Consider the following 271,259-nt stretch of genomic DNA (forward strand, 5'->3'; position numbering starts at 1 on the left):
TGATGAACCCTTACACACTTTAAATGATTTCAGTGTCACCTGAAGGTCCACTGGGATGTATATACCTGCAAGCAAACAAGTTTAGTGGTATTGGGATGGACATGGCTTATCTTGACATCGTGGGATAATTGCATTTCCGTACCTTGATGACTGACTTCTTGAGGGCTGGTCTTACAAGAAGTTCTCTGCCATGAAGACAGCCACATCTTTGTTTTGCAGGCTAGGACTGCAGCTCTATATCAAGGCTACGTCTACACTGGCCCCTTTTCCGGAAGGGGCATGTAAATTTCACCAGTCGTCGTAGGGAAATCCGCGGGGGATTTAAATATCCACCGCGGCATTTAAATAAAAATGTCCGCCGCTTTTTTCCGGCTTTTAAAAAAGCCGGAAAAGAGCGTCTACACTGGCCCCGATCCTCCAGAAAAAGTGCCCTTTTCCGGAGGGTCTTATTCCTACTTTGAAGTTCCTACTTTGAAGTAGGAATAAGACCCTCCGGAAAAGGGCACTTTTTCCGGAGGATCGGGGCCAGTGTAGACGCTCTTTTCCGGCTTTTTTAAAAGCTGGAAAAAAGCGGCGGACATTTTTATTTAAATGCCGCGGGGGATATTTAAATCCCCCGCGGATTTCCCTACGACGACTGGTGAAATTTACATGCCCCTTCCGGAAAAGGGGCCAGTGTAGACGTAGCCCAAGAGACCCACTCTGAGGCTGGTGCAGAGGAGAGAGTCAGTATACCCTGCTCTTAATGCAGAATCAGTCAGAGCTTTCCTTCCCATGGAAAATGTTCATGACATTGAGAAACCTTTAGCCTTTGAGTTAACAAAACCTCAGAGCCCACTCTAGGTCAATTTCTGAATGTATTATTTCTTGGTATGAATCTCCAATTTACAATCTCCCCCTAGGGTACTGGCCCACTCCCCAAGGTATCTTTCTACCTGTACAGCATGACTCAAAAATGTCCCATTTGTTGAGATCTGCAGGGCTGCAACTTGGTCTTTAACACACACATTCTCCAAGCACTACATGGGCATTCATTTCTTTTGATCAGATGCTGTTGTTCAAAATGCAGCCTTGTCTGCAAAGTTCCCTCCTTTTGTTGAGTGTTGTCTGCAATGGAACATGCATAGGGACGCTACTTGAGGAAAGAGAGGTTACATACCTTGTGCAATATCAATCTCGTGGAGTATTTCAAAATGTGTTCCCCTAGGGGTGCTCCACTTTCATCTTCCTTCCCCTCTGCTTTGGTGTTTCCTCTGTCCGACTCTACAGTGGAGAAGGGGACAGTTTGCCCACAAAAGCCCTATCTATGCTTAGTGCAGTTCATGAGGCTGTACAGGGCACATGCCTGGGTCAAACAAGCACTGCTACCAAAAATCTCCAATCAAAAGCGTAAGCCTACCAGCAGTGGTGCACCTATGGGGGACACATCTCAAAACTCCAGTTACTGCACAAAGTAACCTCTCTTCCTCCCTCCCACCTCATGTTTTCAGTGTGTTCTAGTTCAAATCCCTCTGCTGTATTGTGATACCTTTCCCTTATTAAAGTAACAATACTGTAGGGGTTTTTTTTAAAATAAATGTACAGCACTTGTCTTCAACAACAGCATCTTCAAGCATTCAGGGTGATGTATGACTCATCTTCTTTATACAAAATTCTATCAATTATTTGAATCTCCCATTTTATTTATTTTTTTGTTGGTTTGGTTTTTCCCTGGGAAAGTGTTTGTCTTGTTTGTTTATAATGTAGGAACTTCATAAACTTGTTTAGAGCAGCAGTCCTCTACCTATGAGTCAGGACTCCAGAGTGGGTCATGACCCCATTGGAATGGAGTCACCAGGTCTGGTGGTAGTGCCAGAGCCTGAACCTCACCACCTGCAGACAAAGCCCAAATGGCTTCTGCCCTAGGAGGAAGAGCTCAGGTTACAGACTCCCTGCCTGGGTCTCAAACCTTTGAGTTTTGATTTTTGGTCCCCCTCCCCTCATCTGGGGCACTGGGGTGCAGGTGCACTCAGGCTTGGTTCCCCCTTTTGTGGTTGTGTAATAATTGTTGTCAGAAGGAGTTTGTGGTTCAGTGAAGCTAGAGATTCCTAGCTTAGAGAAGGAAGTTGTGTTCCTTTTAGCTGAGCCACACTATACGTACTTTAATTTGTTTATAAATAAGGCCACTGTATGCTCTAAAATAAAACCATTAACCTATTGGTTACTTTTTAAAGGGTAGTTCGTATGTATTTGTAGCCTGTTAGGTTACTTCTCAGCATGTTGCCTGTCTGTTGGTAGCAGAGAGGTACTTCCTGGCTGCACATTGGTGGATAAAAGTTATTTGGTGTAAGTTGGTTTAAAATACATGTCATGGAAAAACTCACAGAGACTATAAATAAGGGTAGCCCAGCAATTTCCTGCTTGTGAGAGATGAGCAAAAATAATACCTCAGACCACCAAATGATCAGAGAAGTATATATTTTCTTCATGATGACAATCTTGCACATTATTAAAATTTCTACTTTGCTCTTGTTTCCTGTAACCCCACATATTTTTCTTTTGTGTTTTTATAGCTCCCCTGTAAATGTCATATTCCCTGTATCTGGAAAGTAATTTATTTAAAACACTGTGTAAAGTAGACATTTTGCAGAAGTAACCTGCAGGCTAAAATAGGGGAACAAACAGCTAGGGAAAATTGTTCACAGGTTAGCTTTGATAAAGGGAAAGCTGTCTGAAGGGTGTAAAAAGTTAATACTCACATTCAAGTGCCCAGGCTTTTATATAGTGCCTGGTGTCCACATGGGGAATGCCAATTGGGATGCGTCATCAGAGGGCTTTGTTGGTCTCTAGTATCAAAGGCTCTAAAGACGTACATGTCCCATTAAAAACCTGCTGCCTTGCCATATTATAGGCAGCCAGTGAAAAGGAGAGGGGGCAGGCACAATATGGTCCCAGCTGCTCTGCCCTGTAAATAGGTATTTTGCTGTATTCTGCAGTGCTGGGGGGTGCTGTGTGTAAGAGACCCACGAAACTGCTGCTGTCTGCAGTGTCTCCCAGCAGTCAGTAGGTGTCAGGCAGCAGCCAACCTCCACAGTGGGGGACTCCTGCCCAGGAAGCTGAAGGGAGTAGACATCAGCTTCTGCAGAAAGGCACCACTCAGCACCCGCAGTTCCTGACTTCACCTAAAAGGGCTGCAGAGCAAGAGCCCCTTCTCATGTGTTGGAAAGCTTGGGGCTGGGAAAGAAGGGGGAGGAAATTGTAAACGTCTGAGACCAGGCTCTGCACAATGCCATGGGACATAAGGAGGTCTGATTGATCTGGGCAATGCTGTTAGCAACTGGAGGAGATGCCGTCCTTGTGGGAAACAGCACCCTCCCCCTCAAAAACATTTTTTTAAAATATCAAATGCCATAAAGTACAAAGCTGTCCTACTCCCCTCCTTCAGCTACGTGTCCCTTGGCAGCAGGGCTGGGATAGCAATATTTCGCAAGGATCACTTACAGAAGTGTTCACATTTAATCTGTGAATCTGGATGTCACGTGTCTGCAGAGGTAAGGGGTGAGTTAGGAGGGGAAGCATTTCTTAAAGTACTCCCTCAAACACTTTCATATAGCCACTAGGGGAGGTAGTGCAACCGTGATGGGTTGGATCACAGAGATCCCTTTGAGACTGCCACCCTACGTGTTGATCAAACCATTGAGCCCACCTACCTGCCCACTGGGCGCCTCCCCACCCTGCCCTGCTGAGAGACAGAACTCTGGTCTTCCCCAGCCAGGGCACAGAGTTGGGATCACTGCCCACAGCAAAGAACAGCTCAGTCCTGGGAGGGCTCAGTTACAGGGACTTGACACAGCCCCAAGTAGGACAAAACCCCCAAATAAATCCATTGGACTCTTTATACAAATTGTATACAGAAAAAGCTCAAATTCACTGTCTTTATCAATGAAAGAGAGAGATGCACTCTAGTTGCTCCCCCTCTCCCCAGTAATTATTATTTACACTGGGTTTGATCATAGTTATTTTATTAAGTATAAAAAGTAGGATTTAAATGATTGCAAGTTATGACACACAGATCAAAAGTAAGTTAGTAAGATGAAATAAACAAAACATGCCAGCTTAGCCTAATATTCTACAAGAAATTGTTACAAATTTCTCACCCTAGTCCTTATTTCAGGCCAGAGCTGATCTTTTCTCTACCCTAGGTCTAACAGTATCTCTCATTGTAGAGTTCTTTTCTTTCTAGGTCCTTTCATGTTTTTTCTTAAGGTGGGAAGCAGTCGGTGAAGACAGCTGAAGACAATCATTGTTTGCTTCCCATACCTTAAAGAGCATTTCCCAGGGCAGGAATCCTCTGTCCCATTCTCTTCCTCCCCCAAAGAATACCAACTTCAAGGCGGATTCCAACACCAGGTGGCATGGTCATCTGTCTTTATAGGACAAACAACAGGTTAGGCTTACAGGAGAAATAAAACCATTCACAGAACATTGCCTTGAGCACCGGGCCATTATGCTCTTTACGTACCACTAATGTTCACTAAGGGTGCATCTGCACTGCACCTGTAGGTCAAAATAAGATACGCCATTTGCAAATTGTGTATCTTATTTCAAACTAATTTCAAAATAAAAGCACTATTCCAAAACGTCCTTTAATCCTCGTGGAATTAGGGTTACAGGGATGCTGGAATAGTGTGCCCATTATTTAGAAATCTATTTAGAAATAAGTCATGTTTAAAGAGAGAATAGCTTTTTCAGATACTTTTGGTATCCCAAAATAGCGCCAGTGTCTAGATGTAGCCTTGAAGACTTAGATTAATAAGCAGGTTTACACTTCATATTTCTAACGTCTCATATAAGAAAAATACATCCACACAAACAGAATATACACATTTAGGGGACTTACAAGCTCTTGAAGGATAAGTTACTTGCCCCGTTTTGCAAAAAGCATGATTGAATTATGCATGTTCATATTCCAAAACTTACTTCCATAAAAATAGGGGGGCATAGTGTCACAATAATTTGTCAAACTTTTTCAAAGGGATGTGTGTGTGTTTTCAGTGCCACCTGCTGTCAAAGAACTTTTCTTTGGGAATGCTCTTCTATTTCTGGTGCTTATGTGGACCCATCACTGTAGCAGCAGGAGTGCCTGATGTATGTTTCCTCATTACACCCTGAGGGATAGGGAAGAGCTATTATCCCCATTTCACAGAAAGGAAGTGAGGCATAGAGAAGCAAAGTGACTTGCCCATGCTCATACAGTAAGTATGTGGTAGATGAACCCAGGTCATTCAAGTTGTAGATTAGCACTCTAACTACTAGCACATCCTTCCTGTCTCTGCCCTGCCTCTCTCACCCCGGAGCTAACATAGCCTGCCTTTGTCAGCTTTCTGGTCAGATGGATAAGTGTGCAAGCAGGACTTGATGGAGGTGGAATTTCTGTCTGGTGGGAGGCTATGTCTATACTACACTTCTTTTTCAGAAAAAGGTATGCAAATTGCACTTTGCAATTTGCGTACCTTTTTCCGATTGTTTTTTCAGAAGAGGCTTTTCCGAAATTTGGCCCGTCTCCTCTGGGCCAAATTTCAGATTTTATTTTTTCGGAAGAGCCCTTCTTTTTTGTGAAATGAGGTTTACGGGGCTTCTGAAAGAGTGTGTCTGCTCTTCCGCAAAAAAATTCAGAAGAGCAGACGTATTTCCTGGACGTGGTGGAGTTTTTTTGGGATACCTCTGGTATCCCGGAAAAATTCAATAGTGTAGATCTAGCCAGAAAGTGTGATGGGACTTAAATTGTTCTGGTCCCATGAGTAGTGACTAAGGTCCCAATTCAGCAAGGTGTTTTCCTATTTTTGAGCATGTAAGCAGCCCCACTGACTTTGTTGGCGACAAGTCATGGTTTAAATTAGGCATGTGTTTAAGTACCGGTACCTTCCTGAACTGAGATCTCTGTGGCTATATCTTCCCTGCAAAGTTTATGCAGGTGATTGGCACCTGGGTTAGCCTAGCCTAGGTGTGAACAGTCACACTATAAAGCCCTCCTGAGCTAGTTACTGTCTTCTCCCATGTGTGCTGCTGCTTGCCACAACTACTGGGAGCACATCCCATGGTTCTGTGCGCCACAGTGCAGTAAGCTGCTGTGCTCTATGATTCTTTCCCAGTGAATTGTGGGAGAATTTCTCTGATCTTCTGTAGATATCAGAATTTTCCCAGTGAATTGTAGGGGAATTGTGGGAAGGCATTCAATCTGCGTTTCTCAAACTGTGGGTCCCGATCCCCTGGAGGGTCGTGAGCAACTTAGAGGGGGGTCGCGGTATCACAAAGTTTGAGAACCCCTGCATTAGAGGATAGACCATGCTCGAGTGAGTCAATCTGCGCCCTCAGTGTGAAGCGGCACCCAAACTCTAACCTGCCCCCCCAGTCTGGTCAGCAAGATCAGCTTCAGAGCACGAAAGCTACTGACAGAAATGCTGGGCCCCTAGGCAAGGTGAGGGGGGCTGGCTCTGGGCTGATGGAGTGGGGCCAGGAGAACAAGCCTCCCCTAGCCAGCTCTTCTATGCTACCTATCCCGCGTTGCCTAGGACTCGGGTGGTTATTTAAAGGGCCTGAGACAGTTGCCCCTTTTGAACTCTGTGCTGGCCAGGCATGGCGTTGCCACATTATTGCTACATGGATTTAAAAGCAGCAGGGAGCACCGGGTGGCCCTGGGCTCCCCTGCCATGGCAATACTACCAGGATTTAAATTGTCATGATTTAAGTGTCTGGGAGCCCCGGGATCTTTTTGTCCAGACCCCAAGGCAATTACCCCCTTTGTCTCACAAGCCAGGGTTCTGGGGAATACCATCAAATTCAGGTAAGAAGGCTCTTTGTGGAGATGGGATTGATGTCCAAGACAATGCCTGACATTTGGAAGCCTGTTAGGCTACATCTAGACAGTGGCCCAATTTGGGATACTGGAAGTATCTGAAATAGCTATTCTGTCTCTTTAAACATGCCTGTTATTTCAAAATAGATATCTAAATAATGGGCGCACTATTCCGGCTTCCCTGTAACCCTTGTTTATTTTGAAATTAGACTGAAATATGATACACAATTTGCATCACTCAAATTGTGTATCTTATTTTGACTTACAGGTGCAGTATAGACACATCCTTAGTGAACATTAGTGATACGTAAAGAACGTAATGGCCCGGTGCCATTAAGTTCTTTACGTACTTAATAGCGGGCGTGCTATTCTGGCATCCCTGTAACCCTTGTTCCATTAGGGTTAAGGGATTTGTTGGAATAGTGCCTTATTTTGAATTTTAAATTTCAAAATAAGCTTTTTTGATTTAGACTTGGAATAAGCTATGCCATGTGCGTAATGCAAATTGCATAGCGTATTCCAACAGAAGAGTGCTATAGACGATAAGCCTAACCGATAAGCAAACTGATAAGCCTAAACTGGTGCTGGGAGGGAGCCAGCTTAAAATCTGGCTCCCCAACACTGTGTCTGCAGTGCTGCCTGTCTGTCCCTCCTGCTGCTGCCTCAGATCCAGAGGCAGCAAGGGGTGGGAGAAATGCAAATAGTCGACTTGACTAAATGATAAGGCTAGGCCCAGGCTTGCCATGGGCAGGGGCTGCTCCGCATCCTGCAGAGCAGCCCCAGACCATGAAAGTCCCAGCTTCTTGCTCCTCTGTTTGAGGTCATCGCAGACAAGAGCTGCTTTGCCACAGTAGCCCTGGTCTGTGGGTGGGGTGGGGGTGGGGGTGGGGGTGTCTCAATTCCCCACTGGCACCCCCCATGGACAGTGGCTACTGGACCTGGTGTGAGCTAGGACTGAGGAAGCCTGGCTCAGTCCCTGTTTGCGCTGGGTCTGGGAGCTACTCCTGCTGTGGCTCTGCAGCTTAAATGTAGTAAGGGCTGGGATGTGGATCTTTCATTTTGTGATCACAGCATCTTGAATGCCACATAAGGCTGTCTGCACATAGGTTTTGTGCCAATCTGAATGACTAATTCAGGATGTGCCTTTTATAATAACATTATGCTGTTAGTATATTTAAACTGCAGAGTTTAGTATATTTAGTATATTTAAGAGTATAAAATTATGCTCTTAGTATATTTAAGCTGCAGCAGGGGTAGCTCCCTTACCCGGCACGAACCATGACTGAGGCTTCCTCCCTTGTAGACTAATCATGTAGTCAATAGAATTTCTATTGACTACACGAGTAGCTAATTACTTGCTTCTAACATCCTTAGCCTATAGTAGACATGATAAATGGACCACTGCTGGACTGAGCACTACCTGTCTTTCCAGCCCATAGTGAAGACATGCCCTCAGTCCTAAAAATATGTCGTCATGTTTCATCCAGCACCTTCACGACTGGGTCCTTCCTGCAGGTCAATCTGCCTACAGTACTGTCTGATCAGCTTCATGAAATGCTTCTCTGCTATGCCTGATCCTGCACTGCATCTTATCCATCCGTCATTTCCCTACATCTGTACCTGGTAGAATAGGGGGAAGACCAGTTATGGGTGACATGGTCTGGCTGTGGGAAGTGCACAGGCAAAGCTCCAGTACCACAATATGATAGTCTGCTCAAAGTTAACTAGCCCACAAAACAGGGGGAGGGGGGGCAGCAGAAAGTTGAGGACTGGTTCATTGGGCCAAAAACTGAGCAGGTGATTCAGAATTCAACAGGGGAGATGAAGCAACGATGCCAAGGAAAGTAGCTGAATTTGCCAGAAGTGTGGAATGTCGGAACTAGGAGGAGCTCAGGTCTCCTTTCTCCTCCTGCCACTCTGTCATCTTTATCCTTCCCTGTGTCCTTCACTTCCAGTTTTCCGGCCTTCAGCTGGCTGAGTCATACTCCGATTTCTTCTGCCACATTGTCTGCTTGAATCAGCTTGTGACTCTTGCCAGTGTTGAGAGAGGGTTTTTTTTGGTCTTAGTTGTCTCCTAGAATCCATCTTCTCTTCCATTTGTTACCTCCCTTCTCTGGATTCTGTTCCCATTGTGTCTCATTTTTAGTAAAGAACAGTACAAAGTGGCAGCTACTTTACAGACAGAGGAGACTGGCTCAAAATAGATACAGATCTTTTACAAAAAATATCAGCAGTCGGAAACAAGCAGATATTAGGGCTTCATTACTTTCTCACAGAAAAATGCATGTAAAATAGGCATGTAGATTAGCTCTGCACCTCTCACTCTTGATACATGTGTAGCTTCTGTTTGAAATGTGGTCATTCATATGTTCTGTTAGATGCCTCCTATCCTACTGAGTTTCCACCATGTCCTCACTAGACAGTTATTGTTGTTACTCAAATTGTGGTGGACTCTCAGGCAGTGTGGTTCACTGATCTAGAGCTGGAAACACAACAGTTTTATTCTCTGCTCTGCCACTGACCTACTATATGTCTTTTGTCAAGTTATATCACCTGTCTATGCATGTTTCCCCTCCCACTCTTTTCTCCATCATACCAACTTGCATTGCATGCTCTTGGGGAAGGGACTGTCTGTATGTTTGGTGCCCTGTTGCGCTAGGTGCTGCACATTCTCCATTGCAGGCTGCAAATGTTAATTAATTCCTTAGACAGCATGAGGGGTGGGGGAAAATCCCAGTCCCTAAAAACCTTTCACAGAAGAGGTAAGATTTATGATGACTGTTGTTTTCACAGGTTGAGGAAGGTATAGGGCTTTCCGATACAGTATTTACAGGAGTACTTCATATCGTCTCAGGATTGATCCTGGTCTCTCCTCTCTGCCACACCTGGCAATAAGTTGGAGGCAGGCCTGTGGTTGATGTCTGCCCTGTCTCCTCTTACAGGAAGTGTTCGTTTCTGGAATCAAGGCAGAACTTCCCCTTCCTGCTAAGAAACATGGTGTACAACAAAGCCCCATCATCAGGACCCATCACTAAGCTAGGTAGTTGTTCTGGCTGTATGCATTTGGTTCAGAAATGGCACATGCTGTGGAAGAGATTCTAAATTATGTAGGTGGGAGCCAGGGCTAGTGGTAAGATGTCTGGAGGCCAGCAGATCTGAGTGCTGTTCCTGCTGCCATAGACTCCTTACCTGGGAACTTGGGCAAGTCTACTGTGCTCTTTGCTGCAACTGTCTCTGTTTGAAATGAGGGAACATACATACACCATAGGTGGCGAGTTCTCTTGTAATGAATGTTTGGAAAGTGCCTCTAGATCCTCCCTTGAAAGGTATTGTAGGAGTGAAAAAGATTAAAATTTGGGTAAGGATGCATTTTTCTGTGATATATACAGGCGTAAGCCCACCACCGCCCCCATTCAGCTAATAAATACTAATTTCAAAGAAAAATGTTTGCGTACATCAAGATTTATCTGCTGACCATTTTTCAGCGATAGAATATCTCTGAGAACAGCAAAACAGAACCCACGCAGCACTTCCTGGCTGCAGGGGAGGGGAGGAGGTTTCAAAATGACCGCCTTTGGGAAAGGAAGGTAATCTCATGCATCTTTCAGCTTGTTCAGACAGGCGGGGGCGGAGGTTACTGCTGTGTTCTTCACATTCACGTTCCAGTGCAAGAGGCAGCAATGATGCCAAATGCACAGGGAGGGGCTAAGGAAAGGTTGTTCAGTGCATTTACTTTTTTTTTTTTTTAAAGGTGCTGGCAACCAGCATTAATAGTCATCATAAGCATGCTTGGGCGGCATTAGTGATGGGTGCTTAAGGCCGTGGATGCTGCCTCCGTGATGTTTAAGATTCACGTGCCACTGCTTGCCGTAGTTGCTAGATGTAGCAAGTCCTTCCCGGCATATACCACTAGGGAAGGACACTGACTGCTCGTGTCTGTTTATAGACTGAGCTGATCCTCTGTTAGGATATTCCAGAGACCAACAGTGTGCTGAAGATCACAGTCATCTGTTTTGGTGGGTGATATTTTACATTTGATTACAATCATTATGATTAATGATTCTATAGAACATTTGTCAGATTGTCACCATGCAAAGCCTTCATTTGCTGAGAATTACAAGTCTCTGTTAAACCCAAACCACCCTACTGAAGTCAGGGGGTGGATAATTAGAACAGAAGGTGGGCTGTGATGCACTGGGGCAGATTCATCCCTGGTTAATTTCTCTGCCGTCAAAAGAACTGCCATTAGCCAAATTTATCCCTATGGGTCTCACTGCTGGACAGCTTAGTTACTGTCTACAGAGCAATATGGGGTGGCTGCTTCACAAATGTGGAAGTGCTTACTAGGCGTGTCACCAAAAAGCAGGCACCTCTGCAGTAGTAACATGTTTGCAACAGAGACACAAAGTATCTTGTAAGAAAAGGAAAGTAACCTGAAAAGTTTCATGATTACTTGTGGGATAGCATTCAGCAATATACAAAAAAACCCTCAACCAAATGTTGAAGAAGCAACATTTAAAAACAAAGTGTGACCTATGGAGATGACTTCCAGGTAAGAAATTGTACTGTCTGAGTTACAACGTTTTGAATTGATCTTTTTTTGGGTAATGTTTTCCAGTAAAGTGTAATCTGATCCTGCAGCAACAATGAACAACCACATAGACCCGGCTGTGGAGGCTCTCAATCCTCTTCAGCGGCGAGATGCCAGTCCGGGTTTTCCAGCAGGCTCTTCATGCAGCGGAATGTCCCTCAGATGCTGCTCACCCTGCTTGGGAATTTCCACTGTGCAGAAAAAGTCCAAGCAGCTACTCTCGCCCTTCTCCACCCCAGCTTCCTCTCGCATGTCACAACATTCCCCCATTTCCCGCCTCGTGTTAACCATTGCAAAAAGATAACTGGGGGTCTGGTCTGATTCACTGCAACAAAAAGAACCTCGTAGGTTACACCAGATCTGTATGTAAATAGGGTCAGGTCTCTTCTCTTTTGGCTGCACAGTCAATGTGAGTAGGCCTGGCGTGTGTGTGGGGAAAGAAATTTCCTTGCTGCTGCTGCTGCTTCTCAGTTCCTCAGTATTACGTCTTTGGGGGAACTGTTCTCTCGTTTTCTCTCACTCTCTGTCTCTCTCACAGACTTGGTAATTATTGAGGATCGCTTACCAGTGGGGAACAAACTAATTACATATTTTCTATATATCTAAATCGTGCTACAGACATGAAGGTACAATATTATTTTATTATTTACTTTTATAATTTAAAAATCTTAATAGAGGACATATAATTGTATTTTTCTCCCTTTTGACTGCCTTGAAAATTGCTTGTGTACCACGGGCCAGTAATTTGTGTAGCGGTATACCACCAGGCATAATAAAATGTTTGATTTTTGGATATTGTTAATAGATGGCAATTGGGAATGAAGGACCTTAAATGAAAAGTGGGATTTTCAAGAGGACCTAAGTAATTTTGGAGCACAAATCCCATCGATTTTTCACTGGGACTTGTGTTCATAAAATACACAGGCACTTTTGAAAATCCTACCTGAAATCCCCTTTGGTAGCTCTCATGGCTTGTGCAAAATTGGATCATGGAGGAAACAGAGAGGCTTATGGCATTAGGGTGAGTGTGTTTTAGGAAGCAGGTGTTTCCAATTACTTTGGCTACACTACAGTTTGTTTGTTTGTGATTTATCAATGAACTGCAGGAAGACAGAGTGGAAGAGATACAGCAGTAACCTAAAATGAGTGGAAAGTCATAATATATAATACAGAATATAGAAAAAATACTTATTTATTTCTCTTCTTTGTTCCCATTCATGATACATATATATTGATCATCTGGATGATTGAAACAAAGTTTATTGGACAGTAAGAGGCTTCTTCGGTTTATCACTTCTTATAAATGAGTGACTCTTACTTAGCATCCTATTTAATTGTAATCTCATGCTCCTCAGAAGGCAAGGGAATGTGTCACAAGGTTGAGCAAAGTGACTCTTGAAAAGGGCAAAATGTGATCTGGATGTTGGAGACAGTTGACATCTCTTTGGACATAGTTCTGCTACGTGGCATAGTTGTTTGGATATTGGATACATTGGGGATAGGCATGGATAGAATACATTCTACCTGTATGTCAGAGCTTGCTTGTGGTTGTGTGGTAGAGTATTTCATAAAGTTAAATAACAAGGGACAGAAGTCACTTCAGAACACTTAGAATTAGGGCATATTTCTGCTTAAATTGAAACTCATGCAGCCAGCCAGACACCCTTTTCCTTTTTGGTTTCTGGTTTACCGGTTTTCTTTGAAGAAAACGTTGCATTTTGTTTCATGCTTACAGGAAGTGCACAAAAGGAGGAGTGTTACTTTTGATTCTGTGTTGTTGTCAGCCTTTCCCTGAACTCCAGAGACTAACCTTGACACATCGCTGCTGTGTGAGCATGTGTACATGGTAGAAGTCAGAAGAATTGTGTATATCCTGAGCCCTCCTTTTAAGGGGACTTGTAATGAAAAGAGCAATCACAGTGAGCAGAATATATGAATCTGACTTTGTCCATGGTCTGGGTCCTGCAAAGCAAAATTCTGCAGTCATATGTGCATGATATTTTATGTTCCCAGCTGAGTTTTCTTGCCTATAGAAAGAACAGAATGCTGAAACTGAAAGCTCTTTCCCTCCTCTAATTCCCCTCCACCCCAATGATTTGAGAACAACCTGGGTCATGTGGCTTATTTCCAAGAGTCCTGAAATTGAAAGTTGAATTACATAAGGTTGATATATTGCTGTAATTTGTTGGTGGTATGCATGACTCCTTTTAAATACGTAACACTTTTTCTTTTAACATCAGAAAACAATAGAAGCAGAAGAATGCAGAGCTATTGTTAATATCTTTTGAGGGAGCCTGCCTATGAAGTTGACTTACATAGCTGTGTATGAATGGATCAAATTGTGCCCTCAGATAGACTGGTGCTGTTCAATGAATGAGCGTTAAACACATTTAACTGAGGGTAAAATCAGTCCCAAAACCAACAGTTCACTTCAGGATTATGCTATGTCTAATTAACCACTCTGTTAAACACTTTACTTGCTGTGGCAGAACTTTGCTCACTAGCATTGGAGTACTTTTTTATGATAGAATTTCCTGTTTCTTGAATTTCATGCTGATTAATAGATGAAAACTGGAGAACTGAGTCTCAGGACTTCTCTGAATTCAGTAGGCTTTGGATCAGGCCCATAGAAGAAAGACTGCTTCCTTAACTTACCTTTCATCCATTACCCCAAAGCAATGCAAAGGGTTTTGAGACTGGAAACTTAGGCTGTGTCTACACTGCAAAGAAAAGTCGGAAAAAGATACACAAATTGCGAACCGCAATTTGGGTATCTTTTTCTGCTTTTCTTCTGAAAGAGGGTTTTCTGACATTTGGCCCATCTACACTGGGCCAAATGTTGGGGGGAAAAAACCCTCTTTTCAGAACATCCCTTCTTCCTTGTAAATGAGGCTTACAGGGATACCAAAAAATGTGTCTGCTTTTCCAAATTTTTTTTCGAAAAGCAGACACATTCCTTGGACACGGCAGAGCTTTTCTGGGATACCTCCAATAGTCTAGATGTACCCTTAGCGTACTATCCATATTCCAGTTTGGGTAGCTCCCCAAAATTCTCCCCGTGACAATCAGCTAATGTTTTTCCCCTTCTTTCAGTTCTAACCAGCTGAACAGTGGTACTGTGCTTTGTCAGACAGCTGTTTCAGCCCACTCCATAAGGTGACTTAATGTTATTGGTGAGTGAAGTTTGTGCATTCCCAAGACACTATGTAGCTGTAACAAATTAACAATGCTCTACTACTGTGTTCTGGAATACTGAGGCAGTGTTTATAAACCCTAGCCATAATATTAATTCCAAGTGGAACACTATAGTAAAAATCAGAGAGCAAAACATTTCTAGTCAGTCACATGTGGTATGTCTCCCACACTTGTGAGCAAGGTATCCATTCCTGATGATGTGACATTGCTCTTTGTCATGGGGAAATCTGTGTTCTGCTTATTAATTATCTATATGTCATGGTGTCACTGCTGTGCGTGATGCTTTGTAGACCAGTCCCTGCCCTGAGGCACTTACAATAAAAATGAGAGTGGGAACCTAATGAAAAATGAGTACCCACCCAGCACTGTATATGTGGAGGATGGTAGCTAACAGCAAATAAGGGGTATGGAGAAATTGCATATGGGAAAGCATTACTTATACAAAATTTAGATTGGTTACATGGCAGTTTCATAATGCACGGAGACCTTGATGTTTTTCCTTCTCCCTATTGATCTTTGCTCTGGTTTGCCCAGTCTGAGAGAGGCCAGCCTTATTTAATTTTTGCACTTGGTAGGGGCCTGATTGCATGAGTCACTGAACACTTTAACTCCCACTGAAGAAAAAAGGGGAGTTAAGCGCATTCTGTACCTCACAGGCCTAGAATATTTGCGCACTTACAAACACACGCTCTTCTGAATTCAGTGTAGTTCTATCTAAGCTGACTCCCTTGGAAGCCACAATCCACAAAAAAGGGATCTGAACAACTATAATGAAGTCAGAAGTAACAAGGTTCCTTATGCTGGATATTAGAGGCAAAAGGTGTTACACCTCATTTCCAATCCACAGAGCTGTTGAGTCTTCTACTTCAAACTTAAAGCAAATGTATCTACAGCTTCTGAGTAGTCTCTGAAGAGAATATCCTCCTTAAGATTTAGCCTCCAAATCTTGTGATGCTCTTTGAAAGTCAAGTATAGTGTTATGTTTGATTACATTTTGGCGTGCTCTTTACAAATCTTTCCAGCACACAAGGGTGTGGTAGCAGTATTTGTATAAACCGACTCAAGAGCTTAGGGCACCAGGCTAAATATACATATTATAGTGTAGTGAGCATTGACATCATGAGCCTTAGTACAGCAAATATTTGCCTTGATAATGGAATACATTTGTCAATTGTAACATTTTTATTTTTACTTTAATCAACTTACTCAATGTTCTGGTGATCCCATCCCAGAAATATGTTGATAAAGGAAACTTATCACTAATAGGTCAGAGTCTACTGGTATATATGCATCTAAAGTTTATCAACTCTTGGGCGTTAAGCACAAAACATGATGGCCAGGAAGGATAGGGCAAAGGTCCCCTGATTCTGTTTTTACGCCTCTTGGATTCTGGGGTCTGGAGCAGTTCCTAGTGTGAGTTGGAGCAGGCAATTACCCAGAGCTACATGACACAGGGGGCCCTGTAAAGCAAAGTTGCTCAGGTTTCAGCTTCAGTGCTGGGGGGCAGAATGTGGTGCTCTGGGCTTCAGCCTCACATGGTGGGGCTTTGGCTTTCTGCCAAGAAAGTCTAATGCTGGCCCTGAATGGCAGCCCTCCTGAAACCTGCTTGCAGCCCCCAAGGGACCTTGGATCCCTGGCTGAGAACCCCTGAGTTAGAGCAGCCCCAGACATTACTCTAAGTTACAGGAGTCTTGCGCAGCCACTTATGTGCTGCTCCTCATCCCAGATTTGCCAAAGTAAAGAACACTCCCTCTAGCCACTCCCCCATCAATCCATAACATAACCCTTACCATAACTTTCTATACTTCTCCACACGGGGGGCAGCATAGATCCATATACATCAGAGCCATGTCATTCCCCTTGTTGTGGATATTCTGCTAATGGTGGTTGTGGCCTCTTTACATTCCCTTTTTGGGAGCAGGCACAGATTCCAGCTTCATACTGTTGTTGTGTTTTAAAATTAATCTGTATTACAAAGAGTAAATTAACGCTGGTTCAAACTGGCTGGCAAAATGGTGTCTCCTAAACTGGGTACATACTGTCACTCTTAAAGTGTACTGTGGTGCTGAGACAAGTTACTAAGCTAACTGGTCAGTTGTTATATGTCTAAGTAGTTTCAGTGATCAGGAACATATAGTCAAGATAAAACCAGCTTGATAGTTATGCCTACCAATATTTGATTAGGGTAAGACAGCAGTTTAAACAGAGAGAGGAGGGAGGATACATATTTTAAAGGGGGTAATAACTTCTTAATTTTGTATAGTCACCGCATACTATAGAAGTAAGCATAGGTATTTATTGTGAATTTGCTTATGCAAGAAATGTTTCAGTAAAATGTTTCCGACTTTGGCCACTAGTTGGCATGAATGGTACACAGCATAACTGCGTGACTCAGTTTAAAAAAACAACAACATTGGCTCTTGGTGTCCTAGGTCAGTGGTACCTTAAATGGCATAGAGGAGGATTTCATGTGTGAAAAAAGAAACCCTGTAGGGCTTTGACCAGCACCTCATATTGACAGCCTATAACTGATGAGTAGGTGAGCCTAGGTGAGGTTCTACAATAGGAAGTTGTTATGCAAACCAACAGTTTGTGGCACAACTCTATGATTGTATATAAGCTAGGTGTAATATTCTGACGCTAATTTACACCTGACTTGTGAAGCTGTGGTCACTGTTGCATTAATGCACAGTTAAGAGCCCCACTAGGGGAGGCTGGCAGTGGCATGTGGTGAATTATTGCATCTAGTGGATGATCCAACATGCTCCTGCCAGTGTCTCTCCTACCAGTGCTTGCTCTGTGTTAGTCTTCCAGGGGAGCGGATATTCCAGCCTCTTTGTGCCACAATCACGTCCCCTATCTGAGAAGGATTTTCCAATACTGGACATATTTTATGGAGGTCAGAGACCATGGGGTGAATGTGGGCCTCAATGCTTGATGTTCAAGACCTTCAGCATTACAGTTTGAATACTTAAATGTGGTGCCATAACAATCACTCTATGTATGTGGAAATTACTGGGAAATGACAGTCCTGTTTGAGGTTGCTGTGCCAGCCAGCGAGCAGATCTGCTGCAATAAATGGGTGCATGTGTTGTAGAAAGGGGGTTTGTAACAGAGCTCAGTGGAGTTACAAAGCCCTTAATCTATTTTAACAGAGGATAGGTTTTTATCAGAGGCCCTAATAAAGGAGATGGCCCTGTAGAAATAATTACTAATATACAACATATGGTGCCTTGAATGGATTTGGAATTCTAGGCCAGCAACAAAAATGTAGACCTCAACTACCTTTAAGGGTGAGAAAAAATAGAAAAGAAAAATCAGAAAACCTCTTATTTAAATAAAAACAAAAACCATATTAAGCTGAAGCTACATTTTATGCAGCATTCTTCATGGGGCATACTGCTAATTCTTCACTTAAATTCACCCAAAGATCATCACTCCAAAGCAACGGTTCTTAACCTGTTTACTACTGTGGACTGCATATGCCATAAATATGCATCCACACACCATAAATACTATCTGTATGACCCTGAGAGTGTAACATGGGCCGCAGCTGTGGGCTGATTGGACTGAGGTTTGAGAACCACTGCTTCAAGGTAATATTCAGAGCACTGCTCTTCTCTTCCTGTATCTTTTTAATAGTGCTTAGCAAAATGGGATCCTGCTCTTGACTGGGACCATGGGGAGCTTCCACTATACAAATTATATAACAAATTTATTTGTTGCAAAGGTTTTTTTAGTTAACAAAATTAACTGACATTTTAATGGAAATGTTATTGATAATTGCAACATGCTCTAAGAATTTGGATTATACACCATTCAGTTGTAAACAACTATGTATCTAGTAAAAGAAGGGAAACCCATTTGCAACAACAGTTGAAACACACAGCCACACCCCATCACTGAAGAAATAGGTAATGCTGCAGTAATACATATAATATTACTGGGCTTTTGGTGGTAGGGTAGCTATGGATATGTAAAGTTTGAGAAGTTTTCAGAAAATTAATTTAGGGAGCCATTCCTCAGCTATCAAGTGCACGAAGAGCATTTTCGGGTGAAAGAATCTCAGATAATCACATACTGTTGTAGTAAAGCCATATCTAAGATATGGAAACTATAGAGGCATAGCTGCAGAAATGTACCTATGCTGCCATACCCCTATAGTGCAGATCGGGGTGGGTGATCATTTTTGATGGGGGGGGGGGGGCTCTCCAAGAATTTGGAAAGTGGTCAAGGGTTGCACTCTTCCATATTAATGGAGAAGGTGCGGGGCCTGGGATGGAGGTTGGGAGCTTGAAGTAAGGGATTGGGATGTAGGAGGGGGTATGGGGGTTTGGGTGAAAGAGGTGGTTGTAACCCGGGGCAGGAGTTTGGGTTGTGACCTAAGGCAGGAAGGGGTTGTGACCTGGGGCAGGGGACTAGGGTGCAGGGTCTGGAGATGGAAGAGGGGCAGAAGGGGAGGGCAAAGGGTTTTGGTTATGTGAGGTAGGGGAGCAGGAGTGTGTGTGTGGGGGAGCAGGGGATTGGGGGGTAGAAGGTTCTGGGGTGCCAGAGGCAGGCCTTGGCCAGAGACTTACCTGGGTGAGTCCCAGCCAGCAGCCCAGCACTTTCTCAAGCAGGCTCCCTGCCTGCCTGGCCATGGCAGGAGCCATGCGGGTCTGTGAGCGGATGGGTGCTGCCCAGGGACGGAATAAGACCCTGGTCTAAGGAATATCTTCCTTGAACATAATTTTGGTAATCAACATTATCAAGGCTGTTCCCCACTCTGGCACTTCGAGTGCAGAAGTTGGGGATCTGCAAAAGACTTTTAAATAACCTGCCACTAAAGGCTACTGTTTAAAAAATTCTCAAGGTCACAGATACCCTGACCTTGTGTGGTACATTGCATCCATCCAAATGCACAAACCCCTTTGAAAACCCAGAAAGATGCACTTAGGACTTCCTTCCTGAGGGGTAACCCAAGCTTTTTAACCTTCCTTCTGGGGAGAGCTAGTAAACAAACTGTAATTTCTCAAAAGATGACCTTTCAATTGGAGGCACGTGCCCACAAAGCCTCATGCCTTGTAGGACACAGGAATTAGATTATAGTCTTAAAAAGCTGATTTTGTCAACAAATCAAAGAAAACATACTTGGTTGCCTGGTGTTACAGAGCAACTGAAGAAAAGGTTGATTAACAACACAGAGAATTGCTTCTCTGGGATTCAGTTTAAAAGTTAGTATATGGGAAGTACATGAGCTCAGTAGAGGAGTCTAACAAATTCCAAAATAAAGAAAATAACCTGATCGTGTCTGACTAAACATTCCCTATTCTACTTACGTATCTGTTCCAATGTTTAGTTCTTCGCTGAGCACGGATATCACTGGAAATTCCATGCCTTGTTCCTGGCTCATTCCTCAGATCACACAAAAAACGGCAGCAGGAGAGTCCTGCTTCAATTAAAAACCCACATTCTCTTTTCATTGGCTCTCCTGGTTCCCTGCCAACATTTGCTGGAGACTCTTCAGGACCCATTGTCTCTGGGTTTAACCCTTAAAGGCAATATAGTTAACTGACACTGGGATGTCCAGAAAAGGGTAGTACCCCTCCCATTCATCACCATCTCCACTCCCCAAATCACAGATGGAACCGGGTAGCCTTGTCCACACTAGCTGTGCTTTCTTCCTGGAGGTCTAGGAGAAAACATAGTTAATAAGATACATGCACGTACGAAATTCACTATTGAATATATGAAGAACTAAACAAGATCCCCCACATTCATAGAATAGAATGATTCAGATTACAGGGACAGTTTTAACTGGCTGAATCTGGAATCTCTTGGGAGAGCGCATCGGCCACCTTGTTAGAAGCTCCTGAAATGTGTGGTATTTCAAAATTGAAGTCTTGGAGACTCAAGCTCCATTGAGGGTGTTTCTTGTTAACCTCTTTGACTGTGTGAAGCCACCTTAGTGCAGAATAGTCGGGCTGCAGATGAAAGTGCTGTCGTCAAATATATGGGTGTAGCTTCTCCAGAGCGCATATGATGGCATAGCATTCTTTTTCTGAAACACACTTTCCCTCTCAGGATATGTCTACACTATAGAGTTCTGTCAGAAAAGCAGCTGTTTTTCTGAAAAAAACTCCAGTTACGTCCACACTGCAATTGCGTTCTTCCACAAGAAAATTGAAAAACACAGGGTTTTTTCCAGCATTGTTAAGCCTCGTTCTATGAGGAAGAAGCCTTTTTGCAAAACGGCTCTTTGGCATAAAGGCGTGTGTGAACGAGGAAGAGGGAGTTCTTTCAGAAGAAGAGGAAATAGGAAATAGCACAGGTGCCCTGGTGGCCATTCCATCCATAGCAATCACAGCTTAGGGTACGTCTAGACTACCGCGTTTTGTCGACGGAAGTTTTGTCGACAGATACTGTCGACAAAACTTCCGTCGACAAAGAGCGTCCAGACACATTGAGTTCTGTCGACAAAGCGAGCTGCTTTGTCGACAGAACTCCGTAGTCTGGACGCAATGTTACAGGCAATAACACCTTCTGTCGACAGAGTTCTGTCGACAGAAGGTGTTATGCCTCGTAAAATGAGGTTTACCAGCGTCGACAAAACTGCTGAGTTCTGTCGACGTTATGTCGACAGAACTCAGCGGTAGTGTAGACGCTGGTATAGTTTTGTCGACAAAAGTCCACTTTTGTCGACAAAACTAGGTAGTCTAGACACACCCTTACATGCGAGAGAGCGTCCATTCAGTCTGGACGCTTTCTTTTGAAAAAGCAGATTGTTTTTTCAATTCACTTCTGCAGTGTGGACGCTCTCTTTTAGAATAAGTTTTTTGTGGAAGATCTCTTCCAAAAAAAGCTTTTTCCGAAAGAAGCGTGTAGTCTAGATGTAGCCTCAAAGAGCTTTTTAATGAGAAACCTGACAGGGTGGAACTGTTAATCTAGCCCTGCTTACATCAAAACTGCTCCCACGCCATGCTCTGACACATACATGGTGATGAAGAAAGGTTTATCATAGTTTGGGGCCCTTAGTACAGGGTCAGACGTAAGGGCAGCCTTAAGTTTTGAGAGGCAGCTGTGTGAGAGGGTAGGCAGTTTCCGAAGAGCTGGTGTAAATGGGGAGCTTGCTTAACAGCCAGCTCCCTGCGAGCCCCATCTCCCACTTACCACTTTCCCCCCTCCGTGCTATTGCCTCTGATGCAGAGGCAGCAGTGCATGAGGTGGGAAGTGGCACTTGCTACTATTACATCCCTATTCCCCAGTCCATTTAACTGCATATGGTTGCTTCTTCCTTGTCAGGTCTGTCAGTGGAAAGGTGATCAGACTGTAGTGTGAAACAAATTGCCTGTAATATCCTGTCAAGATTAGGAAATGATTGGACCTGTTTTTTAGACTTAAGGACAGGCCAATTTTGGATAGCCTCTATTTTAGCCTGGAGAGGGTTGATGGTTCCTTCACCTACCTGGTATTGAAGGTAGGTCACCCTGTTTAGGTCTATTTGACACTTTCTAGCCTTAAGTGTCATTCCTGCCTCCATTATGCACTGAAAAACAGCTCGGAGGTACTCTAGGTGTTCTGCCCATGAATCAGAGAATACGGCCACATCGTCCAGCTAGGCTACTGAAAATTCACCAAATCCAGCTAGCAGATTATCTACAAGTCATTGGAAGATTGCGGGTGCACTGTGCAGCCCAAAAGGGAGAATATTTAATTCATATAGCCCCACATGTGTAATGGAGATTGACTTTTCCTTGGCTGACTCATCCAGAGGTGCTTGCCGGTACCCCTTGCGTAAGTCTAAGGTGGACTTGAACAGGGTGCATTTGTTTCTCCAATAGCTCATCTGTGCATGATATTTGCTAGGTTTCTGGACAAGTTACAGCCTTTAGCTTACTGTAGTCCACCAAAAGCGATTTCTCCATCCGATTTGGGACCTAGGACTATTGGAGAGGCTCATGCACTGTGAGAGAGACAGATTACACCCATCCCTAGCATGTCCTTCATTTCCTTCTCTATAGCAATTTTGGCTGAAGGAGCCAGCTGGTAGGGTTGGGCTCTGTTTAGGTGAGTGTCACATGTGTTAAGGGAGTGGTATGCCCATTCCATCCATCCTAGGATGGCTGAAAAACATCAGTGTGAAGCTGGTGCGCAGCTTCTTGATCAGCTATCACTGCTCATGACCAACGCTCGTGGGGAGGATTATCTCTTTGATGCCATCCTTGCCTTTCCCTTTATAGTAAGCTCCTTCCGGTCTCTCTGCACGATCTTTCTCCTGGGCTGTGAACTGAATAAAAGAGCTCAAAGAATTAACATGATGTACCTTAGGCTTAAGATTAGAATCTGGGAATGCTATGAGGTAACTGTTCCTATGTACTCTCGGATCATGAACGGTGCATCTCACAATGCTTCCATCTTATTGGCCTGGAGCACCTTCAAGACAATGACCTGATCACTTACCTTGAAGGAACGCTCTCCGGCATGTTTATCATTCCAGGCTTTCAGTTCTTGATGAGCATCTTGCAGGTTTTCTTGAGCAAGGGCTAAAGAGTCTCTGCTGGTGTCTTGTAGTTTGTCTACAAAATCCAAAATGTTAGTCCCTGGAGAAGGTGTAATCCTCTCCCATTGCTGCTTCACTAATTGCAGTGGCCCCTTAACTTCTTGGCCATAAACAAGTTCAAAAGGGGAGACTCCCAAACCAGGGTGTGGTACAGTGTTGTAGGCAAACAGTAACTGCCGCCACACTAGGCTCCAATCACTGGAGTGGTTATTCACAAACTTGCATATTATGGCTTCCAAAGTTCCACTGAATTTCTCCACCAGGCCATTCATCTGGTAGTGGTAAGGGGTGGCAACCATTTGTCTGACCTCATGAGCTTCCCAAAGAAGTTTCATAGTTCCTGTCAGGAAATTAGTTCTTGAATCTTTAAGGATGTCTGAGGGCCAACCTACCTTGGCAAAAATATTGTTAGTGCCTAGAACAAGCTTTCGGCCTTTCTGCTTCCTCGAGCTACTGCTTCAGATAATTGAGGTGGCAAAAATCAATGCAAGTCAGTATATATTGTTTTCCTCTGGGTGTCCTTTTAGGGAAAGGACCCAGAATATCCACAGCTATATGTTGGAATAGAACATCTATTATAGGGAGTGGCTGGAGAGGTGCTTTGACCTGGTCTTAGGGCTTTCTCACCTGTTTGCACACCTCCTATGACCGGACAAAGATAGACATGTCTTTGCCAATCCTGTCCCAGTGAAATGACTTTCCCAATCAATCTTTGGGCCTCAGGATGGCCACTAGGGTCATCAAGGGCTAAGCTCAAGAACTTTACCCTGTATGTAGTTAGAACTACCATCTATCTCTGAGGAGGTCAGTACTCCTTTTGCCCACCAAAAAGAGGATCTTTGTACAAAAGTCCTCTTTCTACCATAAACTTGGACTTGTTACAACTGCTTCTGTCCCCACAAGGTTACTTCCCCTGGCCTCTCAGGACCATTCTTTTGTTCATCATCCCCACTCTGCATGTCTGCCATGGAGATGGACATCTGGGCATGATCTGGGGCTATTTTCACCTTGGTGTGCTGCTTTGGGAAAGTTGGTAGTTCCAGGACTACTGTGCTCCATTGCAAATGCATAAACTGGGCGGGTATTCTAGCCTACCTATCCAGTTGCCCTGAAAGCTACACCCCCCACCTCCAAAATAAACTGTTTGGTTTGAACTCTCTGGCTTTGCAGGTTGAACCTTCTGTGTGCCTGCAAACAGGAAAAAAGGTGTTCTTTTAAAATCCCAAGCTTTCTGCTCCTCATTCAAAATTATTCCCCCTCTGCCACCATGTCAAGGCTATTCCCCACTCTGGCACTCTGAGTGCAGAAGGTGGGGCCCCCGCAAAATACTTTTAAATAACCTGCCACTAAAGGCTTCTGTTTAAAAACTCCCCAAGGTCACCTTGGGTGGTACTCTGCCTCCATCCAAATACAAAAATCCCTTTGAGAGGCACTTGGGAATTTCTTCCTGTGGGATATTCCTAAACTCTTTAACCCTCCCTCTGGAGAGAGCTTGTAAACAAACTGAAATTGCTCAATAGTAGATCTTTCAGTCTGAGGCACCTGCACACAGAACCTCCTGACTTGTAGCACACAGGGATCAGATCATAGTCTTAAAAATGTGATTTTAGTAACAAAACAAAGAAGACATACTTGGTAAAATATGCTTGGTTGCTCGGTGTTACAGAGCAACTGAAAAAAGGTGGATTAAAACCACAGATAATTAATTGCGTTCCTGGGATTCAGTCTAAAAGTTACAATGTACAGGAGCAGAGGGAACATGAGCTCAGTGCAAAGGAGTCCAACAAACACAAAAATACAGAAAATAACTTGATTGCATCTGACTAAATATTCCCTATTTTACTTACATATCTGTTCTAAGGTTTAGTCCTTCCCTGAGCAAGGATATCACTGGAAATTCCGTGCCTTGTTCTTGGCTCATTCCTCTCTCCCAGCTCACCTCAGATCACACCAAAAACTGCAGTAGGAGGGTCCTGCTTCAATTAAAAAAAAAGTCACACACTTTTTTCACTGGTTTTCCTGGTTTCCTGCCAACACTTGCTGGGGACTCTCTATGATCCACTGTCTCTGGGTTTAACCCTTAAAGACAATGTAGTTAACTGAATGGCTGGGATGTCTAGAAAAGGGTAGCACTCATCACAAACATAAACCAACCTGTGCAGCCTAGTGCAAAATAACTTTCACAAGTGCCTTTTCCTATTACAGTGTCATTCAGATAACATGAATAAAATGACTTAAAATCTATGTGGTGAGTAGCCGGTCACATTTCAACCTCATGCTAAAGGTCTGACAGGAAAAACCTAAATGAGTGGTGACTTAACAACAGGGTTGGCCTTTAACAATCTGCAAAGGGGGGAATGGGTTAGCATTGTCTCACTCATGGACAGTTGTGCACATGATGAGAGGGAATGACACAGGATAGGGTATATTTTGACATGCCTGCTGGCAGGGGTGCATCTGAGGATGCAGAATACTCCCTCTCTCCCCCCACATCAGTGATCAGCCCTCTATTTGTTAAGGGGTTGGGGATGAGCCTAATGCCTTACAACATATGTAAGTAAACAACAGAAATGTTAAAAAGCATTTTTTTTTGTAAATGTGTAACAGCTGAAATTTTCAGCCATTACAAGTTTACACTGGGGGTGGCTCTGTGAGAGCTGGTATGTGTGGGGAGCCAGCCTAAAAGCCAGTTCCCTGTGTGTACTGGCTCCTGCCTGCCCCACTGTGCTACTGCTTCTGATACACCAGCAGCAGTGTGGGGAGAGGTGACTCCCCAGGAGCTGGTGCTTGTGGGGAGTCTGCTTAAAATTTTGCTCCCTGTAAGTACCAGCTCCCGCCTGTTCTCCCCATCCCTATGCTACTGCATTTGATACAGTGGCAGCAGGGCAGGGGGAGGGGTCTTGTGTGTAACCATTAAGTAACTGTTTAACTGCGTACACTCTCACATCCCTTGTAAACGAGGGGATGAATTCCTGACTGATTGAAGCCCAGGGGAGTTTGACCATGGCCATTAATGGATCCAGCATTTCTACCCAAAGATGCTTGCCAAAGTAACAACAACCCTAATTCCCACCCTTTTCCCATTGCCCCTCTCTCCTGCTGTTGCTAGAAAAGGGTGGGATTTAAGGCTGTTGCTCCTTTGGCAAGCTGCTTGGGGTAGAAACCCTGGGCGAAATTCTGGCCCCATCGAAGTCCATAGCCAAATTCCAATCAGCAGTGTTCCCTCTAATTTTTTCCCATCCGTGCATGTGGAATACATTTCGTTATGCATTGACGCATGGGCAGATCTGCACTTCTAGTAGAGACACATCCTGTGGGTGCCCTGTCAGCTGAGCAGCACCTTTCCTGGGTGGCTGCCCACGCACTGAGCCTACAGGGAATACTAGCAAGGGAGGCCAACTCTCACCCCTTCTTTACTTCTGTATGTACAACGTAGGGCATTCAGCGCCTGCCCCTGAGCCCAGGCTGGTGCGTGGGGTCGGGTGGAGCATGGTGGGGGAGCCTCGTAGCCCAGGGTGCCTCCGCCCAGCGGGAGACGCGCCAGACGGGACAAAGCCTTGTTGTTGGCTTGGTGGGGGTGGGTTGTGCAGCCTCGGGCTAATGATTCACCGCGCGCTCCGAAACCAGCGAGGCCGCGCTCTCCCAGCCACCGCCTGGCGCCCGCGGGGTGTTGCCCAAGCCCGGGACTTTACGGGAAGGCCAGCCCCCAGCCCGGCAGCATCACCCCGCCCGGGCCAATGGCCTGCGCGCCTGCCGCTTCCCCCGGACCCGCTCCCCGCCGGGGCGGAGCTGCTATAAGAGCCGCCGCCTGCCCCGCCGCCTCCCCACACTCGCCCCCCTCCTGCTGGCGGTTTGCTGCCTTCCCCGCCGTCTCTCCGCTCCCGTCGCCAGGAGCATGATCGTGGACAGCAGCAGCAGCAGCAGCAGCTGGGAGGCGCCGGCCGACGGCGACTCCAGCTCCATGAGCAGCCCCCTCAACCTGGCTTTTTTCTATGGCGCCTCCCCCTACTCCAGCAGCGAAAGCAGCTGCTCGCCCGCTCCCTCCGCCCCGGGCTCGCCCGGCTCCGACTCGGAGCTGTCCGTCAGCAGCTGCGGGGGCGACGGCTGGAGGAGGGACTCCCTGGACAGCCCGCGCCATGCCCCGCAAGGTACGCGCGTCCCCCCCTCCCCCGGGCGCTGCCTGCTGCAGCCCTCCCCGGCCGCGGCTCTCCCCCTACCGGCTCTGGGAGGCGCGGAGCCTGCCCGCTTGGATAGTTAGCGCCGGCCGTAACGCGGGGCCCTGGCAGGGGCCCTACGGGGAGGCACGTCCACATTAGCCGAGGCAGCGGAGCGGCGCTGGGCTGCCCTGTGTGCTCGCTGCTCTCCGCATTGCACGGGACGTGGGTGGCTGCAGCGCGCCCTTCCCAGGGAGAAGATGCCGGAGTAATTGTTCTAGAGGGGAAGGGAGCTGAGCGCTCTTCAACCCCACTGGAAACCCTAGACAGGACTATGTAGCACTTTAAAGACCAACAAGATGGTTTATTAGATGATGAGCTTTCGTGGGCCAGACCCACTTCCTCAGATCAAATAGTGGAAGGAAATTGGCAAGACTACATATACTAAAGGATACAATCAAAAAAGTGAACACGTATAAAATTGACAAATCAGATTTTAGAACCAAGGGAGGGCGAGGGGGGAAGGAGGTTAGTGTCTAAGAGATAATGATATTAAGGGTGATAATTGGGGAAGCTGTCTTTGTAATGGGTATTGGTGGAAGGATGTATGATGGAAACGGCTTCCATCCAGGCCGGGGTTGCAGCGCTCCTAGTTCCAGCATCTATGGATTTTGCTCAATGGTCAAATGCTCTGCTCACCCTTGCTTACCTCCCAGGCCTATTCTGCAGCTGGATTTGTCGTCTGATGAAAGTAGCTTATGCTCACTTAAAACCTAGACTCTAGATCTCAAAAGATTCAAATAGTTATGATTTGTGTGAGACCATGTGTAAATAGTGTCTTGTGATGGTGGTGGTCCCTTTTTTTCCTTCTGCTAGTCCTTATTTTTGAAAAAATTTTGAAGTGAGGAGGGGAGAGAGGTGCTGGCACCGTCACTGCATAAAGCAAGCTGGTTACCACAAGGGATAGTTTGAAAAAGAATGCCTGGGAATTAATAACTGTTTTGAGAATTAAATATAGGCTAGGAAGAAAGTTTATTTAGAAAGACTGTCATATTTTGAAATTCACTTTCCAATGGGGGGGAAAGAACTATATTTTGCATTGGATGATTCATTTTCTAGTCTAGTGCATCTTTTATAGGGAAAAAAATCCTGTGAGCTCAGCAGAGCATCCTCAGAAGCCTTTGCTTAATAGGGGATGAGGTCTTAGGGCTGCATTCTAATACCCTTTATCCATGGCAAGCAGCACCTTACTTAACAAATAATCCCATTGATTTCAGAGCGGAGTAAGGGTATCAAAAGCTAGCCCTAGGAGATTTGTGTATGTATCATCTGTATGTATTAGGATGTCAGCACAATCTGCCAACAGCCTTTTATGTACAGTGGCTTATTTAAATATAAGTCCTTTGAATATCTTTGCTCCACCATTGTAAGGTAGTACTCTATAATTATCTGCTATTTCTCTCTTTTCCCTCCCCCCTTCCCACCATGCAATAAACAATAGACTTTCCCCTCTGATTTGATTTGTATGTGGTTCAATTTAGTTTCCATGTAATTTCTGTTGAAAACATTTTAATCATATATGCATGACCATAAATATCTTGTCTTGTTGGTAATACCTTTTTTAAAAAGTAAAAATGTTATTTGTAGTTAGGGTTGACCTGTAAGCCTGTTTCCACTTCATATCTCCACTCAAAGGCTGTGTTTCTGGCTAGTCCTCTGGGGAAGGAAAGCTGGGGCTGCTGGACTGTGCTGGGATGAAGTGCTTTGAAGCCCACAGACTCATACTGGACCTCAGTAGTCCTGAGCCCTTTATTTCCTCTTCTGCTAGCCAGAGAAATTTGATCGCCCTTTAGACTTCAGTATATAGATTTTTATGTTAGACTGACTACGTAGTTTCCTTATCAGGTCACATAACTTCCTTTTGCAAGTCTGGATGCCTTAGGTCATCATTTCCTTTCCCACTTCTGTTTTTGTAGCTTCAAAACTGATTTAATTTTAAAGAGGATATGAGACTGAAGAGGTTAGGCAGGGACTGTCACAGTTGTATTGTACTTCTAACAAAGCAAGTCTTTTTTCCTTTTTAAAGCAGTAGTTTCAGCCAGTATGGAGATAACAAACACAAGTAATTCTCAAAATTGTTAGAGACAGTCCTACAGCATTTTGACATTGAATATATTTTTAATATGTAATGGATTGGGGCAAGGAGCTGTCTTTTTGTTCCTTGATTACGATGTGTTTTACTGGTTAACAAGCTGGAAATAATATAAGTGGGGTGTGTGGAAGACTCCAGATAAATAAAATTCAAACTGTTTATATTCTTCAGAATACATTGTCAGCCACTAAAGCATTTCAGAAATCAAAAGACGCTCTACATTTTCAGTTGAAAACAGTTTCGGCTTATTTTCCATTTGCTTCCTTGCATCAGATTGTGCTAGTGCATTAATTTTGTTTGCTTTGTGTCTCAACAGCCGAACACCACATGGGGGGAGGAAAGCAGCACAGAGGACCTTTCCAAGGGGTACGTGTGAAAAATTCAGTGAAGGAGCTCCTATTGCACATTAGAAGCAGCAAACAGATGTCCTCAGGCCATGTTGCTGATGAATTCAAGGTAATTCAGTATTTTTGATGGGATGGGTCAAAGTTTGCTCTCGTGTAAGTGAATTTAGCTCTGACTGAGGAAGTACACTTGATAACACCAAATCAAATTTGTCTCCTTGCTGATGTCTATATGAGTGAAGGTATTTTTCTGTCCCAAAATAGGACAAGGGAAGAAATTGTGGTTGGAAGGGAATTGGGAACAAGCTGGAAGATGGTTTCGCTGTCTTGATAACTGAGACACATTTTGAAACTTCTTTCCTTAGAAATTCACCTAAATACCCACATTTGAAACTATGAAAACTCATTGTGCAGTCTGATACAGAATTCAGAAAGGGTTGAGGGAAAGCAGCAGTCTGAGAAACCAACTATTATTTAATTGCTTGTAAGAACAGACAACCTGCTCAATGCTATACAGGACTCAAAAGTGATGGTTTTGTGTTCCATGATGTATCTGCAATCTAACAGACAGAAACTGAGGATAGGGGACATGCAGGGAAGCCCTGATAGAAGACTACCATATGAAGTGCCTTGATTTTTGTTTGATATGCCATAAGAAGTGAGTTTTGAGGAGCGATTCTCTTATGGAAAAGTCCTAAAGAATTTAATAGGGATGAAGCTGATAGAATTTTCTCTATGGAAACCTAAGAGCTCGTATGGGAATTTAATAGATTTTTTTTTTTTTTTTTTTTGAACCATCCCATCAGATTTTATGGCCTGGATATAATTCTCTGTGTTCTATAAGAAGGTTTGAAAAGTCTATGGAAAGGTTATAATTTTCTCTAGATATTTGGTAGAATCCTTTTAAGAGTTGGCTTAAAAATAAAAGATTTTATTCCTTCATTCACCTAATCTAATGGAGATTAGAAAATGAAAATATAGTTGGGACATCGCCTTTTAGAGCTGTTTTGAGAGATGGGGTATAGTTAGTGTTTTCAGCTCTCTCTCTCTCTCTCTCTCTCTTTTATTTGTTTTTTTAAAAAAGAGCAGCTTTTAAATTGGCTTTGGTTTTTTTAATGTATTTATTTCCTATATAGGCACAACCAAGGCTGAACTACGAACAGTTTACAGGTACTAGTTCTTCTTTCATATGATTCTGTGAAATACTTGTATAAATATTTTAAAATATCTGTGAGGTAGATTACAAGAGTAACCTAAGCACTGACTGTAAAATGCATTTTTTTTTAACAGAGTTGAAGAACATACTTGCTCATAGTGGTAAAAGAAAGGCTCATGAGCCTTTCTCTGATGGACCCAGCTACAAAAGACCAGCTACTTTCCACTCTCACTTCTTGGTAAGTACTTTTATACTGTATTTAAGAATTTAATTGTGTTTTCACTTGGCTTGTGTAACAAATAGTCAGCTAAATAAATATTTTACATGTTTTAATTTTTCTCCAGACACCACCACAAACACCAACCTCTATGGATAACATGGAGGATGCTCATAAAAATGAACCAAAACATGATAACTCTTCTGACATGCTTCAAAACATTATGAATATTAAGAATGAGTCGAATCCTGTTTCTCTGCACACAGTGCAGGTCAGCTGGCTGAACACCATACCTAACCATAGCTCACCAAGGGAACAATATCAGGATATCCAAGGAGCACAGGCTTTCTCTCCGTCTGAGAAGTACCAAGCTTTCCCAGCCAATAGCCCCCAACAAATGTTGGATTCACCCCAGAATTATCAATTTTCTTCCTCACAGACACAGGATTTATCACAGAACTGTAATCAGGATTCATTACTGGAATACAGGCCATTTTCTGGAAATGACCAGTCCCCTACCTACCAACAGAATAATCTTGAAATCCACGAACTGCAGTATTGCCCAACCCAAAGTTTCGCATCTCTCTTGAATGATTCTGAAGGCTCAGAGAATATACTCAACTGTCTCCAGCCTCTGTCCACTGCCCATCAGCAATCTGATATCAACACCCACACTCAGAACTTTAGCCTAGCACCAAATAACAGCTGTAGTTCGCTTGGACACAGTTCATCTCTGGCTACTCTGAATGTTTCTCTACAACACCAGGGAATTGTCAGAAGCACGGCACAGCTGGGCAAGTCGTTCTTTCAGTGGCAAGTGGAACAGGAAGAAAACAAGCTGGCCAACATCTCTCAAGAGCAGATACTCACAAAAGACTGCGATGGTGACACGTGAGTACTGTTTATTTTACCACTGTAAATTAGAAATGTGTGGGTTGTTTATATTGACTGGTGCATGCTAAGAATGTGATGGCTTCTCCTAGCAAAATATAGGTGGTACAGTAATATTGCTGGTACCCAGTATTCCACGTGACTTTGAGTTTGTAATAGATCAGCCCTTATGAGAATTAAAACAAGCACAAATTGCATGCAGAATGGGGAATGCTTGCATCTTATATATCTTGCACTTGTATTTCTCTAATGCTATGTCCCCCATTTGTATAATTTTAATTCCCTGTATTTGTGCCCCTCCATGCAGATTCCTTCACATTGCTGTTGCCCAGGGCCGACGGGCTCTTTCCTATGTTCTTGCCAGAAAGATGGTTGCTCTGCAGATGTTGGATATTAAAGAACACAATGGCCAGGTGAGTTTCTCTGTCCAGCCTCTCATGAGTGCATCCAAATACTGAACATGTCCAAACTCTGAGCCAAGTGTGGTGTACTACTTGTTTAACCTTGAGGTCGAGCCTGTGTACCACCTTGGACAGTCACTAATCAGTGGACAACTCGGAGACAGTCGTGTTCTTGTAGCTGTTTGTCCTAGCTTTCCAGTGTCCACTAGTATTGCTTCATTAATTTTCTGTTGAGGATATTTTTAGTCCCCATTTCCTGGTAGGTAACACCTGACTAGTATGTTAACTTTATTTCTCAATATTTGCAGAGTGCCTTTCAGGTGGCTGTGGCGGCCAATCAGCATCTGATTGTCCAGGATCTGGTTAGCCTGGGAGCCCAAGTGAACACAACAGACTGCTGGGGTAGAACGCCATTGCATGTTTGTGCTGAGAAGGGTCATTCCCAAGTCCTCCAGGTAAGGGTCAGAAAGACTGAAGTTTTTCCCCTTTGCCGTCCTCCTAAAGCCTACTGGCTTTACAGTCTTGTATAAGCCTTCCCAGAAGATTCTGAAAACAGCCTGCCAAAGTATTATCAACACACTCCCAGAAATATTTCCCTTACATGAATGGCTGCTCCATGATTATCTAGAGTATGTTAGACCATTACTATAGAATCCTGCAGGTTCTTTATTTTAAAATAAAGGGAATGTTCTTCTTTTAATAAAACTTTTTTTTTCTTATTCCCAACACTCTTCCAACATTTATGTTTCTATAAATAATTTAGTTACCAGTATATCTTTGGGATTGAACTAATAAGTACTTCCTTCCCACTTTTTCAGGCAATCCAGAAAGGAGCTATTGGAAGTAGTCAGTATGTGGACTTGGAGGCGACCAACTATGATGGTGAGTAGCTACAAGTTTTTAATCCAGAATTGCTGGGTATGTTGTTGTGATTTGTAGCCACTGATACAAACGCTTTACTGGGCAAAAAGCAAATAAAGTTTGGAATGTCAATTTTTTTTCTTTCCCAACTGAAGATTGGTTTTGCTAAGAAAGGAGAACCTAGGCTGGTTTTCATCAAGAACTTGTTTTCTTACGTTATGCAGGACTTCCACATTTTGTAGGAAAAGAATGAACTTCTGGTGGATGAATGCTTAAAATGTACATCTGTCTAGTTTGAACATAATCACTCTGTCTGAGCACTGAGGAAAGAATAAAGAGCAAAGGCATTACCATTAACTCATCTGAACGCCTTTTAGATTGAAACGTGTCCTGTTAACAGTTTAGACTAGAGGATATTTTATAAGTCATTTGAAAATCAGTTCATCCATTACTCACTTGTTGAGAACATGTTAGTGTTTAACCTCTTCAGGGTCTGACCTCACTCAGAGCAGCACAGGGACAATGCCAACCCTGGTTTTAGTCAGGAAAGTGAAACTACAGCAGGGATCCATAAGTAGCCTGTCCAGTGGTACGTTACAGTTGGCTCATCTGATTTTATTTTTTAATCTTAAGGGTTGACAGCCTTGCACTGTGCAGTGCTGGCCCACAATGCCGTGGTGCATGAACTCCGGAACAGTCAGCCACCTCACTCACCTGAAGTTCAGGAGCTTCTGTTGAAAAACAAGAGCCTGGTAGACACCATCAAGACACTGATCCAAATGGGAACCTCTGTTGAAGCAAAAGTAAGTGCAAGAATTCCTTAACTATGGACTGACTGGTCTCTGAGGGTATGTCTCCACTATGGGATAAGGTTGAATTAAGATATGCAAATTCAACTTCAGCTATGCAATTAATGTAGCTGAAGTTGAAGTACCTTAACTTGACTTTTGGTGCTGTCCACACTGCAGAAAGTCAAAGGGAGAGAACGCTCCCTTTGACTTCCCTTACTCCTTGTGGAAGTGGGACTACTCTCAGTTGGAATTAGCGTGTCTTCACTAGACCCGCTCATTTGAACCATGGAAGATTGACAGCGGCAGCTTCAATCTTCTCTGCAGTGTAGGCATTCACTTGGAGAGTTCTCTCAGGGTAAAGAATTACTTGCCACATACTAAGTAGAGCTAATAATAATAATAACGAAAGGAATCAAAGCACAGAAGAACCTAATTTATGTGATTGGAATAAGAATATTACATTTATTCAGGTCAGAAAACACAAAGGATGCATGTTAGGAGAGGGGAGTGATAACTTACACTTTAGATGAACTAATTTTTTCTTGTGTTGGTAATTGTTTTTATGAAAAGGGAAAGCCCTAGCACGCAATCTCATATATCCATAATAACTAGGTACTAATTTTGCACCGACTATTAAAATTTGGATTTGAGTTAAATGCTGATCCTGTGTCCATTTCAAGTGTGTAGTGGGCCAATTTGAGAAGTTGGATCTCTCAGTAAAACTGTTAACACCAGTTCATGGTCTGACCCATTGTGTGTGCAAGTAGAATATTTACTTTAAAAATAATTAACTGTTTTCACTGGGATTAATTTTCAGTGTGTGCATGGAATTACAATACCGGGGGGGGGGGGGGGGGCGGGAAGATAGGCAGGTATTTTTTCCCTCCATTAATGTCTGTAATTTCCCATTTTTTAAAAATGTTCATCTATGTTATAGGCAATACTGATTTTTTTTTTTTTTTTCCCCTTTCTTTTTGGATAGGATCGTAAAAGTGGCCGCTCAGCTTTGCATTTGGCAGCAGAAGAAGCCAACCTGGAGCTTATTCGTTTATTTTTGGATCAACCCAATTGCCTCTCTTTCGTTAATGCAAAGGTATGGTATCTATCTTGTATTCAGCAGCAGAGTATGTTGTTGTATGTCAATGGTATTGTGTGTGCACCCTAGTCCATAAACTTCCCTGTCCTTATTGCTATTACTCTTGCCTTTTCTAGGCATACAATGGCAACACAGCACTACATGTGGCTGCCAGCCTGCAGTATCGGGTGACTCAGTTGGATGCAGTTCGTCTGTTGATGCGGAAGGGAGCTGATCCGAGTGCTAGAAACTTGGAGAACGAGCAACCAGTTCACCTGGTTCCTGATGGCCCTGTAGGAGAACAGGTAAAAAACTCCAAAAATCATTCCATCCTTTTCCTGAGAATTGAACAGATACAAATCAATGACGGGTCCTTAAAAGCCTTCATACTCTTAAGTTCCAGGATGGGAGACCCAGCTATCAACACATTTCTGAGTTGACATAAGGAGGAGACTGTCCCTGATCTGTTTCCTAAAAGTGCAGAATAGTTTTCCCATTCTGAATGGGGCATTTGACTAATCCAATAGCCGTCCCCCCCCCCCCCCCATTAGAGCACTTTAATTGCTACATATTAAATAGAAAGCTTGAAGCAATTAGAAGTTAATTGCTCAGGGAGTCACAAAGCTAGTTGTGTAGATAGATAGTAATAGTTTGATCTTTGTTTCAGGAATGGTCATTGAATCTTCAGAAAGGTGACCTGTAACTTTTGTGTGTGTGTCTAGCAGTTTAGCTTCTCTCTGAATCACATAGGATTTTTTTTGTGTCCAATTTGTACCACTCTTAGGTTCTTATATACAACCGTCAATGGTTTCAGTAGGACCAAGATTTGGCCCAATTGATTACCCTGAACATTACCTTAAGAGTAATCTTTAAAAAATACATTTAAAATACCATTTTCTTTAAAAATCTAAATTTTGAGGTTCAGAATCATGTATGTTTAACATGTCAGATGCACAGAATTTTAGAAGTTACTTGTAGCATGTATTTTACCCTTCTATTGTAGAACAAATTTTTCACATCTTTTTTTCCCTCCCAGTGTCAAACTTTTAATAGCACATAATGCCCAATCGTGCTTAAGTGAATATGGATTGGATCTTGATTTATTATTTGTATTATGGTAACGCCATGAAACCCCAGTCAGGATTAGTACCCCACAGTGCTAGATGCTCATACCTGCTTAAACTGCAAGTTCTTATTTAAGTAATTCTGACCTCATTTACAGTAATCATTTAACTTCGGAAACTTCACTGAAGTGAATGGGCTCAGACAGACTCTAGGTTGTAGACAAGAAAAAGGGATACTGGTTTAGGTTTGCTAGATCTTGTTTCTGATCTTAGTAGAATTCAGTATGGGAGGATGCATATTAATCTTGGTGTGTTTCTCTTTCAGATACGACGTATCCTGAAGGGCAAGGCGGTTCAGCAAAGAGCTTCACCATATTAAACTCCATGTGTCTTGGAGTTCAGTACACTCACTGTCAGTTAGGCAGTCCTAATGAATCTGTAAATAGACCATTTGCCCAGTATAGGCAAATGTGAGTTGTTTCTATGAAACAAAAGTATTTAGTTCACTATCATATAGTGGGTTATGTTAACAAAATTCAAATTCCTTTGAACAGATGGGAATGTTCTATACCAGGTGTCTGGATACCTGGGTTTAATAGCTATGATAAGCTGACTTATTTAAACAGTTTAACTAGTTCTGGGGCAAGGATGATTGTATTGAAGGTTTATTTTTGTATTTAGATAGGCATGAGATCAATGGCAACAATATTAAGTTTTGTTTTTTAATCAAAATATTAACTTACAGAAAAAATTAATTAACTGTAGAATCCAAAAGAATATTTATATTCCTCAGTATCTTTTTTCCAGTGTCTTAAGCAGTGCTGTATATAAATCAGTAGCATTATCCTGCTGCGCCATATTTTTAATAAATTAACTGAAAAGGGACAAGTGTTTCAAATGTTGAACTTTGTGTTGTAGATTGCACACTGAATTCTAATACTATGTTTGTACAAATCAGATGAATATAATTGTGTATGACTTTGGGGACAAAGGCTGCAGTGAAACTGAATTGTCACTGACGCTTATTTGTATATATCCATTGTAGTTATTAACAGAAAATGAAATTCAATAATTAAATTATAAGCTTGATCCTACTTCAATGAAATCAGTTGGGACCATTTCAGACCCTGTTGCATGCACCAGCACAAGGACTTTTTTCCCATCTTATCAGTGGATTAAGTGGGAGAAATCTACTCCTGTTTTCCTCAACATTCTTTTGTGAATATGGCTGTGATTCAGCCATGTACATAGGCTTAACACTCTCCCTGGTGAGTGAAGTACTTACATATTATCATACACCCCTCACTGATTTCAATTTATGTATTTTGCTGAATCAAGCCCTATATATTGACATAGAATAGAAAACGCTTTCCACACTTTCAACTGTTAGTCCCATGTTTTTTACCTTTTGTAAGCATAATGGGTAGTCAAGTTATATTTGAAGCTGACATTGTTTTATTTAAGAATAATGACTATTTTATTACTAATGTTGTATAGACATGGCCTGTTGAAGAGCATTTCATGTTTCCAAAGTGATCCAGTGTGCATAATAATCTAGTTTATTCTGATATTCTGTTTTGTAACTGTTCTTGCATCATATGAAATTCTCCTCTTCCAGAGCCATGTAACTAATCTAGGATAATCTGATCACATTGTTTGTCTGACACAGTATGTCTTGTAGACAAGTTAATTGGATAAATCTGATATCCTCAAATGTAGCTGAGATGCATATTCACTAAATTCTCATGTACAGTTTCAAATAAATCTGTTAATCCAAAAATCTTGGGTCTGGTGTATTTGTTACAAATAACTTTTTGTCTTGATTAAAATATTTTGATTTCTTCCTGGTACACTCTACTGTTAGTGATGGGATCTAGGAGGGCTATTCATTTAACAGATTGTTTTAACACAATACTTCAACTGTCACTCAAGTGACCAATCCTTCCTATCATGCAAGTAGCTCTTCTACATTTACACTCCATTAAGCTATGGCACCTTAGCCAGCCTCCTGCCTCCTCTGGACCTTTCTACCTGATGCTCCATCTTCTTTCTTCCCCATGGCTCCTGTTTGGATCAAAAGTTGGATTTGATTCCACTCATACCAGCTGCATTGTCCATACTGAGAAGTTCTAGCAGATTTGTCCCAGTTACATCAGATTGCTGTTTAGGGCAAAGTGCTTTTGCCTGCATCAGGAAGTGGGGCCTCTTGCAAGGCAGATGCTGCTCCACTTGATGGGATTGAGGATGTAGGAGGAGGCAAAGTATGAAGCAGTGGGAAAGCAAATCTGTCAGCTGTTGAGATTTCTAGTGGGGTCAAATTCACAGCTGATACCAGTCTGCTGAACTCAATGAAGTTGCACCTGGTTAAGCTGATGAACTTAGCCTAGAATTTCCTAGTCACAAGTGTTTTTGTAGGGGAAGTGTGTGCGCTTAGTCTGATCTATGTACATATTGGCATAATGGCTGTGTCTAGACTGGCAAGTTTTTCTGCAAAATCATCTTGCTTTTGCGGAAAAACTTGCCAGCTGTCTACACTGGCTGCTTGAATTTCCGCAAGAACACTGACAATCTCATGTAAGATCATCAGTGTTCTTGTGGAAATACTGTGCTGCTCCCGCTTGGACAAAAGCCCTCTTGCGCAAATCATTTGTGCAAGAGGGCTAGTGTAGACTGCACAGTACTGTTTTCCGCAAAAAAGCCCCGATGACTAAAATGGCGATCAGGGCTTTTTTGCGCAAAAGCGTGTCTAGATTGGCACGGATGCTTTTCCACAAAAAGTGCTTTTCTGGAAAATCATGCCAGTGTAGATGTAGCCAGTGTGTATTCAGATCTTCCAGTGGAATATATAGGTTTCACAGCTGATAATTTGATTTGGGAGAGAGAGAGAGGACTTTTATCTGTGAAGATACTGCTCCTCTTCAGTGCCACTTAATACAGATATTCTGTAGGTTAAGACCATATATCTGAATTGGGGGAAGCTCTTTGAGGACATATTAGCTGCCTCACCCAGCAAGGGAACAAAGCACTTTGAACTTAAGAGGATACTATGTAGGTATAGTAAGTGCTTGAGTAAAAGGCCAGTGCTGCAGATGGCCCATCAAAAACCTTGGTCAGAAAACCCTCAAGTTCAGTTTGATACAACTTTACACTGTACCTAAAACAATGTCATTTTCTCCTAAGGCTTAATATATAATTTAACTAAGTCCTAAATACTATTTTTTTTCTTGGTAAAGATTTTAATGCATCAGACATACTATGTGGTGGATGAATATTAAGAGTTTCTCCTTCTTATTGAAGTAAGGAACTTTAGGAATTGACTTAGATAGCAGGTGGGCAACTGTCATGGTATGTGCTCCCCACTGTGCCTCAGTGACCCACTGACTGGCTTCTTCTAGCCCATCTCCAGGCAAGCTACAGTCTATACAGGCTGCTCATCACTGGCACTGGGGTATATCTGCTACCCCGCTTACCTTGGCTGTGTTGCTACCACCCTCCAAGCCCAGGCCTTGCCTCAAGCCCCCAGCCAGGGAGGGCCTTAGCTATCACTCGCCTAACCACCCCAATACTGTTCTCCCTCCTGGGAGCCTCCTGCTTCCTCTGCTGCCAGCTCTTCACTGCTCTTCCCCCCCCAAAGCAAACTGTGCTTCTTTATATATCCCTCAGCTGGGCTCTCATTAGCCCTAACAGCCTCAGCTGGGTCTTTGCTTTCAGCCCCTGCTCCAGGCCTGAGTTTTGCCCTTAAAGGGCCAGTGCAGGGCAGGCACCCTGTCACAGCAATATTTGCCTGAAATCCTATACTCTGTGGCTACGTCTAGACTGGCATGATTTTCTGGAAATGCTTTTAATGGAAAAGTTTTCTGTTAAAAGCATTTTTGGAAAAGAGCGTCTAGATTGGCACGGATGCTTTTCCGCAAAAGCACTTTTTGCGGAAAAGCTTCCGTGGCCAATCTAGACGCGCTTTTGCGCAAAAAAGCCCCAATCACTATTTTCGTGATCGGGGCACTTTTGCACAAAACAAATCTCAGCTGTCTATACTGGCCCTTTTGCGCAAAAGTTTTGTGCAAAAGGGACTTTTGCCCGAACGGGAGCAGCATAGTATTTCCGCAAGAACACTGACAATCTTACATGAGATCGTCAGTGCTTTTGCGGAAATTCAAGTGGCCAGTGTAGACAGCTGGGAAGTTTTTCTGGAAAAGTGGCTGATTTTTCTGGAAAAACTGGCCAGTCTAGACACAGCCTGTTAGCAGATGTTGATGTTGCTAGTAAAGGGTTAAGGTAGGGTTTGACTCATTCACTGGTACAGGTGCCATATCTCACATGGATAATAATGAAGGTGAGAGAGAGGCTTTAGGATGGGGATTGAACACTGCTAAGAAAGGAATGCTAGCAAATTTGGAGAGAAGGATGGATCTAAACTGTATCCCCATATTGTTGGTTTCTTTTGGCTAACAAAGCAAAATGCCAGGAAAGGAGTGAATTTGGACTCGTGGGCTATCCGGTAAGCACAAGTTTGGGAAACTTGGTTGCTCATAATGTTCTAGAAGTAGGATGCTTTTAAGCATTGGAAGAGAAGCATTTCCCACCTAAACTGGTTATGTATCCGCTATACAGCAGTGGTAACTTCAAAATGGATGTTTTATTCCTTTGGCATAGACAACACACTAATCTGGTTGCCTATGTTTATGCTAACCAACAAAATCTTGGAGAAAGGAAGAGCTAGCTGATGATGGGCAGAGCAGTACTGAAAACAAGGTGTATGAGCGGAGACAATTCCTGCATTTAAATATCTAGTGAATTGACTTGGCCTGTCAGGTTATTCAAACAATCCCTTTTCACCTCAGACCAAGTATGCCTAAAGGTAGTATTAAAACCTTTCCCACTTGGTCAGACATTGGTGCCTTTATAAACTATTTCCAGTACCTCAAACACTCATTTTTTACTTTGACTTGAGTAAATATCCTGAAAGATATATATCCTCTATTTAGAGAGCGTGGTATGGTTTGTATCTGAGCCTAGTTTGAGCAGGTATGTTTACCCATGAGGTTAATCATGTGGCTTGTTTTAGGACTCTTTCTTCATCCTCAATTACTAAGAGGCACCAATGGCCAGAAGCAGTATAAGTGTGTGTGTGTGTGTGTGTGTGTGTGTGTGTATGTATGTGTATATATATATATATATATATAATTTAATTTGCATATTATCAAGTGGTAATGGTTTGTCATCTTGGGTGGAGAATTCATCATTACAAGGGAGCTGGAACAATTGCTGAGAGCCATTGAACCAAGTTGTCAGCCCTATATGATGGAAACCATTTCTTGCCAAAGGGTGTGGCAGCTCTCCTAGTTCCAGCACCTACACACAGTTATCCAGGCTTTCGTCACTTTTGTGATGTTAGTCATCTGCAGTACTGTAGTTTCTGCTGGTTCAAAACATGACTGTCCACTTACTGAGCAGTATTACCTGTAAATAATACTGCTTCTGATCTCCGTACTGGCTCCCATTTCCTTTCTGGGAACAATGGAAGTTGGTGACTGTAATATGCATTTAGTTTGGGCCGCTGCTACTTTCCAAAATGACACTCCACACTGGCAGTTAATTAGATGTGGTGGCCCTTTTAAAAATTGGATTAGCACTCTTGTCCTGTGTTCTGCTGCCAAGTCTCACATGAGGGCCTTCCTCTCTGGAATTCACCCTTTTCTTTGTCCTGAGACAGCCATGGTTTGCTGACTGATTCTGAGACTCATTAACTTACTCAGGCTTTTTTGCCCACAAAGCTTGTAATGCATAGTGTGAAGCTGGTGTTTTTGGAAGGGTTTGTGTTGTCTGTTGTTGGACAATCTGCTGTGTTATAACTGCCTTGAGACTTGGGAAAGGCTGAATATTAATTTAAAAATAGAGTGTTTTTCAGTATTTCACTTCTTAGGCTCTCAAATGAGTTACTTTTATTACTTCGATGCTAATTATGGAGTGGCAATGCAACATACCTCTCTTCATATAGTCTGCAGAACAGTCTTTAAGAGCCAGCTCTGGTGTTTGGGGAACAGAGACTTTAGGGCTAAATACTTCCTTTCCAGATAGATTTCCCCTCTTCCCCCTTCCCCCAATGCTGACAACTTGCAGCACTTCTGACTTTCACAGTATTATGGATTATCAAATGTTTATTAATATTGAACATTTGTAGTAGCTCTGAGATGCTGGTCAATTCAAGGTCCCATTGTGCAAGGACCTGAGCACACTTGGGTACATCTACACTGCAACACTATTTCGAAATAACTAGCGCTATTCCAAAATAACTTAGTCTGCATCTATACAGCAGGCAGTTATTTTGAAATAGTGTCAAAATACTGTCAAGCTGGAAGACTTCTTACTCTGACTTCTGTAACCCTCATTGTACAAAGAGTAAGGAAGTTGGCAGAAGCGTGCTCTCTTTCGAAATAAGTGTTGTGTGGATGCTTCCTATTTTGAAATAAGTTACACAATTGACGTAGCTCAATTTATGTAGCGTATTTTGAGTTAAGCCCTGCTATATAGATGTACCCCTTGAATAAACATGAAGTTGCTTTTATGAGATGTCTTTCACCAACCTGGATGCTGGCCTTTGATTTGTTTGCTTCCCTGTTTGTCATCCGCTTATTCCAGCCCTACAAGAGGAGAATAACCTTGTTTTGGATGGGGCGAGTAAATTGTCACTTGTTTCTTTTTTGCTATAATAAACTGATAAGGTGTGTCTGAGTAGCTTTGTTTTGTTTTAGTGTGTCAGGGCTGGTAAATTTTCATGGCTGTCTTGTAAGGCTGCTCCTTGAAGTTTGCCTTTCAAGAAGGTGGGTGTTGCATTACTCCATTCTTCACACTTGGCTTCCCTTTTAGTTTCTGGTGGTTTTCTTTGCTTCCCTTTGCTCATTGCATAGCCTGAGGACGGATGAGTAAGATGGTGCTGTTGAAACATTTGATTTAGGAGTATGTGGTTAATTGAAGTTGGCTTGTTGCTATTATAGCTTTGCTTCGGCTGCAATTCTAACCTATTCTTGAGTGTCTGAGTGAAGTGGTCTTTCACTAGAGTACAGTGGTGGGACGTTTTTAAGGAGAGGAACAGGAAAGCGTGTTTTGATGCAAATACTATGTGACTGTTTGCTCATCCTGCCATGCCTGGTTGTTAGAGGTTTGGTTTGTTTGGCTTCTTCTGAAACATACTTTTTTTTTCTTTTTCTATTCTATTTTCTGGAGTACCAACACCCTACTACAGTGGTCACCAACATGTCGATCGCGAGCTACTGGTTGATCGCGAGGCCTTGACCAGTCGCTCGCGAGGCGTCCTGTTTGCCCCGCCCCCATTTCCCTCCCACCCCGAGAAGCCCCACTACTTACCTCAAGGAGGGGTGAGTCAGCCCTGCGGGAGGCACGCAGGGGGCTTTCCGGCGCGCGTGCGCGTGGGGGAGATTGGCCCTGGGGCAGGCGTGCGCGCGGGGCTTCCCTGCGTGGGGGAGGGGTCAGCCTCCTGGGCAGACATGCGCGTGAGGTTTCCCTGTGCTGGGGGTTGGCCACCTGGGTAGGCACAAGCATGGGGCTTCCCTGCACTGGTTGACCCTGGGCAGGCATGGGCTGGTTTCCCTGGGTGGAGGGGAGAATCCTGGGAGGAGGGAGATGCAGGGGACTCTCTGCCTCCACTGGCACCCCAGCCCCCACTCCCCAGCCCCCACTCCCCAGCCACAGAACGCTGTCCCCACTCCTCTGGCCCCAGCCACAGAACTCTGTCCCTATTCCCATCTCCACTCCCCGAACCCTGTCCCCACTGGCTCTCTGTCCCCTGCTGCAGAACCCTGTCCCCACTGGCACTCTGTCCCCTGCTGCAGAACCCTGTTCCCTGCCCTCCCAGCACCCTGTTCCCTCTCCCCTGCCCCCGCCGCAGAACTCTGTCCCCACAAAATGTATAATTATAAATGCTTCATTTTACATTTAAATAGCATGAATAAAACAGACCATTTATTTCATAACTATAAACACCTGATTTTAATTTTATGTATCACATAATTTAAAAATAAACTGTTTATCAGAGTGTGTAAGGAAGGGCTGGGGATAGCAAGTGATGGACAGGAGGAGAATAGAGAGGGCGGGGCTTCAAGGAAGGGGCAGGGCGATAGATCTTCGCCTGTTCTGAGATTTAAAAAGTGATCTTGGGTGTAAAAAGGTTGGAGACCACTGCCCTACTAAGTAAAACAGGAGAAGGTGTAAAGTTGTGCACTCTAAATTTAAACTCAGATTCACAGTAGAAATAATAGTGAGGTGTACACTGTTTCAACTTGTACAGGATAGTAAGCAATCAGGGAGAGAAATTTAAAGCTTAAAGATAAAACTCCCTGCCCCCAAAGAGTTTCCAGCCTAAACTGAAGGAAACCTAACAAGTGACCCCAGTAACCTAAAGAGGGTGTATGGAGAACGTAGGTTACAACAGTGAAAGATTGTGAGAGATGCTAATCATTGCTTATTATTCCTCTGTACTGTTAAAATGTAGGCAAAGTGTCTAGAATGAAGATCTGGGTGGATATTACTAATAGCAGGGTGGCTGAAAGGCATGACTCTGAGGATAGATGGGGTTGGGGAGGAAACTCCAAATACAGATGATCGCATCCTACTTATACTAGCTCTCCATCAGTAGTTGTCAAAGCTTCTTACAAAGGAGGTCAGTATCACTATTTCTATTTTGTAGATTAGGAAACTAAGGCAAAGAGGTGAAGTGACTTGCCCGAGATCATCCAGTAGGTCAGTAGTGGAGCTGATAACAGAACTTATGTCTTTTGAGCCCCATACCAAGGTTCTATCCACTAGATCACACTGCCTCCTTCCTAGGTCTTGTCAGAAAACCACTTTTCAAAAAGAAAAGGCAAAAGAGTTCAATTTCTGTGGTTCCCCCACTCCCAATCCTGGGTTACTACAATAGCAGAAAAACAAACATGGAATGGGCTCAAATGTAGACAAATGAATTCAATTTATTATTCAGGTGATTATTTATGTGAAAACTCTTCGAAGTATTGCCCATCTCTAACAGGAACAATTCATAAACACAACAAAGCAGTAGAAGCCTGTTTTGTCCATTTCTGAGGAGTATTAGAGTAGTAAGCAAGCAACCTGAAGCTGTAAAAACAAACATTTCCAAGCCTCTGGTGCAGAGAAACTTACATTATATGACTTCATAATTTTGGGGATGTACTGTGTATGGATATCGCAGGCAGCTTAGTTTTTAATAAATATTTTGACTGTTTGTGGGCTGGGACACAACGTTTGCATGTGTCTTTGATTACTTTAATGCAGTGAAATTAATTTTATTGTCCAATGTGGAAATGTATGAAATTCCCACCTTGTAGCAAAATATAAGACAGAGGGAGAAACTCCGTGAAGGCCCAGGTTCAACATGTTAAAATTAAGCTTTATGCTTTATGAAACTCACACCCAGTTTAGTAAAGAAGACAAAGGGATTCCAAAATACCTTTTGCATGCAAAAGCTCTTTTTATAAAAATATGATTGGCAATTGAGTTTCTAGTTCTTCTTTAAACCACCAAATTAAGTTTCATTACCGAAGTGTTTCTATATTTATATTGTGAACTAGACAAGACTTTCTTCTTCTTTCTCAAGTTCTTCTCTGTGATTTCCATGTTTCTCAAGACCACCACCATGCCACTGTTGGCTTTATGCAATCCATTGCTTTTAACATCTGCCATCTGTGCTTGTAAATTCTGTCACATTGCTCTGAGACAGCTTGGGGAGTGCTCCGTACCTAGTAGTCGACACAGAGAGCACTTGCAGTGGGGAGTGTAAGGGGGAGCTTCTATGTGCTTCTTGACTTAATTAGCTACTTAAATGGGAACAGCGCTCTCTCGAAAATCTGGCCTTAGGCTAACATCTCTCTAAGCTTGGATGCAGGCTTCATAGGCGATGGGATCCATGGAATACAATAGTTCTCCTAGTTGCTGCAAGGCTGTCTTGAATCTTTTCATTTTCCATGATTTCCTTGGTTCATCAGCACTAGGTACAGCAGTAATGATCTCTCTGAGTATTGTACAAATAAGTTGCACTCATGCTCCAGTGACCATTAAAGCTAACTACAGGTTGAACCTCTCTAGTCTGGCACTCTGTGGTCTGGCATGATTTTAGTTAGCCAGATATCATCTTATGTGGCTAAGTTTCCCACCATCTTATAAAATTTGTTTGCAGCCACCAGTCCAGGCTGTAAGTGTTCTGTGCTGCCATTAGCTCTAATTTATCCCTAAATGTCTTTTAAGAGCCCAAAAAGCAAAGGAAGTGTTGCTAATGCTGCTAGACAATACTGACTTCCAAATGTTCTGATTTGGTACCACTCAGCTCCCAAGGGTGCTGGACTAGACAGGTTCAACCTATAAATATAAATTGGAATGCAATTTGGTAAAGAGCTATTCATATATTTTCCCCTTCCCATTTTAAACCTCTCCTTATAGTCTGCAGTTGAACCCTCTAGACCTGTCTGTCTGAAACTACTGGGAGTCTTCTTGCTCTCAGTTTCTATGCCTCTTCTGGACAGATCATGCCTCTCCAAATGCCTATTTTCAAATGGCCAGAGCTGTGGGTGAAAGGCAAGTGCCAATGCTGCTCTGAGATCATCCAGTATGTATTAAGATGTGAACCTTGACCCCTGGTCATAGCCCAGACATCCCATGCTGCATCTGAGTTTTTTACCAAGTTTCCCAGGTAGGGAAGGGAGTGGTCCAAAAACAACAGTAACACGTCAGCATTACTTCCAAGATGCCCAAAGGCATGTTCTAAGAGGCACAATCTTTAATAGGGGCAGTGGAAAATTTGAAGAAAAGAGCCCTGTTTGACTTTTGGCTCTTGGGAGCATAGTCGGAGCTGGCAATCCCCTCTCCTCAGATTTTTAAACTGAGCTCATTTGCCCTGAAATCAGAGGGAATAAATGTGATTTCTACTGCATCACTTGTCAGAGTGGAAACATTCTGTCTGTGTAAATTCTCAAATCATAGTCTCAGGAAGTCCTTTAAAGGCAGTGCATCTAAGGGTAGGCCTATACTGCAATGACCCCACCCACCACTTGCCTATATCAGCTAGTTTGGACTTGGTGGAGGGAGGGTGTTGGGCTGTGGGGCTGTAGAATAAAATTGTGGTGTCAATATTTGGGCTCAGGCTGGACCTGAGCTTCTGAGACTCTGGGGGGCGGGAGGGGGATGGGTTGCAGAACCAGGTTCCAGCCTGAGCCTGAAAATCTGCAGTATTTTCTGTATTTCTGTATTTTATAGCCCTGCAGACTGAGGCCTCTGAGCCTGAGTTTGCTGCTGACCCAGTCCAAGTGTGTGTGTCATGGTGGTATAGACCTATGAGTCACTCTGCTAGTATGTTGCTAACTTACTGGAAAAACAGTATTACAGAAGTAGCGTTACTTTGCTGGGTGTTTCCTAAGACTCCTACCTTCTCAAAAGGGGGAGAAGGGAAATTTAACCTCAGAAAGAATCACTAAGTTTCTTGATGGTTGACCAACCAACAAAAATTGCCACCTTTTGGCTTTTAAACAAACTTTTCACGAACTGCAAACAGCAGAGCTGCTACTGTTCCCCCTCTGGGCTCTAAGGTTGAGTGTTTGCCCCCTTCCACATCCTGCTGTCTTCTGCCTGTACTAGTGTTGTGTTCACAGCATACTCTGAGGCGTTAGATAAAATACTTTCTGGAAGGGTACAAGGCCTTGTTGCTTTTTTTTAAAACCCAGAACCTTACCACTCAAGAGCCAAATGCAGAGAGCCACAGCTGTAGACAGTGTAGACAGCGGCTAGTTTTTCTGGAAAAGCGGCTGATTTTCGGGAAAAAGTGGCCAGTCTAGACACAGCCAGGTAGTCTGTCTCTTTGCAGACAGCCTGCTGAGGACACAGATGTTGAATTTCTTGATGACTAGACTCTCAGTATGGAAGTGGCAGAGAGGAGCCAAATAGACAAGTTCAGGATGGTCGGGGAAGCAACAAAGGTGAGAAGCCACAAAGGTGGGAAGCCAGAGCAGGGAAAGGCGGAGGCACCAGTGGAACTAAAATGAGGTTGGCAACAGAACAGATAATAGAAGTGGCATTGGGCCTGGGAGATGGGGAGATGAGAGTGGAAATGGCCAAGAAGCAGCATCAGTGTAAGAGCATATTTGAGAGGGGAAGTGTTGAGTGCTGGGGGCAGGGCAGGAGAGAGAGTGTGTGTGGCTACACTGAGCAAAAAGGGGAGGTAAATGCAATAACACTGGAATTAACAAAGGTGGAGAGGAGGTTGCAGCCCTGTGGGAGTGCTAAGTAAGAGGCATGGTATCAAATGGCAGCCAGGAATTAAAGGTCTATAAGAGGCAGGGGTTAATCAGGAGCTAGATGGGTGAAAGTGGCTTACTTGGCACTAAAGAGAGAGGTCGAAACCAGAAAAGAGCCCAGGAGCAATAAATGAAACAATACGACAGCAATAAATACAGCAGGAGCGCCGGTGTGTGATAACAGGGAGAACAATGCTGCAGTGTGCACTGCATATGCAGGCTTAGCAAGAGGCCAAGCTGTAATCCTAGTTGACCAGGCCTCACCCCCACCCTTTTATCCAAGTCCTTCCTAAAGGTTCTGCTTTCTCAAGGCCCTTGCATGCAATACATACATTTAAAAAATCACCAGATTAAATGGACAATTCAGTGGCACAGAGGATAGTTTGTTCATTTTTCAAGTGGCTCCCCCTTGTCCTGATTTCCCTGTGCAGCGGCTGTTTAGACTGTAAACTCCTGAGGCAGGGACCGTCTGGGTGTGTGTCCTGTGAAGGGCTCGGTGTGTAGTTGCTAGTTGACAGCAGCAAGAGAGGCTGGGAGACGTAGGATACAGAGCTATGGGACCCTGGGCAAAGGGCAAAAATGGCTGGCAGGGGCTTCAGCTTCCTGAAGCGTTAGGGGCTGTCACAACCCCCTTTCTCCTCCCTCCCGTGGAAGCAATTGCCACATGGTGTACCTGTTGGGAGCAAGAGGAGGGCACAGCAGGCCCAGATGTGCTCCCTCTGAACCCTTGGTAGGAGTGACAGCTAGTGGCTTTCTGAAGAGCTGGGATAGCTGGTAGCCCTGTACAGTCCAGATGTTTGGAGTAGGGGAGGGAAGTCAAAGGCAACAGGTGCAGAAACTCTCCTCCAGAGTTCTGACTGGGGAGGAGCTGGGGTTTTCCACAGAGCTGGGGGCTTCTACCACATCATCCCGCACAGCAGGGGCTCTGCTGTGTGACACAGTGACTTGTGTGATGCACTGGAACCTGTTAAAGTTACAAGCTGTGACTTCACACTGGTCCTGCTGGCAGGCAAGGGGGCTCAGAAGGAACAGTCTGTTCTGCTCTCTACTCTGAGACCCGAGTTTCTCCCTGGCTGTGTCTAGACTGCATCCCTTTTCCATAAAAGGGATGTGAATTAGGCACATCGCAATCGCAAATGAAGTGGGGATTTAAATCCCCCTGCTTCATTTGCATAAAAATGGCTGCCGCTTTTTTCCGGCTCGGAGCTTTGCCGGAAAAAAGCGCCAGTCTAGATGCGGATCTTTCTGAAAATAAAGCCTTTTCTGAAAGATGGACTAAATAAAAGATGGACTCTTAAAATAAGGAATAAGGGATCTTTCGGAAAAGGCTTTATTTTCAGAAAGATCCGCGTCTAGACTGGCGCTTTTTTCTGGCAAACCTCCGAGCCGGAAAAAAGCGGCAGCCATTTTTATGCAAATGAAGTGGGGGGGATTTAAATCTCCGCTTCATTTGCAATTGCGATGTGTCTAATTTGCATCCCTTTTACGGAAAAGGGATGCAGTCTAGACACAACCCCTCTGTTTGTATCCTCTCCCACAATGGCTTGTCCTTTGCTCACTCTCTTCACCATGAAGACCATCCTTGGGCTTTTCCCATGTCCCCTCCTGCCCAGTCTAGTCCAGCCTAATTTCCCTTCCCACATCATCTTTAGAAATCTACTCCTCCTATTGCTTCTTTCCCTACTTGCTCTAACTGCTTTTGACCTCCACTCATTCCCTCATCATAAGTGATTTCAAACCAAGGCCTTTCCTCTCCTTCACAGGCATACTACCTATGTTCAGAATCATTTCAGACTATGGGCTATCTAAATTGCCTTCCCTGTGACTTGATTTCTCTCACTCTGTGTCCTCTTTCATGTAGCTTTTTTAGTACTTTCTGCTCATCATTTTTAAAGCTGCCCATTCCCGCCCTCATTTGCCTCGTTACCTGGTCTTACTAAAACTTCCAATCTATGAACATCTGATCCTCCAAAGATTTTTTTTAAATGGGGGAGGGGGAGAGAAGAGGGGAAACCACAGGAGGGGACAATTAGGAATTCTTCTCCTCTGGTCCCTTTCCTGTTTCTTTCATGCATGTTCTATTCCAATTTCCTTGTTTTTTTCCAATCCCCTGTGGCACTCCCTTTCTGAGGGTTTCCAACTTTTTGTCCTCAAAGCTTAACTTTCTGACCAGTTCTTCCAATCAAGGGTGACTGTTTTTACCAAGGGTCACCTACCGTGAGCCCCTCTTGGCAAATGAGAGAGCTTCTTCTCTGCTATGTTCAATGTAGCACATTTGAGTCTCTCTAATCCTTTGTCTCTCAAACTTCGTCTCCCTCTGCACTTCCATAGCTCTATACTCTAATGATTCTACTCTTACAGCTCTGTCAGTATTTCCCTTGATGGCATCACCTCCTTCCCGGTCTCTGTTGGCATCCCTCAGGGATATTCCTTCGTTACCTAGTTTTCCTGTACACCCACTCCTTGAGTACCTCCCTCGTGGCTTCTAGTTTCCCCCTCAATGCTGAACAAACTTCTCTCTCAACACCTGACTTTGAACAAACTTCTCTCTCAACACCTGACTTCTTCCTTTTTATGCATCTGTGCCTCTCTGTGTAACATTGCACCTTGGGTACTTCCAGTGCTTTTTTTGTTTAAAAAAAAAAAGAAAAAAAAAGAAGGTATCAGTACTCCAGGGGAAAAGTTGTTGAGCTCTGACTGGAGGTGCCGGTACTGCATCTGGAGGTGCCGGTACTGCATACCAGGCAGTACCATCACAAAAAAAGCACTGGTCATACTTCATGATCAGTTCAAGCTTAATATGTTGATGCAGCAGTTTTCTATCTCTTCTCTCCCTTGTGTTGACACCACTTTGACAGGATCCTCTGCTCCCCTCCCCACTCTGTCCAAGTCCTGACACTGATGTGTTTTTCCTTTCTAAGACATTCCCTTTCCTTGTCATCTCTGCTGATGAAACATTTGTCCAAATCTTGATCATTCCCAGCCTCGCTTACTGCTGCATCTTCTTTTCCACTCTCCCTGATTCTCTCCTTGCCCTCTCCTTCCTGCACCATTCTGCTCAGAATTCACCTTTTTTTCCCTCTCCTGCTCAGACCATATTACTCTCCTCTTCAAATCCCTTAACTGGCTGCCCATCATTAAAATTCAAGTACCTGGTTCTCAGAGGCTGGAGAAGGATGGCAGGAGACAAATCGCTTGATCATTGTCTTTGGTCCACCCTCTCTGGGGTACCTGGTGCTGGCCACTGTCAGCAGACAGGATCCTGGGCTAGATGGACCTTTGGTCTGACCCAGTACGGCCGTTCTTATGTTTTTATGTTCTTATTTTCAGTGCCATGCACAACTCTGCACCTCACTGGAGCTAGCTCACTTATTTTACTGCCCTTGTGCATTTTGTTCCACCCACACCTCTCTAACCACATCTTTTGGTATATCCTTCTCATTCTTGCCTTCTCACCCTCCTCTATCAGTGTCTAGTGTAGCCTCTCTGAACTGGACTGCATGCCTGTTCACCCACATCTCCTCAAAACTTGCTTTCCCCATGCAGCCCGTCATCACCTGGCCTTGCTGGAGTCTACCTACAGACAGGGGTGTTCTCTTTAATCTACAAAATCTTCATTGTTTGTGTCCTGTGTCATTTAGGGGCCACCTCTACACTTTTGTTTACAGCCAGCAGTTGAGGTACGCTTGTGGGACACTTAAGTTAACAATACCTGTGTGTACCTTTGGTGTTACAGCATTCTGGGGGGAGGGGAAAGTTGCCTCTGGAATCTGCTTCTCCCCTTGCTCCAACTGGAGCAAAGTTCTTTTGTCCTTCAGGGTGTCTACAAGGCCTATCTGTTTACCCAACCCTTTCATGAAGGGCTTGAGGGAGTTTCTGTTTGTGTTAGTTATTGCTGGTTTAGGTGACACAGTGCCTCACCTCTTATTATTTATTGAAAATATGCCTTGAGGCTGGTTAGTCATTGTCATAAATTAGGGAGGGGCTATGCCATATGCTCTTTCCACAGCTGAAACACGCTTCAGTGATTTATAACAAAATACTTTCACTTAAAAGAAAACCCCACACCACCACAAGAGCCACTTATAATTAATCTGTACTGTTAATGGCGAGAAATTCTATGCCAGGGAAAGGCCTGTATTTTCCCCTCCTTCTTCATCATGTCTTTCCCTAACCCTTTATCTGTCTGAGACTGATAGCTTTGAATGGTCTACAGTCTTCTTGACTCTTTTAATGGCATGCCTGCTGTAAAACTTGTTTCTCTCATGACACATCACAGCATCTCTTGCATGACACATTATTTTTATTGTAGATGTTCAGTGTTTAGGGAGTCCTATAAGTACTGGTATGGAAGTGTCTGCCTCTGTAAGAAGTGCAGTTAAAAATGAAGGCAGTAGGGGATGGTTGGGGCACTTGTGGGATTCATTATGCAGTTGCCCATCAGTCGGTAAGTTGGCTTACTTCTGCCCATGCTGAGAGAAGCATCAGAGGGTTTGCTCTGAAATGGTCTTGGTTCAGTTCCTATTATGGGTGGCTATAGCCCAAATGGCACCCTCATTGGCAGTGTTGACAGACAGTTCAAAGACTGACTAAGGGCAGAGGGATAGCTCAGTGGTTTGAGTATTGGCCAGCTAAACCCAAGGTTATGAGTTCAATCCTTGCAGAGGCTATTTGGGGCAAAAATTTGTCAGGGATGGTACTTGGTCCTGCTGTGAAGTTAGGGGACTGGACTCAATGACCTTTCAAAGTACCTTCCGGTTCTAGGAGATAGGCAATCTCCATTATTTAAAAAGAAAGTACAAAAGCCATCTCTCCTGGATATGATTCTTGAAGGTCAGGCCCTTATCAGAATCTCATGGGGAAATCTATATAGACCCTCTTCTCCTGATAAATAGTCCTGGACAATGATGTCCTGTCCAGTCAGAATATTCCTTTTTTGGCCCTTTCACCCCCAGAAAAGAAAAGGTATTACGACCCAAGTCCTCAGAGGTCCTAGCTCCCAGTGGAAGTTAGGAGCCTAAAGCCCCTTTGTCACTGCAATCCTTACAATTAGTTCCTGTCAGCAATAATGTGCTCTGGTCATGGATTGCTTCCTGGTAATGTGTTGACAATACACTTGGTGGCTGTAGCAGAGATTTCTTACATTCAATCCTTTTAATGTAGCTTGCACCCCTTCTGCACCTCAGTATGCACCAATCAGAAACTTGAGGGCTCTGAAGTATTTTTGGAGACATCTTTTCACATTCCTCTGTAAGAGGACACCGCATTTGATTAAAAAACCTGGCATTCGGTGCAACCCAGGGTGCCTGAGAATCACCAGTTAATCCTTTTGTGGGATGCGGAAGAGGAAGAGAGAGAATTTAGTGTGATTCAGAGACCCAGCAACATTAATCAGTGAGGTGGAGTGCTGGCTGCAGATGAAAAGATAGGTGAGCCAGGTAAGAAGTCTGTATTTGGCTTGAGCCCGATGCCTGTTTGCCTTGGCATGCACTGAGTGCAGGTGGGCCAAACACAAGAAGAGTAGAGGGAATCGTGTTCCCATGGGCGTAGAACCCTTGTGGCATATGTTCTGTCAGCAGAGTCATGTGACAGTCGATCTAATCCCCAACAGTTCTGCACAGTAAGGACGGGGAACCTTTTTTGGGTTGGGGGGCTGCTGACCCACAGAAAAATCAGTTGGGAATTGCACACAAGTGAGAAGCCACAAGTGTGTACCACCCCTGCTCTATTGTGCGGCTCAACTTGTTTTTTTCCCAAGTCCCTGGCTTTTCAAAATGCAGGCCTACCCCCTCCCCTGCCCAGTGACTAGCTCCATACAAAGCATTTAGTTTTTCAGAGGCAAAATGGTGCCAACCAGGGCTTGAAAAATCAGTCCAAGTGAAACGAATGGGGTGCTATGGGGAGTGAGGGTGGGAAATTGTCCTAAAAGCACTGGCCTCAGTTCACCCATTCCAGCACTTGGAGATGGAGGAACGACAGTGGGCTTTCTGCCACTTGCATGCTGGTGCTGTCCAGGGACTTGCCAATGTATGTTGAGAGGCTGCTCTAACACATTGCCCTGGCCTCCCTTTGGCAAACGTGAGAATAGCTAGAATGCAGGCGCCATCTGGCCTTGCCTCTGGAAAACCTTCTGTGCCAGGGAGTGTGAGGTGAGTTAGGCTTGGAGCCAGCATTCTGCCAACTCAGTGGCCTTTGGGGGAACCCTTCGTGCCAGGGTTGGGGAAGCTCTGCTCCTTGGTGATGCCCTTTTGTGCTGGCAGCATAATGGAGCTAGCGGCAAGTAATGGACAACCAGGCTGATCAAACTGGAGATAACGTGGGTGATTTATGCATGACTGATGTCATTGAGAGTTCTGCCCTTAGCCACAATGGTAAAGGATCGGGCCCTTAAATGCATCTCCTCTGCAAATGTTTGGGAACCTTAATCCCTATAATTACAACAAGACATGCAAAGGCATGCTGATTCAGCTCAGAGAGATGGTAGAGAACAAGTATTCCCTAAAGGTAGGATTGGGAGGACCCATGAAATGCCTGGGTCTGAGCTAGGAAACATCCCCAAAGCCCTACTGACTCAAGATCATACAATAGAAGTTATTCACTGGGGAAAGCGTGGAAGGGACTTTGACAGCCCCAAACACACTCCTGCTCTCTTGGAAGGAACATAAAATCTTTCTACCCCAAATCAGGGCAGGAAATAACGTGAAGGCAGCTTAATGGAACACAGGGAGTTCACTTGACCCGTGTTGAGAATGATCTTTCATTAGCGAGTAAGGCAGTGCTAGGCCTGGCCCAGTCATCCACTAGCAGCAGGTCGCATTGCCCCTGGTAGGGTCAGAGACTGAGGGTCCCATGGCCCAACTCCTTTTGTGACCATGAGGTGTTGCTGAGACAAGAACTCCTGGAGAGCATCTCTGTTACCCTCTGGCCATACGGTCTGGCTGCTCTAACGCTGTTGGCATTACTCCACTTGGCCCTGGGCCCATGGACTTTCCAGGCTCCAAATGCCTGTCCGGTGACACTGCCTAAGCAATTTTTTTTCTTCAGAGGTGAGGAATGGAAAAGCACTGTGGCAGTTTTTCAGCCCTGTTGTTTACATAAAGAAGTAGAGAAAGCTGGCATTGGTTCAAACATTCTGTGGACTACTAACATCAGCTCCTGCATTTCAGAGGTGAAGAGATCTGAGAAGGTGGGCTAAATTCTTCTCTGTGGGTATGTCTACACTACAGCACTAATTCGAACTAAGCTAATTCGAATTAGCGCATCCAGACTAAAAAACTAGTTCGAATTAGCGTTTTGCTAATTCGAACTAGCATGTCCACACAGAGTGGACCCTGAACCGGGCTTAAGGATGGCCGGAAGCAGTGCTGGCAGGGCATCAGATGAGGACTTAGAGCGTGGAGCTGCTGCCTCAGGCTAGCCGAGGACTGTGCTTAAAGGGACCCGACCCCCACCCCGGACAGACAGTTCTCAGGGGTGCCCTGCTTGCAAAGCAGTCCTGGCTTGGATTGCCCGGAGTACCCACACTGGGCACATCACAGCACTCGGCCATCAGACCGGCTGCACTTGCCGCAGGCTGCCATCTGGGGAGAGGGGGCATTTGGGGGGCAGGAGAGGTTCCACCCCCAGAAGCCCGCAGAGCCAGCCCAGTCCTCCCCATCGGGGGCTCGTACCCCATTCCTCCCTCACCTCCTTCCACTTACCCCTCCCTAGCCCCCCTTCCTGATGTACAAAATAAAGGACAATTGTGTTCAAAAATAGAATCTCTCTTTATTGAACAAAACTGGGGGAGACTGGGAAAAGGAGGTGGGAGAGGGGAAGAGAGAGGGTGGGAGAGGGGAGGGCAACTACAATGATGAGGAGTTTGGAACAGGTCCCATATGAAGAGAGGCTAAAGAGACTGGGACTTTTCAGCTTAGAAAAGAGGAGATGGAGGGGGGATATGATAGAGGTCTATAAAAGCATGAGTGGTGTGGAGAGGGTGCATACAGAAAAGTTCTTCATTAGTTCCCATAATAGAAGCACTAGAGGACACCAAAGGAAAGGAATGGGTAGCAGGCTTCAAACTAACAACAGAAAGTTGTTCTTCACAAAGCAAAGAGTCAACCTGTGGGGAGGTCTTAGCTAGTTTTTAAAGCGCTGTGCAAGTTCACGCTGTTAATAAAGCCAGTCTGTTGGAGCAATGTGTTCTCAAAGCTAATTTCTGCAAACCTATACAAGAACCAACTTTCCTTTTGCTCTCACTAGTGTAAATCAGCAGTAGTGCTCCTAAACTCTGGGATTCATGGGTGTAAAAACAGTGGGAGACCAGAGCTGGACACCTGGTCATACAATTTTTTTTAATGGAAAGCCTCAATATTTGGTGCTTTGTCTTATACCCCTTCACCCCTGTTCTGATTTTTCACTCCTGCTGTCTGCTTGCCCTGCATAGAGTCAAGGAAGTTGAAGGCAAAGTCTGAATTGTCAAGCAAAAGGGGCTTTTCCTTGTGCTTCACTGCCAAAAATATTTCAGGGAAATTCAACTTTTGCCTGTTAAGAACTGTGTGGGATACAAAAATTGCACAAGACTGAAGTGGAGAATTCTCCACCAGTTTAACTCCACTCTACTAATGCTCCATAGAATGGTCTTATATGGTACCTGGGTTGCTTACTCAGATTTTCTAACAGAAATTCTTGCTCTACTTATGCCAGATGCACCTGTTCCTCATTCCTCTCCCTTGGTCTCTTTTCCCTGTTCTGAAAAAAAAAAAGAAAAGAAACGCAAACCGAAGCAGCTATGCGCATTCAAGTTCCTTTTTGGGGGAAATCAGAACCAGTGCTTGCCCTGAGACACTGTTACTTATATTTGTACAATACTAGGTACAGGGGGCCCCAATCCTGTTGTGGCATTTAGGTGCAGCCACAACATAATATTTTAACCATCAATAAGCTGTGGGGGTTGCCTATGGTTTCTCAGTGTGCTGTTTGCTGTGGGAACCTTTGGTGACAGCTTCTTCTGCAGACCTGGCTAGAGTTGAATAGCAGGAGCAATAATAGTGTTGATAGTTCTATAAACAGCATGAAGGTCAGGCCAAATAAGTGATGACACAAAACTAACAAGTTCAGTAAAGTGACAGAGCGTGTAATCCAAAGTTCACTTTGCTTAGGATTTTATTACTCTTTCAAAGCAACCATTCCGGTAACTTGCTGCTGTTTCAATACTGGAAATATTGTTTTAAAATGGGTAATAAAATGTCCACAGCTGGACTTTGGATTACACTGTGTGTGTGTGTGTGTGTGTGTGAGAGAGACAGAGAGAGAGCGAGAGAGAGAGAGAGAGAATGAGAGAATATTAAATTAAAAGTTCAGTACAATATATATATATATATATGTATGTATGGCTACAGCAACTTTAAATTTCCACATTATTCCTTAGAGCTATTTAAGTGGTGTGCTTTGCATATGATTATACTGAAGTAACTTATTAAAAGTTTAAAGGGAACCACATAGCACAGTTGTGAGGCAGGTAAATGAAGCACAGAACAGTTACATGATTCGCTCAAGGTCAGAGACAGACAGAGAGGATGGGGGTGGGTAGACAGCACCAGGAAACATGAGACCTGGGGATATCACATAGAGCAATACTTTCTTCTCAGACAGAATGCAAGCTGTAATCAAACCTTAACTATAGTCCTCATTACCTCTGAGTGGTAGAACCTTCTTCATTTTTCCATGTCTTCATATTTTCTCTGCTCTACCTAAACTTCTCTCGTTCACTCACTCCTAACTAGCCCTTCTCTCATTTTGCCTGTTATGCTTGGAAAACCTTCTCAGTTCACTTTTGCCAAGTACTTTCCAAACTTTGAGAACAAGCCTATTCTGTGAAGTGTTCCAGCCACCCACACCATTCCCTGCTCTGGTTATTTTTCGGGTGTTGTCTGATAAACTCGGGGGGCGGGGCAGGGCAGGTATTTGTTGTGGAGCCTTGGCTGGCATTCAGGGGACAGTGGGCCAAACTTCCCAATCCAGCCTGCAACACAGTCCTTTGCTTTTGGGGGTGTACTATTACACTGATATATTTTACACTTTTCAGTGACGTGTTTATTACTTACATTCAGAATGCATGGTGAACTTCAGTGTTTGTAAGCACAAAATTGAATCTACTAAAATGGATGCAGCTACTGAAAATCTGGCCTTGAAATTAAGCTTTAATAGTGAGGAGAGTGACTTTCCCAACACTGTATATGGTACAAACAAGCACTGGACAGATACCCTCATCTTCACAAACATCCAAATGATCTGGTTTCAAGTACTCAAGGTTTTTTGTTAATAATTTCTAGTAAGATATTTGAAAATGGACTTGTTTTCCCAGGTGCCTATGCACAGTGTAATAGCCATAAAACTGTGATTTTATTTTGGCACTAGCCCATGGTACATAACAAGCTGTCACATTTAATTAGGCAATTCTAATCTATCACTTTTAATAACTGAATGTTTGTCTCCCAGCTGTTCAGGCAGGCTATTACTGATATTAAATGTTGCTGGCAATATTGTCTTTCATCTTCCTTTACCTTTCCCATTTTGTGCTAGAACACAGTAGCACTAGACGCAGTGGCCGACTGCCAGCTGATACAACTGCAAAAGAGTTCCGGCGCAACATCAGAACGTGCATCCCTAAGAACATCTGCCACAGGTGATCTTGCCAAGATCACCAGCACATATGCCTTCATGGTTTTCTCTTTCATCTTACAATAAGCCCTTGTCTTCCATCAGGAATTTGACAGCACCATCAGTAAACTAACAGCAGACGAGTGACTCTCTCTACCCAGATTTTTCTGTGCTAGTTTTGGCTCATTTCTCAACCACGGGGAGAAAGAAGGGAGGAATGAAAGACAATGGGCAAAAACAACTGGTGCGCTGCACCCAGGGGGAGGGGTGGGTGGGGCGCAACAGACTTTCTGGTACTCTGGGCAACATGGGTGGAGACAGGTCTGCACTCCTGGAAGAAGTACAGGCAGTCCCCGGGTTACGTACAAGATAGGGACTGTAGGTTTGTTCTTAAGTTGAATCTGTATGTAAGTCGGAACTGGCGTCCAGATTCAGCCGCTGCTGAAACTGATCAGTTTCAACAGCAGCTGAATCTGGAGGCCAGTTCTGACTTATATACAGATTCAACTTAAGAACCCCAGGCATCCCCAAGTCAGCTGCTGCTGAAACTGATCAGCAGCTGATTCCAGGAAGCCCGGGGCAGGGGCTTCCTGTAGTCAGCCACTGGTCAGTTTCAGCAGCGGCTGACTTGGGGACACCTGGGGCAGAGCAGCTGGGGTGCTGCTGGGTTCGTCCAGTGGCGCCCAGAGTGGGGCTACGGGACCAACCGGCAGCGCCCCAGCTGCTGTACCACAGGCGTCCGGAGCAAAGCCGCGGAGCACGGGGGCAGCGGGACAGCCCAGACACGCCGTGGCTATCCTGCTGCCCTCGGGCTCCGTGGCTTTGCTCTGCTTTGCTCCCCGTCCCCCTGGTCTGCAGACCAGGGGGACGGGGAGCAAAGCCACAGAACACGCGGGCAGCGGACAGCCCAGACGAATCTGGGCTGTCAGCTGGCCGCGTGCTCCGCGGCTTTGCTCTGCTCTGCTCTGCTCCCCGTCCCACTGGTCTGCAGACCAGTGGGACGGGGAGCAGAGCAGAGCAAAGCGGCGGAACACGCGGCCAGCTGACAGCCCAGACGCATCTGGGCTGTCCGCTGCCCGCGTGTTCCGCCGCTTTGCTTCCTTTCCCTGGTCTGCTGGAGACCAGGGAGAGGGAGGGCCCCGTTCGTAACTGCGGATCCGACATAAGTCGGATCCGTGTAACTCGGGGACTGCCTGTATGTTGGAGCAGCCAGCCCTCAGCGCCACCTTGAGTGCCTTGGGTCCCCTTAGGCAGTCCTCAGAGCCACCAAGAACACACCTCCCAGCAGGCCCTATCAGAGGGGGTCAGGAGGGCCATTTGGCCTGGGCCTCAGGGAGACAAAGAAGCCTCAAATTTTGACATTTTTTCTACCGAGTCATTTCCATGTATTATACACCTTGCAGTTATAACAGAGACAATGAAAGAAGCTCTCTATATCCGCAAAAAAACGACTTAAATCATTGTGGGACCTCAGGCCTTCGCCCATATGTCGGTCACATCTGAGTTTTCATCTTCGTGACTGGAGTAGCTTCTGTGATTAGTGACTCTATGTTATGAAATGCTTCTTTACAGTCTTTGCATAGTTCAGCGGTTTTGAAAGTTGTTATTAATTCTGTTACTGCAAAGTGATTTTGCTTGCTCTGAGGGTGAGTTTAGCCTTTAAATTGATGTTTATCTCTGCGTAGGAGATTTTTGTATTCTTGTTTTTTGTGTCTTCGTATCATATTAGGCTCAGCTTAAGCTACCGCTTCATCCAGTTTTAGGTTTACCTTTAAAGGCTTTTTTTTGTGATGACAAATTCTAATTCTAGTTGTTTAATAAACTTTTTATCTAATCTGGCAATCGCCCTGTGTTCATATTTATAATAATGCACCAGTTATTAGAGGAATTTAAGAACAGGAACATGTTAGAAGACGAAATTTCAAGATTTTGAAAAAAGGGCCATGATAAATAACACCCGCAAATGGTTATTATGTAATATTCATTGTGAAGTATATACAATTAACATTTTGTATAACCAATAGCCTTTAGTGAATTAATTTACTGTGTGTTACTGTGTTTTAAAAGAACCCCTTTATAAAAATGAAGTGAAGATTTGAAAGCGATCCAAGTAAGGGATGGCAAAAGCAACCGAGTAAAGCAGCAGTTAAGAGTTTAAAGCCAATAACATCATTTCTTGTAGAAAAGATGTCTCAGTCATTAGATAGTGACCATACTGGCAGTGACACTTCCAGTTCTGACGATGAAAACATTTTACCCACAAATGACATTTCAATGCCACTGACTCAAAATGAGGAGGTAATTTATCAAGACACAGAAATGCCAACAGTAGTGATAGATATAGAATCTACACTCAATTTAGAGACAGTGCAGGCAGCAAATGAGGCCCTCGGAGATACGGCACAACAAGAAAAGTATCTTATGACTCGCACAGGACACAGTGTAATAACAGTGGCATCAGAACCTGATATTGAACTTCTTGATAAGAACAGTGTTGCTCAAATATAGCCATTTCTCAAAGCTAGTTGTTTTCGGATTCCAAGTAATTCAGTAGACTTCTGATAATCTGTCACCCTTGGGACTCAGGGGGTGCTGAATTATTGGATATGCTGGAGTATCGGGAGGTACTCCGGTGGGGTGCTGTGATGGGTCTGCCAGGACCCGCACTGCGTGGGGGGAAGGGGTCAGCAGGGAATGGCGTGGCGAGGGGCAAACCCTTTGTCGTGTTGCGGGGAGGCGGTGAAATCCCCACGCAGCCAGCTTGCAAGCGGCGGCGGCGGAGAGGGGGCGAGAGGCAGGCAGCTGTTTAAGGCAGGCATGTCTCTCACCCCCTCGCCGCTGCTGCTGCTTACAAGCAGGCGGCTGGGTTTCTTGCTTGCAAGCTGGCTGCGCGGGGCTTCCACCACCTCCCCACAACATGGCGGAGGGTTCGCCCCTTGCCGTGCTGTTCCCCACCGACGCACACCTGCCTGCCTGCCTTAAACAGCTGCCTGCCTCTCACCCCCTGTCCTCTGCCACCGCTGCTTGCAAGCTGGTGGCTGGGCAGCTCCAATTGTCCGGCTGGCCGGAGCACTTCCGGGTTCCAGTTGGTGCCGGACTATCAGGAGTGCCGGACCACTGAATGCCAAACAACTGGACTTCTACTGTATACTGAAAGATGCTGAAGAAATGCTTCCAATTATGGGAGCAAAATGCCCAGTGTATCTCTGCCACAACATAAACACCTCTCCCACGATGTGGGTTAACCTCAAAGCAGCCAAGAGTGCATTGCATCAAACATTAAGGTCATGTGCTCAGTCATACTGGCTTGATAAGTGAAACAATAGAAACGTCCTTTGAGGATGGGTAGGATTGACAGGATTTGGTTTAAATCAGTTAACACTAAGGCTACGTCTACACTGGCCCCTTCTTCGGAAGGGGCATGCTAATTTTGAATTTGGGAATAGGGAAATCCGCAGGGGATTTAAATATCCCCCGTGGGATTTAAATAAACATGGCCGCCGCTTTTTTTCCGGCTTGGGGAAAAGCCGGAAAAAAGCATCTAGACTGGCGCGATCCTCCGGAATAAAGCCCTTCCTACTTCGACCATGTTTATTTAAATCCCGCGGGGGATATTTAAATCCCCCACGGATTTCCCTATTCCCAAGTTCAAAATTAGCATGCCCCTTCCGAAGAAGGGGCCAGTGTAGACGTAGCCTAAGTATTTGTCCTCACACACAAAACTTACCAATAGATTACAGTGGGCAAGCGCAGTCTCTTCTGCATCTGCTGCCTGCAAGGATCCATTATTGCAAGGATGTGCTCTGCAGCCTCACTCACTCCTGGCCAACAGAGCAGGGGCCATCCCCAGGCAGGAGCTGTTCAGCATTAGATGGCTTCCCCTGCAGCCCTGTTCTCATCTTCCTCCTTGTGCCTCTGAGTGGGGTAGTCTCTGTTCCAGGCCAGGACCACAGCCTCCTCTGTACCTGGTGCCCTCTTGGCAGGGCAGGGAGCCCCTGCAGGCCCACTGTCAGCATTGCCCTAACCCTCGCTTCCCCCCTGAAGTTCCTGTGAAAGTTTAAAATGTTGCTGCACCTAAGAATGGAGAGTGAAGAAGTCTGTGTGGTGGAGTCAAGAAAGACCGTCCAGCCCAAATCTCTAAATGGAGATATTGTCACTGACCGAAGCACACAGAATTTGAACACTATTCCAAATTCCAGTCATGCAAAACCCATGTCTCTGGAGAAGTGCTAAATATGACCCCCAGGCTCCCGATTACCAAAGAGCTTGATATAGGACCCTATGTAAACGAGCTTGAAAAGACAATCGCCTTTCTAGCTTCAGGAAATGCTACAGGACAAGGCTGAATTCTAGCAAAAGCACCAAATGCAGGAAACCACTTAGATTGCTAGAGCCATATGCTCCATCTGCATCTAATGGAAGCTCTGCTGTGGTTCAATTGGCACATCTGAGAAATTCTAGGTGTGCAAGTGCGGTTAGCAAAACTATCCTATCTCCAGAGACCATAGGATACTAGAACTGGAAGGGACATTGAGAGGGCATCAAGTCCAGTCCCCTGCCCTCACAGCAGGACCAACCACTGTCTAGGTCATCCCTGATAGATGTCTATCCAAACGGCTCTTAAATCTCTCCAGTGATGGAGATTCCACAACCTCCCTAGGCAATTTATTCTACTGTTTAAACACCCTGACACTTAGGAAGTTTTTCCTAATGTCCAAACTAAGCCTTCCTTGCTGCAGTTTAGGCCCATTGCTTCATGTCCTATCCTCAGAGGCCAAGGAGAACAATTAGTCTCCCTCCTCCTTGTAACACCCTTTTAGATACTTGAAAACTGCTATCATATCCCCTCTCAGTCTTCTCTTTTCTAGATTAAACAAGCCCAATTCTTTCAGTCTTCCCCCATAGCTCATGTTTTCTAGACCTTGAATCATTCTTGTTGCTCTTCTCTGGACCTTCTCCAATTTCTCCACATCTTTCTTGAAATGTGGTGCCTGGAACTGGACATAATACTCCAATTGAGGCCTAATGAGTAGAGCAGAAGAATGACTTCTCGTGTCTTGCTCACAACACTCCTACCAAGCATCCCAGGATCATGTCTGCTTTTTTTTGTCAGTGTCACACTGTTGACTCATATTTACTTTGTGGTTCAGTATGACTCCTAAATCCCTTTTTGCAGTATTCCTTCCTAGACAGTCGCTTCCTATTCTGTATGGCTGTGTCTACACTGGCACCCTTTTCCGTAAAAGGGATGCTAATGAGACACTTCGGAATTGCAAATGCCGCGGGGGATTTAAATATCCCCTGCGGCATTTGCATGAACATGGCTGCTGCTTTTTTCCGGCTCGGGGTTTTGCCGGAGAAAAGCGCCAGTCTAGACGGGATCTTGCAGAAAATAAACCCTTTTCCGGAAGATCCCTTATTCCTACTTGAAAGTTCAGATTTAAAATAAGGCACTATTCCGACAAATCCCTTAACCCTCAAGGGTTACAGGGATGCCGGATTAGTGCGCCTGCTGTTCTGGGAAATAGTGGGCACTTTTAAAGACTTGTGGTATCAAAAAAGAGCAGTGCAGTCTTGACGTACCCTTAGAAAGTTTATCCTACTCTCTCACCTAAATTTCTCTTGCTGAAGATTAAAGCAAGAGAGTTTTCTGAGATGGACAGTTGTTGTCATTATCATTTTCTGGTAACCTCTTGATTATGACCCTGAGCTTCAAAAGTGTAACAATGCAACACTTAACAATTACTGTTCAGCAGTAAAGCCCACCCAATGTCCAGGGTGCCACTAGTATTCTAGGGCTACATCTACACTGCAGGCTTCTTGCTCAAGAAGCTTTTTGCCAACGAGATCTTCCGCAAAAACTGCTTGCGCAGCAGCGTGTCCACACTACAAAAGCGCATTGCAAAAGCGATGCGCTTTTGTGCAAGAGAGCTTCCAAACTGCCTGGCTACTCTCTTGCAAGAAAGCTCTGATTGATTGCTATTCACAGAATAGCAACCAGAGCACCTGTGCTTTTTTTCGATTGGCTCTTTTTGTGCAAAACCCCCCTGTTGCCCGTTCATACACGCAAGAGCTCTTGCGCAAAAAGGAGTTATTCCTCATAGAAAGAGGAATACCGACACCGCAATAACCGCCCTGTTCTTTTGATTTACTGTAAACTTACTTGCGCAAAAATGTGCTTGACGTGTGGACGCTCTGTGGGTTTTTGCACAAAACCGGCTGTTTTTGCGCAAAGCTCCTGTAGTGTAGACATAGCCTAGGTGTGCCACGACTGGAAAGCAAGCACCATAGGAGCTTCAGCAGCCTGCACTTACAGGTGATAACCCTGGTGGGTCCTAACAGCCAAACAGACTCATGGCTAAGGGAAAGGCTATTGCAGGAAAGGTTGCAAATACCTTTGGTACAGAGGCTTAAATGATTACTATTCAAAGTGAACAATAACAATACTTCTTTGGTCCTTGGAGCAGTCCAGTTGAGAGTCAAGGATATTCAGGCCTAGCATCCGGGATGCCTTCTCCTATCCAGCTTCTATAAAAGTAAGGGCCCCTCTGCATTGCCTCCCCATCCACCTGCCTGTTGCTGCTTTCCCTGTAAGTCCCACCCATACCCAGCTGTGACACATGGCAGTCATTTTCCCTTTGGTTCCATTCACAGATTTGTATACTATTTCTGCCTCCTGTTTGCCTCCAGCTCCATACTTGGAATGCAGTTGCTGCTTCAGTCGCCCTGCAGGGCCTGGCTCTCCATGCAGTTGCTAGTCCCAATTCCCAAACCGAACCCAGCCCGTTTTCTGGTTCAGGAGAGAAATGGCCAGGAGATTGATGGGAATTGTAGTTCACTGCTCAGCAGATCCCTCACAACTGTACAATTAAATGTTCTAGGTGCTGAAAAAAATCGGATTCTGAAAGATGACTACTAGTAGAGCTGTGTCAACTAGTCTCTGAAAATAATTCTTCTATTAATTTTGCCCTTTTTTGTGTTGTCCAATTTTTGAAGAAACTTTTGATTTGTATACCTCTTGTTAACTGGTCAAAATTGTCTGAGTGATTTTGAATTTTATGAATGTTTTTTTTCTAAACCATATTTCAATTTATGGATTTCAAATGAACTACTTATGACTGATTCAAATATTGACTCTTTGTGGTTCACTGTTTACACTGTGTGACTGGTCCCTGGGCCTTATGCTATTGTTTCCCTCAGCCCAGATTGGTGACTATGAAACCACAGAGAACTTTCAAAATGAGTGTGCAAATATGCCTCATGTAAACACATTTCAATGAATAGCCATAATATTTCCTTTGTCCAATCGCTATTTTTCTTCATTTAGGATAGTAAACAAGAGGACTGTGAATACTTTGAAGGTGAATTAATGGAAACCCGCTCTGATAATCAGGAAGAAAGATTTTGTTTTGCAAGTTTGATTTAGATCATTCTAAGTCAATAATGTGTTTTTTATGAACACTCTGCACAACAATAACCAGTCAGATGGGAACTATTTATTTGATATTTGTAGTGCTAGTCTTTGATAATACTGACCTTTTAGGAGGAGAACAATAGACACTGTTTGATCTTGCATTCAATCAAATTTTAACTTCTGTATTCCACAGGACTGGTTGGAAAGCACCCAATTTTTTTCCAATGAGGGAAAATCCCATAGAGATGAAAAGTGCCAGGCTATCTGCAGAAACATTTCTCCAAGCACAAAATGGAATTTTTTTCACGTTTTTGTTTTGGTTTGAAACAAACATAAATGTTGAGAGAACTTTTGTTTGGTATTGATGTAAAATATTTTGTTTTAGAAACAAAATAAGGTATTTTTTATTTTTGGAGTTCCCATCCCATTTTTTACTCGCTTTCTTTTCCCACTAGACACTGGTTTAATTTAGAAAGTTGCATATAAACCTACATTTTTATGCTATTTTTTATTGTTCTTCAGATGGAAAAACTTAGTGTTTTTTCCAAGACAGTTCTAGTTGGGTAAAAGTCCATGAGAGAGAGATGTAGAAGAAAAAGAAAAGAAACACACCAAACATCCAAAAACTGAAAAGTTTTAGTTTCCAAAAACCAATATAAACGATGCTTTCTTCAAACATTTTAATTTAGTTTTAAACAGTCTCATTTTCTGATAAACATGTTTTTGAAATTTCCTAAACCAAAATTTTTCATGAGAGAACATCAACTTGGACAAAACCACCTTTTTTGAGAGAGAGACAAAGAAGTAAAACTACATGCAGGTGAGACTCCAAAGGCCTGGTCTACACTAGGACATTAGTCTGAAATTAGCCCCCCAAGGTCAAACTTGTAAGTGATGCATCCATACTACCATGCCCATGATTCTGGAATAAGGGGCTGCAGAATTCAAACTCTGTAGTCCTGCTTTCCGTGAGGAATAATGTTATTCCCAAACTTGTAAGTCCAAAATAATGTTGTTGTGATTGCTCTGGTGCCACTAATTCAAACTAATTGGCCTGTGGGAGGCCTCCTGCAGCTCCCCAGAGTGGTCCTTGGAGCTCTGAGTCTGAGGTAGCTCATCCACATAACGGAGCCTGCCTCAGGCTACACCCGATTCTTCCCCATAGTGAGGACACGGAACTTCGACTTTGTAAAATGGGGTGCCTAGAAGTCGAACTTAAAAATTTGAAATAATTTACTAGTGTAGACATGGCCAAAAAGATGGAGCACTGTGTTGAAGTTTATTTGACATGTTAGATGTTGTGGAGGAGGAGACTTCTACAACAAGATTGGGGGGAGATCAGGGCTCAGATGGGCAAGGAGGGGAAGAGAATAATATGAGGCTTGCTATTCAAATTCATGGAAAATTTTAAGGTGAAAGAGCAAGTTGAACCTGGATTCTGAAATGAGGCCCCACATAATATGCGTATGCAAAGTTAAGCATATTAGACCCAGAGAGGCCTGATCTACATTGGGGGGAGAAAGTTGACCTAAGATATGCAACTCCAGCTATGAGAATAATGTAGCTGGAGTCGATGTACCTTAAGTTGAATTTTTGCAGTATCTGCACTGTGGAAGGTTGAGGGGAGAAACTCCCCCTGTCAACTTCCCTTGCTCCTCATCACACCGTGGAGTACTGGGATCTATGGGAGGTGCCATCAACAGTCAATTTAGTGTGTTCTTATTGATCTCTGGAGCAGCAGTCTCCGGGTAAATGTAGACCCGGCCTAACTCTGAATGAGGCCCTGAACAGGATTATGTCCCACTGAAGTTAAGCATATGCCTAAATAATGTCCTGCATGGGTATTTTTCCTTAAATCAGGCCCTTGGTGTGGGGAGAGTGGAAGACATCTGAGGATGCTGTAGTTGTGCTTTTTGACAATGATGGCTGTCCTCAGTCTAGCAAGTACAGAGACCTTGTGGTCTACTTAGTAAATGCTACAATCAAACTTTTTCTTGCCAAAATACCAAATTGTAATAATGTCAACGTCCTTTGTGTGGGAAAGGTATAAATGAGAGATGCTATTAGAGATGCAAATTTCCAGAGAAGCCCTAGGGAAAGCACAGTTCATGATTCACTCGGGTTTCCCCATGACTGCAACACAAAAAATATGAATGAGCCAAATGCAGAAACTTCTTGTTCTTGCTGTGGTGTAAATGCGTTCTGACTGCAATCTGTATGTACAATGGCCTTGTCTGGCTCTGATGCTGAGCCTGTTTTACTCTGATTCACACATAATATGGATATAGAAAATAATGTCCTATCAAGAGTCAGAGGTGTGGATGATGCAGCCGCACCCACCCCTCCCAAAGAAAAACAGGAAGATACACCCCACATGAAAATGATGTAGAACTATTTTTTTTTTTAAAAGTGACCTGGGAAATAGTTTCCTTTTGTCTCTTTCTGCTGCCTAAACAGAGTCTGAAAAGTATCTTTTTAAAAAAGTTGTTTACTTAACCAGAGAGATATTGGCAGAAAAGTGAAACCCAAGGCTTCAAAAATAATGATGTTTAAAAGACAAAGCAAGCAACAAATATGAGGTTCTTTTTATTTTCCTTCTGGTATTGGAACTTGCAGGATTCACATGTTTGATGCCTTTATTTTTCATGAGAACTATATATATATTTTTTGACTTGGAAGCTGAGATTTTTCAAACCACTTGATTTCAGCAGCTGGATCTTTAACCAAGCAATATGAGAACTGTAATAAAATAGAGAGAATTATTAATGGGTTATGAGGGATATCAAGTATCAGAGGGGTAGCCATGTTAGTCTGAATCGGCAAAAGCGGCAAGGAGTTCTGTGGCACCTTATAGTCTAACCAAAGTGTTGGAGCATAAGCTTTCGTGGGCAAAGACCTACTTCGTCAGATGCATGTAGTGGAAATTTCCAGAGGCAAGTATAAATATGCAGGCCAGAATCAGGCTAGAGATGATGAGGTGGATCCAATCAGGGAGGACGAGGCCCATTTCTAGTAGCTGATCTGGAGGTGTGAATATCAGGAGAGGAGAAGCTGCTTTTGTAGTTAGCAAAACATTCACAGCCTTTGTTTAATCCAGAGTTGATTGTGTCAAATTTGAAGATGAACTGTAGCTCAGCAGTTTCTCTTTGAAGTCTGGTCCTGAAGTTTTTTTGCTGCAGGATGGCTACTTTTAGATCTGCAATTGTGTGTCCAGGGAGATTGAAGTGTTCCCCTACAGGTTTTTGTATGTTGCCATTCCTAATATCTAATTTGTGTCCATTGATTCTTTTACATAGGGACTGTCCAGTTTGGCCAATGTATATAGCAGTGGGGCATTGGCACATGATGGCATATATTACATTAGTAGATGAGCAGGAGAATGAACCAGTGACAGTATGGCTGATCTGGTTAGGTCCTGTGATGGTGTTGCTGGTGTTTATATGTGGGCAGAGTTGGCACCGAGGTTTGTTGCATGGATTGGTTCCTGAGTTCGAGTTATTATGGTGCGGTGTATAGTTGCTGGTGAGAATATGCTTCAGGTTGGCGGGTTGTCTGTGGGCAAGGACTGGCCTACCTCCCAAGGCCTGTGAAAGTGAGGGATCATTGTCCAGGATGGGTTGTAGATCACTAATGATGCGTTGGAGAGGTTTTAGCTGGGGACTGTAGGTGATGGCCAGTGGTGTTCTGTTGGTTTCTTTCTTGGGCTTGTCCCATAGCAGGAGGCTTCTGGGTACACATCTGGCTCTGTCGATCTGTCTCCTCACTTCCTCGTGTGTGTATCATAATTTACAGAATGCTTGTTGAAGGTCTTGTAGGTGTAGGTCTCTGTCTGAGGGAGTGGAGCATATGTGGTTGTACCTCAGTGCTTGGCTGTAAACAATAGATTGTATGGTGTATCTGGGATGGAAGGAGGAGGCATGTAGGTAAGCATAGCGGTCAGTAGGCTTTCGGTATAGGGTGGTATTTATGTGACCATCAGTTATTTGCACCGTGGTGTCCAGGAAATGGATCTCCCTTGTAGACTGGTCCATGCTGAGGTTGATGGTGGGGTGGAAGCTGTTGAAATGGTGGTGAAATTCTTCCAGAGTCTCCTTCCCATGGGTCCAGATGATGAAGATGTCATCGATGTAGCATAGGTAGAGAAGGGGAGTAAGTGGATGAGGGCTGAAGAAGCATTGTTCCAGGTCAGCTATAAAATTGTTGGCGTATTGTGGGGCCATGCGGGTGCCCATAGCAGTGCCACTGGTCTGGAGGTATATATTGTCACAAAATCTGAAACAGAAAGGGATATCAAGTTAATCTTGCCAGATTCTGCTCCAAGACTTCTTGGAGACCTGAGACAAATGCTGAGCTTTCCCAGAGCTTTGGTGACAGAGAGATTTTCCAGGGCTTTGAATAGTAAAGAGTAAGATCTTCCATGGCCTGAATCAACATCGCCTTTCCTCTCAGTTGATCGGGTTCCATTTGCATGATATTTTTGAAACTTATTAATTCTCCAGTCACATGGAGCTTTTTCAGAGAAAGCAGGGCAAACAACAGCCGAGTTTTTAATACAAAAAAGAAGTTAAGACAATAACTTCTGTTTCGGGAAGAGAAGAAAAATCTTTCAGCTCACCTTCATAGAGGAATAAAAAAGGGATACAAACCTGTAAAATCATTAGGCAGATGATTTTTAGTATGTAGTAATTTTTATAGGAATACACTGTGTCAAACTCTGGTCACCTTATTAATTATTATTTATAATTTATTTATATTACAATAGTGCCTACGACTGAACATCATGGATTAAGACTCACCCATGCTAGATACTATACATATGCAGAACAACAAGCAGTCCTTGCTCCAAAGAGCGAACAGTGGCTAAATCTGTTCCTTCAGAAGAAAGTATGTGCCTCACAACAGCCTAACTTATACATGCAGGGGCAGGAGATGGGAAAACTTCCTTCCAAGCCCACCAGGAAATAATTGTTTGATGTCTCTAGTTGGAGGATTTACCAAGGTGATGTCAGTAAATACTGGTAACAAAAATCACTGTTTACTATTAGCGCTGTGTGGATTGAAAAGGAGGGCCTAGAATGGGTGACACCATCTAGAGGTTTTGGCATGGTGTATGGGAAGTTGTTCAAATGGAAAAAGTATATTTTTAAATGAATTTGCTTTTGCGTGAATTGATAATTCCAGTGCCATTGAGTAATGTAAATGCAATGAATGGACCAAACAGAAAGGCGACTTAAAATGGATGGATCCTTATGTGATATAACATCTTGACTTTCAGCTTGGAAGATGATAGAGCATTAACGTATGTGAGAGGTGTTCTAATGAATAGGGCACTGGATTGGGACTTGGGAGATTGGAGTGTCATTTCTCTGCTCTACCTGTGATCGTAGAAAAGTCACCTCCTTTTGTTTCCACCCCAACGCCCTCCCCTCAGTCCACTTTTGTCTGCCCCTCTCCTTAGACTGTGAGATTTTTTTCAGGGCTGGAAATGGTTCTTACTACTGTGCCTAGCACAATCAGGGGCCGAGCTTGCATGTGGCCTGTAAGTGCTGCTGCAATATAAAATAACAGAGGTGAACTTCTTGTTCTCTGCTTCGGAAAAGGCAGTTTAATTGGGTTAGTCAGTCTGCAGAGGTACTTGCGCACGCCATAATGTTTACTGCTGTCAAAGTTTCCATTTCTGGGCAGTGTCTGCTTCTCGCTTGCTTGACAGGTAGTGCACTTATTTGTAGGCTGTATTCAGCAAAAATGACTCAAGATTTTCAGATGCGTCTGTGGAAATAACTTTAAAAAAAAAGGGAAATTGCCTTCAACTTCTAAATACTATTAGTACAAACATTTTTCCCCCACCTCCTAGAAGCACAGGGTTAGACATAATTTTGTTACTGCTATACTTGATGTAACTAATTTTGAGAGTGTGTTTGAAGGTAATCTACATTTCCAACTGTAGTTGTATTTTTTTCCAATTCTGATCTGCTACAGAGAATGTGATAATTGATCCAGTCACTGAAGAAATGGTAAAATATCTGTTCTCTTTTTATTTGATTCTACCTCTCATTACTCTGCCACATCCTCTTTACCAGTGTCTCCCCACCCACCCCCTCACGTGCCTTCTTTCCAGTCATTTCCTATGACTGCAGCCTTCTATGAACTGTAGATGGTGTTCTCTTTCAGAGACTTCCTTAATGGAAGGGCCTACTCTGAAAAGAGACCATGGAGGAATATAAGGTACTGTAGGGTCCCTTATTTTTTGGTTTCTGTTTGTTTGGGTCAAAAGAGCACTCTTTAGAAGTAGGAAAGTGTTCTCAAACTGCCAGCCCTGCAAACTCTGCCAGAGCTCTGAGGGTCAAGCTGGCTTCCTTACGCTCAGGCATCATGTAATAAAGGATGTTTGAGACAAAATGATATCCTCAGGGGCACCTGTGAAGTCAGAGGATCTTGAAGAGATTTGCAGAGGCATCTGGCCAGTGGCAGATTACTATATGGGTGGTCAGGGCCTGCGCCCAGGGGCCCTGGCCAATTTAAAGGCCTCCGCAGGGGCACTAGCATTTTGGGCCTAGTCCCTGCTCCTCCTTTCTTTCCCACTTCTTGGTCCCCCCCTCCTCTGCCCTGTTCCTCCTCTTCTCCCTGAGGCCCTTCCCCTGGCCAGGACAGAAAATGGAATGGGAGTGAATTCCCTCCACCTTCCACTGTGCAGAGGTAGGTAAGCTGCTCTCCCAATCTGGATTAGGAAGCCTAATCCGAACTATCTAGTCCGTGCCGCGTGTAGCCGCGCGGCATGGGGTTCGCACTAGCCGGCTTTTAAAAATGGCGGCGCCGGCTTTATGCTAATGAAGCCCGGGAAATTCAAATCCCGGGTTTCATTAGCAAGTTCGGTATGCATACATTACCCCCCTAGTTCGAACTAGGGGGGTAGTGTAGACATACCCTTACTGTCGTGACGATAAGAAAGGCACCGTTTCACCCAACCAATGTGCTCCCTGTGATTATTCTGAGTATCACTGCTGGGCTTCAGAGATTGGGACAAGTGTTTCCTGCTTTTTATGCCTCTAAGCCTTGTAGAGCCAGCACAGATCGCAGAAAGTGAGCTAGTATATTAGCAACATCCTCTCACACTCCTTACGTTTTGGCCATTAGTCTTCTTGCATGTGAGGTCTCTCTTTGGTCCCCACAATCTCCTGTTTAGTACGTTGTAGGAAGCTGGGATGTCTTAAATGACAGCAACATGGGATCTGGAATAGTCATGGGGAGCAACTCCTCACTGATGTTTTTGTTACTTTAGGTGTTCATGTGTGTGTAAAAGCCTTCAGCATTACTTCCTCTCCTCTCCTCTCTTCCAAAGGGCTGCTGCCAGGTAAGGTTCTCCAAACAATGTGTCAGAAATAACAAGCCTATCAAAAATGACTAAACATTTTATCACGTTGCAAAGTTGGCTTTGCCAGTAAATGTGCTTCATGGTTTCGTTCGCTGCCTTGAAATAGCATGGGAAGGAAACAAAGATCTGAGTAGCTGGACTGATTCATGGATGCGAAAGGCTGCCCTGAAGGCTAATCTATGTTTTGAACCTGTTGAGCATGATAACAATCCGTATTCCTCGATCCACTATTAAAATCAAAGATGTTGGACAATCAGGAGAAGGTTGGCTGAGAGGAAGTGCAAAAGTTATAGCACTGGCAAAACCCTGTCCCCATTTGAAACCAATGCCTTACCTGACATGGGCTTCAGCCAGAGTGGGAGCAAAATTAGGCTGATGACTTTTGATCATCCAGCCATAATGTCTGCCTTGGTTTTGTAGCTTTCTACCCACTCACTAAACCCCTGCACAAGATTCAGGAGTCTACTTGAACAGTATTTGTTGCACATCTACTTGCAAAATTAATATCCTGTGGCTCTAGGGCAGTGTCTTAATACTGAGTGGGATTCCTGCTAGGAAAGACCTGGCTATGGAGTATGGCTGAATGTCCATATAGACATTTCTAACTGTCAGTATGGAATGCAGTGCAAGCACTGAAATATCTGCATTACACCACCAGGTCATGCCACAACTCCAAGATCATGAAATGGCCACCTTTTATGAACCTTCTATGTGACCCTTGTCAGCTCTTGACTGATAGCAGCTGTTCACAAACAGCCCTTAGTGACCTGTGAAGCAAGGGGAAGCAAAACGATCCCTTCATTACTTGGGTAGAAGAATGGCCGTAAGGTTTGTTAAATGATTCCTGTCTGGTAGTTTTTTCAAGGGCTTGATTCCCATGTTTTTGCTAAAGGATGGGGTAGGACTTGTGACATTCTAAGAGGCTGCACTCAGAGATTCATTTTTCCCAGCTTTCAGTAGAGAGGAAGTGGGCTAGTCAAACAGTTCAAAGCTCTTGTAGAAACCTTCTTAAACTGAGCAAATCACTGGGCAAAAATCTTTTTTTTTTAAAGTCTCTCTGCATGTTGATCACCAAACCCCCTTTCCATTCACCGGAGGGTTGAGAGAACTTCAGTTCAAGATACCACCTTATCAGCTCTCTGTATTTCCTTTCCTTCACCCCTCTCTCCATTGCCACCGTATCTCTGGTCTTCCCTTAAATAATTTGGAATTGCAACATGGATTTCTGTATGCATCGTAACAAAGCAAGGAAAAGGACATGATAGTTTCCCCCCTGCCCCCACACTTTTTCTTTATAGTTCACCTTTTAACAACAGCTGCTAGACACCAATAATCTGTGGCAAATGCCAGCAGACATGACTTTCACTCAGCGGTGTTCCAATATAAGAGTAAAATGTCAAGTTCTGCCTTCCCTAAATTCTCGCCTACATTCAAAAACGTTTCTATTTTCGTTGGGAGGATGTATACTAATAGAACTGAGCGAGTTCGATAGGTACAAGCCCAAGCATAGACACCATTACATTTATATAATGGTGACATTCAAGGCTAGTATTCCTCATTCAATGTGGGTACAGATATATTGACATAAAGTCCCTTTATACTGAAATAAGAGTGACCACACGAGGGGGCCTTGTACCACTGTAACTATATGAGTTTAGTTAGAGCACGAAAACTTCTAGAGTAGATCAGGAACTTAATTTGAGACATGGAAGTGGACAAAAACCTTGCTTTCTATTGTTAAAATGGTGGAAGAACCTCTCAGAGATGACAGATTTGGTCCAGATAAAGTATTAAGAAAATACAGCCTTTTACAGGAGTCTAAGCACTTTTTTCCATTCTGTGACTCTTCTGGTGATGGATGGAGTAGTGGCAAATAGCATTTGGGAGGGAAGGGGAATTTGTTAGGAAAGATGGATCACCACTGGATGTTTGAGACTTGGTGAAAAAGTAGCTAGAAGGGAGGCAGATGGAAAGCTGGTAGGCATGGAGAGGGAAGGATTACATCTGATGCTGTATTTTATCTAAATACTTACACATCTTTGAAGTTCTGCTCCCCCCCAAAGAGTATTCCAAACATAAAAGTTTTTTTTGCCAATTTAAAAAGTGTACCAGTCTGCCCATCTCCAAGTAAAAAAAAACAGAAACCAAATTTCCCTGTTAAAAGAGGTCACAGGTCCAGACAGAATTTTTTTGCAATATTTGGTGACTTGCATAGTTTAGCACTATCTGTGATCTGCAATCCTAAGTTTTGGAAATTCAAGATTAGAGGGTCATGAAGAAAGCAAGTGATGACAATCTGGGAAAGACCAGGAACACTAGCTTCTGAAGCTTCTGCTTATCAGTTTCTGGAGAGCTTGGTTAAATGCTGAAAGGGGTCATGACAAAGGCAAGAACTAAAGTGTCTCCACTCAAAATTTAGTCTCTGTTGTCTAGTGTTATGTGACGTGATGTAAACAAGAATGGAAGTGAATCAAGCCTATAAGCTGAGTGAACGTTAAGCACAACTTTCAACTGTAAACTAGTAGATAAAAATCAGCTTCTGACAGTGATAATTATTTAGGTTCGTGCTAGAGATGGGAAAGAATCAGAACCATGGAGTCAAATAACCCTATTTTCAGAAAGCTTATATTTGGCTCTAGATCTGGAGTCCATTTTCTCTTTCCCCTTTCACCAGACTTGGGAATGCAGGTTTTTCATAGAATACATAAATCACACATGGAACTCATTGCCTCAAGATATTGCTAAGACTAAGAATTTATCAGGATCTTTAAAAAGGAGTAGACCTTTATATAGCTGTTGAGGATATCCCCGCTTACATGAGAGAGAAAATTAATATTTTAGAAGGAATGTAAATCTCCATGCTTCATTAAATAAGGACACCACAAGCTGCCTAGAGTTAGGAAGAAACTTTTCACATAAAACTTTCCATTACATGGTTTCTTCTACCTTCCTCAGAAGTATGTGTTGTGGACCACCATTTAGAACCTGTAAAGGAACCATAGGTCTGATCTAGTGTGGCAATTTTTCTCCCTTTCATAAATAATGAGTATAAATTTGAGCCTTTAGCACTTGAAATACAATGATAAATAACACATTTTATTGACACATAGTAGGAGGGTGGTTTGTGATGTGCTAGAGGGGACTAACAAAGCATCCAGCTCAACAACTACGTTGTCTAGACAATCACACAGTTTTGGTTAACTTGGCCTTAATGGGGACCATGACAGTGTACCTCCATACTTTTTATGGAAATATAATTTTGAATATGAATATGCCTCACTCAAGCTTTATGCAAAATGTGGCAGGTAACTACCACTGGAGAGCTTAGAATCCCCCGAATGTGTATATTCTATTTGTTCATATGTATCATTCCTGTATTTGAAATTATAGGAAGTATAAACCTTTTAATTGATCTAGATATGCTAATGATGGCCCTTAGTAGTAATGAAGGAAATTAACAGCGCAGTACTCATAACAATGACTGTGAATAGTCTTGTTTTTTCTTTATGCTTGAACTATGGTTGGTCCAGACAAGACACGTGGTCAGGTTATCTGATGCTAGAACCCATTTTGGATGTGGTACTTTTCCATGGCAATTAGAGAGGGTTTAAACTGAAAACAAGAGTTGTGCCTTGGGCAAAATCCATTTATAGCCAGGAAACCAAACAATGGGGCAATTGCCAGACACCATGACACTCCCCCCTTCCCGTTTACCATCCAGATGACGGCTAGAATCATCTGAACTGGGGGAAGGATTGTGCCCAAACTAGGAGGCTGCCTATCTTATATAAGAACTTAATTAAAACTACTCTAGGGGTAAGAAATTGCATGTAACAAGTTTCTTAGAGTATTGAGCTTAGCTGGGATGTTTTGGTGTATTTAGCTTTGTAACTTACTTTGATCTGTCTGCCATTACTTGCAACCAACTTAAATCCCACTTTTTATATTTCATACAATTACTTTTGTTTATTATTAAACCTAGTGTAGATACTTGTTACCTTGGGGAGACAAGAGTTGTGCATCTCTCATTGATAAAGGGAGCAAACAATTTATGAACTTGCTTTGTATAAAACTTTTATGCAGAATAAGACTGATTTATCTGGGGTTTTAGTCTCGTTGGGGCTGTGCACCTGGGTGCTGTGTCAAGTGCCTATGACTGAGCCTTCCCAGAGATGAACTGCTCTCAGTGCCTCTGTTACACAGCTATAGGCTGTGACTCCAGTTCTGTGCCTTTGTTGGGGGAGACCAAAGGTTATATCTACACAGGATAGGATGATAGGGCACCCCAGAGGGCAGATAGGAGGCCTCAGTGGTATAATCAGCCCACCAGGTAATGGTTGCAAGGAGGTCTCTAAGGGTATGTCTACACTACCACCCTAGTTCGAACTAGGGTGGTAATGTAGGCAACCGGAGCTGCAAATGAAGCCCGGGATTTGAATTTCCCGGGCTTCATTTGCATAAAGCCGGGCGCTGCCATTTTTAAATGTCCGCTAGTGCGGACTCCGTGCCACGCAGCTACACGCGGCATGGACTAGGTAGTTCGGACTAGGAAGCCTAGTCCGAACTACCTAGTCCGTGCCACGTGTAGCAGCGCGGCACGGAGTCCGCACTAGCGGACATTTAAAAATGGCAGCGCCCGGCTTTATGCAAATGAAGCCCGGGAAATTCAAATCCCGGGCTTCAGTTGCAACTCCGGTTGCCTACATTACCACCCTCGTTCAAACTAGGGTGGTAGTGTAGACATACCCTAAGACCAGACTCATCACAGGGCCCATGAATGTGGCAGCAGAGTGAAGTGAGAAATGGTGCATTAGAGAAGTCGAAAGCATGACGTAAAGTCTTTTTCTCTCTCCTCCCCTATCCTTTTTTCACTTCCACCTTCTCTAGAACAGATGTTAAATTGTCAAAAATGTTCCTAACCAACTTTTACATGTCTACTACTCTGCTAACAGTATCTTGTGACAAATTTGCCCTCATTTGCTTTTTACAGAGGGTGAACTGGACACACGGTACTTTCTGATGTGTCTTGCTTCCTCCTCCCCCAGGATGAAACTTTTTTTGGGGTCTAACCTGTTGCTCATTCTTTGCTTTTAATTCTTTTTGGGAACTTTTCTTCTCGTGTCACTTCCCTTTACCACAGTTCCCCGACTCTCCCCTTCAGCAGCTCCACCATGCACTTCACTCTCAATTAGGAAAAGGACCACCACCAAAAATTGCATTGCCCAGCATTATCTTAACCTTATACTGAGACCAGAGAAAAGAAAAAAGCAAAAGCCTTGTGAAAGAGCACAGGGGGATATCCCTGGTCTGTTCTGGTAACTCGAGCAAAAAAATGTCTATTTGTCTTTGGGGACTCAGGAGGCCTGGGAAACTTTGAGCTGCAATACACAGACAGGACTATGCCATGCCGTCATGTGTAGGGAAAAATAAGATAAGAATAATCAATAATGCTGAACACCTCTTCTGTGAACGTGTGTGGGGATAGGAAGAGGTCAAAATGCCTTTTCCTGTTTTGAAATGTTAGGCAATGCCTGTTTAATATTTTCCTACGGGGCATTATTGTTTACACCTGCAAGATTTGGATTGGATTATCCAATACTATGTCTCCCATTTCTAAGTACAGTGCTATGCCTCTCTTCCTGACTAGCCCAATTTAAATGCAACAGCTTCAATCTTTCCAATTTATCTACAGTCCCGTTACTGTTCTGAGAGCTGTAGTCATCTGCTTACTTTACATGCCTTGGCATTTCTTTCCCATCTATGGATTATAATGGGAGTTTTGGTTTCTCTGTACCTCATGAGATTTTGCCCGGAAATTGGTAGCAGGCAGAATTCAAATAATTGCAGCAAATCAGCTATTAGGCCAGAAGTCTCAAATTCTAGGCCCATGGGCCATCCCCTGCTGGAGCGATAGTACAATCCAGCCTGAGTCTCCTGGTGGGTTAGGGGGAGGGGCCTGTTAAACACTGTCCCCTCCTTCCAACACCCTGCTGTCTCCCACCCATGGCACCCATCCCTGAAGCTGTAGTTGGTGAGGGAAAAGGGTGGACCACTGCTGCTGTGCTATGCCAGGCTCCTCCCTCCCCTGGTGATCCCCAAAACCATGTCCTCTGGAGATGGGGTGCCATGGGGGGAGATGTTGGGAAGGGGCAGGGCTCGGAGGTTGGTAACAGACAGTTCACCCAACCTGTCGGGAGACCCATGCCAGAATGTGCAATTGTGTTGTCTGGTGGTGGCTGTGGGCCAGGAATTTGAGACCTCTGTGGGTATGTCTACACTAGCTCGTTAGTTCGAGTTAAGTAGGCAAATGAGGGCAACCGGAGTTGCAAATGAAGCCCGGGATTTAAATATCCCGGGCTTCATTTGCAAGTTCCCGGGCACCGCCATTTTTAAATCCCCCTTAGTCCGAACTAACTGCTGATAAAGTACTGGAATAAATTGGGTAAGGAGTGTGGGGAATCTCCATCATTGGCGATATTAAAGAGCCATCTAGATGAACATCTGTCAGGGATGATCTAAATCAAGAGTAGCCAACCCATTTAACAAAAGGAACCGAAACAGCGGTGGAAAAAGTGCAAAGAGCCACACCAGAATTGTTGAGCAAAGAAAAAAAAAAAAGGCTGCCCCTTGAAGAAAGGCTTTTTGGCCATATCAGCCATCTTGGGTGCCATTTTGAATCACTGCCCCGGTGAGCACAGGAGGGGCGGGGGCCGTTTGGGGGAATGCAGGAGCTGTTTCGCAAGCCGCACTTTTGGGGGAGAAGAGCTGCATGTGGCTCGCAAGGTGTGGGTTGGCCACCCCTGATCTAAATGGTGTTTGGTCCTGTGATGAGTGCAGGGGACTGGACTGGATGATCTCTCTCTATGCCTTCCAGTTCTATGGTTCCATAAATTCTATATTATGGATGAATTTGTCTCATGGAAAAGTGTGGATTATACTGAGGGATTTGGAAATAAAATCTTCACATTAGTAATACAGTACGTCTGCTTTTCCTGGTTTGATCTTTACACAGGCATATTCCCTAAAAGTCATGACATTTTTCAGTGTTTTTCAATGTGTTGAGTTTTTTGCTGGTTTATGAAGCCTTTTTTTTTAAATGGTGGGAGGCAGATGGAAGGTCTAAGAAAATAATTATGAATCTGGTCCAAAGTCCACTCAAGTTGGGGGAATTTTCCCCTTGATTTCAATGGATTCTTGAATCAAGCCCTCTACAAATCTTTCTTTTATCTCTATGCTCCATCAGCCTGATTCTCATCTTATTCCTGATTCATACTACTGTAACACCATTGAACTCACTGATGGGGGCCAGAAATAAGCCCTATTTTTATTAAAATTTGGGATTGGAACATGAGCATTGCCAGATGGAATGAAACTTATGGTTTATGTTGCCAGTAGCCTGCTAGGAGAGTGCTCAGTGTAAGAAGCCTCCAAAAAAGATGCAAGGAACGACCTAATACGTAGTTGGTTACGATTGGCCTAAACTTTGAAGTATGAAGATTAATATCTCTTCCAATATTTATTTGAATGAACTATAAGTAGGGCCTTTTTTAGTTTTTATTTTTAACCATTTCCCAGGAGTTTACTGGTGCTTATTACTACAACAATAAAACAGGTGAAAATAATATTTTTTTCTTGCTAAATATCAGGGTTTATTCTGTTGAACAGAAGGGCCAGAGGAAAAAAGTATTCAATAGATTAAAGCTTTGGTGAATGGAATTTAATGTGGTTTGATACACATTTTTGTGTTGTTACCATTTCAGTGTGTCAGATCTTCAAACTATTATCTGCTAACAGCTTGAAATATGTATGTAGTGGGTGTGAGATTCATTGGTACATTCAGAAGTGCATGCACTTCAAAGCTTGCATACATGCCTGTTTATTGTGTATATCTTCTAAACTAATACTTATACTCTTATTTCAACAGAAAGCTTTGCATATATACACAGACTAATGCATTATTGTAATACATATATCTTATGCAATGAATTGTACTCTCCTAATAAAACATGCTATTTTTATATATTTGGATGATACAAAGTTAGGGTGAAAATCAGGGGAAAAGTTCTTTTTGTAAAGCCTGGCTTTGTTTTGGTTTAAAAAATGAGTAGTCCTATGGCACCTTAGAGATTAATAAAAAGGTATATGGTATCATGAGCTTCCTCAGATGAGCTGACAGCTAGACTGCTTTGTGGTTTGGAAGAAGCTGGAGACCTCATGAGAAGAAAGTGTGGCAAGGATGTCAAACTTTAGAAAGATTCCTGTAATAGGGATGTGAAGGACTAGTTGACTATCCGATGAGCAAATGCTTATCAGATAGTCGACAGATAGTCGATGACTAGTTGCTTCCCCCCACCGCTATCAGAAAGAGGCAGCAAGGGGGAGAGGGAAGAGCAAGGGGTGCTTCAAAGCAGCAGCACTGCTTGGAACCTGGGGCCAGACCCTGGGCTCCACGTGGCGCTGCTGCTTTGAAACACTACATGCAGCCCGGGTTTCAAAGTGGCAGCTCTTCATGGAAACTGGGATCAGCGGGGGAGTCCCCAGCTGACCTGGGCTCCATGTGGCACTTTTGCCTTTGAAGTGTAGCAACAGCCTTAGGGCTTCAAAGGTAGAGGTGCCCTATCGACTAATCAAATAGTTGATGCAAAATGCACCAACTATTCGATTAGTCAGTCAGTTGATATTTAACATCTCTATCCTTTAACCCTTGCTAATGTGTGCAATCACATTTTGAGCAGCCTAAACTGAGTAACTCCTCTCCAGTGGGATGTTATCTGGAGCTGTCTCCATCTCTTGAGTAGGAGACAGTGGTGAGATCTTTTGGTTTCAGTGATGAGGATCCCATGATCCCATATAGAATGACCATGGTTAAAGAGGAGTTTTGTGTAGCTCAAAAGGCTCTCTTGCATCCAAAGAAGTTGGCCCCATAAAAGGTATTTCCTCCTTCACCTTGTCTCTGTCATGACTGAATTTTGATTCACTTGCTTGGAAGAATTGAGGAAATACTAATCCAATCCCCCCTTCTCCCCCGTGAAGAAACTGTCTGAATCAGTCCATCTGCACAAGGCCCATGGATGAGGAGGCCAGGGGGCAGGTGCCCAGAGGTCCAGTGTGGCTGTTGGCTCCCCAGTCTGCACTATATAAGAATGTGTACCACTCTGAATTCTGGGTGATCAATTCTCCTTTACTTCTGGAGCCACATCAATCATGTGATTTTTCTCTTTAAACTTCCTGATTCAGGAAGTTAAAATTTTTTTAGGGGCTATAAAATCATGACAGGTATGGAGAAAGTGAAAGTAAGGAAAAGTTGTTTACTTGTATTCCTAGTTCTTATGTTATGGGAACCAAATGAAATTAATAGGTAGTGAGTTTAAAAAAAAAGTATTTCTTAATGTAGTACATAGTCAACCTGTGGAACTCCTTGCCAGAGGATGTTGTGAAGACCAGGACTTTAACAGGGTTAAAAAAAGAACTAGATAAATTCATGGAGGGTATGTCCATCAATACTTATTAGCCAGGATGGGTAGAAATAGTATCCCTAGCCTTTGTTTATGAGAGGCCAGAAGTGGGTGATAGGAGAGGGATCACTTGTTCTGTTCACTCCCTGTTGGACATCTAGCATTGGCCACTGTCGGAAGACAAGATACTGGATAGGTGGATCTTGAGTTTGAGCCAGTATGTTCTCTTTAGTCTATAGATGAGATGGCAGCAGAACAGTTAGATTTGCTTTCAGCCAGTTTAATCTATAAGGTTCTGAAAACAAACTGCACTGCACCCACTGACCCTTACGGTGCAACAGTGAGGTTGTGTTCTCTCTCTGTGGGTGTGTCTAGACTACATGGCTCCGTCAACGGAGCCATCTAAACTAGTTTACCCAGCATAGCCAAAGAAGCAGGGATTTAAATAATTCCTTCTTCATTAAAATAAACATGGCTGCTGTGCTGTGCTGACGATCAGCTGATCCAGACGTGGATCGGTAGGCTGGGGAAGCCTTTGCCGACCGATCCCGTAAACCTCGTTTCATGAGGCATAAGAGATTGGTCGGCAAAGGCTTCCCCAGCCGACCGATCTGCGTCTAGACTACCGTGCTCTGCCGGATCAGCTGATCGTCGGCACAGCGTGGTGGCCATGTTTAATTTAATGAAGCGGGGATTATTTAAATCTTTGCTTCTTTGCCTATGCCAGGTAAACTAGTTTCCGTGGCTCCGTCGATGAAGCCATGTAGTCTAGACATACCCTGTATGTGCGTGTGTGTGTGTGTGTGTGTGGCTGTAAATTTCCCAAATGTGTGTGTTAAAAAAAATCCAATTCAATCTAATCTATGCACTTATGAACTATGTGACTAACCCTCCATGTTCTGTCGTCCAATCAAGTGACAATCCTTTTATGGATCCCATAAACTATATTTATTTTATAAACTTTTTCTTTATCAGTCCTGCTTCTGGCATCTCTTGCGAGCTCTCTGAAGAGGTCACTGAGAGGGCTGAGTGTTGCCATCAGGCACGTGACAGACACTTTCATGATAGGATCAGTCTCAAACACGCTGGCCTGTGGGCTGAACGGATGTGTTTATTAATTGTTTAATGATGACGTAAATAGTGGAGTGCAATTTCATTCCTGCGTGTCAGCTCTGGAGGAAGAATGACTTGCTTTTATTTTTTCTTTATATATCCTTGAAGCAGAAGGGACTGAGCATTCCCAGAGCTCTGATGATGCCCATGCTGGAAATGGGGGTGGTTATTGAGCTGCTGTATTATACACATTCTCCCCTATTCTTCCTGTTGAAGTGGATTTGCTCTTCCCTTGCATTATGATTCTGTTTAAGGGGGCCCACAGAATTGTTGGGCACCGGCACAAGGAGCAGCCCCTGGGGGCAGGACTAGGGGCTGTGGGCCAGGGCAGCCAGTCCTCAGCGCTGCCTGGAGTGTGTTGCATCGCACCCAACCCCCAGCCATCCCTCAGAGTTGCCCAGAGCACACTGTGTGGCACTCTAATAGCAATTTTAAAGCATCTGGGGCTCTGGCAGTAGCAGCGGTGGTGGCGGGGAGCCCTGCACTCTTTGGGATCACCAGGTCCCAGGGAAACTGTTACCTTTGACTGCCCATTGGCAAGCCTGGCTACGTCTAGACTGCAAGTCTCTTTCAAAAGAGGTTTTATCAAAAGTATCTTTCGAAAAAGCCTCTTTCGAAAAAGAGTGTCTACACAACAAGAAGATTTTTCAAAAAAGCAGCTCGCTTTGTGTTTGTGACAACGCCTCCAGCCCTTGAAATGAGGTGGGGTGTAGGCGGGGTGTGACAACAAAATAAATGACTGCTGTAGAAGAAGGAACGTGCAGCATAATGACTGTAGTCGTTTTGAGGTGCTCGCTACAATGGCTTGGCCACGTGGCTAGAATGACCTCCTACTGACTACCTGAAGCTGTTCTTTGTGGAGGAGCGCATGGAGAGAGAGGCAGTGGCATAACATGGTATGTTAAACCATCCAGGCAATGTCCCAAGAGCCTCCAAACAGATAGCAATGGAATCTGCTCATAACCTTGGTCCTACCCTGTCTTGATGTTGAGTAGAAGAGGAAGAGATGATGAATGTTCTGAGTCCTAATGTGATCCCTGCTGTAGGCATGTATCAGAGCCTCCTTGCTGGCATTAACATTGCCCTTTCTGCTAAGTGCTTACAGGCACGGAGATATTTAATTCCCATTTCTCTCTGGCTGCTGCAGTGAATCTGGCTCCAATTCAGAAAAACTAAGTATGTGAGTGTCCTATTGACATTAATGAGGCTATTTTATGCAATTCGTTAGGCACATACTTAAGTGCTTTGCTGAATTGGAGCTTCCATCTCTACGGCTGCCATAGCCTCTGTTGTTGCAGTTGGAACACGAATGACTTCTGCCATTCCTAGCCCGACAAACTTAACCTCTGTTCTACCAGAAAACTAGAATAGGCCGATCTGCAGCAAGTTGTTGTTGAAACATAGAAAGAATGCAGACCAGCTTGATCTGAATGTCAGCCGTCCTGTCAGTCACCCCAGCCTGCGTGTGTTTGGGAATGCCGCATTTTTTGCTCTGTTTTGCAATACTCCTTGTATCCCCGTTGCTGGACCAACCAGCCTGTAAGATCATAACCTGGTGTCAAAAGAACAAACACCAAGATAATTTAAGGGTAGCCAGATCGATTCAAAATACAGTCTTTCTCCATTTCTGCTTTCTAGAAGAATGAGCAGTGAAAACAAATATTGAAATACACCTGAACCTCTTTAATCCGGCAATCTTGGGAAACAAGGTATGCCGGGTTTAAGGAAGAGTGCTCTGGGGTCTGGACATGAGTGGTAGAGGTGGGGCCCCTATTCTGGGGGCACACATGGCTCCATGCCGCTCCTAGGAACTGCCCCCCACCATTATGGGAGTGATGGGGAAAAGCTTCAGGGGGAAGTGGCTCTGTGCACTGCCATTGGCCTAGCTGGGGAGAAGGGGGAGCAGCAGCATGCAAAGCCACGGGTATTCCTGGATTAGGAGTACGGAGGTTTAAATGTAATTGACCAACCATACTATGGAACTCAACCCTTCCATTTGCCAACCCTCCAGAATAGCACAAAATATTTCAGACTTGATCTTGCTGAGCACTCTGGCTCTCAGTGGCAGGACATGTCAGCACATGGTTAAAGTTAAGCACATGAATAATCCCATCTGATGTCAGGGAGACTGCTCACAGGTTTAAATGCTTTGCTGGTTTGTGTCTAGAGATACCATTTGACAGGGCTCCATTAGGGCTGCTCTGCATGAATGTGTTACACAGCAAAAAAATGCAAGTAGCTCTTCCCAGTGCTTGTGCTCCTGAAGTGTGGTATCCAGAGGATGGGGTGCAGTGCCGCTCCTAAACCATGGTGTAAACAGCACTCATTCTCTGTGGGTTCTCATCTATTGTTCTTTTACTCTGTCATAATTGCCTATTCTTCCCCGATTGGGCGCTTAGGCCATGTCTACACTAAGAGATTATTTTGAATTTACTACGTTTTGACTTTTGGGCACCTGATTTTACAAATTTGAAGTGTTCTCGCTAGGGGGAAGAATCGAATGTAGTCCAAGGTAGCGCATCCACATGAAGGGAACCTACCTCGGACTCAGAGCCCCAGGGAGCACTGGAGGCTAGTTAGTTCAAATTAGCAGCACTGGAGTGCCTACTCTACACTAACGTTATTTCGGACTTACAAGTTCGGGAGTAGCAGTATTCCTTGTTGAAAGCAGGACTACAGCATTTGAATTCCACGGCCCCTTATTCTGGAATAACAGGCTTGGTAGTGTGGATGCATCATTTAGAAAACTGACCTTGGGGGACTAATTTCAGATGAAGGTCCTAGTATAGAAAGGCCTAAAATACTTTTCTTCCCTCCACTCTGTACTTCACTGCCTCTCATTGCTTTAGCTTGCCCAGTCATCCAGGTTCCTGTCACTCTACTCTGGTCTCAGAGGTAGTCATGTTAGTCTGTAACTTTTAAAAAACTGAGTAGTCCTGTAGCACATCCAAAACCCACTTCCCCAGATGAGCAGAGAGTTGGCCAATAATGTTGTGTCTTCTGTGTATTTTGCAGCGTAGAATGCCTGGTTGTGGGACTCGTTCGCCAATCTCCCGCATGTCTTAAACGTAAAAGGTATCTCAGAGTAATGTCCCAAGCCTTGTTTCACATGAGACGCTTTGTCATAGCTACATGCATTCCTAACAGGATGGGTTTTATCTTGGAAGAGCAAAACATTTAGTAAATGGACAGGGCAATAGTTGTACACTTAGCTAACACTGCGGTGCCTCTTCTCAGTTGTGTGATGCAATATAGCAGGGGTGGGGAACCCCAGGCCCAGGGACTGGGTGTGGCTTCCCAGCTTGACTGGATCGGACTCCTCAGGCTCAGGGCCCCCCCCCAAGCATTAGGGTGCTGGTACTGGCACTTCAGCCCCGCCATAGGGCTGGAGCACACACAAACTACTTGTCTGGGCCCCCCTAGGCTCTGGTGTGTGACGGGAAAGTCTTTCGCTTTCTCGGTCAGGGGCCACATCACTGAGGGTTTCCTCCTCCCCATTTGTATGCAGCCCTCAACTGATTTTTCTGTGGGTCAGTGGCCCCCTACCCCAAAAAAGGTCTCCCACCCCTGTGATAGACAGAGGTTTGGATGATCTTAGCTTGTAAACTCTTGGGGGTAAGGACCATCTCTTTGGTTCTGTTTGTACAGCACATAGCACAGCATGGCCTGGGTCCATGGCTGGGGTTACTAGCTGCTGCAGCAATATAAATAATTGTTTTTCCATCTCTAACTTTTAACTCTTCTTAGAGACATCAGACCACCGAGTGCTTCTGCAGCTTCTTGTCCTTTCTTTTATGACAGGGTCACATTCCCTATGGTATCTGCTGACCATTAACAGCCTCTTAACTCATTTGCCTGTCAACCCAGGAGCTTGTCTTTGCAGTTGTTGACACTGTAATCATTTACTTTGGAATGGAGGGGTTGTAGGATTGGTTTTTGAGACTGTGTTGTGTGGGCACACAAGATTTGAGGTGCACACGTTTCTTCACTTGAATGGCCTGATCAAAAGCCCATTCCCGGCAATAGGAATGTTGCCTTTGAGGGGGGCTTTGGAGTAGGCACAAAGGGTATGTCTACACTACCCCACTAGTTCGAACTAGCGGGGGTAATGTAGTCATCTGCACTTGCAAATGAAGCCCGGGATTTGAATTTCCAGGGCTTCATTTGCATGAAGCCGGCCGGCGCCATTTTTAAATGCCGGCTAGTTTGGACTCTGTGCCGCGCGGCTACACATGGCACGGACTAGCTAGTTTGGATTAGGCTTCTAATCCGAACTAGCTAGTCCGTGCCACGTGTAGCCGCGCGGCACGGAGTCCGAACTAGCCGGCATTTAAAAATGGCGCCGGCCGGCCTCATGCAAATGAAGCCCGGGAAATTCAAATCCCGGGCTTCATTTGCAAGTGCGGATGACTACATTACCCCCGCTAGTTCGAACTAGCGGGGTAGTGTAGACATACCCAAAGAGAATTTCCGCTGTCTGGCGCCTAGTCTGCCCATGCTCACAAATGCACATCTAAGCCGAACCAGTGGATGAGAGGAAAGGGTCTGCAACTGAAACAGAGAAGCCAGTGAAATGGGGACAGTGCCGGATTAAAGAATTCTGGGACTTAGTACATTATGGCAGTTGGGAGGAGCCCACCTTCCCTGCCCCTGAGGTGTGGGAAATCTCAGATGGGGCTGTTTGGAGTGTGAGCCCCACCCAGTGCTTCCCCTTATCCTCCCAGAAGCTCCTATCTGCTCTGGAGCTGACCTGACTCCCTGCTCTGGCTCTTTGGTTCTGTTACATTCTTCGCCTTGAGTTGGCTTTTGGTGTGTGTGGTGGTGGTGGTGGTGGGGGAGGGGGAAAAGGGGGGGAACTCCACACCTCCGACAACCAGCCACAATACTGTAGTTGGAGACTCATTAAAGTTCAGTTTAATCTGGGCCTGAACAGGGGATTGTGAAAGAGAAATTGGAGATGATGCTAGTGTTCCTAGTTATCTCTATCCGGTTTAGTTGCCTAGATAAGCAATGTGGTGTTATTCAAAGAACAACTGTGTCAGAAAGAGTGGAAGAAAATGTGCCAGTATACCTGTGCTACAGTTATTAATAGTAAACAGTTTTATTATAGCACCCCAAAACTCCAGTTGGAATTGGGGACCCTATTGTGCTAAGGGCTATACAAACACAAGTCTCTGTCCTTGGGGCTTACCGTCTAGATTAGACCTGAATGCACAGTAGGATAAACATTTCAGAATTCATAACAGTTCTGAGCAGGCTGGTAGTGGTTGTTAACACTACTTTTTTAGTAAAGTAAAACATTGCTTTTTTGTGTTTGTTTCCCTCCCCCCCAATAGTCTTTTGAACAATGTGGTATTCACTATGCAAATACCTGTGTGTGTGTGCGCATGCGTGCGTGCGTGCGTGCACAGAAACATGGACATTCCAACATCAGGATGGGTACCTGCTGTTTCTGACTCATTGGCCTCCTGTTTATTAAGTTTCAGTCAAACATAAGAATGGTCATAATGTCAGACCAAGGTCCATCTAGACCAGTATCCTGTCTTCTGACAGTGGCCAACGCCAAGTGCCCCAGAGGGAGTGAACAGAACAGATAATCATTAAGTGATCCATCCCTGCCCATTCCCAGCTTCTGACAAACAGGCAAGGGACACCATTTCTGACCATCCAGGCGGATAGCCATTGATGGACCTATGCTCCATGAACTTATCTATCTCTTTTTTGAACCTTGTTATATTTCTGGCCTTCACAGCATCCTCTTGCAAGCAGTACCACAGGTTGAATGTGCGTTGTGTGAAGATCAGAAACTCTGCTGTACTAGTGGTTACCTCAGAGAGCAAGCAGCAGAAAACATAGTTAAAGTGAACAGTTCATGACCAATCAAGTTTTTCTTTAACAAGTTCTTTCACCATGGGTATGTCTAGACTACATGACTCTGTCGACGGAGCCATGTAAACTAGTTTACCTGGCACAGGCAAAGAAGTGGGGATTTAAATAATCCCCACTTCATTAAAATAAACATGGCCGCTGCACTGCACCGATGATCAGCAGATCCGGCACAGCACGGCAGTCTAGACGTTGATCTGTTGGCTGGGGAAGCCTTTGCTGACCGATCCCTTATGTCTCGTGAAACGAGGTTTACAGGATTTCTGATTCTCTCTCTCTCTCCTTTTAATTGTGCTGGAAATTTGACAGCAGCACTCCTGCTATCTTATTGTGTCTGGTCTGGTTGACACCAGATGTGGAGTGTTTGAAAATAAAAGAGAAGAAAAAATTATCCTCTCTTTTTATAATGAGCCTTGACGTGATGGCTAAGTTATAAGCAAATGATTACAGGGTCTTATTACAGGAAGCACTGGGCAACCTTAACTATATTGGTGATGTGGGTTACAATGCCTATAATGAAGCATAGGCAATATTTATGTACTGTTAGTTTTGTTTGCCTTGGGATTTTATTGCCTATTTTGCACTTGAACATACAAGTTAAGAAAAGCAGACGCACAAAACTGTTTGAAATCTACGCAAGCTCTTCCTTTCAGTGTGGCATCCGGCACCAGCCTCGCGAAAACAAACACATTCTTTGCTTCCTTATTTGTGAATCAGGTTTTATCACTTTAAATGATCTGTGTCTCACTGCTGATGGTATATTGGTCCAACTGATGCAAACCAGGTTTTGGACACTTTCTTGTTGTGCCACTAATGAAAGAGCACTGCCATCTTGTAGCCAGGCCTGGGTGAACTGGCCATCCAGTTAATTTACCCCCTTCTTCCTCCTCGTGAGTTACCCCAGAGCAGATGGGTGGTGCCTCATAGCATCTTATGGTGGCTTCAGGGAACCCTAAGCCCCCCACATCCCATCCTCTTAGGTTGGTTAATACGTTAAAGCCCTTCAGTGAGAGAAGTAGATGTCTGTGTATTTATGGAAAACTCACATTTGTCGTCTTGACTAGTTCTGCATCTCCCTGTTCTCATCCTCGGCTGGAGGGAAGCTTTTTGTTACCCGATAGCCTGTGGGTAACAAAAAGCTGAATATCTGGAAACACTCTACAGAAGTGTTTCTCAACCAGTGGTACGAGTACCCTTAGGGGTACTCGAGAGAAGTCTGGGAGGTACTTCAACACAACTGAAATTTGGAGAAAATGGAATTGTTGTTGTTTTACAGCACTGTATTATTCTTGTACTTTATACATCCAAAAATTTCATCGCTTGCCTGGCTACGATTAAGTTGTTTAAACAAATGTATTGCAATGGTAGAAAAAAATTGTGTGTGTCTGAAAAATGTAGGTACTGGGGGTACTTCTAATTTTTTTAAAGGGGGTACTTGTACCCCCTTTTCAAAAAACATTATTTTATAAAAAAAGGTTGAGAAACATTGCTCTACGGTGAGGGGTGTCAGGTGAAAGTTGGCAGGGAGAAGATGGGCTGCAACTTCTAAACACTTTGCACTAAGATGGCTTTGCAGAGGGACTGTGTGTGTGTGTGCATGGGGGGAAACAGGGACCACTCTACTGTGGCATGTGTGACTGAGTAAAAGGAGTCTCAGAGGTGTAGCTCTAGTTAGAATCTCTCATCTGGGCTGTGTCCAGACTCCATGCCTCCGTCGACGGAGGCATGTAGATTAGCCAGATCGGAAGAGGGAAATGAAGCCGCGATTAAAATAATCGCGGCTTCATTTAAATTTAAATGGCTGCCCCGATCTGCCGATCAGCTGTTTGTCGGCAGATCGGGAGAGTCTGGACGCGATGCCCCGACAAAGAAGCCTTTCTTCATCGACACAGGTAAACCTGGTTTCACGAGGCTTACCTGTGTCGATGAAGAAAGGCTTCTTTGTCGGGGCATCGCGTCCAGACTCTCCCGATCTGCCGACAAACAGCTGATCGGCAGATCGGGGCAGCCATTTAAATTTAAATGAAGCCGCGATTATTTTAATCGCGGCTTCATTTCCCTCTTCCGATCTGGCTAATCTACATGCCTCCGTCGACGGAGGCATGGAGTCTGGACACAGCCCTGGTATAGATGCTGTCTCTCCTTGCTAGTCTGGTGGCAGCCCTTGTTCCCTATAAGGTGTGTGCTTTACGGCCACTCAGGAGAGCTTCAAATGCTGCCTAGCTGATCAGCAGAGCGCCCATGGCAGGTGGTGCACATTCACACAGAGTTTATTCTGAATGTAGAAAAAAATCTGTACCTGGATGGAAAAGATTAAAGGGAACATTGGTGGCAGCAGGCCCAAAGGCTGGTGAACCTCAGGATGTCATACGGCAAGACCTGCCCTATGGTCTTTTGCTTCAATGTAGAGACATTTCATAGCACTTTCCTATATACTGGAGCACATGGTGCTTGATAGGAAGCTGGCAATGGACATGGTCATTTCTAGATAGGTTTCTCTTCTGTCACTGGACATCTTGCTTGTGACATTAAGTCAAGGACCATAATTGAGGAGGGAGGAAAACAAACAAAAGAGATAGCTTTTAGGTGGGCTCACTCGTGTACGCTGTGGAAAGAATAAAAATAAGGCTGAAAAACATGATAATTTATTAAATATTGACATAAATGCAAGTGTTCAGTAAATGTTTGGTGTGTAGATAACATAGTTATGGAGCCAGCCGAAGTAACTAAAGTAGATAGAAAACTGAAATAAAACAAACGTGTGAGAGATTTGGGAGATATTCTGCATGTAACATCCCTCTGAGAGAATGACAGCAAACGTATATTTTGCACCATCACCGGCTGTTTCATGGGAGCAAAAAAAAAAAAAAAAATTTTTGTCCATGGGGTTATTCATGTACGTGGCATAGCATATTGTTGTAGAATTGAAAATGTTAGTAATGAGACAATACTGGTTAGGCATGCCTAAAGCATGCACTAGCTTTCTCATGCAGCAAACAGCTTTATCTCCTGGGAGTCAACAGACTCCAGCCAACTTGGCATGAGAACAATACAGGATCAAACTTGATGAGGAATCTGGAATGTAGAAATGCTAAACCGTGGAGTTATATTTTCAGTTTTTGTACTGATCTCATTTCAGATTTGAGTATGCGTGTTGTTCATGAAGACATTTATGGCTAAAATTCTATTGTTTTTAATTCTCCCTGTCATATTGAAGAAATTAAATGCAAAGTTGACTTATTAAGACTTCTAGAAGTGACTAGAAATTTGGGTTCCCAAACTTTAAAGACATTTCAGAAAGGACTGAGCACCTTATTTTTGAAATTCAGGCTCCTTTTAGACTATCTAGACTGGGCACCCCAAAATGGAGGCATCCAAAACCTCTCTTGAATTATCTTGATATTGAACAACTGGAATGTTGTATTGGTATTTCTGCATTAGGTAGAGTTCTGGTTTATATTTGCCCGATACAGTTATAGTGATGCCAACTTTAGCATAGATGTCTAAAGGTTATGTAGACCTTTATAGTTCTTCCCATTTGGGAAATGGAATGACTGTACCAGTATAACCCCTTTTATGCTGCTTTAATTGCATCGCCTCTAGAATTTTGATCCTCAGGAACTATACTCTTATAGTTAAAGCAATATAATTTTTGTTGGGTATCCAAGTTCCTGTTAAATTCAGGGATCATAGTAAAGCCCTCTTATTCCTTACTGCACTCTTGCAAATTGTGAACCTTACTATTAAAGGGAATGTACCACATTGCAGAGGTAACTAGTTCAACTTTTAGGGAGGTGGCATTTATTATTATTAATTCTTCATGAGCTTTATTCTGGAAGAGAATTACTTCAGTGGGCTTTCAAAATGTCTTTTGATTGAAAACAACATAGGAAACTAAGTAAGTGCAAAACCTCCATGTCCAACCGCCCCAAATGTATCACATTTTCCTTGCACGTGGTTCATAAAGAAAGTATTTGAGGATCATCTATGTGCTTGGCACTGTGTGTGATACCTGAGTTTGAGCCTGTTGAGTCATCCCTGAACCACAGTGTAATGAGTCATTGGAAGTAATTGCTTGCCGGTGTTGTGATAGGCCCCACACCATTCAATCAGGGGTCAGCCAGTCTACAGGGAGGACCCACCCAAGTGATCCCAAGGTGTATATAGAAGCTCCTAAGGGAAGTAACCTCTTTATTCTACTCAGTATGACTACCTGACAGGGAACACTCCCATTTCCAGTAGTTTCAACTGATTGCCTTTGCTCCTGCGCTAGCTGTGCCTATTTCCATGCTAGCCAGCCTTCATCTGCTCCTGCCTCTTCTGGCCAGCTGGTAACTCTAAGGGTACATCTACATTACTGAAGACAGCTACGTGAATAATGTAGCTGGAGTCAATGTACCTTTAGGTCGAGTTACCATGGGCCAGCACCATGGAGGGTAGATGGGACAAACTCTCCTATCAACTTCCCTTACTCTTCTTGTCCAGGGTAGAGTAACTGGGTTGGCCAGAGAGCAATCTGTGATGGATTTGGCAGGTCTTCACTAGACCCACTAAATTGACTGCCGATGGATTGATCTCAGAGCATCGATCTCTGTGGTAGTGTAGATGTAGTCTGATACTGTGCAGTCATAGAAGGGAACTTGTACCTTGTCATATGAGAATTAGTTTAAATTGGGCAGGAGACAGCATTTCAGTGATTAGACAGCAACCTCAGTTCATATTGAGAAGTCCGTCTTTACAACTATGAAGGCTAGTGTTTTTTGAAATTCAATATTTAGCTTACATTCTGCCAAACTACAATCTGTTAGGAGAGCCAGGCATATTGAGCAGACAAGATCTCCTCCTTTAAGTCTGATTTATTTAAAATTACCTGAAAAGCTTTTCAGATGCCTGTCTGATGGCTATTTTCTCAGACGCCATTTTCCCCAGTGTCGTTTCTTCTTCTTCGCTTAGTAGCTGAACTTTTATTGTGCTTGCAGACTAAGGGAAATAAAAATAGTGGGGGAGAGAAAGCTATAATTGTGTTTCTGTTGGTTATGACCAGATGAACTGTCCTCATCTGTCCTAAACCCAGACATCATTAATGACTGATTTCTTATGGGTGTGGCAATAGATGTAGTTTTTGTGGAGAGAATGAAGGAGCATGTAACGAACTGATGGAACACAAATGATTGGACACAAATGATGTTGTTATGACACAAGCAAAGTGGTTTTGGCAGGTGATAACTGTGTTAAACATCATTTCCCCTATGTGCTTGTCCACAAGAGAGATTTCCTTGTACCCTCACCTTGTTTATTTCCACCACAAAGTTGTCCAGAATTTTTAGCTATCATCTTGTTCTTTCTTATAGATCTTATTCATTTGTTTTAAAGGATTCAGTCTATCATGTTTGCTATGTAACTTATTAGCAGCTTTATCATGCATCACAATCATGTCAGAACAACATTCTAGTATCTCAGCCAGAGTCTCAACATGGGTACATCAGCAGAACTCCATTGACTTGAACGGAGTTGTCTTTGTTTTATACCATTGGAGGATCCGGACCCTTTCCGAAACACTTCAAACACATTGCCTGAATTACCGTATTGATTTAGAGCAGGGGTGGTGAGGGAATGACGCAGACTCATTGGTATTCTGTTGGTTACAATTTATGTGTGACTGAAGGATTGGCTCTTGGGAATGGCAAGTGTCAGTCTTGTGCATAATCCAGATGGCATGACTGCTCACTGTGGGGAGTTTCCAGCTCTTTATGGAAGCCAGGGGTAGTGTGCTTTTTGCCTTCATGTACACAACACACAGACTAAAATGCAACGCATGCCAAGTTGTATAACTTGGACAAGTAGTGATAAATCTTTTACCTGTAGGTAGCTTACCCTAATCCAGTCCAGGTCCATACTGGATAATACTTGATGGCTATTCACCACAGCTTGTGAAATGGTTCATTGGGTTCAGTCTAGTTTACAATGGACAAGGCTCTATCTCACACAATTATAATTGTCACTTCCTACACTAAGGGTATGCCTACACTGCACACTTATTTAGAAATAAGATATTCCAGAAGAAATACTCCAAAATACTTATTTCAAAATAGCACATCTACACTACAGTAAGCCTCAAAATTAGTCTAAGGCAGGCTTCCCTAATGTGAATATGCTACCTTGATTTAGAGCCCCAGAAGGCACTAAGGAGAAATCAGTTTGAATGGCCCCGGGGGGGGGGGGGGGGGGGCTATTTTGAAACAGCAGCAGTGGAGCATCCGCACTACGGCTATTTTGAAATAGCTATTTCGGAATAGGCATTATTCCTCGTGGAATGAGGTTTACAGACATTGGAATAAGTCAGCCGTTATTTTGAATTTATTTCAAAATAATGGAATTGCTGTGTAGACGCTCGCATTGTTATTTTGAAATAACTGGGCTATGTGGATGCACCCTAAGAGACAAAGAGACTGAATGACCATGGAGTATTATCTACCCTCCCGATACCTGCAGGTGGTTCCAATAGTAATGATACATGTTGTGTCTGCTTTGTGGCTAGAGTCTTTAGGGCTGTCAAGTTGGAAATAAAAAATCCAGGAATTGGAATGTGAATGTGCTACAGATCCTGTCAGATACTTGATAGTACATCACATGCTCTGGAGCAAAGATTGAGCATTTCAGACACCAGTCACTATAGGGTATGATTCTCAAAGAACAGCTATAACCTCAACTACTGTTTTGTGATGTGGATACCTGTCTCTTCAGGAGGGAGTGAAATTCAGCAAACTCATATGGGCTTCTGCAGAGTTGTAAAGATGGTGACAACTTTGTCATTAGCAATCTGATTCTGAATCAGTAGAGCTGGAGGTGAAATGCTTCAGGCTCCATTACCCTAGAACTGGCCAAGATTTTTGAGACAAAATGGCTTTTTGATCAAAGTGAAAAATTCCATTTAATATCTGGATTTCTGACAAAACCTCCAGAAACTGCAAAGTTCAGTAACTTTCAGTTTCCATGTTATGTTTGTATTAAAAAAAAAAAAAAAAGGAAATTTTCCAAATTTTAAAACTTGTTATAGGGAAAATAATTGCCATTTTTTTACCTAGCTTTACATATCTAAGCCTGAGATTTCCAATCGTAACTCATATCAGTTTGGTTCACAAAGTGATGAGCATCACTTGTAAACATTAATTGTGAACCACTCTTCAGCAAGGACCACCCAAATGCTCTTCAATGGATTTTATGAAATCTATTGGAGAGTGAAGAGACTACAAGATGGTACAAACTGTGCCAAGCTTGTAGAGCAGTAATGCTAATGGTGGGGGTACAACGTGGTCCAAGCTCTGTTGCAGACCTGTGAACCATTCCCTCAGCCCTTTGTGCTTTTACACCCCCTCCCATCATGTATTAATCTAAACTATAAGCTCTTTGGTGCAAGGTCATATAGTCTCTTATTTTAGCACAATGGGGCTGCGACCTTGTTGGGGGGGGGGGGCTTCTTAGATGTAGCTTACATCTGTAATATAGACCCTTTACATAATAAAAGTGGTATAAGAAACCTTGGCATAAAATGAGAACTGGGCCTTAATTGGACTACAATTCCCCACTTGTGGAAAATATTTCAAGAGTGTCTCTTAGTTCTAGCAGTAATACATAACACGCAGTGTGGATTTTTGTTATGCATTGCATGCCCACAGATTGTTTCATAATGACCTGCTTGTCTGACTCAACGAACTTCAGAGTTCATTTAAAAAAATTGTGGGCATTTAAAACAATGTTCCTATGGCATCAGCGGAAAAAATATATAAAACATTTTGTAGTATTACAAAAAACCTCTCAAAATCACTCCCAGATATGTCAAAACCTTGCATGACTTAAAGTGCCTGCTTCATAGTTCAAAGGTTTCGTTGTGTTAGAACTGAACTTCCCAATCTGAATCTCATATGAGTCAAGTTCCTGGTGCTGCAAAGTTAATATCAAATTAGCCTTAATGGTGTGTTCACCTTGTTATATCTGCTAACTCTTTTTAAGTTACGCTATTTTACAGCTATAGCACATATTTTAAGTGGCTGAACTGGGTATTTAACTTACTTGAATTTAGAAACTCATGAAATAAATTGAAACAAGATCAGTAATATACATCCATAAGCACTAAAATAAAGCCAGGGTTCCTTGGACAGGAGGTACATAACAAGAGACCATCATAAAGGTCAGCTGAGAAGTGTTAAGCAAGAAGGATTACCCCTAAATTAGTTGGAATAAAAAGACTGACAAAGATTGGTGTGTGTGCTCTGCCTGACCTAGGCCCTGGGTCTCTTCTAGTGATAAGCCATCACGGGAGCAAAAAAAAAACCAAGTTGACGTTGCACATTGTGATAGACATGGCTAGATGTTAGGCATATATTGGCCTTGTGATAAGGGTAGGTTTGAAAGTACAACAAAACACTTTGAAATGCTCGATAAAGATCAAAGAGATATAATTCATGTGAAAGTCAGTTTGCCTCATTAAAGGAGGAGAGAGATCCTTTCACCTTGAGATCCTTAATATAAACCTGGCCTGCATCATCTTAGATGAATTGCTCTGCTTTTCCTTAAGAGAAAAGAGAATTAAGTCTAACTTTAGATATATGCCAATGTAAATCAGAAGAGATTTGAGCCACTTTTTTGTTGGGTTTCTTTCCTTGTTCTTTGAGTTTCATTTTGTGTATGTACAACACCTACCACACTTTGGGGAACTACAGCCCTGGATTAAAAATCATTTCAACTTTTGTGGGTGAAACAGCTACACCTTCCATTAACTGTGATCGTGACTGAGCAACGAATTACCAGAATAAATGGGCTGCAGTTGCAAAACTAGGTAAGATTTATTATGAGAGTAACACTTGCCCCAGATATATAGGCCAGAAGATCGGGTCCTATGTAACATGAACGTATTTTTCCTAGCAAAATGTACCAGGAAAGCAATATAGAAAAATGGGCCCTGCTCCCGCTTTTACTGTGAGAGGCTGAACAAACATCAGCTTGTAGCTCACAGTCCATTATTTATTCTAGCATCTCCTTGTTCTTGAGCCATACGAAATATTCCAATGACCAGACAACATTCTTTAGCTGTTCACATGGGAATAGAAGTTGTTTAGGAGAAACTGGAAAGCAGCCACTCTGCATCTGAAGATGGGACTAGTGTTAGTTCCTCTTTTTTTTAACATATTTTTTGGCTGCTCTTTGAACCTGGATTCAAGTAGACTGAGAAACTCCATGATCCTAAAGAGCCCAGGAGCTGCTGAAACATAACAAAGCTAGCATTTTTCCATGGTAACTGATTTCTTATATTGGCTTCCTATCTTGTCAGACACACTTAGTGGGGAAACATCTGGGATTTCCCTCTGCAAGTAACAGCTGTGCCCCCTCCTATTCGTTGTCAAACAATCTTCAGGTGGGAGGCTCCAGGGCCCCTTTACACAGTAGTGGAAGATAACTGATGCTGAAGTCTGTGACTATCTATTTTAAATGTCACATGCTTTGGGGTTTTCCCCTCTAATGGCCTTGGAGCAGGCACAAAATCGATGATGCTTTTGAAGCATTCTGTACTGCTGCTTGGAATGTCTCAAAGTCCTTGCAGAAAAATATTCTGCCAGTGAGACTAACATGAACATTTTTCAGGTTCAGCTCTGTTCATTGAGTAGGCTAAGGTGCAGGCTGACTTTTCTGGTGAAAACAGTTTTCCTACACATAACACAAATTAAGTTGGTCCAGTAATAGGCCTAAGCACAGGCATTGGAGGTGTAGAAGGTGCATTAGATCCTTCAGTTTTGGGTCAAGTCAGCAGATCTTGAACATCATACTGTCCTCACATCACTTTTATATTGGTTTTAAGTCTTGCTGCTCAGTGGGGAAAGTCAGAGAAAAATCAGGCTGTAAGTGAGGAGAGGCAGGCCAGGAGCACGGCTAGATGAGAAAAAAACTGGTCTGCCCAGTCCTAATAGGGAAGATGCCATTGATGTAAAAGGAACCTACCTCTCTGTACAATAGAGGGAGCAGAATATGAGGTACAAGAGTGCAAATGTGAGATAAGATTTTATCCCTCAATCAGGAATTAATGACAGGTACTATAACTTTCTACTGCTCCCATAATTAGACCAATATTCTTTCTTTAGGTCAATGGGAACAGGGTTACATTTTTCAAGCTACTTCCTTTCATATGTGATCAAAGAGACAAGTTAATAGACCAGCTGTTTTTATGATCTGAGTTGAGTTGGTTATGTGATTATAAAGAGCAAAAGAAATACAAAGAAGAAGTTTGAAACTAGATGTCCCTGAAAGAATGAAAGGAGACCACTGAAAGCAAATATGGCTCTTAGCTGTGCAGATACACCATGCTTGTGAAATATGAAACAAAAGTACCACAAGTAGTTGATGTAATTTCCTCTCTCTAATTTATTTTTGAAGCAGACAAGGGGGTTCTGCATTTCTTCCCTAAATGGCTCACCCAGGAATGTGTGTAGTAGCATAACAAATCCATCCTAGAAATTACAGAGGGAAGGAGTGGGAGGGGGCGGGGGGAGACGGACTGTTTTGCTTGTTGTCAGCTAGTCTAGCCACTGGTTTGTGGAAGGACTGAAGTTGGAACTTCTTGGGGAAGGGAATTTTTGGGGGTTTGCTGAGAGTCTTGGCTTCATTCCTTTGTTCAGGTAGACCTGACTGGGATTCCTTTCCTTGTCAAAGTCAGGAAGGATTTCTCCTTTCCCTCCACATTTGGTAAACAACTTTGGCCACATGCATTGTGGGAAGTTTATCTTCCTTTGAGACTTTGGGTATTAGCCATTTCTGGAGACAAAACACTAAATAATGGTCTGATCAGTTATGGCAAATCCAATTTTACTATACTAACTCTCAGCCCCTGTTCTAAAACTGGGTTTGGAGAGTACTGATGCTGAAAAATAAGAGGTGTTACCTTACTCACCTGATGCATAAGCTGCCTATGTGAGTAGAGAGACACTGGACATGGCAATAGAGGGTCTGTTTTCATGTGAGTCCCAATTCTGGTTTCATATGTCCTGCAGAGCTCCTTCAGCAGTAGGGCTGGTGTCTTGAAGGTAAAATGAATATTTTCTCATGCCATCCTGGCCTTCCTTGGAGAATGAAGTGAATATAAACCCAAGTCATGCTGGAGTGTAGATTTTTTTTTTAAAGTTTCATAGCTCCACCTCCGGAGAGGTTGCCTGGATTCTAAATGAAAACAGCATTCAGTGGTTCTCTAGGAAGCTACAAACCACTAATAATACAGACAGATTTTGTGGCTGGGTTATCATTGTGTCTATGCTCTCAGCACCCTCTTATCCCGACTTTTCATCTCTGAACCTTGCCCCAACACAACCTTAAACTTGCTACATTCAAAATTCTGGGCTCTGAAATCATCGGCAGTTTTGTCACTTGACCAGGGAAGGTACGTTGTTAGGGCAGCCTTTTGTGTTGATCCCACCTTTTTGTTTGTCTGATTTCTGAGATCCACTTTCACTACTACAGTAATAATTTGTAAGACAAGAACGGCTAGTAGTAGCATGTCTGAGGCGAATAGTGTCCCTGTTGTTAGAAACAGTCCAAACCACGACTACTTACAGGAATACCTTCCCATGCCAGGGAGTGGAAGAGAAATAAGGGAAACACCTGTGCAAGTGTCTGTGCGGTGGGTAGACACATGGCTCTGCCTCCTAGCAACTGAGGCTACTGGAGCATCCCTTATTTGTTGCAAGATGGTGCCTATGCTGTACATCACATGCAGTGTCAGGTAGCATATGTGTAGCTGTGCACTGAAGAAAAGCTGTCCCCACACTGCCAAATATAGCTACATGCATCAGTGAAATATTATGGCAGGGAAAGGCAGCAGGAAGCTGCTGAAGCCTTTTCCTGCTGCCAGGACCTTTCCCTGCAGTAGAGAGCGACTCCAGGAGTAGGGTGATAACACAATGCTATCCTGTTAAAAATAGCAGTGTAGATGGGGCAAAATGCTGCTTGCACATGTGGGTACATATGTCCACAGGGTTTAGGTGTGTCTTTACTTGCCTAAGCCCTGCCCCTTCCCCTCCCACCCCCATGCTGCTCTATATACCCATGCTAAAGGGGCTTGATGTGTAAGTATTCTATGCCCTGCCGAAAGAAACGTGCAGAGTACACACCCCTAAAGTGGAGAAATCTTTGCTTCTCTGCTGAGTTGCATTAGGATAGGGACATGCCTCTGAAAAGTGAGGAAATTCCATTATCCCCATACAAAGCACAGGTTGGCTCTTTTCTTTTCTTTTCTTTTCTTTTCTTTTCTTTTCTTTTCTTTTCTTTTCTTTTCTTTTCTTTTCTTTTCTTTCAAAAATAACACTCTGGGTTGCAATTTTAGGACAGATAAAAGGTTCACAAATGTTAAAGAATTCTGTAAACCCCTGACTAGTTTTGTAAGGTTCATGGGAGCTTTGATTTCGGTGAGGCCAGATCTTTCCTGCTGATGGATGGGAACTTGTAAGTTCACCATCTGTGGCATTCTCCACGGACACTGATGGGAGTTTCACATGCAGAAAGCCAGAGGGAGCTTCCACAGCTCAGCACATTAACCTCTTGTTGATGTTTCTGTCTGACAGGTTTGTCTATGGTGGGATTTGTTATTTGCTGGCAGCCACTGAGGTTAAACGACAGTGGTTGCAACAAGAAAGAATCTCTGGGCTTTTTTTAAAAAACTAGGTATTGCGCTACATTTAGAAAATTAGATGATGTAGAAAATGTCATCAAAAGAGGAAGTGAGTAGGAGAAAGGGAAGTCAGTGATAACCAAAACACATGGCTCAGCAATCTCACGCAACCTGTCTTTCCAAAGTTAGCTTCCAAATTGCTCATAGCACTTGCAGAAGGAAAAAAAAAAAGAGAGCCTCTGTGTTTTCCCCCCTCCACCGTAAATGGAAAGTGCTCTTACATTTGGGGATATCCTCATATTATGACATAATGAGGCTATTTTACTGTAACCATATCAGCAAAGGAATTTCTCAGCAGAAGCTGAATTCTTAAAATAGACAAATGTGCATGGATATTTAATCTGCTTCCTAAAATTAAAATGTCAACATAATTTTAAAGAAGTTAAATTACTGTACATCTAATATAGTCCTAAGTGTTGACCATTTTGCATCCCAGGGAATTATAACAGAGCATTATTTTGATTTCCTGGATTGTGCCCTGCCTGAACCAGGTTCATTGCCATAGCGCATGAGGGTCATAGCAATGAAGAGTCCTAGTCACAGACTATGCATTATAAGAAACTCTCACCTATGGTGAGCTGTCAGAAATTGCCAGTATCTCTTAAATGGATTGTACTTCCCAGGAAATGGATGTTGTGAGAAGGGTGGAGAAGTCCTTTATGGATAGGCTTGAAAATTTAGCTTTTTATTGGTTAATGTTGATAAATGCTGAACACACACACAAAATATTTTCATTGATAATTGACATCTATGAATAATCCAAGTAAGAATGGACCTTGATAATTTATTAGTTTAATTTAAGGCTTAAGTTTTGATACAAGACATTGACTCTTTCTATTTTGTGGTTTTAAAGCTTTAACTTTATAAATCTCAGCCATATTGTCATTAGCTACTTGTTGTCTGACCCTCTCCCATAATACTGCATAACTGAAAATATAAATAAAGAACATAATTTAAATTATATTGAAAAAATGTAATTCTGCCAGGTCTTTCCAAGTTATGGAAATGTTCTATAGAACTTAAGCAGTATGAAGCCAGCCAGTTTCCATAGAATTATCATCTATACCTAGAGACTTTAATGGAGTGATTGTTTCTGAACAATCCTATGGAATTGTGTAGCAGGGATATAATTCACTATGAAATTCCTCATAAAGTGAAAACACAACGAGGCACCTTACAGGTGAATCTGACAAGGTGGTTCCTAGCCATGAAAGCTTATGCCCAAATAAATCTGTTAGCTTTTCATAGAATCATAGAACACTAGAACTGGAAGGGACCTTGAGAGGTCATCGAGTCCAGTCCCCTGCCCTCACGGCAGGAACAAGCACCGTCTAGACTCTAGACTCTCCCTTACAGGTGTCTGTCTAACCTGTTCTTAAATATCTCCAGTAATGGAGATTCCACAACCTCCCTAGGTGATTTATTCCAGTGTTTAACCTCCCTGACAGTTAGGAAGTTTTTCCTAATGTCCAAACTAAGCCTCACTTGCTGCAGTTTAAGCTTGTTGCTTCTTTAATGTGTCACAGGACTCCTCGTTGTTTTTGCAAATACAGACTAACACAGCTACTCCTCCCAGGCCTTGTCTCCATTTACAGGAGATCAGTGCTACAGAACTCAATCTCCTGGGGGTTGATTTAGCAGGTCTAGTAAGGAGCCACTAAATTGATGGCTGATTGTGCTCCTGTTGACCCAGGACTCCAATGGGTTGCGAGGAGTAAGAGAAGTCAATGGGAGAATTTCTCCCATTACCCTCCCACAGTGGGGCTGCTGTGGAAATTCGAAGTAAGGGTATGTCAACTCCAGTTACACTGTTCACATAGCTGGAGTTGCTCATTAGTTCGACTTTGTCCCTGGTGTAGACCTGAAGCGAGACTCAAAGTGAGACTGCACTGAGTTTTTTTTTCTCCTAACAAAAGCCTGAATTGATTTTAGTTGTGCGTGGTTTTGAGTTTCATTTAGAATATTTTTCACAGCTCTGCTGCTGCTATGAACCCTGAGAAAGTCAAGTAGAAATAAATTGGCGGCTAATTAATATCTTAGTAATAATCTTCCCTTAGTCCTCATTGCAGGAGGAGTAATGGTAGTTCGAATTAAGAGTGTTAATTCAAACTATCTAGTCCATGCCGCATGTAGCCGTGGGCAGGTAGTTCGAGCTACTGGGCATTTAAAAATGGCGGCGCCCGGGAACATGCAAATGAAGCCCGGGATATTTAAATCCCAGGCTTCATTTGCAAGTTCGAATGACTACATTAGCCACTCTAGTTCGAACTAGGGTGGCTAGTGTAGCCATACCTTTACAGAGTGAGTGTAGGGACTGGCCCTATGTAAACTGAATAATTCCACATACTTTTGGTTTGTTATGTAACGTGTATCAGAGCTTTACTGGTACATCCAGTTAACTTGTTTGTGTTCCATGTATCCTTTTCTTTTAATGGCAGTGTAATTTGGTGTGACTCTCTTGGCTTTATAATTAGAGTTGTTGGCAGTGTAATTTTCCTTTCTGAACCAAGCCCCACCCCCACCCCGAAAAGAGGAAACTTTCACAGTTGTTGGTGTCTGTGCAAGAGCATATCTTTAGAAACATGAATGAATCGGCTTCTGAATCACCCTCTACAGAGCTGTATTTCCTCCCAAGCTAAGGAGGTTGTTTCATTTAATTGGTTTCCATCAAAGCAAGAAGTTAACAAGTTAACAATCATTGAATGTGCTGGATGGAGGTGGTGAAAGAAGTGCCTTGCTCCCTTGTAAAATTCAAAACCAAAAAGGTGTTTAAGAGATCAAACAAATTGAAGAGAGCCCTGGACTTAAAAAATATACAGAAAACACTTCTGACTAGGCTTGGAAGGATTAGATTTTCTTTTTTGGGATTTATGTTGGTAAACATTGATTTTTACCATACACCTACACACCCAGAAAAACGTATTTCCATCAAAATGTTCATACAGCCAAACTAAGAAAAATGCTGCTTAAGAACTTATTCGAGTACAAATCCTAGTGTTTTAGACTTAGGCTTGGTACAAATGAGTTAAGGAATGAATAGCATGGGCTGAAGGGAGGTTGATTTAAAGATATTTATTTTGAAGATTTTGACAGTGGTATTGAAAATTTATTTTAAAAGTTTATTAATCTTTAACATTTTAATCTCAGTAGTTACTGTCCTGAACTAATGAGCTGACATGCTTCTAAGTTCCCTCAATTGTGAGAATTGAATTCAATAAAAATAGGAAAAAATGCTTAGATCTCATAATTTTGTGCGACTGTGAAAAAGTAAACAGATGGAAATACAGAAAGATCTTAAAAATACATAATTTGTTGAAATTATAAACAAATAAAATGGATTCTCAAGGGATGAACAGAAAAAGAATTTGGGGTTAAATAATCTGAATCACAACAGGGGCTGATTTTCGAAAGTGAAGGAGGATGTTCGACCTCTGGCTCTGCCCCAGGTCCTCCCACCAAAGCCTCATCCACCAAACCCCTTCCACTCCATCCTTTCCACCAAAGCCCCAACCCTGACAGTAGCTGACAACACTTTTTGTTCCAGTGGGTGGGACAGGGAGGTACATCGGATGCTATCAAGCATGGGCGGCTAAACTACTTTGACCTACAGAAGAACTAGGGGAGGTTTCCTTCCCCAGAGCACACCCCACTCTTCCCACCTCCTCCCCAGAATGTGCCATGTCCTTGCTCCATCCCCACCCTCCCACATATCACCAAACAGCTGACTGTGTCAAGTGGGAGGAGTGGGAGGAAGGGGGAGGTGCCGATCTGCAGGGCTCACCAGTGAGTGGGCGGTGCTGGGGGTGGGAGGGGACTGCCGGAGTTGGCGCCTGTGGTCTGAATTAAAGCTGACTCAGGACTTTCTTCCTCATGTAGCAAATGGGCTGGACTCCAGATCCAAAGGGGACCCAATCCTTTGGAAAAGGTTTGAAGGCCTGTGGCCCCTGAGTCCCCAGGAGTCCTCGGGGAGCTGATCTCTGGTCTGCTTCTCTATAACACTTTCACCTTGCACTTGGTTAGAAGAAGCCCTGCGGAAGCATAACCATTCCAGTGTTCTCCCTCTTGGAGGAGGTGAGTCAAACAGGCCAGCTTTGGGTGGAAGGGAGGGATTCACAATACAGACAAGGAGTGCTGCAGTCTGGACAAATCCCAGGTCAGGGACAGGGGCCTGTCTCTGTCCAAGAGAGGTGATGGCTGAAGATCCTAGAGTGGGTACCCTGGCTGGAAGTACAATTGCCCTGGTCTGTAGCAGTTTGTTTAAACCAAAGGAAAATGGACAAAAGCGATGTCGTTTATATGGCTCCCACTATCACTGCCTAGGAGCACCTCACAAACAACGTACTTACCTCACAGCAGCCATGTGACCCAGGGGAGTGCTGTTATTTCCCTTCTTATCAATGGGATATTGAGGCAGCAAGAAAGTAAGGGCCTGCTTTTCAGAGGGACTAAGTACAGGCCACTCTAATGGGTTTCAGTAAGTCTGTGGCCAAGACTTTGAGGACTATGCTAGTGCCCTATCCACTAAACTAGTGTTTCTCAACTTTTTCTGATACCAGGGACTACCTTTCCTATGCTGTGTCAGGGAGATTCAGGGACCAGTGCCAGCCTGCAGCCTGGTTGTTGAGAAACACTGCACTAGATCATCTTTCCTTGGTCTCACTTCCCGTTGCACAGCGTGTTTTCGAAATGTCCCGATTTGTGGCCGCATGAGAACGTTTTGTTCTATATTGAGCTTTAAAATGCCCTTGTGGGTGAGAAGTTGTATACAATAGAAAGTGAGTTCTGACCTAAGTGTAGGAAGTTGTGACCTTTCCCAGATTGATAGACATGTATATGTTGAGTCGAGGGGGAGACATTAGTTGCATCTAAGGGCCTTACTGTTAGGTGTATATTAGGGTTAATACTCCCTGTAATCTTTTCCATCCCTGTGCGGATTTTTTCCCCATCCATGCACAGAATAAATTTTGTTATGTGCACTGAGGCATGTGTGGATGTGCACCACCAGTAGAAACACAAACCTACCTGTGGATGCTCTGTTAATAAGCTGGGTGGCATTGAAATCTCTCCTGAATGGCTGCACAAGTGCTCAGCTTTCAGGGAGCACTGATTAGGGTGTGTCTACACTGCAAAAACTAGACAAAAAAGTTCAATCAAAAAAACTCTGATTAGCTCACTTCAGTTAAAATATCTGTAAAGAAAAGGCAACTTGGCCTTTGACTTGGGTTAGCAGCACGAGCTCAAGCCCATAGGGGAGTCTGGAGTAGGGATGCAAAGGAATAACTGGTTACTTGGCAAGCATTGCCTTACCAGCAATGCTTATTGGGGTAACAGGTTAACCAGTGCCTTGCTGGGCCAGAGCAGCCCTCCACCTGAGGTGAGGTGTGGTAGGCCGCAGGTGGGTTAACCGGTTAAACGTATAGTTTAACTAGTTAACATTTAAATGGGATTTTGCATCCCTAGTCTGGGGTTGAGCTCAAGCTGCGAACTGTATTTTTTTAAGTGAAGACAGACCCCCCAAGAGGGAGATAGAGTAGCCATGCTTCCCATCCTACCTGCTGGAGGAAACTCAGGTCAAATGTGGGCAAGATACGAGAGCAGCAAGAGTGCTGTGGATCCCTTACGAGGAGTTAGGGCAACAGAAGAGAGATGGGTTCCTTCATGCCCCACATTATCAGAATTAAGGCTGGCCTTAAGGTGCTTTAAACTCGGGGTTAGCAGCTCAACCAAAATTAGAAGGAGTCAAGGGGTGAAAAAATTGGTGACGTCTCCCCTAGTTCTGCTGTACATCAAATGCTGAACTAGTACAGCAGCCCATGCTTGTAGGAGCTTTTGAGGCTAGGCCTTCCTGTTCCCACTCGCTGGAATGAAAGATGTTGTCAGTATTTTTCAGCAATCAGAATATCTGCAGGGGCGCCCCACTAGGACTTCTTCCCAAGTCTAAATGCTAACTTCATCATCCCACCCACGCCATCCTGGCAGGGATTCCCCTTGAGAACAGAGCTGTCCTTGTGCCATCCACCTCACTACGTCCCTTTCTTCTGCTTCTCTTCATTGCATTGTTGTGACAGAGCAGCCCCTGTTTCTCTCGCTGGGCTTTGTGGTAGGCCTGAGGCTTATTCAGCATCTTCCTTGTCTGAGGTGTTAACTCTGTGCTAGCTAGCAGTGGCCCTTAGTCCTTAATTGTGATGAGAACTATCCAGGGACCCCATCGGGTTATTTGGTGTGAGGCAAAGCAACAGAACTGGGCCTAGTGCGAGTCAGTGCAGGGGCTGATGGTAACTTGCATGAACTGGTTGCAGCAGGACGCTACCCTTTTCTGAATGAGTCACCTAAAACCAGTGAAATGAAAAGGGACAGAGAGAGAAAACACTATGGCTTGGTTTGAAAACACTTTTTCAGGGGCCTACTCCACTGAGGTAACACTAGTATGAAGCCTCTGTGCTGCCCTCTGCCATTAGGAAATGTGTCAAGATTATGGCCAACGTGCCATAATCTTGACCACTACATGCGGTCTAAGTAGATGTTCTCATAAGGTTCTGTAAGAAAAGGAGCATAATTTAGGGCAGCCTCAAGGCTGCTCTAAGTACACCAAAGGCTGGGCAGACTCTGGGAAGACTTGAGAATATGTAAAGAGCAAACACGATCTCTCGAGTCATTTTTGTGCTGCACCTCTTTCCCCTTTAATACCTGCCACAGGTACAGGAATTGAGTAATCGAAAATAGGCCTAAAGAACCCAATTCCACTTACATTAATGCTAGTTTTATACATTATTGGGAATGAAATTACTTCTGATTTTGCATTGGATGAAGTACAGGGACTATCAGACAACAGAGTAGATTGAAGTGTTTCTAGTCCTGTATTAGAAAATGCATGAAAGGATAATTTCAGGGACATATGTCTGAAATACACCCACTTACAGTGTTTAAATTACACCATGCTATAGAATAGTGGTAGTGCTGAAATGAAACCGATGTGTTCAGAATCTTTGCCACCGCAGCTCATAGATTTACAGCATTAGGGTTCAAAGCTACATGCTCACTACATGTGGCTTAGCAGAATACAAGAAATATAACAACTTGTTGCCTGCATTAAGTCTAGGCAGCAGTTGGGAAACTTGACGCAGTTCCTACACCGGCTGACATCACTCTAGCTGTATTGGTGGTGTTGATGATGGGAGATGACTCTGTACCCAGTGCAATAGGAGTCCTGGTCCTTGACAAATGAGCACTAACAAACTGGGACTTGTTTGCTGACACTACACTTAAGCCGAGCCAGAGTTTCCAGACAGCTCAGCACTCACTATACTTTGGAAAATCTGACTTCTTGTTTGAGTGCTATTTGGGAAGTGAAGTCTTCTGAGACTCTGAGGGAAATGTGGTGCTTCAAATATTCCAGCTCAGTCCATGGCGTCTAATCAGATGTCAGAACTAAGTCACTTAGATGTTGCCTAACTGTCTGAATGCATCTGCATGAGAGAGTGGGTGCCAACCATACACCTTTATCACTGTCAGGTCTTCATCCTGAATGTCGATCCTGCTTTTCCTATTAAAGGGCACTGTGAGCCTCAATATCAGCACTGTGAGGCAGTTTCTCCACCTGGCCATGCAAAACATCTGCAGAGGGGAATGCGTGAGAGAGAGAGAGTGAGTGTGTGTGTATGTGTTTGTGTGTGTGTGTGTGTGTGTGACCTGTTACTCAGGCTTATCGCTATGCATACGGTCATGCAGAGTCTCTCCCACAATGTCCTGTGCTGCTACTTCACAGTGCTACGTGTTTCTCTATAATAAGAGAAACAATGTTCTTCCTCATTGCATCGATACTAAGAAAAACCACAGTGATGAAATGAGATCACAGGACAAAACCCTTGTAGTCTAAAAATGATACTAACTGCTTCTCCTTTTGCATGCAATTGGAGGCATCATATTTTCACCTTTCCCCCCTCTGCAGGATGGAGCAAGGAGTCTACATTCATGAATGGTGTTTTTGACTGCAAGTCCTATGGTCAGGTCAACAGATTTCACTCCTCTCTGTGTCCCTGCAACTTGTCCATGTTCCCTCCCCATGTGGAGACTAGATTCTGATCTTTTCATGTCCTCATCACGATAATTCATCAGTCATCTTTCAAACACTCAGCTGGCCTGTTGTATTTTTCTGTTTGTTTCATCAATTTTATCATCCATATTTTCTTTATTGTGATTTTTTTTGGATATTGTACTAGATTGGATAAAAAATACGAGGAATATTTTGGTTCTTTCCTAGCTTGGGACCATATATTAACAAAGATTTTCTCTTGGTCCACCTTCTCCCCCAACACTGCTAAAACAATTTGTATTGATGCCTGTGCTTCATGGAGTAGTCCTTTTATGTTAATGACTCAAAACATCTGCAGAAAAATAGAGAAAGGACCCTTTGACTCATTTAGGCTGCTGAACCACCACTGTCTGGCAATAGGTTTCAGTGTCAATTTAGCTTATGCTTTTCTAACATAATTAATTGCACTTGACTTGCTGCAGCACATGTGCTATTTCCCTAAATAATATTCCGGTTTATTTAGCTTTTAAATGAAAACACTTATTACAAAGAGGTGGCTACACAGGAGAGTTTCAGTCTGAGGTTCTGATCAATGCTGAGTGCAACAGAGTTTTGAGCGAGACGCTGCATCAGGAAGGCTCCTGTAGGGGTCCGTGGTCATCGTTCACGGACAGAAATTAGTCCCGGTTTAAGTTGCCACTTGCAGGGATTTGGATCTCTGGTTTGACTTGGCTGCCCCTCTGCTCTGAATGTGTGGTGCTGCAATCTAGCACCTGGGGTACAAAGCAGGGTAGAATTAGGCTTGTTATTGGTAAGAAAGAGTTATACGTAATGAGCAGCTATCCAAACAAGAAATGTGGTAAGCTTCCATTTGTAGTAGTAGTAAAGTGATTCACCATTTACACAAAGGTCCCTTCTATTTTTCTATATTAGTTACATTCACCTTAAGTCTCCTGTATGCTCCTAGTTGAGGGGTCTTGATGTCCATGAAAAGGGGGGCCTTAGTTGGTGCATACAGAGGAATGACTGGCCATACAGGGTATGTCTAGACTACATGCCTCTGCCGACAGAGGCATGTAAACTAGGCTACCCGACATAGTCAAAGAAGCCGGGATTTAAATATCCCCGGCTTCATTAAAATAAACATGGCTACCGCGCTGTGCCGGCTCAGCTGATCGTCGGCACAGCACACGAGTCAAGACGCGGATTGGTTGACAGGGGAAGCCTTTGTCGACCGCTCCTGTAAACCTCATTTCATGAGGCATAAGGGAGCGGTCGACAAAGGCTTCCCCTGTCGACCAATCCGCATCTTGATTTGCGCGCTGTGCCGACGATCAGCTGAGTCGGCACAGTGCGGTAGCCATGTTTATTTTAATGAAGCCGGGGATATTTAAATCCCGGCTTCTTTGACTATGTCGGGTAGCCTAGTTTACATACCTCTGTCGGCAGAGGCATGTAGTCTAGACATACCCACAAAGTTGTAACTGAGAGGGGTTGTTCAACTCCCCTAAGAACATATCTACTCTCTGAGATAAGGCTGAATTTATTAATGTCGACTTTTTAGCACCCAGTTTCGTAAAGTCAAAGGTGAATGTCTCCACTGCGTGCAAGAATTCGAAGTTGTTTGAAGTAGTGTGTCCCCAGTAAGTGTCTACCGTCGACTTTGAGAGTGATGCACTGTGGGTAATTATCCCACAATTCCTGAACCCCTTTGAATTCTTGGTTTTGCTCCCAGTGCATGCTGGGACCAAAACTATGCAGTGGGTGATTCTGGGTACATGTTATCAGTGTTCCATGATGCACTTGTCTCTTCTCCTTTTCCCACTTGAGAGCAACGGCGAACAGTCTCCGTGCCCCCTTTTTTCCCATGGTTATCTGTGCAGAGCAGTGTAAGCAGGGAACCCATCATGGATCCCGTTGAGCATCAAAGCATTATGGCAATCATATTAACCATGGGGTGCCTTATACTGGAGTATATCCAGTGCGTATCCAGGGTTTACTGGAATGAAGAAGAATCTTGGAGGGCCATGAAAACCCTCTTCTGCGAAGCACTTGAGTTGAGCGACTGCCAAATGCCGCAGGCATTCGATCCTCTGGACCCAGCAGAACACTGGTTCTGGTGCCATCAGACAAGCACAGACTGATGGGACAACATAGTTATACAGGTATGGGATGATAGTCAGTGGCTGCAATCCTTTTGTTTGCATAAAGCCACTTTCATGGAAGTTTGCAAATGGCTTTCCCCATTGCTGAAGTGCAAGAATACTAGAATGAAACCTGCTGTGACCATGGAGAAGTGAGAGGCAACAGCCCTAGGGAAGCTTGCTATGCCAGACAGCTGCCGATTGGCTGGGAATAATTCAGAGTGGGGAAATCTACAGTGAGGGCTGTTATGATCCAAGTAGCCAAGGCAATCAATACCCTTCCGCTACAGAGGGTAATGGCTCTGGGAAATGTGGAGACCATAGAGAACCCCTACATTAACTGTAGTGTGGTGATAGATGGAACACAAATCACTATTTTAGCACCCCACCACCTTGCCAAAGAATACACAAACCCCAAGGGGTACTTCTCAATGGTGCTGCAGACGCTAGTGGATCACAAGGGCTGTTTCACTGTCATCAGTGTTGGATGGTTGGGAAAGGTGTACCTTTAGGAACTCCATAAACAACAAGAAGTCCTGGCTGCTCTGAGGTCTGCTCACCACACTGGCCACACAGGAAATGAAATTCAGATGTTTCCTGGGCTTTATCCTATTCATCTGGAGAGCAGTAGAGTTGAAAGTCCAGGCGAAACAGGTCACTGCGGGGCACTGTAGGACACCTCCCGGAGGCTAAGAACTTCGACTTCCACAGTGCTGAGTCTGCACTACCGTAAAGTTGTGCATGCCAGATCAAATGTAGCGTGACTCCTCGTGAAAAGCAGGAGTACTAAAATCAACTTTAATAGCCCTTAAAGTTGACAGTGCGGGCTTGATGGTGTGGACTTGTTTAGAAATTTTGACCTAATGCAGCTAAGTTTGACCTAAATTTCCAGTGTAGACCAGGACTCTGATGCTGTACATTGGGTAATGTAATCTGTGCCTTATGGTATTGATCTTCATGCAATCAGAATGGTTTCACTTGCCATGCAGCTCCTTTCCAGGGATTCTAGTTGTTATACGTATTTATATTTAATTAAAAACACTGAGCTATGGTATCTGAAGGAAGTAATATAGAGCGTGTGAATCTAAAGGGGATCTTTAAGAGGGGGAAAAAAAGGGTGGGGGGAGACACCAAAGCCAGAATTTTGAATATCTGAACCCTACTGAATTTTGGGAAAGGGTGCAGATTTTAACCCCTGCATCTGAAATTCAAACTCGAAGAGTGTTTTTTTTCTGGGTCGGGTGTGGGCTGAAGTACCATAAGAACAGGCCTACCTGCAAGGTGACAGGAATTGGGTGAAAACAGCTGATTTGGTGATATTTGTACTGTTCCTGGTATTAACACATAAAGCAACATTGGAAAGGCGCACAGAGATTATGACTGGACTTTTCAGAAGGGTAGAGTTGCCAAGTGTCCAGTTTTGCACCAGACAGTCCAGTATTTGAGCTTTCTGTTCGGGAAACAAATTGAGAAAATAGAAATGATAAAATAGAAATGTCTGGTATTTTCTAAATAAGATGTAATGTAGATTGTGATGTCATGTCAAGTGTGTCCGGTATTTTTGTTGAAACCATCTGGCAACCCGAAGGTGCAGCACCCAAAATCAAGGCCAGATTTTCAATAGGGTCAGCATGCTAGGTGCTGAGTTCGTTTGAAAATTTGGCCCTTGTGCGGGTGCCGAAATGAGAGCAGAGTTCTTTCAGAAAATCAGGGCCCATGTGTGGGTTCTAAGTGCTAGAAAATCTGGCCTGTGTTTCTGTCTGTGGTTCCACTTTTCAAAGTCTCTTACTCACTCTTCCTTCTCACCTTCACTTCCTGTCTGATCAAAGCTGGGGGAGGAAGGGCTTCCGTTCTCTCGTTTGGTTTCAGGCTTCAGAACTCAGGTCAGACTCTTCAAAAGCTTTACAGAGGCTTCGGAACCTGTTAAAGCACATCTGGGTCTGTTTTCATGCAAATCTAGTAGGCTTATGGTTTTGCTTTAAAACTCTGTGAAACTGGTTTATTCCGACCTACAGTTTTAAGCGAAACCCCGAGAGTATGAACTTACGTGAACTGAAATGGAAACACGTTCACATGAACCATTGAGAACAGAAACTGACAGGGTTCCCATGACACTACTTTATGAGCCTCCCATTTTTCTTTCTTTATATACAATAAGCAGGGGTTGGCAACCTTTTTGAAGTGGTGTGCCAAGATTTAACCCTCCTGTGCTGGGCCACGCCGCTCTCCCGGGAGGGGCTCTCTCCACTGTGTGCCCCCACTTGGTCTCCTACCTTGGGCTTCACTCCGGCATTTCCTGTGGGATCAGTGTGCACAGGCGTCTCTGGAAGCTGGATGTGATGTGGAGCCTTGGGGAAGCTGATACTGGCTCCAGTCTGTGGGGGCACGATGCTGGATCACCAGCACAGGCGGGGGTCTGGGTTGCTGTGTGTGTGGGGATTCAGGGAAATGGGCGAGGCAGGGGTGGGTGAACCTGGGGTGTCCAGCCCTGATGGCGGCGGGGTCCATGGTGCTCTTGTCTTCCTGCCAGGAATTCTGCCGCCCAGGGGCCAAAGTGGCTTTGGGGTAGGAGGATCCGCCCTACATTTTCCTCTTTCCTCAGCCGCCCCCGCCGCTGCCCAGCCTTGGAGTTGCAGCCTGGGCAGCTCACTCACACCCTAGCACTCGTGACCCAGACCAAGCTCCCCTAATCCCCACAGCCACAGCACACCAGCCCAGCTCCAGTCTGCCCCTGGGGGACAGACCGATACATACTCTCAAATATATAGTAGATTATGGAGTATTGCCAGCTGGTATTGCATATTAAAAGGTGCACTCTAGCCCCGTTGTAAGCCCTATTTTTCACCTCCCAAAGTTTGAGGGTATTAAGTTAGTATGCACAAAAGCAGTAATGCAGTGATTAAAAAAGTAGATAAACTAGTTTTAGCTAAAATCCATAATCTCCAAATGAGGAGTGGGTAAACTCAATTTACTATAGACTACACTGCTGCAGGCAGAGTATAGGAGTTAGCAGGGGTTTACACTCTCTTCTAATTGGAAATCTGATAAAAAGAGAAACCTTTCATTATATGAGCACGCCTCTATCATTTCCCCCCTTTATCTGATGCATTGACAAGGATATTACAAGGTGTCCGTTCTGGAGCGGGGCACTTATTTACTGTTCCCACAAAAAATTCTAAATTTCATTCCATCATAATGAGTCTCGTGGAAGATATAGAGTAAGATGTGATGCAGGCCAGTTTTCATCAGGAGTTCTGAAGTACTCAAAAAGGTGAGCAGTGACCAAGCTATTGCTGAATTTTTCCAGGCAAAGGCTTTAGTGACCCAGTTTTCTCTGTAGTCACGTGGAAGTAGTAGCAACGGGGCTCCTTCCAACCCATTGCTTGAAGTGGCTTCCACACTCATAGTTTCTTGTTGAGCGAGCAGGAAAATATTGGGGATCCAAGATGCCTATTGGATGCCAAGTATTGCCAACCCTAAATATTCAAAAAAATCATAGGTCACATGCCAAAACACTTTTTTTTAAAAAGGAATTCTGGAGGCTTATACTTGCCTTCTGGCTTTTGCACCATTAGTGTTCTTGTTTTCTAGCTTTTGTCTGCAACCACTGTTAGAAAGTTTTTTTTTTTTTAAAAGAAAGTGGATTCTGGTGCATTCAAGGACCTACAGCTTTCAGAAAACCCCTAAATGTTGCAACAGTTGGTAAGATCATTGAGTCCCTAAATTTTGTTCTGTCTTTTCTCTGGGTCCATGTAGTCAAAAGGTAGAATTTACTTATGATACAGTATCAATGAATGGACGTGAAGGCACCAGGGAAGATCTTTTCTCCTGGCACTTCAAACCAATAAGGCTTCTCAACAATTTAACCTTGTGATGTCAGACTTTTTTCCTACAGTGTGAGTTTTCCAAGTCACCTTCCCACTCTACTCAGAATCAAAAGCCATGCTCTTCTCTGTAGAAGGAATGGAAACACAAACATAGTTTGCGCACACTATAGCTACGTTTAGATGGCTATCTTCATTTCCTGACTACCAGGGACTTTCTGGTGCCCATTTTTTTTTTAAAACATCAGAAGAACAAGAATAAGCCACACTTCAAAACAATTGGAACAACTGCAAAGGTTGAGTGTTTTTGAAATGTTGGTTTTGCAGCAGCTGTCTTTAACCCCTAAGTGGAACTCCCATAGTCAGTGCTCCCCCCAGCAAATTACTGACAAAAGAGACCAGAGAAATCGTATTGATGAAATTAGGTCTAATTGTCCATGTGACCTTTCGTTGTCTCCTTCTTGGGGAAGCTGCATGCACCTAACCACAGATCAGCCACTTGAAAAGCCTCATTTAGGCTATGTCTACACTACAAAGCTTATAACCGCACCATTTGTCTCATGGTAAAAACTGGCCTGGTCTCATGGTAGAAATTACTAGTGCCTTGTCTCTGCTAGGATTTTACAGTGGCATAGCTAAACTTTTTTTTTTTCAGTCAGATAACGAATGCAGAATTTTTTTGCAGTGAAGACATAGCCTTACGATATGTCTACACTGAAATATAAGCCTGAGCCTATTTCATCTAAACCCACATCTCTCAGACCTAGGTTCCTAAGAACATGCAGGTGTGGTGGGGTCAAGGCAGGACCCGGGGTTTGAGTTGTGTAGTGTAGAGACAGCCCCCTACCAACTCAAATCCACAGGGCCTGCCAAAATATACCACAATCCAATGGGCAACTCCCTTTGTCCTCTCTATCCCAAGCATCTGCCATTGATGCCAGGGTAAATGGAAGTAACCCCCACTGGTGCAATGCAGCTGCTCCATGAGCCAGTGTTTAACCCTTCTCTGGTCTTCTGACCACCCAGGTGCAAACACACCATCAGAGAGCCTTCTGTGTTTGCAATGGAGACTGACCAGAAGAAACCTTTGCAGAGCACACTGCTTCAGAGTCACTGGAGCACAGCTAGTGTTTGGTAATTCTCTGGTGGGAGATGAGGCCAGCTGAACAGTGGACTCCAGAAAGAGTATCATGCCCAGCCATGCAGTGAAGCCTGGCAGTGATATGATTTTACCAAACCAGTGCAGGGAGTGTATTAAGCAGCTCAAGACTTAGAAGGATAGCTGTTGAGCTTTGTGTGTTTCCATAACTAGCTAAGCCATGTGGAAGCTAATGCAGCATTCTGTTGACTCCCTGGTGAATTCTGACCCAATTCCAGGTCTGAGAGCTGTAGCAGGAATTTCACATTGTGGTGAAAGGCACATTTTCCAGAGCCTCCTTGGTAGCTGGTCAGGCCCATTCCACTCTCAGATGTGCTGTTCAGTCACTATGCATTTGAGTGTTTTGGTGTACACACTGTAGGTGTTCCATTGTCAGCTTGGAACAACATCTCCCTTATCGATTGGGCTCCACCAGAACTGTCATGTCCTACAAAGTATAGAAGGCTTGGAATGATCATTCAAGATCTCCTGGTTAAGTTAGGGCGGTTTCTTGCCAGACTTCCTATCTTTCCTATGCAGTGGAATAGCGTGCCCGTAACCCCTTTGAAAAATTGCCAGCTGTCTTGAACTGGTTCTTCTCTGAATCTTGTTTCCCATAGGACTTTACCTACCATCTCCCTGAGTCTGCTAAAATCTGCCTTCCTGAAATCCATTGTCTTTATTTTGCTGTTCTCCCTTCTACCATTCCTTAGAATCATCAACTCTATGATTTCATGATCACTTTCACCCAAGCTGCCTTCCACTTTCAAATTCTCAATTCAATCAAGTCTAGAACAGCCTCTCCTCTTGTCGTTTTTTTCCACCTTCTAAAATAAAAATTTTTTTTTCCAATACATTCCAAGAACCTGTTGCATAACCTGTTCCCTGCTGTGTTATTTTCCCAACAGATGTCTTGGTAGCTGAAGTCCCCCATCACCACCAAGTCCTGTGCTTTGGGTGATTTTGTTAGTTGTTTAAAGAAAGCCTCATCCACCTGTTCTCCCTGATTAGGTGGCCTGCAGTAACCTCCTACCATGACATCACCTGTGTTTTAATACTTTTTATCCTCATTCAGAGACTTTCAATAAGTGGATCTTCTACTGCTTTTTCAACCTTAGTCCAAGGATATGCATTTCTACGGGCACATCTCCTCCCTTTTCCCCACTTCCTGGCCTTCCTAAGCAAGTTGTATCCTTCTATACCAATATTCCACGTATGTGTATTATCCCACCAAATCTCTGTGATGCCAACTCTATTACAGTTGTGTTTATTTACTAGCATTTCGAGTTCTTCCTGCTTAATCCTCATACTTCTTGCATTAGTATAAGACATTTAAGATACTGATTTGATTTCTTCTATGCTAGTTCTGTCTTTCTCCTTTATCCCTGTTATAACAGCTCATGCTCTCCCCTAAATTCTGACACTTCTTTCAGGTCTCCATGTTTTTGACTTACCTGTGGGCTTTGGTCATCTGTCCCCTTCAAGCCTAGTTTAAAGCCCTACTCACTAGGTTAGCCAGCTTGTATCCAATTATTCTCTTCCCCTTCCTCAATAGGTGGACCTTCACCTCAGCTTAGCACTCCTCCTCCTTCCTGGAATTGCATTCCAAAGGAAGTTGAAACCTCCTGGCAATGCCATATGAGGCCTTGGCCAATAATGGGCATTTTATGGCAATTTATTGCTGTGTAGACTTCTCTACCACACAAGGTCTTAGGTTCCAGGCACTAGCCTGAGCCCAAACATCTTTATAGCAACAAAACAACCCCACAGACCATAAGCCTGAGTCAGCTGGCAGTTGGCTAGCACAGGACAGCTGTGGATGTCTAGTTGCTGGCTAGACATACTCATGCAAATTATATATCTTCCATGACTGCTATACCTGAACATCCCAAACATCAGTGAAAGTGTCATTGCAACACCTCTGGGTGGGAAAGTAGTTGTCCCTTGGTTTTCACAGCTGAGGAGATGATGTGGAGATGAAGTCACTTGCCCAAAGTCACACACACAGTCTGTGGCAGAGCAAAAAACTGAACAAAGGTGTCCTCACTCCAATGCCTTACCTACAAGATCAGCTTTTTATCCTATTATTACTAGAAGACTTACCTGATGTTGCTGGGGCTAGCCCGGGGCAGTGGGGGCAGCATAGCCTGCCTGCCGGCTGCTCCCCAGGGTCAGCCAGAATGAGAAGAGCTGTGCTGCGGGTCAGTGACTGCAACCCCAGGGCTGTGGCACTTGCTGCCCTCACTGTGGTCATTTAGGAGTAAAAATGTCTCCCATGGCTGCTGCCCTCCTGTGGTCATTTGTGAGTATAACTGTCCCTGCTATCACACCCTCCCCTTTCCGTTTGATGTGAAACAATCACATTTCATGTGCTGCCCATTGTCCTGGAACAACCAAACCCTGCCCCTGCTTTAAGTTAGGAGAAGAGGAAGCTGCATACCAAATTTGGAGGTCATTGATCTTAAGCTTAGGAGGAGTTCTGAACAAATGTGCTTTTGGAATGGATGGATGGACGGACACCCAGACAGACAGTTGCACAAATGCTCTAAAACGGGGGTTTTCAAAGGTGCCTGGGGAAGCCACTGTCAGGCTATGAGATCCTTTGTGTATTGAAGTGACCATAGGCACGGAGCTTCACAGCTCCCATTGGCTGCAGCTTGGTGTTTCCCATTGGCTGCAGCTTGCAGTAGCATGGGCTGGGCCACCACTTCCCATAGCTCCCCTTGGCTGGAAACGGCACACTGCAGCCAATGGGGAGCTGAGACACTCTGTGCCTGCGGTCATGTCACTAAACAAAACATCTTGTGGCCTGCCTGTGGCTTACGCAGGTGGGACCATGACCCACCTTTGAAACCCTCTGCCTTAAAATACATAGTAGATTATTATTATCTCTGTCCATAACTTTGTTTTTAGAGGCAAGGTCCTCTACATCTGGGAATAAATCACTGAGTCGTCTTTTATAGTTAAGAAAGGCATGTTTATGTAATTCCCAACAGTAATATATACTGGAGCTAAAGTTGCATTTATGGTATTGTGACCAGAAGTGGAATTCCAGGCCCAGATCTAGTGCTGTTCTTTGTAACTCTGGTCATTCTCTATCTGGATCTAAGTTGAAGCGTCAAATCCAAGTACTTTCAGGAACTTCAGATTTGATTCTAGATCCGGCTTCCACAGATTTAACAAGAAATTGGCTATGTTTCAAGGGAATGTGAACAGGAACTGCTTATATATTTTGAAGATTTTGCACATCCTGTGACAGCTAATAAGAGCTAGCTGGTCTTGTTATTCTCAGAGCAAATCAGAGGCAGTTGGAAAAAAAAAGCAAACCACTTGAAACAGTTTCTAGAGTAAGAGATGGAAATCTACAGCCTTCACAAATGGAAATTGAAAACGTTATCTGTGATGCGGTAGCTCATGGAAACCATGCATCAACTGAAAAAGAAAAGCACAAGCATTCTTCAACTTAAATAGGTTCAACAGAGAAGCCACTTACATGAGACACATGTTGAGTGTGATTCTCTACACCATTACTTCAGTTTTCACTAGAATAGCTCCATTGAGATTAATGGAACTCAATGACAATCAAATCTCTTTGCTTACCACCAACAGTTGCCTGAATAACATCAATGCTTTGTGGGTTTCTGGTTTCAATTTGAATATAAGGTTTGGCGAAAGTCTGGAGGGGATCAATGAAAATGATTAAAGGTCTAGAGAAAGCATGACCTATGAGGGAAGATTGAACAGGTTGGGTTAGTTTAGCCTGGAGAAGAGAAGACTGAAAGAGAACATGGCAGCAGTTTTCAAGTACTCAAAAGGTTGTTCCAGGGAGGAAGGACAAAAATGCTTCTTGTTTGCCTCTCATCAGAGAACAAGAGGCAACGGGTTTAAATTGAAGCAAGGCAGGTTTAGGTCAGGCATTAGAAAAAAACTTCTTAATTATCAGGATGACTAAGCACTCAAATACATTTTTTTTGTAAGGGAGGCTGTGAAATCTTCATCATTGGAGACTTTTTAAAGAGCAGGTTAGACAAACCTGTCAGGAATGATCTACAACAGTTCTGGGGAACCTTTTTTTTTGGGGTCGGGGGCCACTGACCCACAGAAAAATCAGTCGGGGATTGGGCACAAGAAAGAAAATAAGAACCAAAACCCAACCCTCACTGACATCCTGCCCTCTCCCAGACTCTGGCATGTAGATTTTGTTTGCTCCAGCCCTACAGTGGAACACTGGAGGCCCTGAGCCTCGGCAACTGGATGTCTTGATCTGGCCTGCATCCTGAGGTCTCCCAGCCCTGGTCTTGATGGTGGTTGGTTCTGCAATGAGTGCAGGGGATTGGAATCTCGAGATCCCATTCAGTGTTCTGATTCTATGACAATCACAAGCTTGGGAGGTCATGTTCAAAGAACAGAATTTTGTCATTTCCCCAAGATTTTTGTAGTAATAACCGAGGTGGGTGCTGAGTGTTACGTGAACTGAGCTGACTGTCCCTCACTGACTCTTCTTGAATATAACATCTTTGGTAACGTCTACATTGCACTAAAACCCCTGCTGCTGTAATTCTCAGAACCGGGGTCCATTGATACAGTTTTCACAAGGCTAAAAATCGCTATGTAGGTGTTCGGGCTTGGATTGGAGCCCAAGTTCTGAGACTTATTTTCCCTCACAGGGTTTCAGAGCCTGAGCCCAAATGTGTAGGCTGCAATTTTTAACCATCCTGCCTGAGCCTCGCTCAGCTGATGTGGGCCAGCCCTTGCCATGCCACAAGTGTTTTGCTGCAGTGTAGGCATACTCTTTGAGCACCCCTCAGCTTGGGTTTCAGCTCTCAAGCTGTCACTTTTCTTTGGGGAGAGGGGGGGCAAAATCACATGGTTTTCCATTCCTAGGTTCAGTCCTGGGCCAAAGACTCCAGGTGCTCACCAGCCCAACAGACTTGAGGCGTGGCAGGTAGTTGTTAGCCAGCCTTCTTAATGCAAAGGATTGAAGGGTGGGTTGAAGAGAAGTCCTGAAGGGAAGAGTGTTTGGGACTTTGTGTGTGGACTTTTGCCACCCTGGAAGGCTTAAGTATTGTTTGTGACTTAGCTGGAGGCAGTCAGTACACCAGTACAGACTGAAGTATGGAGAGCTGAGGAATCCCATACTGGGGAGGAAACTGAGACATGGAGCATGTATAGTGCCATACTTGGCCAGCAGGGGTATTCTGGGGGTAATAGTGTCCCAGGACACAGTCCTTACAGCCTTCTCTGCTGTGCTCATGAGAGCTTCCCCACTTAAAGCCTGTCTATGCTATAAGAACTAACCATGTGTGTTTTTGTAACGAGGTCATGATGCTCTCCTGTATCTCATAACAAACACAATGTGCTTGTGTCCCTCCAGTACTTGTGTTACACAGCATGTGTGCATAAACAGTAGACTTGCCAGATACTTTCACCAAAAATCCTGAACATAGCGGGGGGAACCCGCACAAAAACCCAGGAGATCAAACTTGTTGAGCAAAGCAAAAAAAAAAAAAAAAAAAAGAGGAGAGGAGAGTTTGGTATTTTTTTTTTTTTTTTTTTTTTTTTTTTTTAACTGGACAGGGGCCAGAAAAAAAGGACTGTTCGGGCAAAAACTGGACACCTGGCAACCCTAATAAACAGGGTGCCAGACATTACTTGTATTATTGCATACTCAGAAATTCTAGGCAGCTTCTTCAATAGGGGGCAGAATGCCTGAAGGACATGTCCACAGTCCAGCACTTCGGCAATGGACCTCTGGCTAAATATCAGGCATGTTTAGGGATTTCAGCAGCTCTCTGCAGAAGAACTAGATGCACAGCTGGATGCTTATTATGCCAGGATGGACAGCAGTAAAAAAAGCAGTGAGCACATCCCAAGCATGGAAGGGACTCCAGACATCTAATTCCATGCTCTCTGGAGGGATGCATGACTGTGGCCACTAATATCAAGGATGGAATTTCTTTTACTTTTATGTTTTAGGATCGGTTTCAAACTTGTAAAAGGTGGTTTTTTTTAAATAATTCTGAAACAGGCCTGTTTTGTACTGAGTTATTCTTGGGATAAATGTTACTGGTTGCCTGTTGGGCTGAGGTGAGGTTTTTTTTCACCTTTGCTGTAATAAAATAGAAATGTGTCTAGAAAAAAAAATCTATTGTGCCACATGGTTTACAGAATGACAACCATGTGTCAGTTTGTCTACCAAAGGAAAACACTGTTAGTTGCAATGGTTATTAAGTAGGGCTGCCAACACTGCATTTCAGAAAAAAGGGACTGCTTTCTTAACACCTTTGCCCCACCCTGCCTCTCATTATTATTGCTTATTATTATGTTTACCATTATTATTAATAATAAGCAGTACTCACCTACAGTCACCAGGGGTATTTCTTGCTGCTATTTATAGCACTCAGCAGCTCCCCAGCTTTTTGTACAGAGATGAAAAAATAAGGGATGTCCCTTATCATCAAGGACTGTTGACAACCAAAGAGTATTGATGGAGAGTGAGTGCAAATTAAATTTGGTGCCAGCCATATTTCCGACTGGCAAAACTTGTTTAAAAGCCATAGATAGGTGCATCCTTAAGACTTCTTAATAGCTTCAGGGGGTAGCTGAGTTAGTCTGTAGAGGATAAACTTAAAAAACAACAAATGGTCTGGTAGCACTTTATAGACTAACAAAACACGTAGATGGTATTATACCTGTTTAAACATTCATCACCATGGATAAGTAAAGGATGCTGACTACCAATTTCAAAGACATTCAGATGCCAGACACCATCATTACTAGATGATGCTGAAAAGTTTAGATACTGCATTTTTTGCACAAATCTGACATGAATTTATTCTATCTCTGCCATGGTAGATTTGTGCTTTGTAATTGTAAATGCCTGGAAATAGGACATAGATGTTATTTTCACTCTTGTGACAGCATCCGTTTGCAAGACTCCTATTGTTCTTTGCAATGCTACCTTTAACACTTGCATGAGATCCTCCTACTACAGACTTCCAAAATGTGAGCCATGAGTTTTTCCTAGAGTCTATGATACGGTTGCTGAGAAACTGGCTGAACACAGCAATGTAGTCTCTGCTAATATTAACACAAATGCTGAATTCTTGTTCAAGTCAACCACTGTTCAGTTGTTGCTCGTCCAAATGATTTGTGCACATTTGTTGCTGATAAGATTTTGTTCGTGTGCATGTTTTGGGAATAGCTGGTCTTTGTATAAATACCTCTGTGTGTGTGAACAAGAACATTTGTTGTTCTTTATTCACTTTATTACTTTTATTAGGACTCATCACTACTATTCATTATTTTCCGGTATTAAAATGTTTCAGCTGGAAAATCAAGGAGCTGAGATAATGCCATGTTATTTTAAATAATCAGAACAAATAATGAAAAGCGAACAGCTGAATTAAGCAGCTTGCAAACAACCATGAGACTAAAAATTGTTAATATATTAGCTGGCAGTTAGTGAAAAATAAACATATTTTCAGAAACCAGGAGCAATTCCTGCATGATTTGCTAATAATAAATACAAAGTAAAGGTAAAATTTGCCTAATTGATTTAGGACCAAATCCTGAATGGAATTAGGCACCTAACGTTCATTGATTTTAATGGGAATTAGGTGCCTAAATTCCTTTGAGGATCTGGGTCTATGGGCTTGTTGAAATACAAGTTATACTGCTTTATCTATACCTGTACAATTAAATAGGTACAACCCCCAGCCCCTCACTTACTGTGGATACAGTTTTATACTGGCATTGTGTACCTTTATGGAGGTATAACTGCATCCGAAATCGGGGCTGATGTGGGATAATTGTATCAGTTAAAAAAATTGCACCCCTAACCAAAATACCTTTGTACCGATACAAAAACTGTGGGGAGATCTGGCCTATCTCCCCCTTTCAAATGAGATTTAGATGTTTAGGCTCCTCTGTCCTATGAATGAGAGGCCTTGTATTAAGGACCTTTTTCAGTCTACATCATGCACAGTACAAATGTCTGGCTTTTAGACTGTACGTATGGCCAGTTGAAATACAAAGTAAGGAACACAGCAGAGTGTCCTGCCCTTTGTGTCCTGGTCTACCCTAGGGTGTTATTTCAAAATAACCCCTTTAGGTTGAATTTATAAACGGAGTGTCCACACTACCATGTCTGTTATTTTAAAATAATGGACCACTTATTTAGAAATCTGTACTCCTGCTTTCCTGGGTGAATAATGCTAATTTTGAAATAGTTATTTTAAAATAATGGGAGAGTGGATGCTCCGGCGCTGCTATTTTGAAATAAGTACTCTACAGAGTAATTTGAATTAATCACTCCTTAGTGCCTGCTGGGGCTCTAAGTCAAGGTAGCATGTCCACATTAATGGAGCCTGCCTCAGACTAATTTCAAGGCTTCCCCATAGTGGGGACATGCTATTTTGATTTTGTAAAATTGGGAGTTAAGTTGAATTTAGTTATTTCGAGGTAATTTCCTAGTGTAGACATGCCCTGTGACTGTACATATTTTCACATGAAATTCACCCTCAAGCTATCACAAGTCTTATGCAGTAATTAAACTCTAAACTGAGGCTATAAGTGGCACTAAGGTGCTGTATTAATCCTTGTGTTGGCCCTTTCTGTATAGAGTATCTGGTGAAAATACTGTATGTCAATGGGTCAGAGCTTTCCTATCAGCATTAAAAAATCTCACCTCCATGAACACTACAAACTGTGTTCGCAGGAGAAGCCCTCCTCATGTCATAGTCCTGGGAACACAAACTCTTCTATGTCAGTGTAGTGTCGACATAGCCGAAGTTTGCAGTGGTTGTACTGCCTCATGGTATAGGGCAGAGCATGCTGTCAGCACTTGGATAATAAATATGACAAATATTAATGGAGCTAAGATTATGATTGCTGCTATATTAAACAATGAGTGCATCTGTTAAAATCCTGAAGGTGTCCTATAGAAAGATGTGCACCCACAGTGATTTCCAGGATTGTATTTGGTACTGGACAGCGAACTGTCCTCACTGAGGTATGTTCAGTAAACAAAACAAAAAAATATTGGCTCTCCGATTTCCTTATTTTCAACCAAGGAGATTAGGATAAAAAAGCCACTTTCATTTAAATGACATAGAACCTACAGGCAATACAGTGATATAAAGTTTTGTAGAAATGGAATGGTGTATTCTAATTGAAAAGTATTCCCTTCTTAGGCCTTGATTCAACAAAGCTCTCAAGCTTGTGTTAATGAGGATATTCAAATGATTAAAGGTAAGCACACCCTTTAATGCTCTGAACCTGGGCCAATGTGCTGTAATAATGCACTTAAGAACTATAACATGAAAGAATTGTTTCATTGCCATCTATTTTTATGATTTCTTTGCTTATTAAGGGGCAAAACAAACAACATAGCTCAAATGGCCAAAACTGACTCAGGCCTTTTGAAGTTCGTTCATCATTAAGGGGGATTATTTCTCACAGATTTCTGATCTAACATACATGAAAGGCAATAACATGATAAGTTTGAATTAATCACCTGAAAAGTGAGAATGTAAAAATGACACCTTTTCACACCATAACTCTGCTCTCAGGACTTGATTCTCTTCTCACTTATGCCACTGAATCTCTATGGATTTCAATGGAGTTATTTCTGATTTACTTCAAAGTGTATCAAATGTGCAGGTCAGCTCAGTTTAGTAGTAAAATACATGATGATAGACATTTACTCGTTAGCTCTTCAGAGCCACCACAGCTAAGAGAGAAAGAGTTGGATTGTATGCCATCCATAGGATTATTTACCAAATTCCAATACATTATGCCTGTCTAAAACCACTGAAGACTATGGGATTATACCGGTGTCACTAAGGGCATTCTACACTAGGAAATTATTTCAAAGGAACTTATTTTGAAATAATAACTTCCGAAATAACAAAATCAAAATAGCGTGTTCACACTATAGGGAAGCCTAAAAATTAGTCCAAGGCAGGCTCCCTGAGGGTATGTCTATACTGCTGTGCTATTTCAGGATACCAGAGTATCCCAAAGTAGCTATCCTGTGTCTTCACAGCAAACCTGTTATTCCTAACTTCCCCCCCCTCACCCTTCCTCTGTTCTAAAATATGATTTGTCAGTTTTATGTGTGTTCACTTTTTTTTTTATTGTATCCCTTTGGTATATATGGTCGTGCCAATTTTCTTCCAATATTTGATCTGAGTAAGTGGGTCTGGACCATGAAAGCTCATCACCTAATAAACCATCTTGTTAGTCTTTAAAGTGCTTCATAGTCCTTTTGTTTCAGCAAGACCAGACTAACACAGCTACATCTCTATTACTATTCCTCATGATCATGACACAGTATGATAGCTGTTTCATATGTCCGATGTTGGATAATAACATGCAAAGGCTCTGGGCTCATGATGCGAAACTGAGAGCCATTTACAGAGATATTGCAACATCAGCTAGCATTCTAAGTCATGTGCCCACAGACTGGCTTTCTGGTGCCTCCTACAAAGTCTTCCTGTGCCCGTCCTCCCAAGTTCCTTGAAGGTTGCTATTGGATTCCCCACTCTCCCCTCCAAAACCCCAAACCAACCAACCCCCTACCTCTTTGGCAGGTCTCTTCATTATGGCACCTGAGTACTCATTTTGGACCTGAATCAAAGCAAACAAAAATAAATTGAATGTCTCCAATTGATTTCAGTGGCCTTTGCCTCAGTCCCCTTTTCTACAAATATATCAATGCTTTTAAGGAAATTACGAGAAATCAGAGAACAGAGCCCCTTTTAGTACTAGTTCCTTTGGGATGTGGCTGGTAGTGCTGTCCTCTGTGGCTCTCTAATCCTGAGCAAGACACTTCACATCTCTCTGCTTCTTCAGTTTTCCCATCTATCACCAGAAGGTAATTCTTACTTACCTCATATGCCTGATAAGAGATTTAATGAATGAATACACATGAAATACTCTGAGCTGCTCAGATGGAAAGCCTTATGTGAGTGCACAGTTTTCTTGTTCCCTTTATTCCCCAAAACACGTGTGTTTTATTTAGGATCAAGCTGCTTTTTACTAATTAATGAGGTGGCACGATAATCCACATCATGCAGGAGCTGGCACATCTTGCTGCTAAATATCACCATCTTTAGTTGTTTGCATCGAAACAAACAGGAAAAAGTAACTATGCAGCATAAGATAGCAAGTATCAGGTCTAAATCCTCAGCTACTATTAGCCATTGTAACCTTACTGATTTCAGTGGAATCAAGTTGATTTAAACCAGCTAAAGATCTGACTAAGCATACACTCCCATGTGGAATAATATTAGATATTCCTTTTCTGTGTGATGCCCACGAACTATGACTTGGATTTGCATAACTGTATCTGACTGCCTGTATCATCCTTTTTGCCAGTGTGGTAGTTGCGTGGCTTCCTATAACTTCACAATGTTCACACTTTTTTTTCCATTTATGGAAATGGACTGGATGGAGACCGGTGAGTAGCAAGAAAAATATTTGGATCTTACACAGGAAAATGAATGAACATGGAAAATCCCTAATAAGAATAATTCTAGCTGGAAATGAAATATTTGCCAACATACTTAGTGCCCAGATTTGTATTCCCCTTTCATTACAGAAAATTTGCATCAATGAGGACTGCAAGAAGGGGCCCTACATGTAAAAATACTGACAAACCTATGTTATTTTCCATTAATTAATAAAATAACGCTGTCAGAAAGTACTTTTTGTGCTCTGAATAATCAGAAATTCCCAAAGGACCAAATGAAATATCTTGCAAACTTGCATTTGTTTTGATTATATCCTGGCAGAAAGTAGTGTGTGAAAGTGATGGAACCAGATTGGAATTTATAATTGATATTGGAGTGAGTTTATAAATTGGCTAATAGTGAGACATCTCTGTTGCTGGAGACTGTACCAAGATTATAAGCATAAACACTGCATAAGAAACACCTTATATTGGCCTGTATATTCATGCTTAGGGAATGGAGTCTTGGCTCGCTCACTTGATGAGCTGGCCTGTGCATCTGAGCTGAGTCAGCAGGTGGTGGTGGTTGCTGTTGGCACAGGTCAACAGATTGTTACCTGAAAGATGACAGAGCTTCAGAGGGGTGTGTCGGAGGACCATGCCTCCTGGGACAAAGCAATTTAGTCAACGCTCTGTGTTGAGAGCTAAACTAATCCTGCTTATTTTTTCTACAGAAGAACCACCCTTTCAGTTGCAGTCCTTCTTCTTTTCTTTAACCTTTTCTATTAGGATGAGAAGATGAAATGAACACAAAATTGGGGCATGTGCCATTCTGAATTGTCCAGGGCAGGGTGGACATGAGCAGCATGTGGTTATGAGCTTCATGTGGTTCTTTCCCCCTTAAAGTGCAGCTCATGAAGTTGCCCCTAGAAATGGCATCTGGGTGTAGCATGGTGAAGCAAAATGGTGCCAGCCGATGGGATCCTGACATGGGCAGTGTCCTTTTTTTTGCTTGACCAAACACGGAGGCTGGGGCTTTTTTTTTGCTCAACAACTTTTTCCCTCAGCTCTTGGCTCTTTGTGCTATATCCATCACTATTTTGGCTCTTTGCCTGGTCCAGGGAGTAGAGATTTCATCCTGCTTGCTCTATGGAAAGCTGGTTGAAGGTGTCAGAAGGAGGTGAGATGGAAGCTTTGAGGAGTACTGCTAAAAGCCAATTGGTGGTTCTGGTTTCATTCTTTAGGCTTTGTTTTTCTAATGAAAGGCCTGTTCCAAGTAGGTCCTGAGCGCCCTCAACATGCTAATTGAAAAGCATTATTGATTTACCGGAACAAACCTGTGATAAGAGGCTCTTGCATTTTAATCCAGTCTCTGATTTGCTGTTCAGAGAGTTAATAATGTCTCGGTTTTCCCGTTGGTAGGATAGGAATAGACATAATAATGGCAGTCTGCCTCACGCGGGTGAAGTGGAAAACTATAAAGACTAACCACTATTATTTAAATAAAGGGCTCCCAGGAGACGCTAACAGAGACTGCTAACTGTTGTTGATTCAGCATGCCCTTCCAAAGGCTCCGCTTCTACATTGGCACTGAGAGAGCATGGAGGAAGGCACACCACCTTGCTATACTCACTCAAGAGACTTAGGTTACTCTCTCCCCTTCAAGGGCAACCAACTGTTCCAGACATTTGGACTCAGGGGGACCCTGCAGTGGGGGTTTGGTGTGTGTGAGTGGGGGGTGCAGACTCCCAGAACCTGGCCTCAAGCCCTAGCCTGAATGTTAGCACTGTAATTTTACAGCCCTCTATCCTGGGCCCTTGAGGCCTGAGCCAGATGATGGGACCGACCAGCTGCAGGTGTGTAATTGTGGTGTAGATGTACCCTACCTGATCTTGTGTTAGAGCAGGTGTTGTCAAAAATTTGATGGAGGTGCAGAGTGGGGAGTGGCACTCCAAAATTTTGGTAAGTGATTAAGGGCTGCATTTTTCTATGGATGGGGTCTGGGATAGAGGTTGGGTGCAGAAGGGAGTTTGGAATAGGGGACTGGGGCACAGGAGAGGATGTGGGGGTTGAGAGGGAGTTTGGGTGAAGGATAGGGTAGTGACCTGGGGCAGGGGCAGATAGGGAACAGGGGTGCAGGAGAAGATTCTGGTGTGGGTGCGGGGTATAGGAGAGTATGCAGGATCTGAGAGGAGGTTGTGACTTGGGTAAGGGGGATATAAAAGGTTTGGCGGTGACCTGGGGCAGGGAGTTGGAGTGCAGGAATGGAAGGGGTGCCAGATGCAGGCTCTGGCTGGGAGGCGCTTACCTAGGTGGCTCATGGCCAGCAACCCAGAGGGACTATCAGGTAGGCTTCACACCTGCTGCAGCCCCAGGCCACTCAAAGCATCTGGCTTCTCCAAGTGGCTCTGTGTGCCACACACAGGGGGGAGGGAGAGACTTTGCATGCTGATTTAGTCCCCAGTCCAATCATTTCAATTCCCACTGGGTGGAATGGGAGCTGCAATGATTGGGCTAAGGACGGGGGCAGTGCGCCAAGTCCCTCTCCCTTCCTCCGGCATGCGGCGCAGAGAGTCACATGGAGCAGTCAGATGCTTTGAGCAGTCTGGGGCTGCGGTAGGCAGGGAGCTGCCTCAGGGTCCCAGTGGGGTGGGTTGTGGGCCAGATCCAATGGCTTGGCAAGCTGGATGCAGCCTGCAAGTTGTATCTTGCCTGCCATAGTGTAGAGGATAAAAATAGATCTCAGCATCAATAGAAAAGGCACTAACACAGCAAAGGGGCAGGACATGACTTATTGCTTTGAACAAAGGGCGCAAATAGGTGAGAGATTTTCTGAACCACAAAGTATTTACACTTCTCACGTTTCGTTTCCCAAACAAGTCTTTTCCCCAGCAACAACATCTGTGAGGTGGGGGCTTGCCAGAAAATGTATCTGCTAACTGTAGCTTCCCTAGAAACCATTGTTAGCAAATATAGGCTTCTCAGAAAATCAGTTTGTCAGTGTTACTATCAAAGAAACGCAATATGCAGGGCAACCGTGATGAAACATATGGCAAGCCCCAAGACCGTTTTGGTTCATTTTTTGAAAAACAAAGACCGTGATGATGAAAAACAATGCGGCAAGATTTCAGATGATAACTATTTTCTCAAAATACAAGCAATCTAATCCAGGAACACCTGCACAATTAATTTGGGGTCTTGCTGACCCCAATACCTTTTGAGTGACTTTTTTCACTACACTAAAACCACAAAAAGTATGCACACCAACCCAATGCTAGCTGATTAATTAGTCTCAAAGTATAATGAGGACAAAGAGAGAAGAGGATTTGGTTCGCCTATCATGTTTTATTTCAATTTTTATACCTGAGTGGAAAGGGCCAAGTGAAAAGTGCTTACGGATTCCAACAGAGGAAAAGGAGCTTGGAAATGTAGTGTAGCACTGAATTCATTGCCTTTTCTGAGTGACCTTTGTTTGCTACACAAAACCCACCATAGGCAGGCCAATAAAATCTATGTGGCAAGAGTGACCTTCGCCTCCATTGAGAATATTCAATGTGTGAAGACGAACGGGTTTGACACCGCAATTTTTATTCACATTTGTGTGCATGCTGGGGGTCAAATAGACTGCAAAACATAAGATTTGGGTTTTAAAATCTTTTAAAATGATCCAGCTGTTGGTTCCAAACTTGCTAAGAGCATCCTTGAGTGACTCTTGAAATGACTCTAATATTGAGGGAAGGAGGCCTAACAGTTTAGTGGGCTGAGGTTGCACCATGTTTAAAAATATGGGAAGAAATGAGGCATACACAACAGACTAAGTCAAGGCTTTATGTTTATTATTTACTGGTGAGTAAATTCAAGTTTAAAAGGCTTCAGGTAAAGTAATGACACACATCCTCCGCTCTGAATCCCACGAGTTAAGGCAGCAGGATCAAGCACTGAATAAGTAACTGTATGGATGTAGGTTGGAGGGGTAAAAAGGCATTGTTCCTCCCCCAACTGCAAGCTTTGGGCAGGTGTGGAATTTGCCCCTCCACATATGGCTGAATGGATTTGCCCACTTCCCCCACCCGAAGTCTAATTATGCTTATGGTTTTATGCAAAGGAGGCTCTTTGGGGTATTTTTAATTTTTTTTAATCATTTCTTCCCAAGGGGAAATCCCCGGGAAAGACACTCGCATGTGGGAAACAGTGCGAGTTGCTACTCATTTCTTTGGTATCTGCCTGCCAAGTGGAAAGTGCTGACAGATTGTAACAGGAGACAAGGATTGTCTCCCTCCAACTACGTGGATGTCCTGAAGTTTGTGAGGCAATCCTACTGAGGACTGGTTTGCCCTCCAGTCTGTTATTCATTAGCTTCCCTAAAGATTCATCCACAATAACCTGCTGCTACAGTGTGAAGGGTTAGGATTCAGGACTGAAAATGACTCCTAGAGATGAGAGAGAGAGAGAGTAAAAGGACAGTACACGCTGGAGTCTCACCATATAGGTGAGAGGATTATTCCAGGAGTGGGTGGATGAGATTTTGTGGCCTGCATTGTGCAGGGGGTCAGACTAGATGATCATAATGGTCCTTTCTGACCTTAAAGTCTATGAGTCTATGGTTACACCTATGAACAAGTGCGGATGCCACATTGATTCCATCATCCCTCCTTTAGGTCCTTTCAGTTGAATTTCCAGTCCCATTGTCCCTTTAGCACTGTGTAGCATAATGACAATGTCCCTCTGTCTCTTGGAAACAGATTCGGTTTTCTTTCCACATTCTCTGTCATTTTATGTGACATGGAGCAGGTTGATTTCTCACAAGGCTCGCTTCTCGGATGCAAACAAGTTTTCACGCCAGTGACTATCCTCTTAATGCCACAGAGAGAGCCTGTTGAATACGATGAGTAGATTTTGTTCCCATTAAAGTCAGTGTGAGCTTGCTCCAGATTGCCAGGGGGCAGGAGCAGGCCTAACGGCCAGAGAGGAAATACGACATATTTAATAGTGACAGAAGTATTCCAGGCTGAGTAATAAAATCTATTGAATAAATCTGACTGAAAGCCACAGTGGTTATTCCTATCTTACCTAGAATTTTCCAGACTCAATCAGAACCTTGGTCCATCAAAGCTAGTATATTTGTCTCCGACATTGTTTAGCACCAGATGCTTCAGAAGAGGGTGCAAGAAACTGTACAGAAGGCTAAAAAAAGTTAAAGCTGGTTTCTGATGTACCAGTGTTCAATTGTTTTTAAAACTGGCTTGGCAATCTTGATTTTTATCTCAGTGTAAAGAGGAAACAAATGAAGCAGGGGAAGCCTCCTATATTAGCTCAACTAGTAGCAGGTCAGAACTCTTAAACAAAGTTTTAGCATTACTCTTAGCTGCCCTGCCTAGATCTGAACCATCATTAAACAACTGTCTGCCCAAAGATAACCCAAAAGCAGGCTTTTAAATGTAGTAATTCTACTTCCAAACGTCCCTAAACATGCCGTGAATATGAATTATGCTAAGACAACAGTGTTTTCCCCAGGAATTGTTTAAATTTACGCGGGAAGGGTGCGGGCTGATGTGGCGTGAGAGCATAGTGAGCAGTATGGATCACAGTAAAAACTGAAAAAAGTTTTATAAACATTTAAATTTAGGTAATGTTTTAAAATCATTGCACAAATTAAAGTTGGCTATTCAGGCGTTCTATGAAGCACTACATCTTCATCCTTCATGATTTTGTGTTATAACTGCACAACTCTGTTAATGAACTTCTGGAATGCAGGACATTCATCTTTGGTGATTTCTCATATCTGGTACTTCCATTCCTACACTTGATATACTCATTAATTCATTCACGCGTTCAGGTAGAAGGCAACTTCTTTCAGAACACAAAATTCCTATTCACTGTTGAGTAAGTATGCTCAACTGTTGCTCTTGTGATGGGGGATGGCAAAAGATGAATTCCTATTTCTTTCATCCCGGGGAATAGAACACAAAGATTGGGTCGAGTCACCACTGACGATGATAAAACAGTGGATGTCAAATCTGTATTCATTTGTCATATACTATTCCACTCTGCATTCAAATTCTCTTTTCTGTACTGATCACATGGCAGTGTCATGGCTGGTAGTGGGTAAAAGCTCTGTAGAGGTTGAGTAGAATCCAGAAGTCACTGTTGTAGATTTATAGGAATGTAGTCTGTGTGCTTTTTCAGCTGTCTTAAGAAACACATCTTGTCCTCTTCTATTAAGGATCTATTTAAGTGCTTTAATTAGTCAACTTCTGGACTAAAATCTTTGATTTTTCCAGTATATTTTCAGTGGACCTCTCTCTCATTCAAATGTAGTTTTTATCACTGGTCAAAGATCTACTACTTTTTGTAGCAAATACATAGATGGCATTATTTAATGACCCAAGTAGTTTCAATAGTAGATTTACGAGAGAGAGAGAGAGAGAGAGAGAGAGAGAGAGAATGGCAATAGTAATTTCTGAAGGTAGTAGCAAAAGCAGTCCACCAGCCTCACTACTTGATTTGTACCATTTTGGTAGATACTTCCCCAAACCAGTAATAAATGTTGCAGTAATTGTAAGACAACAGCCAAGGATTGCTCCTGAGAAAACTGGAATGGAACCCTCTGTTATCTTCTATTTTTTCCAGGATGCTATCTTTATGGACTCTTGCTGAGGGGGGGGGGGGGAAGAGTATAAGACGATTTTACATTTATGGCTTTTAAATGTCTTTTGAAGAGTCTGTAACTCATATTAATGATAATTGGAGTGGATGGGCTCTGGAGTGTGTATAGGAGAGGTTATGATTACACTTTCTCTTATACAAAGCTTATACTCTGTCATGTCCTCCAGAGAAGCTTGTAACTCCATCAAATGCACAAGCACACATCTGTTTGGGGTCAAGTTCCAAGTATTTAATGCTTCTAAGATGTGGGTTGTTACAGCTGTTGCCGACATGTCTTCTACAGCCTGAATATCTAGAAATGCATCTAGTGGTCTACCACTGGCATCAAGATAATGTACGCACTGACTAAATACTTGACACCCATTTTCATCCATGCATTGATCAGACACAGAGGCCATTTTCTTGAATGCGGTGCGAGAGTTCTTCACTTTTTCAACTGCTGAGTCTTTCACTGTTGCAATGTGTGCTTCTAACCAGTGAATTCAGTTCATGGCAGAAAGACAGTGAGCATTTGCCTATTTTATTTGCAACCTGTCATGGGGTTCCCTGGTCACGTCACCCAGCTCCCTTCTCTGCTTCCATTTTCCTCCCGCCCCGCTGGATTGTGAGGTTCCGCCACTCCCTGATTGTCCAGGTGATACTCCAAGCGGGGAGTGAGGGGGTTCGGGCCCTCCCTCTCTCCAAACCCCAGCTCAGGGCCCTAAGGCGGGGGAGAATATCCTCTCTCCCCTCACCTGGCTGATGGGGCTATGTGCCGCAACTCATCAGTCCGCGGGCTCCTGTTTTGCACCCGCCCTGGGATACTTCCTCACCCCCGCTCACCAGGGTGCTTCGTGTGCTGCTTCCTTGAGGCCCTGAGCTCCCTCATCCGGTGCTCTGGCTGTCCTCTCCCGTCCAAGTGCCTCCACTGCCTTTATCTTATGGGGGACGCTGCCTCTCAGTCCTAGGACGCCTGCGCCGGCGTCCTCCAGGGCGGCTCCTCCCCACTTCCTGCTGACCCCGCCCCCAGCGTCCTTCCCCGTGCTGACATTGGCGTGCATCAGGGCCTCCCCTGGGGTGTAAGTGGGGTCACCGGCCCCACCGTTGTCTGGGCGGTGCACGCCCACTGCCGCCGCAGTCCCTTCCGGGGCGGGGGAAGCCTCCCCTGCCGCGTCCGTGGGAGTGCCGGCCAAGTTGCCAGTTAGGCGGCGCGCTCCTGCTGCAGCCACCGCCGCTTCCCTTGCGGCGGGGAAAGCCGCTCCACGCCTCTCCACCCCCCCGAGGGGGGGCGGGGCCCGGTTAGTGCGGGGTTGCGCCACCCCATCACACAACCATTGTCATAATTCAGGCTTAACAACAATGTACTTAATATTGGACTCCAGTTTGCAGTGTGTGGGTATCTCTTGCTTAAATAAAAAATGGATGCAACCGCCATGTTTATTCACATGAACTGTGTTGTGTTTCCAACATTCTTAACTGTCTCATTAAACAATTCTAAAAATGACAGTGACTCACTTAAAAGGCTTTCTACATATAGATGCAACCCATAGGCTTGGTGTCTTGCAAACTTTTCACATAATTTGTCAGTTTTGACTTTGCTAATTGGTCTGACAAACTAGGCTCTTTCTACTTTTATCAATTTTAGCACTAGGAAGCCTTCCTTCTTCAAAAGCTTTTTAGCAAATGGTGCACCAATGGCCATCTTTTGTAGCTTCAATAAATGAGAAAACTTTGACCAACAAACACTGAAAACTGCCTTTAGGTTTTGAAAACACTGTTTTTTCCTCAGCAAGTAGCTATACTTGTACTTTGGGCTGTTTGCATTTAAAACACCACTTGAACCTTCAGATGACATGTTGGTATATTCCTGCTGCTTGGTGTGTTCTTCATCTTGATTGGTTTTTGAGGCCTCTGAGAGGAAAAAATGGTTTGTATCTTCATTTCATTTGACTGGCAACATATAAAACAGATATGAGCAAATTAAATGTTTTGTTAGGCTAATGCAAATTTAACATTGTGACGGGGCATCACCACCCTGCACTCCAAACCCCTAGGCTAATGCCCTGTTCACAGCACGAGGGGTCTGGTACTAGCCCTGCACGCGGTGCTCACATGCCGCACAACAGCCTCACACTGACAGGGCAGAGGTGAACACAATCCGCGGCATGCAAAGGGAAGGGGGAGGAGGGGGCTGGATGCACACAATGTGAGGTGGTGCGGGCACACCGCAAAATAGCCTCGCACCACTAGGACAGCGGCGAAAGCAAGCCACGACACGCAGTGAAGGGTGGGGGGTGAGGAGTACGGGGATGCGCGGTGTTACGTGGTCATGCTGGAAGTGACGTTAGGTGATGCAGGGGAGTGCGGGATTTAAAAAGCGGATGGGAGAGGTCACGGGGAGGAGGGAGTGAGAGGGGAAGAGAGAGGAGGAAGGAGTGAGAGGGGAAAGGAGAGAGGAAAGTAGGACGGTGGCTGCGGGGGAGCAAAGGGAGCTCAACGTGGCTGAAGCAGTGCCACCAAAGTTTCTTGGTGGTGGACAGAGTGATGCCGAGAGTCTGTGAGAATGGGGACAGGAAGCAGCCCAGGGCAGGGCAACCGTTTAAAGCCTGCGGGCTGATGCGTTTTGGCGAGGAGCCCCATCCGCCGGACAGGACCAGAAATAGTCTCTGTCCTTAGGGCCCTGGGTTGGGGCCCGTGAGGTAGGGCGGGCCTGGGCCTTCCTCTCCCCGTCACCAGAAGCAGCCAGTACTGGCGACTGGGAATTTGGAACTGACACTCTCTGAGTGTGGCAATTGTCAATACAGTGAACCTCTGCGGCAGAAGCTGTCGTGAGAACTTCATAAATAGGACTGTGACGCCCCCACGCCGCCCTGCGGCGTTAGTCCCGAGGGCTCGCTACTGTCCTAGAGTCCCACGGTCCACAGTCCTTCCTATGCGTGCGTTTATCTTCGTTTTCCCGCTCCCTGGCAAGGCGGGAGGGGAAGGGGGGCCCGGGCCCGCCCACTCTCACGGGCCCCAGCCAAGGGCCCTAAGGGTTCTGGTCCCGTAGACCCGAACCCGGCTGACGGGGTGCGATCCCTTAACTCGTCAGCCCACTAGTCACTCCTGACTCTGCCCTGGGCTGCTTCCTTCCCCTCCAGCTCCCGGGCTCACCAATGCGTCGCTGTCCGGTCCACCCGCTCACCGGGTCAAGTGCTGCTGCCGCTGGGTCACTGGCCGCTCCTCCCGTCTGCGGGGCGCTCGGCTCAGCTCCCTTGCTCTCCTCCCCTTCCTTGGAATCGCGGGGCCATTTTAAAGTTGGCGCCGGGGTCGTGGCCCCGGCGTCCTGCGGCGGCCCCGCCCCTTGCGCCGGGGCGTCCCCCCCTTGCTGGGGCAACTGGGGCCTGGTCTCCAGGACGCCCGGATGATGTCACCCGGGGCGCCTAAGGCAGACGCGCTCCGTGCGGCCGCCGAACACCGCGGGCAGCGGCAGGCGGCGCCCGGCCTCCCGCTGTACAACGCGGCAGGGACAGGGCTCTCCGCCGCGAGCGGGGCTGCCCCATCACAAGGACCAAAAAGGGAAAAGTGACCAGGGTGAGGGACTGACAAGCATTCTTGTTGAGGCAAACAGTGGACACCCCGGCAGGGCCCGGTCACAAACATAAACATAATATAAATTACACCAAAACACATTCTAGATTTCTAAAAACAAAAATATAAATTAAAAAATGAATTTAATTTAAATTGACTTTTGAACAACAAGCTAGTCATGGGAAAAGAGGGATGATCCTCTCATCGAGCTTTCATGGTTAAAATATAGGAAACAAAGGATAGGACTGAATGGTCAGTTTTCAAAATGGAAAGAGATAAATAGTAGTGTTCCTCAGGAGTTTATATAGGACAAATACTGTTAAACATATTAATAAATGATCTGGAAAAAGGGTATAGAGTGAGGTGGCAACATTTGCAGATGATACAAAATTACTCAAGCTAGTTAGATCCAAAGCAGACTTGGAAAAAGTTACAAAGGGATCTTGCAAAACTGGGTGACTGGACAACCCAATGGTAGATGAAATTCTATGGTGATAAATACAAAGTAATGCACATTGGAAAACGTAATCTCAACTATGTTTATGGGTTGGTCTTCACTACAGGCTGGATTGACTGCCAAGTGCTCCCCTGTCGACTCCGGTACTCCACAAGAATGAGAAGAGTAAGTGGAGTCAAAGTTGTCAACTTACTACAGTGAAGATACTATGGTACGTCAACTTTAGCTACGTTATTCATATAGCTGAAGTTGTGTAACTTAGGTTGATGTCCCGCGGTAATGTAGACAAGGCCTATAAAATGATGGAGTCTTAATTAGTGGTTTCAACTCAAGGAAGAGATGTTGGAGTCCTGTGGATAGTTCCAAACCATCCGCTCAATGTATAGCAGCAGCCAGAAAAGCTCTCGGAATGTTAAGAATCATTAGGAAAGGGATAGATAAAAAGACAGAGAATATCATATTGTTGCTATATGAATCCATGATACTTCCGCATCTTGAATATTGTATGCAGATCTTGTCTCCTCTCAAAAATATATATTGGTAATGAAAGAAACACCAACTGAAATGATTAGGGGGTATGGTATAACTTCTGTATGAGGATAGGTTAAAATGACTGGGACTTACAGCTTGGAAAATGAGATGACTAAGGAGGGGATGATAAAGGTCTGTAAAATCTTAATTGGCATGGAGAAAGTGAATAAGAAAATCTTATTTAATTCTTCATAAAACACAAGAACTAGGAGTCATCCAATGAAATCACTAAGTAGTAGGTTTAAAACAGACAAAAGGAATTCTTCATATAACACTCAGTCAATGTTGTGGAGACCAAAACGATAACAGGATTCAAAAAAAGAACTAGATAAGCTTCTGGAGGATACGTCCATTAATGGTAATTAGCCAGGATGGGCAGGGGTGCAACAATATGCTCTGAGTGTCTCTAGCCTAGAGATGAATGATAGCAGATGGATGACTTGATGATTGCCTGTTCTGTTCATTCCCTCTGACTCACCAGGCATTGATCGCTATTGGAAGACAGGATATGGGGCTACATGGACCATCATTCTGAATCCAGTATGACTATTCTTATGTAAAAATTAATTATAAAAATCTTTAGTACAGCACTTCCCAAGAGGCTAACTTCTCAAGATAGTGATGGTGTGAGACAATGACACAGGCAAAAAATGCATTTTAAAATTTTGGCATATTAGGAAGCATATGTTTGCCAGGCACAAATCTAAGCATTCTGGAGCAAAGTCACTAAAGCATAGTCCAACAAGCAAATGCTCCTTGAATGCCTCCCTTCCTTTTTCCCTTCCTGCATCATCCCCTCTCACTGTTGTTGTCCTGGGTCAATGGAGATCCATAGTTCAGAGGAGCTTTTGCATGAGTTCACCTCCCCAAGGGAGGGAGGGGCGAGCAGGCACCTTGCTCTGACTGCCATTGTTCACTGTACTGCTTCATCAACGATGACCCTGCACCATCATCTACTGCAACCTGCCACTGAGAACTCCGCGAGTTAATGTCTCAAGATTCCACCCAGCTTCAAGTGATTTCAACTCTGTCAGGGAACTGCTAGTGATGCAGGCTGTGCTCTCTCTCAGACAGAAGTACTGTCTCACTGCAGGTCTGAGCACTTAGGCCTTGTCTACATTACTGCGGGTCATTGGCAGTTGATGCTCTCCTGCTGACTCTGCCTACCTTTCTTATTTTGGTGGAGTCCCGGAGCTGACAGGCGAGCACTCAGTGGTTGATTTATTGCATCTAGATAAAACAACCCCCATTGACTCGATCATGGCCTATCAATTCAGTGGGTAGTGAAGACTTGCCTTTAGACTGATGATTATCAGTGATTTTAGCTCTAGTGGTCACTTAACAAAACAAAAGACTCGCTTTGGAGCCTATTGACTCTATCTTTTAATGAGGAGAGGGGAAGATCAAATAGTGCTTGTGACTCTTAGGCAGAGCCCACTCCATCAAGCAAAACACCTGACCTCACCCTCTCTCTCTTTTCTCCCATTTGGATCTGGCATCTAAGCTTTTTGCTTGACCAGTGCAGTTCAGCTGAAGGTGCCCCCTTCAATCAAGACAGGCTAAGAACCCTTCTCTTATCCCTATTATATGAGTAAAGGGTAACACTTTCCATTATCCCTGCTTTCAATACTAAAGTGATTTGTAACCCAATACTAGCCAAAATTGATCAGTTGGGGGCAACATCACTCTGTCTGCTGAATACCTAGGCAGCATAAATGAAATCTGGTCCTGAAGCTTTTCTCCCTCTCCCACAAACTTATGATTAGCTGTCAGGGGAGAGCTCATTTGTACCATGCTTACAAATCAGAATTTAAATTATTAGCATATTAATGTTTCAATTTCAATTCACATTTCTAGCCAATGACTAAATTGGCCATACTGCCTGTAACTAGTTAACCATGGACGTGGGATGTACTGGGAAAATTCTGGGGCAGTGTAGGGAAAACCTTGCACCAATAAAACCTGGATGGTGGTGTTGGGGGCTTCTGATCAAAGGTTATTTTGAATAAACTAAACTGATTTTGATCATTTAGATTGCTATAAAATGTGCCTGTTGCTCCAGGGGTGAAATTCACCCTAAGAAGAAGAGTAGAGAGTTTAAATAGGTGGCGCACATCTTCTGTACAGGAGTGAATGCTGCTTTAAGACACATGTACAAACTGGCTGAATGGCTATAATTGAACCCCACCTTGACTAAAACATTCCACATATTTCTATCCACTCAGACAGCCCTTCCCTTTCCTCCTCCCACACACGCTGAAGAAAAGCATACAAAAGTGAACAGATCATGCAATATACCCTGAAGGACAGGAAATTCAAGCTGTCTTGACTCAGGGTGAAGTGAATTCTGGATTCTAGAACTCCTCGTGGACTATACCATGTCTTCATAGCCCGCCACTATAACCCATGGTAGCCTGAGAACTTCAGATGATCTCAATTGCTTCAATCCAGCCATAGAATGGGTGGTTGAAACCCATGTTTTAAATGTATATTACCTGGAAATAAGATGGAAGACAGTGCACAGCAATGGGGAACAGATGTAAGATGCTTTTTGTGGAAAGTATCACTAAGTAAGGCAGTGCCACATTATGAACAAGTTCTAAAACTATATCCCATGGACTGCCACTTGCTGGTGATCTGCCTGCACACATAGTGCTATCGCCTCCTTCTTCTCAACTGTAAACAATCCAGTGAGCTACAAGTTCACTAGCTTCTTAGTGCGACTGCTGTAGCTGTGTTGGGGATATTATTTGGTCATGAGTGGGAAGAGGAGTGGGTTCATGCAATTTTGAATGGAGGAGAAGGAGTTCCAGAAGAAAATCTTACTATGAGTGATCCAGTCTATGGAAAAATGGAGGAATTCTTGCATTGAATGAATCTATTTTAAGGTGCAGGCCCAAGTAGAATGAGTTACACTGACTAAGTCTGGAAAACACAAAATCATGAATAACTGTGACAAGAAGCAGCTGTAAAAGAAAAGAACCTAGTAACCTCCTACTCAAGTGCAGTGGGAAAATAGCTCTAGTCATGGCTGCTAATGGGGCTCTTACAACCTGGTATAGTCCCTCTGTCTGGATAGGTACCAGTGTGTTTGTGAATGGGACCAACTTCTGGAGCCACAAACTTCTAAGCTTCTTTGGGCCTGACTAGTGACAGGTCATGGTTCCTAGCTCTCATGTGAAATCCCAGATGCAGATCCCATGTTTCACCACCCTTCTTTAGCAGTGCGACCCTGCAGTCTGGCCACCGTATGCTCTGGAGGTTCTTATCCAGAGGTACTTTTGCTCTTGAAAGCATTAGAGGATTACAGAATTGTGAAAAACAACAAAATCTTGAACTCATCCCCCTTGTCTGGTCTTACCCCTCCTGTGAATCCACTGTGTGGTTAGCATCAGCCCTTCCCACTTTCTTGGTGTGGATGTCTTGCCCGTGGCGATGGTTTGCCTTTTGCTTAGAGAAGCAGCTCCCTTTGAAAAACTCTCTCTCTCCCCTTTTAATCCATGCTCTAATCTCTGGAATTCCAATCCCTTATCCCCCAGACAGCTTTCAGTGCAGAGTGTTCACGTGGGCTGGTGAGTAGCTGAGAGACAAATAGAGTTGATGCACCTTGATGGTTCTCTCGTTGTGAGCCCCCCTCATCACAGAGCCCCACCCACCGTCATCAACACTGACCAGTGTCCAGAATAGATTTACCTCATCAGGATTACTTGGGTTTTCAATGCCAACTGGGTGTCCTATTGAAACGTGGAGGTTACAAAACAAAGGAAAGGTTCCATCTCTGATTACAGATGAATGGTAGATGCAGTCAGCTACTGATAGGCCCAATTCATGAATTCTAGGTCCAAAACTGATTGCAAAGGTTCACAAAAAGTTTTTTACAAAACAAAATGGAGTTTACTGTCACAGGTATACCCCCAATTTGTCACGGAAGAGCCAAGCTTTTATTTCCACCTATAACCAAGTCAAATTGATTTATTCTCTATGAATGCAGTAAGGCAACCCATTGTTGTGCAATAATGAGGATGTGAAAGAATTAATTCTCTTTGAGCTCTGGAGACAGGAAGTGGAAGAAGGGGGTGGGCATTTTAAATGGCACTAGTGAGACCTGTGGTTTAGATACTGTAACGGCATGTTGTGATGAGCTACCAAGTAAAACTTCCTCATTATTTTTTATTTTAATATGCAACTTGGCAGAATGTCATATAAAAAAACAGGGCGTTGTCTACACCTGGCATGAAAATTAACATCTTAAGAACCCATTATTGCTTCAGAATGCAGTAACTTCTAACTTTAAAATTAAGTGCGTTGAGGGCTGGTGAAAGATGCCAGTTTAACACCCCTGGGGATTGAAATTTCCTATCCAGAGAAGAGGTTTAGCCGGGCAAGCTTCTTCATGCAGTCCTGCCAACTTGCCTCACCTCTGGCCTGAGGTGGGGAACACTTCATGAGTAGTTAGTTCCATTAATCCTAGAACTCTCCACTGATACTTCCAGCTAAAGGCTCAAAGTAGCAATGATTGTGGTAGGTGATTTTAGTGATGTGGATACCAGACGCTGGACTGAGATCAATTGTTTGCTTCATATTATCGACCAAAAAGCCAACAAACACTCATTGGTTTGATGGGACTGGATAGGATCCTTAATGGAATAAGTAACTAATTACTTGTAACCTCCTTTTTCCTCCCTGTGTTACTCGGAAGCAGGTCACACTCATGTGTGCCTGGGCGCCTGATGATTTTAATATAAAAGGAGATCCTGAGTACCCTAGTGATGAGGTTGTTTAGTTGGGAATTCCCTATCCACCCCCTTGCTGCAGTCCCTTGCTCCTAAAGAATATACAAGGATGGTGCCTCCACCTGGCTGGCCCTTTACACACTTAATGATGTGCTTTGGGAGTCTCCAGGAATAAAATTATTCCAGCAATAATCTGGATCTAACTCCAAGACAACGATATTAAATACTATACATCTAATTGATTAAATTAGAATTAACACACCTTTACGCAGCAATTTAAAGAAACAGGATTTAACAGACAAAAAGAGAATAACATCAATTTACAAAGTACACAGAAGGAAAGGAAACTTATCCATATGGCATTTGCACTGCCACCATTTATCCCACCCCTGAGTGTGCACTCCTCTGGATTCAGAATCCAGACGTTTGCGTGGGCATGCTTAAAGGTCTGCAGCTGAAATGGAGACAGCACTGTGCAGAGCCTGTGTGTGTTAGTCCAAGCTGAGGAGCCAGCTGCAAAATCCTTATGCCACTGGAGTAGGGATAGCTCAGTGGTTTGAGTTTTGGGCTGCTAAACCCAGTGTTATAAGCTCAATCCTTGAAGGGGCCATTTAGGGATGGTACTTGGTCCTGCTGTGAGGGCAGGGGACTGGACTTGATGACCTTGCAAGCTCTGTGAGATAGGTATATTGCCATTTATTATTACCAGATGCCAGCAGCTCCGGTTCACTGGGCTGGTCACTCTGCCTCTCTTTGGACCCAGAGATAGTCTATTTTCTCTGCTCTGTCCTAGGAAGCACTTTCCCAAAGAGCTCTGTTACTCAGTTACCTCCTGTGCAGGTTTATTTAGGCCCTTCTCAGCCACAGGCACAGCCAGTGTCTCTGCCCTCTTGGGACAATCAACAGCCTCTGAAGCAGCCTGCTAGATCCAAGCCAGCATACTCTCAGTAACAGGATCTAGCTCTAGCCCAACAGCTCCTGGACTGCAAAAGGCTCCTCACCAACAGCCTGACTCCTCTCCCCAAATGGAGATTAACTCTCTCTCCATGCCTGGAAAAGCCACCTTCCCTCCTTTTTCCCAAGGGCTCATGGGAGTTATAACCTCTAGGGCTAGATTGCAGTACAAAGGATCCTCCCAGTAAACATCAGAGGCCCCTTTAGAAAGAGGACTACCTACTAAAAAGGCAAAATTAGTTGGTCCCTGTAACTAGTTAAGTGAAAGCATCTGTGAGCTTGGTTTAACTTGCCAGTGGTGTATATACAGTACAGATGGCAACTGGAAAAGTTGGAATTGCAAACATTTTGTTTTGGTGCAGGCCATGTGCTCTTTTTGTATGTGAATAACCTATTTTCAGTATTCTGAAATTTTTAATATTGGCCATGCTGCCAACTCACAAGATTTTATTGCAAGTTTTTGGAGATGTTTGTTTTTCTTAAATCCCCAGATCCTAGAGTCATGTATTTACACAAGAAACTCAGTTTTCATTTAAAAAAATGTAACCCCCTTTTTCCTCCCCGGGTTACTGGGAAGCAGGTCACACTCACAGGTGTGCCTGGGCGCCTGGTGTTTTAACCCAAAAAAGATCTTGAGCACCCCAGTGGTGATGGTGTTTAGTTGGGGAAAGCCCTATCCACCCCCTTGCTGCAGTCCCTTGCTGGCAATGAATGTAAAATGGCAATGCCTCCACCTGGCTGGCCTTGTACACACACTGGTGCCTTGAGAGCCTCCAGGAATATACTCATTCCAACATAAATCTGGATCTAATTCCAGAACAACTACAAATCATATACATCTAATGGAACACTTTAAAATAAACAATCTTTACTTAACTTAAATAAACAGGGATTAACAGATTAGCAATGAATAGCATTAACAAAACACATAACAATAATTGAAGCTTATAAAGCTAGACAACAGTGACCCCACCCCAGAGTGTGCACACCCCTAGACTCAGTCCCAGACACTTGCTTGCGTGGGCGCGCTGATGTTGCAGCTGTAGTGAAGATTTGGTCCAGGCTAAACAGCAGCTCTGTCCCAGGCAGCACTTTTCCAACAAGGCCCAAAACTTACTGCCTCATGCTGTGCCTATAGGAAGCAGCCTGCTAGCTCCCAGTTCCAACAGGCATCCAGTAGCTGCATCCAACAGCCCCTGCACTGGATCCATGTCCTTGGCAGCAGCCTGGCTCCCCCTCTGGTTCCAAACTCCAAGGCAGAGTCCCAGACTGCTAGGCCTCTTCTTCAAGCACATGGAGAGAGCAGTCCTCTCTCCCACCAGAGTCCTTCCTTCCTGTTTTTTCCGAAAGGATCATGGGAATTGTAGTCTGGATTGTAGCACACAGGATCTTTTCAGAATAAAACAGAGGCCCCTTTAGAGTAAGGGGACTACAAAAAGAAAAAAGAGCAGCCGGGATGTACCTTATAGCCTCAAAAAGAAAAAGTGTGTGTGAAGCCAATCTCTCTCTTTTTTTTTTTGGTCCAAACACATGACTTTTGAATGCTTTGAATTGACAATCCTGTGATAGTGTCAACCTCAATAATTTTCTTGAATATTGCTTTAGTGAAAGCATTTGGATTCTGGGTCATCTCTGATTACAGATGAATGGTAGATGCAGTCAGCTGCTGATAGGCCCAATTCAAGAATTCTAGGTCCAAAACTGATTGCAAATGTTCCCAAATTCAAGAAGCGTGTGAGGGTGTTGTAGTAGAGTACAGGAAGGACAGGATTGTTATGACTCTATGACACTTGTTTGTGATCGCCACAGTCAGAACCTGTGAATTAGTCTATAATGGCTTCAATGCTAGACCAAGTTAGCATGTGGACATGGAGAAGCAAGAGGGTATGTTTACAAAGGGGATTTTTACCTTGAACTAGCTAGTTGATTGTTTTTTGTTTTGTTTTTACCGTGAGTTAATGGATAGGGCTCAAGCTAGGGTGAGCATGGAAGGTTTATAATTTGCAACAACTGTTTTGAGGATCATTCAGATTAGTGTTAACAAGTGGATAAATTACCTACATTAATTGGCACTAGTTGTAAAAAACCTTAGTGAAGGGAAGTTCTTTATGGTGGATTATTGACCATTAAAAATCCTTACAGGACAATATGAAGATAATGTAAGGGTTCATCAGTGATTGGTTGTTCTCTGCAGTTCTTCTTTAATCAGCAAAACAAAAGAGGAGAAGAATTAATTAAAAATCTATTAGTGCTTTGGCTGAATTGTCACACTAAATTGTTTACTTAACTTGCTATTTCAAGAGTTCTGTTAGTACAAGCCATGAAAATCATTCAAGTGGATGCAATCATCTCCATGTGTTTTCTGCCTTTAACAAGGTGAAGCAAGTTTCTGTCAATAACTGAAACGATTGACTCTGTTGGCGAAGGCATTATATATTTTTCTTTGGGGCTGAATTGTGGTGGTTGTGAAGTTAGAGAAGATGTTGGTGATGAAAATAAAGTTGTTTTTCAAGTTTTCAAGCTCTGAGTTAGTTCAGTGTCTGTAAAGGTTTTTGGTCAGTTATTGCTCAGTCCTGAAGTATGTCGTCATTCTCAACTCTAGAGCATGATTCATAAAATCTTCCCCTTTTTTCATTGATCCAGATGTTTTGCCCTTCCTCTTTGCAATTTTTTTCTGTACTAGGCTTTTGAAATCCGGTTTACTCAAGACTATTTGTCAATCCTTCCATTTATTACAATGCATTGGGCAGCTTTGTCCACCATTTTGTTCCCTGCTGTCTTCACGTGTACAGAGATCCAGATTATTGCAACATCTGTAGTAACTTTGGGTATGTCTACACTTGCCCCTAGTTTGAACTAGGGATGCAAATGTAGGCATTCGAAATAGTCAATGAAGCAGGGACTTAAATATCCCGCGCTTCATTAGCATGATCTCGCCTGCTCCCCCTCTGCCCAAAAACAAGTATTTACCTTGGGTTTGATAATAAACAAAAATGTTTTTAAGTATAAAAAGTAGAATTTAAGTGATTGCAAGTGAAAACAGACAGATCAAAGCAAGTTACTAAGCCAAAATAAAGAGAACACAGCAATTAAGCCTAATACACTAAGATAAATTGCTATAGATCATAATTCTCACCCCAAATCCTTATTTCAGCTAAAATCCTTCAAGACCGAGCTGATCTTTTCTCTGCCAGGGGGCTAATAGCTTCTTGTCTTCAAAGTTCTTTGTTTTTAAGTTTGTTTTTAAGTATCCGCTTAGGGTTGGAAAGGCCAAAACCCCCAGTGCCAAAGCTTTAGCAAAGCTTTTGATATGGTCACCCACAATATTCTTGCCAGCAAGTTAAGGAATATGGATTGGATAAATGGGCTGTAAGAGAGACAGAAAGCTGGTTAGACGAGGGTTTCCCAAACTTTTTACTTTAGTTGGAACCCTTTTTTTTCAGTACTGTTTTTTGCAGCCCAAAAATATAAACACATAAAAAACAAACTGAGAAAATACCAGACATATAGCATGTCTGGTATTTTCTCAGTAGGTAAGTTGTATTATTACTAGATGTATCAGTTTGTAGTTTCGAACTGCCTGGCTGGTAAATGTGCTCAGGCTGCATGAGTGTGTCTACCTGCCAGCCAGTTTGCCACTACTCGAGGGTGTGTGTGTAGGGGGGGAACAATAGAATCCCCGGGCCAGACTAACTTGTGCTTTGCGGGGGGGGGGGGGAGGAAGCAGGGCAGCGCCCCGAGATCTGCATATGGCCGGGTCAGTCCCGCTCCCCGCCGGCCGATTCACTCCCCCCTTTTGCTCCCCCCACTGTGCCTCTGGCCAGCCCCACTTCCCCCAACCCCCTCCTGGACAGTCAGTTCTCTCCCGCTTCTCCTCCCAATGTCCCTTGGCCAGCCCCGCTGCCTGCGTCCAGCCCTGCTTCTGGCGGCTGCTTCTCCCCCCCCCCGCATCTTCCCCAGCCAGCTCCTATCCCCGACCTCGTGCCCTGCTTCCACCAGCCCCCCAATCTCCCCAGCCCACCCCGCCCCGATTCTCCTGTCCAGTGCTGCTTCCGGTGGACAGCTCTCCCCTCCTCCTCTCCCCGCCTCCTTCCCCTAGCTAGAACTCTGCCGGGAGCTGGAACCTCCGGCTGCAGACTCCGCCCAGGCTGGCCAAGGGCTTGGGGGACCCAGCACCACACGGGCACTCCGGGAGCGCAGAACACCCCGGCAACCACACTGAGGCCCAGTAATTTTCTCCTGCGGCCTGGTATCGGGCCGCAGCCCATAGTTTGGGAAACGCTGTTGTAGATCAATAAGCTGACTTACACTTCATGGGTATGTCTACACTAGCTTGGGTAATGAGGGCAAGTGGAGTTGCAAATGTAGCCCGGGATTTAAATATCCCGGGCTTCATTTGCATGTTCTCAGGCGCCGCCATTTTTAAATCCCCCTTAGTCCGAACTCTGTGCCCGCGGCTATACGCAGCACGGAATAGGTTGTTCGAATTAAAGATCCTAATTCAAGCTATCGTTCTTCCTCATTCCACGAGGCAGTTAGTTCTGACTAACGGGGATTTAAAAATGGCGGCGCCCGGGAACATGCAAATGAAGCCTGGGATATTTAAATCCCGGGCTTCATTTGCAAGTCCGCTTTCCCTCATTACCCTACTGAGCTCGAACTAACGAGTAGACATACCCTATATTTCTAACTTCACATACTAGAATGATACATGCACACAAATAGAATGTACACATTCAGGGGATCACAGGTTCTTCAAGGACAGGTTTTGTGTAAAGCATATTTGAGTTATGCATATTAATATTCAATACCATATTTCCATTAAAAATATGGGGACATAGGGTTATAAAAATGTTAAATGCCATTTCAAAGAACAGGAGAAAGGGCTACATTTCTATCAAACAGTTTTCAAAATTAATAACTTATCCAGCGCTAAGAATAACAAAGGTTTGAGTCTCATCTAAATAACTGGATAGCATGAAAGAAACACCTATCACAGCAGCATGAATACTTTTCAGTGGGTGTATTTAGTGAAGAGCCTGAGGAATCAAAGAGAGAGTGTTAGGGAAGGGGAGGGCTAAGAAAAAAAACTCTGTGTCCTGTTACTTTGTTACTTTTCTCAGTCTATGGCACTGCCGGCATATCTGACATTTTATGTCGATGCTCATAGCTAGCATATAAAAGACAGGACTATGCAGCACTTTAAAGACTAACAGGATGGTTTATTAGGTGATGAGCTGGCCCATGAAAGCTCATCACCTAATAAACCATCCTGTTAGTTTTTAAAGTGCTGCATCGTCCTGTCTTGTTTCAGCAAGACCAGACTAACAGGGCTGCATCTCTATTACTATTCAGCTAGCAAATAGTGGAACCTAAAATGCTTCTACCCAGTCAGGCCAGTTTATGCTCTGTGAATGTAATATGTGAGGCATTTGCTGCCTGTGTAGTGAAGTCATTTTGTTAATGTATTATAGAGGATTATACGCATAAAAGAAGAAAATGTTGCACATGATTATAAGCAACTCATTGACCTTTTGGACTCTCTAAAAATCTAGGACTTTAACAATTTACTAAAACATCTATTAATGATTTATTTACCCTTGATTTTACCCTTTACTATTTATAAATGGAATTTGAATGCTGTTGGTTTGTGCAATGCTTAACATATAATTTCCATTGTGCTAAATGTTATTCATTACATGAGCAATGTAAGAATGATCATATACTTAAAATGAATGCCTTTGAATTCAAGGCATTTCTTGGAATGTGTGTAAGGTTAATGTCATCATCACTTACGTTCATTAAACACACTTGATGTTGCTTTCCTGGAGTTTCAGAATAGAAATGGGCCTGAGTCAGAAAATGTCAATCTAGATACAAACTTCCTCTATATATGGGTGTGCTCAGCTGTGGTGGTGTTCCTATATGTTTAGTGTAAGGTTACTAAAATGCTTCATTGATTCATTCTGCCTTTGACCTTCCTCTGCACACAGCAGCCTGTTTAAATAATGCCTTGGCTTTGGTAACATTTCAGTGAGCCTCTGCCCTTGGCCTCGATGTAGTTAAATTGATCAAAGCCTGTATGAACATAGCACTAGGTTGACAGAAGAATTCTTCCCTCAACCTAGCTACTGTGTCACAGGGAGGTGGATTACACACACTATCACTGTAGATAGGCCCATCCCTGATGCTGACGCTAAGGGTCACGCCAGGGTATGGACATTGTATGGAGGGCCATGAATGCTCACAAAAATGGGGTTGGGATGTGGGAGGGGATGAGGACTCTGGCTGTGGGTGTGGGCTCAGGGGAAGGGCCAGAAATGAGGAGTTCAGGGTGCAGGAGGGAGATCGATGCTGGGGTAGGGAGTTGGAATGTGGGGAGCAGTGTGAGGGCCCCAGCCAGGAGACTGTGGGCTCTGGGGAAGGCTGGGGATGAGGTGTTTGAAGTGCAAGGTGGGGCTCTGGGACTGAGGGATTTGGAGGGTGGGAGGGACATTGGGGGTGTAGTGCTTACCTCCTCAAACAGCTCCCAGAAGCAGTGTCATGTTCCCCTTCCAGCTGGCTCCTACTATCCCCAGGCCCCACCCCCCACAACTCCCATTGGCTGCAGTTCCCAGCTAATGGGAGCTGCAGAGGTGGTACATGGAATGAAGGCAGCACATGGAGCCCTGTTGCTGCTACTGCTTGCGGCAGGCGGCTGGAAGGGGGACACGTTGCTGCTTTTAGATGCTGCTCAGAGCTAGCAAGCCTCAGAGGGGGCTAGAGATTAAAATGCCTGATGGGACAGATGCAGCCCACAGACAGTAATTTGCTCTTCCCCCTCTTGATCTATAGTGAAGCACTGTGGTAGTGCAGCGGAGTTGTGCTGCTGTAGGGTTTCAAATGTAGACATGCCCTGAGCCATTATTATCTTTGAGAACTTGTGGAGGACAAGAGAGATCCTGGAAGACTGGAAAAAGGCAAATATTGTAAGCACCTATCTATAAAAAGGGGAGTAAGAACAAGTCAGGGAAACATAGACCAGTCAGCTTAACTTTGGCATCTGGAAACGTAATGGTGCAAATGTTCAAACAATCAATTTGTAAGCACCAGAAGAAAATGCGGGTATAAGTTGCAGTCAGCAAGATTTGTCAAGAACAAATCATGGCAAGCCATGCTAATAGCCTCCTTTCACAGCCTTGTGAAAGGGTGAAGGCAATAGACATGATATATTAATTACTTTATGAAGACATGACAGTCTCATAAACAAACTAATAAAATACACCATACATGAACCTACTGTAAGATGGGTTCACAACTGCTTGAAAAAACATGCTCAGAGCTGAGGTATCGTCAAGATGGAAAGACATATCGCATGGGATCTCATAGATCTCTGTCCATAGTCCAATTCTATTTAATATATCTGTAAATGAGTTACAGAGTGTTTATGGATGGGGTTGCAAGCATTTTTGAAGGACAGGATTAAAATTCAAAATTATCGTGGCAAACTAGAGAAATGGTTTGAAGTGAACCATTCAATAAGGACAAATGCAAAATAATACACCAAAGAAAGAATAGTCGATCGCACAAATATCAAAGGGGAAATGGCTGCCTATGAAGGAGTACTGCAGAAAAGGATATAGTGGATCAAAAGTTAAATATGTCAGTTGTTTAATACTGGATACTCTCGGAGGAATTCTGCATCACAGGGTCCCCAGTGAGGATAGTGGGAGCATACGGTATCCTGTGGTGAGGGTTGGTAGTTCAGATCACAGTAACTGTGGCATCAGTCGTGGAGGGAAGTGAAGAAGCAAAGGGTCCCTAGTGGTGGTGGGAGCAGAGGGTGTTGGATGTGGAGTGTGGGGTAATGGCAGGAGAAAAGAGAGTCAATCTAAAGGGGAAGGAAGTGGTGAGGGCATGGGGTTGTGCCTTGAGGGAGGGGGGCAGCTGAGGGAAGTACTATCTGTTTCCTGTGTAGATGAACCTTTGGTCTAGTCTACACTGGAAAATTAGGTTGATGAAGGAATTCTTCTGTCAACCTCACTACTGCCTCTGGGGTGTGTGTGTGTAGATTAATGTTGCCAATGGGAAAATCCCTCCCATCAAGGTAGGTAGTGTCTACACTGAATCCCTACAATGGCACAGGTGCATTAACTAAGCTATGCCCTGCAGCCTTTTCAGTGTAGACAAGTCCTTATTGTTAGTATTCCAGCCTTGCCATGGCCTGTGCTTGGGTGGAAGCTTCTATTGTTTCAGCTTCCTGTACAACACCTTAAGTTGTTCTTTACTCTGACCCTGAAAGAAGGGCAAGTGTTATACCTGGTTTTGCCCACCCCCAGCCTAACAATCTGTAGTTGTCAGTCCTCATGGAAGAGGAAAGTATCTAAGGAGTTAATGGCAAGGGCTAGACAGAACAGGCAAAATAATTCCTAAATTGCACAATGGATGCTGCTTTCTTTACGTCAGGCTCAACTTTAGAGAGGAAGAAGAAAGGCTCAGCTAGTGGTAGTGAGGGCTGCCTGATGGCTGCACAGCTGACCACTACTTCCTGTCTGTAATCAGCTGAGGAAAGGAACTGGCTGTATTTGAGCTTTCACTATGAACCAAGCCATTTTTCCTGAGGTGAATAATCCAGAAACTTGGAAAGCACCACCCCAGTGCAGTCTGAATTGCATGTTTGATGGGACTTTGCCCTGTTTTTCCAGTATTTGTGTGGGAGTTAACATAAACCAAAATGAAACTTGAGCACACTCCTGGCCCAAATGAGTGGGGAACAGAGTGAGGATACTATTCATTCTGTGCTGCACCTTCCCCTTTGCAACGGGGTGTGGTGGGGAAGAACTGATCCCAGTCCTTGTGTGGTGTTTTCATTCGTGGTTTGTTGAGCTAATTAGATTGGAACCCATGGTGATATTTACATGACAACATTTAAAAGAAAATCACAATAGCAAAATTTCCCAGGGCATTCCTCCGCCCAGCAGAACAGAGCCTGCTGCCCAAAGAAAATAATAAAGATAGCTTTTTATTCAGGGACGTGGGTTGGAAGGGTTTACTGTGTGCCCCAGTCTCTGCCATAGGCCCTGATTCACTAAAGGAATTAAGCATGTGTTTAGGTCCCACAGATGTCGATGGGATGTAAATATATACTTTGTTAACCACATGCTTCAGCATGCACTTTAGAGCTTTCCTGAATACGGGTGGACACGGGCGCTTTTCCTATTGTTGCATTTCCTGGAACTTCCAAATTGGCTTGGACAACATACTAGAACCTGTCCTGAAAGGAGCCATCCTACAGAGTTGGATTAATTTTTCCTGTTTTAAAGTTGTCTTTTTAATGCCATCATAAAATCTCAGAGTTACTGATGTAAGCAGGGGCTGAACTACTGCGTGCTATCAGCCAGCTAAAAGGAGAGAGCTGTCCTGGGGGTGGGTATGCTCACTCCAATGGGTTAGCTCTGCAAGATAATTAACTGTTAACTGTTGATATGTAAATACAGCTCACGCCAGAATGGGGAAGGAATCCGGCGTGTGGTTATGTAAATCCAATTCAGCCAGGGCTGATGAAGGATCAGTTGTTAGAATGGAATGTGATGTATTATAACTAATTTGGGCTGTTGTGGAGGTCACGAATCATGCTACCCCTAAATGTGGGAACTGTAAAATATGACACCAGTGCTTGCAGGAGAGACACCACCATTGTAAGAGGTCTCAGATGAACAAGCCTCCCCATTCCAGAGTTGAGTGAATGGGAGTGGGAGGGGGACAGGGGGAAGGGCTTGAGCCAGCTGGCTTCATGCCTGCCAGGTGTGAGCTGTAAGACTGGTTCAACCTTCCTTTTTCCCCCTTGGTCTAAGGATAGACCTAAATCAGACTCCATCAGGAGTCTTTTTGCTAGTCCAGTGGAAGCTGGAATCTCTTGCCAGCCTAGACGGTGGCTAAAGAGTTGAAATCACTAAGGGTATGTCTACACTACCCCGCTAGTTCGAACTAGGAGTGTAATGTAGGCATACCGCAATTGCAAATGAAGCCCGGGATTTGAATTTCCTGGGCTTCATTTGCATAAGCGGGGCGCCGCCATTTTTAAATCCCCGCTCGTTCGAACCCCGTGCCGCGTGGCTACACGTGGCACGAACTAGGTAGTTCAAACTAGGCTTCCTAGTTCGAACTACCGTTACTCCTCGTGGAATGCGGGGTAGTGTAGACATACCCTAAGAGCTGAAGTCACTGGTTTGGCCTGGAGCCAGACCCATTGCAGCCAGCGGAGCAGTTGGCGGGAATGGGGGGACGGTCGGAGCGGTGGCAGGTGGCCAGCGGAGCGGCTGGTGGGAATGACTGGCAGACAGCTGGTAGGAGTGGTGGCAAGCGGAGCAAGCAGACCACAGCAGCAGCTCAAAGGTGGCATGGCCTCAGGCGCAATGAATGGAGTCATCAGCGTGATGTGTCAGGGTCCGCACTGACTGGACAAGAGTTGTAAGTGGGGCATTTGAAGTGGGGTACGGAGAAAGTTTGGAACCCTTACATTGCTGGACTGGTGAGCCTGAGGGGCAAAGGACATTGCTCAATCCCTTAGAGCTGGCATGGTTACTCTTGGGGAGTTATGAACTCTGTTTGTAGTATTTTCCCAAGTTAATGCCATGTGACTGCTCTCTCTCTTTCATTAAAAGTTTATTTTCCACACAGACTCAGTGCTTGCGAGTGGGGAAGCATTGCCTCTCAGAGGCACCCAGGGGTGTGTGAATTTCTCAGTCTACTGAGTGGGGACTCGAGCTGGTTCTGTGTGAGATGGACCCCTAGATATTGAACCCAGCCCTGGCTGCTGCCGGCCCTACCCGGCAGAAGGGTTACACCTACACCAGAGTTATGGCCTGATTGTACAACCATACACTTGTACTTAATCAGGCAACAGCAGAGACTAATAAATAAACAGATGAATACATCACAGTATTGTGTTAAATGTAATCTACTAAAAAATAAAGGGAAAGCAGCATTGTTTTTCTGCACAGTAAAATTTCAAAGCTGTGTTAGTCACTTCAATAAGAAGTCCTGTGACTCCTTAAGGACTAACAGATTTATTTGAGCATAAGCTTTTGTGGACAAAGATGAAGTCAGTTTTTGCCCACGAAAGCTTATGCCAAAAGAAATCTGTTAGGGTATGTCTAGACAGCAGGGCTATTTTGGGATAGTGGAGGTATCATGAAATAGCTACCTCGAGTCTTTTAAACACGCCCATTATTTTGAAATAAAGGGCGCACTATTTCAGCATCCCTGTAAACTTTGTTCCACAAGGGCTGAGGGATGTGTCAAAATAGTGCATTATTTTGAAATTTGGCACCGTGTAGATGCACCAAATTTTGAAATAAGCTATTTCGAAATAGTACAATTGAAACAAGATATACACAATTTGGGCTATGCAAATTGTATCTTATTTTGAGTATAGGGTGCTGTGTAGACTCACCCTCAGTCTTTAAGGTGCCACAGGACTCCTTGTTGTTTTTGCAGGTACAGACTAACATGGCTACCCCTTTGAGACTTCTTTAGTCAATATTCAGTTGTGAATGTTTGAAAGAAAACTGGAATGTTGTGTTCAGAGTTACCAACCGCTAGAGAAGAAAGCGACCACCCAAGAATGGATGGGGGTAAATGGACCACTTTATTGCCAACGCACGTTTTCTTTGGACCCCCAAAACAACATTCCACATGGTGATGATTTGGCACCAGTTACACTCCTTTATCCATTTTAGTATGTTAATTCACACGACTCTCACTACTTTCCCCCTAAACCCTTATTTAGCAAAGTGAACTCCGATACATTGAATATTAATAAGCAGGTGCTGAATACAATTATACCTGCCTCTGTTTGTTGTTTACTGGTTTTTAGTTGAATCAGCATTACGTACTGTCTTAATCAGCAGCTTACATGGAAGGAGAAAAGAGCTCTGACCCTGAAAGTATTTTCACAGATCAAGTGCTAAGAGAGAAAAAACCGTGTTCAGTGCAACTAACTCCCTAGGCTGCCAGGACAAAGGGAAACAAAGTATGCTTAAAGGCAATGCCTGCTCTGGCTAGACCTTGTACTGCGATTGTATTTTTTCCCCAGACCCCTATTAAATTTACATATTCCAACACAAATATTTCAGAGCTATGAATGTCCCCTCCTGTGCAACCTCCACTCTACCTATTCAGAGGTATGAACAACCTCTATACCATGCCACTGCCTAGACCTAGTTCTGCAATGCCCCAGCACTAAAGGCAGTGAGGGCTAGAGCAGCATAGGGCTATCATGGCAGCATTTTGCTGCCTGCTCTTTTGTGCTTCAAATTTTCCTCAGAAGCCCAGAGAAGCTGACTTGGCAGTCCCAGTGCAGCAACTGATAACAAAATGAGAAAACACCCGAAGGAAGTGAAATCAGGACCTTGAACAAAGGCTTGGGACTTTCAAAAGTGCTTAGCATTGGCTTAACTTTGTTTTCACTGAAGTATTTATTCCCATTATTAGTAAATCAGTGCGGAAAAAAACCTTTGACGTCAAAGGGAGAAGAGTTAGACCAAATCTTTATGTATAGAGCCTTACAGATCCATGGATATATGCTTTATAGCGACAGATATCCACATCTGTGAATGAGGATGTAGATATCCAAGGATAATTTTCATGTATCACAGACTGGACGTGGATACTAATTTTGTATCCGTGCTGGAGTCTATATAGGTGTCTAAAAAAAAAAAAATCTTACCCTAGGAAGTAAAATCTTTCCCCTGTGTTTTGGGCCATTTTACCATGCACTGATAGCAGTAATACTTGGCTCTTATATATAATTTTTCTGTATCTTTGAATCACAGAAGCCAGTATAACTTCCCTTTTTTCTCTAAACCACCACTGAATTCATTTTAGTGATGAGGTTTTGAAAGTAGTGTTTGGTTATTTACTTGAGTTGTTTCTATTGTTTGCCTTCTCCTATAGTAGAAGCAGCAACAGCACACAAAGATGAGACGTGCTACCCTGAATTGTTATTTTATATCCTTTAGAGAGTGACAAAGTGGTTTGTAAAAACAAAGCTATTTAGACTTTAAGACATTGTTTGTACTAGGGAAAAACGTGTTCTTAGTTCAAGGTAAATCCTAGAGAAGACAGTTTTTGGTTCTCCTATGAGTGACCAGCTGGAGTTAAAGACTAGGTTCCCCCCCATAAACTTAATCTGACTTGCTAACTCATATGAAAGCTACAAATGACCAGGTCTTTGCAGAATGAAAACACCCAAATCAGAATTTACATTGTGAAATGAGAAAGCCACAAGATGCAGCATCTCACAGAATACTGTGAGGACAATATAGTTTATTGCACCAGATTGCAGCAAGGGTGAGATATTTTTTAAAAAACTATTCCAGGCAGAGGTTAGTTCTGGGGCTCTGTCTTCACTGCAGAGTTAGTTTGAATTATCTAGAGTAGAGATACTTCTCTTGAGTTTGCTGATTCTGAGAGTAGCCAGAGTGTGGTTTTATTAGTGAGCTGTGCTCACTTGGTTTTTTAGTTGGCCATATGCTGTGATGGGCCAGCCAATTTGAGTCAACAGCACCACAACATTTGAGTTAAGGGTCTGTATGAGCAGGTGACTTGAGTGAGGGGTGATACTCACATGATAACTGTTAACTTGGAAGACAATGCAAGCCCCAAAGGACATCATCTTGCACCTGGTGGAGCCATTTACACCGATACAAAGTGGGTGTAAACACTACCAGACCAGAATGATAGCTTTCTACAGCCCCTTAAAACAATTGTGTGAATAAGGTGCAACAGGAGGACAAGGTCCACATTTCAAAGGATGCTAATTGAATACTGAGTTGTGCTATCAACACTGCAACTCATTAGCTAATATTTTGAAAGCAGCATAAGGAATTTGGCTGGCCAATAGGCATTAACATTAATAGGAGCTGAGCAATGAAATCCTGCTGGTGGCTTTGCAGATTTCAGCTAGTATATTGGGGGGGTGGGGCTCAGCATAAACTTTTCCAGAAAACTTCAGCTTAATATAGATCTGTGTACTAATGTGTGCTTTACTGTAGCTATGAAGAAGGGGTTTTTGTTTCAATGAAAATATACATGAATAGTATGCATGACCTAGGCAAGGTTTATCCCAGGATAAGTGGGGGAAAATATGGTGCCTAAGCTAGTAAATTGGAGTTTCACAGATTTTCCCCCCATCTTTTTGGAGTAAATGTAAACTGTTTCATTTTCTTGTCAGAACAGAAACTTTAATATTATTCCTACAAATAAGGCCTTCACCTAGAAACCAAAGCAATCAATCATGTCTGAAAACACTCGAGCGGTTATTGTTTATCTGTACTGTGTTTTCCCACAATTAGTCAGGTTTGTTTTGCAGCTTGTTTAAACTGCTGAAACAATCCACAGTCTTTTAAGTTCAACATTACTGTTGTTTGTGTTACGCTACTTCTTATCTCCATTGCCAGTTGCCAGCATATGTTGTTTTGGCTTGCTAGGCTGTAGTCCAAAATACTGGCGGCTATTCTGGATGAAGGAAATTTTTGCAGGGGCCACTAATGGCTGTGTAAAGTTGCTTGTCTTGCATTTCCTTTGCATGGTTTAGTCCATTCTTACAGCAACTGTTTGGGCACATCCAAACACAGTTGCCTTCCAGCCAAGATGGAACTCCTGCATATGTGTTAGGGTTCAGCACTTCTAGGAGTAGCCTCTTTTGGACAACAATAATGAGATGGTGTTAGGTTAGGAGGACCAGCTGAAGAGATACAGCTGCAATGCTCAGATATGTCAGTGCACTCCAATTCCTGTGCCTGCCCCTGTAGATCAGCTGATACAACCAATGTTTGCAAAATGCCTGTGGATGGTGGGTTATGTGAATGGGGGGCATTTCACAAAGCTTAAGGTGTTCCAATTAATATTTTGTAGGACCACTTGTTTTAAACAGGGCCAGAGCAGAAAACTGAAACAGACTCGTTTTGTAGGAATATGACACAATTACCCCTGAGACCTCTATTTCAATTTTCAGTTTCATTATTAAACCCAGTAAAATCTAAAAATATGCCCTATGCAATATTCTTGGTTTTTAATGTGAGTTGATTTTGTAAATTGAAGGATGTTTAAGTGATTGTCTAGTGATTTTGGGGTATTTGAGATCCCTTGAAAGGAAGTGGTTTTTAGAGATCAGGTGCCCTGCACCTTCTAAAAATATGTCTAGTTGGATCCCCAAAATCAACTAGTAGGCCACCCTTGAAAACACTTGGCCTAACGCCAATTCATCTTGTATGAAAGGAAAGAGGGAGGACTCCGAGATAAGTAATATAATATTGAAATGGAGATACAGATTCATAGTAAAAATAAAACAAAAAATAAAACAACATAAAGCTAACTAATCAATCAATACATCAATCAATCAACCAACCCCATCCCTACTCCCTGATTTAATGTTCAGGGCTCCTGGGGTACATCTACATTACGGGACAAGGTCGAATTAAAATTACGTAGCTGAAGTCGAAATACCTTAACTCGACTTTTGGCACTGTCCATGCTGCAGAAAGTTGAAGGGAGAACACTCTCCCTTCGACTTCCCTTACTACTCGTGGAAGCAGGGCTACCAGCATTGACTGGAGTGCCCCTCTCAGTTCAAATTAGCTGCCTTAACTAGACCCACTAATTCGAACAGTGGAAGATCAACAGTGGCAGCTTCAATCTTTGTAGTGTAGACATACCCATACTGCCCTTTCTGGGTTAAATTTATCCAGAGATGTCATGAGACCCGAGGACTTTTTAAAAAACATTTAATCTGCATTAAGAATGGGCTGATCAGAAATAAAATATCACAAGCCAAGTTGAATGTACAGTTCAAAAACCTTACAGATGTTTTAAAAGTTGGGAAGACTTTCCTTCTCCCATTGCTTCTAAGCCCTGGACTACACTAGGGAGTTGTTTCGAAATAACTCCCCTTATTTCAGAATAACAATGGAGTATCCATACTACCAAGTCTGTTATTTCAAAATAAAGGGCTGGTTATTTCAAAATAACAACTCCTGCTTTCCACGAGGAATAATGCTTATTTTGAAATGAAATAATGTTAGGGTATGTCTACACTACCCCGCTAGTTCGAACTAGCGGGGTAATGTATGCATACCGCACTTGCTAATGAAGCCCGGGATTTGAATTTCCCGGGCTTCATTAGCATAAGCGGGGAGCCGCCATTTTTAAATCCCCGCTGCTTCGAACCCCGTGCAGCGCGGCTACACGGGGCTCGAACTAGGTAGTTCGGACTAGGTGCCTATTCCGAACTACCGTTACTCCTCGTGAAACGAGGTGTACCGGTAGTTCGGAATAGGCACCCTAGTCCGAACTACCTAGTTCGAGCCCCGTGTAGCCGCGCTGCACGGGGTTCGAAGCAGCGGGGATTTAAAAATGGCGGCTCCCCGCTTATGCTAATGAAGCCCGGGAAATTCAAATCCCGGGCTTCATTAGCAAGTGCGGTATGCATACATTACCCTCCTAGTTCGAACTAGGAGGGTAGTGTAGACATACCCTTAGTGTGGATGCTCCACTGCTGCGATTTTGAAATAACTACTCTCCAGAGTCATTCAAAGTAATTACTCCCTGGTACTTGCTGGAGTTCTAAGTCGAGGTAGTGCGTCCACATTAAGGGAGCCAGCCTTGGACTAATTTCAAGGCTTCCCTGAAGTGTGGACACAATATTTCAAAATAGTTAATTTGGGCGTTATTATTTCAAAATGATTTCCTAGTGTAGACATGCCCTTAACATTCTAGTTTTCTATTATTTGGACATGAGCTGTTCCTGCTAGGTTAGCACCAGATTTGACAATATGATGTTAAATTAGGCTCTGGTTCTGAAATGTGGGCATTGAACACTGTAGGATTAGGACCTTATTTCCTTTCTCTGTGCATGTGTGTTATTTTTAGATGAATAACATGAATTAATAGTTTTGACACCTTTAAAAAAAAGCAGACATGAAAATGATTGGGATTCAAATCAAGAGGTAAAGATCAGAAATTCTGAAACCTGCAATTAAACCGAGTTATTAATTAACTTCTGGATATATGATTCTGCATGATTTATGGAGCCATATACATCAGCACACTTGTAATAAATCCACAGATTACATCCACGCTGTCTGGGAGTAATTTTACAGTATCTACAGCTAACACTGCACGCATACACACACACAAGATGTTAAGATTCTAGAAATGACAGTAGAATCCTGAGCCTGACAGATGCTGAGCAATTTCTATGAGGTGCTAAGTGCTTCAACTCCAATGCCTCCTTTGGATACTCAGAAATTTGCAGGAGTGGGCCTTAGGTTTGGGATGCAACAGTTGTCCAGCGTTGTCCGTGAGGTTTCCAGTAAGCGTCTGCAGTTACAATGTAAGGTGAAGGTCCACATGTAACAATCTCACTGAGTTTAATAGACAGCTATAGAGTCTCTACGCTTTTTATGTAACCATCCCTTACAGTTGACATGGAGAATTCTCTCCCTGATATAGAATTCTGTGGGATGGTTTAAAAAAAAAATGTAGGAAGGCTCACATTTCTACTGAAGTCTGTGGGTTTTCAAAGCAATTTTAGAAGAAAACTATTAAATTTTCATAAGCCCCTATTGATTTCTTTAGGCCTCTTCCACTGCGGGGAGAGAGCGATGTTTCTGTAGCTGTAATGCTGCATCCAAGAGGAATTGCCTCTTGATGTGGTTTGGGTTGGGAATGCCTTCTATTGAATCACTTCATTTCCTGCTTTTGTTTTGTCTAGGCCGCAACCAGGGAACTTGTGGATTCCCACTGCTCCTTGGCAGCCTTCAGTCCTTATGTGTAAGGTGTGTGTGTGGTATTTATGGGTAAGGTGTGTATGTGTGGCGGGGAGAGGTGTGACTGGCAAGGGAGCGGAACCGAGGGCCTACATTTTCAAAGTGACTAGTGATTTGTGGTGCTTCAGTTGTTGGAGCCTAACCCGAACATTAAAGGGAACTGCTTTTTCCCCCAGAAAATGCTGAGCACCTACTCTCTGACAGCCAGATCCCTTTAAAGTGTTTCAAACAAGGCACCCAAAGTCATTGGTCATTTTTGAAAATGTAGGCCTGGCTGAGGATGGAGCCAGAGCTTTTGTAGTCTGCTCAGCCAGACATAATTAAAAACCTTTCACTTTTCCTTGTAACACTGGCTGCTCACTGTAGCGGCTCTCAGGGGATCTGGGAGCTCCTTACATGCACAGGGCTGAGATGTTCAGATGACGAGAGCCAGATTTTTTAAGTGATTATCGCTCACTATTGGAGCCAAATTTTCCAAACACCCCACCTTGCATTTAGGCACCTAAATAAATGGCCAGATTTGTTCCCTAAGAGCAGGGGTCCTGGAGCTTTGTATAACGAGGAAGTTGAGAGTAGGGTTGCCAGATGGTTTCAACAGAAATACTGGACACACTTGATCTCAGATGAGGGAGGAGGGAACTGGCTGCGGGGGGAGTGGGGTTGGTCGGGGAGATCGGGGGAGAACCGGCTGAGGGGAGCAGAGCTGGTCGGGAGGAGGGTGGAGAGAGCGAGGCTGGCTGGGGCAGATGGGGGGGGGACCAGCCAGCAGGGAGCAGGGCTGGCTGGGAGGAGGTTGGGGGGAATGGGGCTGGCTGGGGGAGATCAGGGGTTGGGAACTGGCTGGCCGGTGGGGAGCGGGGTTGGCCGAGAGGAGGTCGGGGGGAGTAGGGCTGGCTAGGGGGGGAACTGGCCGGCAGGGAGCGGGGCTGGCCAAGGGGTGAAAAAGTGGGTGGGAACTGGCTGTCAGGAAGCGGGGCTGGCCTGGGCACATGCAGATCCTGGGGCACTGCCCGTCCCGTGTATGGTCCCAGCGGAGTGCATGGGCAAGTCCAGCTCTGGGGATTCCATCCTGCCCCCGCGCCCTCCTGCCCCACTCCGTAGTTGCATACTACCAGGCTAGTAGACACGTTCATGCAGCATGAGCATGTTTACCAGCCAGGCAGTACGCAATTACCTACTGATACTCATCATAATAAAACTTATTTCATTAGAAAATACCGGACATTTATATCTTCTCAATTTGTTTCCCAGACAGAAGCTCAAATACCAGCCTGTCTGGTTCAAAACAGGACACCTGGCAACCCTAGCTGAGAGCTACTCAAGCAAACAGTAAAGTCTTTGTATGATGGAAATCTTGTCAAGCCAGGGGATGGGGCAGCACCCCCATTACCTCTAGTTCCTAAGCGCTCAGCATACTGGCTGCATGTTGGGTGCTGAGCAGTGTTCCCTCTAATATTTTCCATCCATGTGTGGAATACATTTTGTTATGTGCACTGAGGCACGTGTTGATATGGATCACCGGTAGAAACGCATGCTGCTGGCTGTGGGCGTTCTGCTAATCAGTGTGGCATTTGACTCTCTCTTCTGGGTGGTGGCCCCAGTGCTCAGTTTTCAGGGAACACTGCAGATGAGTGCTTGAAAATCTGGTCCACTGATCCAGATGTGGAGGGAGGGGGAATATTCTGCTTTCTCTGTGATTGTAAATGTTGAATTAAATTATTTAATCACTTCTTGTCTTGCTTTCACTCTCTACTCCAACAAATAGGTGTTGAAAGGGTCTGCTGCTAGGGATAGGGCTGACATGAAAGGAGAGTAGCAATGTGTTAGGGAGAGCCACACAAGTGTGCAGGTGAAGAGCAGAGCTGAAGAGCTGGGATAAGGCTGTTCTCTTCTGTGTCAGAAACTTTGATTTTTGTCCCCACAAGAAACTAAGGCAAAGGCGGGAAATGAGAGATGCGACAGGAGAAAAAAAAGGATGGTGCGCTTTTTTTAAAAAAACTTTTCCAGGTTTAGTAACTATAGTTTAAATGTTATAGATTACCAGTGACATTGGTAATGTCTTTGGTTTTGAGCAGCCTGTAGCCATTCCTTGTCATTTACAGAGCTGGGTATTTTAGAAATGCTCGAAATCCAAACTGAGTCAGAATTCTGCAGCTGGTCCTTCTCTTTACTCCTCTCTCTCCTTGCATTCTCTCATCACCAGAGAGTGCCTCACAACCACGAATGGATTTGAACCTCACAACACTCCTATGACTAGGCTTCTGGCTTTGACAATAAAATCTGTATTGGCAATTTTCAACCCAGGCCCAGCTGTGTATATTTATGTGCTTCCTTATATTGAAGAAGTTTCAATCCAGAGTGCTGTGGCAGAATATTATAAATCTGAATTCAGGATTTCTTAATGCGGTTTTGTAATGAATAGACGGGCACAGTTAGAAACTATGCTAAAGAAGCCCTTCCCGACTTGTTTTTGAAGTGTAATATGTTGTCAGTTTGGATGGAGGTGGGACAGATTATAGAACAAGTCCAGCAAGTGCAGCAAGTTGTAAGTATTATGTAATCACATTGCAGACTTGGATTCCGGTAACTGCTACTTGCAATTGCTGCCAGTAACTTTACAGTAACTACTAATCAGATGACATATTTTGAATGCCAAGATACAATCAGGACTAATAATCTATTGACCTATCCAGCACACACAGTGTAGCTTTCTCATGCAATCTGATGAATTTTTTCCAAGGAATTTATTAATTAAATCTGATAATATTCTACCTTTTCAAACAATAAGTAGCTAAAAGGACCAGGAGTCTGATTAAATATTCTCTGGAGCCTGGCAAGTTTGGCACACTCTAGAATAGTGGAGTGGAGGAATAACTCAGGGGCAGGGTTAATCCCAGGGCTCTGCAAGAGAAGCAGGAACGGGGGTTGCTTTTGTAACTTTCTGGGAAAGGGACCAGGGGCCTAAAATAAACCCTGGACCAGGTGATGTTATGCTGTGCAAACCTGGCTAGAATAACATTGCCCCTTCTGACCTGAACTAAGCCAAGCCAAATCTGGGATATTTGTACATTGTTCCAGATTAGTAATGTCCTGTTTTCCTGAACCCAGCAGGAATCAAACAGCAGGCAATAGTTTCTGTATTGCTGATCCAGTCTTGCCTTTTCATTTCTTCTCTGTGCCTTAAAAAGTCCTCTTTCTCTCTCTCTCTCTACTCTCTTTCAGTGCTACTTTATCATCACTTCTGTTACGATCTTGCTTGTTGGCTGCTTACATGTCTCTTGCTTCCCTTTCACATATATGGGTGAACACAACACAACACAACACAACACACAGAAATCAAACTATACCCAGCAAAACTCAACGCACAACAATAAGAGGCCTGATGAAAAGAGTACAGACCTCAGTCTCCGCTTTGGATTTTTTCCCTTGTTGTGACTCTAGTGAAGTCAATAGAGTCATACCAGCAGGAAAGGGTGTAGTTAGGAAACAACCTCTAACGTCCTCAACAACAAAGCCAAACCCTTCTATATTCTGGAGCTCAACAGTATTTGAACTGACTTGTAAAATGATAAACAACAAATAGTCTATAGCACCTCAAAGACTAACAAAACATGTGGATGGTATCATGAGCTTTCATGGGCAAAACCCACTTCTTCAGATGACTGGAGTGTCCAGAACCAAAATAAATGAAGGAAGAAGTGGGGAGAGAGGGAGAAGGAAAAAAATTGGGAGGGGGAGTACAGAAAGAGGCAGAGGGTAGGTGAGTATCAAAGAGAAAGCTGAGTATGGTCCTAGACATCCAACACTCCGTTCATCTGAAGAAGTGGGCTGTGCCCAAAAAAGCTCATGTTTTGTTAGTCTATAAAGTGCTACCAGACTATTAGTTGTTTTTTCTGTTTACCTGTACAGACTGACTCGGCTACTCCCTGAAGCTTCCAAGTATGTATGTAACTGGAAAAACTGGGTGAAGGGAGGTTGCATATCTATGCTCGTTCTCATCTCAGCTTCTGCTGAGGCCATCAGCAAGGCTCCAGTTGTAATGCAAAGTCATTGGGAACTTTAGAATGTAAGTAGATTGCCTGCATGTGTCCATCAATAATTCTGCCTCCAGCTCCCTGGTAACATTGCATAACTGGTTAGGTAACCAGACTTTCCCCACGCATTACTAGTCTCCAGAACAGTGTAAGAAAACTCCTTCAGTAATAACCCTGTTAATTCAATAGCTAGACTCAAAAGGATATGCAGCAAGGATGAGATTTTTCAATCGCTCAGGGTGTGTCTAGACTACAGGGTTTTTTTGAAAAAAAAATAGCCTTTTTTCGAAAAAACGTCACCTGCGTCTAGACTGCAACCACGTTCTTTCGAAAGTAATCGAAAGAACGCGGCTGTTTTTTCGATCATGGAAAACCTCATTTTGTGAGGAATAACACCTTTTTTTGAAAGTATTCTTTTGAAAAAATGCACTATTGAATGCAAACTGTGCTTTTTCTAAAAAGAGCATCTAGACTGAAAAAAGTGGCTTGCTTTTTTGAAAAATCTGCTTGTAGTCTAGATGCTGTCTTTCGAAAGAGGCTTTTTCGAAAGATTGTTTGTAGTCTAGAGACATAGCCTCAGTGGGAAAAGATTTAGGTCAAAACAAAGCATTTGGGAAAAATCCCACCCTACTGCCAGGTATTCGCTGAAAAAAAAAGTGTGTTATAACAGGGAGATTGCTAATTTGGGGTACTGACCATGGTATAAAATCTTAGTAGAGATAAGTCACTATAATCTTTTCCTTGATATAGCTAGTCAAGGTAAGTCTCAGGGTTGACCTCAGTTTTCTATATTATGGTTAAACACTAGGGCTGTGTCTACATTGGCATCCCTTTCCGGAAAAGGGATGCTAATGAGACACATCGCAATTGCAAATGCCGCGGGGGATTTAAATATCCCGCGGGGGATTTAAATATCCCCCGCGGCATTTGCATTTACATGGCTGCCGCTTTTTTCCAGCTTGGGGATAAGCCGGAGAAAAGCGGCAGTCTAGACGTGATTCTCCGGAAAATAAGCCCTTTTCCGGAGGATCTCTTATTCCACTTCTTCCTTGAAAGTGTAGACACAGCCTAGGGGTGCATCGAGACTGGCAAGATTTTGCGCAAAAGCACGTGCTTTTGCGCAAAAACTTGCCAGCTGTCTACACTGGCCGCTTGAATTTGCGCAAGAGCACTGCCTTTGTAATGTACAAAATCAGTGCTTCTTGCGCAAATACTTTCACTCTCCCACTCAGGAAAAAGCCCTTCTTGCGCAGTATTCTTGCGCAAGAAGGCCAGTGTAGACAGGGAAGAACTGTTTTGCGCAAAGAAGCTCCGATGGTTAAAATGGCAAGTGGGGCTTTCTTGTGCAAAATCACATCTAGACTGGCCATGGATGCTTTTGCACAAAAGCACTTTTTATGCAAAAGCATCCGAGCCAATCTAGATGCGCTTTTGCAGAAATACTTTTAACTGAAAAACTTTTCCGTTAAATGTATTTCCGCAAAATCATGCCAGTCTAGATGCAGCCTAGGGGTATGTCTACCCTACAGAGTTAATTCAAAATAAGAGCCCTTATTTCAAATTAACTGTAATAGCTGTCTACACATACAAACCGCTATTTCAAAATTAATTCGAAATAGCGGAGCACTCATTTTGAATTAGGTAAACCTCATTCTACGAGGAATAATGCCTAATTTGAAATAAATAAGTGCTCCCTTTCCAGGGAGCCCTGGTGGCCACTCTGGGCACAACCAGAAAAACTCGTCTGCTCCTCCGCACCGCCCCCCCCCGCTCCCAGCCCTGGAGCACCCAGCCAGCAGATCCTGCACCTGGCACAGGATGAGCCAGCCACCCGCTGCCACCCAGCCCTCCACCACTCCTCCGGACCAGGCTGGTGGCTCCCAGGAGCTTGCCAGGGGCCGCAAAAGGCGGGCACTTTCCTGGTCAAGTGCGGAGATCGTGGGCCTCATTGAGATTTGGGGGGAGACCTCCACTGCCCACGATCTCCATACTAGGCACAGGAATGTGGCGCCGCATGGCTGCCAGCCTGGCCACTAGAGGCCACATGCGGACCCAAGAGCAGGTACGCAGCAAAATTAAAGAGCTGCGGCAGGCTTACACCAGGGCCTCCCAACCAGGGGCTGACCCAGAGGCCTGCCCTCACTTTGAGCCCCTGGACTGCATCCTAGCGGATCAGACGGTCTGTGCCCCCCTGGTCATCATTGACCCCGAGGCAGAGGGCCCTGCCCCTAACACAGGGGAAGAGGAGGAGGAGGACTACGGCAGCCAGGAGCCTGCAGGGAGCCTGCCCTGCATCCAGGAACCCTGAGCCATCCCTGAGAGCCCGTCAGCAGCCTCATCTGAGGCCGGGGAGGCCTCCACATTTGAGTGACATCACGGTCCCCTTATACGGGGCAGGGAGAAGGGGGAGCCCAGGGACCTTACCCTGGGGAGAGACACTGCACACTGTCCTCCCTCCAGATGCCCCCACTACACAGAGTCAGGGCACAGCTCCCCTCTTCCACCCCACACACCACACTATAAGCAGCACAGGGGCTGGGATGCAGTCCTGGGCCAGCTCACACTCCCGGGGACAGCAGGACATGATGGTGCGGACACCTGCCATCCTCACCTTGCAGAGGGGGCGCTGGGTTTCACCCACTGTGTCCCCAAGGAAAACCGACCACTTCTCTTGTTTCACCACAGCCACAGCACCTGCGAGTGCAGGATGCACCACCCTGCCTGGACCCTCCACCCGCATCCGGGCCAGCAGGTGCACCCGCAACCAAGAGGAGTTCCAGAGGCAGCAACTATGGGTGCAGGGATGGCAGGTCCACAGCCAGGAGCAGTGGGTGAAAGAAGACCTGCAGCTGCAGTGGGAGAGCCTGAGGGAGTTCTGGGAGCAGGGCCATGCCCACCGCGAACACCTGCAGGCCCTGGTGGACCAATTGCTGCCTCCTGTTGCTCCAGCCCCTGTGGCTGCCCCAGAAATTGCTCCTCCTCCCACCCATGCTCCCCCTCCTACTTCTTCTGCATCCCCCATCCCTCCTGCCCCACCCTCCATACTCACTCCTCCCAGGAACATGGAGGCCCCCTGTAACCGCCCTACCACCCCTTTTATCCCTAAGAAGGGGTGTAGGGGGGGGTGGGTCCAACACCCCTAGTTCTACCCTTCCGCCGTCGGGCTCCCTAGCCCGTCTCTGTAGGACACTTCCTGTCGTGCGTACTCCCCCGGGCGGAAGGGGGGGAAAGGGAGGCCCGGGCCCACCCTCACTCACGGGCCCCAGTCCAGGGCCCTAAGGACTCAGTCTGCCTGACAGTCTTGGTCCGGCTGACGGGGTGTACCCCTAAACACGTCAGCCCACGGGCGTCATCCCTGCCCTGCCCTGGGCTACTTCCTTTCCCCCTTCCGGGCTCCCTACCAGCAGCGTCTGGTCTCAGCAGGGATGCAGCTCCGGGCGCGTCCGTAGTTCTCCTGGCGGATCCGTCCTCTCCGTCTGCTGACCGCTCCGCTCCTCTGCTGGCCGGCGGCTTTTAAAGTTCCCACCGCGCTGGGACGCTGGGGTCTGTTCCGCCCTCCGCATCGTCCGGTCAGCTGATTGGCCCCTCCCCCTGTCAGCGCCAGCTTCAGTGCTCCTCCGGTGGCGCCTCCGTGTTCCCCCAGCTGAGCCGCGCTTCCACTCAGCTGAGCCGCGGCGCTGCCCAGCTGAGCCGCGGCTTGGGAGCAGCCGGCACACAGCCGGTAGGTGCTCCGCGGCCCCTCCGCCAGGGCACACTCCCCCTGGGGCTTAGTGCAGGGTCTTGGTGCCCCGTCACACCCCCACACCCGCAGTGCTGCAAGACAGGAGGGCCAGAAAGACCCCCAACCCTGAGCTTCCCCTCCCCCTTCCTCCCCTTGCCTCCCCCTTCCAACTCCCTCCTCCCAGGTTTTCCCCCTCCCCTCTCCTACCCTCATTCCCCCCTCCCCCTACCCCAGTTATGTTAAATAAAGAGAGGTTTTTGTAGCAACACAGGTGTTTTTATTGTAGATCAGGAACGGGGCTTAGGGAGGGGAAAAGGGAAGGAGGTGGGGCTGGAATGTAAGGCACAAGGCCCCAGTGGGGCATGCCAGGGGGACCTAAATCATGCTTTCAGTCCACCGAAGACCCCCTCGACCACAATGCGGGCCCTGCTGAGCATGGCATTGAAGGCCTGCCGGGAAAGGCTGAGGTGTCCCATGCAGGGCTTCATCAGCCAGGGCTGTAGGGGGTAGGCCACATCCTCCACCAGGCACACTGGCATGTCCACGTCCCCAAACCCGATGTGGCGGTCGGGGAAGAAAGTCCTGGCGTGCAGCCTCTGGCACACAGAGGAGTTGCGGAACACCCGTGCGTTGTGTGCCTTGCCGGACCAGCCCACATTGATGTCTGTGAACTGGCCCTGGTGGTCAGACATGGCCTGCAGGATCACTGAGAAGTACCCCTTCCTGTTGATGAAGAGGGAGGCCTGGTGCTCCGGGTCACGGATGGGGATGTGCGTCCCGTCGATTGCTCCCCCACAGTTGGGGAAGCCAAGGGGGCTGAACCCCTGGATGACCATGTCCAGATTGGTGAGGCAGACAACTCTACAGAGCAGCAACCTGTTGATGGCCTTCACCACCTACAGAAAGACACACAAAACCTGGGGCACTCGGGTGGCTGGGAGTGTTCGTTCCCCACCATTGTCCTGCTCCCCACTCCCAGGAGAACCCCTAGTTCTACCTGTCCTGGGACGTCCGGGTGGTCTGTCGTGCAGTCAGGATGGACCGACCCCCTCAGGGAGGGCACTTATACCACCTCCCCGCATTTTTCCTGGGGCAGCCCACATCCTCCTTGAAGCCCCCCGTCCTGGCCCAGTGGCCGGTGGGTACCATACCTGCATGAGCACCGCTCCGATGGTGGATTTCCCCACGCTGAACTGGTTCCTGACAGATCGGTAGCTATCCGACGTGGAGAGCTTCCAGAGGGTGATGGCCACCTGCTTGTGGAGGGGAATGGCGGGCCTCATGCGTGTGTCCTGTCGCTGCAGAGCAGGGGCGAGCCACTCGCAGAACTCCAGGAAGGTGTCCTCCTTCATCCTGAAGTTCTGGGTCCACTGTTGGTCTCCCCAGTGCTCCAGGATGATGTGGTCCCACTAGTTGCCGCTGGTGCCCAGACGCCAGATGCGGCGGGGCACGCTGGTGTCCAGGTGCTGCTACTCTAGGGCCCCTGGGGGAGGGCCAGGGGGCTGGCCTGCAGCAGAAGGTGCCAGGCAACCTCCAGCAATTGCTGCCAGGCTTGCAGCAACATGTTCAACATGAGCACCAGAGTCCCCAGGGGTAGCTCTGGCTCCTTGGTGCCGACTGTAGCGGTGTCCCAAAGGAGAGCGACCAAAGCAGGTGGAGATGAAAACGCTTTGCTGTTCTTTGGCGAGGTAGGCAAGCAAGCGGGAAAGCTGAGAACTGGCTGTCCGGGGGGGTCCCTTTAAGCATAAGACTCAGATAGCCTCAGACACAGCCACACAAAACAAGTAGGGTATGTCTACACTACCCTCCTAATTCGAACTAGGAGGGTTATGTATGCATACCGCACTTGCAAATGAAGCCCGGGATTTGAATTTCCCGGGCTTCATTTGCATAAGCGGGGAGCATAAGCAAGGTGTACCGGTAGTTCGGAATAGGAATCCTAGTCCGAACTACCTAGTTCGATCCCTGTGTAGCCGCACTGCACGGGGTTCGAACCAGCAGGGTTTTAAAAATGGCGGCTCCCCGCTTATGCAAATGAAGCCCGGGAAATTCAAATCCCGGGCTTCATTTGCAAGTGCAGTATGCCTACATTACCCCGCTAGTTCGAACTAGCGGGGTAGTGTAGACATACCCCTACTGACCTGATGCCCTGCTGGAACCGGTTTCAGCTGCCCTTAAATGCGATCCAGCGTCCAAATAGTGTGGATGTGCTATTTCAAAATTCAAATTAAGTTAATTTGAAATAGCGCTGCAGTGTAGACATACCCTACCTGTTCCTTGTTTCCATTCAGATTTTACAGTGAGATAGCTTTCCTGAGTTAGCCTTCTCTATTTAGTGAGGACATTCACCTGTTGTTTATATAATAAAAATTCCTGTTATTGATTAACATTGCTACGTTGCTTAAAATATTGTATTGAATAGTTTTCTTCATATCTTTGTCTGCCCCCCCGCCCCTTTTTGGTCCCAAACTTTAATTATTTTGGGTTTAATTATTTTCCAGATTCTTTAGAACACTTAATTCATTTTATTTTCTAATGAGACAATTTAATCCCATTTCTTTGCCTCCACTTATGCTGCCACAAGGAACAGTGAACGTCAATAGAAGGCAGTATGTTTCCTAAGCTCTGCTCTTTCGGAGAGATGTCGATTTCCATCCACTTGGCAGACCATATCAAGGTGACATGCTGCAACTCACACAGTCAAAATTCTCTCCCAGGCAAACTGGTTTCCTTAAGACAAGGGGGTAGGAGCCTAAGAAAATCAGATCTTCTAAAGGTATTTAGGAAAGTGGTATGAATTACAGAGACAGGTGGGGCTTTTAGACTAAAGTTTTCTTTCTAAAGTCATTGGTATTGTAAGAAACCATACACATGGTAATGTTTGGCTAAATCCTCTACATTATTGTTTGATTTAAATCAGGGGCGGGGAACCTATGGCCCAGGAGCTGAATGCGTCCCCCAGCTTGTCTGGATCTGGTTCCGAAGGCTCAGAGCTCCCTTCCCCCCTAACATTGGGGAGCTTGCGCTGATGCTCCAGCCCCTCCGCAAGGTTGGAGCACACAACATTTACTACACTGGGTCCCCTAGGCTCTGGTATGTGAGGGGAATGTGGGGTGTGTGTTTCTGCTTCAGGGGCCACGTCAGTGAGGGTTGGTTTTCCCTTTTTTTCTTTTTTTGCTTCTGACTTGTGTGCGGCCCCCGTCTGATTTTTCTGTTGGTCATGGCCCCGACCCAAAAACGGTTTCCACCCCAATTTAAATACAAATTGTGCATCTAGTAGGATTGGGTTGCTGGTGGGAAACTGGCAGCTTATGATTTAGGGTACAGAGAATTGTTTGATGCCTGCTCAGTGGCAAAGGAGTTGGTGGTTTAGTCTCCGTTCGTAATCCTGGTGGCCACATCACAAAACCACTAATTGCTTCCAACACTAATTGCTTCCTTTGTGTTGGGCAGTGATAGCAGAGGGGCCAAGAAGTTGAGCAGCTATGAAGCTTTAACCAAACACACATTCTCTAAAAGGTGGTTCCAGCTGATCAGGGCTGAGGCATATAGGGTGTGAAAAATCACCCAGCCTACTTTAAAACCAGCCTACTTCAAAAATCCAAGAATTGTGAAAGAATTTCCTGAACCTATACCCAAGTTTAAACTGACTCTGATTATCTTGGACTCTACTCATTGAACACTTTCAATTTATGGTTCAATACATATGTACAGTGCAAGTGTCTTTTCCCACGTGTGGGTTATTGACAATTTGTCATGGTCTGGGCTCTTCGGTGTACGGCATGTTCCTTTTAAAAGCAAAACAAAATACACTTTCATTAGAAGGAATCTAAACTTTGTTGTGACACCTTTGCAGGAATTTGGGGGCAAATATTGGTTAGTTATGAAAATTCAAAGCCTGGCCATGCGTTCGATTAAATCATAAGAGATGGCTCAATTTCCAGGCTTCTCGCCTGTGACAGTCAGCGCTACACTGACTTATTTCTCTGGTTAGCTGTTACAGGGATTCATGCTGGAGGATGTAGCACAGGGGAGGAGCTAGAAACTCCTGAGTTCTAATCCTGGTGTTGCCACTGATCCTTTGGAAAGGCATGCTCTCCAGCAGTACAAGGGGTTGATGCTATTTATCTATTTCACAGACATGATGTGAGGAGGATTCCGTAGTTATTTTTAAAATACTTCGAACATGTAAATCACCGTGGGATAGCTCAAACCTTTAAAGCAAGCCCAGTATTGACAGTGGTATGGAGCTGCACTGCCATATAATGCCTCTTAGATTTTGTCTATACTGGTGGTGGCGTGTAGGTGACGTGCTGCAGCTTGCTGGCGTGTGTCTATGTCTACACTGTTGTATGGTATGCAGCCATGAGAGGCTGTTGCAGGGGAGACATGGTGGTGAAAGGCTCTGGAAGCTCCCCAGGTTAGGGAAAAATTCCAGTAGTTGGGAGCTCCTGGAGCCTTTCCCCATTGCTCCCCCCACCAGAACTTTTGTGCACTGTGCGATCCTGTCCTTGCAGTGCGGAAAGGCTCTGTTGGGAAGGAGCAGTGGGACATTATCCTGCTAGAACCAGCAGTGTGGACAGGAAAGGCGCTGCTTAGGTGAACAGAGAGCCATGTAGGGTCATACCCAAAGGTTCTGGTATATCTTTACTCTCCTTGCCTAAGCAGTGCCTCACTATCTATATTGCTATTTATACCTGAGGTCGGAGGGCATGCAGTGTATGTACTCTACATGCTGTTGTAAGTGTAGACATGGCTGTAGAGTTCACCAACATACTGGATGCAGGACAAAATGCTACATCCCCTGCTTGGTGGCTGGCCATATTGTATGTGTGGGGGAAGGGCAGTGCTATGATGTTGCCTAGTGGCAATACCCCGTGAGGAGCTGCATTTCTTGTGGGGAACATGTCAGAAGCAGCCCAGATGTGCTGGGGCTGCAACTGTGGCTGATGGTCACATAAACTGTATAAAGCAGACAAGGGAGGATCTGTACCCGTCCTCCTCATTGTATCTAGCCCTGTGTAAATGCTAAATCTTGGTTATTATCTCGTTGTCGGTTTAGTACCACATAGCAATAGGAATGACAAGATCTTCCTCCCGTAAACGTCTTTTCATCATTTAGCACGATGACTAACTCATACCTACAGAAAACAGTCCAAACGTGTTGCTTTTCTGGAAGCACCTCCAAAATTATCCTGGCTTGAAGCTTTTGTGGTTACTGAAGTGTTTCGGATCACTCAGGACAGATGCCAGCAAGGAGAACGTAGTCATATCCTGAGAAAAGAACGAACTGCTTGTACTTGAAATGGTTTTGTTTTATCCACAGAGAAATCTGCAGCTTTTAATGATGTATAAACAGCACCACTCACTGGCTGGAATCGTTTCTAAACCATTTCTCCAACAACACACCGAGAGTGAATCTGGATTCCCAGGGCATATTTAGAGTAAAATAATTGACTCTAAGCTCATCTCATCTAAGGAAGTGGGTTTTGCCCATAAAAGCTTGTGATAAAATATGAGATGAATATAGTTGGACTAAACAGCTGTTTGGAATCTGACTGTCTGCAAATAACCATTCTTGCAACATTCATCTAGCCTGACTAGAATTCCATATTTAAAAGTGCCTATGTAATTTAGAAACCTTCAACATGGGATTTAGGCTTCTAACACTTTTGAAAATTTTACTCCAGTAAAGGTATAAACAGTAGTCCTCTAAGTAACTTAAAACATTTCTGTTGTAAAAGTGTGATGGAAGGTGTGTTTCTTACATGAATACATTATGCTTATGTGAATTAGAATAACGTATAATACAGATATACATTGTACTTAATCATGCTTTGTATAGAGCAAAGATGGGCTATAATTTTTGTGTGGGGGCCACTTCAAAATTTTTTGAAATGGTCATGGGCTGCCCTAGAAGGGGCGGAGCCAAGGATGAAAGGGGTGGAGCCTTTAACTAGCAGGTGTTGAAAGGGCGTGCGCCTTCCCTGAGGCTCCCAGGCACCACGTTAGCGGGAGACTGGAACTGTGAGCCCTTTCAATTCCTGCTATTTAAAAGGCTTGTTGTTCACAGCCTTGCTGCTAGTGCGTTGCCTGGGAGCCAGGGATGCGACCTTTTCAACTGCTTCTATTTAAAGGGCATGCGCCTTCCCTAGGGCTGTTGTCCCCAGGCAATGGGCTAGTGGGAGCAGGAGCTGCGAGCCCTTTCAATTGCTTCTATTTAAAGGGCTTGCGCCTGCCGGATGGCTGCTAGGCAATGTAGCCAACCAGGAGGTGCAAGCCCTTTCAATAGAAACAGTTAAAAAGGCTTGCTCATCTCCAGTTCCCAGGCAACGTGCTAGGGGGCGGGGACTGGAACAGCCATGCGGGCCAGATCAGCGCTCTAGGTGGGCCGGCTTCAGCCCCGAGAGTGGCTTTTGCCCACCCCTGGCGTAGAGGGGCTAGACTAGATCTCTTGAGGGACCTTGCAGCCCCAGATTTCTAGGAGTTTATGATTACCTCTTCTTCTATCCGAAAGTGAGGCACTACTTTGTACCCAAAGTCTAACAGGAGTGTTGTGATTGATTAAAGCGGGAATGAGGAATCCAGGGCCCATGGGCTGGATCCAGCCCGTGGTTTGCTTTGATCCTACCTCGCAACCCGCCCCGCCCCCGTGTCTCCACAGTGGGCGGGATCAAGGCAAGAGGAAGAGCCCTTGTAGGCCAGATGAAGGCAAGCCACCAGCCTTGGCCTCGGGCAGAGGAAGTGGCTCTCTGCTGGGAATGGCAGCAGGGCTGGACCGAGCCATTCCGACGCCCTGGGCAGACAGTTTAATTGTGCCCCGGGTTGTGGGAGGGCGCATGCGCATGCGCGGCCCCGCCCCTACCCTGCGCGTGGGAGAGCGCGCACGGAGCTGGCGGTGGCAGGATGCATGTGCCTGGCCCGGCCCAGCCTGGCTACCGCCGCTGGCATGCAGCCCGGGGTGGGCCGAGACTGGCCGTGGAAGGCCCCACGGCCACAGGGGGAAGGGCGCTGCTAGCCGGCGCTGAGGGGGTTAACGCGGCCCCCTCCCCGGGCGGCCGCTGGGAGCTGCTGCAGCCCGCAATCCGGGACCCGGGCGTGTGGCGCCTGATGGCAGCTATATGGGGCACTGTGCACCCCTTACAGCTGCCATCAGGCGCCCCCCCCCCATAGGTTGGCGCCCCGGGCAGCTGCCCGGCTAGCCCCTCCCTTAATTCGGCCCTGGATGGCAGCAAAGGGAAGTGCTGTTCTCTGTGCTGGCTTGCAAGTCCTACCCCTGTTGCTCCCATTGTCCAGGAATCCTGGCTAATGGAAGCAGTGGGGGATGGCACCAGCCCACACAGGGTGGTGTGGAGCCACCAATGCCTCCAGGAACGGTGCCAGGAAATCTCCATTGAAGTCAATGAGTCTGTCTAGGTGTAACTCTGCAGAATTTGGCCTGCTGTCTGAGCCATGCCCTACATGTCCCAATAGAAAGGGAAAGCAAGAGGTTTAAAATGATCTGCAGTAAATATATGTTGAAAATTATCTCTGGGGATATATAATTTTCAAGAGCAATTACTAGGTAGGGTACAAAGCAAAGCAATATTTCCCTATAGCATTCCACTTGGGTGACATGACATTTCTGTCTATACTTTACACAGATTTACTGAATATTATTCTGAAGTGGAATGATCTCATTAGATCACAGGGGTGCTGCAATTGACAGAGCTGCTTCCACCATTCACCACTGGAAAAAACAGCGCTTGGAGGAGGCAAGGGAATTAAAAGTATCCAACCTACTTCTGTAAATATAGCTTCGGTGTGAGAAGAAATGTTTACAGATGTGAAGGACCAATTGTATCTCGGAGGGAATATTCATCCCACAGTTATAGATCAAAGTTCCTAATGGAAAACCAAATAGCGCTACTGAGGAGCATTAGAGTGGGTGTTTTCTGGCAAACTGAAGTAGGTAATGGTGTCTGTGGGAGCTCCATGCACATCTGAACGTTTGATCAGACGTTTCTCATGTGGCTTGTGGAAAGGGAACAATTATAGGTTGAGGAATTTTTCCATAGTTATAGGGGCCTCAGAAGGACCCAAACAGTGGAACTACTGAGGAGCTACAATAGGGAGAGGCGGCAAGGAGTCCTGTGGCACCTTATAGACTAACTGAAGTGTTGGACCATAATGTAGCTGCCATCTCATGCAGCAGCAGAAGAGAAGACCCATAAAACAAATTAATCAGTTCATCAAAGCCTTTGATGTTCCTGTTAAATGTTGCTATTTTTTATCTTTTACTGAAGTTTTTTGCTAGGTCCTCTAAGACTTCCTTTGTAGCCTCATACCCACAGAGAATCTCAGCAAGACATAGGGCCAGCCATACTGTGAATATTCGGTTGTGCTTTTCACTCAGCTTTATTGACAGACAAGACTGCATGGTGTGAAGATGATTTTATTGTGTTCCATTGGCAAGTCCCCTGGGAAACAATACATTTAACAATGTGACCCATGGTATTGTAGCAGTTACCATGAGTGAGTGACCCATGATCTAGCAGTGGTTACCATGTAGCTAGTAACATGACAATACATCATCTGCCTAAGATTAACTTGCAGGGAAGAGCCTGAATTCAGGGATCTCCTCTTGTCTGGGTAAAGGATGACACAGGACCTGTGGACTCCACGTCACTAATTCATGAGCCCCTGACTCTGGAGTTTGTGAGGAGGGACAGAGGCTGCAGATGGAGGGAAATATAGTGTGCTCCCTGCCAAATTCACCTGGGTGCTAAGAAAAGTGAAAGCACTTAGGACTGCCTGAACTTTTCTGTGGGATCACCCCCTGAGGCATTCCTAGAGGCAGTAGCAGGTAGAGAAGCTGCTGGGAGTATTGCTCAATTGTATTTCTGCTGCTAGGAAGCTGAAGTAAGGAAGAGGACCTGTAAGCTTCACATCTGAAGGTACTGAACCTATATGTGAGAGCCTCTGGATAGTTCTAGCAGCTCTTAGGTGATCTAAGGTATCACATGGTGGCTTGTGCTATAGGTTGGAGAGTCTGGGGCTAAGTCAACCCTGATTTTAGAATGAGCCTCACCTGGGAGGAATCAGGTGTTTCCTGTATCAAAGGAGCAGGACTGTGCAGTGAAGAGGAATCCTACAAAAGGACAGTTTGGGGGGTAGGGGTTACAGGGAATGGAAGAAGGTTTTGGTAGCCTTGAGCCTGAATGGAAGAGGCAGTAGAGTGATCCTGTGGGAAAAAAGAAAAGCTTAAGGTAGGAGGTATGGTGAAGTAGACTCACTCTTAGGGAGGAAGGGTTGTGTCTAGCTGAAAGCGGGGGGCTTTTGAGAAGGAGAGACAAAACAAGAGCAGTGACCTAGAGAGCCAGTGTCTATCCTGAGGACTAAATTGCTAGGGCCCTTTGGAGGAATTGTTTGAATTACTGGTGGACACTAGAGCTTTTCAGGGGGCCTTGATGAGGAAGCATAGGGGTGTGTGTGTGTTTGGAAGGGTTGCTCAGGAGGTGGCTGTTGCTTGTTAAACAAATCAATGGAGGCTGCCAGCCTCCATAGTCTGGGTGGGACCCAGTTCCCCCTGTCCCCCTAAGGTGTGATTGGGGGGCCTGGGGAGTAACAGCAGTGTACAAGAGATTTAATCCAGTCTTGCTGTTTGATAAAATACGTTAGGCTCTGAGGCAGAACACGCATTTCCTAGGCTGTGCTGGCATCATGTGGCCATTTTGTTTTGCTTAGCTAATAGTCAATAGCTCTGGGAAAGCTTTGAAGGGGCTCTTTAATTGTTGCTTTTTTTCTCCTTTCTTAAACATAGCTAGTCAGTACAAATGGCAAAACATCTGGCTGACTTTGATTGTCCTCTCCCTCTCTGCCACAATCTAGAGAAAATGTACAGTAGTTAGTTGTTGAGGGTTTTCAGTGGTGTCAACAGTATTTTAATCATTTAATGTATTGTTTTGTATCCCCTTAAATCTTAAGACCCTTGCAATAGCTTTCAAACACTAATTTAGCCTCCTAGCACTGCTGGAAAGTGTTACAAGATTTGCCCAATACTCTGGGGTGTGCTCACTTATTAGGATTACTCTTATGGGACTGGGGAGGGTTATCAATTCTGTGTGCTGCTTGTGCCTACATGTGCTCTCATGGATCTGAATTCTCTCCCAGCTGCCACTTCCCCCTCCCACTGGCGCTCTCCTGCAGGAACTAGGTTCCTCAGGCTGGGGTTCTTAACATACACAGACCCTCATGCCTGCTAACAGAGCATGTCTGAGAGGGCTGGGTAATCAGCACTCACAAACTGACCCCTCATATGTCCCTGGACTCAGCAGGCTGGGTTTCACAGCAATGCCACATTGCACCCTCATGTGCCTTTGGACTCAGTGGGCTGGATTAAACAGCACTTTAAGCTGCCCCCAGGTTCAGCACCCCTTAATCCCCACTTTCACACCCCAATCATTCACTAGTAAACTACAGGATTTTGGGCACTACAGGGATCTTTAGCTTGGGTACAAGAAGCGTTGTTGCAGAGTGAATGGGGAAGCCAAAACAACACCCCTTGAGGAAGAGTGGGCAAAAGAGAGAAGCCACCATCTTAACAATGGAAGTTAATTTTATTTTTATATATATATATATATATATAGGGAGCCAAACATATACAAGTTACAATATTAAATTTAAACTGGAACTAATTGCAAATGTTAGGGCTGGCTAACCATATAACAGTTTACATAGGGCAGAGTCAGGAGGCTAGACTTAGAGAGAGGTAGTTGGTGGGGGAGAGAGACCTCACCACTCTGTGGAGCTTGCACTGATGCTGATGGTAGCTGGTGGCCCAAAGGGCAGGAGTCGAGCAGAGCCCCCAGTATGATCAGACAGGAGATGCAGAAGTCTCAATGGAACTGATGCAGTTTAAATCCAGGCATCTGAACAGTGTGTGTGTTTTTTTTTTTTGTTGTTTTTGTTTTTTTCCTCCCTACCTCCCCTTTGGCCAGGGTAGGAGTTTTTAATAGGGATAGGACAATAGTTCAAAGAGAAGCAGGACAATAGAGACTGATCACCCCTGGTTATGGCTGATGTTCCTTGAATGAGCTCACAGTGCAACTGGGCAGTTTCAGTATTTTAGATGTTAATAACATTGTTACTAGAATTGGCCTGATAATGACTAATTTGGGTGTGAGCAGGCCTAGGTTCATTAGCATCTGGAGCAGAGATTTCCCATCAGGCAGTGCTTCTCTGCTTTCGGTATTCCATAGCTCACTGCGGTTCCTGCCTTGGCAGAGCTGGTCTCCATTCTGTATGCTAATGAGTTATATCTTCAATGCAGATGAGGCTTGGGTGTTTCCTTAATTAGTTCAGGTGTGTCTTCCCTGGCCTTTTCCTTGCTTTGTCTATGATTCTAGCAGAGGCCTGAGAGAGGGGGATGGTTTTCACTCCCTGGATCCCCAAGAGCACAGGGCTGGTAGGTAACAAGTTATCCTAGGAGAAGGAACTGAGGCATAGAGATTTCAGGGGCTTGACTGGGGTCTTCATGCCCCCTTTTTCAGTTCTTTGTGGAGCTGTGTGCTTCCCCCATGTGGTAGAACAGGAGCCTTCATAAATTAATACAATCTCCAAAGTTACTGCAGGGGTTGCATCATATGTCAGTCTGAATCCAAGTTGGAGGGCTGGGAGTCAGGAGACCTGGATTTCTGGCTTCTTAGGAGGATCTCCCGTCACAGCTACCCGGGCTGCACTACATTGTGCCACTTGCTGAGTTCTCTTGCAGTGTGTTGCGGGAACTGTATTCGTTCTGGGCTCTGGTATGAAAATGCTCTGAACCCACAAAGTGGCCAAAATAAACTACTTCCAACTTACGGCAAGGCAAGATGGGACAGTACACTGCACCCAAAAGGGCTGTGGGTTACACTGGAACTACTTGGGCATGCCGATCTGAGAGCCAGCAGTAGCACCAGAACTTCTGCATGACAAAAAAGCCCCCTTTCAGGAGCCGTGTGAGGCTCTCATCTTGGCCTTTCAGCAATGGGTTATGAAGATGAGAGGCTGTACAAACACACAAGCAGGTAGTGATTGCCATCTGGAAGGTGGCCACCCCAACGTAAATTGAAAATTAAATTCCTACAGCCTGTGTTAATAGGCCCAATAATTACAAAAAATAGCAGGATCATCCACAGTAGTATGGTAAGAGGACATTGTCTCAAAGCAAAGGGAATCTAGACTTCCCTTGGTTATATCCTGTGACCAAATTTATTTTGGTAATAACAGAAGTGGAGAGCTAGCTGCATCAGCAATTTTACTAGCAGGGTATTTCTTCAATCTCACACAGCTCTTCTATCCTGTCAGTATACAGGCAGTCCCCGGGTTACGTACAAGATAGGGACTGTAGGTTTGTTCTTAAGTCGAATCTGTATGTAAGTCGGAACTGGCATCCAGATTCAGCCGCTGCTGAAACTGATCAGTTTCAACAGCGGCTGAATCTGGATGCCAGTTCTGACTAACATACAGATTCAACTTAAGAACCCCAGGCGTCCCCAAGTCAGCTGCTGCTGAAACTGATCAGCAGCTGATTTCAGGAAGCCTGGGGCAGAGCAGCTCTGCCTCAGGCTTCCTGTAGTCAGCCGCTGGTCAGTTTCAGCAGCGGCTGACTTGGGGATGCCTGGGGCGGAGCAGCTGGGGTGCTGCCAGGTTGGTCCAGTAGCGCCAAGGAGCGGTGCTGTGGAACCAATCGGCAGCGCCCCACCTGCTCTACCACAGTCCCCGGGCTTTGCTCCTCGTCTCCTTGGTCTGCTGGATTTCCCCCCCGCCCCCAGCAGACCAGGGAGATGCTGAGCAAAGCGGCGGATGACCTGGGCCGGACCAGCGGTGCTTCCAGATCAGCTGGAAGTGCCGCGGGTCCGGCCCGGGTCCTCCGCCACTTTGCTCCCCGTCTCCCTGGTCTGCTGGCTCCCCCAGCAGACCAGGGAGACGGGGAGCAGCTTTTCCCGCCGCTCCAGTCCTCCGGGGCGAGAAAATCCCCATCCTCCGGGGCGAGAAAATCCCCGTTCGTAACTGCGGATCCTACGTAAGTCAGAGCCGCGTAACTCGGGGACTGCCTGTATAACAAGAAATTATTTCAATTAGCTGCTACGAAACATGCCCTCAAAGCCTGACTTATGCCACCCAAACACATTCTTAGATAAAAATGACATTGTAGGAGAAACTGCACTTAAAAGTACAAGGTAAGAGACATTTAAAAAACAAAGGTGTGCCGTTTGGAGGATCAAGCCTCTGAAATGTTTGTCAGACTACACTCAAGCATGAACTGGATGCTGTTTGATTAAACCATGGTTTCCTACCAGACTGTTCAAAAGTACATGCAGGGAGGTTCTGCTACCAAGGTATCAAATGTCTGTGTACTTATCTACCACGTATCACCTTATCAGTTTTGCCTGACACTTGTTACAGGGCTGTGTCCTCACAATACCTTGGTGAAGATTGGAAGGTCTATTGTCCTTGTCTTGAAGATGAGGAACTTAAGACCATGGCAGATTGAACAACTTGTCCAAGATCACATAATTGGCTAGTAATTGAACTTGGGGTGTCCGACTCCCCATCTATTACCCTTTTCAGCATTACATCCTCCCTACCCCTCATTTGTCTTGTGCTATAGTGATGAATTCCAAGCAACTATTTGGTATAACCACAATGACTAGATCAGTGAGTGTTCTTAGTTACTTGTGGGGGTCTGTGAAGGGGCTGTAAAGCTTTTGGGAAGGATTGGGCTCCCAATCAGCTTTTAAATGCCCCCAACATGCCTTCATATGTTTCTTTCTAAAGACACATAGGCTGCAGTTCAGAAGTATCTATCCTGTGTGAATTATATTACAATGTATCATCCTTTCCCCTCCCCCGCCCCCAAATGCTTGGAAGATTTCAAACAGGCAAAAACTACAATGTGAGTTTAAAGGTCCAGTCCAACTCCTGTTACAGTCAGGGGACAGGATCTTGTTGGCTCTCTCTTTTTGTTGTTTATGACAATTGGATAGGTCCAGATCCTCAAAGGTACTGAGACTCCTAAATCAATAGAAACTAGGTGCTTAAATTCTCTTTGAGGATTTTGACCTTAAATGAGTGGATGGCTGAGAGAACTTGATCTAGATCGCTGCTGCTAATGCCACTGACTTGGAAAAATGTACTAGGGTCTCTAATAATTACTCAGACCTTGGTTTCCCATCTCATCAGACAGGCAGTACTTCCAACAGCAGTGAGTCCTTAACAACCTGCTGCTGTAGGTGGCTGATTGGCAGTTAAGAGCAAGGCAAATGTGTGGGGCTTTTTTCCCCAGACAGTTTCATAGACAATTGATAAGGGCATGTGCTTTAGACAAATATACAATAATACACTTGAGGATGGTTGATGCTCTGCCTGTGTCACCTGCTAAATCTGTGCTCCTGCACCTGCCTATTGCTACTGGTGAATCTCCTGCTTTATTAGGCTAAGTCTACACTGCGCAGTTACTTCAGAATAAGCTACTCCTAAATAGCTTATTTTGAAACAGCACATCTACACTGCAGGGAAGCTTCAAAATTAGTCCAAGGAAGGCTTCCCTAATGCTATCTCAATTTACAGACCTATGATCTTCTGATCAAGAACACTAGAACTGGAAGGGACCTTGAGAGGTCATTGAGTCCAGTCCCCTGCCCTCATGGCGAGACCAAGCACCATCTAGGCCATCCCTGATAGATGTCTGTCTATTCTGCTCTTAAATATCTCCAGTAATGGTGATTCCACAACCTCCCTAGGCAACTTATTTCAGTGTTTAACCAGTGCTTTTCCTAATGTCCAACTTTAAACCTCCCTTGCTGCTTTGTCCTATTCTCAGAGGCCAAGAGAACAAGTTTTCTCTCTCCTCCTTGTGACACCCTTTTAGATACAGGCAGTCCCTGACTTACGTGGATCCGACTTATGTCGGATCCACACTTATGAACGGGACTTTCTCGCCCCAGAGCTCACAGGCAGCGGTCAGCCACCTGGAACTCCGGGGTGAGAAAAGCTGCTCCCGGTGCCCCTGGTCTGCTGGGGACCGTCTCTGCTCTGGCAAAGCCTCAGAAGCGAAACCTCAGAAGCGCGGGACCCCGCCACGGCTGCGGGTTTGCTCACAGTGGCCCTGGTCTGCTGGGGACCGTCTCCAGCAGACCAGGGGCACCGGGAGCAAAGCAGGTCCCGCGCCAGAGCAAAGCCTCAGAGGTGAGGCACCCTGCCGCTGCGGCTTTGCTCCCCGTGTCCCTGGTCTGCTGGGGGGGGGGGGGGGAGCAGCTAGTGTGCCCCCTCCCCCAGCAGACCAGGCTTTTGTTGTGGACCCTGGGGCAGAGCAGCTGAGGCGCTGCCGGTTGGTCCCGCAGCGCCGCTCTGGGCACTACTGGACCAACCCGGCAGCACCCCAGCTGCTCTGCCCCAGGAGTCCTGATTGAGCCACTGCTGGTCAGTTTCAGCAGCGGCTGAATCAGGATGCCTGGGGCAGAGCAGCTGGGGTGCTGCTGGGTTGGTCCAGTAGCGCCGAGGAGTGGCACTACTGGAGCAACCCAGCAGCACCCCAGCTGCACCCCAGCTGCTCTGCCCCAGGCGTCCCCAAGTCAGCCGTTGCTGAAACTGACCAGTGCTGACTACAGGAAGCCCGAGGCACAGTTGCTCTGCCCCAGGCTTACTGGAATCAGCGGCTGATCAGTTTCAGCAGCAGCTGACTTGGGGTTCTTAAGTTGAATCTGTATGTAAGTCAGAACTGGCGGTCAGTTTCAGCAGTGGCTGAATCTGGATGCCAGTTCCGACTTAAACATACAGATTCAACGTAAGAACAAACCTACAGTCCCTATCTTGTACGTAACCCGGGGACTGCCTGTACTTGAATACCGCTATCATGTCCCCTCTTAATCTTCTCCTTTCCAAACTAAACAAGCCCAGTTCTTTCACTCTTCTCTGATAGCTCATGCTCTCTAGACCTTTAATCCTTGTTGCTCTTCTCTGGACCGTCTCCAATTTCTCCATCTTTCTTGAAATGCGATGCCCAGAACTGGACACAATACTCCAATTGAGGCCTAATCAGCACAGAGTAGAGTTGAAGACTGACTTCCCGTGTCTCACTCTCAGACACTTTTTTTATTTATTTTTTTAAAAGCCCAAAAGCATATTCTTGCTTAGGGTTGACTTAACAGCAGGCATTACCTATGGAACAAATCCTCTTTCCATCTTAGACTGAAGCTTCATCTTTTCTTCAGACTTGCCATAAAGTTGCTCAAATACCATATTTGTGACTCTCTCTCTCTCTCTCTCTCTCTCTATATATATATATATAAATAGCCACAAATAGTGCAGTTTAGTTATAGAAAGATGTTAAATGGTGGACAGTTGTGAAATATTGTAGGATATGTGTTTGTAAGATCTTTTGACTAGTGGGGTCGATGTGTACATGGCTAGGGCTGTACCAAAGTGAAGAATGGGCAATGCCCTCACTCCCTTCATACCAATATCACCTCTGCATTCACCACTCACTGGGATTGAAGGCCAATTTGTGCCTTTACCACAAATCTAAGAGCAGTCTCTTCTCTGGTTTTGGGGAAATGGTGTTATATTAGCAAGAGCTTTCACTCACTCCTGTGTACCGCTAGGTGGTCATATGGGAACAGGGGATGGTGAGGGAGGGCAAGACTGAAGAGGCGGAGAAGATAGTGATGGGATGATAAATGGTAAGACATGAGGTGGTGTCTTATTCATCCCCATTGGTGCACAAAGATGCCTTGCCTTCACTTGACTGAGTTCTGTGCATTTTGGTTGAGTAAACCTAGTTCTGTGTAACAGCTACTGTAGCCTTTCTGTGGGTCTAAACTTGTAATGGCAAATCTCTTCCATCTGTATTAGAACTAATTGAGTCAAGAGTGGAACCTTAAGTGTGTGGTTCCATCTGGGAGGAACATCACTCTGGGATGGCTTACCTAGAGTGATCTGAAGATGAGAGAAGTAATTCTAGTCTGCTCAGCCATGATGAGGCCTCACTGGGGTCCAGTTTGGAGGCACTGCCCACATGGTTCCCAAAGCAATTTGGAGAAAGTCCAAAGGAGAGTGGCACAAGTGATGGAAGTTCTAGAAAACTAATAGTTGCATTTAGTCTGGAGTCATACAGTTGTTGCAAAGGAGAGGATAGGGGCAGAAGCAATGGACATAAACTGCAGCAAGGGAGATCTAGGTTAGATATTAACTATCCAAGTAGTTAAGCACTAAAATGAATTAGGAATCTGTCCAAACTGCTCTTAAAGGTTTCTAATGACAAACATCTGCCAGGGATGGTCTCAGTAGTACTTGCTTCAGTGTGGGGGACTGGACTAGAAGATCTAATGACCTCCCTTCCAATCCTACATGTCTGATTATGTTCCTTCAAAATAACGAAGGCACAGCAAGCAAGCTTAAGCATGACCTCTAGTGGATTTTAGACTCTGTTGTGGCTTTGTTGGTACCCCAATTACTCATTTTTCAGAATAGCTGACCTGTGGTGAAGGTAAACTCTGCGGCTACGTCTACACTGGCCCCAAATTCTGGACAAGTCATGCAAAGCAGGTAAGTTAGAATAGGGAAATCCGCGGGGGATTTAAATATCCCCCACGGATTTAAATAAACATGTCTGCCGCTTTTTTCCAGCTTGGAGAAAAGCCGGAAAAAAGCGTCTAGACTGGTGCGATCCTCCAGAATAAAGTCCTTTTCCGGAGGATCTTATTCCTACTATTCCTTGAAAGTAGGAATAAGATCCTCCGGAAAAGGACTTTATTCCGGAGGATCGCGCCAGTCTAGACGCTTTTTTTCCGGCTTTTCCCCAAGCCAGAAAAAAGTGGCGGACATGTTTATTTAAATCCGTGGGGGATATTTAAATCCCCTGCAGATTTCCCTATTCTGACTTACCTGCTTTGCGTGACTTTTTCTGGAATTTGGGGCCAGAGTAGATGTAGCCTGCAAGTCTATGAAGGAAAAACCTCGATCACTGGTGCACAAACACTCTATCCCTGTGGTGCCCAAACCGTTTTGAAGCAGTAACCACTACAGTGGCTATTGCTACAGTGAACGAGCCACACTCAACTACCCAAATAGCCACATGTGGCTAGTGGCTAGCGTGTTGGACACCACTGCTTTATCCTCTTTCTCAAAATAGTGTGTGGGTTTTGTACTGTCAAATCTCATAGCTTTTATATCTTGCTATGTCAAGTCTCATTACTAAATCATGGGTATGTTTACAAATTGTGTAACATGACTGCCAAATGCTAATAAGAACTATGTTAATGCAGAACTAAGGTTGCTTGGTGATGGGTCATCCTGTCTTCCCTCATCCCTCTCTTGGCAGAATATCAAGTTGAGGAAACCTTGAAACTCTTGCAACCTTAACTCTGCCTCTCTGCAATGCCCTAGTAATGCTCCTTTAACATGCATACAGGTTGAACTTCTCTAGTCTGGATTCTCTGGTCCTGCAACATCTGTGGTCTGGCATCCTCAGGGACTCCATGGGTGCTCCGGGTTTGGAGCATGCAGGGAAAAACTTGGCAGTACTGTAGTGTCACTTACATTGCTGGGTCAGAGAAGGGCAATGAAGGCCCCCAGACAGACTCCTGGCCCCAGCTCCTGGGCCTCTCTGGTCCAGTGAACTCCCTGTGCCTGACCAGAAAGGTCCAAGCTGTATTTTTACTCTGCCATTCCAAGTTTGGCTCAGTGTGTAATAGGCTCCTGTCCATGGTGTACCCCCGGCTCGTCTGCAACCTTGTGATCAAGGAATTGGCTGATTTCCACATGTTGGAAATCCTGGCAGCACAAGTTTCTTTCCCCGTCACTTTCAAGGTACCTGTGGTGTCAGTTCTAAACCTCTGTACTATGGGTCTTTAAGTATGCTGCATTCATCTGCCACGAGATCTGAAAATAGCCACTTTCTTTCTCAACCCTGCCTAGCTTAGTGAAATACAGGTTTCTCTTTCCAAGAAGAAATCTAATCCAAAGCTTGACATATGTCATGCACAACCCTTCTCCCTTTTCCACGTGTAAAGACTTCTGGCTCCCTCTAGCCCATATAGCAGCCAGTGTAACCAAATTCTGTGGTGACAATTGCTGTATTCACTACAATGTTATTGTCACGTGCATTATAAACATGTACATTTTCTTAAATAGTGTTAGTTTGGGTCTTCTGAAGATTTAGTGGGTAATGTGTGCTACCCTAGGTTAAAAATCAACAGAGAACATTTTGACTTGTCACATCAATTGTTTTATCTCTAGCTCTTGATGTGCAAAAAAACCAAACACACCCAGAAACTTAAAAAAAAAATTTTTTTTTGAGGGCTTGTGTCTGCATTCCCTGGCTGGAATTACTCAATATTTGGGTCACATGTTCTATCCTACACCCTCCTGCAGCATACCAAATTTCCAAAACTTGATTCAGCATGTCCATTTCATAGGGCTTAGAAAAAATGACTTTTAAACAGATGTCATGGTAACCTTAGTTGCTACTGTGCTTCTGTGATACTATAAGGAGTTATAACAAATGTTCAAATATTTATTAGAACGAAAGTAAATCATAGGAGGCAATTGCTTTTCTTTATTAATGTGTTCACTTGTAAAAATTCAGTAATTGTAGGATAATCAGTTCTTACTGTGCATTTGAGGTTTTTCTAAAACTACCCAAGATGGCTGCACAATAGTGCTGCAAAATAACTTTAGCAAGGTTATATTGCATTTCATGTCTGTCACTACAGCAGCTAGCTTAGAGCAGAAATCCTCCTGGATCCCTAACAGTATGTCTAAACTACAAAGTTAACAGCAGGGTCTGCTGTTAATTTGAATTAACTTTCATAGGCGCTACACATGCAAACCACTAGTTCAAACTTAATTCGAACTAGCGGAGCGCTTAATTCGAACTAGGTAAACCTCATTCTACGAGGACTAACGCCTAGTTCGAATTAAGTAGCTTGAATTAAGGACTGTGTAGCCACTTAATTTGAACTAGTTGGAGGCTAGCCCTTCCCAGCTTGCCCTGGTGGCCACTCTGGGCACAACCAGGGAAACTCTTCTGCCCCCCTCCCGGCCCCGGAGCCCTTAAAGGGGCACAGTCTGGCAATGGTGCCCATGCCAGGTGCAAGCCTGCCAGCACCCAGCCAGCAGACCCTGCACTTGGCACAGCATGAACCAGCCACCCGCTGCCACCCAGCCCTCCACCTCTTCCCGGGACCAGGCTGGTGGCTCCCAGGAGCCTGCCTGGGGCCGCAAGAGGCGGGCACCCGCCTGGTCTAGTGCGGAGATCGTGGACCTCATCCAAGTTTGGGGGGAGGCCTCCAACCTCCACACTAGGCACAGGAAAGTGGCCATCTAGGGCAGGATAGCTGCCAGCCTGGCCGCCAATGGCCACATGCGAACCCAGGAGCAGGCTTGCATGAAAATCAAGGTGGTCCAGTGAGACCCCCCAACTCTGAGCCCTGAGCTTAGAACATAAGAATGGCTGTACTGGGTCAGACCAAAGGTCTATCTAGCCCAGTAGCCTGTCTGCCAACAGTGGCCAACACCAGCTGCCCCGGAGGGGTTGGACCGAAGACAATGACCAAGCCATTTGTCTCGTGCCATCCATCTCCAGCCTTCCACAAACAGAGGCCAGGGACACCATTCCTACCCCCTGGCTAATAGCACTCCATGGACCCAACCTCTATGACTTGATCTAACTTCTCTTTAAACTCTATTATAGTTCTAGCCTTCACAGCCTCCTGCAGCAAGGAGTTCCAAAGGTTGGCTATTTGCTTTGTAAAGAAGAACTTTCTTTTATTAGTCTGAAGCCTGCTACCCATTCATTTCATTTGGTGTTTTCAAAGGCCAAAACATCTTTTTTTGAGGTGATGAGATCACATCTGTACACTGTACTGAAGATATGGTGTACCATCGTTTTATACTTCCCCCTCCTCCTCCCCCTGGCTTCCCCCTTCCAGCTCCTTCCTCCCAGGTTTCCCCCTCCCCTCTCCCACCCTCTCTTCCCCTCTCCCACCTCCTTTTCCCAATCTCCCTAGAGGTTAATCCCCTCCCCTCCCAGTTTTCTTAAATAGTTTCTATTTTTGAACACATGTGTCCTTTATCTTTTACATCAGGAAGGGGGGCTAGGGAAGGGTAAGTGGAAGGAGGTGAGGGAGGAATGGGGTATGAGCCCCCGATGGGGAGGACTGGGGTGGCTCTGCGGGCTCCTTGGGGTGGAAGCTCTCCTGCAGCCCCCTGATTGACCCCCCCCCCCCCCCCGGATGGCAGCCTGCAGCAAGTGCAGCCAGGCTGATGGCCGAGTGCTGTGATGTGCCGAGTGAGGGCACTCAGGGCACTGCAAGCCAGGACTGCTTTGCTGTCCCTCATCGAGGTAGACAAGCAAGCAGGGAAGACCCGGAGAACTGTCTGTCTGGGGTGGGGGTCGGGTCCCTTTAAGCACAGCCCTCCGGTAGCCGGAGACAGCAGCTCCACGCCTTAAGTCCTAACCTGATGCCCTGCCGGCACTGCTTCCGGCCAGCCTTAACTTCGGTTCAGGGTCCACTCAATGTGGACATGCTAGTTCAAATTAGCAAAACGCTAATTTGAACTAGTTTAGGTCTAATTCGAATTAAATTAGTTCGAATTAGTGCTGTAGTGTAGACCTACCCTAAGTGATCCCAGTTAAGTGAGAATCTACTTCATGCAATTAGCTGTACGTGGCCCTGTAATGCCCAGTTGAGCAGTGCTGGGTAGAGGGCAGTATTGTATACACAGCTACCAGGTTACTGAAAACAAGTGATTGCAAAACTAACAAGCTATTGGCTAAGACTAATTAATCAGACCAGAACTCCAGTTCCCAAATTTGTCCTACAATAACTGGTGACATCATAACCACTGCACTTCAATAAGACCTCACATGCCATAGAAGTCCTATGAGGGGGTTTGAATTCTCAGTTCCTTTCTCCTTGTGTGAATGTTTGTGTGTGCATCTAATATTACTCTGATCTGTTAGTATTGTAGAGTCACTTTGAACAGCTCTAATGACTAGAGTGCATAATACACTGAGCACTCAGAGTTCTAGTGCAGTCATTGAGTCATGCCCACCCAGCATCCTTGACAATCGGTCCAATTTGGGCACCCATAATTATTGCATTTATCCCAGCTGGAGTGCAAGCTGTATTGAGACCCTTTTTTGTCCTGAGTGCATCCCTCTGACAGGTTTCACTGCAGTCACTCCTTGCACATGGTCTTGTTCCTCTGGAACTACAGCCCTCCATTCATTACCTATGATAATATGACAGGTCCAACTGTGCAACACATGAAAGCCCTTTTCCTCTTGGACTCTGACAAGTAGCTGCTTAAAGTGACTCAAAACAGCTTTTTCAAAATGCAGCTTTTTTTAATTCACCCACAGCACCTAGCATGCAAAGAAAAGAAATAAACCCGCTAAAGACATTCATTTGGATCTTACCTAAACATTCTTTCCTTGCAAGTTTTGGGTAAGTTGCGCCTAGAGTCCACTTGACTTGGAAGAGGGCACCCTGGCTGTATTGTCTGACAAAGCCAAACAAGTCTCTATGGTTGCATATGTCCTTTTCATGCTGCCGTCTTTAATGAGTTAATGACTCTGTTTGTTTGTGGGTTTTTGGGTGTGTGGGGATGGGGGGGGGGGGGGGGGGAAGTATCCACTAGTTTGTTTGGAGGCAGGCAGGTGGCATTTGTCCTGCCAGGATAGAAGTTGTTAAACAAGTCTATCCTTAAATAAAGAAAGTATATTCAATTTACATAACATTGTAAACAAGGTTCTCAAGACCGCAAGGGAAGTGTTGGCAGGAAACAGAACAATTTGCATTTTAGGGCAAACAAGTATATGGAGAGAACCTAGAGCAGGGATACTCAACTCTGGAAGCCCCTGGGGCCACAATGGTGCTCACAGCACGTGGCAAGGGCCACAACTTAAGTTGCGCATATATATATATATATATATATATATATATATATATATACACACAAATAGCTTCTTTGCTGATGGGCAAGACCAAAAATTAAGCCAAGACTACACAACACACAGGCTTTATTTAAGTCAGTTTTGCTGATGCTAATAAAATGCGATATTTACCTGATTTCCACCCATATGACAGCACTTTTTTTTAATAAGCAATGATAGTCCAGGAATTTAACTACTAAAATGCATATCAACAGAAGACCATCATATTGAATCACCATTGTGGAGCGTGTTCCCAGTGGAGATCATGTTCAAAGGATCATACCTGTGGGCCTCATGTTGAACCCCACATAGACGCAAACCAAATCGCAGGCCACAGACAAGTGAGCTGCGGGCCACATATTGTAGCCTTGACAGTGTTTCCTTCTTCACTACTTGAATCCACTTCAAAGAGAAGTCTTCAGATCAATTCACTTCAAAGGTTCACTGGACTGTAAGGGCTAGAGAACCCCAACTTCTTTCACCCAAGACAAAGGACACAAACCTGAGCCTTTGAAGGAAATCCTGGTTGAAGAGAGGCTCAGTCACCATCTTTCTGGAAGGCTTTGGGTGAAAGACCATCTTAAAGTATTGAACCGAGACATGCTAGATCTCCCTCTTAATATTTTTTTTTTAACACAAGTGGTCTCACATTTATTTGCTGGCCCCATTTCTAACTTAATCACTTACACTCACATTCAAATTCACTTAAAATCCTAATCTCTTCTTAGTAGATTTGTGTTTTGTTTTAAACCAACCCAATGTTATGTCTAAATGGTTTGAAATGCCAGTTAAAGTAATGAGCTGTTGACTAGGGGCTCCTTAAAGGGGTAACACACCTTACTATCTGAGCTACTGAGGAGAGGGCTGGATTGAGAGTCTAGGACTGGAAATGTGAGGCTACCCTATCAGTAGTAACCAATGGTGGTGGAAGCCAGAATGACTGGAGTGCTGCTGCTGGACCAGAGCTGCTGCTATACACAGACATTGAGTGCCAGTTTAGGCCAGCCTATAGGTCTGAGCTACAGCAGACCTGTAAGGGACCCAGTCCATTTAGTGAGAACCACTCATTGGTCTAGAGTGAACCCCAGACAATGTGTGGTGTGTGGGTTTTTTTAAATATTTCTCTTGCGAAGCTGTAATATCTTTTGAACTTGATCAGTTTGGTTGGATCATCTCACTTCACTATGTACAACTGATCATATCTGAAGTTTGGCAATTCCCGATCATGTCTGAAGATTGGGAATTGTCACATAGAAAGACAGGTGTGGGCTAGAGGATGGGGCATAGCTCCTTCTAAATTATAAGGCACAGCCAGATGAAAATGCATTGTGTAGCAAGCAGGGGTGTATGGCACATGTGAATTGTCCCTTGATACTGCTGGTGTTCCCTAAAAAGTTCCTAGTACTCCTTGTGAACTGCTGTTTCAAACAGTATAGCCCCATATACTGGCTGCGGTGTGCTAGGCCTCTTCTGGCTTTAGTCAAATTGCTTATCTGCCCTCCATAAAACATGCACAATATATTTTGCACACTAGGGTGCTGAGGTACTTTTAAGAATTTAGGAAGAGGTTCTCAAAAGCACTTGAGAGAAGAGATTGTCACAAGTCCCATTACCTTTCCCCAGGCACTTTCAAGAATTTTTTTCTTCAATATGTTAGCCCCCCCCCTCTTTTTTTTTCAGGTCTGTTGATATTTTTCACCATTTGTTTGTTCCATTAAAACGTCCATTCCTTTTTGACAGGTTTAGTCACCTCATCACTATGATCCCAAGTGAGACTGGTTATTTGTAGGGAGTTTTCTAGGCCGGCAGCATAGATAGGACACCACTCGAAGTTATTGGTGAGTTAACACTCACAAACCATGGTTACACCTTTTTTTTTGTAACTATGGTGGTTAACTGTGGCGTCAGACACCACTGCATGGTAAAAGTATGTAAATGTGGACTTCAGCCTCACATCTGGATTCCGGAGAAGCCAAGCCTGACAATAGATTTTTTCCACTGGAAAAGAGCAGAGTTTCTTTGTATACAGAAAAGGGAATGGCACTGGAACTGAAAGGGATACTTGAATGGCAGAACAAAAGGTGTTTGTTTGTCAAGCAGCAAGAACTGCATATCCTTTCAGTGCTCCGCAGGAAGAAGCTCCGACTGTCTCTGTGAGCAATAGCTTAGGCACTGGAGTACCTGTTACGCTGAACTGGGAGCATCAGGACGGAGGCAGGATGGAATCCGCTGTCTTGGCTTATGTATATGGTTAGTGCTTATAGCTCTAGTAGGAAAGCTCTATGAAGGGAAAAGCACTACAGGTAAAAAGGACACATTGTGAAAGCTTGTCTTTGAATGTCATTCCCAGTTTTCTGTGTTCCAGATCACTCGCTTTAAAATCCCCTTATTGAGTAGTTTAATCTTGTGTTTAATTGAACAAAGAATCATTTTGTGGACATATTCAGGCCTTAATTTAATCTACTTGGCTATTCTGACGCTTGCTTGCACTAGCCAATGCTTCAGATAAAAGCAACAGAACAAAACAACTATCTTCAACTATGCAGTACACCGCATGAGAAACACACTTCCTAGTGCCAGTGGGTGATCAGCTTGTGCAGTGAAGCATGAGATTTGATTATTCTTATCTTATTCTAGCCTTATTTGACTGGGTGCAGCTGAAAATGTTGTTAGTGGTGACAAAATCATCTGGCCCTGCCAAGTCAAGGTGCTGCATCTGGGTTAATGATTTTCATAGACAGTCAATCTTAGACTGGCTATATGCTGCTGGAAAGCAGGAATTACTTTCATAGCTTCTACATTTGCTCTTTCAGTTTCACCGAGTTTCCTCCTTGCTGTGGTAGGGATTGGTTAGAATAAGAAGACTTCATTATCACACTGTGCATGGCAAAACTTTTCCCATTTTTGTCATGCTACTGGAACTGAGTCTGTACTGCCTGGTGATTATCTGTAAAAACACTGTCTGCCTAACATATCTGTGTTTTGCAGGCAGTGCAGAAGCAGATTTTGTGCCTCTCAACATACAGCAATGTCAGCAGAAACTGCAGGAAAACTCATTTTAAATATATCCTGAGACTGTTGGAGTGCAGCAATCTGACTGCCAAACTGAACGCAATTGAATCCCATTTCCCCTAGATGGCAGCAGAACAGTGCTAAATTGCTCACTAGGATGCAATGACTATCACATTACCCAAGTAGAACTAAAGCTTTTGTCAACATCGCTGCAATCAACAGGGTGAATTTTGCACAATCCCTTACACAGATATGCCTGAGGCTTCAAAGGGCACCTATAATTCTTAGTAACACTTGCAATTGGATTGAAGGTGAATAATCACTGTGAACATTTAAAATATGCGAATCTGAAATTGGAATCTACACTTTTTTGAGCTATTTAAGCACTTAATGTGGGAAATATTTTTCTTAATGAAGAAACAAGATCAAAAGGTACACTTCTTTACTCAATATATTCTAGGAATAGGCTCATGTCCCTCTAACTAGTGAGTCCTCTAGTGGTCCTCACTGTTTTCTGAGACACTTTAGAAGCTACAGTGAAAAATTCAGTGCAGCTGTATGTCTGTCTTGGATTTGGCCTCATATGGTCATGTGTATTTATGGGACAGCTGTGCCTGTGTGGCTGCTTCATATTCAGCTTATCTCTAAAGAACAAAAGACGTGACATTCAGGTTCATCAGCACCTTCTACTAGTCTTGATTCACACTGATGCCAAGCCTGGTTTAACTGGTCATTTTGCCTGGCTCTAGGATGCCTTTCAATCTCCAGAGTAAACAAAGAGCAACCAGAGGGTATAAGATGAATTGTATTTTAAGCAATTCTATGGCATGATGGGCATGGCTGTTCGTTTTGGATGTGGCTTAGTACAGGTCTCTGTTGTCAATGTGGTATTGGACTGCTAATGTGCTTTATGGCGAGTGAGGGTTTGGACTGGAGACCTAGGAGTAATAGGGTAGTTTGACCCAAGAAAGAGAGCAAAAGGAGTGCATCAGGGGCTGGTAATTGCAAGAGCACTATGTCCCTTTCTCCTGCCAAGGTGGGAGGCAGAGGGGTTCCCTATGGATTAGTGAGTTGATACAAATCAAACCCAGATCTGCTAGGAAAAAGGCTTATTGCCTATGCTAAGTGACTGCTGTTTAGCAGGATTTTTCATTATGCCTCTTTAACACGCATGCAGAGGGCAGCACAGAACTGGCTGTACAAATTCAGCCGAACACCAGAATCCTGAACAGTCTTCAGAAAAGCTTCCTGTTTTACTTCTAAAGTTGTTTCTAATATCCTTTTCTACAATCAATGTTCAAAAGTGAGCAGGAAAGCTGTGTCCTGATTAACTTGAGTATTCAGCAGATAATGTTGAAACCCGAGTCAGGCAACCTGCATGTTGCAAGGGCCTTACTGGATTTTGTTTGTAGGTCATATTCTTTGGTCTTATCAACCTCACTGGGTGCTACTGCTTCAAACTTGTAAGCAAAAACTCAGGCAGAAAGGACAATGGGGAGGCTTACGGCAGAAGCCCTATTATGAAAGAAGGACATAGAGTAATGCCAGCATTAGTCCTGATGTGGCTTTGCCTAACACTGAGGCATGCAGCATTAAAAGAAAGGGACTTTCCTTGATCCCTTACTATTGTGACATGACAGAGTCATGACAAGAGCCCTTCCTGAATACAGATCGCAGGGATGGGAACATTGTGGTATTCTGCTGCTCCTGCTAATCTCCTTGATTTGTTCTTTTGTTAGTAAACTCTTTAAATCTTTCGCCTTTACATTCTGTTCCACAGAGTCATCATTGTGCAAGATTTATTTTTATTTAATGCACATCCATGCTGGCATGATCCGTCTCAACCTGGCAACTGCGAGGAGCTTGATGTGCATTTGTCGTCTACTGCTTAGTAAATCTCTTCCATGCTGAAGAGCCGTGAATACTTCCAGAGGGGAGTTCCTCTTGTCAGTATTTATTTGCATTGGATTTATTTCATGGCACTCTTGCCTTTCTTGAACGTTCATGAGAACAAAAACTGTCACTAGAATGCTCATGGGTGGGGTGTGTGTGGAATGGTCCAGACTTCCTCCCATTGAAATGGATGGAAGTTGAAAGACCAGAGAAGTGAGAGACTGTTTGCCCCCAATTTGAACAAGCAATTAGCAGACTAGTTCTGTGGATGATTGTGTATTTCTACACTGCATCAGCATCTGTGATGTAATTTGTTTAGGGGACCATTTGCTTACAGAAAATGAAGCAAGTAGGTAATTTGTAATCCTAGGCTAAAATGTTAGCCTAATGGCAAGGTGACTGGATAAATGATTAATGCACAAAATAATCAATGAAGTCTGACCATCCAGGAAGACTTCATTGAAGGTTATGTAATGTTCCTTGAATATACCTGCTGCAAATTAAGTAGATGACAGCACTGATGTATAGAGGGAATTGCCGTTTTAACTGTTAGGATGAAGTGCCATGAGGTGGCGCTGAAATTCAAGAAATGTAGGAACCTGGCACTGCAGTCTTTCATGACCAGTTCTCCCTGAACTCACGGGGACTATTTCAAAGGGGCCAAACTTCTTTAATGTGACAGAGTTAAGAAAACACACACCACATAAATTGGCCTTCACACTCAAGATGGCATAGCATTGGTGCCAGATAACTAGGTTTCTATATGTGTCCCCTGATCAAAGTAGGAGTCCTTGAGAGAACTTCTGGGATAGAGATTAGATCATCAACCAAACAGTACTTTCTGTCACCATAGCATCATCTCTGAAAAGGCTACTTTCCAGCAGTAAGTAAGAGAAATAATGAAGTAGTTCTTGTGGCCTGTGCATCTAATCCATTATAAAAAAAAAAAATCTAACCTGCTCATGGGTGAGCTTGCATTTTGGATCCTGATGTCATTTGTACTTTGAAGAGCAACAATAGAAAACTCCACTCCTTTCACACTGTACCCATCATCATGGTATCTAGGTACCATCTTTCTCATGCATTCAGAGTTCCATGACCACAAGGAGTGTGTTCTCCTTCTCCCCTCCCCCTTCCCTCCCCCCAGCATTTGAAAAGTTCTTGCTTCATGTGAAATTTGTTTTACAGAGACTCACTGGTCAGGATAAAAATGTGTTAACCTCTGTAGAATTGAGGTTATTACACAAGTCTGACCGTTCCCAGCTCGCAGAACCTGGCAATTTAGCTCAAGCTGTGTAGACTTATGGCTTTGATCTCTGAAGTGCTCAGCATTTTGAATTCTGCACAAGCTACTGCTATTGGGACAATTGCTACCTTAACGGGTGCACCAGGGATTGAACTGTGGATGCAGTGTCCCTTCCCTTTTGCACCAGAGAAAGGGTTCTGAACTCTTATGTTTCACCCAGTGCTGCCCAAATGACCTCCATCAAGGGCCTTATGTCCTTGTTGCATTCCCATCTTTCCAGCTGAGGAGGGCAGCATTCATCTCCAGCCTATGCCCTTCACTTCTGTTCAAAAATAACTAAGGGTATGTCTAAACTACACTAATCTTTCGAAAATGATTCCTGCAGAATTTGCATATCTTCTTCCAGTTGCATTTTTGAAAGATCCTCTTTTGAAAACGAAAGTAGTCTAGACATGTTTTTTTTTGGGGGGGGAACCCATTTTCAAAAACTGCATAAACCTCCTTTTTTTTTTTTTTTTAAAGGAAGAGTGGTTTTTCCAAGGTTTTTTCCGAAAAAAGTGTCTAGACTACTTTCATTTCCGAAGATGAGATCAGAAGAAGATATGCAAATTCTTTCAAAAGATTAGTGTAGTTTAGACATACTACAAAAGATGAAAGCTGGCTTTGGAAGTAAGGAATTCACAACTTATCAAACAACTTAACAGAGCTTTCAATACCTCTGAGAAGGCAATATGCACAGTGCCAGGGATCCGGTCGCTAGCCCATTCCTTCAGGCTACGTCTACACTGCAGGCTTTTGCTGGCAGAGTATGCTAATGAAGTGCTCATTAGCATTTCTCGTGCTGTTATTTTGCATATCCCTGCTGATCCTTTTTGTGCAAGAGGTTTTTGCGCAAAAACAAGCCGTGTAGACGGGTCTGTGTTGTGCAAAAAACCCTTTTGTGCAAGATCCCTTATGCTTCAAAAAAGGAAGTATACGGGAGCTTGCCCAAAAGGGGGGGGGGTGTGTGGGTGTGTGGGGGGGTTTTCCCCTCCATCCCCCACAAAATAGACCCATCTACACTGCTGGTTTTTGCGCAAAAAGCATCAGCGCAGATATGCAAAATGACAGCATGAGAAATGCTAACGAGCACTTCATTAGCATACTTTGCAGGCTTTTGCTGGCAGAGAGTAGACGTAGCCTCAGTGTAATATGGCCATCTCAGAAGTTGAGCACAGCAGCTCATTGATAGTACCAGGAGAGGACAACAAGTGAATCTACTGCAGAGAAAATGTAGGTTCAGACTGTAATCTCCTGAGTTGAAATTCCTCACCAGGATTAATGTCTAGTCTATTATTGGTGGTAAGAGTCTCTGACCTTTTTCTAGGAGCCCATGCTGGTGCATCAAGTAAGTACAAACACACAGGAGAAAATTCTATGCACTGGATCCAACAGTGTTTCCTGAAGCATGTGTCATTGTTTACATGTTGGTAGTCTGAGCAGTGCTGTCTAAGACAGATAGTGGGGTAAAAATTTCAAAGGTGTCTAAGTCCCGTTTTCAATGGGAATTAAGCACCTAATTGGCTTGGGAACTTTTGAAAGTCCCACTAAGTGTATGGCCTTTCTGGGTTCCTAAACACTTTGTGGAATGTGGCCCATAGCTGCTTAGGAGGCTAAATCCCTTTTGAAAATGAAGCTTAGGCACCTAAATTTGAGATGCTTTGGAAATTGAACCAGTTGTTCCTGATGCAAGCAATTTACCATCTATAGTAATGGTCTCCACATTTAAATACTCACTGTGCTGGAGCCTGCTTAGCTTTTGGTCTAAGACCAGACAAAGTGCTATGACTGTAGGAAAACGAGCCATCTGTTTCACCAGCGTGTCACATGAAGTGCTTTAATTCTTTCACTTTCCTCCTTGGGCCCCTGTCTGTAATGTCTCGGTTTCTGAGGGATGCAGAAGGGACTGAGACTGTCCTTCATGATTGTGCAGTGTGTTTCTGTGGACCAAGTTTGGATAGGTTGCATGCAGTTCAGTGAGATATTAAAAGGAAGTGGCGGGTTTGTTTGTGTGTGAAACCAGATGCAAACTGATAAGCCATTACCCACAGCCTGTGAGTGTTTCACCTCTGTTCCTGCTTCTCTGGGAGCAAAAAAACGTTTTGCTATTAATATAGCTGGCAATGCATTTAACATGAATAATAATGATCTCATTAAGGTCTGACAAACTTTTTTTTTGTGCCTGTGGCAATTTGCATTTTAGTCTCAGTGCATACAAACTTGTAGATTAGAAATCAGGAATAGTTAGAGTAGGTATTGAATGAAAATCAGATACAAACCTTTCAGGGTCAGGCATCCAGGTTTCAGAAAGTTTGGAGTGAGTTTTCTTTAAACACAACCAGATTTAAATAAGATACTGATTTCTGCACCACACTTAAGATATTCTTCTGGCAAAAAAAGATTTGTCAGAGCAATCACTTTCTGAAAAGAGTGTATGTGTAAAGTGTTTATAAGCAGTGTATGTGTGCTCCTAGGGCTATGTCCACTTGGGATTTACTTCAGGGTAGTTATAATTAAGTGGATCACTCCATTTTAACATGGTATGTCCATTCACTATGTATTGCCTTCACACTATCTTGCCTCCTGGCAGACATTTTAAGTGAACAGTGGATTTCACTCAACCCACATAAAGTGGAGATAAAATTCGGGGATGGAGGAAAATATTTTAAGGAACATGTCAGTAGTGCTTGAATCCTCCTTACTCAGGGAACAAGAGAGGTTCATGAGAGGTCCAGAATTTAGGAGTTGCTCTGGATTGCTCTCTGTTCATGGAAACTATAGTGTGAGAGTGGCTGTCCTCTTAGGCCAGATCTCAACTGCTGGAGAAAGTTGACCTAAGATTGCAACTCCAGCTAAGTGAGTAGCATAGCTAGAGTCCATATGCCTTAGGTCGAATTTCTGCAGCATCCCCACTGTGAGACTCTCCCTTCTACTTCCCTTATTCCTCACAACTCAGTGGAATACTGAGGTTGATGGTCGGGGAAAGGCAGGGTATGATTAGCTGTTGATTTTTAGTGGGTCCTTACTAGACACACGAAATCAAACTCTGGGAACATGGTGTCTGGAGTGTTGAGCTCCGGGTAAGTGAAGACAAGCCTTCAGAATTCTCAGGAAAGCCTGTTCCTCTGTCTCCAGTATGGCCTTACTATTAGGTCCTCCCAATACTGGATTGGCTATGTGTTGTCCTGAGCAGAGCTACCCATACAGTGTAGAGGGAACATAGCTTCACAGGTGATTTAATCAGCCCTGCCCAATCAGACTCAGGGCTCCATGCACAGAGCTGACTGGTTGGGGCTGATGAATCACCTGTGAAACTGTTCTACTATGCAGGTTAGGGGGAACGCTGGTCCTGAGTCAACGGAAGCTAGGAACACAATGCCCAGTTAATTCAAGGTAGCTCTGGGGAGGTGCACTGTTCCTCTATACACCACAAAAATTAAGTGCTAAATGGGATGCCTACACATGCCCCTCTAGGTGGTCTTACCTGCACTTCTCCCCCTTGCACTCCATCAGGGGCAACTGGTACCTGATTCCTATGTGATTGTGTCCATTGTGCAGTCAGTAGCTCTGACTCTAGTTATTCTTGTTGGCTACGTCTACACTGGCCCCCTTTCCGGAAGGGGCATGTTAATTTCAGCGATCGCAATAGGGAAATCCGCGGGCTGAAGAAGCATAAGCAGGAGCGATAGCTGTAATGACCAGATCCTTCCTCAACCCAGAAGCACAGTTGCATTTGTGCACTTGTTCTGAGCTTGGCAAAGGGTGGCAGGCTGCAACTCCTCTTCTGTTCCTGAAAATAAAGTTGAGTCCTAATCAATTTCAAGGTGCAGGCTTGAATTCCCTACTGGAGCCTCCAGCTGACAGTGTCTGGATGTGGATTGTGGCATTGGGAGATCATCAGGGTGCAGGTCTGTCCAAGCTCCAACACTATTTTCTCTGACTTGTCCTGCTCTGTCCCATCCTCAGACCCTACCTGTGCCAGGCAAATGTGCCCACAATAGGGAGTGAGCGAGCAAGCTGTGGTAACAAATGAATTCCGCCCTCTTCCCTTGCTCCTCCCTGCCCAACAGAGGGCTTGCAGAAGCCTATAGTGGTAACACATGCTTTGGGAATTGCCATGTCTGGGAGGACCTGTCTCAGGCTAGAGTGTACATAGGGAGGAGCATGAGGGATTCGCAGGGCAGAGTCAAGGAACAATTGTTGGGTGAATGTCATGCTGGTGAAACCAATATTTGTTCCCTTTGTGCACCCACTCACAATGGGGTGCAGATATGGCAGGAGAATGAATGGCAGTGTGGTTCCTACAGGAGTTGTGAGTTAGGAGGGTAGTTCTCATGCTGCACATGCTCTGATTGCTTCGCAAATCTGCGGTACCATTAGGCTTCCAAGACTGCATTAGCCTGCTCTTTTGTGAGTTTGTGAGGCTCAAAGCCTGCTCCACAGGGGGTAATTCTCCAGAAACCCTGTGAGTTCATTCTCTGAGACTTCTCCCTGTGGCATGAGCATTTCCGTGTAAGGAGGGCATATTTTGTGCAAAATAACTAAGTGTAGTCAGCTACTTCCACATAAGAATTTTAGACATTATCTGCTGATATTGGCTCTTATGCTATGAAATGAAATGAAGCTGGGACATAAAAGCAGTATGGAAAGGTACTTGCTTTTCAGTGTATGGCGTTCACAAGCATTGTAGTGTTCACGGATATGCTTGCTTATGGGTTATGAAAAGATGATCATTAGGAACTGAAGACCTTTCATGTCAGGGATATAGCTTTCAATAACTCCAGCACAGCCAAAGTTCCCTGAAAATAAAGTTGAGTCCTAATCAATTTACTTTTTATTTGGCAATTGCTACTGCAATTGTTATAAATGCTTGGGAAGCATGAGTATTGGAAACTTGTCCTTTGGGGTATATCTGATACAGTATTGCTAGCAGAAAATAGGAGGAAGGAAGCACTGACAAACAGCAAGCTCTGAAAAATATTATTGTAAGGAGCATGCTGCTAATACCAACCCCTTTAGTGCACTAGGAAATGCATGGCATTTCACATAGCCCAGGATTTATTTAAGCCCTCCAAGCATACTTTCATAGCAATATCTTCCTATAATAAACCACAAAGATCTAGGGACAATGTAGCCCTGTAGTTGACATCCTTTTATGTTAAATGTGTGGAAATTATAACTTTCAGTTAACTTCCAAAACAGTATGTTGGGCAGTGAATACACACTTTGGGTTTTGATTGGTCTCCAGTATTTATATTTGACTTTAGGCCCCGTTTCAGCTAGATGCTTGAGCACATGCTTAACTTTAAGCACATGCTCCACTGCAGTCAGCTGTTGAAGTCAGATGCTTTAGCCATGTGGATAAAGTTAGGTACTTGAATAAGTGCTTTGCTGAATTGGGACCTTAGCAAACAATCCCAAAAGAAAATAATTGTTTATGGGAACTTGCTCCTAGTCGAGCCAATTGGCAAAACTTCCATTGGAGTCAATGGAAACAGTGGTGTGTTCTAAATTATAGACTCAATTCTTCGTTCTGATAGCTATTGTAAAGAATGTCTTTCAAGAGTATAATCCAGCTGAGCAGATATGACTGGATAACTAAACCTAGGAAAATTCACTTTGGCGTATTTCAGGAACTAACCAATGAATTACTATTCTAATAATTTAGAATAACAAAACTATTCTGAGTGACACTGAGCATCCTGAAATAAACAATACAAACTGTTATCAGCCTTTTCCATACCATCACCCCTATATTAATGGGGAGGATCTCTCCTTTCTGTCTAGTTGTAAAGAAAGGGAAGATGTGACCTGTAGGCTTAGTACAGCAACAAGACTAGAATAAACACCTTGAGACCAAATTCTATTCTATTTGCACAGCTGTAATAACGAAAAATGGAGCCCAGTATAATGGCAGGTAAAATGGTCTGTGGACTTTCTGGTGAATAAGAAACTGGATTTGGCACAGTCAGACTCTTGTTTTCATTTTCCCTGAGATTGAGACAGACATGTATTCACCTGACTTCACCCACACAATTTCTAGCTCTTGATTCTGAGATCAAACACATTTTGTTTCTAGCAGAAGTCTGTACTGTCATAGCCAGCTTAGAATTTTTTGTGGCTCCAGGGTGGGGGTTTGTGGGGAGAGGTAGAGTTGCATGAATGAAAGTGGAAGAGAGAAAGTTGAGAAGGAGAAAATGGATAAAGGGAGAGGGGCAATGGAGAAGAGACACAGGTTTTTAACTTGTTTCTGAAGGATTCTCAGAACCCTCCTAGATTATTTGGCGGTATCTAGTCTCTCAACCTTCTTTTGCATTGGCTGCCCAGAAGATTCCTTACTGTTGAAACCTAACCAGTTGCAGCCCAAGGAACTGTTCAAGCAGGGTGGTAAGGCATTGCATGCAAGCAATGCAGGAAGAATGGTCAGCACAATTTTTTCCCCCCAAAGTTTTTTGTTTTTCTGGGAGTGAGACCTTATCCTTATGCTTAATCTGCCAGCCAAAGTCCTCAACGATGGGCTGCATGTTGCACAAGAACAGGTTTTCTTAAACTGTATGGTGTTCTTGTATCCAGTCCTCCTAGGAAATATCTGTAAATGCTCTTTCCTCTTGGAATTTGGCACTCTGTTCTAATAGGACGGGAAAAGCCCTGTCCACTTACCTAAACACTTCAGTATCCCAGAAAAGGTTCTCAAAATGGGGCAAGGTTTGGTGAGACTGGTCTAACTTTATCTTTATAGGAACCCATTTACCACTCGGGACTTATGAAATGTGGCTGCAACTTTAGGATGGCTACAGCCTTTGTCCCAACATGACAATTTTATCCCGAATGCAAAGTAGAAGCTTTGACTCATGCCCTACTACTAACAGAGGAGTGGGCAATTGTTACAGCAAGAAACTGATATAAATGCTCCAAATGTAAAGCGAGGGGTTGAATTTTCACTGCACACCCTGCAAATTTCAGCATTCAAAGCTTCTTGGATTAAAATAACAAATTCGTGAGTCAAACATACCTGGAGTAGGGGAGAGAAGGTTGGAATTGTCACTACTTTTTTCCTCATGGCTAATATATATGGATGATGATCTTAATAGAACAATGTTTTTGATTCCCACTTCCCAGTCCCCTCAATTCCCTCATATATTTCCACAGATAGCTCTCTAAATACAGCAGATGTGCCATCTGCCTCAAATATTATTCCAGTCGTCACTGTTTTGGGATAAATTTCATAAAGTCTAGTGCACATACACACATTTAATTGAACAAACGTGAAGCCTCTCCAGTTAGGAAAGCTTTGCAAATGGCAAGCAGTGTCCAATTTCCATTCAAATGGTTACTTTGGGGCTTTAAAATGTGTGAATTCATCTAGCAGAGACAGATAAGAGATCTGAGGCAGATGGCTTGGTTCGCCAAAGAAAAAAAAAATGAAGTGCCTCTTACTATCAATTGTATCTTTTATTTTTGGCAAAGGGCTGACATAATAAAGATGTGAGTATTAAAGAGAATGTTCTTTAATAATTATTCTACCTTATGTTTTCCCTTAAGAATAAGGTTAACTGACTAGGAAAACCTATTCAGAGTTTTTATGTTTAATCATAACAAACAGTTTAGCAACATTCCTCCTCTCCCTCCCTTCTCTCCCCCTCCCCCCCCTTCTTCCCCTCCAGGAAAAGAAGAGAGCATACTGGAAATCAAACATATCCCTCTAACAGAGCATCAGCCTGTGGTGTGGTGTGTGGGTTTTTGTTTTTTTGTTTTTTTGTGAGGCTCCATATGGAAGTTCTTATAGTCCATGTGTGACGGTTCTCAGGGTGCTAAGAGCTGTAGCTACCTCAGCACTATGTACCAGTAAAATGGGGTGTATGCATAGCTACAGGGCCTGCTGGAAAGCAAGCTTTGACCACTCTCTAGGGTGGCACTGCACATGTCGGGATGAGTGCTGGGAAAAGGCCCCCTTAGTGAAGAAAGACCGAGCTTTTCCCTGCCGCTGATATTTTTCCCTGCTGTGGGGGAAGGGCTGTAAGTGCATGGAGTTGGTGGAATCTTTTGCAGGGAAAAATATCGGCAACAGGACACACTAGACTGCTTAAAATGCCATGTATGGGTAGGCACAGCTTGGGCCAATAAAGAGCCGTGTAGGGCAGTGGTTCCCAAACTTTTTGACACAAGGACCAGTAAATCCATTCATGAACTTTTGGAGGACCGGTAACATTCATTTGCATATTCATTAATCAAATGATGAATATTCAAATACGTTGTTTCTGATCCTCCCAAAACCCCAGTACTAGCTTTAGTAAAGCTTTTGATATGGTCACCCACAATATTCTTGCCAGCAAGTTGAGGGATATGGATTGGATAAATGGGCTGTAAGACAGAAAGCTGGTTAGACGAGGGTTTCCCAAACTTTTTACTCTAGTTGGAACTCTTTCCCCCCTCCCCCGTACTGTTTTTTGCAGCCCAAAAATATAAACACATAAAAAAACAAACTGAGAAAATACCAGACATATAACATGTCTGGTATTTTCTCACTAGGTAAGTTGTATTATTACTAGATGTATCAGTTTGTAGTTTCGAACTGCCTGGCTGGTAAATGTGCTCAGGCTGCATGAGTGTGTCTACCTGCCAGCCAGTTTGCCACTACTCGAGGGAGTGTGTGTATGTGTGGGGGAACTAACTCATGCTTTGCGGGTGGGGGAGGGGAGGGAAGAGGGGCAGTGACCCGAGATCTGCATATGGCCAGGTCAGTCCCGCTCCCCACTGGCCAATTCACTGCGCCCTTCTGCTCCCCCCACTGCACCTCTGGCCAGCCCCACTTCCCCCAACCCCCTCCCGGACAGCCAGTTCTCCCCTGCTTCTCCTCCCAATCTCCCTTGGCCAGCCCCGCTGCCTGCGTCCAGCCCTGCTTCCAATGGCCGCTTCTCTCCCTCCGCCCCCCCTGCATCTTCCCCAGCCAGTTCCTACCCCGACCTCATGCCCCCCGGCAGCCCTGCTTCCACTCCCCCCCAATCTCCCCAGCTTGCCCCGCCCCGATTTCCCTTGTCCAGTGCTGCTTCCAGTGGCCAGCTCTCCCCACCTCCCTTCCCTAGCCAGGACTCGGCCGGGAACCGGAATCTCCGGCTGCAGACTCCACCCAGGCCGGCCGAGGGCTTGGGGGACCCGGTGCCACGCAGGCACTCGGAGTGCAGAACACCCCAGCAACTACACTGAGGCATGGTGAATAAGAAAGTTATTTACTTGTTCCCGTAATGTAAGAACTAGGGATCACCAAACAATAGGTAAGAAGTTTAAAACAAAAGGAAGGTGTGTGGTTTGCCCCCCTCTTCTCTTTTTCCCCTTCTCCCTCCACAGCACTGTCAACCGGTGGAACTCCTTGCCAGAGGAGGTTGTGAAGACCAGGACTTTAACAGAGTTCAAGAAAGAACTAGATAAATTCATGGAGGTTAGGTCCATCAATGGCTATTAGCCAGGATGGATAGGAATGGAGTCCCTAACCTCTGTCAGAGGCTAGGAATGGGTGATGGGAGAGGGATTACTTGATGATTCCCTGTTCTGTTCACTACCTCTGGGGGCATCTGGCATTGGCCTCTATCAGAAGATAGGACACTGGGCTAGATGGACCTTTGGTATGACCCAGTATGGCTATTCTTATGTGTAGGGAATAAGGGTGGACAGTCTAGTTCTATCTAAAGAACCCCTGCTCCCTGCAAACTTAAGTCAAAGCTCTGAATGTCCAACTTGGATAAAAAAGGTAAGGAGACCTGGAGGCTGTTTGGGTGGAGATGGGCTCAAAACCTAAACCCAGGATCGACCCAGAGGTTGAATTACAGAGAAAAATGCTAGTGATATTCTCTACCCATGGTTAGTTAGTACTCACATTAGGTTTAGATCAGGGTATGGTTTGAAACTGTTAACCCTTTTACATTTCCCTTTTAGAAGAAAGCACTCAAGTTGATTTTCAAAGATGGTTCTCAGATATAAATATCACTGCATTCTGCTTAAACTCATCTGCCAAAAATAAAGTTTGTTTTGCCACTGCCTTACATGTACAGACTGTGACAAGCTATACTTTGTTGGTTCATGGTTAGGCTATTTTTGTACACATAAAGGTAAATTATTGGTTCTAGCACAGAGTTTGGGTGTTTCTAAGAATTACAGGGGCTATTCTGAATGCAGCTGTAGATGTGGGTGTCACATTACCGAATTGGAGGGAAGCAGCCAGATCGCTGCTGCACCCCTAGGTGGGGGTGTTGGCCCCAGAAATTGGTATAAAAGGGAGCCATGTGGGGTATTGAATGGGAGCTTATTGTTTGTTAATCTTATGTACGCTATTTATGTGAGTATATAATGTCTGTCTGTAGGTAGGAATCTGTAATCTGTGTGGAAGCTGAATAGTTCTCTGAAGGTGGTTAAGCATTGCTATGGACAGGCTAATTAGCCAGGCCCTGTAGGACAATGGCACTTGATGGGCCAAAGACACACCCAAAGAATGGGGGCTGTCACCTGAGAGCAGCCAGCAGGGAACATAGAGATTGGCCTCTGACCAGGTGACTTGCTGCATACAAGAAGAGGCCAGGAAGGAGGTATACAGAGGCCATGTGGTCGATGCCATTTTGTTCTCAGCTCAGCACTTCATCCCAGAGGCAGCATTGCAGGGATCGAAGAGCCCGGAAGACTTGTGAACCCATCCTGATGATAGGATGTGCAACAAGAACTTTTAAACCAGCAGCTGTAACATCTCTGCTAGAGCCTGCATCAAGTACTGGGAGATTCGGTGCATGTAACGTACTAATCTTTAACAATCTTACACTCATGCTTTTCTTTATTGTAATAATAAACCTTTAGATATAGATTCTAAAGGATTGGCCCAGCGTGATTTGTGGGTAAGATCCATAGGGTAAATTGACCAAGGATCTGTGGCTGGTTTCTTGGAACTGGATAGAACTTGTTCGGGGTAGGTGGGATTGGGTGCTAGGACCCCCCCACCTGTGTATAGGCCCCGGGGCCATCTGAGGCACAGATATTGCTGGGGTGTCGGAGGGGTTTTGCTCGGGAGGCTTCAGGCAGGTTGCTGAAGCGCTCTGTGGGACTGGTTTGTGGCCTGTTTGGAGAGGTCACCAGTCTGGGGGCTGTAAGGAGCCCCGAAGTTGAGCAATTCGCCCTGAGCGGACGCCCTCAGCTGTGCCCAGACACGGCCCGGTCCGTCACAGTGGGGGAAATACATTTTGGGTTTAAACAAAATCCATCCTGGAATTTTCAGCTTTCAGGATCCAGCGGCATAGCGAGGGTGTTATGCGTAAAGGCAAAACTTGCACCCCCCCCCCCCCCCCAATCATTTGTTACTACCTGGGGGACTTTACACATTCCAATCTGTGGTGGGAGGGGACTATGCAAACAGGGTTTGGCTTGGACCCTCCACGCTGTCCCCATCCAGCCAAAGTGCAGAATTGCCACGTGGGAAGCGAGAATTCATAGCTCACAAGGCAAGTGGGGCCCAGTGGTTTGGGGTGACAGTGAATCATACCCACATGCCGAGGCTGGAGAATTGTTTGAGCTCCGGGTGGGGGCAGCGTGCTGTGTGCATTCAGTGTGTCCACGCCAATGGTCCTGAACTTCCGAAGGAGGCTGACAAGGCCAGGCTGCAAAGGGACCAGGGTTAAAACTGCTGTGTGGGTCCCAGGTGGCATTGCATGGTGAGCAGCCGCTGCAGCATAGCCAGAGTAGGAGCTGGTCTCTGTAGAGTGCTGAGCAATGTCCCCAGCTTTGCTTGTGTTTTTAAGCAGAGGGCTGGGACATGCACGTAGGACTCAGGGCAGGGAGTTTTGGTGTCAGGAGGTGGGTTTGGGACAGGGGATTGGTGTTTGGAGGGGGGCAGGTGGAGTTAAGGAGTCACACAGGGTTGCGTTTGGGGGTGGGTGAGGGTGCAGGAGTCAGGGATGGCGGTGGGAGGTGAAGGGCTCACCGCAGGGCAGTGGAAGGCGGGGGTAGCTTATTGGGGCTGGCCAGTGGTGAGTGTGACACAGCTCTTGCAGCAGATCCTTACGGGGACAAGGGACTCCAGGAGCTGGCCCTGACTTCCATCTACTCCCCTCCAGCGAGATGGGAGACCTAGCTCTAGGGGTCGGCTCTCACCTGCAACTGCCCCGAAGCTCGTGGGGGTTTCATGGCTCCGGGGTCTGCCTGGCCTGCAGCTGCACCCCAGCTGGACCAGGAGAGTGTGGAAGCTGGAATCAGCCCTGAACTCCAGCTGCCATCCCTCCATCCCCAAGTTCAGGCTCACCACGGTGCAATTGCTCCAATCTCAGACAGAGGCTCTCAGCGTAAAAAGGAACTGGGTTTCACTGTCTCGCCCAGGCTGCATTGCAGGGGCTATTCACAGGCAGCTAAATTGGTGCCTCCACCCCCCCAGCATGGTGCCCAGGGGCAACAGCCCCCCCTCGCTACGCCACTGTCAAGATCTATTTTACAGCTCCAAGCTATCTTCATGATACATATGGCACTGAAAGTAGTGCAGCCAGCCTCCAGATGGGCCACTGCCAATGGCAGGGTCACATACAGGCTGGAGAGGCTAATTCTCGTTCATGCTCAGACCGTAAAGGATTTCTGTTTGGCCATACCACACCTGACACTAATCATACTATAGGAACTTGCCTGAGATCATGAATTCATTCTGCATAGACTATGGAATAGTCTTTAGAGCAGGTGGTTTCAAAATGGTATGTCGCTGAAACTTTGGGTGGCGCTGCTTTTTTTTTTCTTCCTCCCCCTAGGGCAAGTTTACTAGTGAGTTATAAGCACTAGTAAAAACAAATTTATAATGGAAACTTCAACATCCTTAACTGTAATAATGTTGGCAAGCACCACTATAATATTCATATTTCAGCTCAATAATTCTTATTCTAACAATAATAAACAGATATTGACTTCTGCTGAGTTCAACATCAAGATTTATTGACCCAAAAGGTAAATATTGGCTAAACAAAAGTCAGGGTCAATGTGTCCTTTAAGGGACAGTTAATCTTGTGTAGACTGGAAAAATAAGTCAATATCAGAATTATTACATACTTCTATTATAAAGATTTCTAGTACATGAACACACAAAGGAAAAAGAACTTGACAAAAAATGTAGCACAGCCAATTTCTTTGAGGCTATCGCAATGTTGTAAATCAGATTAAAGTGTCCTTACACTTTAAAACAAAACAAAAAAACCCAACATATGCTGTGAAGCACCAGTTATTAAAAATGGGGTGGGATATTGGAAGAGAGAACTGAAGCTTCTATAGATGGTCTCATTGGGCATGTCTATACTAGGAAATTATTTCAAAATAGTTATTTTGGGAGTTATTTTAAATTTAGTTATTTTGAAATAAGCTTATTCTCCAGGGAAAGCAGGAGTTATTTTGAAATAACCAGCCTTTTCTTTCAAACAGGCTTGGTAGTGTGGATGCTCTCCTTTTTGTTTCAAAATAACTCCCTAATGTAGACCAGGACACTGGAAGGACACAATCCTGCAAGGTGCTGAGCAGTTGAGCCCTAACTCAGCAAAGCATATACTTAGACTAGTCCTATGTTTAAAGCTAAGTCAATGGGAGTGCCTCTATTCTTAAACAAGTATGTGCTTGCTTACTTTGCAGGGTCAGACTAAAGATGTTAAGTTATCGGATATTTGACTAGTCCTTATCAGACAGTCAGTTGACTAGTCAATTTCCCCTTCTTCCCCACCTCCTTGCTGCCTCTATCAGAGGCAGCTAAGAGTAGGGGGGAAGGAGTACTTCAAAGGGCATAGAGTACAAGAGTCCCCAGGGGGACATTTCAAAGCAGGCATCCGTGTGCACCCTCGAGTCAGTGAGACTTTCCGTTGGCCCTGGACTGCACGTAGAGTTCTTTATTCTTCCTTTGAAATGTACAAGAGCCCCAGAGGGACTCAGTCTCAAAGGAGGAAAGTGGAAGTGCCTATCGACTAAGTGGATAGTCAATGGAAATTCCATCGACTACTCGACTAGTAAATTAACCGATATTTAACATCCTTAGGTCAGACTACTTGGCCCCTTTCAGGATTGCATTCAAAATGCAGCTGGGTGAACTGAGTTGTGTAATATTCCCACCCAGACCACCTTAAACATTCACCTAAAATTGAACCTTTGCAGAGAGTAACTTTTCCCCCCTCATCTATTTTCTGAGGCTTCCACTCTGTTTCTCCAAGTTACCTGGGGTGGAAGCATTGGAAACCTCTGCCGGCTTGTTCTAGTCTGTTCCTACTAAGTTTTGTGGTCCCAAGTGCCAGTAGGATTTGAATTGGCACCAGACATTTGGCATGCTTATCCACATGAGATCCAGACTCCCATCTTCTCATGGTTCACTTATCACAGCTGTCTTCTGCTCTTTCCACAATGTGCACAATATGAGGGAACAATAGGGGCACAATGGAGTTCAAAGATTGCTATTTACTAACTACGTGCAACTTGCAAGGCTTAGCTATGTACGTTCCCTGTGCCTCTGGCAAAGATCTTGTATCTTCCAAAACATTGAGGACTGCTGGAAGGGCTCACAAACTATTTAACCTCATAGTAACCCCAGTGCCTATATACTACAACTACACTAAGCACAAAATAATGTTTTTTTTCAGATGTTTGTTTTGATTGAATATAATAGGGTAATTCTAAAGTGAAATAAAAAATCCAGGAAGAATGAAACGTAAGGCTAAATAACACAAACCAAAGAATAGACTAAGAAAAGTCAATGACATAGATCTGAATGGTAGGTAAAATTGCCCTAATAGGCATCCATGTGTAAAAGTGGCGCACTTATTTTAAATGCAACTCATTTCCTGATGTGCCATATTGTCAGTGAATGGAGTTCAGCCAAGAGCTCAAGTTTCAGCAGAGAGCAAGATTTGCTGTTCAATATTCATGATTTGTTGTTTCTCATTTGCTGATCTTATGTTTTTCAAGTTTGTCACCGCTTTAGGGAACAGAAGTAATATTGTGTGACTTAGGAGACTCATCAAATACCTTGGATAGTGAGTGGGGACCTGTCACAGTAAACAGTCTCATAGGCTGAAATTCACCTTATAAATTATTTGATGAATACTTGCAAATAAAAAATGTTGTTAGTAAGTACGATTGGGCCACGAATGACTCTTAAAAAGGAAACAAGGTTGAAATTCACTAGATAATTCTACCAATATTTTGACCAGCTGTCATTATCGTAATGAAAAAAGTGTAAAAAAAATAAAAATAAATAAAATAAAATTTTTAGGACACAGTAAAGCATCTTTTATGCAAATAGCAATGTATATACATTTTTATTTGCATAATGCTTTATTTCATTCTGTGAAATGTGAGTTTTAATTGTATAGTACATGAACAAATGTATATACTTACTGCTTGTATAAGATATATTCTATACAAAAAATGCTCCTACAGAGTGTTTTCATTTTTGCTAAGTGTCACATCAACTTATTTTGCTAAGGTTTTCTAAACCCTTTACTTCACTTTAGTTACATTTGTAGACCTACAGTTCACATATTTTATTATCAGGGTCTAAATCTTCATCTATTGTGTAGCCATGGGGGCCAACAGCCTTGCCAGACCTCTGGGTAAGGAGGAGAGACCTTGCTCTGCACTCCAGAAAGGAATGGAGCCTGAGGCAGAATAGGCAGGGCTGAGGACAGCTAGTCTTCTGCACTATACTGAGAGCACCACACCTAGCTCCCTTCAGTCATCCCTGAGTGCCTCCTGGAGCATGCTGTGTGGCATTCGGGTGGCCTTTTGAATCACCAGGCCCTGTGGCAACTTCCTCCTTTACCCCTCCTCTCTGTCAGTGGGCCTGTGTGTAGCTAAATACAATTTTTCATTTTTTTCTGCACCGCAGTTGAAGAGCAGGATTGATTGGCATCCCTGCAGAGAGATGGTGTAATGGGATGTGTTCATCCACACTGGACAAGGTGTATTCACCCCACACTGTAGGCCAAGGAAGCCACGCCCCTTCACCTCTGCTGGGCATGCTTCAATTGGAACAGCAGTATAAAAGGGAGAAGCCCAGCTCAGTTGGGGCTGTCTGCCAAGGAGGGAGGATGCTCTTTGTAGACTCCATCCTGGGAGCCATTGAAGCTCCAGATTATGAAAGCCAGAGGCAGGAACACCCTAGTGGATGTCCAGGTATCTTTGGATGCTCAACAGTCATCCTGAATGAGGAACTTAGAGGCCTGGACCACCACATTTGGGGCATGGTAGGAAGTAGCTCAGGGAACTGCTTCATCTGGTTGTAGAACCAAACAGTAAGTCAGTTCGTTTTGGTTGGATCCTCACTGGCTCAGTGGCGAACATCTTTGTCACGGGTGACAGTATAAGACTAGAAGCTGCTGAAGAGTGCACCTTCTGTAAAGGTTTTCTAACCAGGAAAGTCTACCTAAAGAGATTGCACTTAGCATTATATATGTACTTGGTGATCCTTCCAGTGTGTTACATTGTCCAAATTATACTCTGGCAACCTGTCATGAAAATACACATTTTATTAAAATCAGCAGCCCTGTCAGACACGTGTTTCCCTTTCACTGTGGATTGGTTATGCATTTTGTTTGAACGATTGTTGAAATCTAAGTTTCTTTCCTTAAGCACAATTGATACCAAGATGAGAATAACCCAACAAAAGGGAGGAAATAGCTTCTCTAAAAGCTTGATATTTCAGTTGGAAGTGTCCATTTGTCTCTAGCTGCTGGATGGAAAGTTTTGTTGCTGTTAGCATTAAATGTCATCTTGGTGGCAGGTGTGTGTTTGTTTTTTTTTTGTTTTGTTTTTTAGCTCCGTTGTAGTGTGCCTGAAAATTGCACAATGTGAATCAGACACATGGTATTTGATTAACAAATTCACCCACCACAATTTGCATTCATCAGCTGGCTTCTCTGCTGAATTTCCTTTCGTAAGGTACATACTGTCCATTCAGACAGTAGAACAGATATTACACCATATGTTGAAAATGCACCAGAAAAGTTCAGAAGATGTTAGGCTAGACAGTATCCATACTTCATCATGAGTTTACAGCATATTGGCAGTGCCAACACCAGCTGTCTCAGCAGTCTAAGCTCTTTTTCTTATTATTTTGGTTTGGCTCATCTCTTTTGTACATGACACTGAACAGTATACATAAGGGTTTCATTCAGTTACAATTTTTTTTGGAGACTCTGTTATTCTCTTACCCTTTTCACTGCAGCTTTCATAGGTTTGGTTTATGAAAAAGCTGTGACTGTACTACATGATATAGCACCGTGGTAGGGAACATGCTTTGCTTGTATCAGGTCTCAAATTCATGCTGTGACATCTCCAGGAGATTGTTTGGGTTTCTCCCAGGCTTTGTCTACACTGAAGGGTTTTTGTGCAAGAAGCTTTTTGCAGTAGAGATCTTTCGCAAAAACTTCTTGTGCAAAAGTGCATCCACACCTCAAAAGCACATTGCAAAAGTGATGTGCTTTTGCACAATAGAGCATCCACACTGCATGGACACTCTTGCACAAGAAAGCTTTGATGACCATTCACAGAATGGCCATCAGAGCACCTGTGATTTTTGTGATAGGCTCTTTTTTCACAAGAAAACCTGTTGAGCGTCCACACACCTTTTTGCGCAAGAATTCTTGCGCAAAAAGGAATTGTGCATCGTAGGAGGTATACCTACACAGCAAAAAGCCCTCTGTTCTGGCAATTGACTAGATTTTCTTGCGCAAAAACACGCTTGAGGTGTGGATGTGTTGCAGGTTTTTGTGCAAAAATGTTTGTTCTTGTGCAAAAACCCTGTTGTATAGACATAGCCCCAGGGTGAGACACATGAACGTCCCTGAAGGCAGGCTCTGGTGGTTGGCAGCTGCTGACTTGTCCTGCTGGGATTCTAGCTGCTGGAACTCCATGAGTGTCTGATGCTCTTGGGAGTAGCTACTTGCACAAGTCACCCATATGCAGGGGCATGCCAGAGAGGTGCCTTGGCAATTGCGCTGCCCAGCTCCCATATGTTGTCAGTTCTGCGGAGGCCATTGGGTCTAGCTGGGTGGAGCCTACCTGCCCTGGATAGGTGTGGTGGGAACATGGTGAGCTCAGGGACTGCTTCTTTCCAAAGTGGTGAGACCCTTTGCAGAGCCGAAGAGGTGAAGCTAGGCTTTGCCCAGCCTATCCCAATCCCATCTTCAAAAACTTGCGCTGGCACTTGACATATGTGCGTGAAGAACCCAGTGAGTGTGTCTTGTCCACTGTGGCTGAGCTGGCATCTCAAAGAAGTCATCTTCTGTGTTTGCCTGTACCTGGTAGGAGGCTGGCATTTATTTCTGTGCGTACACACACAGTGTCATGCTGAGTGGGGTCTCTGTGGAGTCATTCCTGCACCTGAGGGGGGGACTCGCCCTGTTTTCTGACATTGCAAGTTCAGGTGGAGCTTCTCCCAGAGCTCCCAAGAAGCTATGAATACACTGATGTTGATCATAACTCTCCAGATGTAGATGAGTGTAACCTCTCCTGGATCCACGCTCAGGAAACGTAGTGAAGTGAGGTGACTTTGCACACCTCCCTGCACCTATCCTGCTGGAGGAGGATAACTGCAGAGAGGCTGAGACAGAGGCACTTTTTACACCAATATCTGAAGTAGAAGACCAAGAAAAATATTTCTTCAAATCACCAGGAAGAACAAGTGAGTTAATGAAACTAGGAGGCAGGGCATATCTTCTGTGGAAAATCGATACCAGTACCTGGTCACTCAGCACAGTCAGGGGAGTGGCTCTGTTGTGGACTTCATGGAGCTGCTAGGAAAAGAGCCTCTAGTTATTCCCGGGGAGGTCGGAGACTACTAGGAACCAGAAGACAGTCGGGATGGAAGGAGACTCCTGCCCTGCAATAAGGAGTCTAGTAAGGCTGTAGGAGGGGGTTATGTAGCCACAGGGAGCAGAGTAGCCTGCTACTGGTTTCACTATTTAGAGAGGCTGAGTAGGAAGGAGCCTAGGGAAACAGTACCTGAGGACCTGGATTGCTAGTTGTCAGGTCTTTAGGCTGTTACCTGGTGTAGCAGGAGGGCCTAGTTCTCCTACCAGACACTGGTGTAATGGCACAGCCCTGTGCTGAGACTGAAGGCTGTCGGGAGAAAGCATTTGGTTAATGGTTCCGTTGGACTTTCTAGCCCTCGAAGGGGTGGACTAAATGGTGACCTGGCTGGAAGGCCAAGTTACCAGAAGGAAAAATGAATGCAGCTTGAGCAACGAACAGCAATGGGGTATCTGAGGCAGCAAGGATGAATTCCCTAACATAGGTGCAGTAGCAGCACCATGAGGTTTATAGGAATCTTCAAACTGCTGCCTTTGTGAATGGGAAATGTAATGTCATCCAGATGGCCGGAGGTGGCCCAGTCTCTCATGAACCATTGGCCTAGGACTGGAGAACACCTTTGTGGTTCTGGTCTCCTGTAGAGTCTCAGACATGTAATAGCCTTTGGGAGGGCCTCTGTCCTTTATCCACGATAAAGTCACTACTAAGCACCAGTCCTGGTCCCTGTACTGATCATGGTGCTTTGGAGATGAAGTGCAGGCACTAAGACATGAAGGAGCCTGTGCCTTTCATGCACCATTGCTCAGGAAAGCATTACTGGCCTCTCTAACTTCTGTGCTCTGGAGATGGAATGGCTCCCACATGTCTGTCTTCTCATTACCTAATCTCCCCCTTGTCCCTGACTCTTCCTACCTAGACCAGAAGGTTGACACAGAATTTGGTATTCTCTCTCTTGAAACACTTCAGTTCTTTGCCACCCGGGATTTTGTCTATTGCTGAAAATAAAGCAAAATGGTCAGAAATTAGTAAATGGTGAGTTAAGGTCAATTTTATTGCTCCCCTCTCATGCTTGTGCACAGACAGATTTTAGTAAAGGCAATGCTAAACTACTGTAGTACCAATCATGTAACTTCTGGTGCCCTACATGCTGGGGTAGAAGCTTTCTCATGGTGAGTTCCAAACTCCCCCACATACTCAGGGTATGTCTACACTACAATGTTAATTCGAGCTAACTTAGTTCGAATTCGTTAATTCGAACTAAGCTAATTCAAACTAATGGATCCAGACTAAAAAACTAGTTCGAATTAGCGTTTTGTTAATTCGAACTAGCATGTCCACATTAAGTGGACCCTGAACCGGGCTTAAGGATGGCCGGAAGCAGTGCTGGCAGGGCATCAGAGGAGGACTTAGAGCGTGGAGATGCTGTCTCAGGCTAGCCGAGGGCTGTGCTTAAAGGGTCTCGACCTCCACCCCGGATAGACAGTTCTCAGGGGTGCCCCGCTTGCAAAGCAGTCCTGGCTTGGATTGCCCGGACTACCCACACTGGGCACATCACACCACTCGGCCATCAGTCCGGCTGCACTTGCCGCAGGCTGCCATCTGAGGAGAGGGGGTAATTGGGGGGCTGCAGGAGAGCTTCCGCCCCCAGAAGCCTGCAGAGCCATCCCAGTCCTCCCCATCGGGGGCTCGTGCCCCATTCCTCCCTCACCTCCTTCCACTTACCCTTCCCCAGCCCCTCTTCTTGATGTACAAAATAAAGATAACGTGTCTTCCAAAATGGAATCTGTCTTTATTGAACAAAACTTGGGGAGACTGGGAAAAGGAGGTGGGAGAGGGGAGGGCAACTACAATGATGAGGGGTTTGGAACAGGTCCCATATGAAGAGAGGCTAAAGAGACTGGGACTTTTCAGCTTAGAAAAGAGGAGACAGAGGGGGGACAGGATAGAGGTCTCTAAAAGCAGGAGTTGGGTGGAGAGGGTGCATACAGAAAAGTTCTTCATTAGTTCCCATAAAGAAGGACTAGAGGACACCAAAGGAAAGGAATGGGTAGCAGGCTTCAAACTAACAACAGAAAGTTGTTCTTCACAAAGCAAAGAGTCAACCTGTGGAACTCCTTGCTGCAGGAGGCTGTGAAGGCTAGAACTAGAACAGAGTTTAAAGGGAAGTGAGATCAAGTCATGGAGGTTGGGTCCATGGAGTGGTATTAGCCAGGAGGTAGGAGTGGTGTCCCTGCCCAAGGTTTGTGGAAGGCTGGAGAGGGATGGCACGAGACAAATGGCTTGGTCACTGTCTTCGGTCCATCCCCTCCAGGGTCCCTAGAGTTGGCCGCTGTCGGCAGACAGGCTACTGGGCTAGAGGGACCTTTGGTCTGATCCAGGATGGCCATTGTAAGCTCAGGGCTCAGGGTCGGGGGTCTCAGTGGACCCCCTTGATTCTCTTGCACACCTGCTCCTCGGTGGCCAGGCTGGCAGCTCTCCTGCCCTAGCCGGCCACTTTCCTGTGCCTAGTGCGGAGATCATGGACGAGGTCCATGATGTCTGCACTAGCCCAGGTGGGTGCCCGTCTCTTGCGGTCCCGGGCAAGCTCCCGGGAGCCACCAGCCTGGTCCTGGGAAGAGGGGGAGGGCTGGGGGGCATCGGGTGGCTGGCTCGATCCGTGCCAGGTGCAGGGTCTGCTGGCTGGGTGCTGGCAGGCTTGCACCTGGCATGGGCACTGTAGCCAGCCCGTGCCCCTTGAAGGGGTCCGGGGCCAGGAGGGGGGCAGACGAGTTTCCCTGGTGTTGGCCAGAGTGGCCACCAGGGAAACCTGGGGAGGGCTAGCCTCCCACTAGTTCGAATTAAGGGGCTACACACCCCTTAATTCGAACTAGCTAGTTCGAACTAGGCTTAATCCTCGTAAAATGAGGTTTTCCTAGATCGAACTAAGCGCTCCACTAGTTCGATTTAAATTTGAACTAGCGGAGCGCTAGTGTAGCGCCTATTAAAGTTAATTCAAATTAACGTCTGTTAGTTCGAATTAACTTTGTAGTGTAGACATACCCTCAGTGATTGTCACATCTGGCCTATGTCACAAAAGGATGGAGACAGAAGGGTGAGGTGCTACCCATCCTGTCTCCCAAACTCTCACATTCCAAGCTTTTAAAAGGGTTCCAGTGTGCGACTCTTACCATGTAGGGCAGATTCTCCTCAGCTCAGTCTTCTGATTCCTACTAGAATGTGTTCTCCTCCCCCTTTCTTCTTGGGACTGCCCCAATCATTGCTTAGAGTCAATTTCTAATATTCCTGGTTTCCGTGAACTCGTTGGATGCTGGAATATTGGGATTGCTGTATGTGGGTGGGGGAATCTTATTAATTTCTGATCAAGTGAAGCTGGATAACAGTCTTTGTAAAATTAAGTGTAGGACCTAAATTGACTTGGCAGAGTCCTTTATATGAACCTCGACCTCCTATATATCATTTTCCTCATTTGTAAATTGGCCTTAATAATATTAGACCTGGACAAATAATTCACAATGAATGATGTACCCTTGCAGAATATCCACAAGCAGTCCTTGATGTATTTGTTACTCAGTAAATATTGTTGTATTTCTGAAATGATCATGAGGGCAGTTTGGTACGTATTTATTTTATTTTATGTGCTATTTGAGCAGTATTGATTAGGAGTGCTAAATCTCAGGATGTTCATTCTTTTCCTTAGCTAGCTGAGCCCACAGCCTGTACAATTTTATTTAGGAAACTTGGCACGAGTGAGCAAAACTTGTTTTTGGCAGATACCCAAACGTAACTCTGAGTGCCATTTTGCAAGGATTTGTGCCTGAAACCATCATTGACATGAATATTTGTGAAAAGCAAATAGATAAGTGAACCTGGTCAAAGCAATTCATGTAAACAGTGGCAGTCTCCCCCCACACCTAACAGTATTCACCTGGATCAAACAATACTTCCCAAACTCAAATGAGTATTATGATAAAAGTTCATAAGGTTCTTTATAGACATGCTGTGCCTCATCAAGTGTTAATTTGGAAATGGCCATTGTAATGAATCGCTGTGAATGTAGCCAGCCATTCAGTTTCATCTGATGTACTTTTTTCTAACCTGGTATTCCATTGGTTGATTTGTGTTGCGATATCCCTGCTGGAGAGGACATGAGCCAAGTTCTGAGTGGTGCTCTAATTATTTACCTTGGTTTCATGCTGTTTAGCGTAGCTCCTTTGCCATTTTTCTCACTGCACAATTCTGAGTAGTCTGTTCAAGGGAGTGTAAATCCAGCATTGCACGCTGTGATGGATATGATGGTGGCAGCTGCGTTCCAAGGCCAGGGAATCTCTCACCTTGGGGAGCTTTTAAGCAGAAGCCTATAGAGGCAAGGTATTTTTAAGGTCTCTTGTGGGCTCCTAGGCTTCACACTCCCATTTTCAAGTTGGCATGAAAGAGACCAACATGTTGCTGCTGTGTGAGAGAATGAAAATAAGACCCGATATCTGGATGGTGCTGTCTCCACTAGTTTCCTGTGGACATCACTAACACAATGAGGTAAAGTAGGGCCATTCCTGCTCATTTTACTTGAGGAATCTTATTGAAGCCAACAGAATAATTTTTGTTTGAAGGCAAGCAGGATTTGGCCCTGAATGTGACGATTGCTGTCAGGCTCATATCCCACTTAAGACCAAAAGATGACAAGGGATAAAAATGTGAGTCTCTGCAGTGTGTCAGTTAGCTCCTGTCACTGGGAGCTCTAACAGATTTGTATCCTCTGTAGATCATGCATGTGAAGAGGACATGTAATATACATGAACTGTGGGTTAAAATGATATAGGAGTTAGAGATGGTAAATCTTTATTAGATCATTGTCCAGCCCCGTGCATTCAGGAAGGAGGCCACTGAAAGATGTATGAGAAATTACACACACTCTCTGAAAGATGTATGAGAAATTACACACACTCTCAAGTCAAAGTGGCAGCTTCATCTTTGAATGTCCTCACAATGGTGGTTGTAAAGTCAGATCCCTTCTGCTGTTCTCCCTTATTTTTTGTGTATGGGTAAAATAGCTTGTGCTACAGGAGCTGAGCTGAAAGTAAAATAATCCAAGAGACGATCTAATCTGCATATAAAATGGATACAGTCAAAATTCAAAGCTCCATCTTTTTTCTGAGGCAATTGTCTACACATCCAAGCACTCTGTGACTGCATTAACTCACTATGATTTTTGACAGAAGAGACCTTGTTTGCGCAAATCCCTTGAATACTGATGGGAGAGTGATTACAGCATTAACAAAAGTGAAAGCTGAATACAAATTTGGGAGGATCAGAAAGTGTTTGGTATCGCTTAGTGTTTTCATCCAAATTCTAAATCTTATTCATCCAGATGACTCTGATCTTCATATCAATGCACCAAAAGAAAAGAACAGAGGAGCAAAAAGGCTTTTTGACTGAAGAACTGATTTTGTTATCATGTTACCAATGCAGTCCATTTGGGATATTGTTCAAGTGCAGGATCAGTGCTGGGCTTTTGTCGGAGACCTCATGTTTAGAATACCCTTGCTGTTTAGGGAGTTAATGTAATGGAAAAATGTTAAATTCGGATCAGAAGGTAGAATTTTGCTCAGCACGTTGAATTTTGCTGGCAGAGTAACTCTGCCTTAAGCTTAATACTAGCCCAATTCTTTTGAAAGCTTCCAAACTTAATAGCTGGAGTCTATTTTTCCAGTGTCAGGTTTTGTTCCTGAAATTGGCAATTAGCCACTGACCAAGGGAACAAAGGGGGTTTATTCTAAGTAAATGCAATCTTTATGGCATGTCTTGGTATTTTTGTTTTCTTATGAGATTAAAATATCTGGTGTTTATTTTTAGCTGAATATGTTGAACAGAATTGCTTAGTATATTTTGGGCAGCTATTCCTTTCTTCTTGGTATTCAGCGGTAGTACCCATGCTATAGCTCTAATATCACTGCTTCCAGTGTATCAGTTTCTCAGTGTAAATGGACAAATGGCTGCGATTGGTTTCTTGCAAAATGAGGATAGGGAGAAGGCATGGTTCCTTTCCACCCATTTTGTGCCCTTTGCATAGCCTGGCCAACATTTTCCCAGCAATACTCTTCTGGGTGCTTGCTGTCTGTACGGGGCTTGGGTGCAGTAAGGCCCATGGCTTTGCCTCCTGTCTCTGTCCAAGCCTGCTGAGGTATACTCAGGTATGGAATATGACAGGGGTTCCCAACCTTTTTGACAAGGGGACCAGTAAATCCATTCACGAGCTTTTGAAGGACTAGTAACATTCATTTGCATATTCATTAAGCAAATGATGAATATTCAGATAAGTTGTTTCTGGTCCTCCCAAAGCCCCCAGTGCCAGCATTAGCAAAGCTTTTGATACAGTCACCCACAATATTCTTGCCAGCAAGCTAAGCGAATATGGATTGGATAAATGACTGTAAGATGGCCAGAAAGCTGGCTAGATCAGGGTTTCCCAAACTTTTTACTTTAGTTGGAACCCGTTTTTTTTAGTACTGTCTTTTGCAGCCCAAAAATATAAACGCATATTAAAAAAAATGAAAAATGAATAAATTTTCAGTGTTTCACCCGGCTGCATCCTCCACCAGCCTGGGCCAGGGCTTGGGGGACCTCGCGCCGCATGGGCATTCCAGGAGGCAGGAGCAGGAGCAGATTTGGGGTATGTTATCTGGCTAGGAGGGAGGGTGCAAGGAAGGGTAGGGTTGCCAGGTATCCAGTTTTGTACCGGACAGTCCAGTATTTGAGGGGTTTATCCAGGAAAGTCTGTAGGGTCTGCATGTGCCCGGATCAGTCCCGCTCTTCCCCCCACCCCCCACCCCTTCTCCCAATCTCCTCAGTCCAGCCCTGCTTCCAGCAGCCGGTTCCCCCCACCCCCACCAATCTCCCCCGGTCAGCCCCCCCCCCCGACCAGCCCTGCTCCCCCCATCCAGCCCTGCTTCTGGCAGCTGGTTCTCCTGTCCTCCTCCTCCTGATCTCCCCTGGCCAGCCCCCCTCCCCACCGCCTCCTCCACCCAGCCCTGGTTCCACTGCCTGCCCTCCCTGATCTCCGCGGGACAGCCCCGCTGCCCCTAACCCTGCTTCCACTGGCCGCCCACCCACCTGCCCTGATCTCTGCGGGACAGCCCTGCTACCCCTAACTCTGCTTCTGCCACCTGCCCGCCAGGATCTCCGTGGGACAGCCCTGCTGCCCCCAACCCTGCTTCCCCTGCCACCTCCTCACAGCCTGCTCCACTCTGCCCTGCTCTGCTCCCCTTCTGGCAGCCACCAGGCACGCTGAAGCTCAGTATTTTTTTTCCCCACGGCCCATAGTTTGGGAAATGCTGGAATATGGAATGGTTCTCGCCTCAAGAGCTATACTAGAGCTTATAGCAGATGTTTCTCCACAGTCCCCAGGAAGAACTGTATGCCACAGGGAGAATTCTCCCTAGGGGCTTGAGCATATCTAATCCTACTGCACAATAGGGGAATGTGTTGCCCAAAGTTAATGTAGTATTCACACCTCAGATTAGAGAAGAACCCTTCCAGAGGTACTGGGCCCTGCAATGAGCTGAACACACCACTCCCAGTGAACTCAATGCGCTATCAGGGCATTTAGGATCAAACCAGTAACAAAGTGGCACTCCGTTCCTCTCTGAACACCCCAAACTCATCACTATCCTGCGCTGTTCGTATTTAAGCTAGCTCAGAAATACTTGAGTTTTAAATAGCGCTTAAATGAGTCTCATGTCAGACCAGAACATGGTGAGGAGAGAGACCACAAGCTGCACCTTAGACTGGGAATGTCCATGTGAAACGTGAGGTTAAGGTTAAGTTCCATTTCAGTGCAGTACTTCAATGATAATTTTAGAAGTCTATACTCTGCATGTTATATCACAGTATTTTACATCAGTTTTGACAGCAAGATTCACTGAAAATGATGCTAACAGGTCACAGGGCTTATCTAGACTACGCGGAACAGTCGAAAGAGGATACGCAAATTCCATCGGAATTTGCATTTCTTCTTCCAATCGCACTTTCGGAAGCAGAGCTTTCGAAAGTGAGAGTAGTTTAGAAGCTGCTTTTTCTGGGAAGCCTCCCCCTTTGTCGAAACCTTTTTTTTTTTAAGTGTGCTTTCGAAAGTGCAATTGGAAGAAGATATGCAAATTCCTCTTTCAACTGTTCCACGTAGTCTAGATAAGCTCACAGTTTGTATTTGGGAACCACTGTATTCAGCTTTTGTTGTCCATCTTCCAGCAGACCTGCATCTAATATCATATAAGGGTGTGACTTTTTTTTTTTTCTCCTCCTCCCAAATGAACCTAATGGAACAAAGTGCTCAGCTCCCGGTGAAATTCAGTGGGATTTGGAAACCTCTCCCTGCAAGTGCCTTTTGAAATAAAATCTCAGCCTTAAGCCTTGTGTAGGTAGGGAAATTTACCGGCAGGACCATACACAACTAGATAGTAACTCCTTGCTTAATACTGTAACTATGTTCCTGAAAAATGCTATTTTAGGCAAAATGATGTTAAGCAAATCTACTTTCTCCATAAGAATTAATGTAAATAGGGGCAGTTAAGTTCCACGGAATCTTGTTTGCTTGGAAGGAAAAATAAAAGGCAGTGTATACATATGCTGAATAAGTTTTAAATAATTGTGAAAGGATTCAATACTATACGCTGCAATGATGATTGTGAAACTTGGTTGAGGTGGCTGAGTCAGAGTGGAATGTTCCCCAGAAAATGTCTTGCTAGTAAATGATGAGCTACCACTCAGCTGAGCTCTCGCTTTAGCGGCAGCATTAGACGGAGGAAACACAGTAGTCACATGGCAGTGGCTGCAAACATTTCCCTGCAGAAACGGAGCATGATGACGAACCTGCTCACCTTTCTCATTCTGGGAAATATCTCTTTTTTTTTCTCCCCAGACTGGGGATCCTCATAAGCCCTATGGGCTGTGTCGCTGAGCTGCGAGTTGGGATAGCCTTAAATCCTGTAATGGGAGGGTAGTCCTTTCTATAGCAGTATAATAGCCCATAGTGCATTCTGCTGCTGTGTGCTGTACTGCAGACCTCCTTCACCTGGAGGCCCCTGTGGCTTATCAGCTTGCTTGTTGGGTGGCTCTTCAGTGGATTAGTCCTGTTGCCAGGTTACACAGTCATAACGTGCCCCTTCCCAGATAGCAGAGTCCAGCCAAAAAAACTCTGTCTGCCTTCGTCAGGGTCTTCATCCCTAGCTCTGAGATCTATGAATCCAGACCTTTACTAGGGCTACTAAAGAAGTCTTGTTTCTTCTAAGGGCTTAGACTGTTTGCCAGTGGGGGAACCCAGACTTACCATTACTTCAGGTTCCAACCCGGGGGGGGGGGGTCTCTATTAAGAGAATCCACATATTGCTTCGTTCAGTTAGTTGCTGCTCCTTCCATGGCTCTTTCTTCTTTATTGTCACCCCATAGCTTAGGTTCAAGTCCTCTCTTTCCCCGCTTATGGTAAAAAGGGTTGCCAGGTGTCCAGGTGTCCAGTTTTCACCTGGACAGTCCAGTATTTGTGGCTCCTGTCTGGTTTCAAAACAAAACAAAACCAGAAAAGTTCTGTTCTTTCTTGGATGGAAGGCCGGTGGGGACATTTTTCCTTTGCCATATCTGGTGGGGGATGTGGAGGGAGAGTGGGTTAGCATGGCAAATTAAAGGGTTGGGTGTTTCTTTCTTTCTTTTTTTGTTTTTTGCGCTCAACCAACTTTTTCCTTACTTTCACAAAAAAATCCCAAACATAGCATCTGGCAATCCTATATGCTAATGCAGCCAGCTTAGCCCCTGTGTCCAAAGCAGACACCCCCTTGCTTCTCCCCTCTGGACCCTTCCAGTAACTGTCCCGGTAAGACTCTGTAGCTCCTTATCTGAGCCTTCTGCTTATTTACAGCCTCTGTAAATGGCATGCAGGCCCAACTTCAATGCTTCTTTCCAGAGGCAGGGAGCAGAAAGACTGCAGGGCCTGCTGTTGGGAGTCACAAAGGCCAGATACAACCTGTCACATCCTTCCCTCACGCTCTGGTATGATGATGGCTGGCTCAGTCACAATGGAAGCCAATTATTAAATTCCTGTTAGGCTGGCAGATCATCTGAGTGCAGGTGTTGGCTAATGCTGAAACATAGCCTAATAACCACAATAATCAGGTTTATAATATCCCATAGTACATCCTTGTCACTGGGCAGACCTTCTCTTAACCCTCTTAGTACTTCTGCCAAGCCTGTTCTTGCATCTTCTAATCACAAACACATGGAAGCTCTTTCCCTTTTACCATGTGGGCATTTGTTCTTCAGTTCCAAAGCAAAACAGAATGTACTGCAGGAGGAGAATGAGGCTCTGGGTAGGCTGAAGAGATTAGTGGCGTAACTACACTGATGGAGTTCTCTAGTGTAGCTGTTCTAAGTTGATGGGGAGACAGCACCCCATTAATTACTTCAGCCCCCCAAACTGTGCTAGCTGTGTCTACGTAGCACTGTCCACATTGATGCTAAAGTTGGCGTAAGTTAAGTTGCTTGGTTGCCAGAGGCAGGGGAGGCTGGGCTATAGTGTAGCCATAGCTTCACACAGCTTTCTCTCCTCTCCTAGCTTAACTGCCTGCGCTCCCCTCTATTTCCTGTTCCTCCAAACTAGATAGCCTCCAAATTACTGAGCCAATTGCCTCATCAGTCCTGCACTTGCCCCCCTCATGTCAGTAATCCTCAAGGGGAATGATCTTCAGTAAAGCCTGAAGCTTGGGCTGCAGTAAACTGAGTGGCCAGGATGCTACAGGTAATATCTCATTATATATAGTTCTGTCATCCACACATCTTTCTAATGACAGTAATCAAACACCTTAAGACTCCACATAGCAGTTATTACTCTTATCAGTCAGTCAAATTATTCACTTACCTTTCAATATTTTATTGTTTTGCTTAAAAACATAAGAACAGCCATGCAGGGTCAGACCAAAGGTCCATCTAGCCCAGTATCCTGTCTGCCGACGGTGGCCAATACCAGGTGCCACAGAGGGAGTGAACAGAACAGGTAATCATGTGATCCATTCTTTGGGCTTGAGTAACAAATGCATTTAAAAAAAAGAATTATGTGTAGTCAATTAAACCTTAACTGTTCTTTGGAATCTTCTTGTGCTTTGTTTTATTTTGCAAGTAGCCTGACCCCTCTAAATTGTTGATGTGTTTTTTATTCTCAATTCTCTTAATGCATGGGATTTTTTTTTAAGTACAGGTAACGATGGCACCTCAGATATTACCTATCAGGCTGCTAGTTTCCACTTTGCTCAGTACTGTACTTCTCTGGAGTGAGAGTGGGACACTAAAGTCATTGGCCAGTTGAACCTTTTTTGGTAATAGCAATGCCATGCATCAGCCCCTAGTGAGTACTTGGCTGAGATCTCATCACTATGCTATCATGTGAAAAAATTAGAAATATCTATGACTGTAAACTTCTAGTAGGATAAATATCCCACTCAACTCTTGCCTATCTGAGCTGCCCTTATCTAAGGTTTCTAAGAACAACAGCTTGAGAATCACTTGAGTGAACAACTCATTTGTCAAACCCATGCAATGCATCCCTGAGCTTCCGATTACTGGTTGATGGGGCTCCCTCTTTAGCACCATATTAAAAAAGTTCAAGACTACTGTCTAGCAGTATGGTCTGCTTATCATGGTTTGAGGTGCTGAGGCTGTGCAGCTCCCTGAGAAATCAGGCCACGTTCTTTTGCTATGGCATAAGCCAATGCAACCACCTCTCCTCCATCTCTCCCTCACCACCACCTGTTTCCCCTAAGGAACTAACCGCAAATGTTGGATACTGAATAAACTTTAATTGTGCTAGTAGCATTTCTTGGTGGTTGGAAGCACTTGGTCATGAGGTTTATCCTTCACAATGATCTTTGGATTTTGCTACTGGCTAAGTAACATACTCTGTTATAACTTATTATTTAGACTCACAACCTGCTCATACATGAATGAGTACAGCTCTCTTTAACTTTAATACTGTGAGGCCCATATCCCCAAGGAATTTCTCTTCATTAGCATGCCCCAGCTTTTTCCAGGTCTCTTCCCATCAGAGCATATTTATATCAATGAGGCACTGAGAAATTCCAAGCACTGCTTTTAATGGCTGGAAGTGATGAGAGTCAATATTTAGCTTGCCTAGGGAAATGGATATAGTCTGTAGGCAGAATGCAATCTGTGACTAATGTATTTTTTTCTTTGTACAGAGAACACCTGAACATATGGAGATGTTAAAAACAGGTTAGATGAAGAACTTAAGACAGTATCTATTAAACAAGAACAATTCTGCCTCCAGTGAGGAGGTGGTGGTGCGGAGCGAGCTAAATGACCTCCTGCCTCTCTAATATAGGATACGTAGTTTTGTTTTTAGTGAAATCCAGTCAAGTAGAGCTGCTGTTGTACTAATCTGAAATAGTGACTGGATTACATTTTAGAAAGGAGCAGGGATGGGGCATATTTTTCTAAAACTGGATTGGCCTTGAAAGTTTTTTGTTTCAGCTCCAATTCCACGAAGCACGTGAATGAATCCCATTGATCTCAATAAAGGGCAAATACTCAGCCAAAGTCCCAGCCTGAATGCAGATGATAAACAGGCAAAGGTGAGGCAAATAATCTTTGTCCCTTCCCTTTGTCCCAGGGATAAAGAGCAGATGCTGCTGCAGCTCTGAAGATGCAATAGTCCCAGGGTCCTTATGCACCCCCTTCGGATGTGTTTGGGAGTGACACACAGGAGAGGGAGGGTTTGCAGAGAAGTACAGCCTCTTGACCCGCCCTTGCCTTGTGGCTCGCTGTAAGCCAATTTACTTAGTCCCAGGTCTCAGGCATTGGGGTGGCAGGGGAGACACGGACCCTCCTTACTCTGCTGCATCCTGGCCCAAGGCCCTGGCAGTGGCTAAGCTGACTGCTACTCGGGTAAGCAGGAATCCGGCCCGCAACACGCTGACTCATGCTATAGTCTGATCAAGTCAGCCTGACTCCCCCTCGAGTCATCAGGTTCTGAACCCTCAAGCCTAGCAGGGTTTCCTCTTCGGGTTGAGGATCTGGCAATCCGGGACAGTCCTCAGTGTCTGCAAGGTCCTCAGTGGCCTCCCAGCTTGGGAGCGTAGAGCAGGCCTCCGTTTTCTCCAGCAGCTAGGCTGACTGATCTCCTGGACGGGGCTTTTATACAAGTAGCCCCACCCCCTGACTTCCAGACCGGAAAAAGGGCGGGGCTAGGCTCGGCCCACCAGGGATTAGAGAGGGGTTATTCCTCTTCTTGGTTAGTTGGTAACTGTCCCTGCTCACTACACTGCACCTGAATAACTGAGTTCTGCTCTGAGAATGAGGAGTGTACTCCTTCTGCTGATATTCTTCCTTATTGCACAGGATTTCCCCTTAGAGCAAAGATTTTCCTTTTTGACTTTCTTGGCACATCTTGAACTCCTCTGCTTCTTGCTCTGATCAGCTGTGGGACTGAACTGGTGAGGAGAGCAGAATGTTAGTCCAGAGTGCCTGTGAGAGGAGATATTTGCCCTTGATTTGCAAACATTGTTTAGAAATCAAACTGCTATATGACATGGGAGGGCGGGCGGGGGGTGGTGGTGGTGGAGCTGTTTCGTGTGTGTTGCTTCAGGGAGGGAAGAAAGTAATTTGTGATTTCGTGGACTGTACTGTGGTGGATTTCAGCTTGCAAGTCATAAACCACTGAGCATTCTGGTGACATGCCATAGTATTTTACTACCTCAGCATTCTTTGGTGACCAACTCTCAGGCCAACAATATTGGTTTCAGCCCCTTCAGGGAAAAGAGGGGGGGGGGGGAACCAACCACTGGTAGCGCAAATGTAATAGCTGCATTCGCACCTTGTGACAGAAAGCTAAGCCTAAGGGCTCTTTACATCATGGAAAAGCCTTGTTTGCATTGCTGTCATTTCTCTACTCCCGAATACAATAGTCTCATCAATCTCAGTGGCAGTGCTTGCTATCCTGGAGGGAGGAAAGGTACCATAATAATATATAAAAACCCATTAGAGGAGTATGAAGAACCTCCTACTGAGTGCATTGTAAGCACATTGACATATTGAAATGTACTCCAGCCCATTCTGTGTTTTGTTTCCTTGAATACATTTTTGATGATGATTTAGGCAAGTCATTTTTCTTAGGGTGTGGGCAATTGTTTCATGTTTCATTAATAGCAATGCTCTGTACATTACTAACCAGGATTGGAATGTAGTAATGAGTCTCACATGGAATATGACTTTTCTGCTCAGTGCAACAGTGTGCAATTTTTTTTGAAAAAAAGAAATTAAATGGATGTTAATGCGGTGCAAGAAGTGAAATGGCAAGGGAGAGAGAAGGATGAAACCTGCACACAATGCAAAACTCCACATTAAAGTTAGACTACCGGAGCACTTGCTTGAGCTAGGCATTGATGATTGAAAACTTCTGTGTGAATGTCCTTGTTTGTTGCACAACTACAGGAGTCTTCTTCTGTGTGGGTATGGGAAGGGGGAGGAATGTCACTTATCTTTTTCTGTTGAAACACCTGTAACACCCTGTGAAACAATGAGCAGGTCCATGGTTGCTGTGCATGCACAGAATCAATGTTAATGTGCTCTGTTAATTTCTTCATGTAGATTTTGACTTGATTGCCTATTTACATAATTTGTGTGATTAGATGCAATTACACAATTTATGTATGTTTAATCTCATATATACAACTGTTGTATAATTAGAAAAATCCTTAAGGAAGACACATTTATTGAGCATAACCTTTTTTTATATTTAAGTATGTGGTGTATAAACCGTGTACAAAGGGTTTGAATGGTCACATCTCAGACATTTGAAACTGTCATTATTTTAGGGGTTCAGACTTAAAATAATGGCAGCAACCTGATTTTGGGTAAACTGATGTAATTTACCCATTACAGACATAGTGCTGTATGCGCCAATTGCATGCTTGAATTTGTTGTCCTAGTGAACCGTAGAAATCCTATTTTATTAAATTGGGACAAGGTCATCTGTGTTTTTCTTTATCATATTCTTTATCAGTAAGATGTAGAGACAGGTCTTTTTATTTTGGGTTGGTGAATGACATGGAGTTTGAATACAATTAAAAAACAATGAATAGTCTAGCAGCACTTTAGGCAACGTCTGTACTGCAGGCTTCTTGCGCATGAAGCTTTTTGTGGAAGAGCTCTTCTGCAAAAAGTTCTTGCGCAAGAGCACATCCACACTGCAAAAGCTTATTGGAAAAGCAACATGCTTTTGTGCAAGAGAACATCCAGACTGCATGGACGCTCTCTTGCAAGAAAGCTCTGATAGCCATTAACAGAATGGCCACCAGGGCACCTCTGCTGTTTTCGATAGGCTGTTTTTGCACAAAAAACCCCTGCTGCCTATTCACACACACCTTTTTGCTCAAGAGTTCTTGCGCAAAAAGGAGTTATTCCTCCTAGCAAGAGGAATACCTATACTGCAAAAACCCCTCTGTTCTGTTGAGTCACTGTAAATTTTCTTGCGCAAAAACGTGCATGAGGTATGGACGCTCCCCCCACTTCTTGCACGAAAACAGCTGTTCTTGTGCAAAAACTCTGCACTGTAGACGTAGCCTTAGAGACTAACAAAACATGTAGATGTTGTTATGAGCTTTTGTGGGCTCAACCCACTTCACCTGAGGATCTGGAATTTCCCAGATCCTTAATTTTGTTTAAGACCAAAAGGGGCCATTATGAGCATGCACTCTGAATTCCTTTATCACGCAGGCCATAGCATTTCACACAGTAATTCCTGCCTCAAGTCCATAACTTCTGGTTGAACTAGAGCGTGTCTTTTAGGACCTCTAGCGCTGTCCTCAACATTCCAAGTAATTTGAATCTCCACCATGTCTCTTGATCTGCTTTATGGAGAAAATTTTACTTTGGGACAAAAATTTAAAACAAGAAAGACTAAAATGAAGGCAGTTTCCATTACCTGTAACTTTTGATTTCCCCTTTGTAGTTACTTTAGAAATTGGTGCTTGTGAATTGAAACTTTTTTGCTCCACAGCTCTTTTTCAGTCAGTCATGCAGTTTGTGTATAGTAAGCATGGTCTGCAGTTATAGAACGATTTCACAGCAGCTGGCAGTAGAAAGGGGAGAGGTGATGAGGAAGTACTCTGCATGAAGACAAAGATTGTGAATAATTAACCAATACAGCAAAATAAATACTATCAAAACATGGCAGATGGTTTAAAGAGGATGCACGTTAAAAATTTTCACCAGTCTAAAAGTTCCCTTAAAGACAAGCAGAGACATTTCTGAACATTAAACATTCCTGCTCTTGAAATCAAAACTCTTGAATCGTAAAGTTACATTCCTTTTTTTAACTTAATTTTTTTAGGTAACTGGAAAAATAAAACATTAATCACAATCTAAAAGTGATCAATTTAAATATCTGCCTGCTGAGAGGAGTAAGCAGTTTAATTTTGGGAGTCTGCCAGCCTCTGCTTTATTCTCAATCAGCAATGAGTTGTGCTCATAAATCTTCCATGCATCAATGGCAGATTATACACCCTAGGGCTATAGCGTGCACAGCCTTCAATTCACACTCAGAATTTTCATTGACCTTAATGGAAGGGAGGGGAAGGAAGGAGTTGATGCACAATATTCATGGTAATAGGAAACAAGTTAATGTCTTGGTTACCAGTCTAGATGTATGGTTGCTGGATAGTACATGGAAGTCCTGGGCAAGAAATCAGGGGGCAGTTACCATCTTCCACACCACCTTCTTTAAGAGGAGTCATTCCCTAGGGCTTTACTTCCAAACAGTCTCTAGTGGCAGTCTGGGTATTTGAGCTTTATCCATTGCAGAGGTGGGGAACCTAACGCCTGGGGGCTAGATGCGGCCCCCAGCTTGCGTAGATCCAGCCCCTGAGGCTCAGGCTCAGGGCTCTCCCCAGCATTGGAGAACCTGCACTGGTACTCCAGTTCCTCTGCCATCTTCCTGTGGGGCTGAAACACACAAAATCTACTAGCCTGTGCCCCACTGGGCTCTAACGTGCAAGGGGAATGTGGGGAGTGTCTTTCTCCTCGTGCCAGTCTAGACGTGGTTTTGCACAAGAAAGCCCCGATCGCCATTTTTGCCATCGGGGCTTTTTGGCACAAAACAGTTTTTAGCTGTCTACGCTGGCCCTCTTGTGCAAAAACATTTCCGGAAAAGGGCTTTTGCCCGAACGGGAACATCAAAGCATTTGCGCAAGAAGCACTGATTTCAGACAGTAGAGCGTCAGTGCTTTTGCACAAAATCAAGCGGCCAGTGTAGACAGCTGGCAAGTTTTTGCACAAAAGCGGCCGCTTTTGCAGAAAAACTTGCCTGTCTAGACGCAGCCCTGGTGTTTAAATATTCTTTGTCAATAAAAGTCCCCCACAGGGGCATCAATGTTTCAGAGCATATAATACATCTTAATTCATTTTTTGATAGACCATATGTGCGTATACTCAAAGTAGATGTTTCTTAATCATGTTCACAATGTCAGTGATCTCTCTGCGACATACCAGGGTATAATCCAGACTAATGAGCAGTTACGTGAACCCTGCTCTGCACGCATGGGTGCCTTTCATTGCCATGCTGAAATAGCTCCTGCCTGGATGGTCAAACAGCCTTCTAGCCAGACTGTGTGCATGTGTGACTGAAGCCTGCTACACACACTTGCGTTATTCTCTGGCTATTGCTTGCTTTGGTCATACTTCAGGATGACCCCAACATAGCCCCAGTCCCCATCTTACCCCCCAGCTCTGTATTTCCTACACTGCTCAGACTTCTCTTGGACAGAGCAAAATATTTTAAATCCATTCTTTCTTAAAGGGAATAATATGTCATTTTATTATTTCAAATAGTTATTCAGGTGCTTAAATTTAGACACACTGGATAAATAAAATGGTAGGCTTTATTAACTACACAGAGCTTTTTAAATGAGTACAAGTAATGAGGCAGAAATGGTTACAAAAATAGACATTTACTAATACCCTAGTTAACAAATTATATGAGATTCAAGCAAAGTGCTCTCACCACATACTTGCAACGGTCTTATGACTAAACCCTATAGGTCATGATATCTCCCGCAGCGTCCAATAAATGTTCCTTTGCTTCAGGTACAGTGAACACAATAGTCAGGAGGAGAGAGAGGATGCATTGGTGCATTTTCCCTCTCCTTTTGATAATTTCATTCCTTCTCTCATAAACCATTTCAAGTTGGGCAGTAGGAGACGGACTATGTAGGAGGATGTTCTATGCTGGCTTTTTTCTTCTGTTTGACCCTTGTCTTTCTTCCTGCCAAATGACTGTTTGCTGCATAAATGCAACTTCAGGAAAGCTTACATTCCTTTGCTTAAGATGCCAGTTTGCTGATCTCTGTTAGGCAGGGCTGTGGGGTTTAAAACATGTGTTTATAACTTCATACAGACAAAATTAATTGTGACACGTTTGATCATAGAGGTTCCCCTGTGGCATGCTGATCGTGCCACTGAGCCCACCTACCTATGATCTGGGGCACTACCCGGTCCTGCTGAGCCAGAAGCTCTGGTATCCCCAAGCCTAAGTACAGAGTTAACAGGCCTCCCCTCCCAGTAGAGCAACACAGACATCTAACCACCTCAGCTCTGGGAGGCTCAGCTATAAGGCCATTAACAGCACCCAGAAGCACAGCCCCAAAAGGGACCAAAGCTCCTAATAAATCTGCCTTTGTTTAAAAGTTTTACACAGAGAAAGCTCATGAGGTCAGACTCTTTGTCAGTGAAAGAGAGAGATGCACATTGGTTGCTCCCCTCCCAGGAAACAAGTATTTACACTGGGTTTGATAATAAACAAAAGCTTTTTATATTTAATAAAAACATAGGATTTAAGTGATTGCAAGTGAAAACAGATCAAAATAAAATGGAAGTCTCCTGGTACCTAGCAACTACCCCTATTGTCCGGTTTCCCACCTTTATATCCCTTTTCCCCAACGTGGCAATTGTTTGTGTTCAGTGCAAATTTTTCTCCTCTTGAGTGGAAAAGTACAAGATTGAAAATGGGTTGCAGCATAAGGTAGTTTGTCCACCTGGCCCTGTGGTGGCAGGGCCAACAACAATCCAGGCTTGTAGCAAAAACAAACAAAAACATTTCACAGATTGTTGCCTTGAGCACTAGCCCATTAAGTTCATAAGTACCACTAATGCCTCTGTAGCCGGATAGGAACCCCCTTTGTAACATCCATTTTTGCTTGCCTGGAGCATCCAGGGCGCACAGAGCAGAAGGCCCAGGCTGTGTGACCGTGAATGGCTGTAAACAGAGATACGCCAATTGCTGACCAAGAGGCTGCCAAGGAGTGCCCTTGACTCAAACCCATATTGATACGAACACACATCCGTCCGCGGGGGGAGGACTCTCTCGCCCATTAAAAAAATGTCTAGTACTCACAATTTCGTTATCTCTCTTGCAAGTGTAAATTAATTTGAAACTTGCTTGTAAGAACTGGCGCCACAAAACGGACCAGTAGAATTTGGCCTCTTAGATAAGAAAGAGGATACGGGCCCCCAGGCGTATAAAGATGGGTCCAGCAGCACATTTTCTCTGAGTGTCAGTCTACCATCTATCTGCTGGTCGGGTTAGGTGTTTGATCTCCCGAGGTTCCAGAGGGGACGCCCACCTCGTATTCGTCTTTCCTAGGAATTGAGAGACCAGTCCTGGCCTGACACGCTGGAGTCGAGAGGCACAGAAAGGGGTAAAAATTGTACCTGGGTGTGGTCCTTTGTTTAAGTATATATATATACATAGTGTTAGAGCTCTTTAAAGATTAAGCCGTCACTTGGTACCATTATTTCTATTTTCTATCTTTACCTTTTTCCTGTAATCATTTTAAGACCTCTCTCTCTCTCTCTCTCTCTCTCTCTCTCTCTCTCTCTCTCTATATATATATATATATATATATATATATTTGCTAGCATTTAAGAAATAGAGCAATAGCCATTGTAACAATATACTTTTATAAGTCTTTAATAAACCTGTAACTGTTTAAGCTTTAACCTGACTCCTCCAGTTGCTGTAACAGAACCAAGCACAATTTAAAAGAACTTCAGCCGGTCATAAAGGGACAGACATAGGGAGAGCTTGGGCGTTTGGATCTGTGTCACTCCCAGGTGACAAGATCCGTTGGGGCACCTTTTCAGCCTTTCCTAGGCTGCCCGCTGCGAAGGAACCTCTGTGTTCTAGCAGCTAAAATCTAAGGTGTAATAAGCTCTTCCTATATAACGGGGCGTCTGTTGGCCTGCTGGCCACCCTCTGCGACGGGACCCCGGTCCTAGCAGTAAAGACACGGACGTTAAACCTTTTCTCGGAAACACACACACACACACACACACACTGCCCTGACCGTCGGCTGACAGCCTCTCACTACAAATTCTAGATTTATGAATGGATTCATACTTCATATTTCTAACGTCACATGCAAGACTGATGCATGAACAGAAATAGAATATACACATTCAGCAGATTGTAACTTTTAAAATTTTACATGCTATATTTTACCTAAAGCATCTTTGAGTTATGCATATGCATTAGCCAATTTTCATAAAGCATGGAGACACTAATAACTTTACAGACACTGTTGCCACACATCTTATTAAGGCAATACTGACCAACAAATTATCAGTTTTCATTATATATATATATTGATACCTTATAAGACCTTCTGTGTACAAAAGTTCGTCGAATAGCATGTATGTTGTGAAGATAGGTTATATTCTGTCACACTCTTGTTTTCTTAGTCAAGCTTTATTTTTCTGTTTGATTTATTTGGAAGCCTTATGGTAAATATTATTCTTTGAGGAAATTTTACAAATAGCAGAAGTACTTACAGGAAGTCTGATTTTTTTTGGGGGGGGGGGAGGGAGGCCTCTTTACATTTAGAATGTAGAGGAAACGGGAGATGAAATCCACCCTCCTAACCTTGAGCAGACCTTTTTCACCTATTGAGTCTCTGCACAGGGCTCAGAAGCTGCATGGAGCCATAGCTAAATTATCCCTGAATGAATGGTCCATAGATCAAAGATAACCACATGTGGTACAAATATGAAGTACTTTGATTTAGTTAAGTCTCAGTCTATTCTATCCAGTTAGAGACCAATCTGTTGCTACAGGAATACCTCTGCCAGCGTTACCAAGAGGAAATGAATTCCTCCACAGAAAGTTCTTTGGAGTGGGATCCATCATTATGGAGTTTATTTGCACAGTCTAATGCAAGTGACCCCGGTACCTCCTTGGATGTTAATTAAGCATTGATACAATTGAAATTAATAATGACTTCTACAGAATTTCCCTTAAGTGAGGAAGAGGACTAAGAATTCACTACAGGCCTCCACAAACTGAGTACTGATGACCCAGTTCAAACAAGCTGTGAAAACGTGCCTGAGGATTTAAAAAAACAAACACATTGGGACTTTTGCCAGTAACACTAACAAATTAGAGACCGCTCTACCTACTTCCTAAAACTGTCAGTAAAATAATTTTAGCCTGTAGTTATAGTGCTATTTGGTCAGTGTATCACTAATGCTATGCATGTGACACTCACTTAAAGAAAGGGTATGAGAAGTGAGGTGCATGTTGAGGGCATACAACATTGACTGACTGTAAAAGCCGTGCATTCGCTCTGCATCCAGTCAATGTGGCTATGGTTCAATTGGCACATCCTGCAAATTCTAGGTACACAAGTGCAATTAGCAAAACCACCCTATCCTGGGAGACAATTTTGGTTAATGACAATGTTGTGGCCCATTAACATAAAGGAGGGCCACTTGTGTTGCTCATCGCTGTTGCTCTTCCTGCTTTGAGTTTTTCTGTACATATGGGCTTCATCTCCCCAAGAAAGCCTGAAGATGCTATTGTATAGTTATGGTATAATTAAATGGAGGTATTTGCTTACTCCATGGCTCCTGACTGTAAAAGTGAATGTTTTCTTTCCCCTGCACGCTATTCAACTTCATATCTTATTTCATGGTTGGTCTTTGTTCCAAATCAGAGCATAATCGACTGGCAGTAATGTGCTGGAAGGGGTTCTCTGAGCTGATGACCCAGTCTTCTCTGGCTTCCATGAAATCAGTCCTGCAGATACTACTTACCCCTGAAGCTCAGAAAATAATTCTGAAGTGCAGTTGTTCTTTATCACTGGAGTGGACTGGATCGCACCAGATGATAGGTATTTTCAAAAGATTTCCCTGGGGCAGAAATCCCCTCTCTTGCAACATCTTCATATTCTCTCCCTTTCACTGCATATGTTGTTAGAATAATCAGTGGGTTAGATACTTAGTAGCACCAGAGCTTTCGTGTGTGCAGATGTTAGAGGAGCTCGGGGGATGGTGGCTTGACGAAGACCTGGCACTCTCCTAAGCCCTGGGATAGCCCAGACCCTGACATGCTTTACAAATAGCTTTAAAGCTGCTCTATATTCTCCCTGTAAATGATCTCAAAGGCTGTTATGCCATTTAGGGATTGCAGGATGGTTAGTCAAGATACTTCCTGCCTCTGGCATGCTCCCTACTGTGGGTGGGTGGGGCACTAAATGTTGACATTAAGCTTGCTGTATCACCTTTGTACCTGCAGAAGTCATCCAGCTGTTTCAAGCCTTTTTTTTTTTCCCATAGGAACTCCTTTCTTTCATTAGCTCCCTCACATAAAGGTAGGGTCCCATTGTGTCCACTGTGTTGAGTTAGGTAGTTAAGTGCCCAAGTGGCATTTGAAAATGAGCTTTAGGGTCCTATATCATTTACACACTTCTGGTAATTTTATCTAAGGAGAAAATAGCTATGAAATAGGGTTTCTTCTGAGCAATGGGTAAAATTATATGCAAGGTAATGTTGTTGTTTATAATTTGTGGTCATAGACCAGAACCACATTGTGCGGTGTGCTGCACAAACACAGAACAGAATAACAGTCTCAATTCTACAGCATTTACTTATTACAATATAAGTAAATGTCACCTTCAAAGGGGGTTGCCAGCATTCACAATACAAAGTGTTTTTTTTTTTGGGAGATGAAACTTCAAGAAAGGCTGCTATTATTGCATGCAACTCCGAGCTTTCACTTTACACAAATAAGTTTCTAGTCTTCACACTTGTGGAATAAAGCTTGACAATATCATCCCTAATGGGTCAAACAAAGGACCGTAAAAAAAAAAAAGCGCCTTGGATTTATTACTTTGCAAATCTCACAGTTTTAAGCCAGTCTCATTGCTTTTGAGAGTCATCGTTGTAACTCATAATGTGACTCATGAATTTTGAATGCTTGGTGTAGGCAATGCTATGGAAGGCACAAATCAGGCTTATATGGCCTACGCTAATGCTCAAGGACGTCTGTTTCCTTTTGGACCACCCACAGATTTGCATTCTATAACCTTCAGTCCCTTACCAATGTAGGAACATGATTTCCTTTTTTCAGTTCTACTCTGCATACTATACCACAAACAACACAGTGCTTTTCTGCGGCTCATAATTTCTGATCCATTTGAGTTAGGCAACTAGTATATCAACAACTTTTATGCTCACTATTGCTTGTTTTCTCTTCACAATTAGTTTCAAAATTGCTGCTTGCTATGCTGCACTAAGTAGAATGACTGTTTCTGCTGTTGGGTGAAATAGGATACTTTTTCTGATTCATTTACATCTAGTGCTATGCTCTGAAATGCTGTAATACATTTAGTGCATTGAAGTTGTCTTGTCTAATTGACCCGTCTCTAAAGTTGACTTAGTTTTCAGTGATAGAAATGTAGCCGTGTTAGTCTGGTGTAGCTGAAACAAAATACAGGACAATGTAGCACTTTAAAGACTAACAAGATGGTTTATTAGATAATGAGCTTTCGTGGGCCAGACCCACTTCCTCAGATCAAGTGGGTCTGGCCCACAAAAGCTCATCATCTAATAAACCATCTTGTTAGTCTTTAAAGTGCTACATAGTTCTGTGTTTTGTTTTAGTTTTCAGTGGTTCTTGATCAATCTAGCACAATAACATACCATGCTGAGAAACTGGTTCATGCCATACTATATATAGAGAGAAGTCTTTTTGATTAATTTAATTTCTTTGGCTCTGGACAAATATCCTTACTGGACAATGCATGTCCACAGCAATCTCTCTCTCCTCCTTATTAACTTTCTTTAAGAATTAAGTAATTTAAAAAAATTAGATATTTTTCTGAGGTTCTATTGTTTGTTTTCTGTCATTATATTGTTCCAGAATATCACACTAAAATTAAATGCTAGGGATTGTATTACCTGTTTGTTTACATCTTGGAAAAATTCTACTGAATAGAAAATCAAAATGATTGAAAAAAGGGAAAGAAAATGTGTTAGACTGGGGTTTAGAATGTCTGACATCAATTCTCAGTTTTGCCACAGACTGTGATGTTTGGTATTTTAAAGAGCAAGTCAGAATATTCTTTGGCCGGTCAGTTCATCACCTGAAAAATGGAGAGAACACATAGTTTCTCCCACTCAGTCTGTTTCGTCCACTTAAATTGCAAGCTCTTAGGGGCTGGGACTCTCTTACCATATGCTTGCATTGCATCTAGGACAACCAAGTCCTAATCTAGACTGGAGTTGTTAAAGGATTTCCTAGTACAAATAAGTTCAATATGAACTGATTAAGTAAATATTTAGCTGGAGAGTTCTTCTAGTTCTAATTAATGGTCATCTTTGAGATGTAATGTAGAAAATTTATAGTATCTATTTACCATATATAAACTCCAGTTCCTTGTAGAGATGAGTAAATATTGTGCAAAATTATTATGAACACTTAGTCATATGGAGTCTTGCAGCACCGTATAGACTACCAGATGTATTGGAGCATTAGTTAGTCTATAAGGTGCTACAGGACTCCTTGTCGCTTTTGTAGATCCAGACTAACATGGCTATCCCTCTGATACTTAGCCATATGTCTAAATTCACTGGCTTCATATACACACATGACCATATGGGTAGTCTAGTACTTGAAGGTCTTAACATGACATGGAGTAGTCCTTAGAGACTAACCAAATGAGCTTTCGTGGAAAAAATCTACTTCTTCAGATGAGATAATCTTGAGTGGACCAAGGTCATCGTGTCCACTCATGATCATCTCATCTGAGAAAGTCGGATTTGTCCACAAAAGCTCATGATACTGTGTGTGTGTGTGTGTGTGTGTGTGTGTGTGTGTGTGTGTGTGTGGTATATAATTTGTAAGGTGCTACAGGGCTACTCATTGTTTTACAGACTAACATGGCTACCCCTCTGAGACTTCTAACATGGCATGTTTAGGCTATTTTCTTGAAGTTGTGATAAAGGAAGATAGAACTAGGCAGAGGTTTAAAATGGAAAACAGGAGTATGCAGTGTCTCTTAAAAAAACAAGTCTATTTCCAAATGTTGTGGAAAAAATTGAGTTGTACTCCTGTGATACCTTATATCCTATGTTCTCCTGTGTTACATAATTTGTGCAAAGTATGCCTTTGTGAGATCATTTGAAAACTCATAATCTGCTGAATATCATTATCCTGTTGAAATATATGTAACAACACCGCATGTCAAATTGTGAGATTTTGCTATATGATAGCTATTAAAATATGCTGCTGTTCTAGGTAACATGCACCCAGACCATTTTCCCCCCCAAAGACAAAGGCACATAAGCAAGGTGCTAAAAAGCATTTATTTGCTAATTGGAATGTGGTTGGAATTTGCAGTTTTTCTACGAGGCAATATTTTTCTCTTCTTGGGATCTTTCCTTTTTTTTTTTTTTTTTTTTTTAAGGTCAATTTTGAATTTAGTTTCTCTTGGTTTCTGTTGTAACGTTGTGCTTTAGCATTTCCTGAAAAGGAGAAATGAGGTCAGATAGTTTGTTACATTAACATAAACGTTTAGTTATACATATTGTGCTCCAAATGAACATAGATTTGTTTCATCCATTGATAGTATAAGTCCTTTACAGATATTGCTGGTCAACTGAAATTTAAGCATGTGATTGCACTCTTGCTTAACACAGAGCTAATATATCTTAAGCCTGCAGAGATAACCCATTAGGCCAGGGTTGTGGCACTTTGAGGAAATAATAATTTTGATTCCATTGAAGCAGGGGTCACCAAATGAAATTAATAGGTAGCAGGTTTAAAACAAACAAAAGGAAGTATTTCTTCACACAATGTACAGTCAATCTGTGGAACTCCTTGACAGAGGATGTTGTGAAGACCAGGACTTTAACAGGGTTCAGAAAAGAACTAGATAAATTCATGGAGGTTAGATGCATCAACACTTATTATCCAGGATGGGTAGGAATGGTGTCCCCAGCCTGTGGTTGTCAGAGGCAGGAAATGGGTGACAGGAGAGGGATCACTTGATGATTACCAGTTCACTCCCTCTGGCCAATGCCAGGTGCCCCACTGTTGGAAGACAGGATACTTGGATAGATGAATTTTTGGTCTGACCCCGTATGGCTGTTCTTAAGCTACGCTTTCAGGCAGACTTTCATTATAAGGCTTTTTTTAAATGAACTCCCATAAGGATTTGAAGGTAAGGTGACCAAATGTCCTGATCATCCTGATATTAGGGGCTTTTGTCTTACATAGTCACCTATTAAGTGCTTTCCCCCTCTCCCCCCCATTTATCTTCCTCCCATCCTGATTTTTTTCACACTTCCTATCTGGTCACCCTACTTGCAAGCAAATTTGACACTGGAAAATAGATGCATTTTTTTTAATAGAGAGAGAGCGTTAGCTTGGGTTAGTTTTCTCAAATGCAAAATACTAATGGAGACTTGGCACAGGTAGTATTTATTTCAGTGTAGCTAGCTGAAATAAATGCAGTGTGTGTATGGCGGTGGGGGGGGGGGGGGGGGAGGGAGGAGGAGGGGAAGGAAGAACAGTGATGATCTTGATTTATTTATTTATTTATTTTTACACTGAAGTAAAACTGCCTGTTTCTCTTCAGATTTTTGTATCCAGAGAGCTATCTCCATGTAAAAACTCGGGGTTGGTGTTTTTGCTGGGGGGAAAAACTGCATAATTATTGGCTCCCTCTCAGTAAAGAATTGATAGTGCTAACTTGAGTTACTTAAACATGCTGGATGTAGTTTTAATGTCAAGCAGCAACTCTGAGATCAACTAAACATATTTGCCTTGTGCATAAACAGAGGACTTCAGTTCCCAGGGCTTTCACTACAGCTCCTTCTATCTTCACTAAGTTCATTTTAAAGATAACAAAACCAAACCCAAAACCCTGCAACTCTCCTTCCCATGCCCAAATTAAACATGCTCCATTTGATAGATGTGGCACAGAGAGATTCTATGATTTGATCCTCAGTTGCTGTGAATCAGTCTTGGGGTTGGGATTACCATCCAAATCTTGTGGTGCCCATTCCTGTGCCGGAAGCATAAAACTTACCTTTCCTCTTGATTGTCACTATGCTGTGCCTTTTTAATCTGTCTAGATGCTGCTTTTGTGGTTGCACCACGGTTTGACCATCTTTGTGATCCATTGTTGCTACATTGATCCCTGAAACCTCTTAAATCAAATTTGTTTTTTGAGTAATTTTCTCTGTTACAGCACTTGAATGAATAAATAATGCAGTGGACTTAACAGCTAGAGAAGAAATGGCTCAGATGGAGCTGTAATTCTAGAGAGAATAGGTTTCCAACATTGTTTTTGATTTTTTTTGTATGTATTATTTAAATGAAGTCACTCTAATCACAATAGCTCATAATGTTTTCATTTTGTATAACAGTATTTACTTTGATCTTCCTGTTACTGTACTCAACGAGCTCTTATGATATCTCTCCGACAATATCTTTCTCTAATGTAGAGGCAAATGAGGATCGTAAGCCTTTATTTTCTTCTCCATATCATCTGGAAACAAAGATGAACTTCAAGCCTTGAAGTGTTTTAATTCTTTTATGGGTTTTTTTTTCTCCATGGAAATGGCAGGAAAAGATTCTCTCATGCTGTCCCACTAGTATGGTTTCATTTTCTCTGGCAGGCACCATTTCTTAGCTGTTCTCACAACAGAATGAGACAAGGAAAACTATGAGCATGGTCAAGCAGCATAGCTCAAAACATGTGAATTGTGTCATACTGATTTATGGCCACATCTGAAAAATGCTGGAAACAGTTGCTAAGCAAGGGACATTTGAAAGAATGAAGAAAGCTACCTCTTCACTACTTGCATAGAGGTGTGTTTACAAAAAAGAAAAAGAAAAGAAGAAGGGAAACCAAGGCTAGTGTTCCAGGCTGGGTAGAGAGATGGTAGGCATGACAGATATGCAGAGCTGCCCTTGGTAAGAATTGGGTATAGGTTAGGGTGACATCAGTGTTAAAAATCAGAAGTGCCATTTAAAATGCATTTGTTGGCATTCACGTTCACATGCAAGATGATAACAGTGTGTGATTTTACTGCTTTTGAGAGTATGATAAAGAAATACATTTTTGAGTAAATGCTGCATTCCCCTTTACTATAGTCCTAGAATTGTATAGAACTGGAAGGGACATGGAGAGATTGAGTCCATTCCCCCGATCTCATGGCGGGACCCAGCACCATCTAGACCATCCCTGGCAGGTGTCTGTCTAACCTGCTCTTAAATGGCTCCAGAGATGGAGATTCCACAACCTCCCTAGGCAACTTATTCCAGTGCTTAACCACCCTGTCGGGAAGCTTTTGCTAATATCCAAATTCACCTTCAACAACGCTGCTGCTCTTCACTGGACTAGATTTTGTTTTCCCAACTAACAGATAATAGTATAATTATTGATAATTTCTTTAAATGGTGCCTAAAATGTGCTAGAATTTCAGAAAAAGTCCCTGACCTAAGAGCAAGCAGGCTGAAATTCAGACACAATACAGGCTATGCAGTTATTTGATATGCACAATGGATTGTTCCATTAAAAATACACTTTGGATCAGTACAATGAGCCCAGTTCTGCCTCTTTTGGTGAAGAGATTTCTAGAGAGCTAAGTAGGCAGCTGCATTTACTACAGATTAGCCAGTATTTTGTTCAAATGCTCTCCTGCTAGCACTTGCAGGCACGCAATGACAGGTGAGCCGACACGATTTCCAGGCCCCTGGGCAAAGTGTGGGGTGGCTTAGGTGGAAGGGGTCGGGTTGGGGTAACCCCTCTGCTCTCCCTCCCATCAGCATGACCAGGCCCTTGTTCCTGCCAACCATGGAGACATGTTGTCCCAGAGGACCTAGCCCCTTGTTTCCCTAGTATCTGGTGAAGCTACATGATGCATAGGTGTGATGAAGGTGAATGGGAGAGAAGGAACATACATAATTTGGCCCGAAGAGCAAAAAGAAAAGACTCCCTTATTTTTTACCCCCAAGTCTTCCTGAAAGTACTGGTATAATTTAAAATACAGCTGTGAATTTTCAAACATTAAAAATAGTGCTGTAAGTTATTTCTCTTCCCCTAGGTAGGAGACAGATTCCTGGGAGAAACATTTTTTAATTAAATTTTGCAGTAAACAAAATCATTTCCAGCCCTGAGGTTGGCCAGAACATGGGATGAGCACAACTCTTTACAAAAATGAAAATAGAAAAGGATTGAGTGAGCTTGTGGGTGGTATGTGGTTGTACCGTTAGAGCACAAAGAGAGAACAAATATATGAGAGATGGAGTAGCAGTCAGACAGCTGGTACCAAAAGTGACAGTACAGCATTTCAGGGCTTATTTTGTAGTTTTAACAGCAAATAAAATCTCTTTAGAAGGACAAAATGATAAAAGGAAAAATGTGATAGTCATGGTGCTAAAATGTCCCTTCCAACACAGAAACAGACGAAGAAGAGGGGGCGGAGAAATAAAAGGTGGCTGGTCTTGAAGAGATGCCAGGAAACGTGTTCTCAGGTGCGAGGAATTTGGAAGCTATGGAATAGAAAGAACAACAGTTTCTCGTACTTTCTGGGGAAGCAGCCCATAGTGGGAGATAGATCCTGTGATACCGCTGTGACCTCTCTCTTATCTCTGATGCAAAGAGATATTGGAAGACTGTTTCCCTGCAAAGACATGACAGAGATAATGTACCCCAATCCTTAATTTGCTAAAGTGAAGTAATAGCTGTTCTTTTTAAATCCCCTGAGGTAATAAAGTTCTGAGTTGAGCTCCCAGTATTGTACTGAAGTTGGGCTGGTTAGTTGGCAAATTTAAAACTCTCCAAAGGTGTTTGTTACTTTCCTCACAACAGTTTCAGGGACTAAAACATAGTTTAATTGGTGATGAACTTGCTGTTTCTGAGGCAAATGCTTTTTGTTGTGCAACTGTTTCAAGCTGATGAAGTGGCAACAGGAAACAAACGGGCTACGTCTACACTGGCCCCTTTTCCGGAAGGGGCATGTTAATTTCAGCTATCGTAGTAGGGAAATCCGCGGGGGATTTAAATATCCCCCGCGGCATTTAAATAAAAATGTCCGCCGCTTTTTTCCGGCTTTTAAAAAAGCCGGAAAAGAGCGTCTACACTGGCCCCGATCCTCCGGAAAAAGCGCCCTTTCCGGAGGGTCTTATTCCTACTTTGAAGTAGGAATAAGACCCTCCAGAAAAGGGCGCTTTTTCCGGAGGATCGGGGCCAGTGTAGACGCTCTTTTCCGGCTTTTCTAAAAGCCGGAAAAAAGCGGCGGACATTTTTATTTAAATGCCGCGGGGGATATTTAAATCCCCCGCGGATTTCCCTACTACGATAGCTGAAATTAACATGCCCCTTCCGGAAAAGGGGCCAGTGTAGACGTAGCCACGGAGAAATTGGTCACTCTGCCAAAGACAGCTTGGTGTAGTTTCCTCTTCACACCTACTCCTAAAAGGACCAAATTAATTGAGTCTTGTGAGAATTCACCTTCCTTCCAGTATAGAGGATGTTGTTGCCTTTGGGACTCTGCTGAATGGGGAACAGGGCAAGGACCCATTGTTGTACTGAGTTGTCACTAGATCTCCAAGTCAGGCATACGGTCTCATTTTACTAGCTGTGTTGTGTGTTTCAAGGGTTTTGTCGGTCCAGTGTGTGACTTTTTTTTTTCAACCAAACTATTGTGATAAACCCTTGAGAAATACCACTTTATGCAATATTAGTACAGTGCTGCATTCGGTGTCTTCTATGGGTGTTGGAGTCTATTTTAGTGCATGGCTTAGGATGCTGGGAGGCAGAGGGGTGCTCAAGTTATGCCATGTGCTTGAGAATATTATTCTAAGCCCAGAGAAATGGGTCCACCCTGAGCAAATGATGATTTGGGAGCTCATTATCTCTCTTTGTAAAAACTCATTTTCCAGCCTACTGATTAAGCTTATGAGAGCATAGTTTCAATATGCCTCCTGCTCCGTGTTTAATTCCCTGGCTTGACAGTAAAGAAAATTCTAACTGACTGTTAGGACAGTTTATATTATTCTTTTGTCTGCATGGCACATTGATTCAATTGAATATGCCTGGTGGCAAAAGGAGTTTGTCTAAAGCCTGGCTTGCAAAGGGGAAGTGGAAAGGTACATAGAGCTTTTCTCTCACTAGGGACCTTTCTGTTCTCTCTGAGATCAAGTATAACCTAGAGAGCTAAATGGAAAGGTCGATCCTAATGCATGGGAATTGATAATAAGCTATTTCCTGAGTGACTGTACCAGGGGAGGAGGTGTTAAGATTTTTATGAATGTGAACTTCCCTAGTAAGCTTGTTTTAGTAACTAAATAGATGATCAAATTCCAAGACCCTCATTCAATTCTCACTCTGTGGGTTGCAATTTGAATAAATATGGAGGACTAGGAGGATTATCCAGATAGTCCAGTATTACCAGTTAGTCCAGTATAAATATTAGAAGAACTCCTCTTATGAACCTGTGTTCTAGAATGAGAGTGCTTTTCTTCAATGGAGCTTAAACCTTTTTTATATGTTTGAGACATAACCTAAACAGGAAGAGACACTTCTTTGAAGCATGTTTGTATGGGGAGTTACATGCTATAACTGTAGAGCATGTTAAAGCTCTATCTTATGCAAATATATCTTTCCCATATAGAGAAGCACTAGATCGTGCAACTGTTGTTTGCAATGGTGATTTATTCTATTCTGTTCTTAGAGCACCCATCACTGTAGCAACTGGAACTGTGTGTAACTTTTCAGCAGTGTGAATAAGGATTGACTTTCTGAGTAAAAACTGAATAAATGCCTCAGGATTTGTTGCCGAAATAATGGAAAATGCTAGCATATTTCTTTGATACAAGCTAAGCTGCCCATATTTTTCAACCAAATAATTATTGCTTCACTCACCTTACCTTCTAAAAATTAAACAGACTCCCAATCAGATCAATGAGATAATCTTTCTGCAACTTAACACTAAACTCCAGAAAAGGTGAACTCAGAAAACCTCTTAGGGGTATTTTGACATAAAGAGGCTATTTTGTCTTTTTCTCAGAAATACAAGATTGACTGTTCAGCACCTGTAGGTGTGTAGAGAATTATTTGAATGGAAGAATCTGTCCACTCGTCTAAGTACTTAATAGGTCATTTATTTCTTCTTGACAAAGAAAGACTAGGGAGGCCTGCGCTTTGTTGAAATAGCTAATGACAGAAGAGGGTGGGGGACAGAGTACTGCTAAGCAATGGAAAACTAGCTTAGTGTCACTTTTCAGAATTCAAAGGCCTTTTCTATCCCCCCCCCCCCGAAAATCTTACAGATTTCAAAAGAGAAAGAAAAGTGCACCAAGTTAATGGAAGATATAAATATAACACAATTAAAAGGGAGAGAATATAGGGTAGGGTTTGAGAATTGTCCCGATTAGCAAACAGGACTCTTGCTTGTTAATTACTGACAGCTGGATTGTTTACTGTTAACCTCAGTTGAGTAATGTGAATCTATTCTCATTTCAGTAATGTGAGTCTACATTTGTACTGTATAATTTTGTTTGTGGGACTAAATGAGATGGCAAATATTTTGCTGAAAATTATTATTTTTATTCAAATCAGAGATGATCCCAAAGCAAAACATGGGGGTTGTCAATACCCTTGAGCTGGGAGGAAGTGCAGCCCTAGAACTAAATTTCATGGCTGCCATTTATTCCTATAATAGGCCAAATCAAAAGCCTGGATACAAATGCCTTCTGAATTAACTAAAGCTGATACTGGAGTCTAGATCCAAACTTATTCCATCGCTGTAAAACATAATAAAGAGAATAATTTTACAATTAGGAGTTTTCACACAAGAAATTCACTGTTATGCGATTCCAAAGCACACTCATCTAGTCACTTCAATGGGCAGGGAAAAAGTGGGAGTAACCCTGCTGCAGAGATTCAAATTTTAGTTTCATTTAGCAATTGGGGACTATGTTCCCTGTACATCAAATTTGTCTTGCAAATAGTAGCAACATTCTAAGCCTATGACGTATGTCATTATGGGTTAGTATGATTCATGTGAATATACAGGTCCCAGTTCTGCATTCTTGACACTTGGAGTTTTGCCTGAGTAAACAGGACTGTAAGTAACAAATTTTGGGGAAGGGGTTGCCTTTAGTAGGACTACTTGTCTTAATTTCATTCAGGCTAAGTGTGATGTTACAGTGCAAATACAATGTGGTCTTCATTCTTCTCACATAGTTGTTCTAACCGTTTGCATTAGAAATAATTTGCACTTTAAATTATTTTGTCAAGGTAGAATGTGAAGTGCTTGGTTGGGAGCTGGCCAGTCTGTAATGAACTCTAGTCAGTAATTTAAAGTGGGTAAATCTCCTGTCCAGATCCTAATAGACAATCTAAATAGACATCAGCATTTCAAAACTGTTTTTTTCTGTCTTTGATATAATTGTAAGAGCTTTTCCCATACTGTGTGGACAGCTTTTTCCTTGCAGAAGAGATTATCAAAAACATAACTGAAACCTTGTATGAAGAACTCTTCTAAACTACGCATCTGCATGACTAGGTCCTAAATTCATTATAGTCCCCAAGAAAGAGACTGGGATGTTACTGGTGGTCAGAAAAGCAAAAAGTGTTTGGCTGCTTAGAGAAAAATTAGAAATGAATACTGGGTGTAAACACCTGTTAATAAGTCAACAGGGCACATCTTAGTGTGTCATACTGTTCTACTAACATCACTGTATCAAGAAATGTACAGCAAAAATAGAAGAGATTCAGAGATGTGCAATTAAAACATTGGAGGGGGGGGGCATGGAAAGTCTTCAGTATAAAAAGAAATTGAATAGACTATTGTAGTCTTTTTGGTTTATAGAAGAGACAAATAAGATGGAATAGGATAGACCTGCATACAATGTTTGGTGTACAGAAAGTAAATGAGGCCACGCTTGTTTACTGTCTTCTTAAAATATAAGGACAGGAAGACTGCCAATGAAATTGAAAGGAAAACAAAGCTGTGGGCACTCTAGCTGCATCATTGAAGTTGAGTTTGCTATGATTCAGAACAGGTTTGGATATTGAATGACCTCTGTAATTACACTGATGGAATGGAAAGTTATAATTTATGTAAATCCCCATGCATCAAGACATAATGTTTAAGCTCCTTGATTAAGGAAAAGTTTCCCTTGTGGTCCTATTATTTCATCATTGTTCATTATAAATTTCCTTGGACTTTAATCTGATGCATCTGGTGATGGCTACTGTGAAGGACAGGATCCTGAAGTACATGAACATTGGGACTTATTCAGTCTGGCGGTAATAAAGACACTCACAAAAATCACTGAATGAATCCCCCAGCTCCAGTCATAGGTTTTCAGAATGACAGAATTGATTCACAAAGAATCAGAACCCATTTAGAAACAGTTTAAAGTTTCACATTGAGTTTGATGAAGAGACTTGTGGGACCAAAGAAATATGTTTTATAAAATCCATCTGGGTTCATTTTTTTTGGGCTCAAACAGCAAAGTAGCTCAGCTTTGTGTAGTTTCAGATTCCATTGTGGAGTGGTAATAATGACTCACGTGAGATGACTTCAAAACTCTCAGGAAGGAACACTGCATCTTGAGAACTCCATAAGAGATGCTGATGGTCCATTGGCTTATGAGGAAATTCAGATCAAGAAAAATATGTTAAAAGCCAATGGTGACTGCCTTGGTTTATCTATGCATAAGAACATAAGAACGGCCGTACGGGGTCAGACCAAAGGTCCATCTAGCTCAGAATCCTGTCTGCCAACAGTGGCCAGCACCAGGTGCCCCAGAGAGGGTGGACCGAAGACAATGATCAAGCGATTTGTCTCCTGCCATTCCTCTCTAGCCTCTGACAGACGGAGGCCAAGGATACCATTTTATCCCCTGGCTAATAGTGTTTTATGGACCTAACCTCCATGAAATTATCTAGCTTCTCTTTAAACTCTATTATAGTCCTAGCCTTCACAGCCTCCTCTGGCAAGGAGTTCCACAGGTTGACTACACGCTGTGTGAAGAAGAACTTTCTTTTATTAGTTTTAAACCTGCTCCCCGTTAATTTCATTAGATGTCCTCTAGTTCTTCTATTTAGGGAACTAATAAATAACTTTTCTTTATCCGCCCTCTCCACACCATTCATGATTTTATAGACCTCTATCATATCCCCCCTCAGTCTCCTCTTTTCTAAACTGAAAAGTCCCAGTCGCTTTAACCTCTCCTCTCATGGGACTCGTTCCAAACCCCTAATAATTTTAGTTGCCCTATTCTGAACCCTTTCCAAGGCCAAAATATCTTTTTTGAGGCGAGGAGACCACATCTGTACACAGTATTCAAGATGTGGGCGTACCATAGTTTTATACAAGGGCAGTAAGATGTTCTGTATCTTATTTTCTATCCCTTTCTTAATAATTCCTAGCATCCTATTTGCCTTTTTGACCGCCGCTGCACACCGTGTGGAAATTTTCAGAGAACTGTCCATGATAACTCCAAGATCTTTCCTGATTTGTCGTAACCAAATTAGCCCCCATCATACTGTACGTATAGTTGGGGTTATTTTCCCGATGTGCATTACTTTACACTTATCCACATTAAATTTAATTTGCCATTTTGTTGCCCAATCACTCAGATTGGTGAGATCTTCTTGGAGTCCCTCACAGTCTGCTTCTGTCTTGACTATCCTAAACAGTTTGGTATCATCTGCAAACTTTGCTACCTCACTTGCTTACCCCTTTCTCCAGATCATTTATGAATATGTTGAAAAGGATTGGTCCCAGGACTGACTCTTGGGGGACACCACTAGTTACCCCTCTCCAATCTGGAAATTTACCATTTATTCCTACCCTTTAATTCCTGTCTTTTAACCAATTCTCAATCCAAGAAAGGACCTTCCCTCTTATCCCATGGCCATGTAATTTACACAAGAGCCTTTGGTGAGGGACCTTGTCAAAGGTTTTCTGAAAATCCAAGTATACTATATCTACTGGATCTCCCTTGTACGCATGATTGTTAACCCCTTCAAAGAATAATGTTCTTCTACATGCTTCACAATTTTATGCACATAGCTGGTGTTTAATGCATAATGGTTATGGGTGTGAATATATATGACTCAATATTTGTTTAGTTAAGAAAATAGTTATTTTAGTACTTGACATTTTTTTTGCATACTCTACAGCTATGGAAGTCACTTTAAAACAAAACAAAACAAAACATTGTGCTAAAAAATCATGGGTTTTAGAAAAAAATCATTTAAGGGTAAATCCTGAAGCTTTTCCTCAAACAAAACGGCAAAGGGAGTTTAGTTTGCGAATAGACTGTTTTGGGAATTTTAACATTTGTCTCATTATTAGCAAACAATATTTTCCATTGAATTGAGGAATCTTGTGGACCATACTTTTTCTTTCCTTCTACTGAAGCACAGCTCTTTGGCTGCCAAGGCCAAAAAGTGTATAACTGCTGGCTTGCTTTTAAAACCTGTTTTTAAAAAAATCCAGATGAAGAATCCCTTCTCTAAATAGTAAAGGAGAAAGCTTGAAATAAGGTAGGACTTGTTTGCTGACCATGTATGTAGTTTTCTAAACTATCAGTTTCTAACACCAGCAGTTCTGATTTCAAATAATATATAAAAATGAGTAGTGAAATCGGAAAAGGTCTGTATGGAATGGAGATAAATTTGAGTTTGTAATGAGTAAATGTGGGTATAGTAATGAGGTATGTCTGAGAGCCAGAACAAATCAATTTATTTTTGTTTTCTCTTATGATGCATGTATAGCACCATCACTAATATTTTTTGGTGAGAGAGTACAAAAAATTGACTATTTTACACAGCAAAATTATTTCTTTACAAATAAATAGCATAAAGTCAAAGAATCAAATGTGTAGCAGGTTCATGCTTTGAGTAAGATAGTGGCTTGCTATGACCTTTACAGAAAAAAATTAAAAAATGAATGAAGATAATCTAGTTTTTTTTCTCTTCCACGTTAATGAATAAAGAGGAATCCTGTTCTTTAAATGTGTTTAGCAGTAAAATTACTGAATGTCATTATTTACAGAGACCTAGATAATGAATTATTTTATTTTTATGGGTGCATACAGCATGCCTTTTAGTTTGTATCTTGCACAACTCAATATTGAAGTGCCCATTTCTTAAAAAGTACTGAGAGTTACTAGTTGCTTTCTGTAAATAACCAGATGAATTAATTACCAATCAAACAAGTTTGTTTTTTGTCTGCTGTCTAATCTTAATAGATGTAAGGCTAAATTGTGGTTGCTCCAATGATGGCTGGAAAAGTGAGTAGGGAAGGCACAGGGAGCCAGGCTTACTACCCATGGCTATGTCTAGACTGCAAGCCTCTTTCGAAAGAGGCTTTTTCGAAAGTAACTTTCGAAAAAGCCTCTTTCGAAAAAGAGCGTCTAGACTGCAAGCAGTACTTTCGAAAAAACAAGCCACTTTTTTGAAAGAAAGCAGCGAGTGAGTCTGGATGCTCTCTTTCTAAAAAGCCCTGTTGGCATTCAAGAATGCCTTTTTTTGAAAGAGCACTTTCGAAAAAAGGCGTTCTTCCTCGTGAAATGAGGTTTACTGCCGTCGAAAGAAAAGCCGCGTTCTTTTGATTTAATTTCGAAAGAACGCGGCTGCAGTCTAGACGCAGGTGAAGTTTTTTCGAAAAAGGCTACTTTTTTCGAAAAAACCTCTGAGTCTGGACACAGCCCATGAAATTGGTAGCTATAATTTTGGTAGCGGGGGTAGAGAGAGAGAGAGAGACAGAGGTGAATTGTTTGTACTGCTGGCAGTGTTACTGACCTACAAAGGAGTATGTCTTTTCAGTAGAAAGACCCCAGGCCTTCATAGCTGCACTGTATTGAGCATTGGGGTACACTGCCGGATTCTCCTCTCACTTATACTGCTATAATTGTATTTACTTCAATGGAGTTACTTCTGGTTTGGTTCAGTGTGTGATAAGAATCCAGCCTCATTGTGCCTGTCAAAGCATAATATTGTACCGTTTAGCATCATTAGCCAGGCAATGTATCTCTTCTGTACAGGTCAGGCTTTCAGGAACTGTCATGCATCTCATAGCACCTCAGATGTAATGGAATTGTTCTTTGCTTTGCATTGAAACAGAAAAGTGAAACTATGCCTCTAAATCTGGCCCAGGATTTCATGGTGTTCCTATATAAAGGAAAACGGACCCACATGTTGCTGGAGTTTCTGTGAAGCTGCATTGGCTGTCAGCGGTAATGGAGAGAAACGACAAGCAGTGTTGTAAGATGATTTTATGTTTTTAATCATCTCATTTCAAAACCAGAAAGCAAGATTATTTTTATAGTAATGGTGTTTTTAAAAAAGAAATCAGGAGATTAGCATATAGGAAATCTATTCCAGGGTAGACGATGTTGTAAATACTCTTTTGTATGAGACTGAAATTGCACTGAAATTTTCCATCATAGATTTGCTTGATGCAAAAAGCTATTTTGTCTAAACTCTAGTAGGAAGTAAGAGATGAGAACCGATCTGTTGCTATGTTTATCTTCATTGTGTATTATTAGGTCGAACCTGGGCTCTGTCCTGGAGGCCATATCACACTGCTGATGGCCGGGAATGGACTTTACAGAAGAACATAGGAACGGCCGTACTGGGTCAGAACAAAAGTCCATCTAGCCCAGTATCCTGTCTTCTGACAGGTGTCGGTGCCAGGTGCCCCAGCAGGAATAAACAGAACAGGTAATCATCAAGTAATCCATTTCCAGGCTTGACAAACACAGACTATGGACACCATTCCTGCTCATCCTGGCTAATAGTCATGAATGGATCAATCCTCCATGAATTTAGCTTGTTATTTATTGGACCCGGGTCAAGATTTTAGCTTTTTCTGAGTCCGTACCCCATTAGTATTAATTGGAGGGATTAGCCTGAGTAAGTATATAGGAATTAGCGTGGGTAAAGACTTTTTGGGTCTATAATAATGAAATCTGATTTGTCAATTTTATATGTGTTCACTTTTTTTTTTATTGTATCACTTTGGTATATATGGTCGTGCCAATTTTCTTCCACAAATTGATCTGAGGAAGTGGGTCTGGCCCACGAAAGCTCATCTCCTAATAAACCATCTTGTTAGTCTTTAAAGTGCTGCATAGTCCTGTCTTTTGTTTCAGCTACACCAGACTAACAGGGCTGCATCTCTATCAGATCCTACAGTGTTTACTTGGTCAAAACTCCTGCTGAAGCCAGTGAGTTTGAAAAATGAGGATGGCAATATTTGATCCTCTATGCTTCCAGTGAATCAGTAAGGGCTAGATTCTGCCCATCTCTTATGGGTGCTGTGTTGGATGACCCACATCAGGGCCAGCCGGAGGAGCACAGGGACTGCTTCTTCCAGATGCCTCTGGCAGTGCACCATGTGCTTATGGAGGACAGGACACTGGGGCTATGTCTACACTGGTGGCTTCTGGTGCAAGAACATCTTGTGCAAGGGTTCTTGTGCAAGAAGTCTTGCGCAAGAACACGTCCACACTGCCATGTGCGAGATGTGCTTTTGCGCAAGAGTATCCATGGCAGTGTGGATGCTCTCTTGTGCAAGAAAGCTCTGATGGCCATTTTAGCCATAGGGCTTTCTTGCACAAGAAACCCCTGTCGCGTGTCCACACTGCCCTCTTGTGCGTCCACACTGACTCATGGAGCTGGCTGGCTGAGTAGGGGTGGAGGAATCTGTACCTGACATAGGGACATGGTAGTGCCCACACAGCTCTGCCTTGAGGAGAATACTTGTTCCTTCTGGAGCACTGTGGCACGGCATCGCTCCTTATTATGGATTAGACCTATATGGCATAACAGAGTTCTTGCTGTTTCGAGGCAACATGATTTCCTGTTTCTGCGGTTGTCATTAAAGACTGGGGGTATCAGAAAGATAATTACAAGCAGGATGCAAAGGCTTTACCTTAACACGGCATGGCTTCTGCATTACTACACTTAGGAGATGACAGCTGGAAAAAAAAGACAATGCAAACTGTGTAATGCATGTAAGCCTACACAATATGCTTGGATGTTTAGAGTGCTATCCTACACACAGCAATCACAGAAGCAAGGCTTTGCTCTGTTTAAAAAAATAAGCCCTCCATCCCTCAAAAAACACTGCACTCAAACATTTCGTATGGTGCCATGAACTGCAGGTTACCATTGCCTTACCCAGTGAGTACTAATGGTTTATAGATGTGGACTGTTCCAAATAAAACCAAAGCAAGGCGAACCCCCCACCGCCAAGGTGCTTTTAAAAGTAATTCTAGAACTACAGGAGTAGATGTTATGCGGCAGGTTCAGTTTCTAGCAGCTTGATCTTTGCCTTTGTGTGCAGTAAGCTTTGTGTGCATTGATGTGCTTTGGGTAATTATAGTTCTGATGACACTCCGTATTCATGATGACACCCCCATATCAGTGTTTCATCGCAACATGAAATGTTGCTTATTTTTTTTATGAGTTTAACCCAGAATTGAAAAGGCTAGACATTTCTCACAATGGGACATGGATAACCTTGCAGATTTAGCTACTGATCCTATCTCAGTGCTTGTCTCTCACTCTTTCTCTCCTTTTTTAGGCAGACAAGGGTTTCCCTCAACAAGCTGACGACAGAATAATTTTTCCAGGTTGATTGCTCGCCCCACATGGACCTCTTGAGAGATTTGTACAGAAGAAAAATGGAGATCAAAAGCCAGGGAAATAAAGAGAGAGAGACACTCAGGACTGAAAAAGCTACCATAAAGAACCAGCTCAGGTGTCATTCTAGTGATGAACAGACTTGTTAAGAATTGTAGGACCTGTCCAAGTTTCCCATCTGAAATCCAGGCATATTTTTAAAAGAATTTTCATAATGAGTGTCTCTCTCTTCCCCCATCTGAAGGGGTATTTCCTGAAAAAAGTTCTACAGGGCAGAGAAGTCAAACACTTATTCACATGCAGCAGTACAGGATAGATGGAGTACAGCTGACTCCACAGCTACAGGGGATTTGGTAAGTGCCCATCATGTAAGCCACCTAAAACTTTCTAGAATACTCTCATGTTTAAAAATACTGCATTCTTTGATGCTTGTTAACCTTTTTAATCACCTGTTAGGCAAGACTGACTTCACTGGGAACTCTAGTGATGGAGGAGAGGGAATTACATTAGGAGCTGATTATGAAAAAGGGGAAACAAACGTGAACATTTGCCAGAGTCAGAGTCTAAAAAGAAACATGAATGTTTTGGCTTGGATTTTATTTGATGAGATCCAGTCCAGACCACATTATTATTGTGCTGTGAGAAGGGCACCCAGGGTCCCCTCAGCAGTCCCCTTTCAGCCTTGAGGTTACCGCTGCAGGTCAAACACAGTCAAACCCTCTCAGAATGATTCCATCAAGGAAACAATCTTATCTGGCTTGCAGTGTCAGTCTGCCAGTTCCCACACTCTTGCATTGACAGAGGCAAATGGACAGCTTTGATAGGCGAGATTTCTTATCAGGGTCCCACTGCAATTGAACAACATCATTTCACTGATTGGAAGTGACAGCTTGAATTACAAAGATGACTGGAGGTACTAATTGTACTAATGTTGTTTCTTTAAAATAATAATGACAATGTATTCTTGACAGAGGAATCACTGGAATTTGAAATACAGTTTCTCTGTTTAAACTGCTTAACTGCTACAGGTCAAGCTGACCTGGTTATTGCATTTGTCACACAGTACTGGGAGAAGTACCGCTGCCCTAGTCTGTGGATAACAAAAGATGAGACTAGAGGCCCTACTTTTTCACTTGTGTATACTCTTGATCAAAGAATATCAGTGTATGACTACACAGTTGTTTTTCATTTAATTAGATCTTGAGCAGTATCCTTCTGCTCATCCTAGAGGTTGAGTCTAATGTGGCTTCAAACCTTGTTACGAATCCAGGCTGGTTATGAGAGGAACTCAAAACAAGGTGAAAGAAAGGTCTGTAAACGAGTTATTTTTCCATTTCAACATAGACCCCATTTATTTTTCTCTTTTAAATGAAAACCTGGAAACACTGTGTGTTCTGACTTAAAAGGTTTTGGGAAACCTATGGTATTATGTGCTTTCTCAAAATGAAATATTGGAAGCAAAAACTCTGTAGCTTTTAGGTATTAGAGAGATCTGTAGAGTATTATAGAAAAATTTTACATTCTTTTCAAGTAATTCGTTTCTTAAAACCAGGAACACTGAAGTGATTCTGATATAATAAACTTTTGCTAGTTTGGTGCAGGGAAGTCTTTATTATATAGCTGCAGTACCATCTATTTGCTAGCAATATCAAAGAGTTATTTACTAAAGATTCATATATTTATATGGTTCTCTTCAAGAGTGTAAAAGCAATCACTAAAATAGAATGGTATTCATTTAGAACTTTATTTACCTATGTGACTGGGTGACTCTGGGGACAGGTATTAAGATATAAAACTTCTCACTGCTGGATCAATGGTTTGAGTTCAGCCCAGGGTCAGAAGCAAGAAAAGGTCATTTAGCATCTGAATCCTCTTTGGTGGCCTGGGTGAAATGATTTGAATGTCCTTGGAAATTCCTAGCAGGATTGAAGCCAACATTGTGACTATGGTAGAAGTCTAAGAAACCAGTCAAGTGACCATGCATTGACAATCAACTACTACTTAGCCTGAGAACCAACCAGATCAGAACAGTATTGAGAAATGCTGGGTTGGCCTGGGAAATTCTGCACAACTACTATCAGGGTTGTGCATAGAGGACATTAGTATTTTTTTTTTTTTTTGGCCACAGTTGGATTCCTTTTTGCAAATAATTTACTCACAGGTGAAAAGATCTTGGTCTGATTCTGATTTTTTATTGGTATAAATCAGGAACAGGTCCAATGAAGTCAATACAGTAAAACCAATACACTGGCACAAGAGAAATCTGAATCAGATGTTTTAACTTTCTCTCAGTAGTGCATATATTTTTAAAAGTTAAAAAAAATCCCACTGTGTAACACATGTTCTGCTATATCACATGCATTGCAGAAGAATCTGTAATCTACAGTTAAGTGCTCATGAAAAAGATGGACTGTGGTGGGTAGTCTTTTTTGTGTGTGTGGAAAATATCAGCTTAATGCACTTCTTTATGAATTAACAGCATACAGGTTATATGGTATATTTATTACATGTGCTGTCTGATCCCTTAGGGTATGTCTACACTACCCCCCTAGTTCGAACTAGGGGGGTAATGTATGCATACCAAACTTGCTAATGAAGCCCGGGATTTGAATTTCCCGGGCTTCATTAGCATAAAGCTGGCGCCGCCATTTTTAAAAGCCGGCTAGTGCGAACCCCATGCTGCGCGGCTACACGCGGCACGGACTAGATAGTTCGGATTAGAAGCCTAATTAGAAGCCTAATCCGAACTATCTAGTCCGTGCCGCGTGTAGCCTCGCGGCATGGAGTTCGCACTAGCCGGCTTTTAAAAATGGCGGCGCCAGCTTTATGCAAATGAAGCCCGGGAAATTCAAATCCCGGGCTTCATTAGCAAGTTTGGTATGCATACATTACCCCCCTAGTTCGAACTAGGGGGTAGTGTAGACATACCCTTATTTCCTAGGCAGGCTAAACTCCCACTGAGCTCAGCTGGAGTTTTAGCTGTCTAAGGATTGCAAGATATGTGCTAGGGATTCATACGTGATTGCTGATCTTAAAACAAACCTTTAGTAGAACATTTGATATGGTCTTGTATGGACCTTCTTTTCAATAAACTAGGGGGAGGGAGAGCTCAGTGGTTTGAGCATTGGCCTGCTAAATCCAGGGTTGTGAGTTGAGTCCTCGAGGGGGCCATTTAGGCAAATCTGTCAGGGCTGGTACTTGGTCCTGCTGGGAGAGCAGGTGATTGGACTTGATGACTTCTAAAGGTATCTTCGAGCTCTATGAGATGGTATATCTCCCTTTATATATAGAAGTAACCTAAGCCCTCATGACCAGAGCTGAGGCTCTCAGGCTTCTGCTACAGTCATGGGTAGTGGAGCTAGGGCCTTGGCTCTGAGCCCCAGCAAGTCTTAAGCTAGCCTGTGCAACCCATTTTGGAGACCCAACCCAGTTTTAAATCCCCTGATTTGTATTACTCACCTAGCCAAAAGACCCTGGGGTTGGCCCTGATTTCAGAGGGGTGGACAATGATGGTGGGGCAGGGGACAGGACAGATTGGGCTGCCTCTACCAACCAGTCTTGGAGAGGGTGGGAGGGGGTCCTCGGAGCTTTCCTCGCTGTGCCCTTCCAGAGCTCCTTCTGGTGAGTGGGGTCAGCAGTTTACAAGCTCCATGCACCAGTGCCACTCTCCAGCAAGAACCTTGGGGAGGAGGAGCAGGACAAGCCCCTGATCATGTTCTACAGCTGGAGCACCAGAAGAGAATAGAGAGGCAAGCTCTGTGTCCCGACCTCAGACCTTGGCAAGAGCACTAGACAAGCAGAGCTGGGCAAGAGCAAAAATGAGATGGGGGTCGGTGGGCCTGGATGATAGCTGCCTGCTCAGACTCACATGTGGTTATGCTACTGATCTGTATGTTCTCCTTGTCTTTTTGCCAGTATAAAGGAGTGGCCCAATAACTAAGGGTGGGTATGGGTATCAGAGAGAAATGAAACTAGCAAAGAAGCAGGTTTATCTTTTAAGAAATGAATAACCATTTTCCCCTTTGTAAAGTTTATGAATGCATTGATCTTCAACATCACTGATTCCCTTGTTAAACTATGTTTAAATGGGAGCAACTAATTAAAACTTTTATTACTGTGCTGAGTGCCCTGAAAAGGCTGGGCACATTCCACACATTTGAGGGTTTGACTCAGTTTCCAGTTTAGCTTTGCAAATTCACCTTTCTGGGATTGCTGATCTGTAGAATTTCTCTCTTTATCTCTGTGGGATTTTTCAGAATTAGAATTGTTCCATAGATACAACTCGAGATATTCCACCATCACTAATAAGGACTATAGGTTTGAAATCAGATACAGCGTTGTTGTCTTGAATAAAAATGGTGGTTTCTGTAAGCTGTGATGTGTAGAGTTGTATTATACATTGTTCTGTAGCATTCAGGCAGCTAGTAGGCATGTGTGAAAATGCTTGCGAATTTAAAATGTTTCACTGTTTTATCATGAATTTTTTATGTTTGAAAATTTGTGTTGGAGAAGTTTTCTTTTTTTTATTAGTTCTTTTTTAAAGAAACATGTTTGAATCATTCAATGAGGCAGCAGACAGTATCATGCTGACCTGTCATACACTGAGAATACAGAGAAATGAACAAACAATAGGCTATAATTCATTCCTATAAATAATTTGTGAATACTTAAAAACTAATAAATATATTCATGGTAATCAGTATGGACTCACAAATGAATTGTAATAAAAATCTTGTTGAGGATGGAAAATTCAGCCCACCCTACTAAGGAATCATGTCAAATCTTGATTCCACGATGGAAGGAGAAGAGCAGAAGAAAATAAATATGATGGACACAAAGTTCATCTGTCAGGCTAGGTCTACACTGCAATGTTATATTGTAAAAAGAAATGCAATTTGTGATACACAAATTGCATATCTTTTTCTGATTTATATTCAAAAGAGGCTTTTCCAAAATTTGGTGCATCTACACGGTACCAAATTTTGGAAAAAAGTGCTTTCACCACATTCCTTATTCCTCATAGAACAAGGTTTACAGGGATGGCGATAGAGTATGTCTGCTTTTTCGAAAATGTTTGGTATACCAGAAAAGCAATGCAGTCTAGACGTATGCTCAGATGGGATGAACCAGGAGACAGAGAAGGGGGACTCTAGCCGGATAATCCGTCAAGCCATAGATTGTGTACAAAAAATTTTTGGTTCCATTAATCACAATTCCATTTAAATCTGGGCCACTGTAGAGATTTTCTGGCCTAGCAAAACTTGTGAAAATAGGGTTCAGGTGCCAGAAAATAGCAATAATGAGGTGCTTGTCACCAGGATCTGTTTCTTTATGATGCGACGTGTAGAACAGTCAGAACTGTTTCTGTCCTTTGCATACAAAGAGCCAACCTGATTCAGCAAAGTTCACTGCTTGCTTTTTCTATATTGTCTAAATTTATTATTTCATTATACAGGGCCATTCATTTGTAGGACTATTTAAATTTTGAATTGATTATTGTTTTTTTTTTAAACTCTGCATAAGCTGCAGTGTACAAAATGACTTCATTAACCTGGCTTGATAGATCTTTTTAAATCTCCGACTGTCCTCTTGTCCGTGTCCTTTTTATTAATGCTTGAGATATTAATCAACTGAATTTCTGTTGGTGTTAATGGAAATCCTGTACACAAATTTCACCCCTGCCCCTAAATCCATAGGGAAAATAGAGCCTTTCAAAGTAGAAAATACTATACCTATTGCAGGGAGATGGTAAAGGGAAAATTGTTTGGAAGGGAAATTATTAAACTGTTGAGGAAAATATAGTGATGTGTTTGGGCCACGTTGTCTGTTTTCTCACAAAGTCAAAGTATGACAGTATTTTTTATAAACAAAACACTGTAAGTCATTTGAATAATAAGGATTGCTTGAGAAAACCCTCAGCAGACACACCAATGGGAAAAGAGGGCTTGAAAAACTAAATGAGAACTCAGCGTGTGTCAGTCAAAATTGGATCAGGTTTTTCAGCTAAGGATTTCATAGCCATTAAAGAATATATTTCCCTTATGGCACATGTCAGCAGCTTTAGAGTCATAAAACTTCAGATGTCAAACTGTCTTTTTGACAACTGAATATATTTATTTTCTGGGCTAAGAAGCATTTTCAGGAATGTGCTCTGTGGTTTTTGTTTTTTTTCCTTTTTCAAAATAGGCTCAAAGGACTTCACACAATATAGTTAAAAATTAGCAAAATTAGGAATGCTATGAATAGATGCTTAGTTTTTCTTATTTAAATAGAAAAAATATTTTCTGTACCTTGAATCTAAACACTGAAACTACACTTAAGTCCCCCAATAAAAATTCAGTCTGATTTGATTACAGTGTATAAGTATCTTTACAGGGAGAAAAATTACAGGATATTAAAAGGATTTTAATCTACTAGAAAGAGGCATTATGTGATCTAATGATTAGAAATTACTCAGACAAATTCAAATCAGAAATAAGGAGCACGTTTTTTAATGGGGGGAGAGGAGAGGATTAACCACCGAAACAAACTACCAAGGAAAAGTGATGGATTGTCTATCCCTTGAACTCTTTCTGGGAGATATATTTTAGTCAAACACAAATTATTGGACTTAAAACAGGAGTAACTGGATGAAATTCTTAGGCCTGTGTAATTCAGGAGGTCAAACTAATGATCTAATGGTTTGCTTCTAGCCTTAAAATGTGTGAATCTGTTCATATGAAATTGAGCAAATAGTCCAGGTAAAATGATGTTTGATAACCACAATGCCACATTAGGCTACATAGATAAAAATTATATATCTGGACTATTTGCTACTGGTATTGGTCCATTCACCAATGAGATGGTCACTAGCACTTTCGTTGTACTGGCATATTGCAATGAGTACTGTGTGTTTTAACAGGGAGTGGACCTGTGATGGGGAGACCTGCCTGTAGCTGTGCTTGCATTGAGGGAGTTGTCTTGGACTAGTGGTCCCACCACACACGGTTGTTAATCCAAAATATGGCATGCTAAACTTGAGCCAGTGATTTATATTTTCAGTGACGGCTATCCGCTTGCTCACAAGTAAAAAGCCTCTGACTAGTCACTGACTATTTACTGCTACCATCATTGCTATCATAAAGGTGCTACTTGAATTTCAGAGGCTGTTCCGTTTTTGCATTCACCTTTTATACTCTGCTCATCACTATATTATGTCATAAGATCTACCCTATTCTATGTTGTATATAAATAATGTTTTATTACATGTGGAATAAGCAACATAACTGCTGAAGATTTAACCTTATGATGTGTGTCAGCTTATAAAAGTTGGGAGTGTGTTTCTCTTTGGGGAAGAAATCCTAAACTTCAATGGACAATTAGCAAAGGCTCACCTTTAAATTGTTCTTCTAAAAATAAGATTTTTAATGTGAAGCTATTGAAATATTCTACCCGTATTTCTAAAAAAAGCATAGGTTGAAATGTTCTACCCGTATTTCTAAAAAAAGCATAGGTTGAACAAGACAGTAATAAGACGCACAAATCAGATTGCCTGGGATATGCATATGAACTGAAAGATCCACCAGAGTATACTATTCCCGCAACAAGTTGAATACATCTGACTTTAGATGCTAGTCGGAAATATTCAACAGTAGAATCCTGTCAATGACTGTTCCTGCCCCAATGAAATCTGTTGGGGGGGTGCCATTGACTTTAATAGGTGCAAATAGAGACCTACATTTTTGTGGTATGGAATGTCTGAGTTAATCTGATTCACTTCAAGGCTCCCTTAACTTTATATAGCCGATAAACCTGCAGTTCCCAGATCGTATTGATATTTCTTCAGTATTTAGTCAAAGCCAATTTGTACTCTCCTTATCTGTGCGTGGAAGGGACAATCCATGCATGCATGAATCTCAGCTACTGTAAATGGGAAGGCTGTGGTCTGCCTTTGCCATTGCCCCCCATACCTCCATCTTGCCCTGCACCTCTTAAAAGATGACTCATGCATATGTTCTATGAATTGGAGTGAGGTTGATTTCCCTGCTTAATATCTTGGGCTTCCAGAAGAAATCACAATAAGGAAAACCTCAGATGCATCCTATCCCATAGCTCCTCACACTGGTTTTCCACGGGTTGGGAGGGATAAGAAGGTGAGGATCAGTTGGGCTCTGTCCTTAGTCAGACTGACTCATGTGGAAGTCCCATGAGTAAGGAGTAACTAAAAACTGAGTAAGCTGGCCTACTGAAAAGGTCACTGGAGAATTTTTTTTGGGTCCATCTTTTTCTTCTGTTTTGCTCATCTACTGCAAAAACAAACATTGGCAACTGAGATTAGTTTAAATATTTAATATTTTCTAACTGACAGTAAAAATCTGTGTTCCACTGAAATTGGAAAGCTTGCTGCTTTTCAGTGTATTCTATAGCTGCTTTTCAGACCTGAGCTTTTGGTAGTGAGGAAAACCAAAACTAGAGTGAGAAAGCCAGATTGGTGTAAATCCAGAGTTGTTCCTTGAGATCACAATGTAACTGGATCAGGATCTGGCCAATACACAGAACAATGATTGCAACTTTGTCCACCAAGTGAAAGCAGAGGCTGGGATCTTGTATGGCAGGAAAGATGTTATTTTTCTGAACAAAAAATATGGCTCTTGCAAAATAGAAATGCAAATTGTAGGGGAAAGAGCATTTACAGCAGTGGGAAATGGAGAGTGAGAAGGAGAAAATATGAGAGTGTAAGTAAAGGTTTTTGCAGCACCCCATTTAGTCATTTTCTTTCATGGCTTTTTCAACTCTTCTCGTCAACCATCACTGACAATAGGATCTAAGGAATAAATTAAGTAGCCAGACATAAAATGGAGTAAAAAGAGATTTAACTTCTGTGACTATGCAAATGCTGGCCCAGCAGTTGCACAATTGCTGTAAGACCCAAGCTTCTTTTGGATGGGCCAAGCAAAGATCTAGTTTGATTAGAAAGTACTACATTTAACAAGAACCTACAATGTACATTTCTCTGTATTTGCTCTGTGCTTGTTCAAACAAAACAGGATAGAAATTAATGGATAAAATTACTCCCAATTATGCTCATGTATGCTTGACTGTGCCGAGATTGAAAAATGTAAATGAGAACAGAACTTGGTTCAAGATTGTATATGCTCCAGCTTGCTTAAATGTTGCCATGTACCATATGAGGCTCTCTCTTCATGAGCCTTTCAAAAACTCATGTTTTGTTGTCTCTGTGGGCCACATCCAAAACCTAGTCGACTTCACAGGACTTTTCCCATTGATGTCTATGTGCTTTGGATGAAAGCCTGCACAGGCACTAAAGATCCAATGATGCTTTTGTGAGAGTAAAGGATTTAACCTAATGTCACTGGCTAGAGTTTCCCCTCATCCTACCGCTGTCAACTCTTCTGTGCTATGGTAGGCTGCTGTTGTCATGCTAGAAATGACTGTATTTCAGTTGTGTTGTATTTATACAGTTTGTGCAGGACTTTGGGGTTATTTGGGCTGAAAGTGTGCAGATAGTCGTCTGAGTAATGCATCGATAGTGCCAGTGTTCTAGAAACCCGAACTTCATAATTTATTGCCTCTTAGAAGGTTGCAACATCTACAGTATGGAATTGTATGGAATTCTTAAGAGCTACATTAGGGTACAGAGTTATTTCCTAAAATATAAAAAGTTCTATTTAAAAAAACCCTGCAAGTTTTAGCTCTCTTGTCAAATATTTTTGACATTTTGATAAAGCAAACATTCTTCCTGATTGGCCTATGTTATATACCTGTTGCATATATGCTATAACTTGAGGGGTTTCCTTCAGTCTTGGTGTTCCCTAAGATGTCCATTTGTTCTGATTTTTAGGATTGCCAGGTGTCCGGTATTGCCAAATTTAGTGCCACTGCATACATACTTCCAGGGCAGAATTTGGTGATAAAATACAGACAGATTTATTTCAGCACTTAAAACTTGAGTAGTAACTTACATACATGTAACTGTATTGTTTTCAATGGTTTATTGAAGCAAAACTGTTGCTGTATCCGAGCTATCCAATTCACCATTATTGCTACCTAAGTATCCAAAATTAGAAGAACAAAAATATTCTGTATT

The 271,259-nt window shown here is 43.9% G+C and overlaps 1 protein-coding gene and 1 long non-coding RNA gene across 4 annotated transcripts; both read left to right on the forward strand.

The window, feature by feature from the left end:
- Positions 1 to 12,033: 12,033 nt before the first annotated feature.
- NFKBIZ (NFKB inhibitor zeta) lies at positions 12,034 to 38,046 on the forward strand. 3 transcript variants are annotated; one of them, XM_006116792.4, is made up of 12 exons: positions 12,034 to 12,052; positions 29,783 to 29,922; positions 30,947 to 30,980; positions 31,101 to 31,204; positions 31,311 to 32,074; positions 32,382 to 32,487; positions 32,784 to 32,930; positions 33,294 to 33,357; positions 33,970 to 34,139; positions 35,110 to 35,220; positions 35,340 to 35,507; positions 36,592 to 38,046. In XM_006116792.4, the coding sequence occupies exons 2-12, from the start codon at positions 29,794 to 29,796 to the stop codon at positions 36,643 to 36,645; spliced, it is 1,851 nt and encodes a 616-aa protein (XP_006116854.2). In that variant the 5' UTR covers positions 12,034 to 12,052; positions 29,783 to 29,793; the 3' UTR covers positions 36,646 to 38,046. The 3 variants fall into 3 exon arrangements, with proteins under 3 accessions (XP_006116854.2, XP_025037314.2, XP_006116852.2); XM_025181529.2 differs by lacking the exon at positions 12,034 to 12,052 and adding an exon at positions 26,676 to 27,308 and having other exon boundaries at positions 29,783 to 29,832; XM_006116790.4 differs by lacking the exon at positions 12,034 to 12,052 and adding an exon at positions 26,961 to 27,308.
- A 34,723-nt stretch (positions 38,047 to 72,769) lies between these two features.
- On the forward strand, positions 72,770 to 172,438 carry LOC142826879 (uncharacterized). The gene is made up of 4 exons (XR_012901141.1): positions 72,770 to 72,863; positions 73,918 to 73,989; positions 140,545 to 140,649; positions 171,186 to 172,438. It is a non-coding gene; the product is annotated as an uncharacterized LOC142826879 (long non-coding RNA).
- Positions 172,439 to 271,259: the final 98,821 nt, after the last annotated feature.

Source organism: Pelodiscus sinensis, chromosome 1, assembly GCF_049634645.1.
Source record: "Pelodiscus sinensis isolate JC-2024 chromosome 1, ASM4963464v1, whole genome shotgun sequence".
NCBI classification, from domain to species: Eukaryota; Metazoa; Chordata; order Testudines; family Trionychidae; genus Pelodiscus; species Pelodiscus sinensis.

Bases quoted from the DNA above. Each gene is read 5' to 3' on its own strand.
- NFKBIZ (XM_006116790.4), top strand. From the start codon at position 27,056: ATGATCGTGGACAGCAGCAGCAGCAGCAGCAGCTGGGAGGCGCCGGCC. The intron at 29,923-30,946 runs GTAATTCAGTAT...TTTCCTATATAG, and splicing joins ATGTTGCTGATGAATTCAAG to GCACAACCAAGGCTGAACTA. The intron at 31,205-31,310 runs GTAAGTACTTTT...ATTTTTCTCCAG, and splicing joins CTTTCCACTCTCACTTCTTG to ACACCACCACAAACACCAAC.